The sequence below is a fragment of the Carcharhinus amblyrhynchos genome, chromosome 20 (assembly GCF_965287045.1).
Source record: "Carcharhinus amblyrhynchos chromosome 20, sCarAmb.v2.hapA, whole genome shotgun sequence".
NCBI classification, from domain to species: Eukaryota; Metazoa; Chordata; class Chondrichthyes; order Carcharhiniformes; family Carcharhinidae; genus Carcharhinus; species Carcharhinus amblyrhynchos.
The window spans coordinates 44742597-45030954 of record NC_137343.1 but is presented as its reverse complement, the minus strand read 5'-3'; the positions used below and the strand labels follow the sequence as shown (position 1 = coordinate 45030954).

The 288358-nt window shown below is 42.7% G+C and overlaps 2 protein-coding genes across 3 annotated transcripts; one reads left to right on the top strand and one right to left on the bottom strand.

The window, feature by feature from the left end:
- Nucleotides 1-22080: 22080 nt before the first annotated feature.
- cldn5a (claudin 5a) lies at nt 22081-26576 on the bottom strand. The gene has a single exon (XM_080208506.1). It carries the CDS (start codon nt 26306-26308, stop codon nt 25658-25660), a length of 651 nt encoding a protein of 216 aa, XP_080064632.1. The 5' UTR covers nt 26309-26576; the 3' UTR covers nt 22081-25657.
- A 35747-nt stretch (nt 26577-62323) lies between these two features.
- LOC145355970 (septin-2) lies at nt 62324-183950 on the top strand. Of its 2 annotated transcripts, none has more exons than XM_080208504.1 (13): nt 62324-62459; nt 70769-70820; nt 78198-78297; nt 81178-81264; nt 83021-83144; nt 110840-110974; nt 113282-113399; nt 130134-130235; nt 131553-131698; nt 146524-146607; nt 156479-156539; nt 174206-174317; nt 181335-183950. In XM_080208504.1, exons 2-12 carry the CDS (start codon nt 70800-70802, stop codon nt 174284-174286), a joined length of 1059 nt encoding a protein of 352 aa, XP_080064630.1. In that variant the 5' UTR covers nt 62324-62459; nt 70769-70799; the 3' UTR covers nt 174287-174317; nt 181335-183950. The 2 variants fall into 2 exon arrangements, with proteins under 2 accessions (XP_080064630.1, XP_080064631.1); XM_080208505.1 differs by having other exon boundaries at nt 62325-62459; nt 156482-156539.
- Nucleotides 183951-288358: the final 104408 nt, after the last annotated feature.

Below are 288358 nucleotides of genomic sequence, written 5' to 3'. Positions count from 1 at the left end.
ACAACAGCACAGAGTTGCTGAACAGAGACTGATAGCCAAGTTCCGCACACATGAGGACAGTCTCAACAGGGATCTTGGGTTCATGTCACACTATCTGTAACCCCCATGACTTACCTGGGTTTGCAAAACCTCACTTACTGTACTGTCTGGAGACAATACACATCTCTGTAACCTGTGATCAGTGCTCCTTCCACTCACATTGTCAGCCACTTCAGGTCTTGAACAGCAGGTTAGGTGTAAGGATTCACATTCTAATCAGTAATCTCTAAACTGTCTGTACTTTATATGCTCTGTCTGAGGCCAGAACTCTCCATTCACCTGACAGAGGGAAACCTCGAGCTTGAGAGTCTATTATCAAATAAATCAGTTGGACTAAAACCTGGTGTTGTCAGACTTTTTACTGTGTTTACACCAGTCCAACACTGGCATACCCACATACTAGCAGCAGCCCAGAGATCACCACCCTGGAGGCCCTACACTTCAGCCTGGCTCCCAACTCCCTGAACTGCAAACATATATCCCCCTACTCTTCCTGCCTACATCCTTCTCACCTACATGTATAATTACATCCACCTGGGTCCCTTGGCCCTTCAAGATTCCCTCTACCCTCTCCAACACATCCTGTACCCCTGCTCCAGGGAGGCAGACTACCATCCTGGAGTCCTGCTTTTGCCCACAGAACCACCTATCAATTCCTCTAACCCTCCCATCCCCCACCACTATCTCACATCCAGCCCCCTTCCTTCTCTGAGGCATTTTCCTCTTCCCCTCATGCCCTTGCCACCTCAGTTGGTGCCTTACCCCTGCTATCTTGAGACTACCCCTGGGGTAGCCTTTGGAACATTACTCCTCCTCTTTTCCCCATTCCTAACTGTAACCCACCCATTTCCCCCCTCCTTGGCTCTGGGATCCCCTCTTGAATCTGGTTCCTATTCATTAATGCCTCATTTTCCCCTCACTAAAAATAAATCCTCCAGTTGCCTAAACCAGGCCCTCAAACACTGCAACTCCAGACATTTGGTGCAGATGTGGACTCTCCAGAGATGCTGCATCTCCAGGAACTCCCACATATTGCACCTTACACAGCTGACACATCTCCCCATGGACCCTGCCATTTATTTGATTACCCTTAGACCTATGGTCACACTTTGAAAAATTTGACCAGTAACTCACCTTGCCTAAGCCCTGTAAGCCAAAGTCCTTGCAGTACTCACACAGCATCCACCCCACTCCACTGCCTACTGTGGCCTTGTTTTTATACTCCCTCACTCCCTTCCCAACAGCCCTTGCACCTAGGACCCACTACGGAAAGCACAAAAGGGAAAAAAAACCTACAACCTAGCAATGCAATTTAAAAAAAACACAGTACACTCGCAGTTTACACTCACCAGTACACTGTTCCAGAGAACAATGAGACTGATCCTCAGGCGAGTACTTGTTTTGATACTCCCTCACTCCCTTCCCAACAGCCCTTGTGCCTAGGACCCACTACGGAAAGCACAAAAGGAAAAAAGGGTTGTGTTGTCTTGTTGGAGATGGTCATTGCCTGGACTTCTGTGGTGCCAGTGCTACTTACACTTATCAGACCTTGCCTGAATGTCGTCCATGTCTTGCTGTAGATGGACATGGGCTGCTTCAATATCTGAGCAGTCTGAACATTTTGCTACTTGAACTACTTCTGACCTTATGTAGAGGGACAGTAGTACTGAGGAAGCAGGGGGGCTGCAGAAGGACTTGGACAAGTTAGGAGTGGGCAAAGAACTGGTAGATGGAATACAATGTGGAAAAGTGAGATTATGCACTTTGGAAGGAGGAATGGAGACATAGATTATTTTCTAAATAAGGAAATGCTTAGGAAATCAGAAACACAAAGGGAGTTGGGAGTCCTTGTTCAAGATTCTCTTAAGGTTAACATGCAGGTTCAGTTGGCAGTTAGGAAGGCAAATGCAATGTTAGCAATCATGTCAAGAGAATTAGAATACAAGAACAGGGATGTACTTCTGAGGCTGTATAAGGCTCTGGTCAGACCCCATTTAGAGTATTGTAAGCAGTTTTGGGCCCCGTATCAAAGGAAGATGTGCTGGCCTTGGAAAGGATCTAGAGGGAGTTCACAAGAATGATCCCTGGAATGAAGAGCTTGTCATATGAGGAATAGTTGAAGACTCTGGGTCTGTACTCATTGGAGTTTAGAAGGATGAGGAGTCTTATTGAAACTTACAGGATACTGCAAGGCCTGGATAGAGTGGACGTAGAGGGGATGTTTCCACTAGTAGGAAAAACTAGAACCAGAGGGCACAACCTCAGGCTGAAGGGACGGTCCTTTAAAATACAGATGAGGAGGAATTTCTTCAGCCAGAGTGGTGAATCTGTGGAACTCTTTGCTGCAGAAGGCTGTGGAGGCCAGGTCATTGAGTGTTTTTAAGACAGAGATAAGTAAGTTCTTGATTAATAAGAGGAACTAAGGTTATGGGGAAAAGGCAGAAGAATTGGGATGAGAAAAATATCAGCCATGATTGAAAGGTGGAGCAGACTTGATGGGCTGAGTGGCCTAATTCTGGTCCTGTGTCTTATGGTCTTACGAAGCAGCTGTAGATGGTCAGGCGAGGATGTTACGCTGAGGAACACTGCAGTGATGTCCGGGAGCTGAGATGATTGATCTCCAACAAGCACAATTATATTCCTTTGTGCCAGGTATGACGCCAAACAGTGTGGGGTATCCCTGATTCCCATTAGCTCCACTTTTTCTAGGACTCCTTGATGTGCACCATCGGTCAAATGCTGCCTTGATGTCAAGGGCAATCACTCTCACCTCACCTCTTGAGTTCAGTTCTTTTGGCTATGTTTGAACTAAGGCTATAATGAGGTTAGGAACTGAATGACTCTGCTGGAACCCAAACTGCATGTCAGTGAGCAGGTTATTGCTGAGTAAGCACCACTCAGTAAGACTGTTGATGACCCCTTCTATCACTTTGCTGATGATTGAGAGTAGACTGATGGGGTGATAATTTTCTGAGTTGGATTTGTGCTATTTTTGTGTATAGGACATACCTGGGCAATCATCCACATTGCTAAGTAGATGCCAGTGTTGTAGCTGTACTGGAACAGCTTGGCTAAGCGTGTAGCTGGTTCTGGAGCACACTTCTTTAGTACTATTGCTGGAATTTATCTGGGCCCATAAGCTTTGCAGAATCCGGTGCCTTCAGCTATTTCTTGATATCATTTGAAGTGAATCATATTGGCTGAAAACTGACATGTGATGCTGGGGCCTCAGACTGAGGCCAAAATGGATCACCCACTTGGCACTTACTGTCATAGAATACAGAAAGAGGCCCTTTGGCCCATCATGCTAATCCCAATTTCCAGCATTTTACCCATTGCTTTGAGCGTCATCATGTTCCAAGTTCATCAAAATGCTTCTTCAATGTTGTGAGGGTTCAAACTTCTACCAACCTTCCAGGCAGTGGGTTCCTGATTCCCATCACCCTCTAACTCTGCTGCCCCTGATCTTAAATCTATACCTCCTGGGTATTGACCCTTTAGCTGAAGATTGTTGCAAATGCTTTGACGTTAGCACTAATGTGGTGGGCTCCCCCATCATTGAGGATGGGGATATTTATGGAGCCATTTAGCAATAGGTGAATTTCAAGGGCATGTCTAGTTGGAGGTGATAATTGTCTAGCACTTGCATGGTGGTGGAAATGTTACTTGCTACTTATCAGCCCAAATCTGAACATTGCCAGATATTGCTGCGTTCTTCACTCCTCTTTGAAATAGGGTTGATTCTCTGATTTGATGTTAATAGTAGGATGAGGGATACACAGGCCATGACATTTTTGACATTGATGGGGTACTTTCTGCTGCTAATGATCCACAACATCTTATGGATGCCCAGTTTTTTTGAGCGACACTGTCAGTTCTGAATCTTTGTCATTTAGCATGGCGATAGTGGCAAACTGCACAATATAGTGTTCTCAGTGTGAAATTGGAACTTTGTCCCCACAAGGACTGTCTGGTGGTCAGCCCTTCCATGTAGATGGTGAGGATGAAATCAAGTCTGTTTCTCCCTTCAAATTGGTTCTCAATCTTTGCTGATAGATATTGAAGTCTTCCACTGAGACAAGATTATGTTCTCTATCTTTGCTACCCTAAATGCTTTTGCTAGGTATTATTTGTGTGTCAGTTGCGGCTCAGTTGATAGCACTTTTGCTCCTAAGTCAGCAGGCTGTGGATTCATATTCCACTCCAGGACTTCACCACTTAGGCTGACACTCCAGTGCAGTGCTCAGAGAGTGCTGCACTGTCAGTGGTGCCACCTTTCTAGTGAGATACCAAACTGAGACTACATTTGCTCTCTCAGATGACACTATTTCAGAGAGGAGCAGTAAGTTATCCCTAGTTACCAGGCCAATCAACATCACAAATACAGACTATCTGGATATTCGCACATTGCTCTTTCTGTGCGCAAGTGGCTGCTTTGTTTCCTCACTGCCCACACCCCCGGTCCTATATATATGCTTTTCACACCATCCTCATCTGTGTAACACAGCTTGACAAGGAGATCCTATTTCCTAATGTTTTGAGCCTTGCGGTTTTATAGATTGCAATTTACTATGCAGCTTGAAAAACAGATCAACCATCCATAAGTATCTCTTGAAAAATGACCTAACATTTAGGCATGAGGTTTACAATCAGAAAGTCCCTTGAGCAAATCCATTTCTAAAATTTCACAGATCATTATAGTAATGCAGGCAATAAGACAAATACTAGTAAAATGAATCAATCCATGGCAATCTTACAAATCCCTACCTTATGCTGAAGGGATGGTCGCTGATGAAGTAGCTGAATATATTTGGGTCCAGGACACTAAGTGATATTCTGGACAGGGATGATTAGCCTCCAGAAACTATTTCTATTCACTGTCTAATGACTTCTTCTTGAGCATGTAGCAGAGAGCCACATCTGGACATCTCCATTATGAACAGTGGCCTTTAGCTGAATTGGGGTAGGGGTGGAGGGTAAAGTAAGACCACAAGATATAGGAGAATAATTAGGCTATTTGGCCCATCGAGTCTGCTCTGCCATTCGATCATGGCTCATGTTTCTCATCCCCATTCTCCTGCCTTTTCCCCATAACCCCTGATCCCCTTATCAATCAAGATCCTATCTATCTCTATCTTAAATACACCCAATGGCCACCACAGCCTTCTGTGGCAATGAATTCCTCAATTCACCACCCTCTGGCTGAGGAAATTCCTCCTTATCTGGGTTCTAAAGAATCATTCCTTTACTCTGAGGCTGTGCTCTAGGATCCCAGTCACTCCTACTAATGGAAACATCTTTTCCGCGTCCGGTCTATTCAGTATTTTATAAGTTTCAATGAGATCCCCCCTCATCCTTCTAAACTCCATCTAGTACAGACACAGAGTTCTCAAACTCTCTTCATACGTCAAGCCTTTCATTTCAGGGATCATTCTTGTGAACCTTCTCTGGGCCTTCTCCAAGGCCCACACATCCTCCCGTAGATATGGGGCCCAAAATTGCTCACAATATTCCAAATATGGTCTGACCAGAGCCTTAGCAGTACATCCCTCTTTTTGTACTCTAGTCCTCTCAACATGAATGCCAACATCGCATTTCCCTTTCTAACTACTAACTCTGCCTAAAGGGAATCCTGAACTAGGACTCCTAAGTCCCTTTGTGCTTCCAATTTCTGAATCCTCTTTCCATTTAGAAAATAGTCGCCGTCTCTGTTCTTCCTACCAAAGTCCATAACCTCACACTTCCCCACGTTGTATTCCATCTGCCACTTCTTTGCCCCTGTCCAAGTCCTTCTGCAGCCTCCCTGCCTCCGTGCCTGTCGCTCCACTATCTTTGTATCATCTGCAAACTTAGCCACACTGCCCTCAGTTCCTTCATTGATATCATTGATGGATAAAGTGAGAAGTTGTGGTCCCAACACTGACCCCTGAGGACCCTTTTGGGTAGCGCGGTGGCACAGTGATTAGCACTGCTGCCTCACAGCACCAGGGACCCAGGTTCAATTTCCAGCTTGGATCTGTGCGGAATCTGAATGTTCTCCCCGTGTCTGCGTGGGTTTCCTCCAGGTGCTCTGGTTTCCTCACAGTCCACAGATGTGCAGATTTGTGTGTTTTTGGGAGTTATTTGGGAGGCACAACAGAAATTCATCCCAAGGAGAAGGAAACATCTAAGGGGAGGACGAGGCATCCACGGCTGACAAGGGAAGTGAAGGACAGCATAAAAAAAGGATACAAAGTGGTGAGGATTAGTGAGAAGCCAGAGGATTGGGAGGCCTTTAAAAGCGAGCAGAGGACAACTAAAAAAGCAATAACGAGGGAGAAGCAGACATATGAGTGTAAGCTAGCTAGTAATATAAAAGAAATAGGAGGAGTTTTTTTCAATATATAAGAGATAAGAGAGAGAGAGAGGCAAAAATAGCCATTGGACCACTGGAAAATGAGGCTGGAGAAGTAATAATAGGAAACAAAGCAATGGCAGAGGAACTGAATTGTTACTTTGCATCAGGCTTCATGCTGGAAGATACCAGTGGGATGCTGGGGCTCCAGGAGAGTCAGGGGGCACAGGTGAGTGTAGTGGCCGTCACTAAGGAGAAGGTTCTGGGGAAACTGAAAGTTCTGAAGGCGGATAAATCACCTGGACCGGATGGACTACACCTCAATGTTCTAAAAGAGATAGCTGAGGAAATTATGGAGGCATTGTTGGTGATCTTTCAGCAGTCACAGGAGGCAGGGAGGGTCCCAGAGGACTGGAAAGTAGCTAATGTAACACTGCTATTTAAGAAGGGAGCTAGGCAGCAGATGGGAAATTATCTGCTGGTTAGCCTGACTTCAGTCATTGGCAAGATTTTAGAGTCCATTATTAACGATGAAATTGCAGAGTACTTGAAAGTGCATATTAAAATAGGACTGAGCATGGCTTCATCAAGGGGAGGTCATGTCTGACAAATCTGTTAGGGTTCTTTGAGGAGGTAACAAGGAAGTTAGATAAAGGAAAATCAGTGGACATGATTTATTTAGATTTCCAGAAGGCCTTTAACAAGCTGTCGTGTAGCAGTCTGTTAAATAAGTTAAGAGCCTATGGTGTTAAGGGTAAGATCCTGGCATGGATAGAGGATTGGTTGACTTGCAGAAGGCAGAGAGTGAGGATAAAGGAGTCTTTTTCAGGATGGCAGCCAGTGACTAGAGGTCAGTGCTGGGACCACAATTTTTCGCAATATATCTTAACAATTTGGAAGGAGGAACTGAAGGCACTTTTGCTAAGTTAGCAGATGATACAAAGATATGTAGAGGGAAAGGTAGTATTGAGGAAGCAGGGGGCTGCAGAAGGACATAGACAGGCTAGGGGAGGGGGCAAAGAAGTGGCAGATGGAATATAATGTGGAAAAGTATGAGGTTATGCACTTTGGAAGGAGGAATGGAGAAATGAACTATTTTCTAAATGGGAAAATGCTTAGGAAATCAGAAATACAAAGGGACTTGGAAGTCCTTGTTCAAGATTCTTTTAAGCAGGTTCAGTCAGCAGTTAGGAAGGCAAATGCAATGTTAGCATTCATGTCGAGAGGGCTAGAATACAAAAGCAGGGATGTATCTCTGAGGCTGTTTAAGGCTCTGGTCAGACCCCATCTGGAGTACTGTGAGCAGTTTTGGGCCTCATACCTAAGGAAGGATATGCTAGTCTTGGAAAGGGTCCAGAGGAGGTTCACAAGAATGATCCCTGGATCGAAGAGCTTATTGTGTGAGGAACGTTGAGGACTGGGTCTGCACTCATTGGAGTTTAGAAGGGTGAGGGGGCATCTTATTGAAACTTATAGGATACTACAAGGTCTGGATAGAGTGGACATAGAGAGGATGTTTCCACTTGTAGGAAAAACTAGAGCCGGAGGGCACAACCTCAGACTAAAGGGACGATCCTTTAAAACAGAGATGAAGAGGAATTTCTTCAGCCAGAGACTGGTGAATCTGTAAAACTCTTTACCGCAGAAGGCTGTGAAGGCCAGGTCATTGAATGTCTTTAAGACAGAAATAGATAAGTTCTTGATTGATAAGGGGATCAGGGGTTATAGGAAAAAGGCAGGAGAATTGTGATGAGAAAAGAACAGACTCAATGGGCTGAGTGGCCTAATTCTGCTCCTATGTCTGATGGTCTTAAGGGTTAGGTGGATTGGCCATGCTAAATTGCCCCCTATATCAGGGAGATTAGCTAGGGTAAATGCTTGGGGTTGTGGAGATAGAGCCTGGGTGGGAACAACACTGGGTGGTTGGTGGAAACCAGATGGGCCGAATGGCTTTCTTCTGCACTGTAGAGATTCTAGGAGCTATACTAGTCACTGGATGCCATCCTGAAAAGAACATCTTTACTCACACTCTCTGCCTTCTGCCAGTCAACCAATCTTTTGTTCATGCTCATACCTTGTCTCTAACACCACGGGCTCTTATTTAGCAGCTTAGTAAAGGGAATATAGTATTTGAAGAACAGAAGTCATTAAATTTGCAAGAAAACTATCAATTGGACCAGCTTCTTAAGCAGTTGAATTCTTGACATATATGCTACTGAAATCAGAGATGCCATTGGGCCTGAACCTCTGAGTTACAGTTTAAATGTATTTTCTCAAAGTAAGATATTTCATTAGCAGATAACTTGTAACGTATTTAACTTCACTGTCACATTGATCAAGAAATAGTGAACTACTGAGCTGATAATTATGTCTGTTGCCAGTTCTTGAGCCTTCAGTAAGTGTATTTATCTGGCTTCAGGCTGGTATGAGGAAGATTATTGTTTTAAATATAAAAGCGAATTACTGCGGATGCTGGAATCTAAAACCAAAAGAGGAAATCTTGGAAAATCGCAGCAGGTCTGGCAGCATCTGTAAGGAGAGGAAAGTGCTGAGGTTTCGAGTCCAAGTGACCCTTTGTCAAAACTCTTCTTTCTCTTTTAGATTGTTATTTTCCTGCCTCTGTTCCATTGGCTCCATTTTGATAGTTTTGCCAGATTCTCTCCTTGTACTTATTGTCTGTTTCCTTTCAGGCCCCTGTTAAGCTTTTACTTTCCACTCTCTGAATCCTTGGAATTCCTCTCTTGTTTATTAAAACGTTTGCACCAGGTCAGCAGAAAAGAAAGAAATTCTCCAATGGGCTGAAATTCAACACACCGGGGGAGAATTGAATTACTCTGGCATGGCAAAGTAAGATTTCAGAAGAGTTCTTACTGGGTCCTAAAGACTGACTAGTATAAGAAGATCTTTAAAATGCTTGAAATGTGGAGTTTCTCCACATTTACACCCAGATACACCTGCACTCCTCATTTGTGAGATGTAAATGTCACTGAAAAGGCCCATATACATTGCCCACACTAAATGCCTGGAGAAGGTGGTACTGAATTCTTGGCAGTCCATGTTGTGTTTTTTTGTTCATGGGATGTGAGTAATTCTGACAAGGCCAGCATTTATTGCCCATCCCTGGTACTGGGGAGTCCAGAGGAACTCAGACCTGGGACTGAGATGATTGTACTCCAACAGTCATGAGCATTTCCCCCTCACTGATTCTCATTTATTTCAGTTTTGCTAGGGTTCTTTGATGACACACTGATTAAATGCTGCCCTAATTTTAAGGGCAGTCCCTCTTTGGAATTCAGCTCTCTGTTCATGTTTCGATTAGCACTGTATTGCAGACCAGAGCTGGAGGACAGATGCAAATTACATAGCTTAGATTTTGTGGAATTTAGGCTTGTGCATCTAACTGCAAGCCTTACAAAACTGATCTTTTCATCTGTCCATTCAAACCTTCCACCTGAATGAAACTTCAGCCACAAACTTGACCAAACCACAGCCTCTTGTGTATCAGTCCAATTGTGCTTGTTCAGAAGCTCCCAAAATTAGAAAGGTCTCGCTGGAAGGAATCATGCTGTGTTCTCTGAGCACTTTTTAACTGTCCTCAATGAGACCTGTTTCCAGCCCAGCAACACCTCCATTTTAAATCATATTGTGTTTGCCTTTGGAACAGCTGTAACCAAAAGGATGGCGATTTGGTCCTAACCAGGGATGAAATACTTAGCACTTTGGGGCAGCATGGTGGCATAGTGGTTAGCACTGCTGCCTCACAACTCCAGAGACCCGGGTTCAATTCCAGCCTTGGATGACTCTCTGTGTGGAGTTTGCTCATTCTCACCATGTCTGCGTGGGTTTCCTCTGGGTGCGCTTATTTCCTTCTACAGTCCAAAGATGTGCAGGTTAGGTGGATTGGACTTGCTAAATTGCTCCTTAGTATCCCAAAATATGCATGTTAGGGCGGCACAATGGCACACTGGTTAACACTGCTGCCTCACAGCGCCAGGGACCCAGGTTCAGTTCCAGCCTTGGCTCACTGTCTGCGTGGAGTTTGTATGTTCTCCCTGTGTCTGCATGGGTTTCAAAGAACAAAGAACAACCCAGTACGGGAAACAGGCCCTTCGGCCCAACAAGCCCGCACCGCCATCTTAACAAAGCATTTTCCTACACCTACCTTGACCCGTGTGTATGTGTATGGTACCCCTATTGTAACCAGATTCAGGGGAGAATAGTTTAGGGACAATTTGTTACACCAGCCAGCCTAAGAGCACCTCTGGGTGCTCCGGTTTTCTCCCACAGTCCAAAAGATGCGCAGGTTAGGTGGGATGGATATGCTAAATTCTCCCTCAGTGTATTCAAACAGGCGCCGGAGTGTGGCAATTCATGGATTTTCACAGTCACTTCATTGCAGTGTGAATGTAAGCCTACTTGTGACTAATAAATAAATTAACTTAACTTATGATAAGGGGATTAGCGAGGCAAATATGTGGGGTTACGGGGATAGGGCCTCGGTGAGATGCTTTGTTGGACTTGATGGGCCGACTGACTTCCTTATGCACCGTAGGTATTCTATGATTCTATGACCCATTTTGTTAGCCCCATGCCTCTTTCCCCATAAGAACATGTTTTTCTTTGGCGTTTATACCTAAACCCTTTATGAAAATTGTTATTGAATCTATTTTGACTCCATTTCAGGAAATGAATTCTAGCTTATACGAAGTTGCTGTTTTTAGAAACAAGATTCTCATTCCCCTCGCCCCCAGATTTCTTCTCTGAAATTGTTTCAAATCAATGACCTCTGGTTACTGACCGTCCTACCTGTGGAAGCAGTTTCTCTCTACCCATCCTGTCAAAATCCCTCAGAATTTCCAACACCTCGATTCAATATCCTCTTGACTTGATCTTCTCTAAAGAGAACCATTCCTGCTTCTTTCTCATCTCTCGCACTTCGGATGCTCATCTTAGATGTGTATCAAAATTTGTGTAAAAATAACTCAAATTTCAAGTAGAAATGATATGAGTACTCAAACCTGATTGGTTGCTTGGCACTCTGAACAACAGGGGGGGGGGGTGGTATTAGGAAGGTAGTAGCTATGTTATCACCCAAGTACTGGTTGGCTTACCTGAGATGCAATGAAAATAAGGGTTTTGAAAGTTATTTACATTCAGTTGGATCATTGAAGTTTGCTTCTCTTTCCTCGGTTGCTGCAATTATTCCATTTGCTGGCTTTTAGGATGTACCCGGTGAACCTGGTAACAACTCCTCCACTGTTCACATTACTCCCCGCTTTTGGGCCTGGTATGATACTCAGCTGTATCTGACTAAGGTGAAGAGCAAGTTCCTCTCTGCCATCTGCGACTGCTCCAGTTTGTCCAAGTCTATACTGTCTGTCTGACTGGATGCAACAGTTCACTATTCTTTTTCCTTCCCTATTTTCAACGGAGCACGGGAGACAAGAAGGGCAATTCTGAACTTTGGACGATGCTGCACAACTGGCGCTTGTGGATCAGCTATCTGTTATATATATACAGATACTGGGATAGGTGCTGGAATGCCTTACTGTCAAATACAGTGAAACATGTACTCCATTTCAACTTTCTCAGCAAACTAGCCTAAAAGACAGTTTGTCCTACAAATGCCTGATTTACATTGTATCAGAACAAGGGTTGTGTTGTGCAGTAGGAGGCTGAGGCAGCACAGAATCTCTCTTTTTTATTTCACCCCTGCTTTTACTGAGTTGTATTGGAAAGGTATTAACCTTAACCATATGGAACACAATCACTCTCTTCAGAGAATCCCTTTAGAAGAGTCATTGCACAGGAAGTTAGAAAATATTCCAAATGGGCACAGTTAGCCTTGGTCATCTCCAGCAGGGAAGGCCCAATTGCTGTAGGCACCGGAGGGGGAAGGATATTGGTGAGATTCACATTTCCACCAGCCAAGTGACTTTATTCTTGATAGCTGAAGTGATGTCCATTCCCACCAGATAGTCAGAGTTCCACACAATACAGCAGCACATAAGAGTTATGGATAGAGTGGACAGGAAGGAACTTGTTCCCTTGGTGGAGGCATCAATGACCAGGAGCCATAGATTTAAGGTTGGGGCAGGAGGTTTAGACGGGATGTGAGGGAGAATGTTTTCACTCAGAGGGTGGTGTGAATCTGGAGCTCACTGCCTCAAAGGATGGTGAAGGCAGAGACCCTCATAACATTTAAGAAGAATTTAGATGTGCACTTGTGATGCCAAGGCACACAAAGCTATGGACCAAATGCTGTAAAATGGGATTAGAATAGTTGAGTGCTTTGTCTTTTGCCTGCCGAATACAGTGGGCTGAATGGCCTTTTTGTGCTGTCTCTATAACTATGACATATGGTCTTACTGATTTCACCAGCACTCTGGGTGTCCTGGGGTAGATTTATTTGCAAAGAGTCAATGCATCAATTAAATCAACATTTTCAAAACCATGGTGAGCCCTGGAGAAGTAGGTAAGAGGAAACAGTGCTCATTGGCGGAAGGATGGGAACATACGGATTTAAGGTCATTGGCAAAAGAAACAACTGCCACGTGGGGAAAAACCTCTTCATTCAGTGAGTGATTCGGATCTGGAAATGCACTGTCTATGAGTCTGATAGAGGCTGTTTCAATGATAAGCTAAAGTCAGAAGAAAGCAGGTTGCAGTTGTGGGGAAAAGGCGGGGAGTGAGACTGTGAGCACAGTGAACCAAAGCTGCCTTTTGTTTTTTTTTCATGGTTAGATGTCGCTTGCAAAAGCAACATTATTTGCCCATCCTGAATTGCCCTTGAATTGAGCGGTTTGCCACTGCCAAGTCAGCTGTGTTTAGCTGTGCCTGTGGGATCACAGACCTTCCACACACCTGACAAAGGAACAGTGTTTCTGAAAGCTTGTAGGATTACTATCAAATAAACTGGTTGGACTTTAACCTGGTGTTGTGCGACTTCTTACTGGGGTCACAGGTAGTCATGATGTAGAGATGTCAGCATTGCACTGGGGTAACACAGTAAGAAGTCAGAGGTAGGCCAGACAAGGAATGGCAGATTTCCTTCCCTGAAGGGCATTCAGTGACAGCTGAACTCTGGACAAGCTCGATGTTTCTAATTTAACCAAATTCAAGTTGCTGTGATGAGATTTGAACCCCACAGGATTATTAGCATTACTGTTACACCACCATCTCCCTCCTGCTGATCTATCATCCTTCTAAAATTTAATGAAAGTAATAAGTACAACCTGAAAATTTCACCCAATGGTGTGATTGAATTCCTCAAGATACCTTGGTGTATGGAACGAAGAAGGTAGCTGGAAGAGAAAGTTGTGTGCCTTCTCCATAGTTCATACAATCTCCTGTACATTGCATCGCTTAGTTTAAATACATTAGCCTCAACATTGTTCTGCAACTGGTTTAAAGCTACTGTATTAATGAAATAATTTGCATAGTTCTAAAGAACAATTATTATTGGAATGTAGGAATTTGCTGGATTCCACAATTAGTAATGAAATAAATGAGTCTGTCTAAGGTGATTTTAGTTGAAGGATAAATATTGACCAGGATAGGAGGATGTTCTGCCGCTGGTTCTTTTCAGATATGATGTGGAGATGCTGGCGTTAGACTGGGGTAGGCACAGTAAGAAATCTCACAATATCAGGTTAAAGTCCGACAGGTTTACTTGGTAGCACAAGCTTTCGGAGTGTCACTCCTTCTTCAGGTGTAGCTCCGTGAAAGCTCATGATACCAAATAAACCTGTTGGACTTTAACCTGGTGTTGTGAGACTTCTTACTGTGCGCATCCCAGTCCAACGCCGACACCTCCACATCTTTTCAGATATGGCTGAGGACAAACAGGGACCCCGCACCTCTGATTGTGTAGGGCACCCTCAGTACTGCACACTGTACTGCACTCAGTCTCCACACTGAACCCAGGCCCTTCTGACTGGGAGGTGAAAGTGCAACTAGGGAGAAAGTTATTATATTTTGAAATAATTTCAATAACTCGCTAACTCTGCTTTCCTCTGCAAATGGGTTTGTGCGTGAATAAACTTGTTTGGTATTTTTTAAAAACTCACGTTATATTCATCAGCCGTAAAGTGCCGTGGGCGTGATGCAAGTTCCACAACTAACAGATCACCCTATTGTTTGTGAGGGGCACATTATTCCCACATTAGTTTGCACACAATTCTCACCAGTTTTAGGAAGTTATAGGATCACCTCTGGGAGCCAGCTTTTGTATTCGCTACAAGAAAATGTATCTGGGGAGTGATGGAATTGTACACCAGTCTCCTGGTTCCGTTATTGGTTTATTCGAGTGGTGCTGTGGCCTTAAATCGGTCTGAAAGCTTTGTTCTTGCAGTCCTGATGCTAATTTCACTCTTTGCTATTTGTGATCCAGGGGACTTGTGGACCCGGAGTGTCCGATTTAAAACACACACAGCAGGGAACATCGGCTCTCAGACTCGGAGAGCCCCTGGATTCCATTTTTAATTAGGAATTGTTAAAAAAATCTCCCTCCCCCACCGAGCCTTGGCGACGGTTGCTGTGAGGTTACAGACTACAGGAATGACACTTAATGGAAGGAGAACATGAAGTAATCAAGTTAATGACGAGCGCTGAAAAAGTCCGATGTCCCTTCCACAATTTTGTAATTTAATTTAACAATGTCACTTATACTGCTTTTCTTCAGTGAGTTTGTAACGCCGATCCCGTCTTTGTGCGCGGAACTAGTTGATCTCTTCCAATAAAGCCATCCCAACATCCTTAACAACCCTCGTATTTCCTCTCACAGAAGTCTCTGTTACAGGTGACTGACGCGATGGGATTAGACATGGTTATTTATCATCCACTGGGTAAACACAGGAAAACACTCGAAAACTTCCAAAGTATTGTTTGAATGGACGTGTGAAACAGATCATGTGTTAACGGGGACCATGTGGGAGGATGATAGGAGATGTTTGAGTGAATGCTGCTTTCTGTACTTTCTCTCCCTTTGTGCACCATTACTGTCTCCCTCTCTGTCTCCTGCACTTTCTCATTGCCTCAATGTCTTTGTTCCTTCCTGCTCTTTGTTACGCCTTTGTCTTTTTTTTGGGAATATGTTGTCCTTTACCTCTTTTTTTTCTTGCCCATTTTCTTCCTTTTCTCTGTGTCTCCAACTCCAGCTCGTTCCTCCCTCTTTTAAATAATTGGCAAACCGAGCTCGCAAACTAATCCGAGATCCCTTTGTTCTACTGAAGCCACTGGGCCTCCCCAAAGCCACAGGGTTTGTGATCTGCTTGTTGGCACTCTCTCGCCGTTTTAATTAACCTTCTTTTCATCCCCTCTTCCTTTTAGCCCTTCTTTAATTTGAATATACATATCTGAATACTTTACCAAGATGATTGGAAAATTAAATACCCCGATCCTGGCTCAAGAAACGGTTTCTCTTTTCTTAAGACCAGAATCCGTCCGGTAATATTGGAGAAATACATCTGTGACAAAATTATAAAGCGCGTCCGGTATCTAAGCAACGGGGCAAATCTCTCCAGTTGTCATGGCATTTCTCTCTTTCAATGACGTTTGGAATGAAGTGTTTCTTTATCTCGCTGGAGGCTGAAAAGCTTTTAGAAATTGCAAAGTTCTGCCGCAGCAAAGCTGGACTGAAGCTGATGGAGAGGTTCGCCAAGCTAACGCTCCTTTCTCTGGGTGACCATCTCCACCTCCCCCCCCCCGCCCCACCACTTCAGAAAATCATTCAGCAGTATCTGGAGTGAGAGAAACAGAGTCACCCTTTCAGGCCCCTGACCTTTCACCAGAAGTGGGGAAACAGTTATATGAGCAAAATACAAAGTTAGGGAAAGGCAAGAGAAGGATAAAAGGTGGAAAGCAGGAGAGATGGAGAAAAGTGGTAAAAGAACAAGTAGGAAAGAGAAAATGGACCTTGGATGAGGTGTGAATGCGATTAGCAGAATCTGGAATAGATGAAATCCGAAAAAAAATGAGAGCACAGGTTCCGATTGGAAATTGGATTGCTGGCCTAGTTGAGGGATCATAATTAAGAATGCCTCTTGTCTTCTTCGCCTGCTCATTGCCTCTACACAAAGAAAAGCTCCATTTTCTTACCAGACCGGAGTCAAAATACATCTGAACTGATATTTCCCCAGTATCACACTTCTTCTACAAATCATATGCACAGCACGTCTTGGTCCAGATGCGGACAGTGTTTTTGAGTCTGACTCCCTTATGTCTCTCACACCTCCACACAGATTGCCTTTCTGTTCCTGAAGATAACGACTCACCAGGTGAACCGTAAACATGACAGGTTCTTACTGTGTTTTAGCACAATGATTTCATTACTTGTAGGGGAAAATAAATTTCTGAGCAAACTAAATTTAAACCACAATTTAGCAAATTATAATCCTGATGGTTAAGGAAGGGAATTCTATTTCTTCTAATAGTCCTAGATTCTGGATTAATGAAAGCACCTCAAACAGTCAGGCATTTTATACACTTAAACCAATCGGCCAGAGCAATCTCAACCCGGTTGGTGATCAGAGGCTCCAGCCTATCATAGATACTTTCCGGTACTAAATTCCTCTTCCCACAATCAATGTTCTCCAAGTATAAATGTGTTACTTTTTTTTGTCTGCATCTATCTGCACACCTTGTTCAATATTTGGGTTTCCAATATAATCATTCACTTTATTGCTTCAACACAAGGTCAACATGCGGCGATGCCGGAAATCTGAATTAAGAACAGAAAATACTGGAAATACGCAACAGATCTGACAGCATCTGTGGTGAGGGGAGCACAGTAGATATTTCAGGTCAATGGGAGAATTTCATTATACAGTATCGAGATTAACACTTCATATATCTTGATGTCCCCAAGTTGGTCCAAGTAATCAGCGCACTTTGTTTTCTTAACTTTGCATTTTGTTCCAAAATAAATTATATTGTGGCCGAGTTCAAATTATCTTTCAAAACTTTTCAAATTCCAGAAAGCAGTAGAATTACAGGATTTGTCAATGTTTTAATTGTCACAAAAAACTTTATTCTTTGAATCACCGCATTCAGTAGGAATCACATGGGCTGACTTTTTAAAATGTTGATATTCTTGAACATCCTACGTGCTTGACACAGTACAGTTTATCTTCTCATTCCAATGTCAGAAATAAATGATGCTGAGACTTGTTTTTATATTGGGGACAAAAGTGCTGACAATTATTTTCGGAGCTAATTGTTATATGTCTCCCCACTTGTGCACTCTGACTTGGAAAATAATAAACGTTCCTGAATGGGTTAGGGAGAAGTCTCTAAAAGGCAAAATCTTAAATCCAGATCACCACGCTGTGGCGGTTCTTGTCTGCCTAAGTGTTCAGATCATTTGTTCAATTCTCGAAATTACTGGATCCTTGCTGCACTAAGAGGTCATTTCCTTATCCCGTGAAGCTACTTTATACCTAAGAACTGTTTTTTTTATTATCCTTATGGCTGGGGAGCGGTTATAGTTACAGCTCTGGTCATCCAGGCTCAAAATATTAGCTCTGTTCTCTCTTCGCAGACGCTGTCAGACCTCCTGAGGTTTTTCAGCATTTTCTGTTTTTGTTTCGGATTCCAGTTTATTATATAGTTATGGTGTGATGTTGAGTTTACCAATCTATTCAAAGGCTTCAGCTGAATCGGTGTGAATGGTTGTGATGCTATGGATGGATCTCTCAGGGCAGAAGTTAAGTGTTTGGATTATGGACTAATTTAAGAACATAAGAAATAGGAGCAGGAGTAGGCCATCTAGCCCTTCGAGCCTGCCCCGCCATTCAATAAGATCATGGCTGATCTGTCATGGCTCAGTTCCACTTTCCCGCCCTCTCCCCATAACCCTTAATCCCCTCTCTTATCAAAAACCCATCAACCCGCGTCTTAAAAATATTTAGCGAGGCAGCCTCCACCACTTCAACGGGCAGAGAATTCCAGAGATTCACCACCCTTTGAGTGAAGAAGTTCCTCCTCAACTCCGTTCTAAACCACCCCCCCTTTATCTTGAGGCTGTGCTCCCTAGTCCTACTGTCTTTTTTGAGCGGGAAGAGTCTCTCCACCTCTATCCTATCCATCCCATTCATCATCTTATACGTCTCAATGAGATCTCCCCTCATTCTTCTAAACTCTAACGAGTACAAGCCTAGTTTATTCAGCCTCTCCTCATAGCTCAACCCCCTCAACTCCAGTATCAGCCTAGTAAACCTCCTCTGCACTCCCTCCAAGGCCAAAATATCTTTGCGCAGGTGCGGCGCCCAAAACTGCACACAGTACTCCAGCTGCGGCCTCACCAATGCCCTATACAGCTGCAGCAAGGCCTCCCTACTTTTATATTCAATCCCCCTCGCTATGAAGGCCAGCATCCCATTCGCCTTCCTGACCACCTGCTGCACCTGCAAGCTGGGTTTTTGCGACTCATGCACAAGGACCCCGAGGTCCCTCTGCACCGTCGCCTGCTGCAGTTTTTCGCCACGTAAGTAATAATCCTTCCCACCATTATTCCTACCAAAGTGGACCACCTCACACTTGCCAACATTAAATTCCGTTTGCCAGTTCCTGGCCCATTCGCCCAGCCTATCTAGATCCTTCTGCAGACTCTCCACACCCTCCGCACAATTTGCCGTTCCCCCAATCTTGGTGTCATCAGCAAATTTCGACACCCTACACTCGGTTCCCTCCTCCAGATCATCTATATAAATGGTAAAAAGCTGAGGCCCCAGCACCGACCCCTGGGGCACTCCACTAGTCACCATCTGCCAATCCAAATAGCACCCGTTGACCTCCACTCTTTGCCTCCTATTTGACAACCAATCCTCTATCCATGCTAACACCCTACCCCCAACTCCATGTCCCTCAACCTTCTGCAATAACCTCTTGTGAGGTACTTTGTCAAACGAAATTTGGATGGCGACAATCACAATATGAGCTGTTCCTCATTGTGGAAGAAGCTATCTTCCTTGGATCAACCCAAGTGATTGAGGGTTGTTCAAATTTTCCGTGAAATGTTGAAATCTGGGACTTCACCACTCAGGTCAGTTACCAGGTTGCGATTGGTGATATTTGTAGTCGAACAGGAGGTACACCATCGGCACTGTGGTCAGTTTGTAGAATGTGGAGTGTATTCCAGTACAGTATTTAAGAATTTCAGATGCATGGGGTTTTTGAGGCTCTGTATCAATGGGAGTATTTTGTTGGCTGTCAGCCATGTTCTTTGACAGGAAAGTTCAGCGGGAGATTCAACGTGTACTTGTCCAGGAAGCCACTCAAAATATTTTTGCCAATCCTGTACCATTAATATCCAATGAGATCCTACAAACCACTCTTATTTAAAGAAATGACACATGGAAACTTGTCTCGAGCCCAAAAGGGAACGTTTCCAAGCCATGATTTCCTTGTGCACTCTCGACATTTCCACTTAAATTAAGACATTTAACATATCCTGATGTCGTTCACATCTAACATCGGACATTATGTTCTGAACTTTGCATGATGCAATTTTGTAATTGGACAGCATTAACAATAACCTGTGTGCAAAGAATTACACTCGCAACCAATTTAAGATTATCAGTATGGTTCATTTATACTTGCTAGAAGCTACATACATTCATTCATAGGCATCCATGCTCTGCAGATAAAAAGAACTTGAACATCCTTTTGAATTAAATAAAATCACGTGGGTAATAGTTCCTCAATGCATTACCTTTGATGACTCTGTGATCAGTTGGAGTCAATCTGCCAACCAATCAGCATACTTTTTTCATGCAGTATAATCTGATGTTCCTTTTGAAATGTGTTCATCCTGATGAGTGTAAAATTGAAAGCTTTGATAACATGCTACTTTTTTCAGTAATGCTCAAGTAAATACTTCCAATGACCAGAACGTTACTGTAACTACAATGGAATTTAGACTTTCACAATTTAATGAGATGATGAACCGCAATAATTCCAATATAATTCAACTCAAATTTTATTATCTAGACACAATCCAACTCTCAAAGTAACATGTGGTTTGTAATCAAAAACTCAGTAAGTTATACCATTCTTTCTGTTCTTAATTTCTTTCTTCAAGCACCTATATAGAGGAGAGTAAAATACTGAGGGTAACCAAATGAAAAGGTAGTCTTCACAAACTAAATCATTGTAAACAGAACATAGAACACTACAGCACAAACAGGCCCTTCGGCCCACAAGTTGCGCCGATCATATCCATACCTACCAGGCCTATCTATAACTCTCAATCCCATGAAATCCCATGTACTCATCCAGAAGTATTTTAAAAGACCTCAGCAAGTTCGCTGATACCACCACCGAGGCAGCCGATTCCACTCACTCACCACTCTTTGAGTGAAAAACTTACCCCTAACACCTCCTCTGTACTTGCTTCCCAGCACCTTAAACCTGTGTCCTCTCGTAGTGACCATTTCAGCCCTGGGAAAAAGCCTCCGAGAATCCACCCTATCTATTCCTCTCAACATTTTATCAACCTCTATCAGGTCACCTCTCAACCTTCGTCTCTCCAGGGAGAATAGACCTAGCTCCCTCAACCTATCTTCATAAGGCATGCTTCCCAATCCATGCAACATCCTTTTAAATCTCCTCTGCACCCTTTCAATAGCTTCCACATCCTTCCTGTAGTGAGGCGACCAGAACTGCGCACAGTTCTCCAAGTGGGGTCTGACAAGGGTCTTATAAAGTTGCAGCATTACCTCCCGACTCCTAAACTCAATCCCTCAATCCCACAAATAGGAAAATAATGTTTTGTTTTGAAGTAGCCTTTCATTGAGAGCAAACTCCTGCAACGTCTGATGACAAAAAAGCAGTTGAATCTTCAACATTTCCTTATTCCACTATATTTAGTATCTCAATGCCTATTTACAATTTCTGAACATTGCTAATTAACCACACTTGGGCAAAAAAACAAATTATAACTAAGACACACTAATTGCCCTTAACAGTCCTTGGAAATAGACCAATTTCATCAAGCTTCAACTTTCCCATGGGCCATAGATGCAGGGATATGGCTAAAAGATAACTTAACATTTAACCCAGTAGCAAACTGGGTGGGGGCAGGAGTGGGGAGGGTGTGGTGGGAGTGGTGGGTGTGGGGTGATCAGTTTAAAGTTTCAGCAAAAAGCACCTCTGACAACGCTGTACTCACCAAGTCATTATCACATTGAACGAGGTCATTCGTTCAAGTAGTGCTATTAAATAGATGATGATTGTGTGGGTGTAGATGGAGAAGTCAAATTCGTCAGAATACAGCATGGCTTTGAAGATTAGAATTAGACTGAGAATCAGCAATTTAATTTGGAGCAGAGAGCAGAATTTCCCCAGTGATTGAATAGCCTAATACGAAGCTAAGGGCAGAGATGATTTACAAGTTGAGTATGTATATAAAGTAATCAGAAATTATTGATCTCAGCCAAAATAGCTAACAAAACGCATTCTTCAGATAAACTATCTTGCGAACAGTGATCCACAAGCAGATCACAGGCTAACCAAATCTGAAGTCCTTTCATGATTTGTATTGCGTTTAGATGATATCAAAGAGATGCGGTATTTTCCTCTCTGGACTTTGCTATTGTTAAAATTGCGTGAAGTCCCGCGCAGCCCCCATCACGAAGCAGGTAACACTGAAGGGGAGATGATTGGCGCTCACCAGTTTCTACAACAAATTCAACAGGCAGGCTCAGGAATAGCAATGATTTTTTTAATGTAGATAATTGTGAGATGATACACAATAGCACAGAAGACATCGAACCTGCACATAGTCGATCAGCATCCATTAGCAAAAGTGCAAACGGTGAAGGCAGAGGGTTGCTAGAAGTCGCGTAAAGGATCCGGGCAGTGGAAAGCTGTTATCAGTGGATTTAGTTAAGCATCGAGATGCATCTCATTGGGCAGTTTACAGGTCTAAGCAGGTTTATTTTAAGGGTATAAAATTCGATAATAAAACCACAATCACAACCTCTTGTTCAATAATTGGAACCCTACCTTCAAAGTGACATAATTCATTGGACCCGGATCATAGTTTAGTTAATTAGGAAGGGAAGCCTGGAAGGCGAATGTATGTTTAAAGCACCCATTCCCACATAGATATCAAAAAGCACAAATACTTTACAATAAATCAAAGGTGCTACTCGCGAGAACAGGGTTGGCTCCCTCCAGTCTGGTGACTGCTCCACGGGACTGAGTTTTCCTCCAGCCAGGATTTCGTGACGGAGGCTGGGAGTCAAATGCAGAAACAGGCGCCGAATCTAACCGCTTTGGCCAGGGTCAGACGGCTAGAATAATATTCAGGAGTTTTGCTCAATGATTCTTCCTGGTCAGTGAGAAATTTCCCAGATTACTTCTTTCATGTTTGCCATTCTCCCCTCCAGACTGCACGAGGGGATTAAATTAACAGGGCAGAGAGTGTGACGGTCGATAGAGAGAAAATCACTTCATGAACTCAGTGGTCTGTTCGGGTCCATACCTTCTTGTCACACTTAGTGCTTCAAATATCCAACTAATTGGCCATCCTGCTAATATAGCAAGGATAATTTGGTTGGAGATTAAACAAAATAAGGATATGATAACAGATAAGAACAGAAAATATTTTAGATTGTTTTAAAGATTTAGATCCCAAACATTAACTGTTTCACTTCCACGGATGCTGCCAGACCTGCTGCGTTTATCCAGCATTTTCTGTTTTATTTTAGATTTCCAGCATCCGCAGTGTTTTGCTTTTATGTGGTAACAGAATCCTGTCGGAGGTAGTTGTTCACGTTCATTCTAGGTTGATGTTCTTGTATATTATGGGGACGGTGTATTGAGTCTCTCTGAGGCTGGGTTCGGGAGATTATAACTGCACTTACCAAGGGCTTTCTCGGCCAAATTGGGATCCCTTGTGTCATTATAGATCTCATATTGTTGATTTAAAGTTTATTAGTGTCACAAATAGGCTTACATTAACACTGCAATGAAGTTACTGTAAAAATCGCCCAGTTGACACACTCCGGAGCCTATTCAGGTACACTGAGGGAGAATTCAGCATGGCCAAAGCACGTACTTCGGACTGTGGAAACAGGAGCACCTGGAGGAAACCCAGAAAGAGACGGGCAGAATGTGCAGACTCCGCATAGACAGTGACCAAAGCCGGGAATCGAACCCTGGCACTGTGAGACAGCAGTGCTAGCAACCGTGCCGACAAGATAAGATTTTGTTGCTCTCTTTAGGGCAAAGGCAGCTGTGAGAGACTTAATAGAGATGTCTAAAATTATGAAGGATGTTAAGTCTCAGTAACTTTGGGTGGTGGCGTAAAATGTGCGAAAGAGAATTGTGTTTCTTTTTTCGTTTTATTGGCTTCAATGAAGAGGAAAATTGAGCGCTACATGTATTCGGCTGCGAATTGCCTTGTTTCCCGATTTGCAACCTGGCCTGTAGCTAGAATGAATCCCAGTGCCGAGTGGAAATTGGAATAGTTTCTTTGCCCCAGAGGTGGTAGAGCCCACAGTGTATGAGACAGAACATTTCCGAGGCAGCTGACTGAGTGCTTTGTGCTGCTTGAGGCCAGGGTTGTGTGGGGAAGGTCTTAGCCCGGGGCTGTTTGATCTGAAGCCTCTTGTGCTGTAAAGCCCAGCAAAGATGGGGCCCAGCAAAGAGTGGCAGGTCTCCTCGTTACAGCAGCATCTCCGGTAACCAGGGGCGACCGCTGGCCTTCTCAGCAGCAATCCCACTGCTTAGAAAAGCATGTGACCGCTTCATTTGTACATTGATTGTATTCAGTCAGTCACAGAGCTACTGGGGGTGGCGGGGGTAGGGGGGGCGGTGGAGGTGGTGGATCCAGTCAGCGAGTTTTTCTGGACACTTCTCACCCTCCAACTCACAGGGACAACTCAAAGCGTTTCCCCCACCACTTCAAACCGTTCTTACAGCGGCGCGATCATTGGAAACAGTCGGCTGGTTTTCATCCTTGTGTGAAACCTTTGGCAAATGATTGTATGAAAAAAAACAACATAACCGCCCCGATCGTTAATACCCATCCAACCATCGACACTGAGTTCCGTCAATGGTTATTACAGTCCCAATATGAACGATAATACTGCCTCGACCATATAAACTCTCACCATCAAGATCTGGTCTGTCTCTATCAGTGATTCTCACTAACTCTGCAATTGCTCGCACCCAGAATATATTCTGCAAATGCAACATTGCACTTAATGAAGACACGAATACTGTTCAATATTCGCGATATCTCCAATACTGCCTGCTTCCCCATTCTCCCCCCATTAATACCGTCAATGTTGACCTCACGGTGGGAGCTGCTCACTGCAGACGCTGTCCTTTCTAAAGGGACAGATAGGTGTCTGATTAGGAATGAATCGCCTTTCGCTCTAGGAGGGAAAGAAGCGAGCTGGGAACTCGCCCCGAGATAAGATAGTCCACTCCTGTGGGGACGCTAAGGAGAAGCAACAGGTTAAGAAGACCGTTGCTTTCCGGGACAGCGGGCTGTCTGAATAATAAAGTGTGGGGCTGAAATCACAAAGTTTAAAAAAAAACTTCGAACTGGGCAAATCTGAGAACAGCCCACCACAGGCAAAGCGGATGGGGAACTCACTCTCCGCCGAGATCCGACTCTTAATCGTAAACCTAACCCAACTAAACGCGTTAAACTTAGTGTCGTTAAACAGTGAGCGCGCAGGGTGGAAGGACTAAGTCTCGCAGCATTAATCTATAAAGTAAAATCAATGGAGAAAAATCACAAAGCACATTTGGAGTAAAGCTGTAAGTATGAGCTGGGTTACTGGGCGCACATAACAACAAGCTGATTATGGAGCCGCGCTCTCTGCTCTTTCCTTCACATCACGACTTTCTAATGAATTCAAACCAAACCTTCCGTCTAAACCCAGCATCTCTGAGTGGGACCGAGGGGGGGTCCCCCGGACCGTGCACCGAAACAAGAGACGCTGACGGAACCGTCCATTGCAAATCAAACTGAACACAGTCTCCCAGGGCTTGTTCAAAAGTCTCTTCGCAATCCTCCCGTCACTGTCCAACTCCGTAAAAATCACTGGGGCGCGCTTCCAATTCTCAAAAAGGTTAACCCAAAAGCTGGATAGATAGACAATGAACACTTCTGTTTTCCTTTACAATACAAATCCATTAAATAAAAAAAAAGACTGCTTCAAATAAGCAGGAGTAAGAAAACTGGTGGGGGCTCGGGTTGTGCCATTCGCTCGCTCCCCTGGCTGCAGTTCTGGTCTCCCCAGACAGCTGGCGGGGAGACTCTGTTCACACGTAATTCCTCTTGTCGTAATCCCCGTTGGCCGATGCTCTCCTTGGGGCCGTGTACTTGACGGCGAAGGATGACTGGTCTTGCTTGGGGGGGCAGGAGCAGCAGAGCAGCGAGCCTCCGATGAAGAGGAGCGCACTGGCCGTCCAGCCGACATACAGAGCCGCCCCCATCTCCCTCTTCTTGGAGACGGGCACGATCGGATCGTAGAAGTCGCGCACGATGGTGTTGGCCATCCAGCAGACCGGGATGAGGGCCATCAGGCCGGCGAGGATGAAGATGACCCCTCCGCTGATGACGATGCGGGCTTTGGTGGTCACCCCCTCGGTGCAGTTGGTGCACTGAGCCCCCAGGATGGTGACCAGCAGCCCAATCAGTCCCAGGATGGAGGCGATGACAGTCAGCGCCCGGGCTGCTTGCTGGTCCTGCCCAAGGGCCAGCAGCGAGTTGTAGACTTTGCACTGCATCTGCCCGGTGCTCTGCACCACGCAGTTCATCCACAGCCCTTCCCACACCGTCTGCGCCACCACGATGTTGCTCTCGATGAAAGCGGTCACTTTCCACATGGGCAGCCCGCAGGCCAGCATGACCCCCAGCCAGCCCAGGACACACAGTCCCAGGCCCACAATCTCCAAACCTGCCGACGGCATCCCCGCACAGTGGAGAAGGGAGAGCCTCTCAGTAGACGTGTCGGCCCGCAGCTCCCCTGCTCACTTTGGGAATGATGCTGTGCATGGCTCCGCTCTCCCAGCGCCTCGCCTTCAAACTGGGAAACCCAGGCGACAGGCAAGTGGACAAAAAAAACCTCCAGGCGGCCCAGCCGGCCAATCGGAGGCAACCCGGCTCCAAGCCCATTACTCACATCCCGTCCAATGGGAGGAGAACAGACACAAAAAAAAGGCCACTTTCTCCAGGAGACTGAGAGGGGAGAGGGCTGTCCAGTTACTGAGACAAGTGCAGCACCGCGCTGCTCCCACTCGCTCCAGTGCAGCAAGGAAAGGTCAGACCCCCCCCCCCCACCCCACCAATCTCCAAATCCCACCTCTATCACATATTCTCAGATTGAAAAGACTTCAAAGACAAACAGTCAAACAAAGCCACCCAAAGGGACAATGTTTCTGAACCAGTTGCAATCTCTGTTACTGGACATGGAGGGGGTGATCTGGTGCCATTGAGTGGTATTTCTCTCCTGTGGAGAATGGGGTGGGCACTGGATTAAATCCCATTCTCGGTTGTTTTGTATTTCTCAGAAATTGGCTAGTTTGGGTGCGAAAGAGTTACATAATGAGAGAGAGAGAGAGAGAGGCAGCTACATACAATGAGCAGAAAGTATGGGCAGAACTTATATAGCGGATTTCGGTTCGGAAAGACACCCCGCGACTCTTCACACAGGCTCCAAGCTGGCCACAAATGGGCTCGGCGCAGGAAGGTGATACCCAGCGGAGAGCTGGACGGTTTGATCAAAGAGTTGGAATAGTATAGAGCTTCTTAGAGGAGAGCAGGTGTGAAGGTTTGCTGCCTGACCTGCTGAGAGTTTTCACATTGAGTTCAGTTTGAAGTTTCATGCAGCAAGAGGGAATTTCTTTTGGCGGGGGAGGGGGGTTTAATTAATTACAATGGTGTCCAATGTTAGAGGGGGACATAAACAGAATGGGGGGAGGGGTTCAATGATGAGAATATTTCAGTTCACAGAAAGTACAGTTATACCAAGGAGTAAATGATGAGAAAGGTAGTTACAGAACCGGATTAAATGGTGAGAATGTACAAGCTACAGAGGGCTCAGTGGGGAGAAGTCACACTTACAGAGAGGGGTTGAATAGGCAGACTATTTTCCCATCGAGGTTGAGAGCTGAGACTGTCCAAATTTTCAAAGTTAATTACTGTCACGAGTAGGCTTACATTAACACTGCAATGAAGTTACTGTGAAAATCCCCCTTGTTGCCACACTCTGGCGCCTGTTCGGGTACACTAAGGGAGAATTCAGCATGGCCAATGCACCTAACCAGCACGTCTTTCTTACTGGTAAGAATATAGATCTAGCCAGAGATGGTGGGTCGTTGTTATAGAAGAACATTTAGACATTGTTACTACAAAATTTTTATTAGCATTGACCATAATTTGAGGTCCAAATATCTCCGTGCGCTGTCTTCAGCACCCATTCAAGAGGATTAGATAAATTGCTACCTGGGCTATTTTAATTACAAATATGTTTAGTTCTCAGGAAAAAGGTAAACGGCGGGACTTAACTTACACAAGAGGTGAGCAGCTGTTCTGATGTTTAAGTCATCGGCTACTAATGGTTAAAATTGGGAGTGGGGGGCCAAATTCCCAAAGACCGGTTCCCGGAAACCTGCACGACTTTTTTCTCGTCTCCCTTGGTTTCCCATTTGAAAGGGAAACTGGGGGGGGGAGGGGAGGAGAAGAGAGAGGAAAATAAGGAAGCGAACAATCGTCCGCTCCCGGAGAACCAGGCCCAGAGAACAGAAGCTGGAAACGCAGCTAAACTTCCGGAACTTGAGAGCGGCTGCTTGTGATTCAATTGTGAAGGAAATCCAAGCGCAGCGGGCTAACGAGGGGCGAAACATGCTGGAAATACATATTAGGAGCGAGAAGAAAATATCCTCGGCTCGCCTCCCAGCTTGAGTCTCTCTCATTGTGTTGCTACAGAGGCTGCACTAAGCTGGAATGAAGCCGGATACCATGGGAGTGGGAGACACATTGCCAAGAGAGAAAAAAAATCTCTTTTCCAGTTTTGTGTTTTGTTTATTATTAAATAAATTCGTCACTTCAGTGAAATGGGGAGTTATGACATCCTGCAAAGTTCCTGAGGGATTTGTGTTTTGCTGACGAGGTGGAGTGCAGATTATTGGTGATGGAAGTGGTGACAAATTTTAACATGAATGGAAACCTGCCGCTGCGGGCCTGAGCTCACACCAAACCCTCGAGTTCGCTGACTTTCACTGGCGAGTTTCGCCAACTGCTGCATTTTAAAAATCCCGCCCTGGGGTTCAAATTCCTCCATTGCCTAGCAACTCCACCCCCCCCCCCAAGTGATTTCTCTAACCCTTCCCTCCCAGCCTTACACCCTCTACCTTCCTCCAACTTTCTTCTTTTGAATCACACCTCCTCGAGGTCTGAGCCCAAACTTTGGAATTGCGTTCTTGTCACTCTCCACCTCTCCCTCTTCATCCATTGGCAAAGCCTTAGTCCATTTGCCCTTGTCCGTATCTTCCTTTGGCCTGGAGTCATTTTCACCTGATTGCATTCCGATGAAGTAGATGGAACTTTTGTACTATGTTAAAGGCGCTATATAAATGCACTTCACTATCGAAACTAGCGAATATCTCTTCAATTTTAATTAAATAAACGGAAAATCATCTACTTCTGTAACAGATGTTCAATCTGCAATGCCAACTGCAAGGCTTGGGCAACAAGGAAAGTTACCCCGAGTGTGGGAAATGGGCTGAACCTTCAAATTCTGTGAGATAGATTTGCCAATTGGGACTGCATGTGTTGCTGGAGCTTGTCCCAGGCTCCAGCCATTAGTCGAACACATCTATCCCTGCGCTGCACTGCCTTTCGACCCAATTGGAAAGCAACAAGACTCATTATCCAATTGTTGATGCTCGACTGTTGCCTTTCTTTTCTTCCTTTCTTCAATATTTTCGTATCTGCCAATATCCGGATGATTTTTCTCCGAGATTACACACAGCAGCAGTCTGGACATTTGATCTTAAATCCCTAGATACGCCAGGCCAATCCTAGAGGGTGGCAGCCCGTCTGCTGGGGGTATTTTCACGGCCATTTTTTTACATGGACTCGAAAGTCGGTATACTCTACCAGACTGAGTGGTGATTTGTCGGAATGGTCGGGTGGTTCATGAACTCCAATGGTCAGCTAACTAACGTTAAAATGCAGCACAATACTTTTGGAAGAATGCTAAACAGAGACACGAACCAATCAACAAATAGCGTTTCATCAAAAGTTAATACTCTAAGTACTGATATCCCTAGATTTTATGAACAATCAGATTAAAATTGTATCTGGATAAGATGAGGAATAATTTGGAAATATATTGATCTCCTTAGAAGCTCCAGTGCAGAAACAAGGTATTTGAGTCAAATGCCCCATTTTATCTTCCACTCGGACCTACCTCACTCATTTTTCCTCATGTGCTTAATTAGCTTTCTGTGACTCGGTTAAATGCATCCTGCCTTTTTCTTTCAACCGATCTCCGTGGTAATGAATTCTCACCTCGAAGCTTCCATATAATCAAACCCGACTGATGTCCTGGGAACAGACTGGTGGTGATAAACAGAAAAAAAATCTAATCTTAAAAGATGAGTTAGAAACTTGACTGGGATGCAAGGTGGCTGAGGAAGGATCAGCCAGTGATTCATGGTTGCTGGGAGAGACTGGATAAACCATAACCAGAAGGGGGTAAAATTCCAAGGAGGGGAGTTTGGGGTCATTCAGTAATCTGTACCACGGCTCTTTAACTGGTATATAACATTATATGCAACTGCTTTATTAATGTTGAGTTACTGAATTCAAAGTTGAAACCAAATTAGTAAGATTGGTGGATTTTTGGCAGGCTCTTTCTCTGATTATTTAATTTCACAACATATTCTAAGTCACTAGAGAGGTTGTGCTTGATAGACTAACGGGATTGATGGTAGACAAGTCCCCAGGGCCGGATGGAATGCATCCCAGGGTTCTGAAGGAAATGGCAGAGGTGATAGTGGATGCCTTAGTGATTATTTACCAAAATTTGCTGGATTCCGGGGAAGTGCCGGAAGATTGGAAAACGGCTAATGTTACGTCACTGTTTAAAAAAGGTAGCAGACAAAAGGCAGGGAATTATAGGCCGGTTAATTTAACGTCTGTAGTTGGAAAAATGCTTGAATCCACCATCAAAGAAGAAATAGCGAGGCATCTAGAAAGGAATGGTTTGATAGAGCAAACGCAGCATGGATTCGTTAAGGGGAAGTCGTGTTTGATGAACTTATTGGATTTCTATGATGATGTGACTAGTGCGGTAGACAGAGGGGAACTGGTGGATGTGGTGTTTCTAGATTTTCAAAAGGTGTTTGATAAGGTGCCTCACAAAAGGTTGCTACAGAAGGTTAGGGTGCATGGAGTTGGGGGTAAGGTGTTAGCGTGGATAGAGGATTGATTGTCTAATAGGAGGCAGGGAGTTGGTATCAATGGGTGCTATTCTGATTGGCAGTTGGTGACTAGTGGAGTGCCACAGGGATCAGTGCTGGGGCCTCAGCTATTTACCATTTACATAGATGATCTGGAGGAGTGTAGGCTGAGTGGAAAAGCAAATTGCGCAGAGGGTGTGGAAAGTCTGCAGAGGGATCTGGATAGGCTGAGCCAGTGGGCGAGGACCTGGCAGATGGAGTATAATGTTAGCAAGTGTGAGGTTATCCACTTTGGCAGAAATAATAGTAGGAGGGATTACTATTTAAAGGGCGAAAAGCTGCAGCATGCTACGGTGCAGAGGGACCTTGGGGTCCTTGTGCATGAGTCGTAGAAACCCAGTCTGCAGGTGCAGCAGGTGATCAAGAAGGCGAATGGGATGCTGGCCTTTGTAGCGAGGGGGATAGAATATAAAAGCAGGGAGGTCTTGCTACAACTGTACAGGGTACTGGTGAGGCTGCAGCTGGAGTACTGTGTGCAGTTTTGGTTGCTGCACTTGCGCAAGGACATTTTGGCCTTGCAGGGAGTGCAGAGGAGGTTCACTAGGCTGATACCGGAGATGGGGGGGTTGGACTATGAAGAGAGACTAAACAGACTGGGTCTGTACTCATTGGAGTTTAGAAGGATGAGGTGGGATCTCATAGAGACGTATAAGATAATGAAAGGGATGGATAAGGTAGAGGTAGAGAGATTCTTCCTGCTTAGAAAGGATAGCAGGACTAGAGGACACAGCCTCAAGATAAGCGGGGGCGGGGGCGGGGGGGGGGGGGAGGTGCAGTTTAGATTGGAGTTGAGGAGGAACTTCTTCACTCAAAGGGTGGTGAATCTCTGGAATTCTCTGCCCGTTGAAGTGGTGGAGGCTACCTCGCTAAATATATTTAAGTCACGGGTAGATAGGTTTTTGACAGACAAGGGAATTAAGGGTTATGAGGAGAAAGCGGGAAAGTGGAACTGATCCACTTCAGATCAGCCATGATCTTATTGAATGATGGGGCAGGCTCGAAGGGCTAGATGGCCTACTCCTGCTCCTATTTCTTATGTTCTTATTCTACTTTCTTTACGTGGCTCTGCATTCAATACGATCTGGAAATGCATACCATGGAGAATAGTAGTATTCCCTAAGATTAACAACTACTAATGCATCAAATTATTTTGCATCAGGAACAATACAGATTGGAAATAGCATCATGTCAGAATATGACATTGCAGTTAAATTACTGATTAAATTTATTGATGTATTTTAACCACACAAACAAAATTAATAAAGCAAAGTAACCAGAAAATGTCCAGTTTATATGCTATCTTAAGTGATTCAAAAAACACCATGCTGACTGTTTAAAGTCCTTTCCAGAATCTTTGACAATAATATTGCATGTATTTCTTTACTCCCTGGAGTGCTGTCTCACCTTTGCAACATGAAAACATGTATGTGAAAGAAGAGAACTACAAACTAGGAAACCCCTGAATTATTATATAATTTATCATGCTTCTGTAGCAAATACAATTCAGGATTAAAGAACTTTTCAGGACACATGACTCAAACAGGCCTTTTGTCTACCTTGGTGTTAACGCCCTAATTAATTTCTTCCCATCCTTTCTCATTTAATTCTACTATCATAACCACCTATTCACTTTCCCCTCATATGGTTGTCCAGTTTTTCTACAAATGCATTTGTACTATTCACTTTAATGACTCCCTCTGGTAATGAATCATAGAATCCTACAGTGCAGAAGGCAGCCATTTGGCTTAGAGTCTGCACCAACCACAATCACACTCAGGTCCTATTCTGATAACCCCATGCATTTACCTTAGCTAGTCCCCTAGCAATAAGGGGCAATTTAGCATGGCCAATCCACCTAACACCATCTTTGGATTGCGGGAGGAAATTGGAACACTCGGAGAAAACCTATGCAGATAAAGGGAGAATATGCAAACTCCACACTGACATTGACCCAAACCAGGAATTGAACCCACTGGCACTGTGAGGCAGCAGGGCTAACCACCGTGTCACTGTACTGCCCTGAGTTCCACATTCTTAAACCATTTGGATAAAGAAGCTTCTTCTGAATTCCCTATTTCATTTCCTAGCAACTAATTTATATTGATAGCCTTATATTGAAATGCTCTTTCCCACAAGTGGTAACAGTCTGTACCCATCAGGCTTCTTTTTCAAGAGTGAAGAGCCCCAGCCTGTCATTCCTTCCCTGATACGAATACCTATGTATTTCTGGTATCATCCTGGTTAAATCTTCTCTGCACCCTTTCCAGTGCCTCACTATCCTTTTTATAACTGGTGACCAGAACTGCTCAGAGTATTAAGTGTGGTCTGACCAAGGTTTTATACAGCATAACTTCTCTACTTTTCAATCTTGTGAAGCTGTTCAGTCTTGATTCGTGGGCAATAATAAAGAACAAATTTTACTATTCATATTGAAGATTAGAAATCATGGCATTCTAAATCTGGTAGAAATTATCTGTTTTTAATGTTGAAACGAGAAAGCAAGATTATGAAATTTTATCGGCAAACAAAATTTGCAAATAATGATCAAATTCTTAAAAGATATAAACATATAATGGCTTCTCACTGGGTAAGTGACTGATCATGGTTTCTTATATATCATATATATTTTGGTCAGAGAAATGGAAAGATAACTTACTATCTAAATGGAGTGAGGTTTAGGGGTACTTTGGTGCAGAGGGATCTGGTTGTCCTCATGCATGAGTCGCAGAAAACCGGTATACAGATATAGCAGGTATTAAGGAGAGCAAATGGAATTTTGGCATATAGCTACAGGAATACAGCAGAAAAGTAAGGAAGTGTGCTCCAACTATACAAGGCATTGGTGAGAACACACCTGGAGTACTGTGTATAGTTTTGGTCCCCTCATTTGAGGAGGATATTGAGGCATTAGTGGACATTCAGAGGAGGTTCACTAAATTGATTTCAGAGATGAGGGGTTTGTCTTATGAAGAGAGATTGAGCAGTTTAGGCCAATATGCTCTATGAAGAAATCTAAGATTTAATTGTGGTACATAAGATGATAAAAGGTAGTGACAAAGTGGACGTAGAGTGGATGCTCTTTCTTGTGGGGCAATCTAGAAGAGATCATTGTTTTACGATAAGGGGTAACAAATTTAAAACAGAGATGAGGAGAAACTATTTCTCTCAAAAGATAATCTATGGAATTCATTATCCTAGAATGTGGTGGATGCTGGGACATTCAGTAGATTTAAGCCAGAGGTAGACAGATTTTCAATTCATAATGGGTTGAAGGGTTATGGAGAACAGGCAGGAAAGCAGAGTTGAGGCTGAGATGAGATCAGCTGTGATTGTATTGAATGGTGAAGCAGACTGAAGCGGCTGCTCCTGCTCCTAGTTCTTATGCATATATTTCAGTCGAGGGAGAAAGGAACGTTACTTACATGTTACAAAAAAAAAGTTGGAAAATCTCAGCAGGTCTGACAGCATCTGTGGAGAGGGAATAGGAGCTAAGGTTTCAAGTCTGGATTACCCTTTTGCTTTTGTCATTTAAGTGTTGTTCTAACACAGTTCTGTCCACATAAAAAAAACAAACAGTTCTGAAAGCAGCCAACAGAGGCATGATACATTGTCTTATCTGAAATTTCGTAGGGAAAGGAATGTGCATATAATTTGATGGAAGCGGAATTCTGATTTCATTAAAGTGGATATGGACAAGACCGTGAAAATCTTAGAGTTCCTCACTGGTTGAGTAAAGATACCAGATTTGTGCAACATCAAAATATGCATTTTTGTTTCAAATGTAGTTGAGAACAGTCAGAGTGAGATACAGTTACCGTGAAACATTCATTCAGTCAGGAAAATTCTCCATTACAGTCAAAGTCACAGTAACCTTAGTAAGATATGATCTTGGAAAATAATGATCGAAGCATACATCAAGACACTTGGAAATGAAACTTGAAGAGTAAAACTATTGGACAACGTTGAGTCTCATTTCAACTGGTAGTCACAGAACCAAAAAAATCAATTCATGGTAGCAGCATTCACAGGATTTTAGACTCTCCGTTAGACCCAGAATCACAGATAAACCCATTGTTCAAACCTTTCCAAATCTGCTTCTTGACATGGAGGACTGATACAGGATGATTCAATTTATAGTTATCAGCTGTAGGATGCACGCAAAGGATGGAAGAACATGACAGAAAAGATTTGGAGGTTTTCTGCAATTAAGCCATGGTCCCAACAGTAGATTTGAAGAAAATCTCTTCCTCGAAATTTGGAGAAGTGGCTTAAAATAGAGCGGCACTGTGGCACAGTGGTTTGCAATGCTGCCTCATAGTGCCAGGAACCCGAGTTTGATTCCCTGCTTGGGTCACTGTCTATGCATGTTTTCCCCGTGTCTGTGTGGGTTTCCTCCAGGCACTCCAGTTTCCTCCTACAGTCCAAAGATGTGTGGGTTAGGTGGATTGGCCATGCTTAATTGCTCCTTAGTGTCAGGGGGACCAGCTAGGGTAAATGCATGGGGTTATGGGGATAGGGACTGGATAGGATTGTGGTGCAGACTCGATGTGCCAAATGGCCTCCTTCTAAAGTGTAGGATTCTATGGTTCTAAGATGCAGTAAAATAAAAAGCTCAAAAGACAAAGTTATCCAGACCAAACTATCACTGACTTCTTTGGAGGTAATGCAAGTATATCCTTCCTTTAATTTGGAGATCAAAACTGTGCACAACATTTCAATTGTGGTCTCGTTAAACATTGTATAATTGACTTCTTTCTTCCTGTACTCCAATCCCATTGTAATAGTGACAAGATGCCAATTGCCTTCCGAGTTGCTTGCTATACTAAGTTATTAAATATTAAGTTACTAAAACAATGAATCCTTCCAAGTTGTGAAGGGCAGAAAACATGCGAAATCGCGAATCGTCCTCGATGCAAAACAACCATTAATCGGCATAAGAAAAACAAAAACATTTTCAGTTATATTTAAACACAGGGCTAAACAGCTCAGGAAGATCCAGTGTTCAGCCCTTCTTCTTTGCAGTGTTGGCTGATCTCACCGACGAAGGCACTACAATTGTCTTGGTGAAATTCAACTTCAGAAGGGCGGGTTAGCAGGTCGGCTGGCCGTTTTACAGTCAGAAGTCTCACAACACCAGGTTAGACTTGTCACTGTGTTTACCCCAGTCCAACGCCGGCATCTCTACATCAGTTTTACAGCCGTCCGATGCGATTCAATAGACAGAAACATTGGACGGGGTGAATAACGGGCAGCAAGTCCACTGCAGATTCGCTTTAGCCGGGCTCAAAATTCAATTTCACACTCGTGTCTCCATGGATACGCCGGGAAATGAAAAAAAAACAAGCATGGGCTTCGGATTCGATGGAATTAATTAACTGAGATGGTGGCTCATTTTGTGACTCGCAGAATAAAATGCCATTTAAACTTCATATATCATTATTTTGCAAGCTGCCACCCATCGTTCGGTGTTCGTTGGACATTTTCCAGTGATCTGTGATGATAGTGGATTTTAAAACGTGTTTTGAGGAAAAGCTGCCTGAAAGGTTCTCTTCTCCTGGAAATCCCCGTGCTGAGTTGTGGATGCAGAGGGAGATGAGAAATGCGTTAAATGTGACTAGAGAATTACTTTGCTCAGATCCAGAATAACGGACAAGTCGTTGGCATTACCTGACCAGTCAGGAAGACACCTTGAACCTTAGAATTGACAAAACCTTGGAGTTTTGTAGATGGGGGAGAATAGCTTCTCAAAATTGGGGCACATGCAAACCAGTCAGCAGGAAGGCGATAAGGGGCAAGACCAGCTCTGCCTCGGGCTGTGGAACACGAGTGCAAGACTGCATTCGTTTGAATTAGCTAACCTAACAATGTATATACTTTTTTTCCTCTGTAATACTGAGCGAACAGCTGTTACCAAGTGTTCCTGGTCATACTGATTTTGCTTTGTCCTGGAATAAAACAGCTTTTACAACGAACCAAACCTCATGACGCTCAGTGTTATCTTTCAGAAAGAGCAAAGGCATGTGAATTAGTCCAGAACACGTGGAAGTTTCATTTTTTCAGGTTCCGACTTTACTGCAATCGTAGGTTTCGAACAATACCAGTTAATGAACAAAAAAAAAGCAGGTAACCAGACATCAATGTGTCCAGATAGATAGTTGCGGAATAGCCACATTTATAACACGGTTATGTATGGAACCAAATATGTAAAATATATACCAAACCAACGTAGGGAGAATGGGAGAAAATGAGGCAGAGAATCAATGATATGAAAAAACAGCAGTTCCCAAGCACAAGAACACAAGATCAGGAGTAGGACATGGCCTCTCCAGCCTGCTCAGCCACTAAATACAATCATAGATGATCTTGGGTTTCAGCTCATTTTCCTGCCCACCTCCTTACCTCCCTGAGAGACCAAAAAATCTCTATTCTAGCCTTAAATCTATTCAAAGATGAAACATTCACTCTTAAGATACAGAATTTCAAAGATTCACAACCATCTGAGTGAAGTCATTTTTCCTCATCTGTATCCTAAACGATTGACTCTTTATCCTGAGACGGTGCCCTACATGTATAACTTCTCACTTCCCTACATCATACTCCACCCACCATCTTACTGCCTACTCCTCTGTATGGGCTCTCAGTGTCCATTCTGTAAAGCCCCTTCAGAACTCTGCATATTTCAATGAGATGATCTCCCATTCTTCTAAATTCCTGAGAATATAGACCCAATTTACTTAGACTTTCACATTAGGACAATCCCTTACTCCAAAGACTATTTTAGTGAACTCTCATTGTAGTGCCTAAAATGCAAACATATCCTTCCTTTAATATGGAGACCAAAACTCCAGTTGTGGTCTTATTAAACACTGAATAATTGTAGCAGGACTTCTTTCTTCTTGTACTCCAATCCCATTGTAACAGAGAAAACATGCCATTTGCCTTCCGAATTGCTTTCTGTATGCTAACCTTCTGTGTTCCTTGTAACAGCACATTCAAGTCTCTTTGAACATCAATAGTTACAAGTTTCTCACTTCTAAAAAAAATTCTGTTTTTCAATTTTATGATCAAAATGTATAACTTCTCACTTCCCTACATCATACTCCACCCACCAGCTTACTGCCTACTCCTCTGTGTGGGCTCTCTGTGTCCTCCTCACAGCTTACCTGTCCACCTAGCTTTGTATAATCAGCAAACTTTGATATATTGCTCTCTGTCTTTTCCTCTGATTAATATAGATTGACCATTAACTGAGGCCTCAACACTGATCCTGCAACACCTCACTATTCCCTGCCCACCAATTTGAAAATACCCACTCTCCTCCTCCTGTCCATTAAGCAATCTGCTATCTGTGCATCCCACTCTGCTTGATTTTATCCGCATTGCTATCACGTTCAAATGTCTTGACATTTCTAAATCACCCTTCACCTCAATCCAATGCAACCCCCTTTGTTGGTTTAAATTCCTATCACTGGTTATACAATTGGCCCAGGACACTGGTGTAAATCCACTTTAAGTGCAGCCAATCCCAGTGGAATAACTCATTCGTCTTGAGTACGATGCCAGTGCCCCATGAGTCAAAACCCGTTTTTTCCCCATACCACTCTCAGCCCCATGTTTAATTCTCTAAACTAGTTGACACCATGCCAATTGGCACATAGCTATGTAATAATCCAGTATGATTACCTTTGATGTTGTGTTTTAATTTGGCCCCTAGCTCCTCAAATTCTTTAGCAAAACATCATTCTTAATTCTGCTTATGCCATTGATTCCCATGTGGACCACTACAATAGTCCCCACCACCCAAGTTCCTCTCCAGCTGTGAGGATATGCACTTAATCCGGGCATCAGACAGGCAAAACACCCTTTGGATCTCCTGGTCACGACTGCAGAAAACAGTATCTATCCCCCTGACTATGCTGTTCCTATCACCAGTACATTCCTCTTTGCTCTACACCCTTTACCACGGTCAGTATGTTCATCCAGCATACAGTTATTCTCCTCATCCACACAGGCAGCAAGCACCTCATACTACTGGACAAAGTCAGGAGGGCTGAGACTTCTTCAACACTACATGCTGGTTTCTCTTACCTGGCTGATTCACAGTCACAGCCTCCTGTCCCAGTCAAGAGACCATCTCTGAAGTTCTGCCTAGCCTAAAGGATGTGACCACCTCTTGAAATAGTGTCCAGGTAACTTTCCCTCACCTTGATGTGTCACAGTGTCTGCAGTTCAGTTCCAGTTCAATTACTCTGAGCCAAAACTCCTCAGTCAGAAGTTTGTGCCTTAGATTACACTAATCCACAAGTTTGCATATTCTGCAGTCCCCACACATTTCTTGCCCTGCCATCTTTATAATGTTTAATTAATTGACTATTTTGCTAATTAAATGTTAATGAATGTCTCTAGTTCTGTTGATGCTTATAATCTTATCAGTTTAATAAATGTTCTACTTATCCAATTGCAATTTCCTAGTTAAGACAAGGAGGAAAAATGGGAAATTCTCACCAGCAAATTACCTACCTGCAAATTCTTGGTCAAACATCTCGTTTTTTTTGAAACTATGAATTCTTTTCACACTCACAATGTGGCCATTACATGGTAAAACCCTAATTGCCTTTAAAGAGGTGATAACATAAAAATAGGAGCAAGACTAGACTATTTGGCCCTTCAAGCCTACTTTGCCATTCATTAATATTATGACTGATCATCCAACTCAACAACTTGTTCCTGTTTTTCTCTGATATCACTTGATCCCTTTCGCCCCAACAGCGGGGGGGGGAAGAGAGAGAGAGAGAGAGGAGAGAAAATTCCTGTTATCTCATGTTTTACCCCATATCCTTAGACTGCAACCCTGGTTCTGGACATCGCAACCATTGGGAACATCTTCCTGCATCTGGTCCTGTTACAACTTTATAGGAGATGAACCTTCACCTTGAACTGTTGCTGGTCATGTGTGAAAGTGCTTCTACAATGCTGTTAGATATAGTTCCAGGATTTTTGACCCATTGACAATTAAGGAAGATGATATGTTAAAATCAGTATGATCTGTGATTTGTATGTGGAAATATAGGATGGACCTGTCCTTGTCCCTATAGCTAATAGAGCTAGTAGGTTTTGGAGGTGCTGCCAAAGAAATCTTAATAAGTTGCTGAAATGCACGCTGTAGATAGCACCTACTACAACCATGGTGCACTGGTAGTCATACACAGTCTAGTGAATGTCATCATTTTCGAATATATGCCCAAATAGCTTTGGAAATATTTTAGGCACTGCCTCAATAGCCATTTCTGGTAAAGTATCCTACGATCTAATAAGTAACTCTTAAAAATAAGTGGGGTTATGAGGATAAGACCTACATGGAATTGTTGTCGGTGCAGACTCAATGGGCCGAATGGCCTCCTTTGCACTGTAGGGATTCTATGACTGAAAAAACATCTTGCATAATTTCAACATGACTTCCTTGCTTTAATAACAAATAGAATTCTATTTAGAGGCAGATGGTCTTTTCTATCTGTACTCCCAGCTTTGAAAAATCTATATATCTGCACCCCTAGATCTCTCTGTTCTTGCCATAACGTCCAATCATTGTTCATTTCCCTAGTACGTTTTACAGTGCCTCACATTCCACCACATTCCCTTTATCTACACACACTCAATAATTTCCTCAAAAGGTTCAATTAAATTAATCAAGCTTGATTTGATCTTTACAAAACGATGCTGACTCTCCCTGATTAGCCCATGCCTTTCTAATTGTTCACTAATTCAATCCTGTGCAATGAACTCTGGAAATTTACCCACAACAACGGTGACACTAGTTGCCTGAGAATTTTGTGGCCCATTTTGTCTTTTTTGAATAAGGAAAATGAATTGATTTCATATGCATAGAATATTTCATCGATCCTAGCTTGTATCAGTGGAAGATTGGCAAATTATATTAACGAACACTGTGAACCTCAAGAGTGTTTGCAAATTCGAGCCCTGCTCCACACTTCCCAGGGCCAGTCTGGCAGCAACCTGTCTTTCCACACATTCAGGCAGGGAATACTGCAAGCCTGAAGAACAAGAGCGCAGTGAACACAAATGACACAGCCCCACAAACAACTGAGAATATACACTTGTGTCACTGAACTATGATCACTGGGGATGTATTGGATTTGATGTCCAGTGTGCGTTGATTTAAATTATCAGCTGGAACATCAGTAAAAAGGTGCACTTATGTAGCGCTTCTCTAGGGTATCCCAAAACGCTTTACATTCAATAAAATATTTCTGAAGCAGAATTAATGTTCTATTATTGGAAGAGATCCCACGGAGAGCAATATGATAATGACTGGATAATGTTTTAGTGATGCTGGATTTGAGGAATATTGAGGAATATTGTCCTCACACACCCAGGGAGAACTTCTCTACTCTTCCTCAGAAAAATAACTTGATAATCCCATGGGGTTATAAGGTTTATTTACTTATTAAAGTATATTTATTAATCACAAATAAGGCTTACATTAACACTGCAATGAACTTACTGCGAAATTCCTAGTCGCTACCTGTTCGGGATAATGTACCTAGCCAGCATGTCTTTCAGACTGTTGGAGGAAACTGGAGCATTCGGAGAAAACCTGTGCAGATACGGGGAGAACATGTAAACTCCACATGGACATGACCCAAGCCGGGAATCGAACCTGACTACCTGGTGCTATGAGGCGGCTGTGTAACCACTGTGCCACCCCAATAAAATATGATGGGGTTATGGGGATACGGCTGTGGTAAGATGCTCTGTCATGGAGTGAGTGCAGATTCGATGGGGCGAATGGCCTCTTCTACACTGTCGGGATTTCATTTTATCCTATGTGTGCTCCACATGCCCTAAGTATCCTGAGACAAAATAGGGAAAACACCCAAGCTTCATGCTCCTAACTATGATGGTGATACTAAGTAAGGAGACACAATATATTCTTTTCCAATGCAGTTAAATCACACTCATCAAGGCAGGGCAGGTACGAGGATGAGGATATCTGCTGCCTGGAAACACGGATCCCCGTATGAGCCAATGTCTGCAGGAGGGGAGAAATCTGGCTAAAGAAAACGTTCAACACAATACTCGTGATTGCAATATGCTTTAAAGAGGTGAACTTATAAATTCCAGTGCCAGGCTACATATCTGTATTGGGGACTGTTGTCCAACTCAGCAAAAGAAAATAAATCAAATACACACTCAAGAAAATTTAAAAATTAGTACAATATAAAAAACGCAGCTAGTTTGTCAAAGTTTGACAAGGGGATATATCACGTGATGTTTTGGGTACAGATCCTTCACCTGAACTAACAAATGGCGATGCCTCAATCTATCAGTCATATAGTATTTCTCTTTTCAAATGTTCACGTATATGCAGCGCATTTCTATTCCCACTGCTTGCGGGTTTTCTGTTTTATCAAACAACTGAGAAAGGTTAATGTAAACAATGCATCATTATCTCCAGAAACGTCATTCATTTACAACTGTCACAGGAAAACAAACAACGTGTTTCCAGGGTCATTCTGGAACAGTTCATCTGTTCTGGAGACAGCCTTGCAAATCAATAATAACCCCCTAGCTGACAAAACTCAGTTCTGAGGAACTCCTCTCTAAACCACTGCCTAACAACTTGGAAGGAGCTGGCTCCCCTCATTACAATATTGCTGGCATTTCAACAGTGTTCCTTGCCTCATCAGAGGGCTGTAGGAAGGGGGAAGGGGAAGACGGTAGATGTGAAAGGAGGCAGTTCTCTAAAGTCAACTCCACAAAGGACCTTGTTATTATTTCACCGTGTTCCCTCTAATCAGTACTATAATGACCACAGTGGAATGCAGCACCGTCACTATCTATCTGTATTCTATGTAGTCATTCTTTTTGTTTGACATGAAGTCTGTTGCATCTTACAAAGCATTGGTTAGACCACAATTATTGCACTGAGAGCAGTTTTGAGACACTGTTACACATACAAGTAAGTTGGAGCGGCATGGTGGCACAGTGGTTAGCATTGTTGCCTCACAGGGCCAGGGACCTGGGTTTGATTCTTGGCTTTGGTCACTGTGCAGAGTTTACATGTTCTCCCTGTGTCCGTGTGGATTTCCTCCTGGTGCTCCAGTTTCCTCCCACAGCCCAAAAGACATGCTGGTTAGTTGTATTGGCCATGCTAAATTCTTCCTCAGTACACCCGAACAGGCACCGGAGCGTGGCGACTAGGGGATTTTCACAGTAATTTCATTGTAGTGTTAATATAAGCCTATTTGTGACACTAATAAATAAACTTTAAACTTAAAAGTTCATGGAACATGTACAGCTCAGGGACATCAGGATGATTTAAGAGATGAGAAATTAACAGTAATTTTTACAGAACTAGACTTTCATTGAAATAACACCTCGCACAAGCTCAGGACACCTCAAAGTATTTAACGATTGGAAACGAGCTAATTTGTGCACATCACAAATCCATGATGAATGACACTTTTTAGTGATGCTGATCTGAGAAATAACAACTGACAAGGGTGCCGAGAGAACGCGCCCAAATCTTCTTTGAACATAGGATCTTTGCCATCAACCTGATGGGAGTAGACTGACCTCACTTTAATGTGTCATCCAATGGAAGTGCAATACACTCTTACTTATACATAATACAATACTGCATGACATTCTGGAACAATTTCCACTGCAGCAGAGAAGGATAAAAGGAAATTTCTTGGAGATCAGGAAATGTGTGCTAACGTGAAAGGTACTGCCTCTAGTTGGGAATTCAATGATATGGGGGATTGGGAATCATTCATTTATAACGGACAGTAAGAGTTGCTGCAACACAAATGCTGTGAGCCTACTTGTGTTCTGTAAATATGTGTTATTCTCTGGCATTAGTGAAAGATTGATAGAGGGACAAGATCAAAGGCTTTCCTGATAGTGAATAATCCAGACATATAAATCTGATCACTTCAGGTTTGAACTGTGCTGAGTGAGCTAGTGCAACAGTTGGTTGGAGCATTGCTGGTAAGTGGAATATCAGCTGGTGTTCCTGCTTTTAATTGTATCCATTGTCTTCTATTGGAAGAGGCCTATGCATGGAGATGAGGTGATGTCCCAATCAGGTTTGACTGGGAGGCCCCAAAATAGCTGTCAAAGCATCTTGTAATTGTTTCACTGTGCTGTGTGTAATCTGAATTCCCGGAATACAGCCTGCCATTACCAAATTCACAAAGGAAGATGAGATTCACCAGCAAGTGCAGGATTGTACCTGGTAGGTGTGGATTCATAGCCTGACTTAAAGAGGATGGAAATGATTACAAATTTATTTTCCCTCATGCAATGTCAATATTCATAGCTTGCACCTGTGGTCTCTGTTATCATCTAGCTATGAAGATAGTGCACACAACAACATCAAAACTGCAGATGATTCAGATCTTTAAATTGGGTTTAGTGACCTTAGAATGTCTCAGAATCCTTCATAGCCAATTACGTACTTTCAAAGTACTGTCGTAATGCAATTTTGCCCTTATTTTGTCACAATGCAAAATGCCAAGTATTCAAATGCCCAGTTGATAAGATTTAATCAGAACCCAGGTCCACTGCACAACATTTCATTCAGGCAGAATTGATTCTTTGAAATAAATGATTCCAGTTTGTGATTCAATAACTGCCTCTCAGCAATCTATGGAATACTTAAGAGAATGTTATAGCAGACTGTCCCTCTACAGCTCATTATACAACTCCCATCTGTAGCCTGGAGTGTCTAGAGCGGAATTGGGCTGCACAGGATCAGGAAGTGGGGATTCACACCGAGGGAAAACAGCACCGGGGAAGCTGTACAGATTGAGAAGGGGTCAGAACTGGGGCAGGAATGTAAACTGAAAAGGGAGTTCTTTGTGAGTATGCACCAGGGAGGAAAGTAAAATCAGAAAATGGTTGCAGAATTGAGGAAGGGAACTGCAGTTAAAGAGTGTAAAATAATTGAGGGATAATGAAACTGAGAGGAAAGCAGAATTGTGCCGAACACTGACAGAAATTGACAATCTGAGTGGAGGTATGCAGACTGAGTGAAAACAAAGCCCAGGAGTGATCATTTAGGTTTTGAAGGGAGTATTAGGGAAAGGAAGCCAAAAAAAATATAAATGGTCCAAGAAACAAAAATTCAGAGAAGCAGTGACTTGTCATGTGGGAAGGTTATAATTAAGGAAATAAAAAGTTTAGTTATTTGTCACAAGTAGGCTTACATTAATACTGCAATTAAGTTACTGTGAAAAATTCCCTAGTCATCACGCTCCGGCACCTGTTCGGGTACACTGAGGGAGAAGCCAATGCACCCAAACAGTACGTCTTTCGGACTGTGGGAGGAAACCGGGGCACTGGGAGAACGTGCAAACTCTGCACAGACAGGGACCCAAGCTGGGAATTGAATATGGGTCCCTGGAGCTGTGAGGCCGCAGTGCTCACCACTGTGCCAAGGGAGAGTGCGAGGGAAAGACAGAAGCCATTGGTTAAATAAGGACAAGTTCTGTCTTGTATGAAAACTTCCAAGGTGCATCTGCATTGATTCTTTCGCTGCGTAAGCTCAGTGTATGAGGGGTGTGAAGGGCCGATATAGATTTGGTTTGGCTATAAGTTTGGGGTTTAGAGATCCTTCCGTACTGATCTTTTACCAAAATGTTCCTGCGTAGATTTGCATAATGTTCTGTATTCTTTTTCCATTTTTGGCTTTAAATTAGCTGAACTTTAAAAGTGTTTTGTCCTACTGTTAGAAGTGTAGCCAATACACAAAACTTGCACTGAATTTCAATGAGAGTCCTAGCTGGCTTCCTTGTTGATGTTGTTGCCAGCATCCAGAAATGAATTGTGTGAGAAGGCAGCTTGATATGCAGCCGAGTCTCGTTTTTATTCCTGTAAGTGCATTTGCAGCCTGGGAGAACTGGATACATTCAAATCAGCAGAATTTTCTTCCTGATTCTTGGAATTGATTGGGGAGATAGTTGCAGTAAATGGGACAAAGTCTCGGCCCATTGGAAATGCATTCTGTTTTTGTTCCGATGCACTTGGTGGTTAACTGGATGAAGGGTTGGCAGTGTCAGAAATTTTAACCTTCAAGCAATAGGTACTTCATTTTAATATTCATTTCAGAATTGAAGATCCCATTGTTCAAGCATGGTGGAAGTCTGACACTAAAAACACCAATGAGGAATGGCTTAGCAGGGTTACTAGATGGCAGTTTCTTTGAAATATTTTGTCATTTAATCTCTCCTGCCCACTACCCTTTTGCAAACCTCCCCCACCTTTCACTTGCACCACATTTCTATCTTCCTTCAGTTCTGAAGAAAGATCATTGACTTGAAGTGCTAACTCTGCTTCTCTGTCCATAGATGTTAAATATGTCTTTAAAGCATCTTCTCTTTTTATTACTAGATGATGGGAAGCTATTAAATGTTGAAAGAAAGCATATCGCAATATGAAAGGTACACAAATTATTGCCATTTTCTAATATTTTTGTTTTTCACTCCAAATCTTTGTGCTAATTTATATAAATTATTTGTCTTCTTGCCAGCACTGCGTGTTTTTCCCACGGGAATTCACTTGCTGAAGTGCTGAAAGTCAAAAAGGATCTGTGCTACGTCTGGCAGTTCTGCCATATGAGATGTTCTATGCTGATCCACCAGCTGCAGCATCTGCAGAGGTCAATCACTTCCCTTTGGCAGATTTGGTGCACAGAGGTGTCTCTCCCCAAAAGATGTTCCAGCAGGCCCTCAAAAGCAGCGCTAAAATATATGGACGTTTGAATAATCATATTGTCGGATGCTTCCTCAGAAGCAGTTCAAACACAATATGTAATGCTTTCAATGGTGCTGCATTAAAGTTTTGCCAGGAAAATCGGCAGAGATGTCCCACAGGCTAGCCACGTAACAGCCTGACATAGTTAACTGACCAACCCATGTTTTTCTGATGAAATCCCGAGGCTCCTCCAACACTACCACTGGGTAAGTGCCATCCTAAACTAACCCACTAGTCAGTGTAGCAATAGTGACAGTAAGACGTGGCCCTGGAAGTCCTCATTGAATCCAGGTCCTATGTAGTCTTATTTCACAAAACCAAACATGGGAAAACTCCTGACTAGCCCTCCCTGCAACCCCTCTCCCAAACTGGTCAATCAGTATTCCTCCAGGTTGAACACCACGTGGAAAAGGTTTTGAAAGTGGGAAGAGAACAGAATCTACTCTCAGTGGGGGAGACCTCAACGTCCATCAGCAAGACTGGCTTGGTAGCCCCATTAGTGACCAGGTTGGCTGAGTCCTTAAAGATATAGCTGAACACAGCCTAACGCATGGTGAGAGAACAAATACGAAGGGGAAAATATTTGGCCTCACCCTCACCAATAAGTCAGATGGAACTGTCCTTGACAGTAGTGGCAGGATTGACTACTGCACTGTGGAGACAAAAGTGCCATCTTCACACAAAGGATACTCTCCATTGTATTGTGTTGGTCTATCACTGTGCTAAATGAGATAGATTTGGAACAGACCTAATAGCTCAAAACTGGGCCTTCATGAAGCACATAATTCATCCAGTCTGTAACCTTATGGCCAGCATCACTCTATCAATACTGTCAAGCAAGAGGGTCAACTCTGGTTCAACGAGGAGTGTAGAAAAGCTTGCCAGAAACACTACCAGTTACACATAAAAATGAGTGTGAAGCTAGAACACAGGACTACATGCTTGCTAAACAACATCAGGAGCATGCTACAGACAGAGTTAAGAGATCACACACTGAATTGATCAAATCAAAATTCTGCAGTTCTGCCACATCCAGTTATGAGTGGCAATGGACAATCAGATAACTAATGACAAAAGGAATCTCCATGAGCGCCCATCCTCAATAAAGATGGAGCAAAAGACAAGAGCAAAACATTGGTGCAAAAGACTGAAATGTTGTCAACCATATTTCATCGAGTCATAGAGGTATACAGCATGGAAAAAGGCCCTTTGGCCCATCACATCTATTCCTGTCAAAGGCAAATGACCTAACTATTTTAATCCCATTTTCCAGCACTTGGCCACAGCCTTGTATCCCTTTGCATTAAAAGTGCACATCTAAATACTTCTTAAATATTATGAGGGTCTCTGCCTCCTGCATCCTTTCAAGCAGTGAGCTCCAGACTCTCGTGTGCAACCACAACCCCCCACAGGACCCCACACCACTCTTTGGGTGAATAAGCTTTTCCTCACATCCCCTCAAAGTCTCCTGCACCTTATGTTAAATCTATGCCTCCTAGTCACTGATTCCTCCAGCAAAGGGAAAAGTTTCTTCCTGTCTACTCTACCTATGCCCCTCATCATTTTATAATCTCAATCATGACTCCCACCCCAAGTCTCCTCTGCCCCAAGGAAAATAAACCCAGTCTATCCAATCTCTCTCTATAACTAAAATTCTCTAGCCCTGGCAATATCTTGGTAAATCTCCTCTACACCCTTTCCAATGCTATCACATCCCTCCTATAATATGGATTCCAGAACTACACACAATATTTAGTTATGGTCTTATCAATGTTTTATATGGTTCCAGCATAGCCTCCCTGCTCTTAAACGCTATGCCTGGGCTACTAAAGGCAAGTATACCATGTCGTCTTAACCACTTTATCTACCTGCCCTGCTACCTTAAGGGACCAGTATATACGTACACCAAGGTCCCTCTGATCCTTGGTGCTTCCCAGGGTTCTGCTGTTCATCATGTATTCTTTGCCTTGTTTGTCCTGCACAAATGCATCACATCACACTTATCCGGATTGAATTTAATTTGCCACTGCTCAGCCCATTTGACCAGTGTGTCTATTTCCAACTGTAATCTAAGGCTATCCTCACTATTTACCAACCCAACAGTTTTCATATCATCTGCGAACTTGATCAACTCTCCTACATTCAAGTATAAATCATTTATATAAACTACAAGCAGCAAGGGCCCCAACACTGATCCCTGGGAACCCCAATGGACACAGTCTTCCAGTCCAAGAAACACACCTCAACCATCACCCTATGCTTTCTGTTCTCAGCCAATTCTGTACGCAATTTGCTAAATTTCCTTGGATCCCATAGGCTCTTACCTTCGCTATCCGACTCACGTGTGGGACCTTGTCAAAAGTCCTGTTGAAGTGCAAGTAGACTATGTCAAATGCATTGCCCTCACCTAGAACTGGTCACGTCTTCAAAATATTCAAACAGGTTAATCAGGCATGATCACCCCTTAACAAAACCTTCAGCCAGAATAGCCAAGAGGATGATGCATCTCAGCTTCCTCCTGAGGTCCCAATCATTACACATGCCAGTCTTCAACCAACTTGACTCACTCCATGGCCCATAACTTCCTGGTTCCTCAGTATCACAGTTTTGGGGGGGGGGGGGGGGGGGGGGTGTGTGTGTGTGTGTGTGTGTGTGTGTGGGTGTGTGTGTGTGCGCGCACTCTAATGACACACTGGGGAATCCCTTGTAAGGAAATTCCCAATTGTTGAGAAGGGCTAGCTTCCCTGGGACAATTCCGTTGGGTTGGGGACATTTCTACAAAGCAGTTTAAATCACTTTGATGGTTCTGCCAGTTTTACCTAAGAGTTAGAAAAAAAGAAAGTACTTTAACTCTGAGTAACTATTTATAAAATGCACACTGAGTCTTGCGTACTTAGAATCCCTCCGGTGCAGGAGGAGGTCACTCGGCCCATCGAGACTGCACCAGCTCTCCGAAAGAGCATCTCACCCAACTCCCCACCTAATCCCCGTAACTTTACGTGTTTACCCTGCTAATCCCCCTAACCTACGCAACTTGAGACACTAAGGGGGGAATTTAGCATGGCCAGTGCACCTAACCTGCACATCATTGGACTGTGGGAGGAAACTGGAGCACCTGTAGAAAATGCAGATATAGGTAGAATGTGCAAACTCCATATAGGCAGTGGCCAAAGACAGGAATCGAACCCTGGTCCCTGGCGCTGTGAGGCAACAGTGCTAACGACTGTGCCATCATTTGGGACCTTTATACACCTTATTTTAACTTTTTTCTTAATAAAATTCAAATTGCTAAATGCCAAATTGAAATTGAATTCGTGTCATATGGATTATTGGTCCAAGACATTGAATTATTTTTCCACTAAAGTAACCATTACACCACTAATTGAAACATCCTAAAGATGTGACAGTTTGGGATAAGTTAAGAGCTTACCTAGGTCTTTCTATACTAATTTACCGGTTAAGCCATCAAGGATGGCTTGTTTTGTTCCACATACATTTTTTTGAATGATTCAGATTAATTTTGAACAAACATGCGTGAAGATGAGTAGGAGGCAACAGTTAATCCTGGCAATGAAGCAAGATTAGGGTGTAGTAAAAAAATGCATTCTTTGAATTATATCTCTGAATCGACTAATCACAGACAAAACTTATGTAAACCAGGGACATTTTATTTTCTTGCCAGTTTCTTCCAAGAAGTCTGTGAAGGGTGAAGAGTGAAGGTCAGTGCAAAAAGGGAGGTTCCCCTGATGGTTCAGCAAATTTATACATCAAGTAGCTGAGCAGAAAGTCCAGGGTGGTCCTAACTTTAGTTCCCTGCTTGTGCTGAACTAGCTGACCTCAGCAGAGACACTAGAATTGGCCTCAGTATCCCTGGACTAGAGGTGGTAAATCAGACAGAGTTAAAAGTCTGGACGTTCTGCGAGGAGTTTCCACATTTTCTGCCATAACTTTGAAAGAAATTCTAAAGAATGTCTGTGACTCTGTTTTGCCAGCAATTGGCAATGTACGACAAACCTTGTTGGAAAAGTGTGTAGAGAAGTTGCTGAGGACAATCTGAACTTGTTTATAATGACCCAAATAACACAGTCTGTTAATCACTTAATAATACTCACTTAAGGAGTAAGGAAAGTGTCCAGCATCTCTAAACAATACCCCAAGAAGGAATCAACATCACGCAAATTAGGTAAGAGAGCCAAAATATAGGAAGAAGTAAAACTCAAAAGAAGATTCAGCTGTCTTTCAAAATCACCCATCTCTTCATAATGTCTAACCATGACTCCTCTGTCCTTGCAAACTACCACTTCATCCCCAAAGCCCTCAAAGAGGATGCATCCATTCAAAACCACACCCATTTTCCCCATAATTCAGTTTGAATCCTTCAAACTGTTTTTATGCTTGCCACAGTATCAAAATGGCTCTCACCAAAATCACAGATGGAATCCCCTGTGACTGTGGTGCACTATCTCTCCTGATGCTTCTTGACCTGTCTGCAGTCTTTGATGTATTTGGCATTCCAACCTTTTCCATTACCACTTCTCCCATGTCCAGTTGAATGAGACTGTTCTTGCTTCACTCAATCCTTACTTATCCTATTGTAGCCTGAAAATCTTCCAAAATTGCTTCTATTCCCAACCAGCACTGTCACCAAGGTTCTATCCTCGACCCTGCCCATATTTTTCATCTACATGTTGCCCCTGAAGACAGTTCAGGCTCCACATGAAGACTGACAGTACTCAATTCTAAATCACCACCATCTCGATCAAGCCTTCCAATACCTTGTTATCAGACAGCTTGTCTGCCATTGAGTAGTGCATGATAAGAGAGGGAGGGCTGCACGATGGCACAGTGGTTAGCACTGCTGCCTCACAGCATCAGGGACCCAAAACTGCTCATAATACTCTAAATGGTGTCTGACCAGAGACTTATACAGCCTCAGAAGTACATCCCTGCTCTTGTGTTCTAGTCTTCTCAACATGATTGCTAACATTACATTTGCCTTCGTAACTGCCTACTGAACCTGCACGTTAACCTTAAGAAAATCTTGAACAAGGACTTCCAAGTCCCTTTGTGTTTCTGATTTCCTAAGCATTTTCCCATTTAAAAAATTGTCTATGTCTCCATTCCTTCTCCCAAAGTGCATAACCTCACACTTTTCCATATTGTATTCCATCTGCCATTTCTTTGCCCATTCTCCTAATCTGTCAAAGTCTTTCTGCAGCCCCCTACTTCCTCAATACTACCTGTCCCTCAACACACGTTTGTATCATCTGCAAACTTAGTAACGTGTCTTTAGTTCCTTCCGCCAAATTGTTAATGTATATTGTGAAAAGTTGTGGTCCCAGCACTGACCTCTGAGGCAGACCACTAGTCACCGGCTGCTATCCTGAGAAAGTATTTGGTGTTTGCACATACTCCCTATGTCTGCCAGAGTTTCCTCCCACAATCCAAAGATGTGTGGGTTAGATGGATTGACCATGCTAAATTGCCCCTTAGTGTCCCAGGTTAGGGGGATTAGGCAGGGAAATATGTGGGGTTACAGAGTTAGGATATGGGTGGGATGCTCTGTGGAAGTCGGTGCAGACTCAATTGGCCGAATGGCCTGCTTCTGCACTGTACAGGAGTCTACGATTCCACCCCGCGCCCCAGCCCATCTGCTGCCAAAATCCTCATCAATAGTTTTGTTACCTCCAGTCTTGATTCTTTCAAAGTTTTTCTGGCTGAACTCCCATCTTCCATCATGTATAAATTCAAGGTTCTTTAAAACTCTGCTGACCATGTCCTAACCAACAGCAAGTGCCATCATTCTTGGGCATGCAATCTTATACTGATTTCCAGTTCATCATCAGAACCTAATTTTATACTTCTTATCTCCCATGATCTCAACTCTTCCCATTCCTGCAATCTCCTCCCGCCTTACTACTCTGACAACCAGCATCCTTCCAACTCATGCATCATCCACTTATTTTGTCCCACCACAAAAAGCCACACTTTCAGTCGTATAAGCTCTAAGTTCTGGAACTCCCTTCACAAATCTCTTTTCTTGATCTCTCTCTTCATATAAGATGATACTTAAAACCTTCTTTGTTGAACAAGCTGTTGGTGAGAAGTTCATATATCTCCCCTTTAGGCTCAAAGCCAATTTTCCTCTCCTGTGAATCATTTGATACTTCTGTTGGATGAAACCAAGTCTGGGTATTTGATTACAGGGTTAATAGAAAACTGAAGAGCTAAGTGTGGTGTCTTTATGAAAATACAATGAGATGTAAACTGCCCCAGATTCTGTGGATCATTCCACTTACATTGTTGAAAAAATTGTTTATCTTGCTTCCCAGCAATGATGAAATTCCATTATGCTGTCCCATAATTTATTCTGAAAGTTCATGGTCTCCCTAAAAGGCAGCAGTAGCAGCTTTGCTGTGGATGGCAGCTGAAGGGGAAGGGTGAGTGGGTAATGGTAAGAGGTGGGCCATTTGACGGATGCTGCTAGAAATGGTACAATTTGAAATAATAGCAGTAGAGGTGGGATTGTGAGGGAAATACATATTCACAGTGAAAGTTGGAAAAAAGTTACATGTGACAGTGTTTCTTTTTCTTAATCTCTTTTTCAGTTTGTTATTTTTCTGGTGCTTCTTATCTTTGTTTTGTTTCCTGACCAAGACACAAAGTTATAACTTACTTTCATTTCACTGCTTTTCGTTGATTCTTGTTTTTTCTTCTGTTCAAATCACTTTCTGGAAATCTTTCACTTTAAATGTATTTCCCTCCCACAATTCCTTTTCTACCTTTTCTTCCCCATACTCTCTTCTCTGGCGATTCTGTATCAGCTACCACAAACCAAAAATGTAACGCTGTAATGAAACGTCTTTAAAATGAAGCAACCTCGTCTATCTGCACCCCCATTTCACTTGATTTGTGCTGGCAGACAGTTTGTGAATTGCTGCACGCCTGACATGAACCTGTCCAAGTGCCAATCCTCATATGCAGGGTTAGGCAGCAAATACTGGTGGGTTCTTTGTTTTACTGATGGGTTCTTTGTTTTACTGATGGGAAGTGAAGGGAAATGATGGAGTATAATAACTAAGGCTGATCCTTTCCCAACAATTGTCCACACTTTCCTTACAAGGAGCAATAGACAAGGGAAATGTGTACTAACTTTCATTTTCCACCAAAGCTTTGGATAGAATCGTAGAATCCCACCAGTGCAGAAGGAGGCCATTTAGCTCACCAAGCCTGTACCGACAACAATCTCACCCAAGCCCCATCCCCGTCACCCCAAGAACTTACTCGGCTAATCCCTGAGGGGCAATTTACCATGGCCAATTAACCTGAACCACACATTTTTGGAGTAATGGAGGAAACCGGAGCATGCAGTGGAAAGCCACGCAGACACAGCAAGAACGTGCAAACTCCACACAGTTAGCCACCCGAGGCCGGAATTAAACCTGGCACTGTGGGGCAGCAGTGCTAACCACTGTGCCACCGTCATGACCATATTTACTACCCAAAGCACCTCCAGATCATCAGTCAATAATGGTCCTACCTGCCTGCTCATCTGACTGAGATCAATAAAATATTCAAACCAAGGACTGATCCTGCTTAGGTTCTATCTTATAATTTATCAGACACAATGTGAACCTCTCACTGTACATTTTTAAATGTATGTTTATGATGACAACAAGATTCTAATGAGAATACGAGTTTCATGGCCTAATGGGAAAATGACAATCTGGTTTCAAAACAGGAATTCAGAAGAAAACCCAACAGAAGAGATGATATTAAAATACCATAGTCAATCACTATCTGCCAAATGACTTTGCCTTACAAGTCTCTGCCCCCTAATCTATTAGCCATTGGAATGCATTTATTGATTGATATTAAAAATCTTAGACCCGCATAATTCCTGTTGTCATATTTTTGTTACAATTTTGTTTCAATATTTTCCCCCATGATAAATTCTTACGCCGAAGTGTATAATCAAAAGGACTGCAACATTACATTCTGCACCCTCTCTTTTCCTTCTCTATATACGATATGCTTTATCTGTATAACGCGCAAGAGACAATACTTTTCACTGGATACTAGTACATGTGACAATAATAAATCAAATCAAATCAGCAGTGTAAACTTTGAAAAGATCTTGATTCGCGGGCCCACATTTGGTTGGCCCAATTCTTCACAAGGGTCACGTACAACGCACAACTGTCAAAATGCTGGTGTATTCTAAAGTCATGAGCCTCCCAAAGCCAAGGTAAGACCCAAAATTACCATCAAACTACTGGCCGACATTGCTGTAATCAGTCTGCTTCAACATAGCAGAGTGTCTAATCATAAGCAGTTCAAGCCAGAAGCGAAGAACGTTCTGAGTGCGTAACAGGCAGGCTTACAACATGGAAGAAATAGGTGATAAGTTCCTTGCATTAAATATTTTCATTGAAAATAGCTTTTAAAGGAATTTTAAAACAGCGGTAATTTTCCATGACTTCACTGCAGCATATGGTACAGATCGGCACATTCATCAAAATATCAAGAGTTGCCCTACCCACCCATTATTGACACTATTGAACCGACACATCAAGACAGATGGTTCAGGATATATATGGGTGACAAGGCTAGAGCCTGGAAGAAATAAGACTATCCCAGGGGTCTGTCTTGCCCAATCCTGTTCAATTTGTGAACCAACAACCAACCCCAGCCTGGTTCCAGAAGTTGCAAATGAAAGATAGATGCATATTATGCAATGATACCATGCTTTTAAGAAATATACCTATATCATGTTTCTTGTAAGGGATAGGTTTAAAATTCAGTTCTGTTTTACACAGTGCCAAACTGTCTGGGCCCCAGGTAGCTCACAGGCTGAGAATACAGGCTAATGATTGAAATTAGCTAGGGATTTATTTGTTTTAATCTGAGTTAATGCACTTTTGTTTACTTGGCTTCTCCCCTGGTGTTTCAGAGTAGGGTTCTGATTAGTTTGATTGACAGATGATCATGTGCTTAAGGGGAGGATCTAAGCTTACAGGGAAAAGCAGAAAGTTACTTCCAGGTTCTGAAAGAAACAGGAGGTGTCTGTCTCTTTCCTTCTCTCAGGAGACTGCTGTTTGGGATCTGTTGGGAGAAATAGGTCTCTCTCTCCCTCCCGAGGCTCTAGAATTGGCAGCCCAAGTGCAAGCATATAAGCCTGTGTGTTGCTAACTGATTTTCAAGAGGAATTTAAATCTATAAGAGGAATATTGCTTGAACGTTTATGCTGGAATTCTACTGCCCCGTCTGCCATGGATCAGAGCAGGTGAGGGGCAGACAATGGAAATATCCAGTGACCTCGGATGGGATTTTCCAGTTTCGGGTCAAGCAAGGCTGCTCATAGACAGCGATAGCTTAGCAGTTAAGAATTGTATTTTGTCATGTTTAAGCATTTCAATTGGTAAGAGTTAAACTAATTCATCTGTTATAGTTAAACTGTTTTGTTATATACAGTTTTGTTTTACTAAAAGCTTCCTAGTGTGTCAATAGAGTCACACCTGGAGTGAAACATTAATGTCAAAATAGAAAAACTGTTGGAGTCTAGGCAGGTTCCATAACAAACCTTGGGGTTTCTGATCTGGTACCTCAACAATTACAAAACCAGCCAACTACCAAAACCAAGCACCTATAAAACTGTCTTTAGCACATTCCACCTCCACAAGCACTAAGAGAAAACTGAACATCACTCTGGTTGACCAGAGACTGAAACATGATCCCCACCCATTTATCCAGGTGTCAGCCTTGACAGAACCCCATGTACAGACAGCACCTCATCAATACTGTAGAAAAAATTAAAACACCACAATAACCTCCTCAGTGAATTCGTCAGAATCTCATGGAAATCACAGGTCAAGATCTTAAGGACTCTTGCAATCATGTACTCAACTGCAGAATACTGTAGTCCATTATGGTACAATCTGCATACTCCAAACCTATTGATGAGCAACTCAACTCAACAATGTGCATCATCATTGGTACTCTTCAATCAACTCAACTTCTCTGGCTCCAAGTACTGAACAATATTCCTACCCATAACTCCTCACATCAGAAGGATCTCCTCAACCCACCAGCAGAATGCAATTCCGTCATGCCGTTTTATATGGTTAAACCCACCACCAAGAGGAATAACAGCCGAGGACCTACGGCAGGAGGAATGATAGGGGGAAAATATCTAACATAAGCTACTCTGTCATTGCAGAAATGACTTTTTGTCCACTCTGCATTTTCACAGCAATAATGGGTCTTCTTAACCCATTCCCAGATGGGCCAAAGCCTATTTGTGCAGCCATCCAGGCTACAGCTCCGGTGCAGTTCAAACAATGACTCACATTATCAAGAAGTGTCTACCTGAAGGCAGGCTCGAAGAACTCATTTAGCCACTGGCAAAGCTTTTGCTTGGCTCTGTGACTATGCACGTGCTAAGTAGTGTAAATTGGCCACTCTGTAATCTGAAGTGTTGCTGTAGTGATATTCAGTATTACATCCCCTTGCTATTCAGCCTGTATTACCTGATCATATGCCTATGATCAGGTCAAATCTTTAGATTTTGCAAATTCCTGATTTGGTTCTGCTATTTAACTATAAATAAAGATTTTTAAAAATTAAAGTACTATATTAAAAAAAAGTCTGTCTCAGTTTTAATGTATCACATTAAAATTGGGACAGAGTCACTTCCTCATTCACTAACCCCACTTCACCTGAAGATTAGCCTGGTCTTTGACTCTCTGTATGCCACATCGTAAGAAATCTGCTGGCATACGCATGGCATTTATAGTTATAATTGAACAATGCAACTCAATTAACACAATGTTCTGTATGCCTTTAGCACAGTGGTTCTCAAAGTGTGGTCCGCTAGCTGATCCAAAATGCAAGAAACTGACACGTCAAGGCCATTGAGGAGAACAGGCCAGAACCTCCATCCCCACCACTCTCAGATGTCACCTAACCAGCCCAGCTCCCATGTGTCCAAAACAAGTCGTTACAAGTGCAAGCAACAACATAGTTTTACAAAGAAGATTTCTGTTAACGTTACACCAAGCAACTTTGAGATTGGATTTTCAACACTCGAGGGGCTGGTAACGAAGAAGACGAGCCAGCTGGATGTGGAGCCCAACACGAGCCTTAAGCTCTTCAACTTGGAACTAGACATCAGCTCACTGATATCTCATGAAATGCAATATCCATCACCCACTCACAATGCATGCACTATCACTTGTTACTGCAAAAAATAATTCTGTTGAATATTTTTGCAGTGGCAAGTGAAAGTGCATGGGATAGGACCAGGAAAATGGTTCATGGGGTTTATTGCACTGCTAGGTGGTTCATGGATGCAAATGTTTGAGAATCATTTATCTAACACAATAAAAACTTGCATCAATATGGCACCTTTTACATAAAATGTCCTCAGAGGTTTCACAGGAATATTATAGATGAAAGTTTGACACAAAGCCATGTAAGGGCATACTTGAATGTAAGGATCAAAAAGGTAACTGTTAAAAGACACCTTAAAGGAGCAAAGAGAGGCAGAGATAAAGGTTTAGACAGGAAATTCTAGAAATTTTAGAGCTTGGCTGCTGAAGGCATGGCTATTAATAGTTGATTAATTAAAATTGAAGATGCTCAACAGGCCAAATTAGAGGGGTGCAGAAATCTCAAAAGGTTAGGGGGCTGAAGGAATTGCAGAGATTGGGGAAAGTGAGGGATTGGATACAGGATGAGAGTCAAGGCATTAGTTCCCGATTAAGCAATGTGGAGCAAAAGCACAAGGCTCATGAGAACATGTGCAGCAAAGATTTGGGTGACCTCAAGTTTACAGAATGCAGGTGGTGAGGAGTGCATGAGCATTGTCAAATTTTGAGGTAACAAAGTTGTATAAGAGAGTTTCAACAGCAGATGTGTTGAGGCAGAGGTGAGTTTGTGCGATGCTATGAAATGGAATAGGCGGGCTTGGTGATGGCGTGGATATGTGCTCAGAAGCTCATCTTGAAGTAAAATCTAGTTGATCCTCAAACACTTGTCGGGGAGAGAAATGGAGTCAGTGACGACAGAAAGGAACTTATGGCAAGAACTAAAGACAATGGTTTCTGTCTTCCTAATATATAATTGCAGAAAATTTCTGCTTGTTCAACAGAATCAGAGAAATGAAAGGGCACAGAATGTGGCATTCAGCCCAACTTGAGCTTCTGACCCAAAGACACCCTGATGCCCTTTCGAAACCCATCTTCTTGCACATGGCGCATAGCCCTTGTAACTTATAGCACATAAGGTGTAGATCCAGGTACTTTTTAAATGAGTTTAGTGTCTCTGTCTCCAGCACCAATTCAGGCAGTAAATGTCAGACACACACCACCCTCTGTGTAAAAAGGATTTTTCTTATAACCCCCCCAATCCTTCTGCCACTTATGACCCTTCTTTCTGAACTCTCTGCCTGGGGAAACAGGTTCCTCCTGTCTACTCTCTCCCTATCCGTTTAGGGAGAGAGTAGAATAAAATTGAATTTGTATAGTTCAGTCACATCACCCCTCAGCCTTCTCTGTTTCAAGGGAAACAACTCTAACCTCTCCTCATAGCTGTAATTCTCCAGCCCTAGTACATTTCTCTAGTAGATCTTCTCTGCACTCCTTCCAGAGCAATTATGTCTTTCCTATCATGTGATGAGTAGAACTGCACACAGTACTCCAGTTGTGACCTCACCAGGGTCTTGTATAGTTTCATCATCATATCCTTACTTTTGCATTCTATACCTCCGTCAATGAAGGACGGCATTCTACATGCCTAACTTCTAACCTTATCTACCTGTCCTGCTACGTTTACTGACCTACGCACTTGCATGTCATGAAATCTCTCTTCATCTATCCCTCGTAGTATATTCCCATTTATCTTGTATTCTATTTTACTGTTTGATCTTCCTAAATGCATTACCCCACTTATCATAGTTGAAGTCCAACTGCCACTTTTCTGCCTACTCCACCAACCTACCTATATAATGCTGGAGCTTACATTATTATTACACTATTCACTGCACAGCCAATTCTTACGTCGTTTGTAAATTTCCCAATCATGCCCCCTACCCCCCCACCACATCCATGTCCAAATTGTTAATATATAAAATAAACAACAGGGGTCCGAACTCTGAGTCTTGTGGAACACCGCTTGAAACAATTTTCCATTTGCAAGGGCAGCCACTGACCGTAACCCTTTGTTTCCTGTTACTAAGCCAACTTTTGATTCAATTCGCCACATTACCATGGGTTTTTGCTATTTTGACCAGTTTGCCACATGGGACTTGTCAAATACCTTACTAAAATCCACTGCGCTACTTAACTGATCCTCCTTGTCACTTTCTCAAAGCATTAAGTCAAATTTATAATCCACGACCTTCTCTTAACAAAGCCATGCTGACTATCCCTGACTAATCCATGTCTTTCTAAGTGACAGTTTATCTGATCTCTCAGGATTGATTCTAGCAATTTGCCCACCACTGGCGTGAGACTAACCAGCACATGATTGTTTGGCAATTCCTTCATACCTTTTTTAACAATAGAACCACAGTTGTATTCCTCCAGTCCTCTGAAACCTCACCTGTCTCGTGAAGATTGGAAAACAATCCTTAGAGCATCTGCTATTTCCTCCCTGACGTTCTTCAACATCCTTGGGAACAATTCATCCAGCTCTCCTCCAATACTGCTGCTCTCATTATGATTACTTTGTCCAATATTTCACACTGCTCTACTTGGATTACTATATTCGCATTATCCCTTTCCTTTCTGAATACAGAGACAAAAAAGTACTGGAACAGTCTGATAACTTAGAGACCCAGAAGACTCTGGAAAGGTGATGATGAGGTAGAGGTGGAAGTGACCAATGTTCTGTGTTTTCGGATGGTGTCATCAAAGTGTAACATGGGAAGGGTGGTCAAGGAGGACACCAAAGATAATACTGCAAAGTAGGGAAGAAAATCCATGCAGGTGATTCTCTATCATTAGATATAGACTCCCACCAGCTGGATGATGGTGGACTAATGTATCAACAGCTGCAAACAGATTGAGAGTTACCTTTGTTATACTCACATAGGATTTGAAACAGACAAGATCCTGAAGGTTCTTGACAGTCATCTGGTAAGGATACTTCCTCTTGTGGGAGAACTTAGAATCAGCAGTCACTGTTTAAAAATAAGCGGTCACTGATTTAAGACAGATGGAAGAGTTTTTTTTCCTCTGGAGGGTCAGACGTTTTTGCAATTCTCTTCCTCAAAAAATGGTGGAAGCGGAGTTTTTCAACATTTTTAAGACAGAAGTAGATAAATTCTCAAAGCAAATGAGTGAAAGGTTCGTGGGTGCAGGTAGAAATATGGAGTTGAGGTTACAATCAGAGCAGCCACAGTCTAATTAATGGCACAGGCTTGAGGGGCTGAGTGGCCTATTCCTGCTCCTAATTCGTATGATTTATGATTTTGATATGAGCTATTTGGGTACTGTGGTAGGGCAGAAATCTGATTGGAGAGAACTAAATGGAGTTCTGAGAAAGGTGTGCGTGGAAATGACAAAATATTCAAAGTTTGGCAAAGGTAGGGAGGCTGAAGATGGGGAAGTGGATTGCAAGATCAGAGAAATCAAGGACTTTTTTTGAGGTGATGATCAGCAGATTTGTAGGAAGGGGAAAGTACCTGAGGAGCAGGAACCATTAACAATATCAGGAAGGAAAAAAAAAATCAGAGTGACGAAGGAAAAATGGGTGGTCAGTAATACAGAGGGAGAATCCAGAAGCAAGAGGTGGGTTTTATGGACAATTTGTGTTCAGAAAATGCATTAGGTGAAACAGGAGAAAAACTAGGAAAAGATGCTCTTTTAGGACCAGGACAGTGGGAAATCTTAAATGGAGTTTGGCCTGGTGGGTTAGTGAAAAGAAGGGAAGTAGCAATGGTATCCAGTGGATGATCGCAAACTTAGTAACAAAGAAATACACAAGCTCCTTTCATTTATTGTTGGAAGCAAGGGTGGAGGAGATGGTGAATTTGGAAGAGGGGTTGATGTAGAGAAAACAAATCATTGTATTCCAGGATAATAGGCTAGTGAGCAGCCTTGGCAGAGAACAGCAGGATCCCATGGTGTTCAATGTGGTGGTGAATAGTGAAGCCAATTGTCTGGTAAAGTTAATTAGACACAGTTCAGGAGATTTCTGCATATTACCACCTAACTCCAACACCCACTCAGGCGAACAACCTGCTTATACAAACACACACATATACAACAAAAAGTATTTAAAACATATTTTGGAATAGTCCTGGGAATTTATCCTGGGTTACCTGCAGTATGTCTATCTTATTTAACTTGAATTCAAGGACAATGGAGCAGTATAGTTGGTGAAGCCTACTATAGAAAGAGCTGGTTATCTAACTCCAATGATGGTCCTTTGACCAGGACAGGGTTCTTGTTACCTGCAGTTGGAGACTTTCTAGGATTTAAGGAAACAGGTAGCGAAATAATTCGCCTCAGATACAAAAAACAAAACTGTAACCAATCCAAAATACAACCTATAAACCTTATATACACAACTGGGAATATAAAACAAACACACCCTTCAACTCATGCAGCAGAGCCTATCGGGATATTGGAGGAGTCCTGGCGCGGGGCCTACCGGGATAACGGAGGAGTTGGCGGCGCGGTGCCTGACGGGATACTGGCAGAGTCCCTGGGAAGATCCGGTGAGCGGTACCGAATGATACTTGTGCGGCCTGAGGGAAAGGGTTAGTGAGAAAGATAGGAGACGGAGGTGCTGGCCCAGCTAGTTGTTGGTAAGTATTGTTTAGCATCGGCGGCTGCGAACGGGGTTACGGTGCAGCTGTGACATGGGCAGCCGAAGACTAAATGGGAAGCTCCAAGGTAATAAAAAGAACCCACCCGCCTGAGAGAGGAATGTGGGAGGGATTGGAGCACTGAGGGATGGGTGGGGAGAGAGGGGAAGTGAGTGAGGAAAGAAAGAAGGAATGTGGGAAAGAAAGAAGACAAATGAGGAATGGGGAAGAGAAATGGTAGGGGAGGAGTGAAACATTAGTTCCTATTAACTCCATCATCTCCATATTACTACTTTCCCTGGCTCCACACCCTCTACCTCAAAGCAGTCAGAAAGCATCCTTTCTTTCAACTTATATCCTTTGTGGTCACTTCAGTATCCCTTTGTGGCATAACGTGAGGATGGTAACAATTGGGTCACCACAGTTGTCACTCTGCTGTCTGACTACCAGTTGGACCTCAAGTCCTGGTGTTTAATGTGTAACTCAAAGACAGCAAGACCGAAATAATCCTATTTGGTTCACAGCAATATGCACCTTTGGTGCTGATTCCAAAGGCCACCTTAGCCACATGTTCAGACTTGAAGCCAATCCTATGCACTTAAAATGTCCTGCCTGAACATGAAGTGAGCTTCATAGTTCTTAGCTAGTCCAACAGAGAGAAGCAAGTTACATTTATGCACTTGCACTTACTTTTATCCTCTAGGTGCACCAAGCATTGCATAACCAGTACAGGGCTTTGAATTGCAGTCCCTGTTTTTTTTGGAAAGAAAGACTGTTTTTCCATCAACCATCTATTGTCCCCATCTGCTCCAGCCATGAATGATCCTCTGGCACTTAAAGGAACAACTGACAACCTTCTGTAGTAATCTTTCTGGCTCCACCCTACATGAGCTGGAAGCAATTTGGAATTCTGCAGTATATGCCCTAATATTCATATACATTCCTCTATGTACTGCCAGCATATTGATTTCAGAATCTTCGTACTTGTCTTTAAATACCTCAGTAGATTTGCTCTAACCTCCGTGTTCTCAGATTGTTTGGAATGGGGAAATGCACAATGGTAAAACTTTCAAATAATCAATTCCAGCATCTGGGACTTTCTCCTCAAATGTCTTAACCATATTAGTTTCTTATTATTCTCTATTATTCTTTGAAAACTTGCTGAAAACTCAAACTCTTTGATATGCTTTTAGCCACTTCTAGGACCTTGTTGTATTTCCTCCTTTGTGTTCACTTCCATCCTGTAGGGTGCCTTTGGCACATTTGTCAAGTGAAAGTTACTGTATGATTGCAACTTTTTCAAATGTTCTGAGACCAGGAGAAAAGAATGTATATATTATGGAGATCAGAGAGAAACCTCTCTCTGTAGGTTTCGTCAGGTACTCCGGTTTCTTCCCACAGTCAAAGATGTGCATATTAGGTGGATTGGCTATGCTAAATTGCCCCTTAGTGTCAGGAGGACTAGCTAAGGTAAATGCATGAGGTTATGGGGATAGGGCCTGGATTGGATTGTGGTTGGTGCAGACTTGATGGGCCAAACGGCCTCCTTTTGCACTGTAAGAATCTATTATTCTAGCAAGATAAATTTGGCTATAAATGGATACAGTACAGAAAAATGGTCAAATTGTAACTCATTTCAGTGATGGTGTGCTGGGTAAGGATTGAATATCTTATCAATATTTGTCAGAGGATGGGGAATGTTAAAATTTAAAAAGCTCACAATGAGTAATGCACTTGATTTCAATTTTGATTTACGTCACATTTTATTTATTGAGTTTCTGCTTGCCGTAAAGCAAGCTTTGAATAAACTTCTAAAAGTACACTAAGAAGATTTGGTGAGCAGGCTGTGCTCAGACTTGTCTGATGGACCACATGTCTGAGTTGATCTGGTGATAGGTCATGGGTTTGGGCCTGTGATTTTTCTGCAGTGAACTCTTCCTATCATTTGGTCATGCAACATGGAAACTCTGGATCGGGAAAAAGAACCAAAAAGTGAGGCTGCCTCATGAAAAGTGTAAAACCTGTGTACAGTAATCATATTTGCATCTTTATTGTGAGTAGGGCTGGCTTTGCTTAATGCATAAATACATAAATAGGATATTTTGAAAGCATAAAAGCTGCACAGAGCTGCATAAAGTAGTTAATTTATTTTGATCTCTTTTTGATTGGAGCACAATTTTTTTTTGGATTTCAATAGTATTTTGCTCCCAATAGTCCTTTATGGAAGTTTGTGAATGTTGCTAGGGTGCAATTCTGTGATCAGCTGTTCAGTGCCTTGCTCCAGTGGCCATTCTTCATGGATGAACCCTGATGAGGGAGTATTAGAACGCCCTTCCACCATGCTGCATGTCGTAATTTAATGTCCGTCTGTGCACTTCCAAGATGGGATCACTTGATAGTGATTGGTCATAGGCTGTTTGGCCTATCTTTCCCTGCTCAGCCTGGTGGCACTGGAGCCAATACTTGCATCCAACTGCTTGCCTGGCTGAGATCAGCTAACTTATAGAGACGTGCCAACAAACCAATGGCTGCATGGTTTGTATCGAAGAGTATTATACTCTTTGGTGAATCCACAGGTCTACAGCAGATATTTAAATGATTTAATAGGTCATCTTCAATAATATTTCATTCAGTTTTGTTATTCCTATATCTTCTATGTTCACTGAAACCTGTTGGCAAAGGTTGGGTAGGTTAGAGCAGGCTGAAATTGTGGATTTGACAATGAGCTGAATGTGGCTGGAATTTGCTGGAGCAGGAAATTCTGTAGCCCTACATTCACATACCTTATACACTTACAGATGAGGTAAGTGGTTCTGCACTATGTGAGCTTTCATGTTAGGATTTTTTTTTTGGGAAAGTAACAATAAACCCAGCTGTGAAACATTTTTTATCTAGCCTAGAGATGTCATGTATAGAACTGATTCTGTCACTTACATTTCACTAATTGTGATAAATTAGTATCCCTCTTGAAAAGTTTTAAAACCTAGTCTAGTGAACAAGGGCTAGCAAGTTGGTGATGTTCTGAATCACCAATTATTTCTACTAAATTACAACTCGCTGTCTGAATTGCTAGTGAAATACATCTGATGACAACCAATGATCAAGAACACCACCAACTTTGTTCATGCATTCTATGTACTGTTTTTTTTTTCAAATGTGAAATGCTATGCGGTAAATTGCATCCCAAATGACTTTGTGACAGAGTCATAGAGGTTTACAAACCTTAGGCCCAACTTGCCCATGCCATCCTTTCTTACCACTAAGCTAGGCCCAGTTGCACACGTTTGGCCCTTATCCCTCTATACCGATCTTACTCATGTAACTGTCAAAATGCTTTTTAAAAGACAAAATTGTACCCACCTCCAGTATTACCTTTGGCAGCTTGTTCCAGATACTCAAAACCTGAGTGAAAAAATTGCCCCTCCGGACCCTTTTGTATCTCTCCCAAGTCACCTTAAATCTATGCCTTGTAGTTTTAGACTTCCCTACCTTTGGAAAGAGGTGTTGACTATCTAACTGATCTATCACCCTCATCATTTTATAGATCTCTATATGATCACGACTAAGCTCCAGGAAAAAAAGGTCCCAGTCTATCCACCCTCTCATAACGCAAACCATCAAGTCCCAGTAGCATCCTAGTAAATCTTTTCTGCAGTCTTCCTAGTTTAGAAAGGATTTACTGGGATGCTACAGGGACTTTTGGGTTTCCACAACCTATGCCACCTGAATGATTTCAGGAGATATTAAGCTAGATATATAGAGGCAGGAGGGAAGGAGAATGAAATGCGACGTTACAACTTTATGAAATGTCTATTCTATTTTAACTATTTAAATAGGGACTACATTTTTATTGAAAATGCAACTCCTCTGTTCCCATCTCCATAAGTTCATTCTCCTTTGCAAATATTGTCTACCTTTGGTGAATCCACAGGTCTACCTTTTTATTTTGATGTGTCAAAAATTGCTCTCCCTTCGCCAGCTCAGTTTTGAAGAGAGGCAGCATATAAATATATTGTATTTATTATTTAACCAATAAGAAAGTGGAAGGGGCAGACTATAGATAACATGGGCATGAATCTTAATTTTCAAAAATCATCTTTCAAAACCAAGATGTGTACTGAGTATGGCAAACCTTCAACTGCTATTTGGGGAAAAGAGTAAGTCTGAAATTGTGGGCCAACTTACCTTGCTCATGCATTGAGTACTTCTGGAGTCTGTACTGTCGGTCAGGATCTTTGAATATTGTGTGTAGAATGACATGGACTAATTAGGGATGATTTGTAGTAAACTGGCAACAAATTAACAGGGATTTGTAATGAACTGGCCATGTCCAACTAAATTAGTAATTTTTTCAAGCATTGACTTTGTACTGGGATAATTTCTGTTGGTACCTTTGTTTGGAGAATAGTGCATTGATTCACAGATCTTGGCAGATACTTCAATGCAAAACTGAGAAACATACTGTATTTGGATAAGGTTTTAAGCTGAGGCCCTATTCAAAGATCTGGCCAAGATTTATCCCTCAACCAACATCACTAAAACAGATTATCTACATTTCTGTTTGTAGGGCTTGCTGTGCACAAGTTGGAGACGACTTCATAAGTACTTAATTGACTGTGAAACCCTTAGAATGTCCTGAGGTTGTGAAAGGTGCTATATAAATGCAAATTCTTTCTTTTACAATGTGCAGTTCTGGGCAGGCAATTAAGATGTTCTAGGATATCCTTCTAATAATGGTACATTGACTAGAATTATACCAAGATGTAGTTATGAAGGGCACTTGAATAAAGAACATTAAATTATAAACAGTGGTTTTTAAATTTCTGAAAGATTTTGAAAATAATACAAGCTTGTTGCCACTGGTGGAGAATTGGTAACTGGACAAAACGCAGGATTATCAATAGAACAAAGGAGATGTGCGTCAGAAGAAATGCTTTCACAGTTGTTTATTAGACCATGGAATGCTTTACCACAAGCAGTGTAGAGCTGTGATTTATAGCACCATTTAAAAGGGAATTAGTTAAATATTTGAAATGGTAGAATACTGCAAAAAGACATAGAAGACGGAAATGACACTACATTAGTTAACTCCAGTTAAAGAGCAAGATGTGGTGCAGATCTAACATATTGCAAAAGCTTGATTCTGTCCTGTAATCCTCAAAAAGGTTGAATACTTTTTTGGACCAACAGAGGCAGTGACCTTAAAAGTCAGTAAATTGCATCAAGCCATTTATTGATGTGACAAAGCAGCAACGTGGTACACAGAGACTGTGCTGTGCTCAATGGCACAGCTGGTTCTGAAAACTTTTAATGCTTGATGATTATTCCTTCTTTGGCACCAGTACAGCTCACCGTGGCCCCATGCCTGTGGCCTGTCCAATGTATAAGTGCAAGGGTCTGCATTTGATGTTTAAAAGTGCGAGGACGTGGGAATGTTATAAAATTTACTGACTGCTTCTTTGACGCAAATCTTCTTAAACCATAGAACTGTGTCTCTTAGCTACTTGAATCCTAGTGGGCTGACTTCCAGGATCTCCAGTGTGTTGTGCTACAATGTCACCCTGAGAAACAGCACCATTTCTTGCTATTCATTTTAATTCTGGAATGCAACTATTAGTCCTGGGAAAATAGTTGTGTTTTTCAGCACTGCTCTGGCATAAACATTCAAACAGATTTGAATGTGTATGCTGCCCTCAGTGTAGCAACAAAATGCCCTGAATATATTCAGTCTGTTGACTAGTCAGTTGTTGAAAGATTGTATGTTAGTCTGGCTGTTTCTCTTAAAATATTTTATACTTGGAAGTTTAATTAAGAGACATGATATTCAGAAAAGGCTACTGGACAGAAATTTGTCTTGGCCATTGATAAAGCACATGATGTTGAACCGACCTCCCATTATACGCCTCTAGCAACATTCAGTCAATGGAACAAAATATTGAGTGGGAAGTACAACTGGCAGTCAGTTCCATAGCTCCTGCTTTCTACCCCTTGATCAGCCTGTATGGTAGAACTCAATGACTTTTGCACCTACAGTAAATAGTAGTAGTGACTAGTTGGTTTTCTTCTTTCTACTGCGAAGTTGCTGAGGCCAACTGAGTGTCCTGTCTGCCAATAGTAAAATCAGTAATGATTGGAAATTGGACTTAGATGTTGCTTGAAGTCTGTTAACTACTGCAGAGCCTTTCTCAGGCAGCTGGGAAGCCTTACTTGGTCTGTGTAACGAAGGACCAAAGGTACAGGAAAACCTTATAATCAACAAAGGACAGAAAATTAGAGAGGTAAATGGAGAGATCTGTTTCATATCTAAACATAGCATCTACACGCACTTCCTTTGGACTTTCCCATGATGATTTTCAGGTTCCACCATTATAAATGAACCTATTTAAAGCTTTTCAAACTAATTACATTGTATTCCCCTTCTAGCTTTATCCCTCCATGGAGACACTGCATCCCAAATACTGCCAAGTTGGTGGCACTATCATGTGACAGATTTGCAGAAGCAGCTTCTAGTACAAATATGGATTTGTAATAGAAACCTAAACATACAGACAGAATGTGCAACTTGAAAATGGGGATTGAATTATATCTGACTTTTCCCAATCAGTCTTTTTGCTGCCTTTGCAACCTGTTTCAACTGAAAACTAAACATAGTCAACTTTGTGCATGAGAAGTCATGACTATCTACCTCAATTTTTTTCGCTAGGTTTCTCATCCACATTTATCAGAAAAGCTCAGTATACTTGCCACGTTCAAATGATACCATGGCAATGCTTCCACCAATCAGAATCCACTTGCCAACTAATCAACACTCTTGTGCATAAATTGTTGTTCCCCCAGAGCAATTGGTCATTTCATGTCCTCATGAGTGCAAGACGAAAGCTTTGATAGCATGTCTCGCTATCAAACAACACTTTTTGCATTAAAAGCAGTCTGTAACTCTAACTTGCTAAAGTGCAGCTGTGCTGTGAATGGCCACTTGTGGGAATGGTGCAACCCACATGAACCCTGTAATTCCAACAGAGTGGTTTGGAGAATGGGCTCAGTAATTTGTACCAGAGATGGGCATTAAATTATGAGTGTGGTTCACTTGTTCTCAAAAACATTTACACAGATTAGGTATTGTTATACAGAAGGTGCCTTTTTTCCCCAAGTAGGCACTTTCTAATCACATCCATGCTTCAAATGCTTTTCTTAGCCCCTAAACTGTTGCCAGCATTTTCATTCAGATAAGTCACGTTAGTCTGGTGAGAGACACAGATACTGTAGAGTTTTATCTTCTGCACTGATTGCAAGTGAGCCAGTGGGACTTTGAATCAACTTAGCAGTTGTGTCAGGAATGGAAAGATCTTTAAGTGCTTTTATTTCTAGAATACTATGGAACTTGGGAATTTTAGGATAGCTGTGGACCTGAGTCAGCTTGGAAAGGACTTTGTACAGGCCTGTGGTTGTGAAAATTGTAGAACTTCCTGTGTTTTTACAGCTCAAGTATGCAGCAGGTGCCTTGTGCTGTCGTCAATTTGTCAGCAGTATTTACCACATGTGAAATAATATCTATTGTATCTTTCTGATGTGCAACAAGATGTAATACATCCTTCAATTCAAGTTGATTATATTTCTTGAGTTCGTTATCCTCCTGTGTAATTCAGTTGTTTTGGGGGGGGGGCTTCTCTCAAAAAAAAGAAATACCATCTCGTAGACTTGAGGCGCCGGACCAACTGATTAAGTCAACTACCAAAGGAAGGACTGAAACATTCGTAATATGATTCGGCGATGATTACTTTATACAGTTGAGTCAGAAAACTACATCTGACCTTGTTGCCGAATCAGCAATGAGAAATGTTCTATTCCAGCTCAGCAATGCTGCAAATTCTGAGCTTTTGTGTTGTGTTGATGTCTTGCCTGATGTTCCTGGAATGCTTTGAGCCTCTCATCATTGTCGAGATGGGTGCATTCCTTTTCTCCAGTACAGCATATGTTGACTGATTTTGTTACAGCTCTAATTGCAACCCTGATCAGGAGTGCATCTGCCTGGTTAAAAAATTGCATTTGGTAAACCGGGTGGCTACCAGTTCCACTTCTTTGTAATAGTCTATAGCTGCCAGTGATTTAACTGGGCCATAATTTGTGCTGAACCCGAAATAACATGATGCTTAAACATGTGATGAAGTTAGAAATAGCTTTGTGTCTCCAATTTGCTTGTGTGCTCTGGCCTGGAGGTGTGCCAAGATTCCTAATCCAGTGTGTTAATGCTGAGATCTCTGATCCATCTCGCTAATACCTTGTTTTTGTGTATTACATTTTTCCTGCAGGTTGTTGTGATCTGTGAAATTACAAGCCAGTATGTCGAATGAAAAGGCAAAGGTGAGTAATTGTGTAGCTACATGGTTGCACTTCCTGGCATGATTCTGGAATAGAATACTTTTCTATTACACAATTAATTATCTTTCCTTGTAAACATAGCTAAAAGATGCTGCTGTCTGAAATGCTGAAGGATAATCTGTGTACTGTGTGTTAATATGGAATGGTTTGGGGGAAGTAGTATATGTATGTTTGGGAAGATGACAATCAGGTTGATTCTCAATTTCTAATGTATGGATGCCAAATACCTATGGGAAGGATGAGGCAGGCGGCACTTATGAATAACTCAGTTTAATATTACATATAAACAGTGGAAAAGATGTGTATTGTTATCTTTAACAATCTTTCTTATGCTTAATTATTGCAAAGTTAGGATGGAGGATAGAAACTTGTATTCCAGTAAAGGGTTGATGGGAGGAGATTACAGATCAGTGCTGCTGTTTCCATGACAGTTTATCGCATGATGAATATTGAACTCAGAATTGTAGCTTCACATGGTTATCTTCCATTTGATTCATCTTAATAAATTTAAGGAGCTGGAATCTACCATTGATTCTCTGATGTTACTGCAAATCCCCTGTTTAGGGAAGATTTGTATAAAATGTGCATATATTTGTATAAAATGTTTGAGATTATCTGGAACTGACCTGTGCTGAGATGATATGCAGTTCTTCCAAATCGCGTGAACAGAATAAAATAAGATGTCAATGTTATTGATTAGTACAATTGAGACCTCTACAAACGTGCAAGTACCCAAACCAGGAGCAAAAGTAAGCCATTCAGCCCCTCTTGCCTGCTCTGCCATTTGATCTGATTGTGGCCTTAACTCCATTTTCCTGTCTACCTGTTATATCTTATATCTTTGTTGGTCAAGAATCTATGTAACTCAACCTTAAAAATATTCAAAGATCCTGCCTCCAGTCCTGTCTAGTGAAGAGAATTCCACAGAATAATGACTGAGTGAGAAAAATTCCCCTAGAAACCTCTTATTTCTAAATTATGTCCCTTTGTTGTAGCCTCTACCACAAGGGGGAACATCCTTTCAGTATGTACCCTGTCAATTCCTCTCAGGACTTTAACTTCGCAAAGATCACCTCTTATTCTTTTAAGCTCTAATAAATGAAGGTTCGAGCTGTCAAAACTTTAATCCCAGGAATCAGTCAAGAGACCCTCGTCTGAACTGTTTCTAATGCTATTGTATCCTTTCTCAAGTAAGGAGACCAAAACTGCGCAGTGTGATCCAGGTGTGGTCTCACCAGCACCATATACAATTGCAGCAAAACTTCCTTCCTTTTATATCCCTTTCCTCTTGCAATAAACAACAACATTAGCCTTCCTAATCGCTTGCTGCACCTGCACAATAACATTTTGTGATTCATGTACCAGGACATTCGGATCTATCTGTACCACAGACTCTTGCAGTTTCTCTGCTTTTAAATAACATGCTGTTTTTCTCTTCTTCCTGTCGAACTGTTCACTAGTTCTGTGTCTGCTGCTATTTCTCGCACTTGAATCCAACCCCTCCTGTATTTTAAAATAAAAACAGAAAATGCTCATCAGGTCAGGCAGCACCCGAGGAATGAGAAACACAATGTTTCAGGTCTGCAAACTTTCTTCAGAGTTGGGAAAAGTTAGAAATGTAATCGGTTTTGAGCAAGGGGTGGATGAAACAAGGACAAATGAAAGGCCTGTGATAAGATAAAAGACAGGAGTGATTAAATGACAGAAGAGTAGGGAATGATGATAGGGGAAGAACAGAAGTAAACAAGGTGTACTAAAGCTGAACATATGTAAAAATAGTAAGAGAAAAATAAAATAAATTAGAGATTATGGTCTGAAATTGTTGAATTTCGTGTCGTGTCTGAAAGACTAAAGCGCCTGTTTGAAAGTTGAGGTGCTGTTCCTCAAGCTTACATCAAAATTCCCTGTGCAGTAGGCTGAGGACAGAAGTATCTGCATAAGAGCAAGGTGGAGAATTAAAACGACAAACCCCCAGAAACGCAGAGTCCTGCTTGTGGACAGAGGTGTTCCGCAAGGTGGTCGCCCAGTTGCCCTCTGGTGTTTACACTGCCTTCTCTGCTGTATGCAGTGACGAGTTCTTTTTACTGCAAATTTTAAATTGTAACACCTTTTCTCATCTCTGTCCCATGAAAAAAAGTTTATTCTGGGGAATGTAAATAGATTTTTCGTAGAATTCTACAGTGCAGAAAGAGGCCATTTGGCCCATTGAGTCTGCACCGACCACAATCCCACCCAGGCCCTATCCCCATTATCCCATGCATTCACCCTAGCTACTTCCCCGACGCTAAGGTACAATGTAGCATGGCCAATCCACCTAACCTGCTCATCTTTGGACTGAACAATGGTGAACTCTATTTAATGGCTTAAAGTTAAAGTTTATTTATTAGTCATAAGTAAGGCTTACATTAACACTGCAATGAAGTTACTGTGAAATTCCCCAAGTCACCACACTTCGGCGCTTGTTTGGGTCAATGTACCTAACCAGCACGTCTTTCAGACTGTGGGAGGAAAATGGAGCACCCAGAGGAAACCCATGGAGATACAGGGAGAATGTGCAAAGTCCACACAGCCAGGGATCGAACCTGGGTCCCTAGCACTGTAGCTTAAGGCACAACATGTGAATGTGACTATGGGCTACAATAAATTCTTATTTTGAGTTGTAGTTTCGATCCAGAAATCGCGACTTCAAGTGAAACAACTTTACACGAATCACATTTTCCTGTTAAACCTACTTAGAAGCTGTAGTTAGATTGTGTACACCTTCCTCATCAGAAAAAAACTGAGTTGAAATACTTTACATTCTTTAAATATAATAACCTTGAACATAAAAGAAATATGGTAACTTCTTACTTATAATTGCACCAGCTCACTGCTAATGCTGCTCGCCACACCTGCCACTCTCTTGAACCTCTTGGAAGCTGCAGCCTTTCCCCTTGTCCTCTCTCCTACTCCCTATCCGCTTGTTTCCGATCGTCTTACTTGCGACCTTCTGGATCCCTAACGCATCCTCTTTCTGTTGGTTTGTGGCTTCTCCCACCCTTGCCCGACTCTGATTCTCTATTTCTCTTTCTTGTGTCCTTCTTTAACACAGGTTCTGAAGTTAAGTGGGGCAGGGGAAGACAATTTCCACTTGCAGGGGGTAAATTCTCTTTGTGGGTTTATGATCAACTTCACTTCTTTTTGATTAGAAAGCTCCCTTTCCACCCCTAGCCAGGTAAAGCCACTGGGAACAGCTCCCGTGACATTGCTCAGCAGGGTCAGAGTAAGTGAGCCTGCTGGTTCCACTGCAGTGGACAGATGTCATTCTGAACATAATCAATCCATTATTGAGTAAATTGTCTCGTTATTAGGATCAGGGATCTGTTATCATGCATCAGAAACCGCCATGTTCTGAATCTTGGAGAAGGCCACTGTATATTTCCATTCAGTCTTTAAAACAGTGATTTACCACAACCCTCTGTTTTCTGTCCCTGTGCTAACATTGTATCCATGCTGCCACTAATTATTGCATTGGCTTCAATTCTGCTAACAGTTTTCTTGTGTTGTACTTTGACAGATGCCTTTTGAAAGTCCATATGCAGAACTTCCGTTACGCGACCCACATTTGCCCCTCCATGTTGCTTCATCAAAAAAACTCAAGTTAGTCAGGCACAATTTGCTCTTAAGTCCATGCTGGCAGTTCTTTATTATTTCATGCTTATCCAAGTCGCTATTAAGTTTGTTCCAGATTACTGTTTCTAAAAGCTGTCCCCACCACCAATGTTGAACTGACTAATTGCCAGATTTATCCTTTTTTCCCCCCTTTAAACAAGGCTGTAATATTTTCACCTGTCCAGTCCTCTGGCAGCATTACTGAGTCCAAGGTTCCTATACAACACTACTTCCCTCGGCAAGCCCTTGTTCTCTGAATCTGAATGTGATGGTGTATATGAAGTACTTTGGGATGGAGTGATTAGGTAATCCTTTTTATAATGTGTATACTGGAAGCGATATACTTTTACCACCCCTAAAATAAGGATGAAAAGGTATAAATTATCTTATTAAGAATAAAGGTTACTAAGAGCAAGATTAAAATAAACATATTTTTGTTGCATTATAATATTTCAAAGTATCCCAGTGTTAACAAATAAACTTTATTTTACAATCACTTTGGATCTTGCATTTTTGAAGAAATCATTTTAACTATGAAATGAATCTTGTGAAGTTCTTCACCAGGCAGCATCTGATAGTGATGTTCCAAGAAAGTAACTAAAAATACTAGTGTCATTTATGTTGGTAACTCATCTAGCTTGGTACAATAGAAAGAAGTCTCACAACACCATGTTAAAGTCCAACAGGTTTATTTGGTATCACAAGCTTTCGGAGTGCTGTTCCTTCATCAGGTGAGTCCAGATTGTGAACAATCTCTGACTGTCTTCTATTGTAGCAATCAACTAAACCTAACTGATTGCAACACTGACTAAGCATTGGAATAGTCACCCAGGAAGCACTAAAGCACTTCATACACCTTCAAAATAATCACATTGAGAGTCTTCCTCAAAGTTTGTGATGGGACACATGAAAGTTTATATGATCAGTAGTATGTCAATTAGTATTTATTATTTCCATCACCTGACTGACTTCTTCATCTAACACTTGTTGAACAAATCCACATAGACAAATGTCCAAACACTGCTTTTGAATTGCCCGTTTGTGAAATTCCTCAGTCTTGACCTTGCCTATCACGCTGTAGAGGTAATGGTCCATAACTTCCTCATTCCCCAGCATTGCATTTAGGGGGCACCCCAGTGATGTGCTGGGGAACGCACCTAGGAAGTTCCCATTCAAGAGTTTGCCCAGCAATAATCCAGAAGCACTAATTCCCACAGGACAATTGCACTGGACTGGAAACCATCCGACAGAAGCGATTTAAGTTACTAACTTTGGATGATTCTGGCAGTTTTACCCCGATAGTCGCTCTGAAAGAGCCAGTAGGAAACAAAATGCGTTCTAACTCCAGAATAACTATTTAAACACCCAGACTCAGCCTTGCTCAGGCCCCCAGCACCTGCCCCATCCTTTTTTTAAAATAATCAATTAAACAATGAGGTGATTGATAGTTATGCTCAGCATGAAACCAGAGTGGCCAAGTCAGCTGGATATCCACAAATGTGGAGAAGAACTTTTCACGTGTAGTTCATCCTTTTGCTTGCAATATTGTTGTCAAAGAAGAGGAGAATAAAGTGTCATATCAACGATGGCAGTGTTTACATGGTTCTTTGTAACTTGTGAATTTAAAAACAACCATGTTTACATTGTTACTCAGTGGCTTGTGTGGAGGAATTCAGGTCATGGCCTGAACTGATAACTATCTGCTTGGGGTGAAGGGAGGGAGACTCATGCACTTTTAATACTCGATGGACCACATATTTTTATATATGTGCCACTTCTGTGTTTTCTTTCACGCCCTAGTTTTGATTTATTGCCCTGTTTGTAATCTAGCAAGTGATTATGTGGAGACTTGAATTTCAACCATAGTCCAGGCCCCGTATCTTTTTGGCACTGACATAATTCATGCCCTGGCTAAATTGTTGGATTTTCTGCCTCCGCATCTAGTTTTTGCTAGCAGTGAAATTTATAATCCTCATGGATGAGTTTGATTTGGAGAACTCTGTAAATCTATGCAGCAGGGTTGACGATTTAGATTATAATGCATCAATCTGTTATTTTTATAAACTTAGTAAAGTTTGTTTGATGGATGTCTGTTTTCTTTATGCTGGACATTGGCCATAGCTGTTGCTTAAGGCATCTCCTGTTCTATGAGGTGATCGTTATGGTGCTGACTGCTTGTTTTGCATTCTCACTAAGGAATGGGAGTGGTACAGCACTGACTAAAAATGGAATGATCTTGTTTTGGCCAAACAAAATTGCCTGAAGTATTCTGGCATTTTTCTCCCATGTTTTCCTTCAATGTCTCTAAGTATCGCTAACTCTAGAACGTTTGAACAAATGTAAAATCAAGATGTACAACGTCGTTGAACCTAACCCAAACCTTGTCAACCACAGGCTATATAGTACCTGCACGAAACTAAACATAATGTTCTTGCGTTGTCACATGATCCCATGTGGGCTTGGAACTTGTGCAAGGTCACAAAAAATATTGTGTTGGAATGGGATTTGGAAAATGTGACTCTGTTAAAAGCAAATTCTGAAAGGATGTATTTAAGACCCAGTGTGCTTTTGCAAAGCTTTGTTGAGGCTCACATGAGGAAGGTTTTAGTGTTTGCCGAATCATCATTTTCTGCCGTCTGATTTATTTCCTAAAATTCTCAATGATGAGAATCATGGCACGTACACATACAGAGAGGAAACCTTTTTTGTAGATAAATAAACCAGGAATCACTTTGTTAAAGGACTTGCAACGTTGCTTGTTCTACAGCTAAGCAGTTGGCAATTTACATTCGCTTTACCCCTGAAAATTAGATTCTCAAAGGAGTACAAACAATAGGCTCCAATTTTGACAGCAGAAATACAACACACTTCGAGATGAAAGAAAATGATCAAAGATGGTCACAGAATTGGACGTTAATTTGTATATATTACAATTGTTATTGTTGGTGGGGAGACTTCCTTTATTAATCGACAAAGGTTTGTGTGTGGATAATTAGAAAATAAACCATGTGAGTTAACTGGTTGGTCTGGATCTGTTACAAACTAAGTATAGAAGGAACCTGTAAGGATTCTATATAACGCTCACTGTTTCAAGACCAGGCCCAAACTGATATGTAACACCAGGTTCATGTTCTGGACCTAAACGTGCTAAGACTTAGTCTGATAGCAATGTTTAGTGTCTGCTATTGGAAATATTTTGACCAATTGTAGCTCAATCCAATATCAGCCTAAGCTGGAAGAATCAAGGACTGCAAAATAATTTTGCCTCCATATTAGACATTAGCTGATGAAATCAATATGCCTTATCTATTGGATGAAAAATATAATCAAGAGGAATGCCAGCAATGATGGACTGTTGCATTGTTCCATGTAGTCTGTTCAACGTGATGGAAGAAATATCTCCATTGGCTACTATGTAGTCAGGCTGGAATGGTGGGGTGTTGCAGTAGAAAGATGTTATGGATTGTAAATCAGTTGGGAATCTAGCGTTCTAAGTTGGGAAGCAGGAAGTGAATATGTTGGGTTGTTTCAGTATGCAGGGGAAATTTGTGGGTGTAAAGATGAAGAGAAAGGATTGGACTCTTAAGGGAGGGAAAGAACTGGAACTGGGGAAAGGAAACTTTTCTTGTGCTGCTACATATCTTCTGTAATTCTATTCCACCTTGTCTAAGTAATTGAACTGATTGAAACCCTTTTCTGTTTCTACAGTTTCCAGATGTTGCAGGGTATGTGGGATTTGCAAACCTTCCCAACCAGGTCCATCGGAAATCAGTGAAGAAAGGATTTGAATTCACACTGATGGTAGTTGGTAGGTTATGCCACTTGTTTAGGCTTTGAGTGAATGTACAGTGTTGTAAAGTCAGTTATCCAATTTAATTGCTGCAGCATATTGTTTGTGATACGAGTGTTAACACGGCACAGATTTGATATAATTTTGAAAGTGCAAAGCTAACACAATGGCCCAGAACTTTCATTCCCTGGAGGGCCGTACCCGGGAGATGCATGGCAGGATCCCCAGGAAATTTCCACGTAAGATTTACATAACAATTACCTGAGAAGTTTCAACTTCTGATGGGCAATTACCCTGCACTGAGAAACATCTAATATTTTGTTTACTCTGATTTAAATCAAAGACTTCCAGCTCTTTTAGCAGAAATGTTGGCAGGATTAAAACCACTTCCAATACCTAGGTAACTGCAGTACCAACACTCACACTGGATCCCATCCCCTTACCTTACACGTGCTATTTCCCTGGCCCCTCAAAGTGGCAGGAACCTTTAAATGTATCTACTTTATGACAATTTGTGCCATTAAAAAAAAAAATTACTTCGGTTCCCCCAATGTTGCTGCAGTGAAGAGTCCCAGGAACCCCTACACTGCACAGTCTCTTAGCAGGCCTGAGTTGGAAGGTCAGGTGAAAAATTTGCCACTCCCAACTAAGTAATTAAAAAGGAATGGAGTGTCAGTCCCACACTGCCACTCTACAGAAGTTGTGGCTCTACTTATCAGGTGTGAGGGAATGAGAGTGCCTATTGATTCTCAAACTGTTATTGGTGTTGTCATCCATTCTTGCAGCTGGAAACCAGATAGTGGCATTGCAGTGTCTTGAATGGGTGAAACCTGCAGTGCAGAAAGTGACCTTGCAATGAAGGGTTTAAAGATTAAAGCAATTTTAGTTGTGTGTAGCTAGAGTAAGATGTATAGAAACTGTTTTATGTGTGGATAAATTCTTTAAAAAAAGCGTTTTTATGCACTAAATTCTTTTTTACATTGCCAAGTTGACTGAATATAGAATTGTTGTAGATGTCATGTCGACATACTCGTCTGGAATGTGCAACAGCTAGTCTGTTGGCACTCTGTTATTACTGTGTTAGATCTGTTGCAACATCTGGCATCTGCATGTGCACAACTAAACGCTGAAATCAGATGTTACTGTCAGTGATATCCTGCTCTTTCACAACACCCACTGTTGTAATCATAGGAATCATTAATCATCGCCTTGTTGTGAACTTCGGCTACTTTCACACTTTTTTCTTTGTAAATCAATTATTCTTTACACCTTCATCTACTGTATTCACTGCTCCCTGTGCGGTCTCCTCTACCTTGCAGAGACTGAATGTAGACTGGGTGACTGCTTTACAGGACACCATTGCGTAGTCAGCAAGCATGAGCCAATCCCTCTGCTGTTTGTTATTTTAACTTAGCACCTTGCTCTCATGCCCACGTGTTATTCCTTGGCCTGTTGCAATGCTCCAGTGAAGCCCAACGCAATCTGTTCCTTTCTATTCATCTCAATTTTTTTCTTCTTGTTTTTGTAGAGTCAGAGGTTTACAGCATGGAAACAGGTCCTTCAGCACAATTTGTCCATGTTGCCCTTTTTTTTAAACCATTAAGCAAGTCCCAATTGTCCACATTTGGCCTATATGCCTCTATAGCTGTCACGATGCTTTTTAAAAGCCAAAATTGTACCCACTTCTGTTACTACTTCTGGCAGCTTGCTCCAGGCATCGCTCTTTGTGTGAAGAAATTTCCCCTCTGGAACTCTTGTATCTCTCCCCTCTCACCTCAAATCTATGTCTAGTTTTAGACTCCCCTACCTTTTGGGAAAAGAAGTCGACTAGCTTCTTTATCTATACCCCTCGTTATTTTATAAATCTCTTTAAGATCACCTGTAAGCCTTCTGCACTGCAGGGAAAAAAGTCCTGGTCTATTTCAGCCTCTTTTATAACTCAAACCATCAAGTCTCAGCAGCATCCTCATAAACCTTTCCTGCATTCTTTCAAGTTTAATAATATCCTTTCTATAATAGGGTGACCAAACTATACACAGTATTCCAAGTGTGGCCTTAGCAGTGCCTTTTACACCTTCAACAAGACATCCCAACTCCTGTATTCAATGTTCTAACCAATGAAACCAGAAATGCCAAATGCCTTCTTCACCACCCTGTCCACCTGTGACGCCACTTTCAAGGAGCTATCAATCTGTGACCCGAGATTTCCTTAGTCTATAACTCTCCCTAGCACCCTACCATTAACAGAGTAAGTCATGCACTGGTTCAAAATAGTAAAATGCATCACCTCGCTTTTATCTAAATTAAGTTCCATTTTGCCATTCATCAGCCCATTGGCCCAATTGATCAAGATCTCATTGCAATTGGAGATAATCTTCACTGTCCACTATGCCACCAATCTTGCTATCATCTGCACACTTACTAGCCATGCCTCCTAAATTCTCATCCAGATCATTAAAATAAATGAAACTGGACCCAGCATTGATCCCTGAGACACCTCACTGGTCACAGGCTTCCAATTTGAAGAACCGCCCTCTGTCTCCTGTCATAAAGTAAGAAATCTCACAACACCAGGTTTAAGTCCAACCAATTTATTTGATAGTAATCCCACAAGTTTTCGGAAAAAGGTGTTCCTTCGTCAGGTGTGTGGAAGGTTCTGATCAGAGAAATGCATATAAAGTCACACACGGTTTACAGAATACTGAATACATTCTGTCATAAAGCCAATTTTGGATCCAATTGGCTACCTCACCCTGGATTCTGAGAGATTTAACCTTAGGCAGCAATCTGACACGTATCTTTGTCAAAGTTTTCTTTATTCTTTTAGCTTGTGTATAATTTCTCTGTCCTGTATGTAATTGTTTTTGTGTGTTAATTTAGCCATGTCCTTTCTTTTAGGTGAGTCAGGTCTTGGGAAGTCAACATTGATCAACAGCCTGTTCCTGACTGATCTCTACCCTGAGCGCTATGTACCTGGGGCTGCAGGTGAGTCAATTATTGGAGAGTTTCATCAAACTATAACTCAGTAACATAGGTGAGGCATCACAAGAACAATATACAACAGAAATGGTTGGATTTAATCGCTGCTTTCTGAAGTTAGTTCGTCCAAGCTGGTGCAGCAGTTCAGATGCAGCAGATGGGCCTCTGAAATAGGGAGGGAGAAAATAGCTGGGGGTCTCTGCTCCTGATAGATATCGAGTGATCCATCCTGGAATGTGTTTGTTTATGGATGTATGATGAGGGTCACGTGACAGACCATAGCTGAAAATTTAGGCTTAAACAGGCTGAGTTACTTTTTGAATGACATTTCAGAGCTGGAGATGCTATTGAACCTGCACCCCAGAAAAAAAAGATAATTTCAGTGAGGGGAAAGGTGGAAGAATTTTGCTGTGGGGAAAGGTTTATAAAAACAGCTGTGGTGCATTTGGAGCTGCTGTTGTGGTTTCCCTAAAGTGTTTCAGCCTTGTTTGGATTTACAGGTCAAGGCTGATGAGCTGTCTATCATGCTGAAATCCTGCTGCTGAGTGCAACATGATAGCTATAGTACTGGTTATCAAAACTCCTCCATATGTTTGGAGTTAATATGATCATTTCAAAATCTCATTGTTTTTCTCAGATAATTTGATAATTTCCTGCAGCAGAGGCGTTGTGAGGTGGTGCCAAGTTAACTAAACATTTATGTTGGACCCTTTTGTAGTTTTTTTGAAAAAAAACCATCCTCCCTCCTCAAAGAACAAATCGTGAATAGATAATAAACAACCAATATGGATGGGAATAACATGATTCTCCAGAGAAATGCAATCTCCATGTGCTTGGATTGATATGAAGATTCTGACTCATGATTATGGCCCTGATGTGACCTGATTCTTTTCAGCATACCCTGACTGCAGACACTGTGGTCATGTGAACTTTCAAGTTGTAAAGTTGCACATCTGAGGAATATTGCACTGAAAGAATTTGTTTGCATTCACGAGTCCAGTAGTAATTTGTCTGTCACATGAGTCAAAATGGCACCTCTCGTTTTTCTCCATGTTTGAGTTAACCACAAGATTGATACTTTCAAGGGGAGAGACCATTACTTATCTTCACCCATTTCTTTCAGTCCACAAAGAACTATCTGACAGTCTGTCCCCAGTGGAATGATTTGAGGAGCTGGACACAATGCAGTCTGCACAACCATGCTTAAATTGGTGGGAGTTGGGGGGGGGAGGGGGGGGGGCAGAGAGACTTGTAATAGAATGTAAACAACCCCGGATCATGTGATACCAGCTTGTCTCAAGTAATTCTGGCTGTTAGCAAAAATGCAACAGAACCAAAAAGGTTACTGTCAATGGCTAAAAACCTTTGCCTCCAGAACTGAGTGTGTAAGAAAAGGCCAGAAGTATTTAAGAACTCATATAGCATCAATAATACAGCTTAGCTGCGAATAGTCACGGTGTTTGGATGATAAATGTAAAAACAAATTCAATTGAGTAAGAATTACAGGCGATTCAAATAAATGTAGATGATAGACACAGTATGTGTAAATGTAACTGTATATAACTTTTGAACCTCAAGCTATAAGGTATTTGTACATATTAAAATTATGGATCAAATTTCAAACAAAGGCTTTCATGATGTGGCTCTTAGAAACTACTGACTGCTTTGGAGGTTGTCAATGTATCGTTAGTTATTTTGAGTAAAGTTGGAAGGGGTTGTGTCTAAGCTGCTGAGTTTAGTATGTTAACTGTTATCTTCACAGAAAAGATCGAAAGGACAGTCCAAATTGAGGCCTCGACAGTGGAAATTGAGGAGAGAGGAGTCAAACTTCGTCTGACAGTTGTAGATACACCAGGATACGGTGATGCCATTAACAGTCAGGATTGGTAGGTTCCCAATGAGATAATGTAGAATTAATGAGCAATTTTCTTACTCTGCCTCAATTGTGAACACAGTTGTTAGGCAACTGAAGGTTCATAAATGTTCATTTTAACTTAACTGCCAGTATCAACTCCCGCACTATGTACTCGAATTGCATTATTGAGTTCTTATTGCATTATTGAGTTCTTATATATTATCAACATTGCAATAAACTTGACTACATTGTGAATAGATTATCTGAGGAGTAGTTGTATCTTAACCTGCTTTTTTGTTGTTTAACACCAAAATTAGATGAGATGCTGCAAAAGTTTGGATATTTAGAATCCTTGATTCATAGAAGTTTACAGTACAGAAGGCAGCCATTTAGCCCATTGTGTCTATGCTAGCTGATAAAGAGCAGTCCAGTCAAGTCTCATATTTGAGCTCTTGGTTTGTAGCCTTGTAAGTTACAAAATTTAAAGTGCATATCCAAATATGTTTTAAATGCAATGAGGGTCTCTGCCTCTATCTGTGCACACACTCACACTTGTCCCTTCCCTCCCACTTTTAGACAGTAAGTTCTAGACATCACCACCCTCTGGATAAATGCAGTCCTCTTCGAATCTCCTCTAATTTTATAAATTACTTTAAATCTATGATTACTTGGTATATACTTTTCTGCTAAAGTAAATAGGTCCTTCATACCCATTCATTTTGCTCCTTCACAACTTTATGCACCTCGTAAAATCTTTCTTCAGCCTCCTCTGCTTGAAAGAAAATAACAGTAAGCCCCAGTCCAACGCCAGCATCTCCACGTCATGAAAGAAAATAACCCAATCTAGTCATCTTACCTCTGTGAAAATTCTCCATTCCTGGCAACATCCTTGTAAATCTCTGAGCCTTCTCTAGTGCAATCACATCCCTCTATGGGTGAGCACAATTGTATGCAGTACACGAGGTCTGGCCTAACTAGTGTTCTCTACATACCCAGTACAACCTCTGCTCTTAGATTCTATGCCTTGGCTGTTAAAGAAATATATCCCATGTGGAATTTAATGGTTTGATTGCCTCGAAACTGTAAAATCTTGCCTGAAGTCAACGGACCTTTCCATGATCTGCCCCTCGCCCGCTCTTACTTGTGGGCTGGTAAAATTCCGGCCATCATGTTTCCACCTTAACTACCTGCCGGATTTGTGGCCCTGCACTCCAAGGTTCCTTTGTTCCTCTGCATAGCTCACTATCCTGTCAATTGTTTTATATTATCTTGCCATGTTTTATTTTCCCCAAGTGCATTGCTTTACATTTCTTCAGATTGATTTCCATATGCCACTTTTCTGCCCACCTGAGCAGTCCATTGATATCTTCCTGCAGTCTACCAATCACACATCCAAATTTTGTATAATCTGCAAACCTTCTTAATCTTACTCCCTATGTAATCTAAGGGACTTAGTATTGAGCTCTGCAGATCCCCACTGTGACAGCCTTGTAGTGACAGGCATACCTGGTAAGCATAGCCTTTTGTTTCCTGCCACTGAGCTTATTTTGGATTCAATTATTTACATGCCACTGGATCCCATTTTTACTTTTCTGGTCAGTTTGTTATTTGGCATCTTATCCAAAGCATGGCTAAAATCTGTGTAAGTTCCATTAAATGTGCTATGCTCATTGACCTTCCATGTTGCTCCTTCAAAAAATTAAGTTGAGTTGGTCAGGCTTGACGTCCCTTAACAAATGCATGCTGATTAGCGTTCTAAACGCCAATAATTACTGCTTCTCAGAATTATTTTCCATTAATTTGCTCGCCACTAAGATTAGGTTGGCTGGCTTGTAGATTTTTGTCTATCCACCCTTCTTAAATAACCATGCAAAACAGTCCTCTGGCACCACACTTGTAACCAGAGGATTGCAAAATGATGAATCAAGCCATTTCTTCCCTTTCATTAATGTCAGATATATCTCATCTGTGCCTATTGATTCATCTAGCTACAAAGATACCAACTGTTAATATTTCTTCTCTTCCTATGTTTACCTGACTCAATATTTCACATTTTGCTTCTTCAACTATAGTGCTTGCATCTTTCATTAATTCAGAAGCAAAATATTCATTTCAAACCATGCTCATGTTTGCTTCCACACAGACCCTCTTTTTGACCTCCAATTGGCAGAGTTCTTTCCTTAGTTTTAATCATGCTCTTAGTATATTTATAAAATATTGTTCAATAGTTCTTGGCTTTACTTGCTAATTTTTTTTTCCAAGCCTTCTGTGCTTTCCTGATTTTCAGCTCTGCAGTTTCTACATTTTGCGTTCTGCACGATTGAACTCTCTTTATCTAATATGAGCTTATGTTTTTTGCCTTGTCCTACCATGTATACTCCTTGAAACCTAGAGGCCTCTAAATTTGAAGCCCAGTCCTTTTTCTATGCGAGCTCTGGACCCTCTTTTATTTTTGAATGCCTCCCACTGCTCTGATATTGATTTACTTAAGCTAGCTGTTTCCAGTCCATACTTGTATATCACATATGGCCTAATGCCACTGTCCTTTCCCCAGTGGAAAAAAAGCTCTTTATTGTTTTTCATAATTAATTAAATCCAACTGAATTATAACCACTGCCACCAAAATACTTTCTCACTGATTCTCAGCTTCATAATGCAAAGTCTAGATCTGCCACATTCCTTGGTGAACTCTATCTCAGTTAAAATTAGGATTGCTGAAATCCCATCACATTACTGTCATATTATTTTTGCATATCTCAGAAATTTGGGTGTTGATGGGGCAGTTGTTTCTTAGAAAATGATCCAAGGAGCGTGTGTTCTAATTGCTTTTGATTGGTGCATTTGAACCTCAAGTGTCATGTCTGTCATTGTTCATTGTTTCTGAACTACTTAACTTTAGTGTATTGACTGGTAACTACATGGTTGCTAAGGAAATCATAAGACCATAACAAAGTTAAGGGTAAAAAGGCCATTTCAAAGTTTCCTTGTGCTAACTTTGTTTTCTTTTGCAATTCATGTGTGCTGCCCATTCTTTCTTCTGAGAAGCAAACCACATGTTACTACTGTTGTTTTACTTGCTATTTTTCTGCCCTGTTGCATCATTAGTCTGAAAATTATTTTGCAAAACCTTTACTGCATCATCTTCCTTGAAGAAATTCTGAAATTAATAGAATAGAAAAGTAACTTTGTTTCCTGCTGCATGTGAAAACCTGGTTGCAAATTTAAGAGGTACGGAAAGAGACACAATTAGAGGATTTGAATCAAACCTCAGTTTTGTGGGAAGAGGTTCATTTGAATGGAAAATTTTATGGACAGACATTAAGGAATAATATGACTTGGGCATAATATAATTAAGCATAAATATTATACAACCAAAACTATTTTAAAACTTGTGCTATGTATTTGTTGAGTACTGTCTGATTTTTATTGCGCTAGTCCATATTTTATCCAGTTCTATCTCATACTGTGCATTCTCATTAGTTTATTGAATTAGTCTTTCCTGTGAGACTTTGTCTTTTGCATTCTGGGGCCACCAATAAACCATATTCTTGGAAGTTTATACTGCGCTCCCCATCTAAGCTCATGCTTGTTATTAAAATCATGGATTCTATTCGGCTTAACAAGTCTAAAGTGACTCTCCGACAGAGTATCTTACCCTGGCTCACCCCTGCCCTATCCCTGCCACCCACATATATTTACCCTGCTAATTCCCCCTAACCTATACATCCTTTGGACACCAAGGGGCAATTTAGCATGGCCAATCCACCTAACCTGTTCATCCTTGGACTGTGGGAGGAAACTGGAACATCTAGAAGAAACCCACATATTCACGGGGTGAACATGCAAACCCCACACAGTTATTCAAAGCCAGAATTGAACCTGGGTCCATGGTGCTGAGAGGCAACAGTGCTAACCACACAGCTACTGTGCCAACCCTACTTAAATACTTATTAAGCTATTAATTACAATGCTACTCCCTTTACTTTTTCATTGGCGTAGAAGTTCTGGGAAATACATTTCTATTGTAATGATACTTCTGTTAATGCAGCATAAAAGTTCCAGGAAATGATTTGTGTATGTGAGTTTTGCCTCATTTAGACATACCATGTGTTTCAGGACTTTTACTCCGTTTGCCATTTCTCTCACTGTAACTATGAACAGTAAGTCATCATAGCACCATTCACTATATTAGTTAAGAGTAATTGCAGATTTCTTGGATTGATGGCTGTTTTCTTGACCCAACCACCTAGCCTGATGTTTGCAGGCATTATCTCTGAAACCCCAACTATCAACATATTGGAGTTACCATCAATGAGAAACTGAACTGGAACAGCCATATAAATGCTGTGACCACAGGAACAGGTCAAAGACTGAATTATGAGTATAAAGTCTCCCACCAGGCTAAAATCCAACAACTTTATTTTGGTTGGCAAAAATAATAGTAGGAGGGATTACTATTTAAAGGGCGAAAAGCTGCAGCATGCTACGGTGCAGAGGGACCTGGGGGTCCTTGTGCATGAGTCGCAAAAACCCAGTCTGCAGGTGCAGCAGGTGATCAAGAAGGGGAATGGAATGCTGGCCTTTATAGTGAGGGGGATAGAATATAAAAGCAGGGAGATCTTGCTGCAACTGTACAGGGCACTGGTGAGGCCGCAGCTGGAGTACTGTGTGCAGTTTTGGTTGCCGCACTTGCGCGAGGATATTTTGGAGGGAGTGCAGAGGAGGTTCACTAGGCTGATACTGGAGATGAGGGGGTTGGACAATGAAGAGAGACTAAATAGACTGGGTCTGTACTCGTTGGAGTTTAGAAGGATGAGGGGGTATCTTATAGAGACACGTATAAGATAATGAAAGGGATGGATAGGGTAGAAGTAGAGAGATTCTTCCCGCTTAGAAAAGATAGCAGGACTAGAGGGCACAGCCTCAAGATAAGGGGTGGGGGGGGGAGCAGTTTAGATCGGAGTTGAGGAACTTCTTCACTAAAAGGGTGGTGAATCTCTGGAATTCTCTGCCCGTTGAAGTGGTGGAGGCTACCTTGCTAAGTATATTTAAGACATGGGTAGATAGGTTTTTGACAGACAAGGGAAATTAAGGGTTATTGGAAGAAAGCGGGAAAGTGGAACTGATCTACTTCAGATCAGCCATGATCTTATTGAATGGCAGGGCAGGCTCGAAGGGCTAGATGGCCTACTCCTGCTCCTATTTCTTATGTTCTTATTTGGAATCTCGAGCTTTTGGAGTGCTACTCCTTCATCAGGTGTGTCTTGGAGATCCTCTCCACCTTGAGCCGGCAGTTTGTGGTGTCGATGGTGATTATCGCCTGCTGAAGGAGCAGCATTCCAAAACCTTGTGATTTCAAATAAACCTGTTGGACTTTAACCTGATTGTAAGATTTCTTACTGTGTCCACCCCAGTTCAACGTTGGCATATCAAAATCATGAAAGTTATGAGACAAGTGACTCATCCTCTAACTCCCCAAAACCTGTCTATCATCTGCAAGGCACTAGTCAATAGTATGATGGAATGCTCCCCACTTGTCAGGATGAGTGCAGCTCCAACAACACTCAAGAAGCTCAGTGTCATCCAGGACAAAGCAGCCCGCTTGTTCAGCTCTCCATCCACCAATTTAAACATGGACTTCCTCTGCTACTAGCACACAATTGCAGCAGTATGGATGCAGTAACTCATTAAGATTCCTTCACAGCATCTTCCAGCCCATGATCTCTACAATCTAGAAGGATAAGGGCAGTTTTCAAGTTCCATTCCAAGACGCATGCTGTTCTGGTTTGGAATGATGTATCAGTTTCTTCATTGATGCAGGGTCAAAATCCTCAAACTTAGCACTCTGAGTGTACCTGGACCTATTCAAGAGAGTGGTGTATCACTTTTTTTTCAGGGAGAATTGGAGATGGGCAACAAATGCTGGCCTTGTGAGCAATACCCACATCCCATGAAAATATTTTGAAAATTGTAAAGATGGGAAATGGCTTGATTGAATCATAAGTGCTATCATGAATTGGTTGGACCAAATAGCCTGTTTCTGAGTTATCCTGTGTAATCTTTTGCAATCTTACCACAACTACAAAGCAAACAGAATTCTGGAATATATAGTTGGAGCAGTAGAAGAGGTGTTGCTGGAACTTTGCCATGTATTATCTGACCCACACGTAGAATAGTGTTCTGTCCCATACTGCAAAAATTGTAAATTCTAAGTCAGCTTTTAGAGATTACATGGGTTCAATAGCAGAACATCTGCAGAAACACTTAATTAGTTGGCAACAGAGTAATGCATGTGGGGTCTATGCACGTGCAGAATAAGAAATGCTGATTATGAATTATAGCCTTGTTTACATTCTTGGGTGGTTTAGGACTAGAGTGCAATGTTTGTTTGATGCAGTGACTGGGATTCAGCGAAATATGTTGGGTGTATAAAAAGTTCAATTAAACTGAATGGCAGCCTATAGTAGAATTGTGGATTTTGTCCTTCAAAATGTGTGTTGCCTCTGGAGAGTATTGTTACATGAAATTGTCGCTAGATTCAAATTGTCACTGTCTGTGTGGAGTTTGCACATTCTCCTCGTGTCTGTGTGGGTTTCCTCTGGGTGCTCCAGTTTCCTTTCACAGTCCAAAAATTTGCGGGTTAGGTTGATTGGCCATGCTAAAATAGCCCCTTAATATCCTGAGATGCGCAAGTTAGAGGGATTAGTAGGTAAATGTGTGGAAATATGGGGATAGGACCTGGGTGGGATTGTGGTCGATGCAGACTCGATGGGCCAAATGGCCTCTTTCTGCACTGGAGGGTTTCTATGATTTCTATGAAATTGGTGATTACAAAACCACTATTTATTTAGATACAATGACAGCAATTTCAGGTTAGGAGTTAAAAGTTTATATATATATTGGCTGAAGAACACAATTCTTTTTCCCTGTCGTGTGTTGGTGCTTAACCTGCTGGCAAAACTGAGAGTAACATTGACACTTCAGTCAATGCTTGATTCAGTTTGGCACTGCTCTATCAGAAGCCTAGATTCAAATTTTGTTTCAGGTTATACTGAAGCACTTTATGGCATTCCGACCGTGGGTTTTTTGATACAATTCTGGGTGTGGTATTGGTGTGTGATGTTTGGGTCCCTGCTATGGATGATGCTGGTTGAGATACTAGTTTTTTTGTTTGTGGAAATCCTTTGAATGAGAGCAAACTTAAATACATTCCTGTTGGGATTACGCCACAATAAATTTCATCTCACAAGTGATTAAATTCATATCCGCCCACTGCTTCTGAAGGCGTAAATTAAATCCAGATGAACCTTCTGTTGGAACTGGGACTTCACACAGCGTGTCACCCTTGAGACAACTGGTGTTACAGGACAATTTACCCATAATATTTTGGAATGGTTTCATTTATTAGAGGGATAGGGGAGTAGTTACCAGGACCCCACTCAGATCCACATACTGAGGGCAGTGATAGGTTTGATTTCAAGGCTAATTTGCCAGTCACTGGGCACAGAACTGCAGGAAGGGTCAGAGGGCAAGTCTTTGGCTTCCTGTCTAGCTGGGACGTGAGAACAGTCTGCAAAATCCTGGCAAGGAAGGAATCACGGAGAGATGATTTTCAGAGTTTGAAGCCAGCCAATTTTGCAAATACTGACGACTTGAGAAATAAGTATTGGATTGAATTTCACTGTAAGCTGTTTTCTGTTCATTCATTCCATGTAAAATAAAGCAGCTTTTTGATTCACAATTAGCTTCAACTCACTAGAGCACTTAGTTAGGGCAAGTGAAGTTAAAAGCATGCATGCGTGTGTGATATTCATTGCACACTGTAACAAGCTTCATTGTTATCATCCCATGTCATGCTAAAGGGTACATTGAGATATTGGTCAGCGCATTGTAAAGAACATTAGGATTGTTTACAGGAGATAACACAGGCTATGAGAATATCTCGTGCTGATCCAAAGTTTGTAATATATACCCACAGATGAGTTCTTGTTCAGCACCAGATAAAGAATGATGCCAGTTCCAAATAATGTTGTGAACCCTTCTCCCTCTGTCCCTGTTTGGCATTTCATATGCATGATCTCTGCCACATTTAATCTTTTCACTACAGCTCTCTGTTGCCAATTGGTATGTTTTCTGTAGGAGGATTAATTTCCTGACGTCCAACATTTTCTTCCCCAGATTAACATTAAAAATAGAGAAGAAAAATCCAGGGGGTTAATATGTTCTGCTTTGTATTCCTCTCGGCATTATAAAAAATGTTTTTTTAGGTAAGGTTTAAAATTTGCTGTCCCAGCGGAGCACAGCATGTCAGCTCTCAGTCCAAGGCAGCTGTAGTGACATTTCTTCCCCCGTTTTCAGGGGAGTTTGATTTTTGACCATTGAGAGAGTCAATCTAAAGCTGCCTGTGCTGGAATTCTCCTGGCAGTGAATGTACAGCAGAACACAGCTAATAACGTGTTTTGGGATTGGGTGTGTCTGAATTGGCTGTCAGAACATGATAAAATGTGAACTCACTCTACACAGAAATGATCAAAGCTGTTTCAGGATGCAGGTGGCTCCTTCCCCATTGGTGTTTTTAGTGGCAGTGCTCCAGTGGAACTCAAAGTGGTGGCTCAGCAAATTTTGTTTTTATTTTAAAACACATTGTCTTCTCTTGCTCCATCCTTTTCTGTGCCTTGTTGAGATTTGGCTCCACGGATGCTGGAGACCCTCCAGCACCTTGCTCAAGTGACCACATATGAACTTCTGGAATAAAATATGGACAGACTGACTGAATGTGGAGGGCATGGCAGTTGAATCTGCACAGATTGTTATGTGACATGTAGACATGTGCATGATGTTTAGTAACCTATCTCAAGGATGGGTTATTAAACAGCAGGAATCTTTGTCTTTTTTTTTGTTTTCTTTCCTAGTCTAGGGGTATTGAACCCAATTGTACCCTGCTGAGATCATCTAAACTTACACCATCACATTTCGGAATGTCCTGATCATTTTCCCATAGATTTTGAACATATGATAATTCTTTTTACCTACTGGTGTGGGAAATGCAGTGTGTTCATTATGTTGCATATTAATTAGGTGAATTTACTCATAACCATCGTTTTTTATGATCGTCTGATGTGAAGACTTGCATCTTGGCGTATGTTTCTATTCCTGAGTTTACAAGGTTAAGAGGTGATCTGTTTGAGATGTTTAGGTGTGTATGGAGATGTAGTAAAGTCAAAGGTGAATTATTGTGGTTTCAGCAATGAATGATTGATTAGTAATACAAAATATATATACAAGATAAGGGTCTGTCAGAACTAATATACAAGTCAACCCTCTTCTCCTCCTGGGCTCCAACTGAGGATCCTCCCTGTCCCAGGATGCACACCCTTGCTCCCAATTGGTTTGGCTTCTCACACCGTCTCTCTATTAAGTCAGGCCCAATTGTGTGGCCCTCAAATGATCACCCCTTTAAAGATGCCATACTATGGTGGGGCAGGCTCTAGGGGCTAGATGGCCTACTCCTGCTCCTATTTCTTATGTTTCTTACGTTCTTATCTCGCACATTTCCACTCCTACACACACACCCCCAACTCTTGAGTCCACCTATGAATTAACAGAAAGGAACATCATTATACATAGACATACATCATACAATAACACATCAAGGATACCCAAGAGGAAAAGTTCATTCACAAATCGAATCAGTCAAGACATCTCTGGACTCTGGAAGAATGTCTGAACACATTACTGGGTCCTACAGTGAGTATGGAATCCAGGCAGACAGATGCAGAAGACAAATTCATCAATCCGGGGTCAACACCCTCCTCTGCAGCTTCTACCTCCTTGGCTTCAGGGACCACAAGTTGCCTCACTGCACATTAACCACAGGAACCCCTGTATCAGTAACTGGCATGCTCAAGTCCACACAGGACACACTTGTTGGTCCCATGGATCAGGCCCATTTTTCTTCCTCAAATGATCCACATTATATCTTTTTACGCAGAGACCTTGTACTTCTACAATGTATGAGGCTGGTCTTGCTCTTTCAGCATTTTGCCTGCCACACATGTCAGTCCTCCGCCAGCACTGCTGGCCATAACTAAATCATCCTGAAAGCCTCTGCCCCTTTTTCTTGTGGTTTTCTTTCCTGGAAGTTTGCTTAGCCTCCACCCTCCCTGCCAAATCTGGAAATACGAAATCAAAACTAGTTCTTGGTGTCATTCCATTAATAATTAATGTGGTAGCATTCGGCACGGTATTGTATGACAATACAATGCTCCCACTCCATATGGTGGTGCATCACAAGTAACTACCAATGGTTTGGTTGGATCAGAATGTACAAGCAGCTTTGAAAACTGAGGCTTGCTTTACTTTTGCAAATGCCTCTCTCTGTGCCTCTGCCATTTCCATTGCTCTTTCTTAAAAATTGATGAGGTGGGGCTAGAATTGTAGATATGTTTCTTACAGCTTTGCTGTAAGAATTCACCATTCCTAGGAATGGTTTTAACTCCAAACAGTGTTTGGCTGTGATACTTCCTTTATGGCTTTTATCCTCTAAAGGATGCAGGTGTTTTGTGTCTAACCTGAAACCCAGGTATATTACTTCATTCAGCTGAAGAATGCATTTCTCCCATTTTAAATGGTCTTTTTAAAATCTTTTTGGATCTTGTCTAACTTTGCTCTGTGCTCCCCAGGGATGCTTCAGTGATTAGAACATCATCCAGGTATATCACTAATTTAGGAATGTTCTCCAATAAACTTTTCATCAAACACTGGAAAACAGCACAGCTGATGAGACTCTGAAGGGTCAGTATGAGTACTGGTATAGCCCTTTGAGTGTTGATAGTGACTAACCACTGAGAATCTTCATCCAACTCCAGCTGCTGGTAGGAGTGTATTGAAAATCCCCGGTTAATTTTGCATAGAGGTCCTTGGTTCTTAGAATGGAGTATCTCTCCATCTGAGCTCCTTGGACTACAGTCAATTTATAACCCCTGATCTGGCTTAAAAACGGGGACTGTGACCACAGCCCATTCAGTAAACTTTACAGTTTTTATGACACCTAGGTCTTCCAATCTTCTGAGTTCTGCTTTTTACTTTTATGATGGAGTGCATAAGGCACTAGGTGGGCTTAAAACAATTTGGCATTGCCTCGAGGTTAATCAACTTTTGAAAGTTATTTATTAGTCACAAGTAGCCTTACATTAATACTGCAATGAAGTTACTGTGAAAATGCTCTAGTCGCCACACTCTTGCGCCAGTTCAGTACACTGAGGGAGAATTTAGCATAGCCAATTCACCTAATCTGAACATCTTTGGACTGTCAGAGGAAACCGGAGCACCTGAAGGAAACCCATGCAGATACGGGAGAATGCAAACTCCACACAGACAGTGACGCAAGCTGGGAATCGAACCCGGGTCCCTGGCGCTGAGAGGCAGCAATGTGTGTCACTGTGCCACTTTAGCCTCTATTTGTACCAGTTCCATCCAGAAAACCTCAGTATCTGCACAGTAGCTTTTGAAAGCCTCCATCCCGAATACTTCATCTCCAGATGATCTAATTTTGTCTGTTCCAACCAGTCTCGACCAATAAGACATGGTCTGTGACTATCAATCAATAGAACATATAATTGGATTGTTTCTGTAGGGCATTGTTACTGTAACTGACTTTACTGTCTTCATCGCCTCTCCTGTATGTGTAGACAAAATGGCTTCTGAATTATTCAACATCAAGGGTTGCAGACTGTTTTTTTTTAAGAGGTATTGCAATGTTTGGGCTTGTTCCCTTATTACTGTGGCTGCGGCTGCTGTGTCAATAAAGAGATCTGCTGTTGACCATCAAGGCTATTTCTATGGGTGGCACGTTATTGAATTGGACCTAGTTTAAAGTGTATGATTCAGATCCCGTGTTTAGCTTCTCACCCAGTTTAATACCCAGATTAAACATTGTTTATTCTTGTTTGTGTGTACTGTCCTGCCTACTTGATTCTGCATTGTGCTTGTAAATGACTCTCTTGCAACAGAAACATATGTAAGTTTTTTGGGGGTGCTGTCCCCCACACTAAAAGCAAGTGTCCACCTCCAGTGGTGCAGTACTCTTCTCAAGCTCTGCTGCGCCCTTACTCAGGCTGTCCCTTGCAGCAGCCGTTTCCCTCCACAAATGGGTTGCCTCGCTGGGCATGCCTTGTAGTTCACTTATGCCCTGCTCAGCACATTCAGTCACCTGGTCCATCTCACCAGCTTTTTTCAAAGGGATTTTAGTCTCAGCCAGTAGCTTTTTAGTATTGTGAGGTTGTTGATATGCCAACCAGTCTCCTAACATTTCCCCTAAAGCTGGTTCTCCATTCATAACAAATTCAGTGTTTTTCTAATCTTTTTAATCTGGGCATAAACCCAGGAATTGTCTCCCCTGGCTCCCTGATAGCAGAATGAAATCTATACCTCAACGTGATGATTGAAGGTCAGGGATTAAAATGATCTTTGATTATTTCCACTATCTGGCCAAAAAACTTTGGGCCCAATTTTACCATCGCGTTGCGCTTGTTTACAGGTGCAAAATCTTAGTAGAGCAGGGCAGCACAATCCTCACCCGCCTCCATGCCAGTTGCCCTTTACTGAGACCTAATAAAGTTCATGATGGGGACCAGGTTCAAAATGGGCACAATGGCCATTTAAACGCAATTGCATGCATTTAAATTGACTTAGTGGACTGCATGCCCAACTTTATGGCACTTCCCCCTTTACCATCATGTTCGCCCATCCAGAATTGGCGCGAAACAGAATGCTCTATAAAAGTCTGATTCAGACGCTCCAGTTAGTTAGGAGGTGTGTGCCTATTGTCTGATGGCTGTCTCCTTGAGATTGGGTGGTCCACTGCCATTGCCGTGCTGCCCGAGATCGCTGGGAGGTGAAGGGGGGCCTGCTGTCACTCTGCCTGAGATCAGTGGGGGGAAGAAGGGAGGCCTGCTGCTATTCTGTCTGTGATCAGTGGTGGGGGGAGGGGGTCCGATGCCACTCTGCCTGAGATCAGTGGGGTGGGAGAAGGTGGGGTCCACTACCACTCTGCCTGAGATCAGGGAGTGGGGGAGGGGAATCTGCTGCCATTCTGCTTGAGATTGGTGAGGGGGGGGGGACCCACAATTGGAATGGAGGGTGAGGGGGGAATAAGGGAGTCAATAATGTTGGGGGGGAGGGGGAAGAGTTGGGGCAATGTTTGTGGGGGCCAGGGGGAGGGATTATTGGGCCTGAAGGGATGTGACAGAGGAGTAGCATTCTATCTCTTTTTTCTGCACATGCACAGTTGGAGGCTCCAATTGGAGCTGCAGTGTTTTGGGCATGTTAAGCCCAGCCACAGGCTTTTGCAGCGCAATTCGGAATTGTTGATATTTTTGCAGGTACAGCGCATATGCGGGCGCCTGAGAACTGGTCTAAAAGTCGGATCTGAACCACTCCCGGTTTCAAGTCCACCCAGCACTTAGAATCAAAATGGTAAAATAGGGCCCTGTCTGTCTAGAATGTCAGCCGATGTTAGATTTATCACGAGACTGTAAGATTATGGGCCACAGGCTGACAGTAGTATCACCTTTTCTTTTCCCTCCACTTTGATTTCATTAACTACAAAGAAGTAAAGCAGTCTTTCGATATATTGCCCCCAGTTCTCAACTTCTCGGCCAAGTGACTCAATCTTCCTGATTGAAAGCATTTTTAAGGCGTTTGTGCCTGTCTCCTCTTTGGATTCGATGATCAGTCTTCTCCCCCTTTGACTATGCACTGTGATCTGTGGAATTTTTAAATTTGGAGCAAGTAGGAAAACTATCTGTAAACAAACATTTCAGATTTGACTCCATGGCTGGATTGTTAACACGGGTTTTCGTCTAAATTCTGCCTAGAGATTGAGGGTTATCCCCCTAAAGCAGCTATCAGTTGCACTTAGGGATGTTGACAGCTTGGTCCCATGTGGAAGTTGGTCTGACCCTGTTAATTATAGATAGAATGTTGAAATACTGAACATGATTTATTGGTTTGGAAGTAATTCAGTCAGCAATTTTAATCTGAGAATTGATATGAGCAAGATGTTGAGCGTAGTTGTTGCCAAGCTATTAGGAAACTAATCTGCCCCATGTATAAGGGGATGAAACAGAGTTATTTAGAATAGAGGTTTGATTTTCAGTGTCCTGCTGATGAATAATCGCTTTTTGTGACTTTATTGCCATGAAAAAAATTTAATGCCCGTTTGCAAAAGTCAGTAGATTCGCTAATTAAAGATGATGTTGAACAGTACGTTGTAAAGGGAAGTTCTGTGGGGAAAAAAAACTGGTGTGGCTTGATTCACTTTCCTCTCCCAACTCTCTGACAATTCTGGCTTCATGTCTCACCCCAGTACTTCAGAATATAACTTTGCTATTCAGTGCAGTACAAAGGGACACCTGTAGCATTAGACATACTTCTGAGATGGGATGCCTTGCCAGCCTTTTTGAGCGTGTATAAAGAATGTCATGGCACTATTTGAAACAGTAACAGGAATACTACTTCTGTTCTGTCTTCTTCCAACTATACCCAAATCTTACATAGTTCTATCCTGAATATTTAAAAAGGATTTTGTGTTGTCTTCAAGCCAAAGGTAACTATGTTGGCCACCTGGCTGTTTGGCAGGGTTCTGATGGGTACGTAGGTGACTGCTAAGGTTGTTCTGCAGCTGGATGGTTCTGCTGAAAATAAGATAGGATACCAAAGATGATTGAGTTTTGGATGAGTTGCTGGCTCAGGGTTTTCTCTCCTTGCATTTTCTGTCTGCCTCTAAAGTGCGGTCACTTTCACAGGAGGCCACACTTTTTTAAAATTTTGTTGTCACGCTTTTGTTGTTTGGTTGTACTGTGCAGTGATCTGGGTGGCCTCCCAATACTCAAAATAGATACAAAACGTTTCTGTGAAGCTTCCAGAGTTTCCTTGTCGTGCTTTCTTTGACTGCCATGAGAGCACACCCCATATTCAAGCTCTCCATATGGAGATTCACTTTGGTAAGCAAGTTTCAGGCATTCTGGCTACATGCCTGTCTTAATATGATGTGCATGCTTGATGTGCCAGTTTGGGTAAACACCTAAGTGATATTTTGCCCTGCCCTTCAGAAGCTTCCAATGGCAACTCAAGAGAAAATGGTTGCATAGAGCAGAGTGGGCAGCTGTATTGCTTTGTGGACTTTGTTTGGTAGATAGACTTTCTACAGGTTGCCAGACACATGTTCAAAGTCTGTAGATAACTATGCTTTGACAGTCTCACATGCAAGAATTGCCACTGTAGACAGCTCTCAGGTGTGTTGCTACTATTGACAGGTTCTGGTCATGGACTGAAACATTAGGCTTAAGGTATGGCTTTCCTGAAGAAGACAAATACATTAGTTCTGTTTTTTTTCACTCTGATAGTAAGATTGAAGTTGTTGTGAGCATTGGACAAGTCCATGTTACATTACGTGACTGTCCAGTTCTGAACTGGCAGCTAGAGCAGTCACATACCCTTGGAGATCTTGGTCTTTGTAGTTGGCTCAGATCGAGCAGCTTCTCGTAAATGCAATTTCTGATTTTGACGCCAGGATCACCAATGAGGAAAGCGTCAGAAAGCATGACAGAGAAAAACATGCTGAATAGGGTTGGCGTTAGCAAACAGTTCTTTAGTGTCTGAAAATAATGGATCTGAAGACCCATCATCATCCAGTGTGCACATAAGTATGCTGTTAACAATCTGTTCAAAATTATGGTGAAGTTCTCCATTACTCTTCCAAAGAGCCTCATGGCTGGCTGCATCAAGGCCTTGCTCAGGTGAACAAACATGGTATTAGAGGTCCATATTCTGTTCTTGGCAGTGCCCTGGAGCTCCTAACTACTAACACCACATTAGTGATTCCTCAGCCTTACCTGAAACTGCAGCAGCAAATTACACTAAGCAGTTTAGAAAGATTCTTGCAAAGATTTTGCCGGTGATGAAGAGGCATGAGATTCCTCTGATTGTAGCAAGGATGGCAAGTTGCTTTTCGCTTGTGGATAAACATCTTTGTATTTTTAAACATTGATTCCTTGCTCGCACATAGACTGAAAGTGCAGTAAACTTCATGACCATGCATTGGCTTTATTGACTGCTTCTGGAGCTTTGCCACTAAATAAGAGTTTGATTGCATTTGTTATTTCTAATAGAGTGGGAGGTCATTTAGAGAGCAGCTGATCCCAAGCTGTGACAGGTTGTTGATTGCTTCCTCACAGATAAAGGCCAATTGAGACGTGGTGAGAGTGCCCTGCCTAGCTTTTTCTGTGAGCAGTGTTGACCCATTAGCACTGAGGATTGCTGATGAACCTTTTAGACTGGGGCCAGGAGACAGATTCCAGTCTTTGTGGTCTACATATAACTGAAGTTCATTTGCTTTTTGATTAATCTCTGTTAATTTTGTTTCCTGCAGAGGTATCAGTAGATATTGTGTTTGGATGGCAGTGACTTTATCATTGACATTTCAAACCTTGTGGATGTGTTGTTCCCCCTCTGGGAGTTTTTAAATGACCTAATATTTTCATTGAACCAATATTGATGCTTACGAGAGGCAAGACGAAGAGCCAGGAGAGCAGTGGATTACACAATATCCCTGACGGTAGTACTCCAGCCATCCTCAATGCAGTGTGTGTCCACTTTCACTGCACACAGAGAAGAGTTTCTTTCAGAGAGATTCTTTTAAACCTGCCTGTTTGAGGCTTCAGCTTGAGGCTCAAACAAAAAGGGTGTAGAGAAAAGATTTGCAATGATGAAACCAGAAGTGAGAGGATGTAATAATCAGGAAAGACTAAACAGGCAGGGATCTCTTTCTCCAGGAGAGAGGCTGAGGACTGACTCACGTGTTCTAAAAAATATGCAGATGTCTGTTGGGTTAGATAGAGATGTTTCCACTTGTGGAAAGCACAAAACTATGAATCATAGTCACTAAATTCAGGAAAAACTTGATTACCCAACAAATGGTCAGAATGTGGAATTTGCTACCACATTAGGGGCAGTTGAGGGAAAAATCACATGAATTAAATATGTGAAATAGAAAGGAATAGAAGGGTATGCTGATGGGTTTAGATTGAGTAGTGTTGGAAGGGTTCACGTGGTGCATAACCACTGCCGTAGATCAGTCATAGAACCCTACAGTGCAGAAAGAGGCCACCTGGCCCATTGAATCTGCACCGACCACAATCTCACCCAGGCCCTACCCCATATCCCTACACAGTTACCCGCTAATCCCTCTAACCTACACACCTCGGGATTCTAAGGGGCAATTTTAGCATGGCCAGTCAACCTAACCCGCACATCTTTGGACTGTGGGAGGGAACTGGAGGAAACCCACGCAGACATGAGGGGAATGAGCAAACTGCACACAGACAGTGACCCAAGCCAGGAATCCAACCCAGGTCCCTGGAGCTCTGAAGCGTCAGTGCTAACCACTATGTTACCGTGTGTCCCTTTCAGTCAGCTGAAAGGCCTGTTTCAGTGCTGTGAATTCTGTGCAACTCTGGTCATGCCGCATCTTTTCTTCTCCATACAAATTAGCTGCTGCATTTGCCCGTATAGCAAAAGTGGAAAGTTACTAATTGGCAGTTAGATCATCCTGATGGTGTGCAAGGCACCACCTAAATTCTAGTTGTTTTTATTTTAACTATTGCTATGATATGAAAGTTAGTACCTATACGTGGAAAGTTTTACTGGTGGAAGTACTTGCCTTATCTGGAAACAATGAATGGGATTTTCTGTGAATGCAACTGTACTAAAATCGCAAAAATGTAATAGACTTTCTAAACATTGTTAGAAACATTGTTTTTCACCACGTTATCAACAATGAAGCAAATTTGCCTCCATAGGGACCCACCCACATTTGTAATTCTGCCGCACTGTTCTGGTGAAGTTTCCTTTCCTTAACTGAATGCAGGCACATTTCAGGTCAACGACAAGCTTTTTAACTGATCTGGAACTCCATAAATTGTTTGCAGAGTTCCCTGTTGCTTGTCAAGTTAGTCTAGCTGATATAGTGCACTCTTTCTCTGAATGATAATGCCATCTCTGGCACAGTGCATCTTATTGTTGGGGTGGTGGGAAGCAGTCTTTGCAATGTAAATTGTTGGAGGAAAATCTTAAAATGAGAGTCACTCAGCAATATTTGGGAAAACAATTTGCTAGAGTTCCCAACTAACCTTGTTTAAGTTGTTTTGATGTATTACAAAAGAAAAGTGCTTGTTGCAATTTTTCCTGGAAACGTTGCTTATTGTCACGTGAGTCAGTTTTTTGCAGTGCTCTTAAGAGACAATTATGGTGGTGAATGAACTGATGCCGATTCACATGCGTTATCCTGAGTACTTGCGTCTGGGATTCCGTCCTAAATCATGTTGGAAGTCTCATTCTCAGCCTACCTACTGCCTTGTATTGTCAGCATGACAAATAGTGGTCAGCCTCCCACTTTGAACATGTCAAGTGTACAAGGCTGGCCCATGACAGTTCAACACTTCTTCCTACGAGTATTTCTGTAGGCTAATATAACTATTGCAGTGCTATATTCTGATACCTAGGCTGCGTATACCTCTTTGCTTTGGCCCAATTGAATTTTGCCTATGTGTTTCCTCCCATGGGAGCAGTTAGCTCAGTAGTCTGAGTAAAGCGTTACAATGACTTCTCTTCCTTTCAATTGTGCTGCCCTATAGAAATTTTCACCAAGGGGTGTGTATCACTTCATTTCATATATAAAGCACAAACTTGAGACATGATGAAGTCATTATAGCCTTTATCATTAATGTGACTGTGGGACTTTGTCACTTGTGTTTGCACTGTGAATGAGTTGGTAGTCACGGGACTGGAATGTTCTTCTTGTTCCCAGATTGCTGAGTGGTGTTTTCCTTTAGTTAATTTTCACAAAGGGAATGGGAATTGAAAAAGTATTTGTCGTGAGAATATTGAGGAACTGTTCTTGTACTTTGAGATGCAGGGTAACACTGCTGTAGATTTCTGACTCATTGATATCCTGTAACCATGAATTATGATAGTGTAGGAAGAGGCTATTTGGCCCATTGTGTCTGTACTGATTCTTTGAAGGAACTGTTTAATTAATCTTAACTTTCCTGCTGTTTCCCCATAACCCCACAAATCTTTTCCATTCAAATCTTGGCTCTTGGAGTTGAACACTTTAGGAACTTTCAAGCGGTTATTGGATAGGCACATGGAGCATACCAGAATGATAAGAAGTGGGATAGCTTGAGCTTGAGTTTGGGCATAGCTCGGCACAACATCAAGGGCCAAAGGGCCTGTACTGTGCTGTCCTGTTCTATAATCTTCGTCCAAAACTCTGAAATAGAAGTTTTGGTTTCATGACTCTGGTGATAGCTCAATAGATATATGCAAGAACCATGCCATGTTACTCAACTATGTGATAAAAGTAATTTCTCTGCCAACTTGACATGTTGTCCAACGTGTCTGAGTGTAGCACAGTTTGAAGAATTTTTTGAAAAAATGTTTGTTGAAAATAAATGCTATTGGAAGGTGCAAGATAAAAACAAAATCAACATTTGAAGTAAAATACTGGGCAAATTGCCAAATGTCTTTTAACAAAATAAGTGTTGATTTTATGCATCAGTAAAAATCAAATCTCACTTAAAACCATACTTAATTCTAAATGATGACTTTTTAAATTTTTTAATCTATGAAGTCATCTTCAAAATGAACTTTTAACTTAAATGCATGGAATGAAAACACTTGGCTGCTGTTCCTCATGATTAAATGATATAACAGCAGATTGAGAATTTATCATCTCCCCTTTATTTGAATGATTGCAATCTGTTTCTCAAATTCAAGGCATTATCTATAACCGTAGTTATAGCATTTAAAACAGGTTTATTTACTACTATGCCTTTCAATATATTATTCCTTTGAAACTGTTAGTGACAGCATATCCCAAACCAAAAACACAGCTTATTTTTCTTGAATTAACTTTTTTAGGATTTTTCACGATGGTGGTAAGCTTGGGAGCCACAAATGAGATGTTTAAGAGCCACAGATTGCAGTTCCCTGATTTAGAAGTACAAAGGCAACATACGTTTGGGAACACCACATCTGCAAATTTCCATCCAAGTCTCTAGCTATCCTGGAAAATGTAATTTCACTCTTTCATTGTGGCTGGATCAAAATCTTGGAACTTCCCAGTAGCATTGTTGGAGTACCTGGATGTCTTGATGCAATTATACAGGGCCTTGGTGAGGCCACACCTGGATTATTGTGTGCAGTTTTGGTCTCCTTATCTAAGAGAGTATTTTCTTGCTGTAGAGGGAGTGCAGAGGTTTACAAGACTGATTCCTGGGATGGCAGGATTGCAATATGAGGAGAGATTTAGTCGGTTAGGATTGTATTAACCAGCATTCAGAAGATTGAGGGGGGAATCTCGTAGTAACCTATAAAATTCTAACAGGACTAGGCAGGGTAGATGCAAGAAGGATATTCACAATGATTGGGCTGTCCAGAACCAGGAATCATAGTCTGAGGATACAGAAAGATGAAGAGAGATCTCTACATCCACGGAGGGGTTAAGCTATGAAATTCACAATTACAGAAAGTAGTTGAGGCCAAAAGTTTTCAAGAAATATAGCACTTGAGGTGAAGGAAATCAAAGGTTATGGGAGAGGGGAGGTATAGAAACCATAATGTGGAGATGCTGGCGTTGGACTGGGGTAAACACATAGTAAGAAGTCTGACAACACCAAGTTTAAGCCCAACCAATTTATTTGATTGTAAACTCACAAGCTTTCGAGGTTCCCCTCTTCGTCAGGTGAATGAAGAGTTCTGGCCTCAGACAGATCATATAAAGCACAGACAGTTTACAGATTACTGATTAGAATGTGAATCTTTACACCTAACCTGCTATTCAAGTCTTTAAGGTGGCTAACAATGTGAGTGGAAGGAGCACTGAGCACAGGTTGAAGAGATGTGTATGGTCTCCAGACAGTACTGTACTGTACAGAACTCTTCATTCACCTGACGAAGAGGGGAACCTCAAGCTTGTGAGTTTACTATCAAATAAATTGGTTGGACCTAAACCTGATACTGTCAGACTTCTTACTATAGAAACCTTAGGCAGGATCAGGCTATTGAGTTGGATGATCAACCATGATCATAATGAATGGCAGAGCAGGCTCGAGGGGCTAAATTGCCTCTGCCTGCTCCTTACTTCTACATTTCTATACTTGCAGCAGATAAATTGCAGGTTCAGGAGTGTGATTTACCACCACCTTCTCAAGGGCAATTATGAGGGGGGGATAATTGCTCACCTGTGATGCCCGCTTACCATGAATGAATTTTAAAAAACAGTTCTGCGTTCTGGTATTTCGCTCAAGTGACCGTTATTCATCTGCAAACCAGCCAAGTGTTGGCAAGCTGTTGATTCATGAACAGTGTCTTGGGTGTGCATGAAGTTCTAAGACTTGAATTAGAAAAATGCAACTGCTACCGCAAGTAAGGTCAACTGGTTCAGCATTAGCTAAGGAAAGTTTCCAGTCTTCAGTCAATTGGTAACTAGTGAGGATCAGAAACCTTTTGTTGAGTAGCAAGATTGTGTTTCATTGTTAGCACAAGGTCAATCTGAAATCTATTGTGGGCTGATATTAGCATAACACTGGCTAATGCCAAATGGAGGAAGGAGATCACAGGTCTGACTGCACGGATACATTGTGAAGGAAAACAGATTTTCATTGCCATGCTGAGAAGGTTATTGTGTATTGGACAATTGACAGCTGGCAGTTAAATAGTAGTAGGTCATTGTTCAAATGTCATGACTTTAAAAACAGGCAGTTTTTAATTTCTTTTGAAATTGTAATGTTGTATTATTGCTTTAATTGCCTCACTTTTCCAGTGCTCTTCTGAAGATAAGTGGCAAAAACAAAAGGCATTAATTTGAAACTCTTAAATTTTGACCCTGATTGACCTTGGTATCAGACAAGCTTTCAGTCACCAATGAATCTGACCATGTGATAATTCACCAACAGTAAACGACCATTAACTGCAGGTGCTCTTGTAAATTCAGTTGTGTGTGAGTTTGACTGATCTGTATCTGCACCTCTATCAGCCAGGCGGGATGGAACTTGGCAGACTCTCGTTGTACAGTGAATTTTAGAACAAGCAAAATCTATTTATTCAGCTTATGGAGTCTGTTGGAACAATTCACTTTAATAAACAGTCCACAAGGTCTAGTTCAGTAGAGTGGCCTACAAAATCTCTGGGAATAAATCATAGAATCCTACAGTGCAGAAGGAGGCAATTCGGCCCATTAAGCCTGCATCAACAACAATCCCACCCGGGCCCTGTCCCCATAACCCCACATAAGAGATTGGGGACCAGGCGGGAAAATCATTTTGAAACCCAAAAATCAATGATCAAGGTAGCCAGTGAAGTTTAAACACTGTGTCGCCTGATGCAATTTTTCAAAGTCATCTTGGTCTTTTGGTTAAGATGAGGGGGAGAATTTTCTCATTCCGCCTCTCATGGGCAGGCCAGAGAAAGGTCCATTGACCTCGGGCGGGATTTTCTGGTTTCGGGATAAGCATGGCCGGAAAATCCTGTCTGAAATGTCAGATGGAGCCCAAGATGGGGTGCGATGCCTCGTCTTGTCAGCTTGGATCTTGTTTGCCTCTCTTAAGGGGACCATGAATTTGTTTTTTTTGGATGGAATATAAAATTAGACCAGTGGAAAACTGAGCCTTTATCATATTGAAAGATGGAGCAGGCTGTCACTGTTTCTCAATTCTTTTGTTAGGTGGCATGTCAGAAATTGCAGCAGCATCTCTCAATAAAAGCAAACACTGCTTTGAGCGGAGGGTGGATGTGTATAAAATCAAAGAGTCATTTATAAGCTGTGAAGTCTCCTGACATGATTGGTGGGGAATTTAACAAATTATTTTCATGTTGGCAAAGAATTCAAGTGCAGTTGTGGTCTATAGTTTATACACAGTTGGATGCAACTGATTTTCTAGAATGTGGTGTGTTTTGTAATCAGGCAATGTGGTTGTATCCCTTTCTTTAGCTCTGAAGAAGTGACATGGACTCAAAACGTTAATTCTGTTTTCTCTCTTTACAGATGCTGCCAGGCCTGAGTTTTTCCAGCATTTCTGTTTTTGTTTCAGGTTCCAACATCTATTGAACCATAGGATCCCTAGAGTGGAGAAAGAATCTGTACAGCCCATCGAGTCTGCACCGACTGTCCGAAAAAGCATCACACACAGGCCCTCCCCTCCGCCTTATCCCTGTAACCTCATGCATTTACCATGGCTAATCCACCTAACCTATACACTTTTTGGACACTTAGGAGCAATTTAACATGGCCATTCCACTTAACCTGCACATCTTTGGACTGTGGGAGGGAACCGGAACACCCAGAGGAAACCCATGCAGACACTGGGAGAATGTGCAAACTCCATGCAGTCACCCAAGGGTGGAATCAAACCCGGGTCCCTGGCACTGAGGCAACAGTGTGACCCAATGTGCCACCATGCCTCCCTGCAGTATTTTGCATCTATTTATGTTTGTATAATGGGATCACCAAATCATAATGTTCAAAAAAAGAAAAAACACAGCCAACCGCTCGATAGTAAAGGTCTTGAAATTTATTGCCAAGATATTGTGATTTATTTTGAGCAGTAGCAGCATATCAGTCTTCTGCTATAATAGTGTTAACTAATTTCAGTGGTGGCCCACTCACCGCAGCCGAAACAGCAGATGTGTAGTAGTTCCACCAATCTTTTGCACATGTGGCTACATTGACACTTCACTGCAGCCCTGGGGGATTACAGCTCTGATTTAGTTTTTGACAGAATGTCAAACTGGTTTTTTTTTTGGCAGAATGTCAAATAGAATATCGTTGTGAAATTCAATGTATGTACCAAAAAAGAGTAAGGATTTCTCCTGGTATCCTGTTCTTCATTCATCCCTTAACTAACAGTAGAAGCAAAAGATAAGCTAGTTAGTTATCTTGTTTTCTGTTTGAGATCCTTGCTCTGAATATATTGGCTGCTGTTTTACCTCCTGTTGGGTGGCACGGTAGCACAGTGGGTTAGCACTGTTGCTTCACAGCTCCAGGGACCTGGGTTTGATTCCCGGCTCAGGTCACTGCCTGTGTGGAGTTTGCACATTCTCCTCGTGTCTGCGTGGGTTTTCTCTGGGTGCTCCTGTTTAGAACATAAGAACATAAGAAATAGGAGCAGGAGTAGGCCATCTGGCCCTTCAAGCCTACCCCGCCATTCAATAAGATCATGGCTGATCTGTCGTGGCTCAGTTCCACATTCCCACCCTCTCCCCATAACCCTTAATCCCCTCTCATCAAAAACCCATCAACCCGCGTCTTAAAAATATTTAGTGAGGTAGCCTCCACCACTTCAACGGGCAGAGAATTCCAGAGATTCACCACCCTTTGAGTGAAGAAGTTCTTCCTCAACTCCGTTCTAAACCGCCCCCCCCTCCTTATCTTAAGTCTGTGCCCCCTAGTCCTACTGTCCTTTCTGAGCGGGAAGAGTCTCTCCACCTCTATCCTGTCCATCCCATTCATCATCTTATACGTCTCAATGAGATCTCCCCTCATTCTTCTAAACTCTAACGAGTACAAGCCTAGTTTATTCAACCTCTCTTCATAGCTCAACCCCCTCAACTCTGGCGTCAGCCTAGTAAACCTCCTCCGCACTCCCTCCAAGGCCAAAATATCCTTGTGTAAATACGGTGCCCAAAACTGCACACAGTACTCCAGCTGCGGCCTCACCAATGCCCTATATAGCCGCAGCAAGACCTCCCTACTTTTATATTCAATCCCCCTCGCTGTGAAGGCCAGCATCCCATTTGCCTTCCTGACCAACTGCTGCACCTGCAAGCTGGGTTTTTGAGACTCATGCACAGGGACCCCGAGGTCCCTCTCCACTGTCACCTGCTGTAGTTTTTCTCCACGTAAATAATAATCCTTCCTACCATGATTCCTACCAAAGTGGACCACCTCGCACTTGCCAACATTAAATTCCATTTGCCATTTCCTGGCCCATTCGCCCAGCCTATCTAGATCCTTCTGCAGACTCTCCACACCCTCCACGCAATTTGCCGTTCCACCAATCTTGGTGTCATCAGCAAATTTTGACACCCTACACTCGGTTCCCTCCTCCAGATCATCTATATAAATGGTAAATAGCTGAGGCCCCAGCACCGACCCCTGGGGCACTCCACTAGTCACCAACCGCCAATCTGAATAGTACCCATTGACCCCCACTCTCTGCCTCCTATTTGACAACCAGTCCTCTATCCATGCTAACACCCTACCCCCAACTCCATGTCCCTCGACCTTCTGCAATAACCTCTTGTGAGGTATCTTGTCAAACGCCTTCTGAAAATCAAGAAAGACCACATCCACCGGCTCTCCTCTATCCACCGCCCTAGACACATCCTCATAGAACTCCAGTAAATTTGTCAGACACGACTTCCCCTTAACGAAACCGTGCTGCGTCTGCTCTATCAAGCAATTCCCCTCAAGATGCCTCGCTATTTCCTCCTTGATGACGGATTCTAACATTTTACCTACAACAGACGTTAAACTAAACGGCCTATAATCCCCCGCCTTTTGCCTGGCACCCTGCTTAAACAACGGCGTAACATTAGCCACTTTCCAATCTTCCGGCACTTCCCCGGAATCCAGCGACGTCTGGAAAATAACCACCAAGGCATCCACTATCACCTCCGCCATTTCTTTCAGAACCCTCGGATGCATTCCATCCGGTCCTGGCGACTTGTCCACAATCAGCCCCTCCAGTCTGTCGAGCACCGCCTCTCTAGTAACAGTAATGTCATTGAGACCCTCCAGTCCTACCACCTTTCCATCTCTAACACCCGGCAAATTATTCACGTCCTCCTCCGTGAAGAGTGAAACAAAAAAGTTATTCAAGACCTCAGCCATTTCCCCATCCCCTACCACTAAGTCCCCCTTCTCATCCTCTAAGGGTCCAACGTTCACCCTAGCCAGCCTCTTCCTTTTTATATACTTATAAAAACTCTTGCTATCCTTTTTTATATTAAGCGCTAGCCCAGCTTCATAGTTTCTCCTACCCTTCTTTATCAATTTCTTTGTCAATCTTTGTTGACATTTAAACCTCTCCCAATCCTCTTCTCGCCCACTACTCTTAGCTACTCTAAACGCCTCCGCTTTTAATTTAATACTTTCCTTCACCTCCTTTGTTATCCACGGCTTATTACCTCTCCTCCTACGGTCCTTTTTGACCATCGGAATAAATTTCTGCTGAGCACCAAGGTAGATCTCCTTAAAAATCCTCCACTGCTCCTCAGCAGACCTACCTTCCAACGCGCTCCCCCAGTCCACATTCGCCAATTCCTCTCTCATCCTACCGTACTCCCCTCTGTTGAAACAAAGGACACGTGTCCGGGAACCCACTTTGTCCTCCTCCATCTGCATCAGAAACTCCACCATACAATGATCACTCTCCCCAAGAGGATCCTTCACTGCAAGGTCTCTGATTCTACCCGCCTCATTACATAACACCAGATCCAAGATAGCTCGCTCCCTCATTGGCTCCAACACACACTGTTCAAGGAAACTATCCCGGCAGCATTCCAAGAACTCCTCCTCGAGCCCACCGCGTCCAACATGGGCCGACCAATCAATATGAGATTGAAATCCCCCATAATTACGGCCATCCCATTCCTGCACGCCGCACTTATTTGCGCGTTAACAGCCCGCCCCACCTCCAGATCATTATTCGGGGGCCTATAGACTACACCCACCAGCGTCTTCCTCCCTTTGCTGTTCCTAATCTCTACCCACAACGATTCCACTTTCTGCTCTTTGGCTCCAATATCATCCCTTGCTACCACCCTGATGCTATCCTTAATCAGCAGAGCTACGCACCACCCCCCCCTCCCTCCTGCCTATCCTTCCTAAACACTTGATACCCCTGGACATTCAGCTCCCAGTCCCTGTCACCTTGCAGCCACGTCTCTGTAATGGCCACCAGATCATATCCATTTGTGCTGATCTGCGCCACCAGCTCATCCACTTTATTCCGAATGCTTCGTGCGTTCAGATAAAGCCCCTTCACCTGGACCCTATTTGCCGGAACAGTCCAAAGATGTGCGGGTTAGATTGATTGGCCATGCTTAAATTGCCCCTTAGTGCTCTGAGATGTGTAGGTTAGAGGGATTCGTGGGTAAAATATGTAGGAATATGGGGGTAGAGCCTGGGTGTGATTGTGGTCACTGCAGACTTGATGGGCCGAATGGCCTCTTTCTGTACTGTAGGGTTTCTATGATTTCTTTCTATGATACTTACAGAAAAAAGTAATTAATTAGCTCTGAAGTTCTTTTGGGGCATCCTGTAGATTTGCAAGCGGTTGGTTCATTCTTACCGTCTGCCAATCTTGGTAAATGCAATGTGGCATTCTTGATTACTAAAGTTAATATTGTGGTAAGATCTGAAGGAGTATGAAAACACTCGATTTACACTGCAGAAATATCCAGAAGAGAATTTTTAAGATCCGTTTGCTATGTAGTAAAATTGACGATGATGTGTCTGGAGCAGACATCTAGACTACCTATATGTAACAGTACTTAATTGGAAGGTAGTGGGTCAGCATTAAGTTGTCCAAAGACCAGATCTTCCAGTACAATGATGATTGGTGCCATTGTTTCTCACATCACACCCTTTTTCTCTTTCAGCTTCAGACCCATCATTCAATACATTGATCATCAGTTTGAACGATACCTTCATGATGAGAGTGGCCTGAACAGACGACATATTGTAGACAACCGAGTCCACTGCTGTTTCTACTTCATCTCCCCCTTTGGCCATGGGTAAGAAAAGTCGTTCTACAGGTATAGGATCAAAATGTGCTGCCAACATGTATACCATTGCCGTTGCTATAACAGACGTGTTTAAGGAAGGGTACCCAATGATGCTGTACGTTGTTGTGCCAACCTTGAGTGAGCAAGGCCATCTAATCTTTGTACCATGTCAGAATGAGATATGAGCAAGAGTAACCGCTCAGAAGTATTACACCACCACCCTCCGAACCACAAATAAAGTAGCAGAAGAGATCTATTGGAATCATGGAATGTGACACCACTGAAACACATTATTCAGACAATCAGATCAGAGAGTTGTTTTTCATGTATCACCAGTCCAGCCCCACCCTCCTGCTGGCTCCCTAGACTCTTTTTAACTTAGTATTATGAAGCAACTGTCTCATTCCTTTCATATTCTTCAAAACTTCAATCCAATCACCTCAAAGCCTTTCTTTCCAAATAAAACAAGTCCAGTTTCTTTTTTTATTGTTATCACTCAAAATTTCTGTTTCTGTATTTTTCATTTCTGTTTCAAAATAATAAATATGTCATGTCTTATCAGATGATTTCTGTTTATTCCTTTCTTATTTCTGGTATTCTTGGCTGAGATTTCAGGTCTGTGTAATAAGCAGTTCAGATGCAGTGGAAATAAGCAATCAATTTAAATTTGACAAAGAAGCATACAAAATTCTATAGGATAGTGCACGTGTGGGACAAACTTTCAGAGAAAGTAGCTGATTTGGATAGATTAACATTTTCAAAAATGAGCTGTATTCCTATGCACCCATTTATTATCATTTATTAGTGTCACAATTAACACTGCTTACATTAACACTGCAGTGAAGCCATTGTGAAAATCCCAGTTGTCAAATGGAAATTGGAACAACTGGCCAACTGAGCTGCTAATTGGCATCTGGTTTACTCCATCCTTAAAGTTACAAAGCCAATGCTTTGTATGGATCAAACAAACTCAAATCAATTCCTTGCTTACTTCAAAAACCAAATTCAGAATCTAATTGAATCCAATGCAAAGCCTTCTCCAGAGAGACAAACAAAACTGGGACATGGTTAACACTGCTGCCTCACGGCACTAGGTACCTGGATTCAATTCCGGCCTCTGACCATTGTCTGTGTGGGGGTTTGCACGTTTCCCCAGTGTCTATGTGGGTGTCCTCTAGGTGCTCTGGCTTCTTCCCATACTCCAAAGATGCGCAGTTTAGGTTGAGCGGCCATGCTAAACTGCCCCTTAGTGTCAAGGGGACTAACAGGGTAAATACATGGGGTTACGGGGATAGTTGTCATGCAGGCTCAATGGGCTGAATGGCCTCCTTCTGCATTGTAGGGATTCTATAATTTTAACATCCAAGCTGACAAAATGAGGTATTGCACCCTATCTTGGGCTTGATTTGATGCTCCTTGAAGCTAAAGCTTTGTTGCCCCATGCTTGTAGCAGCAATTCCTGCAGGGGTCTAGTCCACGTTATTGCATTTTTCCTCTCTTGGAGCTCTCTCTTCATGCCACGCTGCTCAGGTGATTTCAGATAGCTATTATCCTGGGAGGAGAGGTGAATGCTTTATCCTGTGCTTGGTAGTTCATGTATAAATTGGGTTGGAACTATTTATGTTAATTCTTTTCCCTAAAGTTTATTGTTTTGAAGTTGTTTCTTTTAATTTCCACTTACACAAATGTGAAATCCTATTTAATAAACAAAGCCTACTTCCTCTGCAAATGTTACTGAAGATATTTGTCTTCCAGTAACCTTGCATTTATTATAGAAGTTTAACTTGAATTTTTGTTACCTTACTTGTCCTCTCTCAATATGATTGTTAATTTTGGGCCGTTGTTCAAGAGTTGCCAATGGTCCATGCTTCGTGTAACCATTCTTATGGAAGCCTGGTCCTTGAATGTAGCAGGGACACTTTCTGGAGGGTGTTGTAAACTGAATTGTCAAGTGGTGAACGCATCTCTTGTGTAGCATTCTTTATTCCCTGTATTTTAAAAGCACAAGTGTTATTTTTAATGTATTCACAGCTGCAGGTACTGGGGACTGTAGTATTCTATACCACTTTTGTCAGTTGAAATATGTGAGTGAACCTAGATGCTGGAGTCTCGTTCTACAGCAAGCTACAACTAAGTTTACAAGACCAAAAGCAATGCTAAACCAATAATCAAAAAAAAACTTAGTCAATGAGGACTTAACCATACCAGAGACAAACTTCAATTTTTGGAAATATTGAGTTCTGTTTTTTTGTTTCCTATGTTGCAGTGGAAATGGGAAAGTGTATGTCGTGCTTGACTGTTTGTTTTGTTATACAGCTTGAAGCCTCTAGATGTAGAGTTTATGAAGGCCATTCACAGCAAAGTAAATATTGTGCCAGTGATTGCCAAAGCAGATACATTGACGCTGAGGGAACGGGAGCGACTGAAACGCAGGGTAAGTGGTTCTCACTTGTTATCTTTGCAAAGACCTGGGAGAATATGGTTGCATAAAGCTGAGTGAAGTCTTAACTTTTTTTACATTTCACTCGTCTGCTATAAATGTTGTCAGTTGTTTTCTCTGGAAATTGGACATGAGCATCCATAGAATTTTTCTAAGCCTTTCCTGTAATGTTTGGATATGTGCAGTGATGTCACAGCCAGAGTCTTCTCTTCTCTGATTGTTGGTATTATCTTAGTATCATGGGTGTTGGATTCCATTCTTGGTGGCCATTCTGGCAATAAGGTTCCTGCATGGTACAGCAGTAGCTGTTTTCAGGCTATCCTATGATTCTGTAGTGAACTGAAATGTTTAAATCCGTCCAGGCCTGGCAGTAATTCCCTGGAATTGAGAGAGTCTGCGGCTGGCTTTTTTTGCTGTTACTCTCTTTCCAGTACTGAGTTGGATGGTATGGTGGCACAATGGGTAGCACTGCTGCCTCTCAGTGCCAGGGACCCAGGTTTGATTCCAACCTGGGGGACTTCCTGTGTGGAATTTGGACTTCCTCCCTGTGTCTGCATGACTTTTCTCCGGCTTCCTCCCACAGTCCCAAGATCTGTTGGTTAGGTGGATTATCCATAATAAATGCATGGGATTGTGGGTATAGAGTAGAGGGAAAGGCTTGGTAGGGTGATCTTTAGGAGAGTTGGCGCAGGCTCAATGGGTCGAATAGCCTCTTTCTGCACAGTAGGGATGCTGTTTCCTACATTGCAACAGAATTGCATGGATATATTTTTTTCTAATTTGCTTGCTTTCTGTTTGGGCTTTGAGTATGGAAAGGGTTAAAATTAAGAATGAGTTTAGCAATGGTGTCTATTTGTGACAGAGTCTTTGTTTCAGTATCCTTTGCAGTTGGGTAGCTGGGCCGCCCAGTACATAAATTGTAGCTGACATTTGAAATAGTTACAAGGAAATATAAATGTTTTTATCAGTAAACTAAGTTGTTGCAGGGACTGCAGACCCAGCAATTTCAATGTGCTACATCTTGTTCTCAATGCAGAAATTAAGATTTCTGTGCAATTCTGCTTATCAAAAGGTTGAGGTTGTTTTTGTAACAAGTCACAAACCAGTGATAAAGACACCTTTCCACCATTACTTCTGAAAAAATAAATATTTTGAGTAGGCATGCAGCGTCTTTTCACAAATGTTCATTTGAAAGGCTGATTGTGATTCTCTGCAGACTACTTTTTGAATCCTGGGAAAAGTGCTATTTCTTAGCCTATTATTCTTCTGTTCTTGGCTTGAATCAAGCTATGCATCCTGTAAAGTAGCACTGCAATATTTGTATTAAAACCCATTCAATGAGTCATGCTACAAGTGAACAGCACAAAAAAACCAGATCAGCTTTTGTTTGAAAATGGTGAACAATCAACATAAAATCACATCCTTTCACTACAGACAGAGGCTGTTCAGTCCATCATATCAGTGCCATTTCTGAAGGTGCTAACTTCATAGCCCTTTCCTATACCTTTTTTCAAATGTACACCTACTTCCCTTTTATTTTCTAAATGTAGTCTCTCTCGAGCACACGGTGTTAAACAAGAAACGTGTTGTCTTCATTAAAAGACTACCTCTGCGTTCTGCCAGAGTTAAAGTGTATTTATTTATTAATCACAAGTAGGCTTACATTAACACTGCAATGAAATGACTGTGAAAATCTCCTAGTCGCCACACTGCGGCAACTGTTCGGGTACACTGAGGGAGAATTTAACATATCCAATGTGGCAAGGTGATAGTGGTTAGCACTGCTGCCTCACAGCGCCAGAGTCCCAGGTTCAATTCTGGCCTTGGTTCACTGTCTGTGTGTTTGCACGTTCTCCCCATGTCTGCATGGGATTCCTCCAGGTGCTCTGGTTTCCTCTCAAAGATGTGCAGGTTAGGTTGTTGGCCATGCTAAATTGATCTTGGTGTCAGGGATTAGTAGGATAAATGTGTATGATTGCCAGAATAGGGCCTGGGTGGGATTGTGGTTGATACAGACTCGATGGGCAGAATGGCCTCATTCCATACTGTAGGTATTCTATGCATATGCACCTAACCAACACATCTTTCTGACTGTGGAAGGAAACCGGAGCACCCAGAGGAAACTCATACAGATATGGGGAGAATGTGCAGACTCTGCACAGACAGTGATCCAAGCCAGGAATTGAATCCTGGTCCCTGGTGCTGTGAGGTAGCAGTGCCGCAGTGCCACCGTGCTGTACAAAATATAAAAATTGTACAAGAGTTCTACAAAAAGAAATGTTTCCTCTTATTCTTGGAGCAGTTGATGTGTTAATTTGGCACTCCTGCCTTGATTCAGAAGATTGTGGGTTCAGGATTTACAACATGACTTTAGTATGTAAACTAGTTTGATAGTTCCGTGTATTATTGAGGCAGCGCTGTATTCTTGAAGGTGCCTTTCAAATGATAGGGAACAAAAATCTCCATTTGTTCGGTTCAGGTGGAAGCAAAAGAAGAGCAGGAAATTCACCCTTTCCTTGCCAACATTTATCACTGAAACATTTATCCTATTAAGAAATTAGGCTAATTGTTCATCGCTATTGTTTGTTTGAGAGTTTTTTTTAGTAAATTGGTCATTGTGTTGTATGCAAATGCAGTAACTACACTTCAAAGGCAGGTCTTTGGTTGTGGAGCACCTTGCGGATATGAATAACTCTATACAAATGCAAGTTCTTCCTTTAATGCTATGTTGGTAAAGTTTCTTTAAAAATGGAGCTGAATGCAGTTTTAGCTAAGAACAGAATTGAAGACCACGGACAAGCCTGCTCTCCCTTCTCACAAACACTTTCTTTTTCTGAGTATTATGTGTTCTCTCAAGTAATATTTTTGGCAGAAAAGCTGGGAAATGCAACTGAGTTCATGAGACTGGCAAATTTTGAAAACGCTGAAGTTCATGAAGCAAGGTCATAAGCATGGTAATGTTAATTGCAAAATGGTTAGCTTGACAAAAATATGGCAAAAATATTGGAGCGCAATGTAAATGAAGCGATTGGATTACAATTAATGAGTAATGCCAATGGGACAGAGTTTCCGCTTTGAGTGCAGTCAGAAAATTGTGCACATCAGTGTCCTCAAAACTGAGCTGGTTAGGTTATGGTTGAACTTTCCACTAAATATCTTTGCATAATCACAAACAGAAATCTTGCATGAATGAGCACAACCTAATAGTTTTGGTTCTTTCTATTATTAAGTATTCTTTGTATTGAAGAGTGGTAAACTGGTAGAGTTTTGGCTATCAACACAAACAAACATTATTTTACTTCAGGTGTCCCAACCTCCACTTGTGGGTAACCTGTTTAAAAGTACTGCAAATTACTTAAATGATCCAATATACACGCTTTATCAGTTTCCTAATATAGTAAATATTTTTGGTATGAAAGCATTTAAAACATGCCTGTTAGTGAGATTAGCTGGAAGGCTCTTTTGTACCTTGCAAAGGAGCAATGGGACGAATGGCTTCCTTCTGTGCCTTAAATTTCGATCATTTCTAGTGTGCCTAAGAAAATGAGTGCAATTGGAGGAGCCTTCCACAGGCAACAGAACTTGCAATTTTAACATGGGATTGTGACCAGTTTAGTGGGTGAAGGCTGCTTCAGGTAAAGTAAAATTTGAGTCAGTGGAAAAGATTGCAATAACGTGTAAAGTGCGGTATATGCTCATGTAAAAACCTGGTTTTTGAGACCAAACTTTTGGGGCGGTGACTTATGAATGAATAATATTTTTGTGGTTGAAATCGTTTCACAGCAGGCTGACAGAGCATGTATGAATCGCTCAGTACCACATGGAACTGCCATTCCTGTTCACTGTCTCCCTGCCTGGCTCTTGCCACCGCTTCCCTGCTAACTTTGGCCATCACCTCCCTCTTGTTGCCCCTCTCACGTACCCTTGTTCAGCGAGTGTTATACAGAGAAAGTGGCAAGCGGAAGACTTGAGCAAGGAAGCAGCGCACAGGAGAAATGTCAAGCAGTTGCTTGGTTGAAAGAGTTAAGGTTTCTTGACAAAAGTCAAAAGTTGATTTTTACATGAAATCTTCTAGAGCATATAAGATACTTATGGCTGTAACTCATGTTTTATGCTCTCCAATGTTTTGTCCTTGTTTGACTGCACTGGAACCTGGGTGCAAAGCTAGTGAAAATATTTTCTCAACTAATGAATGTATAAAAGATTGGGTACATTCATATTGTTTTTGAAATTCATTGTAGCTATTATAATTCATCTCAACCAAAAACAAGAGGCCTGAAGATGCAAGGGTAAAGAAGGATGCTGTTTGAGACCTTGAAAACTGTTTACAGGATGCAGATCAAACTGCTATGTTGGCCATGAAGGGGGAATCATTGATAGAATTCCCTGTGGACTTTGTGAAACACGAGCTTCCTTATTGAGTGAGCGGAGATGAACAGCAGGATCTTAACATGCTGCTCAATCCGGGCCACTGTTGTAGGTCCCAGGGTACAGATTTGCAAGCTGCAGGTGCGGCTTCTTGTTTAACAATAAAGGGTTTCTGGTGACGGGAAACTGGTGTTGACTGAATTACTACACAATGTTTAAGAATGGCTGCCTCTGTTTTGCAAGCCACTTTCTGTTCTTCTGTGGCTGAAACCGACTCATCAATATTTTGTTCAGATGACATGATAAATACTAGTCCCATGTTATAGATGCAGAATAAAGAAAGAAAGCAAATCAGTCTCCCTTAATTCAATAGGTAGCCTAAGTACAGATCTGAGAGAATGGGAAAGACGCAAAGACCAGCTAAGGATGAAAAATTGTAGAAAAGAGAGTGGTCAAAAGCAATATGGGGCTTCCCTGCAACTGATGACATGTGAATTGCCAATGCAAAGCTCTAATTTTTAAACTATGCCCTTAGTTTTAACCGGCAGAAACAGTTTCTCTACCTACCATATTTGTTCCCTTTAGCATCTTGAACATTTCAAACAGGCATCGCCAACTCTTCTCCACCCACCTCTTAACCTTCTAATTTCTGGTGAATATATCCTTAATTTGTGTGATTTCTCAATGCATCATCCTGATGAATCTGCAGTGCATTCCCATGGTCTGGTGCTCACTGTTTGTAGTTCTCTAGTGAGTGTCTAACCAGGGAGTCAATACCTGTAGAATAACTTATATCAAATTCTATTGCAATGCTCTGGTTATAAAGATCACTATTTGATGAGCCATTTTGATTATGTTGAAACTTTATAAAACCCTGGTTTAATCTCACCCTGGAGTATTGTGTCTGATTTTGGGCATTATGCTTTAGGCAGGATGGGGAAGCATCAGAGAGACTGCAGAAAAGACTTACGAGAGTGAGTCCAGGGATGAGGTACTTCAGTTATGTGCTTAGATTGGTGAAGCTGGGGCCAGTCTCCCTGGAGAAGTGAGAGTAGAGTGGAGATTTCAGAGAGGTGCTCAAAATCATGGGATGTCTGGGTAGAGTGATAAAGAAACTGTCCCCATTGGAGGAAGGTCAAGAATCAGATAACTTCAACTTAAAGTGAATGACAAAGAACCAAAGATGAGAGGAAAATTGTTATTACTTAGCAAGTGTTTAGGATTTGGAATACATTTTGTCTGGTGAAGGGAGATTCAATCATGGCTTCCTAAAGGCAATTCGATAATTAAAGTGAAACAAATTGCTGGGCTACAGTGAAAATGCTGCAAAGTAGAACCAGATGAGTTGCCCTTGTAGGGAGCTAGTGTGGACATGAAGAACTGAATGTCACCATCCTGCGCAGTATCTATTCTATCCATTGGAATGTTATTTGTAAGCTGTAACTTAATCATGTCACTGGCTATGTGGAATGGATATCTGGGCTAATGGTGTAAACTTCGTGATCATTGGAGGGGCAATGCCTGATTTCTCAAATGGCCTTTCCTAGCATTGCTCCAAACTCTTCAAAAACAGTCGTGGTCGGATTTTCCAACTCTTTTGCCAATGGGATCTTGTGGTCCTATCAAAGGCAAGCCCTTCCACAGGCAGGACGAGCGAGCCATGCAGAACACCGTAAACACTGGTGTGACCTAAAGATCCTGCCGGCAGGTATTGGTGAGGTACCTCCACCACTGGAAAATATGCAGTGGAAGGGGCTGGAAAATCCCATCCATAGTAACTGAAATAAAAACTGAAAACATTGTAAATAGTCAGCAGGTCCAACAGCATCTGTGGAAAGAGAAACTGAGCTAATGTTTCAGGTCGATGACCTTTTGTTGATACATTCTGTCCCAGTGACCTGTTAGGCACTCCATTCCAGATGTGAATGTTGAATATAATTAGCAAGTTCTTCTGGTTTCCATCTATTGAAGGAAAAAATTGAATTTTGAGAAAATGTAAGCCCACCCAAGACTTGAGAGCAGCTTTCAAATCTGGAAAGGCTCTTATCACTGCCCTGCCATTCCTGACGAGGTGCAAGACACCCTCCTAGTAATGGGCAAACCCCCTCCAGTCAATCTCCTCTTCCTCTGACATCAGTATTGCTGTTTTCAGCCTTTTCTGGTAGCTCCCTTTAAACTGCTATTGCACTCCCCCAGTTCCAGCCTCTTGCAAGTTACTGATTTTCATTTCTCCACCTCTAGCAGTTATGGCGTCAGCTGTCTCGGCTTAAACTTTAGAATTCCCTCCGAACACTACTCTGCTTCTTTTTCCTTCTTTAAGATGCTGTATGATTCTTCCTGTTTGACAAAGCTTTTTCTTACCTGCCCTGATGTATTTATCCTGTGTTATTTGGTGTCAAATTTTGTTTGATAATGTTCTTATGAAGCATCTTTGGATGTTTTACTACCTTTATGTCATTATATAAATGCAAATGTTTGCTTCTCCTTATGTCTTTTGTGTCAAACTTGAGGATCTTCAGGCTCCATTAAACTCCTATTCTAAATCAAAACTGTGGCGGTCCTTACCATCATGTGGGTATGCCAGCGTTGGACTGGCGTAAACACAGTAAAAAGTCTGACAACACCAGGTTTTAGTCCAACCTATTTATTTGATAATATTCTCACAAGCTTGTGAGAATATTATCAAATAAATAGGTTGGACTAAAACCTGGTGTTGTCAGACTTTTTACGGTCCTTACCATCTTCAGCCTACCAACAATCTTTACCCTTAAAATCACAATTTGTCATCGCACAATCTAATTTGCCTGATTTAACAAGTCATTTTTCTTCTTTTTAAGACTTGGTACCATTCCCACACTATTCACATACTATTCACATATACCTTATTTTCTCAAAGAAGATCCATCGTTCTTGTGCTTCTGGACCCTTCTGATGTATTTGTGTGGATGTGTGAAAGCAGTGTAACTGAATTTCATATCACTATCAGAAAGTGTCAGTTATGTTGTGGAGTGGCAGAACATTTTAGAATAAACATACACAATGAACATTTACAAAACAATTGTCAACATGTTTTATAGCCATTCTACAATGAAAGCTTTGTGAACTGAAAACTAATATTTGCACGTATTGTTTTTCATGAGAAAGTTAATTGTAAGAAGTCTGACTTTTGGGAGGAGCGGGACTGAATTAAATAGACTTTCGGGAAGAGAATGACAGGCTTTCTTGTGTTGTAAATCTACGTTTCCACAGGAAAGCTGAAGGCAGATATGACTGTAATAAATATTTCAACAGCCCTAGCTGGGGTTTTCCCTGCATTGTTTCACTTGGTGTTATCAGAAGGATCACTGCTACAATGACAATTTAATGCTTTTCCTTGGGCAAAGTTGTTAGATGGCTGCTGAAATGGGATATAATTGATCTGAATGTCACAGTTGCCTAACATCTAGCAAGCATTATTTTTCATGAGAAGAAGTTGTATTAATGAACCGCTCCTGTACTTCACAGCATCTGGTGGCTGTGCAGTTGGAGAAAAGGAGATCTAGGCTGCAATAAATTCCAACCTTGATCTGCATCCCCTGCAGTTGTAATCTAGAGACACTAACTATTTGGATTCCAGCTATTCATTTTGAAACTGCACTTGGAATGTTGCGGAAGGATGAAGTTCATCTTCTGATAGTAAGCGGGAGTATTCAGTCGGTTACAACGGTGTCTTTGTGACTAGCATAATTCCTGAAGCTTGTCGCTGGAATGTTATGGTATGTACAATGTCTCCTGGGGCTAAGCTATACAATTTTGTAATCTTACTGAGGGGATTGCCATACACGTGGAGCACTAAGATGTGATTGTAGCCTTGAAGTTGTTACAGAATTTTCTTTGAACTTTTCATATGGTAGGATTTATTCCATTTTGCTTCTGTTTTCTTGATTGTGTGGTAACAAGTGCACTGGCCACAACATTGATTACTGTTGTTATTTTCCACCACTTGTCTAGATCTAACAGATTTTCTCTCAAGCATTTTGCACATGCTGGTAAGATCTTTAAAATATTAGTATGCTCTTAGTATAAAACGTGTCAAGACAGTGGTCAAATGCACTGTTTTTCTACCTCACAACCTACTGTTCTGGGTAATGTTTTTGTATTCAGTCACTAGGGGTTCATAGCTGCTTTTATTTTTTATTCATTTGTGGGACATGGTCATCACTGGCTGGCCAGCATTTATTGCCCATCCTTAGTTGCCCTTGAGAAGGTGGTGGTGAGCTGCCTTCTTGAATCGCTGCAGTCCATTTTCTGTGGGTTGACCCACAATGCCGCCGTTATGGAGGGAATTCCAGGGTTTTGATCCAGTGGCCGTGAAGGAACAGTGATGTATTTCCAAGTCAGGATGGTGAGTGGCTTGGATGGGAACTTGCAGGTAGTAGTGTTCCCATTGTCTGCTATCCTAGTCCTTCTAAGTGGAAGTGGTCGTAGGTTTGGAAAGTGCTGTCTAAGGATCTTTGCTACAGTGCACCTCAGCTGCTACTGAGCATCGGTTGTGGAGGGATTCAATGTTTGTAGATGTGGCGCCAATCAAGCGGGCTGCTTGAACCAGGGTTGATCCCCTGGCTTGATGGTAATGGTTGAGTGGGGGATATGCCAGGCCATAAGGTTGCAGATTGTGCTGGAGTATAATTCTGCTGCTGTTGATGGCCCACAGTGCCTCATGGATGCCCAGTCTTGAGTTGCTAGATTGGTTTGAAGTCTGTCACATTTAGCACGGTGATAGTGCTACACAATACGATGGAGGTTATTCTCAATGTGATGGCAGGACTTCATCTCCGTAAGGACTGTGCTGTGGTCACTCTTACCAATATCATCATGGACAGATGCATCTGCAGCCAGCGGATTGGTAAGGACGAGCTCAAGTGTGTTATTTCCTCTTCCCTACCTGCTGCAGACCCAGTCTTGCAGTTATATCCTTTAGGACCTGACCAGCTCGATCAGTAGTGCTGCTGCTGAGCCACTCTTGGTAGTGGTCATTGAAGTTCCCCATCCAAAGTGCGTTTTGCACCCTTGCCACCCTCATTACTTCCTCCAAGTGTTGTACAACATGGAGGAATACTGATTCATCAGCTGGGGGAGGATAGTATATGGTAGCTAGTAAGAAATTTCCTTCCCTTTAACTTGAAGCCATGAGACTTCATGGGGTCTGGAGTCAATGTTAGGGACTCCCAGGGCAACTCCATCCCAACTGTATACACTGTGCCGCCTCCTCTGCTGGGTCTGTCCTGCTGGTGGGACAGGACATATCCAAGGATGGTATTCGTGGTGACCGGGGTGTTATCTGTAAGGTATGATTCCGTGAGAATGACTACGTCAGGCTGTTGCTAGACTAGTCTGTGAGACAGCTCTCCCAATTTTGGCACTAGCCCTCTGATATTAGGAGAACTTTGCAGTGTTGACAGGGCTGTTTGTTTTGCTCTTATCTTTTCTGGTGCGTAAGTCGATGCCAGTTGGTCCATTTGGTTTTGTTTCTTTGTGATTTTGTAGCGATTGTTACAACTGAGTGGCTTGCTAGGCCATTTCAAAGGGCAGTTAAGAGTCAGCCACATTGCTGTGGCTCGAGTCACAGGCTAGACCAGGTAAGGATGGCAGATTCCCTTCCCTTAAAGGACATTGATGATCAAGGTGTTTTTTTTTGACAATTGATAATGGTTTCACGGTCATCAGTAGACTCTTAATCCTAGATATTTTTTATTGAATTCAAATTCCACCATCTGCCGTGGCGGGATTCGAATCTGGGTTCCCAGAGTGTTATCTGGGTTTCTGGATTAATATTGGAGCGATTAATGCCACCAGGCCATCCTCTCCCCACCAGTGATGAAGTCTGAAGGTTGGTGTCTGGTTAGTTAATGTTTTGGACCCTGTCACGGTGTCTCAAAAAATCCTTCCTGTCCAAAATGAGTTGGTTACCTGCAAACCGATGTTCACTCTACATTTTATCTTAAAAAAAATGTATTATTGCTGAAATCTATAATAATGTGTGTATATAGTTGCTCTTTACATAGAGAGGAACAATACAAAGGGGTGGATCCTACACCCTCTCCAGAAACCACGTTGGCGTGGAGTGTGTTCGCCTCGCAGCCATAAAATGCTGTGGGGCAGACTAACAAGACCAGTGAGTCACTTGGGTGGATGTCCTGCCCTATGGAGCTGACAGCCAATCCGATTTAAGTGGTACCTCCATCAGTCCCAACAACGTCAAAAAGGCACCCAGGATGGCAGAAGAGAAAGGTCAGGACTTGTGAATCCCCAGAGCAGTTAAGTCCAGGGTCTTGTGCCAGGAATGTTTGGGTAGGTTAGGTAGATGATGTGAGGAATGGGTTTAAAGAATGGAGAGGGTTGGAAGAGTGGGGCAAGGTGATCAAGCTAAGGGGAGGGCTGCTCTAATGAACTCTGAATTTTACATATCAATATAATGGGCAGGCTGCCAATTTGGCATCTGCCACTCCCCCCCAGTATGAGGGTGAGCTCAGGGTTGGATGGGAAGATGGTGCGATGGCCACTATGTTTAATATACCAACGCCACATTTAATGACACTGTTATCTCACCAACCTCTAGCTTGACAAATCAAGGAAGAGATCAACTGAGGCTTACTTCATTGTAACCCTGTCCATTGATGTCCGATAAAGCAGAACTCTCTGAATGTAATGCAGGGTTATGCAATATTTCTGGATTAATAATGTAGTAAACAGCCAATATGGATCCAGGTTGGTCGATTCTGTCCAAATTCAACTTTCAGGGAATTGTATCTTACGTTGACTGTGGAATCCATTATGGCATGCTGAACTCTAACTTCCAAAAATGTGAATACAGTCCTGCATGGAAACTTGTTGATTCAGGTTAAAATTTGGGATGGATAAAATGTTTTCTGGATGATATCTTGTTGGTAGTTATGTCATTGTAGGGGACATGTTTTGAGTGAAATATCCAGGGATCAGTGCTAGAGACATAGTAGGTGACCAGTTACAGGCAAGACTCATTTATAGTAAAAATGCTTGTAGAAACAGAGAGCTGTCTTGTTTCTCGCTTGGATTGGGAAACCTAATGGAAATTGGTCAAATATGCAAATGAAGATGAACAGTCAAACCTAAGGAACTTGATTGGGAGTTGAGTTGGTCAAAGTACACAAGTGCAAAGGAAGAAAAAAAATAGGTAACAGTTGGTAATATTCAATGAATGTTGGAATAATGATTGATAATAAGGATTGGGGAGATGGCAAATGGCATGTCCAACCACTACTGAACAACATTCAACAAAACAAATTTGAACCACAACCAAGTAATGCTCAGATCACACCATATTTTCAATGTTACGTTATTTTCCTCCTTGAGCATGTTGAAATGTATTATGAATCTTGAAAATCTTCAGAAATTGAAGCTTGTTGATTTTAAGAACATGCCAATTTTTAATTTTTCTCACCATTTATTTGAAGGTTTTTAACTCGCTGTATTGTGTTTCAGGTCATCCAAGTGGGAATTGGCTATTGTGTACTAACCACCAGTCCAATTAACTTTCCCACCCTACTGTAGCTGATGTGGAACTGTCAGAAAATGTAATAATTAGCCATTGTGCGAGAAGAGATTATTTACATTTGTTTGTTATAAATCCAAAACATAATTTTGTGTCCAGTTCTGGTAACCAAGATGTTTGAGCTCCAGATGTTATTCAAATAAGTGTGTTGACTCCAACTCCTAGCATTATTGGGTTGAATTATAAAGAGGCTGGAGAAACGTGGGCATTTGTAACTTTAATGGGAAGCAATTGGGAAGTAATCTTTTATAGAACTAAAAAAGTAAATTATATTGAAATGATAAACGGAACAATTACTTAAAAATTGAAATTTGAGACTAAGATAAAGGATCAAAACTATAAACGTTTGTTAGGATTGATGTCCATGCGAAGAGCAATGGCTTTTCAGATAGAGTAGTCAAGGTAAAGTGATGCGGCTACTATTTGGTCTTTCTGGATGGGTAGTTGAAGTAGAGTCCAATGGCTTTTCTTGCCAATATATGTATTGTGACCTGGCTTGAATGACAGCTACTTTCACAAACAGCAAAAGCTGTTGCATCCCTTATGATTTTCCATTACATTTTATGAGGAGCTACTTTATGGCCAGTTGAATATTCATTACACAAGACTGATTTTAACTTTAAACTGTAACATTCCCCAGTTACTACATTCAAACAATAAGAACTTTTTAAAGTGAAAACTGTCGTGCACCAACATTCCAAAAATGTTGCATTCGTGGACCTGAATGTACCTCTACGTAAAAGCGACTGTGTGCTCTATTGAGTTGTCTTGTAATTTATGTTACCAATGTTCCAGTATATTTACTGGTACTCAGTCGTCCTTTGTTCTCGTGTATTTGTGCTTTTAAAGCTCTTCTTGGAAGAAGCTGTGAGCCGACATGTTCGTGCACGAATGCACGTATTTGGGATGGGAGGGAAATAAAATTGATACCCATGCCAATTTATCACTGCCCTCTTTCTGATTCCCTGGGAGGAGAGTTTTAAATTTAATGTTTACTAAAATATGAAACAAAAATTTGCTTCTCAGTACAAGGGTGAAAATAGAAGACAAATGAACTACTGGGTCAAAGATTAGGCATTCAAAGTAATTAGTCAGACTGGAAGTTTATATCACCCCGTGACTAAATGTATTGCTGGTTTGCTTAATGAGCCCCGGGTTTGACTCTTGCTAATCTGGAATAAAGAATTTGCAAGCATGTGGACAAAAGGATGTTTAGTTTGATAATGAACCTGACCTATTTAAAATGAGGGACTACGTATTGATGCATTTCACTGTTAGCAAAATGGCTCAGTATTGTCCCGTGCAAGATGAGCAGGAGCAGGTTATCATTTGCTACTTTAATAATTTAGCTGCAGAAACTTATTGTCAAGACCAGTTGCTACAAATCTTGTAACAAGGTCATCATGTGTGTTGGCAACATTGCATAGTTTCTGCACAGAACTTTGTAGCAGGCTGTGCTAAATCTGCAAGGTGGGGGGGGAGGGGGGCGGCATTGATTGTTTTGCACTGAGAACAGATATTGAGTATAAGGGATGGACATTACTGTGGTCTTTCTGACCTGGGTGTGCTGGTGGTCTCTGTGCTTTGTCTGCCATAGGTGTGTTAATTGTAGAATTACAGGATTAACTGAAGCTGCTGTGTAGTTGGTGTGAGTTGATGCTGTGCAGGGTTGTCAGCTGGAATGAGACAGGAGCCAGTGTCCCAGTGAGTGCCCCACAGTTTGTTTACATTATATGATGTGGGAGGTCAGCAAGATCCATAATCAACCCAAGAAAAGATTAAAAAAAACACCAGAGAGCTTTCCAGCAGAATCTAATCCAAACACATCACACTGGAGAAGAGGACATATCTTTATAGATAACCTATGCCCTGATACATCCACTGATAAATTCCTGCTGCTTGTCATTTTTTATTTAAATTAATTTGATTTAGGGTTGGAATTTTAATGTCAGTTGTCGACTAGAAAAATAAATTTCAGATTGTCTCCTGCCTGAGTGATGATGATGGTATCCATCAAAACATCTGCATCTTAAAAAGGTTGAAAAATCAACACTTAAAAATACTTTGGAATTGGCTTTGAGGTGAATTAGTCAAATGGAACCTAGCTGAAATGGGCACTACTAGTGATTAATTTCCTTCAAACCAGTCTGTACAAGCAGTCTCTTGTGCTGCGTTTGAAAAACCTGATTTGATCCCATCCATTTTCCGTTACTTCCAACGTAACTTCAGCAAGAATGCAACATATCAAGATTATTGTATTCAGCTATTCTATAAGCTGAATTTTATAGGACAGGGAAAGACAGATGGGCCCATAAATAAAGCTGCTGTGCCATCAGTTGCATGCCTGCCAACAGCCTGCCCGCTCAGCCATGATTTTACAGGTAGTAGGAGCCTTTCTGTGGCCAACTGAGACCCTTAAATGGGCAATTCTTTCCCAATTAAGGGTCTCATCATAAAAAATTAGTGAACATGATAGCTGCCCATGGCATGTCCACATCATTACATTCCATGTGTTTTATGTGACTCCCCAAACCCCAATGTAAAGGGCAGCCTCCACTTGACCACTGCTTTCACAGGTAGAGGTGGAGGCCTGCCCTCAATGTGTACCCCAGTAAGTTTAATTCTCTGGACTACTAGTCAGTGAATAGGAGTACCTCTTAGGCTCTTGTGGGAATTGGAGGACTCCCACCTCCTCCACAGGCCCCTCCAAAGCCTCCTCCAATACCCCTGATCCTGGTATGGCAGAGAGCTGCTGCTCTCCAATTGACCAGCAGCTCTGTGAGCAGGGCCACCTCCTGGAGACAGAGGGGCCTAAAATGTTTAATGGGTGAGCTGGCCAAACGGAGCCTGCCAGCCTGCAATGTAATAGTATGGATGTGCCAAATGCAGGATGAGTTCAGCTGTTATATTCGCTAATTTAACATTACATTCTATTCATGACGAGAATATTGCTATTTTTGCTGATATCCAGCTTTCAATTAAATATGAGTGAGGGAAGAGAGTGTTAGTGAGATGAACTGGATTCCTGATCCTTTTTTCCTGGATCAATTATCTGTGCTGTTTTCCATCTGGAACTGGCATTTTGAAATTGTTGTCTTGCAGCGTTCGGTTACTAGGGTGATAAATCCTGCACCTTTGAATGGGAGAGTTATATTTGGCTGTAAGGAGAGTGAAGTGGCAGTGGCCTGTTCCTTGTTAGTGTAAGGGTCATTTCCTAATAGGAAGGAATTATTATTGACTCTTAGAATATAAATACCAATATAAACTAGTTGGGCCAAATGACCTGTTTTTATGCTGTATGTTCTACTTTACTGCTCCTTGATTATTAATAACTGGAAGTTCAGCCTACATAACCATAATTGTGTTGCATCAATGAGGGACATTTGGGTTAGATGAATGTTGGTGCTGACCACCTCCACAATAATTATGAAACATGCACAATAATTCTGAAGCAATCAATAACGCATTTTATCTGGAGATGGTTTAAATCCTGTGTTTGGATTGCAAATTGTTTTGCTGCACGACTACAGTCTTTAGATTGTCCACCTGTTAATTTTACTGAGATTTGGCCTGAAATATACACACTTTTTTAAATGGCCTTAACACACTGGAATATTTTGTCTGTACGTTTTTCTGTCTCTGCAGACATTTTGCTACTCTTTTTGTTTATGGGTGTGACCACATGGGCCAGCAGTGTGTTCATCTCTCTTCAAGCATTCCATTTTCTGTCAATATTTCTACTATATAATGTATCACTCCCCTTTGTTCAGATTGTTCAATCATTCTCACTTCATGGGTGTGGTTTATTCTCATGTAGTACTTTGGTTCAGTGGCACAGTGGCAGTGTTTAGCACTGTTTTCTCACAATGCCAGGGACCTGGCTTCAAGTCTGGCCATGGTTGACTGTGTGGAGTTTATACATTTTTCCCCGTGTCTGGGTGATCTGGTTTCCTCCCACAGTCCAAAGATGTGCAAGTAGGCCATGCTAAATTGTCCCTCAGTGTCCCAACACGTGTAGGCTAGGAGGATTAGCATGGTAAATATGTGGCGCGATGGAGGTAGGAACTGGGTGGGATGCTCTGTCAGAGTTGGTGCAGACTCAGTGGGCTGAATAGTCTCCTGCATTGTAGGGATTCTATGGTGGCACTGAAAGCCTCATTGGTAAAGAGGACGGTAAAAAGAAAACAAAGATTTAAAATAATTGGCAAAGAACCAAACAGGAGGTGAGAAGTTTTACTTGTACAATGAGTTTTGATGATCTGGGATGCACTGCCTGAGGTGGTTAACTTCCGAAAGGAAATTGGATAAATAATTGAAGTACAAAAATCTGCAGAACTTTGCAGAAACAGCAAGGGTGTGGGACTAATTGGAGAATGTTTCAGATTGCCGGCAGGGTGAGCTGAATGATCTTAAAATCATAGAATCCCTACAGTGCAGAAAGAGGCCATTTGGCAAACAATCCTATATTGGCAACAATCCCACCCAGGCCTTATCTCTGTAACCCCACGTATTTACCCTACTTGTCCCCCTGACGACACTAATGGACACTGATGACATAGCATGGCCATGCAGATTTGGCAGCTGTGCTAATCACTGTCCACTATAACTCCCTTCTATGCTGTATGCTTCTAAGTTTGCTATCACCTCAATACTTAGCATTTCTCATGTGCAACAACATCTGTTTAAAATGCAATTCTCTCCAGTTTAATAATCTCCATAAAAAGTTTGAAATTTTCCATCCTGCTTATTTATCACATTTCTGGGATCCCTAATTGTAATTTGTTCCTTAGATCCTTGATGAGATCACTGAGCATGGTATTAGAATCTACCAGCTGCCTGATGCAGACTCTGATGAGGATGAGGAGTTCAAGGAGCAGACCATGATTCTGAAGGTAAGACGTTAATGAATAGGTAGTGACTGACTAACATCTTGCACAAGTGATTGGATTCTAGTGGAGCTGGCTGTGGAAAGCGAGTTTGCTGAGTGGAGTTGGTGCAACTTCCACTTGGGTGTAGAGAATGTGGGCTTTGGGAAAAGTGGAGAGACTCATTTTCAAATGGGTTCGTGATGAGGCAAGCAGACCTGATAGCTGTGTAGATGATTCCAAGGGGAAACAGACCCACCTCACCTATGGAGGGTAATTCACACAAGTTTAAACCAGCTTCTCATGACAGTTGAAATTCAATTGTGACAATCCTTGTAGTCAGAGAAACTTTGGCATTCCTAGCTTCCTTTGTCTTTATTTGTAAATGTGAAAACTGGAAGGATCTCTTTGAAACAAAAACAGAAAATGCTGGAAAATCTCAGCACGTCTGACAGCATCTGTGGGGAGAGGATAGAGGCAACGTTTCGAGTCTAGATGACCCTTAGTCAGACTTCTGAGAAAAGGTTGTCTAAACTCAATGTTGGCTCTATTCTCTCACCACATGCTGTGAGACCTGCTGAGATTTTTCAACATTTTCTGTATTTGTTTGATTCCAGCAGCCGCAATATTTCGCAAGAGTCTGTTTGGTAATGGTTTATAGAATTCACGCTGAACATTACAAACTAAGAGAAGAAGAGAAATTTAAAGGTCCAAGTACCACAATCAGGAAAAGCCCAGGTCAAATACAAACATTTTAAAAGTCTAATAGAATGTTGGCCTTTATGTCAAGGAGCCTGGAATGCAAAGTCATAGATGTTATGCCGATGTTGTATAAAGCTCTGCTTAGACCCAATCTAGACCATTGCTTTCAGTTGTGGGTGCTGCATTTTAGGATGTATGGACTTGGAGGGAGTGTAGTGCTGGTTCAACAGAATGTTGTCAGGATTAAAAGGTTTGAATTATGAGGACAGGTTTCATAAACTAGAATTGTATTCCCTTGAGTGTAGAAGATTAAAGGATTTGATAGGGTCAGTAGATTTCCTCTAGTGAGGAAGCCAGAAGACGAAGGGATAACCTTAAAACTAGAGCTAGGCTTTTGAGGAATTATGACAGGAAGCACTTATGTTAGAAATCTGGAATCCCTTTCCTGAAAAAAGCTGATGAGACTGGGAACACTGAAAATTTCAAAACTAAGATTGATAGTTTTTGATTAAGCTTTGCAAAACCCAGCTGTTGATTAAGATGAACATTAGCCACCATGTGATTAGCATAATATGTAGAAGGAGCTAAATGGCCTATTCTTGTTCTTGCACCCATCAAATTCAAATTTTCTTTTCCTTCCAGGCCAGCGTTCCCTTTGCTGTGATTGGCTCCAACCAGCTGATTGAGGTGAAAGGTAAAAAGATCAGAGGTCGCCTTTACCCATGGGGTGTGGTTGAAGTGGAGAACCCAGAACATAACGACTTTCTCAAACTGCGCACAATGTTGGTGTAAGTATTTGTCACTAATGCAGTGATGTTCTTTATACCATCTATTGGTGGAGACACACTGTGCAGGTCCAGCATCAATAATAAAACTTTCTGAAATTAAATATTTCAACCACAGACACATGATTGAACATGGGATCTTGCTGGAGCAAACTGCTTAGCACTTGGTGCATTGTTAGTGTTTTGACGTGCTGTTATACAGAATCATGGGATCTGGGTTACTGCTTTTGGTTGTCTCTGTGATGATTTTAGGACCACACCCTTTTGAATGAGCCATTAGAGTGTCTATTCTTTTGTTATCTGAATTGCATCACATTTAAATCTTTTGCAAAATATGCTGCCAGTGGTGTCTTCTGGTTCATCTCAAGGAATCTGATGTAATGTTTCAGGGACCTTGGCAATAAATTAGCTCCACTGTCTGTACAATGCAGTACAATTGTAATTTAGTTCTCTACAGAATCGAATTTGGCCTATTCACTGTTTGCTTCAAACTAAATAAGCTATATCATCATCTTCTCTTGCTCAAAGGCAGGTCCGACTCACAGTGCTGTAATCTCCATCACAGCGAGGGCAAGGAGGCAAGTCCTGTATCTGCCCAGTCAGAACAGGGATCAAACGTGATGCTGTTGGCATCAGATCCACACCTAAAGGTCCAGTCAGTTGAGCCAACTAGCCCACTAGGGATCCTGAGTTGCTGTGCAGCATATACTTTTACATACATGTTGTAGACTGGACCTGTGATAGTGATGATCAAGGCCAAGAATCTCCTCTTTTACCACCTGCCTTGACATGTGTGGAAGGCTTCACAAACTGACACTCCAGTTTGTTTGACTGTATTATGAATGCTCATTCCTTGAGCTTCTGCCTCAGAAGCAGGGGTGCTACCCATGGCAAACCAAAAGTGCTTCAAGTAAGCTATACTTAGACAAATATGTATTGCTGAAAAGAGACGTGCTGTCAAAGCTTTTCATCTTGCACTCATCAGGACAGAATCACAAGAATATCAAATTTCAAAGGGAGTAACAATTTATATTACACGATAAAGAGGTGCTTGATTGTTTGGCAAGTGGACTCTAATTGGCAGAGGTTTTGCCAAAGAGAATGCACCAGGTAGCAGTTATCCCACAAGCATTTGTTTAAATGCAAATCGGGCAAGTTGGCTTAAAATATCTTGTGTTCTGAAATGTGAATATATTGACGTTGGAGAAGCCGAACTCTGATTTGTAATTGAGTACATGTAAGTAAAACTAGCTTATACATCAGACGTTAATTTGATGTTTGAGTGGAGTAATCTGTGCTACCATGTTGACCATCCACTTTTGATGAGGTCTGATTTCAATTAATGCTATTTACATTTCCTGTTGCTTGGAAGCTCTTGAGCTTGAATGTATCACTGGTACTAAGGAATTTGAGGTAGTTTCACTCCTCCACTGTGTTTGCACTGCCAAAACGCTCTGTTTGTAAAGACTGTGGCCACAGTTACAAAAGATGTTTGTGTAATTGGTTATAGTCATTTTAACAGGGATGGAAATCTGACTTGAGATGATCGAGTTGTAGGAAAGATGCAGATTAATTTAGGAAGCAACAGTAGGTTGGGGGATGTGTTTTCTTTGTCTGTATATTCCACTATGCCTTTCCTCTTTGGAGGTTGGTGACTGGAATTTTCTAGATCGATATGTTTCTGGACGGCGAGCAAGGAGACACTGCTGGATTTGGTTCTGGGGAATGAGCTGGGTCAGATGGATCACATCAGTCAAGGAATCTCAATGAGAAATTTGCCATGGTACTTGGGCAGTGGGGACAAAGGCAGCTAGACACATTTCAATTAACCTTTTGTTCCATAAGTTATGCATGGGATCTCCTCAGAGCAAGGCAAGAAAGGCTAATGGGAGAACTAAGGAATAAGATTAACATAAACTTTCTAGCATTGACAGGCACAATCTACTCTTAATTCAAAGCATCTGAACTTGTGTTGCTGATTGTTATAGCTCAAAATTCCAACATTCTTATATTATTTGTTTCTTAATTCAAATTAGAACACCGACATGCACTGATCTAACACCTTTACCTTAATAAAAACCCTCAGATCCTTCATTGGAGTATTAGATGGGATTAGGTGGGAGTTCAGGTGTCTCTCGCATGTCGGTACAAACTTGATGGGCTGAAAGGCCTCTTCTGCACTGTATGATTCTATGTCAGTAGGGGAACATTGAGGGGACAGTGATCATTCTGTCATAAAGTTTAGATTAGATATGGAGGAGGAAAAATACAAGGGAGGGAAAAATATCAGACGCCAAATACTGCAGAAACTGAAAATTTGACAATGTTGACAATACTCAGCTGGTCAGGCAGAATCTAAGGGGAAAAAAATCAGTGTTTCAGGTTCATGATCTTTTTTTCAGTACTCCATGTTTTCTCCACACAAGTCCTCTCTTCTTCACATCATCTAGCCATGTTGTCCTTTAGTTACTTTGTGATCTATTACCATCTATATTTCCAAGCACACGCAGTCCAGCCCATTTCATTGAGTTCTAAATACTTGTTCTTAGCAACCTGATCACTTCTTTTTTCGTCTGCTCATTTGGATTCTCTAATTAGTCATTCTTCTCACCCAGGTCATTTTTAGTCTATATCATTACTTAAACCCTGAAGGTCAATTTTTCACAATGCCGTTCAGAAAACATAATTGCATTCTTCTGTTTATCACCCCCTTGATTTTATGGTTACATAAAAATTTCATGTTGTTGCACTCTTTCACAATTGCTGCTTTCCATTTAACAACTTCCGTTATTTTGTTTTTGTAATGTCAATAACGAAATAATCAATTTTCATCACCCTACTTTACTCTGTATCGTTCAGTTAATAGTTCAGAGTTTGGAAAGTTTTCTTAGCTTTTTGCTTTCCTCGCTTAACCAGTCTCTGTACCAAACCTTTTCAAATCTCTCTCTCTCTCTCTCTCTCTCTCTCTCTCGTATGTATATTAAATTCATATTCATATCTATACATTTATATACATGTATTGATTTTGAGATCAACTATTAAGTTATCTATAATATGTTTCTTAATTAAATCAGAGTATGTATTAAAGAGATTTGATGGTACAGTCATTCCTTTTCTTGCTGGTGATTTTTCTTATTTTGTAAACTCATTATCGACTAGTGTTCCTATTAAAGATTTCTAATATGGTCATGTTTTTCACAGTAATTCCAACGCTCTGCAAGAATCTGCTAAGCTTTGGAATTCCGATTAACACCTTTCTTCCATGTAATTTCCACTGCTTACTCAGACCATATCTCCAAGTTTCTGTCATGTTGTTAAAACCAACTATTCTTCATTTAATTTGTAATGCATTTCCTGTTTTCAGTGCAGGATGATCTTGATCAGGTGTTGCCCCTGTAGCTACTAAAAATTAGAGAATGTGAAAACTACACAATAGTTATAAATTGTAGGCATTTATTATCGGAATATGGACTAGGATAGTCATAGCATAAAGGGCAGAGGGGGAGAAAGTTTATGAACTGAGTTCAGAATTTCCTAAGTCATTATGTTTCTGGACTAACGAGGCACTGCTGGATTTGGTTCTGAGAAATGAGGTGGGTCAAATGGATCAAGTATCAGTGGTGGGACATTTACAGGACCATGATTATAGTATCATAAAGTTTAGGTTAGCTGTGGAGAAGGGAATCCAGTATGAAATACAGCAGAAACTGGAAGTTTGAAAATGTTGGAAACACTCAGCAGGTCAGGCAGCATCTAATGAGAAAAGAAAGTTAATGTTTCAGGTTTGGTCTTTTATGAGAACAGAGCCAGTCACAGACTTTTCAAAAGTTATTGAATCTACTTTTTCAGGCAGTGTGTTCCAGATCATCATAACTCATTGCATAAAAATGATCTGTCTTCAGGTCACCTCCAGTTCTTTTGCTATTCACTTTAAATTTGTCTCTGGTTAATAACTTTCGATCGCTGGAAATAGTTTCACTATATCTACTCTGTTGAAAACGTCATTGTTTTGAATACTGACATCAAATCTCCCTTCTTCTTCTCAAACAAAATGAATAATTACTTAGATGTACAAAAATCTGGAAGACTATGGAAAGAGAGCAGGGGATCTGAAATTAATTGCTTTGCTCTTTCAAAGCATTTTCCAGCACAAAGGTTTCAATGGCCTCCTTCTATGCTGCATCATTCTCATTCTGTATGCATTGCTTTTGCTCTTCTTTATAATTTGGGGTCGTTGGTAATATTCTTACCATTTGGTTCTGTCCCCCCTTAGTACAAGCTCAGAGCTGCCTCACGTATTTGCATTTAGGCATTTTCTTCATCCTTTATTCCTTGTTTATCAAATCCTTGCTTCACTTCTTGAATCCTATGGCACCTTGAATTATAATGATCTGGAGCATTCTGCCAGAAAAGGTATTGGAAGCAGATTCAATAACTTGCTCTTATGAAGAAAGTTCTTCAGTTTTCTCATGCAAAGGCTGAGGGCAGAATGTTTGAGTGGCTTGATGAAGGCAGATTTGACGGAGAGGTATACAGTGCCAGAGGAACTTTTTGCAATGTTAGCCAGCATAAGGGACAAGAAAAGAAATGGGGTTTTTGTCAGTAAAATGGGAATAGGGATGAGGGAATTGAGGGCGAATCTCATGAATGCGATTAACTGAGCAAACTTAGATGATTGCAGAGAAACTAGCAAACGTTTTTTATGATTAGTTCCTGGGATTAGCAGGGTAAATATGAGGGGTTACAGGGATTGGGCCTGGGTAGGATTGTTGTCGGTGCAGACTCGATGGCCTCCTCCTGTACTGTAGGGATTCTAATTGCACTTAGTGATGGTGAGTCATTTCCTTGAGTTTTTGCAGTCCATTTGGTGTAGGTACTCTCCTAATGCTGTAAGGAAGGTAATTTCCCAGGTACAGTGAAAGAATAACAATACTGTGTAGTTCCAAGACTGGTGGGGTTCATTGGTTTTGAAAGTGCTGTTGAAGGAAATTTGGGGAGGGGGTTGGGTAGTTTGACTTAATGGGAGGGGGGAAGTGGGTGGGGATAAGGGAACTGACGAGCTAATCCGATTCTTAATGACAAGGAAGTTCATGAGGTCCTCATACTTATTGGAATGAGGAGTTCACAGAGATGATTGGTATTGAAGGAAAGAAACCAGGGACTGTCTTTACTTCCAAGCAGGAGAGCCACACCAGTTCCTCTAGTCTTACTACATAATTTAAGTCTTTAATTTCTGGAAGGTTTCCAGTAAATTATCTCTGCATCCTTTCCAGGGCCATCAGATGGAAGCATAGAAAATAGAAATAGGAATAGACTATTTGGCCCATTTAACTTGCTCTGTAAGTCAATGTGATCATGGCTAATCCTGTACCTCTATATTCCACTCTCTCCCCATATGCCTTAATGGCTTTAGTGTCTAGAAATCTATCTATTTCTTATCTACATTTAGTGGCTTGGCTTCCATAACCTTGTCTGGTAAATGATTGCACAGGTTTGCTACCTTGAGTGAAGCCATTTCTCCTCATCTCAGTCCTAAATGGTCAACAAACATGGGCCCCCTTTCCATTTCCCATTTCCATCGTCTCAGAGTTGGTGGCTGTTCCTTCAGCCATCTTAACCCAAAGCTTTGGGACACCTCTACTTCTCCACCATCCCTCCTTTATGTCTCTCAAAATTTCTCGCTGTGACCCAACTGTTGGTTCCCTCTGCTCAAGTCTCCATTTTGACTCGGTGTCAATTTTTGTTTGATTACACTTCATGAAGATGCTGTATTAATGCAAGTTGTTCTCTTTTTCTTTATTTTTACTTTCTCTCAGTTTTGATCCTCCATTTTGACAAATAGGACGAAGTATGTAATGGCTGAGGTAATATTTTTAAGTCCCCAGTAAACATTGGTTATGCTTTAGGTAAAATATTCATCTATTTGTAAACAGGTTATTTAGACAGGACATTAAGAATATGGAAGAGATTAACTAAAATATCAAATATGAGATCATCATAATAATAAAGTAAGGACCAAATAAATTTTCATGTCTGAGGATTTGCTGGTGCATGGAATACATTGCCAGAAACACTGGTGAAAGCAGAATCATCAATAGTTTTTAAAAGAGAATGGAAATAGGCACTATTCAATGATTCTAAGTTGCAAATCAGCAACAATTAAAAGGATGCAGAGAAATCATTGACACAAAAGGATTTCACAAAAATGGCAAAAGACACGGGCCCGAAAACATACATAACACACCAGTCCTAAAATTCAAATGAATGAGAGAAGCAGCTTTCAAGTTGAATTATTTAAATATTAGCTTGACTTTAAGAAGAAATCCAGGCTGTATGTCAGTTATGTGTCCACTTTAACATAGACAAATCTAATGCTGGGAGCATGACTTGAGGTGAAGATATGAAATTTGGCACAGTGAATATTTTGGGTAACTTGCATCAGGGTTGCATTCACATATTCACAGCTTACTCTTACACACACAAAGTTTTGGCCTGGCTGTAAATGAGGCACTTGGTGCTGATTTTTAGGAGCTTCTCATTGAATGGGGGCCTTGGCAATCCAAATTCCACTCTGATCCTCGTGAAAAGAATGAAAAATGAGGTGTTGCATGTTAATACAGCCCTCACCGCTTGACGCTATCTGTGCTTATCATGTGGAGCTGCTAATATTGGCCAAATACTGTTGACCATTTTTCATTATTGCAGGAGTCAATTATCAAAGAAGCACTTCAGCTATTTTGGGTAGAGGAATAAACTCTTAACCTGTATTTACCTGTTCAAAAGACTCTTCAGCCAAAGGCAGCTCTTCAAACAGTTTCAATCAAAAGTGAAGAGACCTTTTTCTCAAAAATATATTTTCATAAAATATATTAATGTACATTACATAAACTGCAGTGAATGTTAGTTTCTTTCAATACAGTATGTGGCACCTTGTGATGTCTCAATATTTACAATATTGCTTTCATGACAAACATACAGCCTCATTTTTGCTGGTGAGATTCTGGAGTCAAATGCTAAAAATTAAAGAAGTTAAGTAAAGAATATGTGAGTTTACTTTTGTAAATAGGTGCAAATTGCATTAACACCAACACATTTGCTGTGAGTAGTGGGGACTAAGAGTATTTCTACTCAAAAAATGCAGCAGTGCATTTCACGGTTTCCCCACATGTTACAGTTCAGTTAATATGAACCTCACTCTTGGATTATGGGAGGAACTGATGTTCATTCTAACCTTGTGCACAAAAGCCATCCTCTATGATGTAGAAGAGAATCTAAGTATCAGATTATTGTAACAGTGATGCAAAGTAAAATCTATAATGTTGCAACTTCATTGGAAATTTTATTCCTTGAGATGTATCCACGTTGCTTTCTGCTGACTTTTTTTTACACAAGCTCTGTTTAGCTATTCCAGTGAGCACCAGTATCATCAGACCAGCAAATTCCCTATTTTGATTTTGAGTTTATGCTAAATTACTTGATATCAATCAGGGCATCAACTAACTTCATAATTGGCCTGTGCAGTCTTGGTGCAAGTATAAGAAATTTAATCAGGTTTCCCAGTCTTGGTTGTTATCCAATACAGCTAGAAATACACATGTGTGGCCATCAGGTGAGACTAGTATTGGACTTTGCTATGATGCCTCCCGTGTTAAAATAGCCTGGAACTGACTTGCTGTCTCTTGAGTAAAATCTTAAGAATGTAACCAACAAAGTGGAATAGAAGCCAGCAAGAAAATAGTCTCTTTGGAAGAGGGAAAAAGAAAATGGGCAAAGAAAAGAAGGTGTGATTTCTTTAACTTCTGCACCAATTGTTGATAAATATTTTGGTGGAAAATATTTGCATTTTACATGATCAAGGATGGAATTCTCCCAAACAAATGTGTCAGTTTCGCATGGAAACTGGAGCAATTCATGTTTCTTTTCAGTGGGAGTTCGCTTAAGAATCTCCCACATGCTGTGCACTGCAGAGACCACGAGTGTGAATATCATTAAATTTCATGGGGTGGGGTCGATTGCCCACTGGAGAGGCTGAAATCAGCATGCTGAATGGGCTACTGCACACGCGCCAATCTGTCAGTGCTGAGCTCAGCACATGAGCAATGGCCCCACAGTGACAGCCTCCTGATTGCTGGCCAGCCACCTGCAGTGCCGATTTGTTCCTCCTCTCTTCCTGATGCCACCTCCCCACCAACCAAAATCCCCGACTGCCCCCCTTCACTCCAGGCCGCTGATGCACGTTTGCACGTTATTGGGGAGTTACTCGAAACCCCGCTCCAATAGTGGGGGGAGGTGGCAGATGCTAGTGGGCCCAGAGACTTCAATCCCAGGCCCGCTAATCATATTGAAATCATATTCAAATGACCATTTAAATGTCTGTGCCTCCCCGCAGTTTTTTGACGTGGGTCTGACGCAGGAAGAAATCCGGCACTGGGAGACATCTACTGGGGCATGAACCCCACGAATTGGCCAATGCGACAATCTCTCAGCCCACAGGGGGATGGGAGATTTGCTCCGTAGGTGCCTGCTTTTCTGTCGTGGGATTTGGAGAAAGACCTGATTTGTGAAAAAATCCAAAGTTGTGGCAAAATTTGAAGATTGGTCAAACTTGATGCCTCACATATTTTCAGAATTGAGCCAGTACCCTTTCTTGATAAAAGGTATAACTATGTGCTGCATCAACCCTGCCTGCATCTGAGCAGGTACCAGCTTTAGCTCAGGAAGGAACTGCACAGGCATTAGATCCAAAGACACAACCACTTTTCTTCCAAGTATACTACAAAATTTGATTGGACAACTTGACAGGTACCTCAATAGGAAGATTGGCACAAGAACAATAAGTGGCTTTGAATCTGTGTTACTGCCTTGGAGCAAATTCAGTGATCATTTGTAGGGCTCAACAGCCAATAAAAACTTCAGTTAGAGCAAAGCTTGGCTACTTTGAGCCGTATGAATTGTTACTTGTCAGCAAGACTTTTGTGAAATTGCTGGCTAGGATCATTCTTCATTTCTAGCAGCCGTGAGTGAATTATTGGAATCGTTGGCCCCCTGGTGGCTGAGAGGATTGCAGGGATCAGCTCCTACAAGACTAGGACACAGGAAAGGGCCTGAGTTAGGCATTTGCGTTAAAGGTAATATCCAACATTTTCTCATATAGCCCCTGCCTTTAATTATTCAGAGTTGTATTCAGACTCATTGCAAAAGGTAATTGCAGGTTAACGAGGTTGGAAAGTTATTGAAACTGTTTTGAAGACCCAAATTTGTTTGAAACCAACAGGGCAAGTGGATACATACAGGCTACAAACTTGCTGAATGAATTTCCCAAACTCAGTATTTGATGTGCTTAATACTTTATAAGCATCACATTTGTAATCTACTGCTTTGGCAATGGCAAATGGTCAGCAACATTTACCCAGTACAACTGTTACCTGTGCTGTGTGGACAGTGTAAGTGATGGTAGATTTACCACCTTCAGTTTTCCAGTAGGTGATGTTGTTACGAAGATGTTATTAATAGTGTTGCCTTTTTATCTCATGCAGTACATTGGCAATAGGCATCCAACTCTGTAATGGTACATATGGATAGGATTCTTGGGGATAGACAGTAAATGTTTACAACTAATTTAAACTGATTTAAGATTATGTCTGAAACTATTCTGAGTGTTGCCAAACAGTTCAGTATTCTGAATTTTGTGTTATTTTGGAGCAACAGAACTGATGGTATATGTAGGAAAAAGTTCAAGGAACTTAAATGTGATCAGAGTTATAATGGAGTTTTGATGGGGAAGTAAAAGTTAAAATGTGATTTAAACACTGTCAGGCTGGCAAATCATGTGATACTGGCACATTTTTACTATGGGAAGATCTACCCTCGGTGTTGATGTAAGCTGTGCAGTGCATCACGTAATCAAGCACTTGTAAATAACTTACCGACCACAGCATGATAGGAAGTTTTTTTGGCTCATCCTGCGTGTTCTCTTCGCTGCTGTGCTATCTCCTCTTTTCAATGTGTATTGATTTTTCTACATAAGAAAATAGGAGCAGGAGTTGGCCACATGGCCCCTTGAGCCTGCTCCATAATCCATTTACATTTTGGCCAATTTCAATCTCAACTCTACTTTCTCACCCGAGCCCGTTAATTACTTCCAAGTTCAAAAATCTATCAATCTCCTTGAATGTGTTTCAAACTGCCTTGAAGCAAATTCTGTGATCATTTATAGGGTTCGAACAACCGATAAAAACTTCAGTTAGAGCAAAGCTTGTCTACCTTGAACCATTTGAATTTTACTTGTCAGCAAGACTTTTATGAAATTGCTGGCTAGGATCATTCTCCATTTCTAGCAGCCATGAGTGAATTATTGACAGCCTTCTCGGGTAAAGAATTTCAAAAATTCACAACTCTTGAGTGGAGAAATTTCACCTTATCTCAGTACTATAGGTAGTGGGAGCTGTGCCTCCTAATTCTAGACTTTCTAGCCATATGAGATAGCCTCTCATCATCTATCCTGTCAAGCCCTTGGGAAATTGTGTGTTTCAATAAGATCGTGGCTCATCCTTATAAACTCCAGAGAGTATAGGTTCACTGTATTCAATCTCTCCTCACTGGCAACCCTCATCTAGTGAAGCCCCTCCCTGTTTTATCCTTCCTTATGAACACATTACTCCAGGTGTAGTCTCACCAAAACTCTTGACAATTGCAGCAATGTTTCCTTACTCTTTTACTCCAGCCAACTTGCAACAAAATCAACATGCCATTTGTCTTCCTCATTGCTGTCCCCTGCATGTGAACTTTGTTTTGTATTCATGGACATCTAGATGCCTGTGGACACCATCATTTAAAATATATATTTTAACTGATAATAAAATATTTTCCTATTGTTTCTACAAAAGTGAATAATCTTGCATTTTCCTAAGTGATAAGGTACTGGACATCTCATAGGTTGTGAGCCCTCAGCATTTCAGCAATAGAACTGAAGACTTGAGCTCCAGAATTGGCCACAACCCAGCCAAGCTGTGCCAGTACAGCTATAAAACTGGCATTTACCCAGCTATGTCCTGTCTGCAAAAAGCAGAACAAATCCAAACCAACCAAGTGCTGCCACATCAGTCTGAGATCATCTTTAAAATAATGGAAGGTATCATCAACAGTCCAACAAGCAGCATTTACTCAACAATAATCTGCTGACATGTGCTCAGTTTTTGTTCCATCAGGGCCACTCAGCTCCTGACCTTTGTAGACATAAGAACTGAACTCCAGAGGTGAGGTGAGAGCAACTACCCAGGCAACATTTGAGCAAGTGTGGCATTAAGGATCCCTAGCAAAACTAGAGTCAGTGAGGATTGGGGGAGAAATCTCCTTGTTGTAGTCATACCTAGCACAAAGGAAAATGGTTGTGGTTGTTGGAGGCCAATCATCTCAACCCCAGAACCTCGCTGTAGGAATTCTTCGGGGTAGTTTCCTCGACCCAAACATCTTCAGCTGTTTGACCTCAATGACTTTTCTTTCACCATAAGGTCAGAAATGGGGATGTTTGTTGATGACTATGCTATATTCAGCACTGTTCACAACTCCTCAGATACTGAAGTAATTTGTGCCCATATGCAGCAAGTGCTGGACGATATTCAGGCTTAGGCTCATAAATGACCAGTAATAATCCTGCAGTGCCAGACAGTAAACATTTTCAATAAAAGAGAATCCAACTATCTCCCCATGACATGAATCCTCCACAATTGACATCCTGGGAGTTTCCATTGACCAGAAACTAAACTGGACCAGCCACATAAATACTATGACTACAAGAGCAGGTCAGAAGCTAGGAATCCTACAGAGACTAATTCACCTTCTTACTCCCTGAAGCCTGTCTTCCATCTACAAGGCACAAGGCAGAAGTATGATGGAACACTCTACACTTGACTGGGTGAGTGCAGCTCCAGCAAAACTCAAAAGAAACTGGGCACTATCCAGGACAAAGCAGCCTGCTTGATAGGCACTCCATCCACCACCTTCACAATGCGCAGTGACAGCAGTGTGTATCATCTGCAAGATGTGCTGCAGCAACTTGCCAAGATTCCTTTTGATGGCACCTTACAAACCCTCTCTCTAGTGATCTCTACTATTTAGAAGGACAAGGGCAGCAGATGGTGGGCATGCCACCACCCTCCAAACCACATGCCATCCTGACTTGGAAATATATTGACTTTGTTGCTGGGTCAAAATCTTGGAACTCCTGACCTAACAACACTGTGGTTGTTCCTACACCACTTGAATTGAGGAGCTCAAGAAAGAGGCTCACTACCACCTTCTCCATAGCAGTTGGAAATGGGCAATAAATGCTGGCCTAGCCAGTGACACTTGCATCTCATGAATTTTTTAAAATTGCTCCCATCCTGCCCTCTTTCTTAGCCTATCTATAATCCCTCCACAGACTCTTTGTCTCACTACTTATTTTCCCATCTTGCTTTTCATTGTCAGCAAACTTGGATATTTTGCAATTGATCTCTTTCTCTACATTTAATATATATTGTAAATAGCTTAGATGCCTGCAGTGATGCTTATGACATCCCCTTAGTAACATCCTGCCAGTCTGAAAATGACCCAATTATTCTTGCACTTTGTTTTCTGACTACTAACCACTCCTCAATCCAAGCTAATATATTACCCCAATCCCACGAGCCCTTATCTTGTGTTGTAAACTTTCATGTGGTGCCTTATTGACTGGCTTTTGAAAATTCAAAAATACTATGCCCACTGGATTAAGGGTTATGGGGAGAGGGCGGGAATGTGGAACTGAGCCACGACAGATCAGCCATGATCTTATTGAATGGCGGGGCAGGCTCGAGGGGCTGGATGGCCTACTCCTGCTCCTATTTCTTATGTTCTTATGGTACACTGCTAATTAACCTAAAAAAAACTTTATTGATTTGTCAAACATTATTTCTTTTTCATAATACTATGATGACTTTGCCTAATCATGTTATGATTGTCTAAGTGCCTTGTTACCACATCCTAAATCATGGATTAATCTTTCTGAAAGCTACATTAGCCACAATAGTCTGTCCTGTGTCAAAACATTGATATTTCTTGGTGCAGAAATTGTTAAAAATTTGTTCTCACATTGTTCTTTCATAATTTTAAATCAGTGATTGCTTCTCACTAACTTCTACCCTCTTAATCCATCTTGGCTGCATTTGAATAGTTCAGTATTTAGAGTCTTTACTTGTAACTACATTTTTGTCTCTCTTGTATATTTGTGGTGAATCTACTGCACTGTTTCTTTGATTTTAATTTGTTTTAATATAACGTGGCTTCCACTGTACCTGTGTCTGAGCCATTGTTTTGAACATTACCATTTCAGCTGAATGGGAAGGTATGTGAATGGAAATCTGGATCAAATCAGACCAATATCCACATTCTAAACTGGACTGATGCTGCATTTTTAAAACACCAGGAATCTTAGGTGCTGCAGTCGGGAAATCCATGATTCAATGTCATATTGCCAATACCAGTAGGAAAGTACCAGCTTTGATACTAGTTTGGATGGAATTGCCTGGCCTCCTACAGTGTGACAAGTCAATTGGCTTTACTGCATCAAATCTGGGAAAGAATCAGCCAGGGTTCTTATTTTTGATCATTATTCTCTGACTGTCGGCTGTCAATGAGACATGCAGCTTCTATGTCAATGAGGATTATAGGATTGACACCGATGTGCATACTGTTCAGGAGCAGGTGCGCCTCCTGCACTTAATTGCTCAGGAAAAGTCATCTGACTGGTGGGGTTGGCTCCCTAACATTGTTGGTGATTTGAAGGCTTTCTCAAGACTCTTCTCAAATACCTTGTTGTGGGCCTGGCCATGCTCATTGTCCTGTATGTAGTTATCCAATTCCGTGATCCTATCCGCAGCTCAGTTCTCCGTCTCCTACGATTCAGCAGAGGAAGAGTTTAGAAAACTAACGTGTGTCGAGCTTGCAGAGGGCCCAAAAGATTGTTCATAAGGGACACAAACAAGGGAAGTGTGGAAATTAGGTTACAACAATTGTGAAAATTAAAGTTCCATAATTGTCAAAAAAAACTGTCAAGTAATGGAAAATGATTACTAGACAAACACGGCCTTCTGTAATGCCAACACTGACGTATGCAGGATATAGCGAGTATATCTAAAACCTTGTTCCATTCACACTACATTCTAGGTAAGGACACCAGGATGAAAACAAAGAACAAGTTACCACGGTGATTACCAAATAGCAACCTATGCAGATATGTGCTAATGAAGGATGGTTTTCTATTGGATAAGAGAAAGCAAAATGCTATGCTATGATTGGTGGATATGCATGTTAAATGAAAGATGTGAAAATTCTCTTCCTGATTGCTGTAATTGACTATAACTGCTGAGCTGTTTCTCTAATCTCAGAACTGCTCCAGCCATTCTGTGTTGGCCATAGAGAGTTCTCCTTGTGCGCAAGTAATTAAAGACCTCGTATTGGATGCATGGTGTCCAGCGCTGTTTGCGTTAAGAATTGACTGAGTGTGCCTTTTAGATTGCTGTTATCCAAGAGAACTCTAACACTGGAAAGTGCTGACATGTAAGCATTGGGGGTGGACAGAGTTGGACGCTTAAAGGTTAACTGGCCGCTAGGTCTAGCAGTTTTGCATAATAGATGACAATGTGAGTTGAAATAATAAAGCAACTCCACTGCCCAAGAAACTGCAGCAACCCTATCAGCAAACTTCTCCACTGGCATTCCAGGATTGTTGAAAATAGGAAAGCAGTAGAGAAAAGGAGAAAAATGACTTATTAGAATTGTATATTTAAACCCTTGCTGTGTTCTTTCAGGACGCACATGCAGGACCTACAGGAAGTCACCCAGGATTTGCACTACGAAAATTTCCGCTCGGAGCGGCTGAAGCGTGTTGGCAGGTTAGTTATGATATTTTGAATGCTCCTTCGCTCCATCAAACTTGTATGTTTTTGTAAGAAAATTTCTATCACAAATTTTTTTTTCAATCATGTAATCTCAATCCAGTATTTATTTTCATGCGTGAACAATTAAATTCAAAGATTGCAGAATCCTGTTGGTTCAGTGGGTGTGTAAATATCATAGCTTCTCTCCTGTGTCTACGTTGAATTAACTGTTCTGAACTGGAATTGTGGATTGTACTGCAGTTGGCATCTACACCTTCTAATATAAGGATTACCAAAAGAACAGTCAACCCGTGATCCCTGTGTGATATCACTGTCCCCTATTGGGCACAGTAAACAATGACAGTCCACAGTCTATTCAGATGAAACAAAGCTTTTTGGATGAGGTACTAGGGGCTGCTGCTGCCTACAACCAATCAACCGAAGGAAAATGCAAGCTAGAAAATGAGAATCACCTTCAACATTAAACTGTTCTTTTCTGTTATGAGCATTCAGAACTACGGAAGGGCAAAAAATTTAGGTGCTCATGTATACAAATTACTAAAAGTTAATGCAGAGGTGCAAAAACTAATCAAGAAAGGCAAATGAAATGTTGGCCTTTATCTCAAGGGACCAGTGCTTAAGTTGCATACTGTCTTTGAATTCCTTTCGGATTGGAAGACTAAAGGGACATGTAGTTTTTATTCATTCAAGATTTCACTGGCTAGACCAGCATTTATTGTCCATCCCTAATTGCCCTTGAGAAGGTGTTTAAAAGGACAAATGATTTGATAAGATAGTTAGGGGGAAAAAGCATTCCCTGGTGATGGAAATCCAGAGCAAAAGGCTATAATAAAACTGGAGTCGGGCCATTCGAGGTAGGGTGCACATTTTCTCTCAGTAGTAGCAATGAGAAGCTCGTGGATGATGGACCTATTAGAATTTTCAAAATTGAGATCAATAGTTTTTTGTTGGAAAAGAGTGTCAAAAAAGTATGGAGTTGTGAAACAGGTAACCATGGCCAGGTTGAATGATGAAACATCTTGAGAGTTGACTGGCCAACTTCTTCCTATGTTTCCAGAGTGTGCCAATTAATGGTGATATGCAAAGTTGGAGGCAAAATGTATTTAATGTAGAAATATTTGAACTTTCATCACTGCTTAGTAAGTAGCTAAGATGTGGATATGCCGGCGTTGGACTGGGGTAAACACAGTAAAAAGTCTGACAACACCAGGTTTAAGTCCAACCGATTTATTTGATAGTAAGCTCACTAGTGAGTTTTTACTGTAGTAAGTAGCTAAGCCACACAGATAAGGAAACACCCAGATTTTGTTCCCTGGACTCTGCATGATGCCTTATCTAGTTGCATTAGCCTTGTGACCATTTATCCAAAGACAGAATTCAATTTGTATGTGAAGTTCATGTGATACCTGCCACTATGCCAGCTCCCAGATTAATAGTGTCCACTTGGTAAGATTCACTGAAATAAATACCAGGTGGATAAGCATATCATGGCAAGAAGGGAGGAACATGGGTACCATTCAGGGTACACGGAGGATGAAATAAGTAGAATTTTATCTGGTAGTAATGTCACCCTTTTATGAGGCACTGTGTTTTTCTTGGTTGGCTTGGTTTTGATAGAAACAAGGTTTAAGAAAACATGGCTTTAGTTTTCCATCGGACTTTTGCACATTTGCCAGTAGTGACACATGTAAATGAAATGGGTTACTTTTATACTGGACCGTGTTAAACTGCTTCAGTGTTGCTGGAGCTGCATTCACTTGGAATGTGGAGGGTATTCTATTATAGTTCTGATTTGTGTATTGTAGGACAGGCTTGGGGGAGCCAGGAGGCGAGTTACTCACCTGCTGTTATTAGTGCTGCATTATTGTGATTAGACTAGTTAAGTTCCATTGTTATATATGTGGGACCTGGGAGAGAGAAAGAACAGAAATAGGCCATTTACCTTATCAAGTTAGTGCTATGTTATTTCCATGAGTCACTGTGCTTAATCCTGTTTTCCTGCTTGTTTCCCCAAGTCCTTCAAAAATTCTTCCTTTTCAAGGCAACTTTTTTTAAAAGGGTTTGTGGACTTGCCTTTCGGCAACTTTAACAGGGGATTTCACATTTTGTGCACTCTGAAAAGGATTTTTTGGAACCCTCTTCTGATTTTTATGACCATTTTAAATTGATGTCCTCCAGTCATCATTTTGACCATCCATTCTTTACACATTCATTACATTTCAAACTGAGTAATGTGTCTGCATACCTAAAATCCCAGTTCCTTTCCTTCCTTTAAAATCTTAACATTTCAAATGTAATTCGCTTCCGAAATATATTATTTCACACTTTTTAGCAAATGAACTGCCTCAGTCGCCTGTCTACCCAGCCTGCTAGCGTACCTATGAATTCTTGTAGTTTTCACAGCCTTAGTTGGAATATTTTATCTTCATTAAAGTACATTCTGTTTATCAATTATTTTTCTTCCATCCGGCCAGGTAAAGCCAAGGTTCCTTTCTTAACTTGCATTAATTTACTTTCCTTTTTCAGTGAAGTACTTCCTTGCTTTTTCTGTTTTTACTTTTTTGTACTTTAACTGAACCTAAATGTATTGTGGTCACTGTATCTCATTTCACCTTAACTCACATGCATGCATGCTTCATTCCATTATACATGAAGTCCAGGCCAACCAATGCTACCGTGTACCAACTAGACAGCAGTCATCGAATCTCTACAGTGCTGAAAGAGGCCATTCGGCCCATCAAGTCTGCACTGACACTTTCATGGAGTATCTCATCCAAGCCCTCCCAACCGCTACATTCCTCTATTACCACACATTTACCATGGCTAGTCCAACTAATTTGCGCATCTTTGAGCTGTGGGAGGAAACCGGAGGAAACCTGTGCAGACACAGAGAATGTGCAAACTCCACACAGGCAGTCATCCAAGGCCAGAATTGAACACTGGTCCTTGGCGCTGTGAAGCAGCAGGCTAACAACTGTGCCTCCCGTTGTCTTGGAACAATAATCTAGCAGGAGCTTTTCACTATTTCCATGGTCTCAGTTACTTGGCATACCAAGTCGGGAATTGTCAGCATATTGTTCCATGGATTTTAGTTCAAATTACTTGCGTAAAAAGCAAACTGAAATGGCCCAGACACTTAACCCTATAGAGCATCACTCTCACTTCTCACTTGGAACTTTCTTTTTTAAACTCCTGCCCTTTGCTCACTGCTTTCGTTCAATATAGTTTGATTATTATATTCCCTATCATAATGCACTTTTCTTCCATTTACATATTTCTCTTCATTCTATTTGCCAATTTTTCTTTTGGCCAGGCACAGTTTATTTCCTAACTTGTTCTGATTGATTTCTCTCTTTTTTCACTCGAGTACCTTTTTCCCTTTCCCTTTTCCTTTTTTACCTTTCCTTTCTTTGTGGGATCTTAAATGTTCACGTCAAGTCACGTGCTTTTATTGACCATCCAATTAATGCTACCATGTACCCACCAGACAGCAGTCTTGCAACAGTATTCTAGCAGGAGCTTTTCACTATTTCCATGACCTCAGTCACTTGGAATGTCCTCTTGAGTAGAACCTGATTGTATTGTTGTTAAAGCCTCAGATCAGACTCAAATATGACTAATAGACTTAGCTGCTTAATAATCTTGAATGCGGTGCCCACAGTAATTATCTAGTGTAGATTATTGTGGAAAACTCACAACAGAGCTGCTATACTGTTCCAAACGTCTGGGCAAAACTCAGAACCAGGTGACACCCCCATTACAGTTCAGTTTATTTGGAACATTCAGCAACATCTGCATTGTAATGCAGTTAATATTGTGCATCAAAACAGAAGGGAAGACTGACCAACAGGGTCCCATGGAAAGCTAAAAATGAGGGTGAGAACATAATATCCACCCAATAAAGGAATGTATTGATGCATGTCTTGGCTTTGGTGAAATGTATTTTCTGAGATCCTGTTTAGTAACTGCAGCTGTCATCCTCTGCCCGAAGCTTCACTATTCCACTCAGTGAACAGGAATAAAGAGCTGAAAGATAGCTTTATATCCATCCCTTAGTCTAGATTCAAACATTCTTCATAATTCAGTGCTTTTGGGTTGGTTCAAATGATCTAATCCAAGTTTTAGAATTATGCCTTAAAAAAAAGTTTTGGATTGCTTTGTGAGATGCTTAAAGTCACCTGAGTTTGATGAGCATTGTGATGGTGCTGATGAGTGCACATTATCTCTGGCTACCCCTCAGTAAATTATCGACTCTACTGACTAGTGGGAAAGCTGATAATGTTTTAATGTTTCTACTCCGAATACATGAAGTTAAAATTCCATTATGTTTTTGATGTGTCACAAAAGGATTCATTTTAATTTTATAAGTTGTTTGGTTAAATGTAACTATTCTGGCAGATACCCTCTCTGTACCACATCTGAGTTTGGATATTTGCAGAGGGTACAGCAGAGCTCCAATTAAAGTCTCCCAACTACTGAACCGCTTTTTTTTACTCTTGCTCTTTATTACGCCAGTGTATCTGTTGTGCAAAACTGAATGATCTAGTGACATGTACTGAAAAGCAGAGGGCAGTATTTATCCATTCTGGCATTCAGATGGTCATATGATTAAATCCATGTTTTATCACTTATGAACGTAACTCAACTGACAGATCCTGTTAACCCAGAAGTGCTTTCAGACACTAATTCTGTTAGAGTAGAACATATGTAGACTACAGTAGAACTAGAAAATTTACAAAACCGTGGGATATTGGTTAATTCATGGTATTTTTAAGCATGAGAAGTGAACATGCTTTGGTGATAATGCCACCTTCCTTTATTCTGTTCATGCCTGACACCTGACCATCAGGGTAAGGTCTTGTAACTAGCCAGTTTGTGTTTGTACCTTGGGCAGTGGAAGGAAGGCTGGCAGCTGAACACATGTTCGGGCTAGGGAGGAGCTCGTATCTGAGTTTATGTTTGATTTTGTCTGTCCTCTGTGCGCATTGCACAAAGAAAAAGATACAAGGCTCAACAGTTAGTAATTACGTCCATCATTGTTGGAATAAGCTTGAACTATATACATGCATGGCTAGAGTTGCTTTGTAAGATAAAGGATTCAGGTTCATGAGGTGGTCAGGTAGTTTTTGAACTGCACCAGTGGGGCAGCCTACACATGAACATGGCTATAACCAGAACCCTCAACTGCAATTGTGGAAGAGGGTTTCACTATATGTGGTGGGGAGAGGCGAAAAGCAAGTGGGCGAGTTGAGTAGCTTGGGAGAGACTTAAGTTCAGACACACAGGGTAAAGAATTGTCAAGTAATGAAAAACAAAAGAGAATAGAAAGGCAAAATTGTGAAAATATATTTTAGTTCGGATTTTTATATTTATGCACAAAAACAAGAGCTGCATTTGGGACTCTGATCAAAGTGATATAACAGCAGTGTCTGTACTATGACTGTGGTGTGCCAAGATTAGCAATTAGATATTCTTGAGTAAAATGCTTTTGGGATATGTAGGTAAAGAAAATGTGCGTGGGGGTCATTTTAATTAAAGACTATAATGTAGGATGAGAATGTGAGGATTTAGGAAGTCACCTAAAGAGATTCCCTTAGCATTGAACTGAACAAGATGAAAGGATTAGATACATTATTGCGAATTAATTTTAACTCATCAAGTAGTGGAAAAGAAACTGAGGATGAAATTTGCAGACAAACCTAGAGAGGTATATGAGCAAGAAAGCTACAATTATGGGATGCTTCCATTATATCCCAAACAGTAGAGTTAGAGAAAATGTGATGAAGAGAGCTTTGTTTCTAATGCATTTGCTGCTGTTTTGTCCCATAATATGTTGCAACTTGAAGAAGAATGCACTGCTTGAATTAAAGCAGAAAATGCTCCAAATATTCAACAGGTCCGGCAGCATCTGTGGAGAGAGAAACCAGATCAATTTTTCAGGTCTATCGAATGATCTTTGAACTGAAACAACTCTTAACTTTCTCTGTCCACAGATGCTGCCTGACCTATTGAATACTTCCAATATTTTCTGTTTATTTCAGATTTCTAGTATCCATTGTATTTAACTTTTGTATTGCTTAACTTAGTTCAAGTGATTTAAGCAGGACCAGTTGAGTGACTTGGAAGGATAGGAATATGTGAGAAGCAATGACCGCTATATAATTATGTTCAATTTAAAAATAGAAAAGACAACAGCCAGGCACAGGGTAATTTTACAGGAAAGTTTCACTTTTAGCAAGATAAAAAACCAACTTTGTCCAGAGAAAATTGTCAAATATTTCTATAACCCAACAGGGACATATTTGAACAGGAAATAAGGTACAAATAGGGTATTTTAAAGTAAAGGTGGGGGGGGGGAGTATGAGGTTAAATTTGAAATTTAAAATAGAAGCACTAATATAATTATAGCAGATAATTAAGTTAAAGCCAACTAGTCCAAATATGGAGAATGTGTCAGAAGATCCCAAGAAGTGAGCCTAACAAGACTAAAAGAAGTGGTGAAAGAATATTAGCGAAAATAACACAATTAGTAACAATATACATAAAATGATGCAAATTAGAACAGTTTTCATAAAAGGTCACAGACTTGAAACTCTACTTCTCTCTCCGCAGATGCTGCCAGACCTGTTGAGTATTTTCAGCTTTCATTTCAGATGTCGACATCAGTATTTTGCTTTTGTGTAAACCGTAACAAATAGGTTTAATGAGGGTTTAGTTGAGGTAGCAATGCAGCTGCTTAGAAATGAAAAGGGCATGGTAAGCTAGGGAATAGCAATAATACTAAGCATGTGCCTGAATTGTGTGATGGACTAGTATTGCCACTGAAAAGCTGAGAATTTGGGATAGCATAAAATCATATAAATATGCAGCATTCCATCCATCTGGTCCACATCTAACCCAATCCCGTTTTCCAACTTCCGCTCCATAGCGTTGTAAGTTACAGCATTTCCATGTACTTTTTGGGGCTTCTGGTTTTCAAGCCTTTCACCCTTTCAAGCAGTGAGTTCTTCATCCACGCCGTTCTTCATCCACAGCATGTTCTGGGTGAAAATTTCCTGTCTTGGATTTATGCTCCTGGTTATGGATCCTTCAACCAAGGGGAATAGTGCCACCCCAACAGTCCTCAATAATTTTTAGGCAATTCAGTTAGGTCTCCATCAGCCTCCACATTGTATTGCTTAACTTAGTTCAAAGGATTTAAGCAGGACCAGTTGAGTGACTTGAAGGATAGGAATATATGAGAAACAGTGACCACCATATAATTATGTTCAATTTAAAAATAGAAAAGACAACAGTCAGGCACAGGGTAATTTTAACAAAGTCTTCACTTTTATAGCAAGATAAAAACAACTTTGCCCAGGGAAAATAGTCAAATATTTCTATAATCCAGCATGAACAACATAGTTGAACAGGAAATAGGGCACCAATTGGTTTTATTAAAGTAAAGTAATGGGGGGGGGGGGGGCGGTGGTATGAGGTCAAATTTGAAACTTAAAATAGTAGCACTAACAGAGCAGATCGTTAAAAGTTAAAGCCAGCCAGTCCCAAAATAGTGTATCAGAAAATCCCAAGAAGTAAGCTTAACAAAACTAAAAGGGGTGATGAGAGAATCTTAGAAAAAAAGGTCAGAACTAGCAATGTACATAAAGAAAATGATGGAAATGTTTAAAAGAAAACGCTAGCCTATTCAGTCTTTCCCTCGTAACTAAAATTCTGCAGTCCAACCACCATCCTTGTGTGTTTTCTCTACATTCTCTGTAATGTAGTCACACCTTTCATGCAGTGAACAGTATTCCACTTGAGGCCTAACTAGTGCTTTTACAATTCCAGCACAAGTGCTCAGCTTTAATTTTCTGTGTTGGCTAATAAAAGACAAATATCTCTCGATCCCATCTTATCTGTCTATCCAACCTCCTTCAGAAATCTGTGGACGTGCACTTCAAAGTCCCTCTGCCTCTGTACAGTTCTCGGTATCCGACCATTTATGATGTATTTGGGGAAGGCAAAGAAATACATTTATCTTGCATTTCTATGGATTTAACTCAGTATGCCACTGTTCTTCCTACTTGAAGAGTACATTGGGATATTCCTGCAATCTTCTGCAAACAAACTTCTGTACCCAACATTCAATTCCAAATCATTAATATATAATACGCAATGCTATAACTGTTACTATACAGATAAATAATACTAAAGAAGTTAGTGAGACTTAAGTTGTTCATACTTATTGTTTAATTGAGACAAATTATTAGTACCTTTTGTAGCATTCTTAGATGCAAGCTGAAATAAGCCACACAAGAAATAACTAGGGCTCCAAAGGTAATTTTCCAAAACTCTATGGTGAGACAAAGAAGGGTGAAAAGTTATTCTTTGTAAAGAGCGAAACTGGGATAAGTCACAAAATCATAAGCAAGTTAATTTTATTTCAGTTTTGGTAAGCTACCAACGTCTATAATTAGGTGAATATTAAATCCTTGGAGAGCAATGAGCTAAGCAGGACCAGATGGGATGGATTTTAAAATCACAGGTCATTGCTGACCAACTGTAGAGAATTCTTCAAAGAATTAACAAACAAAAAAATACAGCGGATATGGATTTTGACAAAAATACATTTATGCCATACCACATAAAAGACTTGCAACAAAGATAATGATGAATGGAATTAAGAGGAATATGTCCATGTAAGTAGAGGAACATTTGCGGGATATAAATGGTAGAGGTAAAGGACATTGAAAGGGCATGGTTACAGAGGGGCCTTTGTGGTGTTTTTATGTAAATTGAATGATTTGGACTTGGGAATTAAGAGAATAATGACATTTACAAATGGCACTGATGGGCAAATAGTGACTAGGACTGTAAAAGACAGCAGTAAGTTGGCAAGATAGGCAGATTTATGGGCGAGGCAATTTAATATAGACTACATGTAAAGTAATTCATTGTGCAATATATGAAGTCGTACATTGTGGAAGTAAAGAAAAGGGATAAAAGGATATGAAGATAAGAATAGATGAAACAGAATGGGGGGAGACTTGTGTGGAACAGAGCACATGGCAGGAAACAGTTGAGTTCAATGTCTTGGCTCAGTTGTAAATTCTGTTGTTCTATATGTTTTTAAATGTTGTTCACTTGTACTGAGATAGAGGCCACACTTGGTATATTAATTTACTTGTTCGCTCCACAAATGCCGATTGACCTGCTGAGTATTTCCAGCAGTTTTTGTTTTTCTAACATATTAATCTTGCTTGACTAAATGTAACAGTGTTAATTGTGTATCACATTCTTCGGATTAGCCAGCCCAGGGACCAACCGTTCTTGCAGCTGTTTTAATTATTTTATAGCTGCATCACTGAATGAAAAAAAATAACAATCACACTTTTATAGGGATCCAATGATTGGGTTAACGTATGTATGTTATGTCTATGTATTAAATATTCCGAGAATAATGGATTACTGAAGTACCTACAAATCTGTAACCTTAATTCAGATTTTCAAGCTATTAACTCCAGAAGGGATGCCATGATAAAAACCCTCAAACTACTATTGGAATGACTCCTAGGTCAAGCGTATTCTTTAATGCGATATTTTAATTCAATAGGGTGGCTAACGTCAGTTTGAAATCAGGTCTTTATGTCACTGTTTCTACCGGTTTGGCACTGTCTGTTGTACTATAGCTTACTCGGGAATGCATACGTGCAGATTTATATGCAAATAATTTTCAGTTCACTATTAAGCAGTTGTGTATAATTAACATACTTAATCCCCCAAGGAAGAATCTGCTATTGAGGGAGGCCACTGTCCAGGCTGGGCTAGGATGGGTAGGTGACCTTGAGTTACCCTGGTTTCTGATTCATTCTCTTTGTGCCAGTAGGGATGTGGAAGATGAAACGGTTGACAAGGACAAGATTCTGCTGCAGAAGGAGGCTGAGGTGAGTGTACCAGTTTCTAAGAGATGAAGCACTGAGAGACCAAGGAAAGGAACAACATCCTTTATCATGAACATCTTCAGTAATTAACAAGTAGACTCCCACACAGCACCTGGGGGGGGGGGAAAAGTTGTGTTTTCTACTTCTGAATAAGCTTTAGTAGAGCAGCAAAACAGGAAACAATTCTGAATTTAGTGTGTTTCATTGCCTATAGCTACTCAACAATTCTTGTTGCTGTCACATTGTTTAGTAAAGTATGTATTCTGGTTAAAAAAAAACACAATGTTAATCAAATACTGGTAAGTGATTGTAGTGTGATGGACATCTGGTGGAGGAGATGGGGCAGGACGAGAAAGAGAGGAGATGTAGAAAGGGAGGGGAATGAGAGGTGGGGGAGGGGATGGGAATGAGAGGGGAAGGGGAATAGAGAGTGGGAGGGAGTTGTTGACGGAGCCTTGGTGAGTTGCTACAGTGCATCTTTAGACGGTACATGCTGCACTTTGCTTTAATACATGAGGTGAATAAGCTGCCAGTCAAGGAGACTGCTTTGTCCTGGATGGTTGTACACTACTTCAGCTTTGTTGGAATGGCACTCATCCAGACAATTGGAGAACCTGTTACTTGCTAGTTATCAGTCCAAGCCTGAATGTTGCCCAAGTCTGGGAGAGAGAGGAGAGTCAAAAGGGGAGGGGGTGGGGAACAGTTGGAGCACTGGAGTTGAGTCTGAACATCTTGAAAGATACAGCAAGTTTGAGGTCAATGCCTGCTTCTATTTCTTCCATTCTTACAACAGTTTAATATTTTCCATAAACTTTGTCAACTGCATCATATACTGAACACTGCTATTTTATGCTTTTTGGTACATTTGTGTTTTAGAAAGGATGGATATTTGCTGGCCTTGTCTCCATCACCAGTGTACCTTAACAATAAGAGTAGGTGATACACCTAATAAGAATAAAATGCCGCAATGCTGGTTAAAAGCAGCATCGTTCTCTGCAGCCTCTTGTTTGCTTTTCCTGAAACTTTGCCAGTATTCCAGTACCTTATTTGCAAAGTCAGGATTGGAGAGGGTTTTAGATGGCAGGTAAGTTATCCTATATAAATCAAAGAACTTTGCATATAAATCCTGCCCCAGAACTGCTTAGTGACAGACAGCAAAAGTGAGAGCTTTCAGAGTAATACACTACGATAAGACCTGATCGCTGCTTCTGGAGATATTTGTCTTTAATATGTCCACTGGCTGCAAAGCACAAGATGATTACCCTTTGAAATGCAACACAATTTCCCATAATATTCTCAGAAAACAAGATTGTGACCTGAGATAAATCCTGGCCTGTCAAAGTGCACCTCACTGGTGACTGAAGTTTAATGCTTTTAGTCACTTTTGCTGCTCAGCGTGCTGAGATCTGTTATACTGGGGAGAGAGTGCTCTGTAATATGAGAGAGAGAGAGGGGCCAAGTGAATGAGCTGTATTTTTTTAAATGGAAGATTTGCATTTATACAACACTTCAGACAACTTCAGGACATCCCAAAGTGCTTTTCAGCCAATGAATTGCATTTGAACTGTTGTTTGATGTAGGAAATGTGGCAGCAAATTTTCACACAACAAGCTCCCACAAACTCAAATGTAAGAATTGTCAGGTAAGCTGTAATTTTTGTTGATGTTGATTGACAGATCAGGGATGGCCAAGTCACTGGGCTATCTCCTCTTCAAAATAATACCATCGGATCTTTTATGCCCACTTGAGAGGGCAGGTGAGGCTATGGATTTAACATTTTATCTGAAAGATGTTCTGTGGGATGGCACAGTGATTAGCACAGCTGCCTTGCTGTGTCAGGGACCTGGGTTTCATTTCTGGCTTGAGCCACTGTCTGTGGGGAGTTTGCACATTCTCATCATGTCTGCGTGTTTTTCCTCTGGGTACTCGGGTTTCCTGCCACAGTCCAAAAGGTGTGCTGGTTAGATGGATTGGCCAAGATTAGAAAATAAATTCTCCCTCGGTGTACCTGAATAGGTGCCAGAGTGTGGCTACTGTGGGATTTTCACAGTAACTTCATTGCAGTGTTAATGTAAGCCTATTTCTGAAACTAATAAATTAATTTAGAAAGACAGCACCTCCCATAGTGCAACACAAGAGTGTCAGCCTAGACTTATGTATCCACGTCCTGGGATTTGAACCAGGAATCCTGTGACTAAGTTGCGAGAATATTGCTAATTGAGCCATGGCTGCTGCACAATACTGGAGAGAGAGCAGTGTTTGTAATACTGAAGCGAGAATGCAAGCTGTAGAGGTGGAGAGAGAGAGAGCAGGCACATTGCACAAGGCTGTGACAAATATCATTTAATCAGGTTCACTGGTTTTCCTAATCAAGGAAAAAGAATGTCCACTAGTTGATCCACTCAGTTGATTACTACCATCCAGTTAGACAGCTACACTTGGAATAAATCCATTGTTTCGTGCACGCATCCATTCTAATCTAATTACACTTTGCCCTGAGATGTGCTTATTGCTCGCATGGCTTGGCATGTTGCCACGTGATAGCCAGACTTCAGCTGCAAAGCAATTGCGTGTGTGTGGCTGTGAGGAGCACACAGATTAATCTAATCGCATACATGCAAGCTGCTGACTTCCTTAGGGAGCAGGAGCCTGACATTGTTGAAGGGGTGTGGTTTAAATGCATATCTTGATGTGGAGCTGACTGGCTCCTAACCATCCTAAGCCTCTGGTCTTTAGTGTCCCAGTGAAATAATTTGGATTGTAATGTTCGTTCAGTTGGAGAATAACAATGAGTTCTTTTGTGGTTCAGTGAATTTTTTTAACCAGAAATGTTGAGAAATGTGTGTGAAGTGTGAATGGGCTTGCTACTGTCCTTTTCAGCTCCAAGAACTGAGTCCAATTTAATTCAGACTGATGGAATGAATGTTCTCCCTTTGTGCTGACTATTAAGACCCTATGTGGAGAGAATTTGATGACGTCTCAAAGCATTTTCTGATGGGCCTTTTCATAACAAAAAAACACCCTTAATTGTGAACAAATTTGCAGAAAAGTATCATCAGCCCAGGGAGACGAGCAGGATCGTTTGTATGTTAAATTGAAGTGGTGCAATGGGAATGTGTCATGGTTGGAGTTCAGATGTTGTCATGCATAGGGGTCTTTGAAAGAATTGTACTAGGTAGTGCACAAAGCAAGAGTATAAATGAATTAAAGTATGTTCTTCTGAAATTGTTGACCAGCATGATGCTTTCCCAATGTCTGAGTCAAGATTTTGCACTGCTTCACTTGTCCGGAATTTCTGAATGCTGAATAGAAACGTGGAATGTGATAAATTTACTGACGCGCACCCCCCCCCCCTTGAACCATTGCCCCCAACACATGAATGCACATGTGCAGATGTTTGATTATGATCTGATCAGAACTTTTCCCTTTCCTCTTTTTTCATATAATAATATTTTGTGTGTCATTTTTATGACTACATTATCAAAATGGGTTTACTGGGCGATTAATTATTTTAAAACTTTTATTCTTGCAATAACATTTTTAGTGGAAGGCCAAATATTCTTTCATTTGGAGGGAGTGGATCCTTACAAGGCCGTAAACGACACGTCTTATTTTTATTCTTTGAAAATGGAACTTAATTTATGCTTAATAGACATATCTGACAGCCTCTCCTGTAAGAGAGAAAACAACTGCATTTATGTAATGTGTTGTCTTTAATTGCTTCATACGATAAGGGTCTCTGTGCTGCATCTTTCAGCTATTGTAAAATATGCCTTTATCAGCAGAACACTTTCTGGTTGGGCTTTGAAGGAAATCAGCTGACAGTCTGTGGCTTCTGGAAATTTCTTAAAGAAACAAACACTTGCTTCCTTTCATGAACATTTCCTGGGTTTCTTGAGTAAATGACCTGTCATGCTGAACCAGTAGGAAAATGACAGCCGTACAGCACAGTTTAGATGACTTCTTACCAAATTGCAGCTTCAGATTTTCTAGGGTAGGTTTTCAACTTATGAGGCATTTCTATAAGCGCAGTTTATCCAAAACATCAGCTTCACCTTCAGGTGGCAAGTTGAAGACCAACTCCTTCGGAGTCTTCTCTGAGCAGCAGTTGTTCTATAACACAAACAAGTGACATAAATAACACTGGCACAATTTATACTGCCCTTGCTCATCACTCAGTGGCATCTGGCACTGTGCTACACAATGTGATATTGCTTCTGTATATGTTAAGCAAGTTTTGATGTCTCTGGAAAACAACTTTTTGTTTGAGATGCTGTGGCTGATATACAATATATGAAGACTTAGAGTTTGTGCTCTACAGGCACATTTGCTGAAGGGGAGTTTCCAATCTCTAGTTTGTTCTTACTCAAGGTGAGAAAGGTTGATGCTTATTAAAAAAAAGTTTGCAATTTGGAGATCAGCATCTGGCGCCAAAATAGAAACGGGAATCAGATCACCAAGGTCACTAGTACCAAAGTGAGAATGGAAAAGACGATAAGAGGTTGATAATTTTTGAGTACCTTTTGTATTTTCTCTGTTGGCAGGATGCTGTCTGAAAATTTCACTCTGTACAAAATCTGTCACGCTTCTCTAGAATTGATCAATGATGAGGGTTTCAGCAGCAAGTGAGCTGAGGTGGGGACAGAGTTGAACATTATTAGGGGGATGAAGAGGCAGTCATGGTTATGGAACATATGTGGTTGGAAGCTTATTTCTGGTTAAAGACAACACATTTGCAAATGGGTATGTGCAGCATCAGGCAGTTGCCAGGGCTAGGATGGAATAAGTGGCTTGTACCAATGTTGAAGATTTTTGTTCATCCAGTGCTAGATTCCAGATGAGTCATGAAAAAACATCAGAGACCTTTGAAGGGTTCAAGAGAGATGGTGGCAAGGTAAAGCTGGTAAAGAAGGGCAAACTGCTGCATGGGAGATCAGTTGTATTCCATTTGCTGGATTTGCCAGCACCTGGGGCAGCACAGTGGTTAGCACTGCTTCCGTTCAGCACCAGGGACCCGAGTTCGATCCCCGGCTTGGGGTACTGTCTGTATGGAGTCTGCATGTCTCCCCCCACCCCCCTGGTTGTCTACGTGGGTTTCCTCCGGATCTCCGGTTTCCTCCCACAGTCCAAAAGATGTGCTGTTTAGGTGCACTGATCATACTAAAACCTGACAGGCGCCAGACTGTCAGGATTAGGGGATTTTCACAGTAACTTGACTGCACTGGAGGGGTGGTCACCAGTCATCTCTCAGATTCAGCTTCTATTAACTCTCTTTCTGATGGCCTCCATTGTACCCAAACTTTAAATTGTTCAACATCATTAACATATCCCCTGTTCTGCACTAATTTCTGTTCACTTATCACCTCTGTGTAGAATTTTTGTGCTTTTCAAAAAAGGGTAGCTTTTCTAACCCCCTTTGTTTCATCCGTGCCAGAAGAGCAGGTTTTTCTATTCGTTGCTAGGCCACAACCTTTAAAATATGACTAATTATTGATGAGGTCAACCCTTCATGCTAGGAAGCACTGTTCTGTAGTGTTCCATACCTTTTTAAAGATAGTTAGCTAACAGCTTATTTGAATTGTGTCATATAAGCATTCAAGTCAAGTCCTTGCCATGGCCTAGTGGTCGGTGTTTGTAAAACATGCCCTGGGACCAGTTTTTCGAGTAAGATTGAACAAAGCACAATCCCTACATGTTAGTTGATTTCCAGAAAAGTGCCAAATTAGTGAGATGAAGTGAAAATGTGATCTCCAGCTTGAAGCATACCTCCTCATAGAGTCATAGGGGTGTATAGCATGGAAACACGCATTTTGGCCCAACTTGTCCATGCCACCTTTTTTTTTTAAACCTCTAAGCTAGTCTCAATTGCCTGCATTTGGCTCATACCCCTCTATACCCATCCTATCCATGTAACTGTCTAAACGCTTTTTAAAAGACAAAATTGTACCCGCTTCTACTACTACCTCTGGCAGCTTGTTCCATACACTCACCACACTCTGTGAAAAAATTGCCCCTGTGGACATTTTTGTATCTCTATATCCCTCTCACCTTAAACCTATGCTTCTAGTTTTAGATTCCCCTGCCTTTGGGAAAAGATATTGACTTACTAGTGGATCTATGCCCCTCATTTTTTTATAGACCTCTAAGATCACCCCTCAGTCTTTTATGCTCCAGAGGAAAAAGTCCCAGTCTATCCAGCCTCTCCTTATAATCCAAACCGTCAAGTCCCGGTAGCATCCTAGTAAATCTCTTCTGCACTCTTCCTAGTTTAATAATATCCTTTCTATAATAGGGTGACCAGAACTGTACACAGTATTCCAAGTGTGGCCTTACCAATGTCTTGTACAACTTCAACAAGATGTCCCAGCTCCTGTATTCAATGTTCTGACCAATGAAACCAAGCATGCTGAATGCCCTTTTCACCACTCTGTCCACCTGTGACTCCACTTTCAAGGAGCTATGAACCTGTACCCCGAGATCTTTGTTCTGGAACTCTCCCCAATGCCCTACCCTTAAGTGAGTAAGTCCACTACTTTTTGTCTTCTTGACAAGTTACTCTCCAACCATCTTTGTCAAGAATTGGTAAGTAAGCATGAAACAAAGAGTAGGAATAAATGAATGTCTTTTAATGAGGCAGGTAGTGACTAGTAGGATCCCACAGGGTGCACGGGCACCAGGTATTCACAATATACAGCAATGATTTGGATGAGGGAAACAGAATTAATATTTCCGAGTATGATGATGACATGAAATTTGGATGTTTGAGTGGTGAAGAGGATGTAAAGAGGTTTCAAGGTGATTTAGACAAGTTGAATGAATGGGCGAATGCCTGGCAGGTGCAATATAATGTAGATAAATGAAGTTATCCACATTGGTGGGAAAAATCCAATGTCGGAATATTATTTAAATGGTGATAGATTGGGAAATGTTGATGTACAAAGGGACCAGAGTGTTTTTGTGCACCAATTATTGAAAGCAAGCGTGCAGGTGCAGCAAGCAGTTAAGAAGGCAACTGATATATCGGCCTTCATTGCAAGAAGATTGCAGAAGCAAGAATGTACAGCTGCAGCTGTACAAGGCTTTGGTGAAACCATACCTGGAGTATTTGGTGCAGTTGTGGTCTCCTTATTAGAAAGAATATACTCACCATAGAGGATGTATAGTGAAGGTTCACCACTGATTCCTGGGATAGAAGGGAGTGCCATATGAGGAGCAACTGGGTCAACTGGGCCTGCGTGGGGGATTTTGATATATTTACAATTCCGATAGGGCTAGACAGACTTGATGCAGGGATAAAGTTTCTGCTAATTTTTGGGTGGGGGGACACCTGGACAAGGGATCACGGTCTCACGATATGGGATAGACCATCTAGGACTAAGCTGAGGAGAGAAACCTCCTCACTCCAAAAATGGTGAATCTTTTGAATTCTCTACCACAGAAGATTGTGTAGACCAAGTCACTACATATAAGAACATAAGAACATAAGAAATAGGAGCAGGGGTAGGCCATCTAGCCCTTCGAGCCTGCCCCGCCATTCAATAAGATCATGGCTGATCTGTTGTGGCTCAGTTCCACTTTCCCGCCCTCTCCCCATAACCCTTAATCCCCTCTCTTATCAAAAACCCATCAACCCGTGTCTTAAAAACATTTAGCGAGGCGGCCTCCACCACTTCAACGGGCAGAGAATTCCAGAGATTCACCACCCTTTGAGTGAAGAAGTTACTCCTCAACTCCGTTCTAAACCGCCCCCCCTTTATCTTGAGGCTGTGCCCCCTAGTCCTACTGTCTTTTTTGAGTGGGAAGAGTCTCTCCACCTCTATCCTATCCATCCCATTCATCATCTTATACGTCTCAATGAGATCTCCCCTCATTCTTCTAAACTCTAACGAGTACAAGCCTAGTTTATTCAGCTTCTCCTCATAGCTCAACCCCCTCAACTCCGGTATCAGCCTAGTAAACCTCCTCTGCACTCCAAGGCCAAAATATCTTTGCGCAAGTGCGGCGCCCAAAACTGCACACAGTACTCCAGCTGCGGCCTCACCAATGCCCTATACAGCTGCAGCAAGACCTCCCTACTTTTATATTCAATCCCCCTTGCTATGAAGGCCAGCATCCCATTCGCCTTCCTGACCACCTGCTGCACCTGCAAGCTGGGTTTTTGCGACTCATGCACAAGGACCCCGAGGTCCCTCTGCACCGTCGCCTGCTGCAGTTTTTCGCCACGTAAGTAATAGTCCTTCCTACCATTATTCCTACCAAAGTGGACCACCTCACACTTGGCAACATTAAATTCCATTTGCCATTTCCTGGCCTATTCGCCCAGCCTATCTAGATCCTTCTGCAGACTCTCCACACCCTCCTCACAATTTGCCGTTCCCCCAATCTTGGTGTCATCAGCAAATTTCGACACCATACACTCGGTTCCCTCCTCCAGATCATCTGTATAAATGGTAAAAAGCTGAGGCCCCAGCACCGACCCCTGGGGCACTCCACTAGTCACCATATTTAAGAAGAAAATGAATGTACGTGCTCTAAAGATATCAACCAGTATCAGGAGAGCATTGGAATATGGCATTGAGGTAAAGGATCAGCCATGATCACATTGAATGGAAATTCGAAGGGCTGATTGGCTGCCTCCTCCTATTTTCTATGTTTCTATAAACAAAGTTACCCTAGGACAGAATGTACAATCATTCAAATCATTGTTATAGATTATACATAGTTGAGGCCCCAGCACTGATCCCTGTAGCACTCCACTAGTTACAGCTTGCCAACCCAAAAGTGACTCATTTAAACCTATTCAATTTCCTGTTGGCTAGCCAATCCTCTATCCATGCTAACATGGTACCTCCTACATCATGAGATTTTATGCAGCAACTTTTGATGTGACACCTTACCGAATTCTTTTTGGCATTCCAAGTATACCAGATGTACAGTTCTTCCTTAGCCATCATGTAACCTCCTCAAAGAGCTCTAATAAATTAGTCAAATGCAATTTCCCTATTGCAAAACTGTGTTGATTCTGCCTGATTATACAATGTTTCTCTAAGTATTCTTCTTTTACCTCAATAATGGATTCTAGAATTTCCCTCTGAGGTGTTAGGTTAATCAGCCTATTGTTTCCTGATTTTTGTCTCCCTCCTTTCTTGAATGGATGTGTCACATTTGAGATCTTCCAATCTTCTGGAACCTTTCCTCCAGAATCCAGGGAGTTTTGCAAGATCACAACCAATGTATCTACTGTCTGCAGCTGATCACCTGAAATTTTTCATTTATATTTCAATGCTTATTCACTTGAGGTAGTGAGTTGGGGGTCTCTCAATTGCTCAGTGTTTCTTTTTGAAGATTACTGTTCCTCAGTCACGATATTGACCTCTGCACAAAAACATCTCTGCATGAAGAATGACTCCTCATGATGCTTGCAAGGAAAAAAAAATCCTGAAAGGGAAACCTGACTCAGATTTTCTCAGAGGTGGCCCAAGGAATTGAAAAAGTCTCAAGTGCATTTGCTGAAGGAGGAAATTATTGAACACCATTAAATGCACTGAGCTATAATTAGATATTTTAAAATTCAACGAGTGTTATTCCTTAGCTATTTATAAATTTGAAGAAATTAACTTTGGTGTGCCACCATACATACCCACAACTTTCGAAATATTTTTTCATGGATGTGAGCATTGCTGGCAAGGCCAGCATTTGTTATTTGTCCTTAATTGCCCTTGAGAAGATAGTAAACCATCTTCTTAAACCCTTGCGGTCCACCTGGTGCAGTTATATATGCACAGTGCTGTTAGGAAGAAAGTTGTAGAATTTTGATTCTGCAGCAGTGAAGAAAAGCGATGTGATTTCAGGTGAGGGTGTGCAGTTTGGGGGAGCACTGCAGGTGTTCTGTTCCTAAGTGTCTGCTGCCTTTGTCCTTCTATATGGTAGGTTGCAGATTTTTGAAGATGCTTTCAAAGAAGCATAAGTTACTGCAGTATGTAGATTGTACACACTGCTGTCATTGTGCATTGATGGTAGTGGAAATTAATTTTTTAGGGTGGTGGATGGGGTGCCAATCAAGAGTACTGTTTTGTCCTGAATGTTGTTGGGGTTCTTGAGTGTAGTTGGAGCTGCACCCATCCAAGTCAAGCGAAGAATAGTCCATCATACTCTGACTTGTGCCTTCTAGTTGGACAGATTTTGGGAGTCAGGAATTAAGTTGCACGCTTGAGAATTTCCAGCCTCTGCAGTGGCTACAGGAGTTGGTCAGTTACTGCAATTTCACTGGGTTGGCTAGGCTCCAGCAGCTTATATGAATAATTGCACTCTGTCTCTCAAGGTCTAAGAATAGCGCAGGTTCAACACCATTTTTATCCAAGTTTCTTATAAAAACACGTTTTTGGCCTGCAAACTTTTATATGGTATTCATCAAATCATTTTAGTGAGGCATTTGTTCTACAGACGAATATTGTCTATCATACAGGTAACTTGGAAACTTTCAAAAGTTTGGGGCTGACTTCCTCTGGTTATGTTCCATTTTTAGCAGTGTACACTGCAGGCTCTGTGCATTTGTACTCCAGGTTACTACCTCAGGAACTTGGAAATGGCAGCACCCCTTATTGGGGACCAGCATTTATTTTGATTTGTGCAGCTCTAGGTTTTTTATAAATGTTCCCATTGACAGAGCTGCTCTGCAGGGCCATACATGCTGAACCACTTTCTTCCGAAAACAGTGCAGATTTGAGGGTGATGTGAAGTAAGGGATTCCCTTGGAATGTATTAGCCAACTGTGAAATAATTTGGGACTATGTCCTACCTTTTTAAAAGCACTATGAATAGTATACAAGTAGAAATTGTTACGTGTGTGCATGTAGACAAAGATTTTCATTTGTATAGTGCTTCCCAAGCCCTCATAATTTTCCAAAAAGCTTTACAACCAATGGACTACTTCTAAAATGTAAACATTACTGTGGAAATGCTGCAGCCAATTTGCACACAGCTAATTCCCACAATGACACAATCTGTTCGTTTAGGTGTTGGTTGAAAGATAAATATTGGCCAGGTCAACTTCACCCAGCTTGTCAAGTAATGCTGTGGGATTTTTATATTCATCTGAGAAGATAGACGAGGCTTTTTTTCCAGCAGTAAAACACTTTGTCAATATTGTACTAAGTGTCTGCCTCGATTTTGTGCTCCAACTTTTGGATTTCAAAGTCCATAACCTATGCCATCAATTGATCCAAGACTGGCACTTGAAGGATGAAAGAAAAGATGAATACTGAAGACCTGATTTAAGAAGAAAAATGCAATGCAGAAACAGCAAAGGGTTTTGGATATTATTTTGATACTTTTGGATACTGGGCAACTATTTTTTGCTTTTACAGCAGCCTGTCAACTAGGTGTTTGCAGTGGGAGGGAGGGTAAAAGGGAGACATTCAAGGTGTAATGATTGAGAGGTCAGCACTGTGGTATATGAAGGATTGAAAGGCTTTTTCATTAGAAGTGAAACCAGTCAATAGGATTCTTCCTCAAACCCCTTTGTTTACTCCCACCTTGGTACCTTCATTCACCATCCCACATCGGCCCTCAAAAATCAATTTGTCATTAGTTTAACTTCAGTTAGGACAAGTTGCAGTTAAGTGAAAGTTTTTTTCAGCTTTGTAAACCTGCTCTGTTATTTATATCTGTTCACAATAATTACAATTTTTTTAAGGTTTCATGTGAGACTTTAATTTGTACACTGTTTTCAATGAACTTCTATAATGCATTGCAGCATGAAAATTGATGTGGCACCTGAATGCACTAAAACACTGATATACGAGTGCAAAACATGAACCGAAGGGTTTAATTATCAACAAGATCAAAACAGCCAGTTGTCTTGCATCACTCGTGCACACATGTTCTCCTTATGCAACTAGCCTTACTCTTAGAGAGGGGGTACTGTTGGCTTTGGTATTGTTTTCTTGCAAATACATTAAATTTCACCTGTTCTAATCATTATCAGTTGATGAAAACCTTTTGATGCATGCATTTAAAGTGAAGCCAGGAAGCTAGTAGTGTACTGGGGAATTGCAAATTCTCAGGAGCTGTTGGGATCGTGTTGGGCTGCACATAAGTTCTTTAAGAATATTGTTCATGAGGCACCATTTGTGTTGAACATTATTTAGAAAATGGATTGGTGATTGCAGGAGGCTGACATTCCGCTATCTGTCACTTTTGAATGCCAAGCTAGCTTGTCCTTAACGCATGGTGAATATAAAATTTAAAACAGTGGCCTGGTTATCACTGAGTAAGTTATGCTCAATGCAGAGCCTACCCAGTTACTGGGGATATTCCAACAGACATGGCACAGTGGTTACCACTGCTGCCTCTGCTCCATGGAATGGATTCAATTCCAGCCTTGGGCAACTGTCTGTGTGGAATTTCTCTCTGTGTCTGCATGGGTTTCTTCTCTAAATGTGCATGTTAGGTGGAATGGCCATGGTAAATTGGTCCTTAGTTTCAGGATTAGCAGGGTAAATACGTGTTGTTAAAGGAATAGGGTCTGGATAGGATTGTTGTCAGTGCCAACTCAATGGGCCAAGTGATCTCCTCCTGCGCTGTAGGAATTCTATAATTCTGAATGTTGGCTGAAAGAGGATAGAAAAAGCTGATTAAATCCAGTAATGATACTATCTTGCTGCATTTGAAGAGACAATTCGCAGCATTTTATCCTTTCGTACTTGAAATCATTGTGATCAATAATTCTTGCTTTTACTCTTTGGAGTTACTCTTTTAAAATTCTTGTTCTGCTTTTAAAAAAATCTTTAGTCTTTAACACATCAGCAATTTTTCTGTGTAAGTATTAAATTGTCAGACTATGTAAGTTCATAAGACATAGGAGCAGAGTTAGGCCATTTGACTCATTTGAATCTGCTCTGCTGATATGCACCACATCCCCATTTTCCTGCCTTCCCCCCCCATAACCCTACAACCCATTATCAATGAAAAACCTATCTAACCTGTCCTTAAAGTTACTCACTGTCCCAGCACTTTGGGCTAGCAAATTCCACAGATTCACAACCCTTTGTGAGAAGCAGTTTTTCCTCAACTCAGTTTTAAATTTGCTACCCCTTATCCTGAGACTATGACCTCTCATCCTAGAATGTCCCACCAGAGGAGGCATCTGCTTCACATTTTCTTTATCCATACCTTTATCATCCTGGTACACCTCAATTTGACCTCCCCTCGTTCTTCTAAATTTCAGAGACTATAGGCCTAAACTGTTAAATCTCTTTACATGACCACCCTAGTTGCTTTTTTGAGCTTAACGTGTGCAGTCTTAGCTTGATTCTGAACTGAACTTTCAACTTTGCGCCCCCTTACATTGCTAAACAACGGCCCATTCTGCTGTCTGGCCATTGATGGTTATACCTCTTCAAGTTGAAACCTCCTTGTATCTTCACCTCAAAGATTTGACTTCTCGAATGCTGTTTACCCAGGTCCCCTCACAAACCCCAAACTCTTGACTCTTTGTCCTTGCCCAGTCTTTCCAGTACCTATGTTTCCACAGCGGTCTTATTTTTAAAACATTGCAATATTTCCCACAGTCTGTTTGGAGAATGGTCTGCAGCCTTGTATCCTAACTCAAATTCAGTGTTTCTCAGACTTGCAATTACTTGCATACATTCAACTTTGAAGCAGGAGTAGGCCACTCGGTCCCTCAAACCTACTCCACCATTCAATAAGATCATGGCTCATCCGATTGTAATCTCGGCTGCACAGTAACCTGTCTAGCTCTGTCTTCAAAATATTCAAAGACCTGGCTTCCAGTTCCTTTTGAGGAAAACAGTTCTAAAGACTCAAGACCTGTTAAAATTTCTCCTCATCTCGGTCTTAAATGAGTGACCCATTATTTTTGAAATGTGACTCCTGGTTCTGGATTCTCCCACAGGAGGAAACATCCTCTCCACTTCGACTCTGTCAAGACCTCCAAGGATCTTAAACCCACTAATTGTGCAATGGTGAATCAGTCCTATTTATAGTGTTGAAGATGCTGCATCAAAAGTATGATTCTTGATGATGGAGGAAGGTTTATATCGGCCAGCATTCTAGAAAATAAATAGCTGGCCAATTTGGCTGAGGTTGCAACTGAATGGAAAATGTTAAACCTGTCCTAAATACGTTAATGGGTGTCCTGTAGCTTTACAGTCTTTAAACTTTCTGTCAAAGGCATATTGTGCCTTTGCTTCAGCAGAATTCTGCAACTCCAGTAGCAAAGAGGTCAGATCCTTGACACAATAAAGTGCCTTTAGTGCTCAATTATAGCATAAAGGAGGCAACAATAATGGCAGCCTTGCATTGCTTCAAAAGCTTTGGACAGTATGGATGTAAGTATAAGTGTGTGGAATTAATTTTGTCCTGTTAGGTAGGAGTTGATTTCTGGGTAATTGTCTTGAATTCAGCAGGGTTTTTATATTATACTTTTTCCTAGCACTTGGAACTCACACCATGCACTGCCAGAATCTATCTAACATCTGTACTGCATAGATACACTTAAGTCATTTAATGTAGGCTTTCTGACTGTTTTGCACAGAAAATGACATTGTCTTTTTGTGTTAATGACCTTTGGTGCTGTGGGCTGTTCGTACGCTGGTGAATTGCGCAGTGTGGGTGGCGACAGATGAGCAATAGCATAGGAACAATTTTGCACTTGCGCAGTGCTTTCAAAATTGTGATTGGAACTTTTCTTCTTCAGAGGATGGAGGAGGTTCATACAGTTCTGAAGAAAAATGTCACTATCTTGCCCTAAACCAACTGGCATGTGTACTATGCATGCAAGCAGAAAAGGAACTGGATTTCTTGCCTCTTTCTGTTCTTTATACTAACAACAACAATGTCTCTTCATCTACATTTCAGTATTACAGCATTATCTGACCTGTAATGTAACAGCACCGTTCAAATTGGTACAAGCCAGGTTCCCGCTGACTACAGACGTTGTCTGAATGTCTGGGAATGGTCCCGTTAGCTCCTGTGGTATTTTTTTTGAAAGGTTTCTTCCACATGTGCTCTGCAGGTGTATGTTTCTATTTCACTTTCCACCCACAGGCTTTCTTTACTGCACCAGCCTCACTGGCGTTCATTAATGAAGACAAAAACAACTTCAGAATGAAAACTCCAACCCATAGTGTGTGTGCAGCAGTGCCCTTGATCTGTCACACTTTTCCACTGAGCTCTGAATTGCACCAAATAGCTGCATTCTGTAACCTGGTCCAGTAACCTCAATACTAATGTAGACTTTGTAGTGTTAGCTACATCTGAACTGTTGCAAAATAAGGATAATCTGTTATTTTACATTATGTTTTGGAATTGAGGGCGAGGGGAGAGAATATTTCGACGTCAGTTTAATCAGTAAGACTAAGTTTCAGAGTAATGCAGTCAGTACAATTATATTAATTTATTACTGTTCAAATTATAATTGATCTGTTATAGATAGGGACTATGAATTCCGCAGGGGGCTCTTCCTGAGGTCTAAACCATTTCTGTTTATGGACTATGGCACACTGAGGCTACATATTAATGATTCTAAATTGAGAACTTGTCCTCAAATAATGATTTGAGGGACAAGTTCTCAATTTATCAACGAGAGCAGCTGTTTCAAAATCAACCAGTCCATAAAATTCAAAATGGGAAAAACCTGTGGCATAAGAAATGCAATAGGTCAAGGCTGAGGCATTAAAAATTTAAATGGAGAATAGAAAATCACTGAGCCTTTGTTGTCTGGATGGCCAGGCACAAGCTGCAGATGGATATTAATTTGATGATCCAGATTTTTACCTGATATTTGAATTGCAGGGTGCCAATAGCCCTTCGCATTTCAGCATTTCTCATTCAAGCTGTTCAAAGGGATTCCTTGCAACAGTAAAGCATTGAACCTCACGGAACAAATCTTGGTGAGGACTTGTTTCCCTATTCAAGCATTGCCTCTTTTTTAAATTTGATTTTTTTTACACTAGTGTTGTACTCCCTATGTAGTGGTATCTAGCTAGTGTGTGAACACTCATTGTCCCTCTAATGGTTATACTGTAATCATCATAATCATTCTGACTTGCTTTTTATTTAAGCATTCTATATTTATCTAATCTGCCATTCCATCTACAAGAAATGTATCTAATCTGGCTGTGTCTCTAACATCAGGCCTGATGCACCCATCCATTCCGTTTTCTTTGTTCTGACCTGTGCAACATGTAATTATTGAAAGAGCTTTCCCTGAGAATTCTGCAGGGTTTTTTTTGGTCCTCACTTGGCTGTACAGGCTTGCCTGCTGAGGGCAGAATTAAATATTCTCAGTCAGTGGTCTGGAATTTAATTTCATTGTGAGTGTTCAGCAGCCCTGCAGTAAAGGGCTGAGTGTGGGGGTGGGGGAGGGCAGGAATGAGCAGCTCAAGTGATTGGTGGTGCTTGCCACTGGATGGCACAGTACTGTCAGACTATGAATGCTGAAGAAAGTTGGAGACTGACCAGTACTCGGCACATCCTCAATGGTAACCAGTTACGTGCATACAGTAGTCACCTACTCCAGCAGGGATGAACTGTGAGCATCATTTCCATCTGAATATGAATGCATAATAGTGTCAAGACTGCATTCAACCTCAAGGTTCAGTCTGATCCATGTTATATCTCCTTGTGAGCGCAGTTAATTTCACCAAATTACACCGGCATTTCCACATGGTTCCGGTTATGCTCGATCCATATGATCACTCCAGGCAGGCAGATATTGTGGCCTACATAGCATTTTTAAAATATTGCAATTTATATCCCAACATAAGCAGTTGCTTTTCGATAAGACCTCACCAACAAAATAAACATCAATGATTGCAATCAAAAGCTAAACATGATGTTTTAATGAATGTCTCAAACTATTTGAGAATTACTTGAAGTGATTCTGAAAATAAATGTTTCAACAGCATACAAGCCTCCTCTGTTAAATGGCCTAAATACAGAGATCTCAGGTCTGCTGTACCATCACTCTGTGATCTACAAACCTTTGCTCTAGAGGGAAGCTATAGTCTATAGAAGCTGCTTATCCAAATCCATTAGGACTGCTAATCTACTCCACATAACTATTTTCAGCCCTTTAAAAGCATCAGCTGTGTATTGTACAGGATGCACAGTACTTGGTTGCAATGTAAAAGGATCTTTCTCAGACCCTCCACTTCCCCCTACCACTCCCGTTATAACATGGTCTTTTAAAGCTTATTGTTTTGCTTGTTTACACAGAGTATGTGCAGTAGTGTATAAAATATATTCAGTAGAAGTCAGGAGATACTTTTCTCACTGGGCACCATTTATTGAGGGTTGGTTTTTTTAATCAGAGGTGCTGTTTATAACCGAGACTCAAATGAACCACATTCATAGCTCATATTAATCAAAAAAACTGCCTGGTTAATGGTGTACAATATGGGCGGGATTTTCTGGTTGTGCTTGCCCCAAAACTGGAAAATCCCACTCAACGATCTTTGCATGGACAGGAAATTTTGGCAGAGTGTTTGTACGTGGAATGCAGCACATTGCCTGATATTTTGCTGCTGGATTTTTTTGAAAAGAATAGGGTGTTTTGTTTTGATGTGTAATTGCGACATTGCTGTCCTTGAAGATGCGCAGTAATAATATTGTATTTTAAATACATAATTATTTTCTCCTCTCAGTTGCGCCGAATGCAGGAAATGATTGCTCAGATGCAGGCACAGATGCGAATGAAGCCTGCAGATAATGGAGACGGACACTGAGTGGTGAACCAGCTCTGCTTCTATTTTACAGGTAAGAGTTATTCAACTCCTCTTTGGAATTGAGAGGTAATTGGAAGTATGTCATTGGAACAGTGGTGGGCAACATTGGCCCATCAGGTTCTGAGTGCAGCCCACAAAACATTTTGTTGACCATTCCCCCTGCACATTCTGCTGATTTCCATCCACATTGTTTTCCCCAACCGGTATGACTGTAAGTGAAATGTACATAAACAAGAGCAAATGAAGTGAGGTGCTTGCTGATTGCACAGAACATTGGCTGTGAGAGATGTGTGCTCCCTTTGTGTCCAAAGCATAAATATTTATTTTGTTTTTACCGTTTGAAGTTGATAACAACAGTTCTATTAATACATGAATGATTAAGCACATTCTGTAACTCATTATGAAATATTTGGCGTGTCTTAAATATGTACAAACTTATTCATAGGATCATGGTTAGTCAACAAGCTGGACTTCAATCTTGCAACCCACTGAGATGTGGGAGGACAACTCATGCCCGCTTACTAATCTAGGTTGCCTATCACTGAATTAGAGGCTAACTGTCAGGGTTTAACAATTTAAAATGTACTTGAGTAACCTCTTACTCACCTGAACCCAGCTTCTGGGTGACCACCCACCTAAACAATCTCCCACATGAAGCCAGCTCCTAGGCGAGTCTGAACCATAATTCATCTGAAGCCATCTTTCGGGGATTTCATATGTGCAGAAACATTTTATTTGTGATCACTCTAGCGATGTTATGGGTCAGGTTAGAAAGTGAAGTTTCATGAAGCCTACCTAAATCATAAATCTTGCAGCTTGAATTTGGCTAGGATGAGTATGATGTGTTTCGCTTCAGGTATAATTCAATGAACCTCTAGAGAGCTTTTATTTAAGAATATAGTTAACGTATAGAAAGAAAATTAGCAATGCCGTTTATCAGTTACAAACAAAAAAACACAAGACAACCACAATAATGTATTAACCCTTAATTGAATATTAAAGCTGTTCCAATAAACCAAAACCTTTCATAGGCAAAACCCTTTTCACAGGCTTAGCGCAAGATAGGTTAACATCTCAGTTGACTGGAATTGAGTCTTTTTGAAGCCTGCACTTTCCTTCTAGAAGGCAAAATGTTGCCTTGAGATAACCAGTGGAACTTCCATTTCAGCTTCTTTCTTGCTTGATGCCCCTGCTAAAACTAAAAACTAAACTGCAGCCTCAGAACTTTCAAAACTGAAACCTTAAACTCACTGGAAAGAAAAGAAACTATCCGTGCTTTTCTCCTAATGATGCAGAATCGTAAAACTAATCCCAGAGTAAACATAAACAACCTCATTTACCACTTAAGTCGCAATAACAGGACTCATTGTAGTCAGCCCGGCAACAGTGACATCACTGAAACTGTGAGCTGCAGAAATCATGTTTTTTTAAAAACTTTCTTAAAGGTACACTGACATTTCACTGAAGTCTGATTCTTTAAGCAGCCACAAAATGTCTTGATAGGAGTATAATTTCCTGGGATTCCCCTGGGCTCCCACCATAACCTCAGTAGGAAAGGATTGGAATCCTCCAAAGAGAGGCCGAAATGGCCATCTTTAGCCACTGAGGCCAGTTCTCTGAACATTGGGGAGGACAGAGGGACTTGGAGGAAAGCACATGGAATTTCTGAGCCATGGTGAGTCAGTTCTTCTGCTAAGGATTCTGTTTATTTCCATTCTGTGAAAAGCTGTGTAACACTAGAGGGTTAATGTGGGAGTGTTTTCAACCAGATCAAAAAACACAGCTAGCTGTTTAGTGTGGAACATTTTGTCCTATTGTTGGCTGAATGGATTTGATTGCAAAGCGCAATCAAAGAAGCAACAGCTGGAAGGCTGCTCTGAAAAATGATTTATTTTTTCATAAATGTTTAGGATTGTGCAGTTCTACCGCAGAGTTTCTAATTTGGGATAGGAATGTATGTGAAAATATGAGACTTGAGAGAAAATGGGGAAACTCTGTCAGTTGCATTTTAAACAATGCCCCAAAGAATCCTCCCACTGCTTCTGTTTAATTGCTTCCACCTCGGCATGTTTTTCAAGCTATCCAATCAGGCTGTTTTGTGGTTCTGTGGAATTCAAACTGTGGGGCTGGCCAGAGGTCAAATGGACCCGCAGATATGTCTGATTTTTTTGGTGCGGGATTTGATGTTTACTTTGCAAAATGCACCAAATTACAAATTCTTGATGGTTGTATCTCTGGACGGCTTCCTCTTAGTGTGGGTGGTTTGGGTTATTTAATCTACAGATAATGACTGTGTGCAAGTTTGACAGGCAGGACTGGCTGTCAGTGGAATTGTTAACAATGTTGTTTTGCTTCAGATAAAACCTGCAGCAATACATCCAATATTCTAGGCTGCAGAATTGAAATTCAAGTAATCTTAGTCTTTCTTAGAAATCATTAAATCATATGGCGCAAAAGGAGACCATTTAGTTCATCACATCTTTACTAGCTCTTTGAAAGAGCTGTGCAATTGGTTCCACTCCGTTGTACTATAGCCCTGCCAATTATTCCTTTTACAGATATGTATCCAATTCTCTATTGAAAGTTGTTATTGAATTTGTTTCTAACAAGCTCCGAAAGCCTGCACTACATTCCAGATTGTAACAACTCACTGTGTAAAGTTTGTTTTAACCTTATTTCCGGTTCTTTTGACAATTACCTTACTGATCCTTTTACCAGTGGAAACACTTTCTTCCCTCACCTACTCTAGTAATACCCCTCAGAATTTTGAATGCCTCTATTAAAATCTTCCCTTAACATTCTCTACCCTGGTGAGAGCAATCCTCGTCTCCCCACATAACCAGAGTTCTTTATCCCATATATAATTCTAATAAACGTCCCTGCACCCTCTTCCTAGACCTTGACAGAGTATAGTTTGCGACTTTATTATTTGGCTGATGAGCTAGTGAAGCAGACTGCATGACTGTTATAGACTCGTTTCATTTTCGCTGGGCTGTACGACAAGCAGCCAATCCACTTCGCAGATTTGCTGGCCACGTGGTAAAGGCAATAGTTACCCTGAGAAGTTAATCTTGTGCATCATTCCGTAATTTACTTTTACGAGCAAGTTGGAATGAGTTGAAACGACAAAGTTAGAAATATAGAGCCTAGCGACTTAAAGATACTTCGGCCCACAGAGAAGCATGTCAGGAATTGGCCATTCAGCCAATAAAGTCAACTCTGCCACTTAGTATGATCATGGCTGATCATCTACTTCAATGGATTTTCCCCACACTATCTCCACATCTTTATCTGTCATTGCTATTTAGAAATCTGTTAATGTTTTTTAATCATAATCAAGGACAGAGCTCCAATAGTTCTTTGGGATGGAGAACTTTAAAGATTCACAACCCTCTGAATAAAATAAGTTTCACCTAACCTTCGTCCTAAGTGGCTTCCCACTTATTTTAAAATAATAGTGTCCCTTAGTTCTAGACACTTCATCCAGGGGAAGGATTTTGCATGCATCTACCCTGTTTATCCCTTTATGTATTTTGGCAGCTTCAGTGAGATCCCCTCTCATTCTTTGAAAGTCTAGAGAATGTAGGCCCAGTTTTTCTTCGTAGGACAGTCCTCAATCCCACGACCAAGTTTGATGAACATACTCTTTCTATGGTAGTAACATCCTTCCTAAGGTTAGAGGACCAAAACTGCACAAATATACACCAGGTGTGGTCTAACTAAGTTCCTAAACAATTGAAATTATACTGAAATCCTCTTGTGATGAAGCTAACATACTATTAGCCTCCTTAATTGCTTGCTGCACCTGTCTTCTAGCTTTCAGTGACTTATTGACAAGGACACCCAGGTCCCTTTGTAATCTTTGTTTTCTAATCTCTTACCACTTAAGAAATGCTTTTCGTTTCTGTTCCTACCCCCCATTAAAGTGGATAATACCATCTTTTTCCTCATTATATTCTAATTAGTAATTCTTTATGAATTGAGTCTTTTTTTGTTTAAACTTGTATTTAAGGAATTTTTATTGAATTCTGAATATTTTTCTGCATTGCATTTCATAAAATCGATCAGGCTTTTCAGCCTTATTGTATTTTTGCTCCAACTCACCTCTTAACCCTCAACCCTTAATTCTTTTTAAATATTAAAATGAATATTGAATTCCATTTTAAAAGCTGATATTGTATCTGCTCATAAAGCCTTTTCAAGCAGTACATGCCAAATCGTTATTACTTGTTATGTTACAAAAATTCTCCCCTTTTTTGGAAAATTTTGGAATTCATCCAAAAATTTGAACCACATCCTCAAGCATTTTAACCAACAATCCTGAAGCGAGAATCATACATCTAAACCAATCCGTTCATGGATGGGGTCTAGCAGCCTTCCCAGAAGGCAATGTGAAACTAAAAGATCAATGACTCAGTGCTGCTCTGTGCTGGATTTGCAGATCTCAGTCAGGGGTGGGAGATGATTCATGCACTTGACTGTTGTCTATGTGTTGGATCTCTGGAAGCAGGTTCAATTCCTGCTTTTTCATGGATATCCTGAAAACAAGTGGAAGTAGTCAAGAATGGAGCTTCATTAAAATAGTGAATATTGATTTCTGCTCTAAGACTCTGGCTTCATTTTGGATCTGAAATATAGACCCGGGAAACTTGATCTCTTGTTGTCTTAAGTCAGTCATTGTCAGTCAGCAGTGGTGGGGGTACTACAATTTCACAAAGAGGGGAAAGATTGCCATGGGACCATGTTTATGATCGCTGAGTAGCACGTGAATAAAAGGAGCTCCTGCTCAGTTATGATATTTCCTCATGGATGACGAGCACTAATGATGCTCCCTGTATCGATACTCAAAAGACTGGTCAGAGCTCGCAAATGGAACTTGTAGAACTATAGCCCAGTATGACTTACCACCTTCAGGAGAGGAAAGTAGGAATGGAATTACTTTTTAATATAAAACATAGAAAGGTTGCCTAAAATGAGAATTGGAACTGGATTCATCAAAGCACAAGATGGATGCGCATATTCCATGGGGTCATCCCCAATCGGCTGGTGGCTCTGACATCCATCGTTATGAAGCACTTTGAAAGGCTAGTCATGGCACAAATCAATTCCAGCCTCCAGGACTACCTGATCCACTACCGCCGCAACAGGTCCACAGCAGACGCCAACTCTCTGGCCCTCCACTCAACTGTGGAACACCTAGATAACAAGGACACCTATGTCAGACTCCTATTTTATTGACTACAGCTCAGCCTTCAACACCATGATTCCCACTAAACTGATCGCCAAACTCAGTGGCCTGGGCCCTGGTGCTTCTCTCTGCAACTGGATCCTGAACTTCCTAACTCTCACACCACAATCAGTAAAGATAGGCAATGACAACAACTCCACGATCATCCTCAACACTGCTGCCCCACAAGGCTGTATTCTCCTTATACTTCACTCCTGTACATCTATGACTGTGTGGACAAATTCTCCTCCAATTCGATTTTCAAGTTGGGTCAGATCACAAACAATGACAAGACAGAGTACAGGAATGAGAGAGAAATCTGATGAACTGGTGCAACAACAATAATCTCTCCCTCAATGTCAACAAAACGATGGAGATTGTCATTGACTTCAGGAAGCATAGAGTAGAACATGCCCGTGTACATCAATGGGGAAGAAGCAGAAAGGGTCGAGAGCTTCAAGTTTTTAATGTGTCCAGATCACCAAAAACCTGTCCTGGTCCCCCCCATGCCGACACTATAGTTAAGATAGCCCATCAATGCTTCTACTTTCTCAGAAGACTAAGGAAATTTGGCATGTCAGCTATGACTCTCACCGACTTTTGCAGATGCATTCTTTCTGGTTGTATCACAGCTTGGTATGGCTCCTGCTCTGCTGAAGAGCGCAAGGAACTACAAAAGTTTGTGAATGTAGCCCAATCCATCATGCAAACCACCTCCCATCCATTGACTCTGTTTACACTTCCCACTGCCTTGGCAAAGGAATCAGCATAATTAAGGACCCCATACATCCCAGACATTCTCTCCACCTTCTTCTGTCAGGAAAAAGATATAAAAGTCTGAGGCCACATACCAACCAACTCGAGAATAGCTTCTTCCCTGCTGCTGTCAGATTTTTGAATGGACTTACCTTGCATTAAGTTGATCTTTCTCAGCACTGTATCTATGACTATAACACTAGATTCTGCACTGTCTCGTTTCCTGCTCTATTAACGGTATGCTTTGTCTGTATCACACGCAAGAAACAATACTTTTCACTATGTAAATACATGTGACAATAATAAATCAAATTAAAATTGGACCCCTTATGGAAAATAGTGACTGGTTGTCAATTCAAGATTCTGCACCATCTGATTCTCAAAATGATTGAAATGATACAGCACAAAAAGAAGCCACTTGGCCCATCACACCTATGCTGAATCCTTGAATCAGCCATCTAATTAGTTCCACTTCCCTGCCCTTTCCCTGGTGACCTTTTTTTATTGTCTTCAGGTATGTATCTAATTCCTTTCTGAATGCTGTGGTTCTTCAGCCTGTCATCTTAAATCTCTGTCCTCGGGTGCTTACTATTGATCATTTTTGCTATTGGAAATTATATTTTTGTGACCACTGCAATCCAATTTCCTCCTAACCTTCTCTGCTTTAAGAGAAGAACTGCAGCTTCTCCAGTGTCTCCTGAAAAGTGAAACTCCCATCCTTGGTATATTTCAGCAAATCCCTTCTGCACCTTTTCTAAGCTACTGAAGCAACGTGCCCAGAATTGAATACAAACTTGTGGGAACTTTTGTAAATCTCAGCACCATAACTGTGCTGAAAACGTTTGAGAATCTTGTCCCTCTGGGTGTTGTCATTAATTGTAACATTTCGGCAATACTAAATCTATTGACATCATAATGAACCTTCCAGCAGTTGTAATAGTTCAGAAAATGAAAACTTACTTCTAAATGAATGTATTCATTTTAGTGCAGTGGTAGAAAATTGTGTGTGTCGTATGCAAATGTAGTTATGATAAGTTAATAATGTCATTGTATTTTTCTCTGCAGGGATAGAGTGCAGTGCAAATCTCTTGTTTGCAAACACTCTTGATGTCTCTTGGATTCAATGCTGACTGAGTTTCTGGCAAAGCAGAAGAGGAGACAGTCTTCGCAAATCTTGCATGGAATTTCTTTATCACTCTATTGTAATCACAATATATTTTCTACCTTACCTATTTGTACCAATGTTATTTGATTACAGTGGGAACCTTTTTACGGTTTTTAGATAGTTTGTAAACCTTCATGTATTGTTGCTGCAGGTGTCAAGCCTTCACAGCCATCTAATCCCTTTCCCCACAAGTGGCAGATTCTGGTGGAATTGGCGGAGCCACACTCAACATCACCAAAATGCTCATCAATGAGTTGAAAATACAGCCAATAATGCTGCCCATTGGAATCCCTGAAGTGAAATAATCCATTAGCATTGGGTTAAATGAAGCAAAAACTTCACCAGTTCACCAACCTTCACTTTAATTTGCCAACAAAGCAAAAATCTACTTCTGACAAAGACCCAAAATGCCAACTGAATTAAACACCATGATCAGTATCCTATCCAACTAATTGGCACAGTTGCTTTTGTGTCACATTAGTATCCTTGCTGACAAGTTCACTGATAAGTGAACACAGTTAATGGTGGTAATTCCCTTCCCTGTCATTTTTTAAAGCTTGATGAATGGCCAAAGTAAACTAATAGTTACCCACTTACTTGCCAATCTGCAGCAGATGCAGCTGAAACGCTTACTCATGATTTGTGGCAGACTTGGACTATTGTCAAATTATTATACATCAAGTTGTACGCCTCAAACTTTTAGTGCCAGCAAATGTGCTTTTGCAAACTTCTGCAATGTGAAACTATTGTGAAATTGAGATTCCAACATGCCACAGATTCCCTTAAATTCACAGTGCACGCTAACATTTTGAAGTTTAGATGTGCCGTAGGGAGATTAACATTACGTATGTTTATTGTGTATCTTCGGTCATTTCCATATTTTTGAAATCTTAAGGCCTGTCATGGCCCTAAGTTTATGAAAGGTTCAGTTTTTTTTAGTTCAATTGATGGCAATCTTACACAGACACCAGGAGGTTGTGGATTCAAGTTGCAGTTCTCCAAGACTTGAACCTGTAATCTAAGGCTAGTGCATCAGCATGCCATGGGAAGATTACATTGTTGAAGATGCCATTGAACTTTGGTGGCTCAGGTGAACAATCATGGCCCTTTACCAGAACAAGGTGTTAAGCCAGTATCCTGGCCAACAGTCTTCCCTCAATGAACACTAGCAATAACAAATGACTTGTTTATTTACCTCACTCCTGCTTGTTGCACCTTGTAGTGTGTAAAGTGGCTACCGTGTTTGTTTACTTCAGATACTTACACCGCTTCAAAGTAATTAATTGTCTGGGAAGCACATTGAGAGATTTGAGTGTTCTAGGTATCACATAAATGTAAATCTTCTCTGTCTAAACATATTCTAAGCCAGGCTACTGATTTGCTTTGTTATAATTGGTACAGTTTCTTTACCATACTTGAGAATCACATGGCAAACTTTTTCCATACAAAAAACATAATCCAGTTACTTTCACTATTGATTTGGTGTTTGAATCCATAATAGTATAATTAGTAAAGTCTGCTTTAAATGAAGCATTGAGTACTCAGTGTGTGAAGCTTCATTGATTGTACAAAGATCTGTGATATAAAGGATAATATATAAATGGGACTGCACAAAATGTTCTGGATTTTCAAACTATGCGATATTCATGTTTTACACCTGTATTTCCACCATCACTTTAGTTTTTGTAGAACTGTTAAAACAAGCTTATTGGCACTGTAAAACTCCTCACTGATGCAGTTGTCAATTCAGCTAATGAGACTGTGTTCAGTTTCTATGATAAAGCTGCAGATAGTGTAACAATAATATCACAGGAAACTAATTTACTTGTACCTCATGCACTGTGCAACTTTCTTTAATGCAATTATTATTTGGTTACAGCATAATAGCTATAATGTGTAGATCTTTAAGATGGTTGACTTTAAATTCAAGGTTTTTTCAGCAGTCTAGTGGGTGCCTGGAGACAGAAACTTCCCAAGCCCAATCATATGCATCTTGGTTTTGAAATTGAGGATGCCCCAGAAACACTAAATGACTGGTTTGTCCTTTGAGGACCTATTGATTAAGGGGCAATGCTGCTTCAGGAGTTGTCCATTTGCAGAGAACTGACCACCTGAATATAGTCAATTTGTTTTTATGGCACCAACATTCCTGGCAATGTACGTAGCTATGGGTTTGCATTAATGTGGCTGCTGGATTCATTGTGTATGAGTTGAATTTACTACAGAATGAGTTGCATTCCATTTGTGCTAGGAGGGAAAGCCCTCGATCCTTAGATCAGTGTTTGTCATACTGTTTTCATATCCAGGCACAGTTATGTTCACCACTTGCCTTATGATTGACAATTACTTCACTTTGGTAAGGGGAATGGGATTGGTTTAGTCTGGCTTGATGCCAATAATCTGCCTTTAGAAGCTTTTGTTAGTAATTTCAAACATACTCATAAAAATGCTTTTATCTTTATACACTACATTTGTTTTTGTATCCAGTAGTCAATAATAAACTGTACAGGACTGAACCAACTGACTCTTTCATCATTTTATCATATTCAACCTGTACTTCCCTCAAAGCCGCCATCAGCCGCAAGAACAGGACTGCTGTTTGCTGGCTACTGTATGACCACATAATAGATGCCAGGTGAGTGGAAAGGATGAAACTGCTTGCAGATGTTTTTGCTCCTTTGCTTTTATAATGCAGGGCACTTGTGATGGTCAGAAGTAGAAGAAGCTTCTTAATAATGTCTGTGACATTAAGATTATCTGCTGTGAAAAGCATTACAAATTCTCGCAGCTGACAAGTGAACAGTAATGAAGGATGCCTCACCAATCGGGCTTGGTTGCCAGAAGTAGTCATTAAGATGTGTTGATACTGAGCGAGTGTGATGTATGGGCTGCAATGTAACATGAGTCTGTGTAATGATTTGAAATACGGTTCCTTGTTTGCAGACTCTTCCCATATAGTTAGTCAATGATTTATTAAAGGAAGTTGTGTTGATATTTCCTCAATGGTCTTTGGGAGGTTAGCCAAAGCGAAGCTGAGGAAATAGCTTCCACTTAGTCCTCGGAGCAGTTAGTTGGCTGGATAGTGGTTATGTAAACAATCATCCAGTAACAACAGAATTTTAAACCGTCAAAGGACAGAAGTTTCTTGCTTCTCTGAACATTAAGGAAGAGGGAAGGCTTACCTTGTCCAAGTGCATGGTTTTAATTACTTTTTCTAGACATGTTTAAGCAGCTAAGTTTTGACAACTCTATTTTGTTATATCTCATTTAACAAAGGAAGTCTGATCTTAGATATTTCACTTAAATGAGTTAAAATTGCAGTGCTGAGAGATAGTCACAAAGCAAATGTTTCTTATGTATCCAGTAGAAGGAAAGAAAGATGGATGATTTGTTCAGAGCATCTGATGCATAATGATGAGATCATTTAAGAAGTGAGATTGAGCAAGGCCTGGGAGCAAGTTGCCTGTCAGGGAGGAAAAGAGACAGAAGAGAGAGAACTGATATTTTGACTGAAATCTGGCAGGTTATCAAGAAAACAAATGAGGAAATAATGTAAACTCTTTACGTGTGTGTGTACTTTGCAAGTTTGTCAGATAAATTTGCATTAGACAAACAAGTATAAACAGCAATGGTAATCTTTTGAACCACACAGACAAACTATCCACCATAAACAGTAAGTTCTGGAGCCAAGTCTACAGCCTCTTATCTAGGTATGAACTCACCTCATACTAACTTAATTATCAATTAGGCTCTTTAGTCTTAAAGGGAACACAAACTTCAAGAGGAAAAAATATGTTGTTTTCATTTTTCCTTCCATTGTAAATTGGTGCTACCTTTGAGTTTGGTACAGATGCACCTATCCAGGCAAGTAAAGAGTATCCCATCACTAAAAGCAAAATGCTATGGATGCTAGAATCTGAAACCGATTCTAGCATCCACAGCATTGGCTCTACTCTCTCTCCGCAGATGCTGTCAGACCTACTGAGATTTTCCAGCATTTTCTGTTTTTGTTTCCGTATCCATCACATTCTTGACTTGTATCTTGCAGTTGATGAAGAGGCTTTGGGGAGTTAGGAATGGTTACTTGTTACCCAAGCACTGGTCTGTTTTGGTAACCATGGTTTTTCTATCGCAGGTCTGGTTGAGCTTCTGGTCACTGGCAACCCCAGGACGTGGGACTCGTGACGGTAATTTACCATAAGGAGGCGGTTTAGACTGCTCCACATGAGATTCAGCAATATTATAAAACCTTTACCAAATATGCATTTCTTGCCATTCACAGATGGGATGTTATGCACTGTTTGATGCAAACTCTTGTTTACAGGAAGCATTACAATATAGAGTATAGTGATTAAATCACTGGACTAGCAAATCAGAGGCCTGGACTAATGGCCCAAAGACATGGATTCTACCATAGAAAATGAAGAATTTAAATTGCGTTGATGGGATAAGTGGGCAGCACTGTGTCACAGTGGCTAGTCTGTTGCCTTATAGGCCAGGGACCTGGGGTCAGTTCCCGGCTTGGGTCACTGTCTGTGCGGGGTCCGCATGTTCTCCCCGAGTCTTCATGCGTTTCCTCCGGGTACTCCGGTTTCCTCCCCCACTCCAAAATACATGCTGATTAGGTGCATTGGCCATGCTAATTTCTCCTCCCTCAGTATACTCAAACAGATGCTGGAGTGTGGCGACTAGGGGATTTTCACAGTAACTTCATTGCAGTGTTAATGTAAGCCTACTTATGACTAATAAAATAAACTTTAAAATCTGAAATAAAGAGCTAATGTCGATAACGGCAACCATAAAATTACCAAGTTGTCACAAAAGGTCATCTGATTCACCCATGTCCTTTAGACAATACATCTCCCTTGCATGATCTGGCCTAGAAATATCTTGACAGCCACAGCAATGTGATTGACACTTAGCTGCCCTCTGAAATGGTCTAGCAGGACAATCAGTTGTCAATGATTTAGCTAACTGCCATCTTCTGAAGTGCAATTTGGGGTGTTGACTTTAACAAAATAAGAAACGGCAACATAGAGAAACAGCCGGCAGTTAGGATCAGGGCTGCGCTGTCTGGGTATGGTGGAAACAGATTCTAAATTTATAGGGATATGGAGAAAGGATGGGAGAGTATGGCTGGCTGAGCTGCTCTTGTAGGGAGCTGGCATGGACGTGACTGGCCAAAATAATATCCTCCTGAGGACATTCTGTAACACTTCTATGATTTGCCAGTAATGCCCACATCCTGTGAATGAAATTTGGAAAAAAACAAGTCAGTGAATTAGAAGCACAACATCTACAAGCACTGGTTAAAGGCAGAAATTGTGTCAACATTTAAGAATTTGTTAGATTGGTGGTTTTGGGGAAGTGGGATATGGAAAACAGGACAGACTTGTGTGATTAGCCATACTGCATGTTAGAGATAAGCACCACCATGGACTAGGATCTGCATTGCAGATTTTGACCTTTCTACAAACCAAGCCAAAATTCTCGAAAGAGCAATTAATAACTGTATTAAGCAATTTGCATATCAATTAAACTGCATAATCTTAAATGGAGCACATGCATCCTCATTCAACTGTAGAATTGTGTTTTACGTGGGATAATTCTAATAACTCAATTCTCTGACTTCCCATTGCTAATCTATGCAAAATAAACATTCAATCACATTGCAAAATTGGCAATGCTTTTTAAAGACAGTGTCGTGATTAATGGCTATAATTGACAGACATGCATTGTTCGTACCCATACTCTTTTGTGCTAATGGTACCAATCCTGAGGAACGTCAGTAAGAGCATGTTGCTTAGATGTGCATGTGAAAAACATGTCATTGTGTACCTTGGATTTGGTGAACATTTTCTATGATCAGATTTCACCTGTACAAACTCTTGAAGCTGACAGCTTTGACAGATTTAGCTGATTGAAGCATTCTTTCTTCTTTTCTGAAATAAAGTTTAGCATTAAGGAATGCCCAGGGTTTCACGTGAACTTCTTGAAAATATTACAAACTTAAAACACCAGAAAAAAATCTCCTTTCATAGATTTCTGTTCCAGCAGATCAAAGGAAGAAAAATGATCATTATCAACATGTCCAAATTGCTGATTTTTATGGAATAATTCTATGTTTAATTGCTTTTTAATGTTGGTTTTGTGCAATTATTAAATAATTTTCTGCAAAAGGCATATTCAAAATGGTGGGAAGAAGGAATTTCTTTCTTGTGGGTTTTCCTTTAAAGAAAAATTTTTGATTACTTTTGTCACATCTGACATTCCATTAGTTTATTTGCTAGTAAAGCACTTTGGCAAGTGTCCTGATTTTTTTTTACAGAAATCCAGTCTATGACATTGCATACTTCTGTTACCAGGGGAATTGCCATTGCTTCTCTGTGAAGTGCTCTTTGGGAAGGATGGCATAGTTGAAATCAGCTTGTGCTCTTAATCCTTCAAGAGAAATCCATGTCATAACCTAGTAAGTATTCTGTTTTTCAGCCAAAGTTCTGTGGGAAGTTTTATTTTTATCAATGACATCTACCGAGCACTAACTGGTCACATTAGTATCATCTACCCACAATCTACTTGCTGCGTGTCAAAGCAATAACTTTTCTAGTGATGACAAAATGGTATTGGGTGTAGTTTAGACTTGCTTAGTTGTGGATTTTGTTTGCAAAGAAATGAATAAAGGCAACTGAAATTTTGAAATTCAAGTGAGGACAGAACTTTTTTTCTTGTCCTATAATTTTCTCCCCTCCTAGTGCGTTTACTTTGTTACCACACCCCAAGCATCTATTCTTCCCATGAGACCTGACAGCTGGCTGACTTAATAATGTGTTCAAATGAATCATTTGAAATAATCAAGTTAGAAGTCTCACAACACCAGGTTAAAGTCCAACAAGTTTATTTGGAATCACGAACTTTCGGAGCACTGCTCTTTCAGGTGAGTGGGGAGGAAGGGTCACAAACACAGCATAGATAAGCAGACACAATTGCAAGATAATTACAGATTGGAGTGTGAAAAATGTTTGGAATGCGAGTCTTTGCAGGTACAAACAGTGCAAGTGCAGAGGGGGATAATCACAGGTTGAAGAGGCGTGAATTGTCTGGAGCCAAGACAGTTAGTGGGATTTTTCAAACCCAGACAGGGTGCATTCGAGAAGGCAGAAATTATCTTACAATTGTGTCTTTGCCTATATATGCAGTGTTTGTGAACCTGTCTCTAAACTCACCTGATGGAGCTATGATATGGAGTTGCTGGTGTTGGACTAGGGTAGGCATAGTAAGTAGTCTCTCCAACAGGTTTATTTGGTAGCCCAAGCTTTTGGAGCGTTGCTCCTTCATCAGGTGAATCAACTTACTGATGGAGCAGCAGTGCTCCAAAACCTCGTGATTGTTGGATTTTAACCTGGTGTTGAGACTTCTTATTGTGTGTGTCCACCCCAGTCCAATGATGGCATCTCCACATCATGGAAATAATCAAGATTGTCCAATTTGTCACTCCACGGTCCTCCTTGGGCACTGAGGCTAAATTGTTTTGCACCCATTATTTCCCCTAGTTGAACAAAGCACAGGATGGATTGAACCTGGGCTCCTCTTGCTTCGTGTGGGTCAATTTTATCTTGGGCAGTTAACCAATACGTGGAAGAAGATCTGTTGATGACACAAACTGAATGATTTTGCCTCTTCAAATTCCAGTTACCTTTGCTCCAGGCTGCAAAACCAATGGGAATCTAGCAGCACCCTCGGGTTTAAAGTTTATTTATTATTGTCACAAATAGACTTATATTCCAGTGAAGTTATTGTGAAAATACTCTAGTCTGTTCGGGTACACTGAGGGAGAACTTAGCACGGCCAATGCATCTAACCAGCACGTCTTTCGGATTGTGGCAGGAAACTGGAGGAAGCCCATACAGAAATGGACAAAGGTGCACACTCCACACACAGTTACCCAAGCTGGGAATCGAATCCAGGTCTCTGGTGCTGAGAGACAGAAGTGCTAAACACTGTGTTGTCTGTGGTTTGTTTATTTCGGGTATTGGTGCCATTTCTATGGGCTTTCAACTGTCTCTTCCACAGTTGCAGACCAGTAAGAAACCTGCAAAATTTCAGGGGTTCCAGTGCCTACTTTCTAAACCGCTTCACTACAGCTTCATGTTTCCAATCACCAGAAATCTGGCAGCTCTTTGTTGCTGTGTGTGGTACAGTAATGTGAGAGAATACAAAGCAGCTCTTTCCACCAGCCTTCAAGCAACTGACTAGCAATCAACAAAAATAGCTTGCACAGTGAGGGTATGTCTTGGAGGGCTGGTTCACTATATAATTGGGCTTGGTATCAGAAGGCAGTTATGTGTGAAACGTCTCCAAGGTGAACTGGCTCCTTGCTGGTATAGGTGGCGAGGCAAATTATAAAATTAGTGGGATTTGGGTCAAGGATGAGGGGGGCATTCTATTTAAATGGCCAAAAAGCTGTAAGAAAAGCGAAGATGCTGCTCTATTTTTAAATTACTGACCTCTTCCATCATCTCTGTTACTTGGCTGTGTAAACTGCTGTCACTCGGTCGGGACCAGCTGTCAGCAGCTCCGATGACTTTGACATGCATATCTGTTAACTAGTAATATTCTGCCTGATTGCACCATGAGATGGATTAATTTTCAGTATATTTCCATGTAAGATTTATGAACTGGTTCTACATAATGGACTTAAATTGCAATAAAATTGCTGAAGGCTGAGGAGTGGCTTTGTATCTTAGAAATTATCATCTGCTGACTTGAACAACTGTGATGCTTGCAAGATAATTTAGTATATTGATTTATAAATTGAACTTCAGGTGAGCTGTCTCTCTCAAACCTACTAACAATAGCAGAGACCAGCAATGTTACCAATTCCTGATGCAATGAGTTATTTTCCATTGTTTTCAGCATGCTGTACACTGTTGTGTCTCTGGTGCATCAGCTGCATTGTAACATGTAGAGAGAATTGGGAGTTGCCATTTTCATCAGTTTATTCCGAAGTATCAAGCAGCAATCGAATGCTCAAAATTGAACCCTCAATTAAGGGGGTCAAAACACCGAAATTCCAACGTAAAATCAAAATGCCGGAAATCTGGAAGAAAAACAGAAAATGTTGGAAAGACTCAGCAGGCCTAATGGCAGCTGTGGAATAATCAATAGATTCAACATTTCAAATTGCCCTTTCATCTGAGCCATTTGGAAATTAGAAGCTAGGCCTGTTAGCTCTAAAATACAAGTGGATATTTTTTCACACAAATGTGTGTGGAAATCTGGAGCACTCTTCCCCAAAAGACTGTAGATGTTGGGACCACTGATGGTTAATCGGTCTCCATGAATGTGGTCTCTGTGAAATCTAAGACAATGAGCTTCAATGGGATGTTATTCTATTGTTGTATATAGTCTATCCATAATGAACTAATTGGAAAGATGTAGTGGAATAAATTTCCATGGAAATTACAGAGGGGATCAAAAATTATAGAATACCTATAATTGTCCAAATACAGACTGGAATAGTAGTAATGTGAAGGGCAGAAGGGAACAAGAATTTCTAGAATCTGTTCTGAAAAATTTTCTTAGCTGTATGCTTCCATTCCACGAGAGAAACATTCTAGACTTGTTTCTTAAAAATGAGATGGCCCAAGTAGATCAAGTCTCAGTCAGAGAACATTGAGGACAGTGACCATTGTATCATAAGGTTTAGGCTAACTATGGAAAAAGACAAAGGACTGGGGGGAAGCCAACATCAATGGAGAAAGAATGGATCTGGGCTGAATAAGTTGGAATCTAAGGTTAGCAGGACAAACGGTAGCTGATCGATGAGCTGTCCTCAAGGAAGAGAGAATTTGGGCACAGCCAAGGTATATTCACAATAAAAAGGGAAGGCAAACAAATCCATAGCTTCCTAGATGAAAAAGGAGATAGAAATTAAGATAAAGTCAGTGATGCCTACATCCCGCGATACCCACATCTCATGAACAAATATTTTAAAAAGTTGAATACCAAGATGAATATGGAAGATTCAGAGGGGAGTTTCAGAAGCAAAGGAGTATAGAAAGAAACATTACTAATATTAAAGGGAACCGCAAAGTCTGCTATAGTCATCTTTCCTTAAATAGTAAAGGGATAGTAAAAAGTGTAGGGCCTAAAAGGGATAAAAAAGGTCTACATGTAGAGGCAGAGGGCACATCTGAATACTTAGCATTTGTCTCTACCAAGGAAGAAGGTGCTGCTCAGATCATGGTCAAAGCAGAGGTAATTCAGTTACTAGAAAGGTTCAATTTTGAACTGGAGGTGGTGTTGGATAGGTTATCCTTACTTAAACTTGATAAGGCACTGGGACTGAAGGGCACTGAGGAAAATGAGAGTGGAAATTGCAGAGGCACTGGCCATAATTTTTCAGTCTTCAGACTGAGGTGATCCCGGAGGACTGGAGACTTGCAACTGTTGCATCTTTGTGCTTTAAAAAAAAGGGGTGTGATAAGCCCAGCCACCACAGGCCAATAGTTTAACTTAAGTGGTGGGAAAATTTCTGGAAACAATTTGAGACAAAATAAATAGTCAAATGGACAAATGTGGATTAATTAAGAAATCCATGGGGAAGGAAAAATCATAGTTAGCTAACTTGCTGGAATTTTTTGAGGTACAGAGAGGTTTGAGGAGAGAAATTCTGTTGATGTAGTGTACAAGGACTTCTGCAATGGCCTTGTGTGAGAAGTTAAAGCTTGACAGTAACAACAAGGATATGGAATTGGCTGAGCAACAGGAATCAGAGAGGATCAATGGATTTTTTTTGTATTGGACAAAGTTTTGTAGTGGATTCCCCAGGGGTCAGTGAAAGGACTGTTGCTTTTCCTCTTGTATATTAATGATCTGGACTTTGATGTATGGCGTGCAGTTCAAAGTTTGGAAGCATTGTGAAGTGTGAGCCAGACAGTATAGAATGTCAAATGGCCATAGACAAGTTGGTGGAAATTTCTTCAAGTTGTGGAGAAATGTGAAGTGGTCATTTTGCTAGAAAGAACATGGACAAACAGTATAATGTAAAGGGCACAATTCTAAAGGGAGTGCAGGAGCAGGGGGACCCAAGTGTATATGTGCATTGAAGGTGGCAGGACAGGTGGAGAGAGTGGTTAATAAAGCAGGTAATATCCTGGGCTTTATCAATGGGAATTGAGTACAAGAGCAAGAGACTATGTCAAAATGATGGAATCACCAGTTTGGCCTCAGCTCGAGTACTGCAATCAGCTCCGTACTTTAGAAAAAATATGAAGACATTAGAGAGGGTCTAGAAAAGATTCACAAGAATGGTTCCTGGGATGAGGAATTTCAGTTATGAAGATAGATGGGAGAAGTTGGGACTGTTTTCTTTGGAGAAATGAAGGCTGAGGGGCGATTTGATGCAGAGGCATTGAAAATAATGGAGAATAAGGGCAGGGTAGATACAGGGAAAAGGATTTAGAACCAGAAGGAAGGTATGTAAAAGAAACAAAAGTGACACAAGGAAAAGCTTTTTCACGCAGTGAGTGGTTTGGATCTGGAATGCACTGACTGAGGGTATGGTGGAGGCAGGCTCAATTGAATCCTTTAAAAGGGAAATTCGATGATTAGCTGAAAAGCAAAATGCTGGAAAATCTCAGCAGGACTGACAGCATCTGTGAAGAGAGAATAGAGCCAACATTTTGAGTCTGGATGACCCTGTATCAGAGTTAAGAGCAATGAAAATCAGGTAAGATTTATACTATGGTGGGGGCGGGGGGTGTGGTGGGCTGTAAAAGGACAAAGGGAATGTAAATGAGGATGGAGAAGGCTGAGAGAGGTGCTAAAAGTATCCGTTAAATGGTCAGAATGAGTGAATGGCAGAACAGAGGTGCAGATTGTTAAGGCAGCTGGTTTGCATGGGGAGGCTGGAGGACAAGAAGAATGGGAATTGAAAAATGGAAGTGATAAAAAAATCATAAAAATGGATGAATGGATAAAAAGAAGAAACAGAATGAAATGAGATAAATGGAAATGGGTAGTGGGGAACAAGAGCATGAACCTTGCATCCCTCCTTTCAGGCCAAATGCCTTAAGCATCTGATTCTCTATTCACACATTCTGATCACTTAATAGACCCTTTTAGCACCTTTTTCAGCCGCCTTCATCCTCATTTACATTCCCTTGGTCCTATTACAGCACCCCCCCCCCACCCTCGTAATATAAATCTTTTCTGATTTTCTTTGCTCTTAGCTCTGACAAAGGGTCATCCAAATGTGAAAGACAGGCCGGAATTATATAGCTTCACTCGGGCGAGACGAGAAATTCCCGCCTAAGGTCAATGGAAATTTCCATTGTTAGACCCTCACCTGCGGCGATTCCATGGCGGGTGAGGGGGTAGAGCTCTATTCTCTTTCTGCAGATGCTGTCAGACCTGAGATTTTCCAGCATTTTCTGTTTTTGTTTCAGATTCCAGCACCCACAGTATTTTGCTTTTATCTTCATGGAGCAACCGTGTGTATGGTACCCAGGTGAGCTCCTTCAGGGAGCTGGTGCAGATACGGTGGGCCAAATATTTCCTGTGCTGGGGCAATTCTGTGATTTTCTGAATATTTTTGCCACTCCTTCGTTAACCGTAGATTCTTCCTGTGCCAATTCTGTGCTGCACTTTTGGTATCTGGTCATTTAAATATGATGCCATCTGGAAATCTGTGACTCAACCTTTAACATTGTTGTTTCCCTTCCTCTTCAGAAACTTTCATAAAACCCCTCTTCAACTATGCTTTTGGTCCTTTACCCTAACTCTTTCTATTTCACCCCACCCCCAACACACACACACACACACACACACACACACATAAAACATTGCACAGTGCCCACTTTTATCTGCTATTTATCAGAAAATGCTTTGAGATTTTTTTTCCACATATGATGAAAACTATAAAATTTCTTGTTGTTACATGCAGGGAATTCAATGCAGCTGCTGAAATAACTTGGATATCATGAGCCGATATCTATAAGCCAAGACAGATAACCGTGGGGAGCAAAGGTACAGGTGAGTTTCAAACAGCTGCATGTGGGGAGTTGAGAGTGAAATTCACAGTCATCAGGAATGGATCAGAAGTCCTGTTGAGCTGTCTGACCTCCATGCCCACATTCCTGATGTGCATTCTCAGTGTGGGAAGATCTCAGTGCAGTGATAACTGCTGAGTATAATCTGCCTCATCTTGTCTGGTGGTTGCTGAAGTAACTTTCTGATTAAATGAGATGAAATTTTAACTCTGTTTCTCGCTCCTTGGATGCTGACAGATCTGTGGAGTGTTTCAAGCATGTTTTATTTTTATTTCAGATTCCCACATCTGCAGTGTTTGATTTTATCTCGCAGTGAAGAGTTTCTGTAATAATCGAGAGGGAAGAGAATCAGACTGATTTAAAGTAAGAGATAAGAGTCCATCAGACCCCACAGCCTTGCAAAATATTTTTAGTTTGTTTTATTTATTGGCATCACTGGCTGGTCAGTATATATTGCCCAACAATGGTTGCCCTTGTTCAGATAGCAATTGAGAGTCAACCACATTGCTGTGGCTCTGGAGTTACGTGTAGACCAGACTAGGTAAGGACAGCAGATTTCCTTCCTAATAGGGCATCAGTGAACCAGATGGGTTTTTCTGACAATGGTTTCATGGTCATCAGTAGATTCTTAATTCCAGATGTTTTTTATTGAATTCAAATTCCACCATCTACCGTGGTTGGACTTGAACCCTGGTCCCCAGAACATTAGCAAAGTTTCTGGATTAAAGAGTCCAGCAGTAATACCACTAGGCATCATCTCCCCTGGTACGTTCAACCGCACTTGAATCCCTCTTGGTTTGTGGCAATTTCATTACGTTGTGTAATCTTTAATGGGGGAAAAAATCTGTAGCTACATACCTAGAGTAAGGGCTATAGATTATTCACATGGGAATGTATAGATTAAGAACATGTCAATCAAGGAGTTAATTTAATGAAGCGCTAGAAAAACATACAAATATTTGAAATATTGTCCATTATGTAACAGTATTTCAGATTCAGCTTACTTACTCGCCTTCTGAGTTATTTGTTCATGCCTCAGTAAAACAGATGGCACAGGCTAACACTGTAGTGTTTTGCTCATCACAAAGCTTCCCAATTTCAGTAAATATTATTATAGCACAATATTTTTGCCCTGTTTTCAGTTCGCACCTTAGAATAATAATGCTTACAAAGTAAGAGTTTAGTTTCTGATAGGTTCATCAACTCACCAATCTGCTTGTGTCTAGAAGATAAAAAATAGGGTGCAGGATTGAGCCCTATGAACTTCTAAATAAACTTCATTTTCCCAATATCCTTTGATGCTTTTGGTCCCCAGAAATCTAACGTTCTCAGTCATGAATCTATTCATGAATTGAATATTAATAGCCTTGAGATAAATAATTCCAATGATTCCATACCCTCAGTGACAAAGTTTCTCATCTTAGTCTTAAGTGGTGTTGGAAATGAAAAATTTTTATAAGATTATGTTTGGGACTCAACTTTCAAGTAGGAAAAATTTAAGTGGGATGGGGGTCAGGGGTGGGGGGGGTTGCCTAACCAGATGCCTGGCTGATGTGGGGGTTAAGGATTAAAAGGAAGCCCATGTCATTTTACTGGGAAGATGATGCATGATGTCCATGTTTAGAGATGATGGGAGCTGCTTCTGTATTTAGTGGTTAAAATGTTAGTCTCACGTCCCAGGATGGAGTTGAGAATATCAGGCTGTAAACGTTTATACTTTTAAATTGCCCATTTACTTCCAAGATAGAATAGAGTTGGGGTCTAAAGAATAGCTAATCAGCATTTCTATCTGAATACAAGGCCCATGTGATTCACATTGCCATGAAGATGGGCTTTCAGAAGGGGAGAATACTTCAAAATCATTGAAGAATTGGGCAGCAGTCTTTCCTAAAATATCAGTGAATCTCAGACTAGTTAGTCGGACAGGATCCTGGAGTGAGAGAGAGCAGCTAGAGGCTGAAAGCATCTGTGGTTCACTGCACAGTAATGCAGGTGGGAATTGATGCTCCTATTAATAAGGCCAAATTTGTGAGGATTGAAATGAGGCTGGAAGATTCACCTAGCTTGTGCCAGAGGGAGAATCTCCAGGAAAAACTGTCATCCTGAACAACAGTTCTGAGGTTAAAATTTAGCAGTTTGGAAAAGGAAATGAAGTAAATCCTGAGAAGTTAAGGATTACTTTGAAGTGTATCCAGGGAAATCAAATGGCTACTTAAACAACCCATGTAAAGTATACCTGTAGAGTGGTGTTCTTCATTGTGCTGAAAGTAAAAAGGGAAAGTCCTGTTTTGTGGTTTAAAGTAAATTGTTTAAAAAATATCATTGACTCTGCCCGGTTATCACACCCCTAAGACTTAACATCAAAAAGATTGGTGAATAGATTGTTAATGCTTCTGGCTGAAAGAAAGAGAAATAAAATTTTAATAGAATTTCCAGAATAGATCACATTCTTCCAGTACCAACATGTTCTACTGAATGAAAATAATTCCACTGGCTTTACTAGGATAGTATGCAAGGGATAGTTATAACGTACAAGGAATTGTGGTAGCATATAGGGTCAGATAATAACTGGGGTACAGAAGATTATTTGAAATTGTGTACTAAACAAGGAAGCCAACCTTGAGTCAGACTGAGATACAAGAATAGAATAATAGGTGCACTCGGTATAAGTTTAAAGGAACAGAACCTTTGGTGGGGCATGGCATTATGTCTCTATAGAGTCACATCTTGATACATCAGGTTGAGTTGACAGCTACATGATACATTGGAATAGATAGAAAAACAAAACTTGCTGAACTATTCTGGTCAGACAGTGTCTGTGGACAGAAACAGAGAAAATAGTAACTCTTGTCCAATCTAGTCCGATTTTCCTTCTCTTTAGCTCTGACAAAGGGTCATCCCGACTCAAAGCATTGGCTCTATTCTCGCTCTACAGATGCTGTCAGACCTTTTGAGAGTTTCCAACATTTTCTGTTTTTCTTTCAAATTGCAGCACCCGCAGCATTTTGCATTTATAATTGTTAACTCTGTTTCTCTTCACAGATTCTGACTGAGCTGCTGAGTATTTGAGCAATTTTTGTTTTCACTTCAGATTTCCAGCTTTTACTTTTGTATTAGTGGAATAGAACTTGGCCTTGCATAATAATGTAAAATAAGCGCTCGCGAGTGAGCAGCCCAGATATTTTATATCTGATTTAATTTCTGGTTAAAAGACTCGGGGGAGAGATAAAATAACTTGCCAACAGCTATCACCCTTTTCAACATAGGCTCAGATCTTGACCATGGCTGATTGAGTGGACAAAAAAAATGAATAAATATCAATATGCTCAGTAAATATCTCAGTGAAATCTGTAGTCCCCAGAACCCAACAGAACCATTTAGCAAAGAACAGAGTAATACGCAGGAGGTGAAATAATAGGTGGAAAACAATATATGTAAGAAAGGCAACAAGACAGTGTGTTGTATTGTTTAATTATTTATTTGTTTTTATTTATTAGTGTCACAAGTAGGCTTACATTAACATTACAATGAAGTTACTATGAAAATCATCTAGTTGCCGCAATCTGGCACTTGTTCGGATACACTGAGGGAGGATTTAGCATGGCCAATGCACCCTAACCAGCACGTATTCCTGATTGAGGGGAAACTGGAGTACCCCAAAGGAAACCCATGCAGATACAGGGAGAATGTGCAGACTCTGCACAGACTGTGACCCAAGCTGGGAATTGAACCTTAGAGCTGTGAGGCAGCAGTGCTAACCACTGTGCCAGCATGGCATGCATATATGCTTCTAATGTACAGGAAAGGGAATAAAGCACAGGCTTTACAAACATGTTTAAGTTCCTCCTGGGGCACGGAGGCAGAAGCCGTTCCCAGCATCTCCCATTAAAATATCAAGAGCTGACTATTTTTTTAGTTCTGGCCCAGTCATTTTTTTCTGCATTAATAACGTTTCTTAAAATAAGGCATGAAGACACAGCTCAGCCTCAGAGGCAGGGGTTAGCCAGTGAAGCCCAGTACAGCTCATTAAGTTCTTTTTCATCATTATTATTAACAAACACTAATTTTCTCTGAAACTCTCCAGGCCTCTGTTGAAGGGAAGTGCCAAGAAAATGGGCTCATACCTATTACTAAAATTTGCTTTTGACTACTTCAGATTGTTTCCAATATTTTTACATTTTTTAAATAAAAAGAACTTATTTTCTCCATGGTTTATTTCAGTGATCTGTTGGATATCTTTGAAGTATAATGTCTTGGTGGCTGAGTGACAGAGCACATTGCCCTTTTACTATAGGGTCTGAAGGCTTCCTCTTTCACTCTGCAAGACTTGTTGAGAAATGATTTGGAAACTCGCAATCCATTCCACAGTAGCCAGGGCTTGTAGTCAAAAAATGACTCCAAATTTGGCACTGAGTGGTAACATTACTTAGCAAGGCTACAATGATGCCTGGTCTGAATAATGGAAAAAAACGTCACAGAGGTGCAGTTAAGATTGAAGAAAATGTGCTGATTAAAAGAGTGAACTTTAACCTCACATTTTGAGTGTGTAAATGTGGGAAAGGCCTGATGTTGGCCTCAGAAATCTGAGAGATTCTGAACAACATTAGTATCTATCCTCTTAGGCATACATCCTGATCTATAAATGTGCACATAGATTCTCAATTCCACTGATCTTTCAGAAGAAATTGAAACAAAATTCTATCTAAATATAACTTCCCACTCATTGTTTAAAGAAACAAACAGTTTCCTTATAGTTTTGCACTTTTAGCACATGCAGGAGGAGGAGCTGTTCCCTATTCATAATACATCCCAACTCGAAATTACTGTTTCCCCTGCATGAAGCCAGGAGGAAGATTGTTGCCAGAGAGTGGAGAATCCATCAAGGCACACAGCATTGAGCTAACAGGTGGGGCAGGCAGCCAGGAAGTGCAACACGGGGTCAGGGGAGCGGAAATCATGAATTTAAATTAATTTCAGCACCTCGTGAGTTACACTGCTGATCCAAACAGCCCTTAATGGTCCCCTGAAGCTGGTGCATTACCAGTTAATGTGAATACAGCTTGAGATGTTGACCTGGAAGTGCGTAAGATCGTAAATGAGTTGGGAACAGAACTGAGCTGATGATAAAAACACATTGCGTTGTCTTCTTAAGCCCCTCCCCCATGTTCACAAGTGCGAGGAACTCATAGACATCTTTGTCGTAAAGATTGTGAATCTCTGTTCTGCCTTCCACTAGCTTAAAGACCCACATTTCCTTCAATGCTACCTCCTGAACTTGAGTCTTTGTCTAACTCTTCTTCTCATGGCCCTCTCTGACCCACTCCCAGTTCCCTAGATCATATTCCCACTGATCACCTGACTTCCCTTCCTGGCCCCTATGTTACCTGCTATTGACTAACCTCATATAACCAGAAAGCTCCTTGTGTGGCTCTGTCATAATTTGTTTTATCACACTCCTGTGAAGCATGTTTCATTATGTTAAAGGCACAATATAAGTATTGGCTTGCTAGGCCATTTCGGGGGGTGTTCAGAGTCAACCACATTCCTGTGGATCTGAACTTGTATACAGGGTTTCTATGACAATCAACAATAGTTTCATTCCAGACTGTTTTTAGGGAATTCAGTCTGTGATGGGATTTAAACCTGGGCTCCCAGAGCATTACCCTGGGTCCCTGAATGACTAGTCCAGTGACAATCCCACTATACTCCCATCTCCCTTGGTGACACTGTTGCCTGCTGTACAATCTGTTTTAACCCTTATACGGTGGACAAATAACTGAGTAGACATCTTGTTAGTACAGCCAATAGTTATTTAAACCCACACAATCAATAATCACCCACCTGACCAACAATAAGTTATCTTACAGGAAAATACTAAAGTTCAAGTCCAATACAAGACCTTAATTTAACTTTGCGTGACTGGCAAGTACCCAAGCAGATATTGGCTTTTATCTGTGCTCTGGTCTTGGTAGTCATTGCGTAGTCTGGTCCTTTGGTCAGACCCTGACAATCACATTTTGATTTGATGTGTCTTAAGTTTCCTTTGTACTTTTGTTTTTGTTCAGGCTGTTCCCCTTCCTTTTGGTGAGCTGCCCCTTTTACTTTGTCCTAATTTAATTTGAGTTTGTCTACTTGGTTTGACCTAAAAGAAACTGGCACTCTGGCTCTGGTCTTCTTTCTTCCTTCTCGGGTGTGGTGGCAATGTTCACCATTGTTGTAGCTCATTCGTGGGGTCAGAGAGAGATTCCTGTTTATACCCTGTTTGGTTTCATGCCCCTTTTTGGCCATTACCAATCAATTGATCAGGACTTGATCACCCTGATCGATAAGAATCACGTGCTACCACACCAATCTCTGGGTGTGTCCCCAGTGGCCATGTCTGTAGGTGCTGGAGGCACATAGGTCACATACCTCCCTCCAAGTAAGGGTTCATGGTGTCCTTATGTCTGGTACACAACCCAGTGTGACCAGAAAGTCTCTCTCATCCTGGAGCTGACCCATATCCTGTTTATTCACTCATCAGGGTTGCAGCCTGTTTATGTCTGTCTTTAAACTTCAGCCTGTTCGTTTAGTTCTTGCCCAATTGAACATAGAACATAGAACATTACAGCGCAGAACAGGCCCTTCGGCCCACAATGTTGCGCCGACCAGTTACAAAACAATGACCCACTAACCTAAACCAATCCCTTTTCGTCCATAAACCTATCCACGGAATTGTCCCAGAATCGCCATTTTAGATGGCCCGTTTGGCTATAATACAGCCCGTGCCACATTCTATCCAGTGTGACACAGCCAGTGCTTTGCACCATTCAGTGCAACACCAACTCAGCTTGCCTTATTTTGAATGGCACGCTGCCCTTTGGATGAGAATATCAAAGGCAGATAACAACATGGACAGTTGCCATTGGAAAGTGACAACACAAAGAATCATGAACAGTTACACTGAATCAATTAATTAGGTTTTAGTCTTCCTGACACAGGTTACCACTGGTGGCTGCTATGTTCCAAGTGCTGAAGGTCGGACTCTTTTTTTTATTTCTCCCACCCGCCCCCCCCAGCCAATATTTTTATTATTCTTTCAGTGTGGGGTAGGTTCACCCACACTGCTTTTAGGAAGGATTTTGATCCAGTGACATTGAAGGAACAGCAATATAGTTCCAACGAGGTGGTAGAAACCTTTCTAAGAGACTGATGTAATTATATATGTGCATTAGGACCTCAATATCGTTCAGGCTGGCGCTGATAAGTAACATTTGTGCCAGGCAACAACCATCTCCAAATAGAGAGTCTAACCATCTCTCTTTGTGATTCAATGACATTACCATAAATCCCTCACCATTAGCATTTTACCATTGACCAGACTTGACATGGACTAGCCATGGACTCACTAGACTAGACACTATGGCTACAAGAGCAGATTGTAGGCTGGGAATTCTATGGCCAGTAACACACCTCCTGACTCCACAATGTCTGCCCACCACCTACAAGGCACAAGGGTGATGGAATATTCTTTGCTTGACTGGATAAATGCAACAGTTAAGAACTCAAGATGCTTGACAACACTCAAGATGCTTGAGCAGGAAAAGATAGCCCATTTAATTGGCGTCCCATCTACAATCTTGAGCATTCACTCCCTTCACAGGCAATTCACAGTGGCAGCAGGATATACCATCTAAAAGCTGCACTCACCTTTAGCAGCTCCTTCCAAACCTGCAATGGTGGCCTAGGATATGAGGGTGGCAGATTTAAGGGAACTGCAAAGTTCACCTCCAAACTATTCTGACTTTAGAACTATACTGCTGTTCCTTCAATCTCAGTGGATCAAAATCCTTCCTAAAAACAGTACCTATCCTACATGGACTGCAGCAGTTTAAAGGGCAATTATGGATGGTCAATAAAATGCTACGTATGTCAGTGATGTCTGCATGCCCTGAAAGAATAATAAAAATATTGGGGGGAGTCCCACCTTCAGCACTTGGAAGATAGCAGCCACCAGTGGTAACCTGCATCAGGAAGACTAAAACTTCTCTGTAACGTGAAATGACTGATCGTCACGGAGGTAACATTTCTTTACAAATACAAAGCACCACAGGCATGCATTCGATTCCTGTTTTGTGACAAGCTAAACTTAAAAGCCGCTTAAAAACATTATGGAATGTGAGATTATTGTTTGGTTTGGCACGTTGCCTCAGTACTAATATAGCAGAGTTTCAGAACCCAGTCCAGGAAATGTGTTTGCTTCAAATACAGACATATTCACAAGAAGAGGGGGGAAAAAAATGCTTGTTCTCACTCAGACAGACTTTGGAATTCATTCTAATCCTCCCCCAGATATAAGAGAAACGAAGCCAGCCTCCCTAGACTTGTGTGCAAATGTTCCAGCAGTGTGGTATCGCCTTTCAAACGAGACATTCAACCATCACCTTGTATGTACTTCCAGGTGGATCTAAAAGATTGCATGCGTGACTCAAAGGAGTTTTCCATGGTGCAGTGGTCTATTATTACCCCTCAACCAAAGCACAATGCTGCCGTTACCACATTACTGTTTCCAGGATCTCGCTGTTTAAATATTATTCCTTTTACAACAGTTACATTTCAAAAGTCTTTAACTTGCTGCAAAGCACTTTGTGATATCCTGAGATTATTGAATGCACTGTATAAATACAAGCCTTTTTTTTCCTTTTTAAATCAAGAGCAGGGTTCAAGTCACAAAACCAGGGCAATGGATACGCCTCAAACTTCCGTCCACGGCTGGGATTCTCCGGTGTCCCTGCACTGAAGGGAGTTTTGGCTGAGGGCCAAGTTCTCCATTCTCGCTGGCAGCGGGGGCGGGAATGGGCGAGATTGATGAATCCTGCCCAAACTCTATGTGAAGGATATACTAAAATAACCGAGTCTTAGGCTGACACTCCAGTGCAGTGTTGAGGGAGTGCTGCTTTGTCAGAGATCCCATATCTTAGATCAGATGTTAAAGTAACTAAAATGTAAAAGATCCTGTGACACTAGTTCAACTAAGATTGGAGAACTGCCCCCCTCCACCACTCACTAGCCCCAGTGTCCTGGCCAATACTTACTCCTCAAATCAATATTTCTTAAACATATTATCTGGTCATTATTACATTTCTGTTTCTGGGACGTTTGCTCTGTGGAAATTAGCTACTGAGTTTCCTACAGTTAAACAGTTGTCTCTTGGAAAGTGCTTTATTGACTGTCAAGTCATTTGGGAAATCCTGAGGCCATGAAACCCACTATGTTTCCTGGAACTGCTACAGTTCACCCATGACCACAACAGGTCCACAGCAGAACCATTTCCCTGGCCCTACACTCAATCCTGGAACACCTAGATAACAAAGACACCTTTGTCAAACTCGTATTCATAGATTGCAGCTCAGCCTTTAATACCATTATTTCTATGAGACTCACCCAAAACTCCTTGGCCTGCTCTTACCTTTCCAACTGGACCCTAGACTTCCTAACCCATAGATCGCAGTCAGTAAGGATAGTCAACAACACCACCTCCACAATCATCCTCAACACCAGTGCTCCACAAGGCTGTATCCTCAGTGTCTTACTATACTCCTTATACGCCATGACCAAATTCTCCTCCAAGTTAATTTTCAAGTTTGCCGATCACATCACCTTTGTGGGTTGGATCTCAAACAATGATGAAACACAGTCAGGAACAATATAGAAAATCTGGTGAACTGGTGCAATGACAATAATCTCTCCCTCAATGTAAACAAAATGAAGGAGATAGTCATCAACTTTGGGAAGTATAGTGGAGAGCATGCCCCTGTCTACATCAATAGGGACAAAGTAGAAATGGTCAAGAGCTTCAAGTTTTTAGGCATCCAGATCACCAACAATCTGCCCTGGTCCCTCCATGTGGACGCTATAATTAAGAAAGCCCACCAATGCCTCTACTTCATCAGGAGACTCGGATGAAAGATAAGTATGGCAAGTTTTGGGAACCTTGGGTAATGAGATATTGTGAGCCTAGTCAGAGAGAAAAAGGAAGCATTTGTCAAAGCTCGGAGGCTGGGAACACATGAAGCAAGTGTGGAATACATGGAAAGTAGACAAACTTAAGCAAGGAGTAAGAAGGGCTAAAAGGGGGTCATGAAAAAGCATTGGCCAGCAGGATTAAGGAAAATCCCAAGTCATTTTGTACATATATAAAGAGCAAGAGGGTAGCCAGGGAGAGAGTTGGCCTTCTCAAGGACAAGGGAGGGAATCTATGCCTGAGCCAGAGGAAATGGGCATGGTAAGTGAGTACTTTGCATCAGTATTCAACAAAGAGTAAGACTTGATGGATGATGAGTCTGGGAAAGGATATGTAGATAGTTTCAGTCATGTTGAGATCAAAAAGGAGGCGGTATTGGGGTTCTTGAGAAACATTAAGGTAGACAAGTCCCCAGAGCCTGATGGGATATACTCCAGAATACTAAGAGAGGCAAAGGAGGAAATCGCTGGGGCCTTGAGAGAAATCTTCTGACTATGGGAAGGTCCCAGAGGAATGGAGAATGGCCAATGTTGTTCCTTTGTTTAAGAAGGGTAGCAGAATAATCCAGGTAATTATAGGCTGGTGAGCCTTATGTTAGTAGTAGGTAAATTATTGGAGAGGATTCTTCAAGACAGGATTTATTCCCACTTGGAAATGAGTGGATGTATAAGTGAGAGGCAAAATGGTTTTGTGAAGGGGAGGTCGTGTCTCATGAACTTGATTGAATTTTTCAAGGAAATGACGAAGATGATTGATGAGGGTATGGCAGTAGATGTTGTCTACATGGACTTCGGTAAGGCCTTTGACAAGGATCCTCATGGCAGACTGGTGCAGAAGGTGAAGTCGCACCAGATCAGAGGTGAGCTGGAAAGGTGGATACAAAACTGGCTTGGTCAAAGAAGACAGAGGGTAGCAGTGGAAGGGTGTGTTTCTGAATGGAGGGCTGTGACAAGTGATGTTCCTCAGGGATCAGTGCTGGGACCTTTGCTGTTTGTAATATACATTAATCATTCAGAGAAAAATGTAACTGGATTGATAAGTACATTTGCAGACAATACAAAGATTGGTGGATGAGGACCATCAGAGGATACAGCAGGATATAGATCAGTTGGAGACTTGGGTGGAGAGATGGCAGATGGAGTTTAATCTGGACAAATGTCAGATAATGCAATTTGGAAGGTCTAATACAGATAAGAAATATACAGTAAATGGCAGAATCCTTATGAATATTGATAGGCAAATGGATCTGGGTGTACAGGTACACAGGCCACTGGAATTGGCAATGCAGGTGGAGAAGGTAGTCACAAAGGCATAATGGCATTTTGCCTTCATCGGCCAGGGTATTGAGTTTAAAAATTGGCAAATCATGTTGCAGCTTTATAGAACCTTAGTTAGGCCGCACTTGGAATATGGTGTTCAATTCTGGTTGCCACACTACCAGAAGGATGTGGAGGCTTTGGAGAGGGTACAGAAAAGCTTTACCAGGATGTTGCCTGGTATGGAGGGCAAAAGCCGTGAGAAGAGGTTGGAGAAACTTGGTTTCTTCTCACTGGGAAGACGGAGGTTGAGGGGAGATGTGATAGAAGTCTACAAAATTATGAGAGGTATGGACAGAGCGGATAATCGGAAGCTTTTTCCCAGGGTGGAAGTGTCAATTACTAGGGGGCATAGGTTTAAGGTGCGAGGGGCAAGGTTTAAAGAAGATGTATGAGGTAGATTTTTTACACAGAAATTAGTGGGTGCCTGGAACTCATTACCAGGGGAGGTAGTGAGGTGGCGTCTTGACAAGTACATGAACAGAATGGGAATCGGGGGATATGGTCCCTGGAAGGGTAGGGGGTTTTAGTTAAGTCGGGCATCATGGTCAGTGCAGGCTTGGAGGGCCGAAGGGTCTGTTCCTGTGAAATAATTTTCTTTGCTCTTTGAGACTAAGGAAATTTGGCATGTCTGTTACAAATCTCACCAACTTCTATAGATGCACCATAGAAAGCATTCTTTCTGGTTATATCACAGCTTGGTATGGCTCCTGCTCTATCCAAGATCACAATAAACTTGAAAGGGTCGTGAACGAAGCCCAGTCCACTACTCAAACCAACCTCCCATCCATTAACACCGTCTACACTTCCTGTTGCCTCAGAAAAGCAGCCAGCATCATCAAGGACCCCACGCATTTCGGATATACTCTCTTCCATCTAAGGCCATTACCAACTGACTCAAAAACAGTTTCTTCCCTGTTGCCATCGGACTTTTGAATGGACCTGTCTTGCATTAAGTTGATCTTTCTCTACACCCTAGCTATGACTGTGACATTACATTCTGCACTCTCTCCTTTCCTTCTCTATGTACGATGTGCTTTGTCTGTATAGCATGCAAGAAACAATACACTTCACTGTACACTAATACATGCGACAAAAATAATAAATCAAATAAATACAAATATCTCTTTTAAATCTCTCTTTACAGCAGGATGACAAGTAAGAAACATGTTAAATTAGAAGGTAAGAAAAAGATATTGTCAGGGAAGATGGACTGCTTTGCGTCTCTTAGGAAATCAATGTTAACGCACAGAATATAAAGTATAAATGGGGTGAATTACAGGCCCAGTTTGCAGGGCCTGATATAGAGACTATTACTGAGGCGTGACTGAAAGCTAGTCATAATTGGGAGTTAAATATTCCAGGTTCTTTTGAAGTGATAGGACAATTAGAAGAGGAGGAGTTATTGATTTAATATATTATTTCAATATTAGTCAGGGAGGCCAGAGGTAAGGGAAGAAATCAGCAGAAATCCAAGTTAGAATTCAGAATAGCATCAATCTCGTGGCAGGATGCATTAATTCAGAGGCTAGAGGATTTTGTACCAGAAGCAGATTTGTTCCAATGGCAGACTTTCTTTTTTATATGGATTGGGAGGAACAGAGCAGCTTAAGTGGGAAAGGTACAAAATCACTTAAGTGCATTCGCAGTACACTTTCAGAGTCATCTATTTTAGTAAGGAAGCCAATTGTGTTGCCAGATGGCTAGCATATGGATCAAATGAATGTCAACACCACAGGACTCCATTCCCATTCAATTCCCATTCCAGCTCAGATAGACTCAGGTCTGCTTCCTCAATCTACCTGTACTCAAATATCAGGGCACTTAGCTATGGTTTGGTGAATAATTGCTAAGGACATGCTTTCCGACTGAGGGCTCAAGAAAAAGAAGGATGTTCTAGAGCTAAAAAGAGGAAATATAATTAATATACAAAGTATAATTCTTATTCACTGTCCTTTTCTATTGTTTAAATTTAAGCAACATGTCTCATAGACATAAATCCCTTTTTCAGAACTAGTTAGCACCAAAAACTGACATGTTGTGCTAGATTTCCAGCCTTTTAACACCTCTGGAAAGAGATCCAGACAGACACCTGTCTTCTAATTATCATATAGCAACCTCCAGAGCAAGATTCACTCCCGAACAGCAGACTTTCAGAGAAAGAGACTTATTTGCTAAAAGATTCCAGTCTCTCAATATAGAGACAGAGAAAGCAATCTCTCTCTAAAGCTCCCAAAGAACAGTGGGCTTGAGTTCTCTGTGTCAGCCTAGCTCCACCCAGTCACCTGATATTACTGTCAATTCCTATTCTGCAAAGCCCCAGGGGAAATCACTACTTTAGGTTAAAACAAACATTCTAGCAAGCAGGAGCAATTATGCTGATGCAGTAACAGAGGATGGCAATTACAGACCAAGCAGCACCAGTTAAGACAGACTGTTAAAAACAATCTTGCACAAGACATGTGACTAAAATAAATTTCTTAAAGGCACAGTATCATCACATTTTCCAAAGTATGTCTGATTTGGGAATTATCCCTTCAGATTATAAAATTGCATAAGTAACTTAATTTCTTAAGAAAGAGTAGAGAGAAAACCCAGGGACCTATAGCCCTGTTAGACTAACATCTGTTGGGGAAGTTATTGTATTCTGTGACTAAGGACAGAGAGACAGAATGCTTAGAGTGATGTGGTCCGATAACAGAGAACCAACATGGATTTGTAATGGGTAAATCATGTCTTTGAATGGATGTAGTTTATATGGACTTTTGGACAGAACTCAAGAAGGGTTCATTAAGGGGCAGCTAGATGAAAGTAAAGCTATAACAGATGGATATCTGCAAACAGATACCTGTGAGGACTGAAAAAGGAGAAATTAGAGTTAATTGGTGAGAAGCTAGGAATTGTGGAGATTTATAGGTCCACATTCATAGGTCATGAAAGTCTTGTGCAAAAAAAATCAAAAAGATGAATGAAATGTTAGGTTTTATAGCTGGAAGGTTAGACATTAAGAGGGAGGAGGTTTTGTTACAAACAATCAGCTGGACAAAACGATGTACAATTTGAAAGTATATTCTGGGCTTGGAAGGGGTGCAAAACAGTTTCATCAGAGTGTTTCCAGGGCCCCAAGGCTTAGGCTGTCTGGGTAAGTTACATCAGTTGGACATGTATTCACTGAAATAAGAAAGATGAAGTTATGATTTGCTTGAGGCTTTTGAAAGGAATCAACAAGGCAAATAGAGGAAAACCTTTTCCATTGGTGAGGAAATCTGGGATTAAACAGACTTCATCTTAAAATCCGATCCTGACCATTCTGCAGAGAAGTTGAGAAACACTTCTTCATGCAAAGGTCAGCTTGGTCAGTGGTACTGATTAACGCACACTTGGCCATGGAAATCCATCACCCAGAGTATGTTCTGTTCTCGTGCAGCCATTACTGCTTCTGAGTTGTTTAATATGGTGGGGTACTGATCTATCAGTTGAGAGGGCAGTGGGTGATAATCAGCAGGAGATTTTTTTTGCCTATATTTGACCTGACTCCATGCAGCTTCATGGAGTCCAGAACCTCCCCCCCTATTATCTTGTCATCTCTGGTTGGTCTGCCCCGTTGCTGGGATCGGGTATAGTCAGGGATGGTGCCAGAGGAGTCTGGAGTATTGTTTGTAAGCTTTGAATTGGTCAATGTCAGGCTGTGTCTGTGTCAGGCTGTTGCTGTGGGCAGCTTTTCTGATTTGGGTTCAAGTCTCCAGGGTTAACTGAGCAGAGGTGTGCTTTTGTGGTGTCCTATGTTAGGTGGTGTGATGGGTGTTTTATATTTCTCTGGCATTTGATATAACTGAGCAGCTAACTGGGTCATTTAAAAGTCAACCATTTGGTCCTGGAGTCACATGTTGGCCAGATCAGGCAAGGCTGGTAGATATCCCTTCCTAACGGACATTAGATGGGTTTTTGTGGCAGTTTCGTGGTCACTGTAACAGACTAGCTTTACTTAATTAAGCTGAAATCTATCAACCGCTATGGTGGGATTTGACCTCTTGTTGAATTAATCCGGGTCTCTGGATTACTAGTCTCTGGGTGGCAAGGTGACACAGTGGTTACTGCTGCCTCACAGGGATCCCAATTTGATTACCAGTTTGGGCTGTGTGGAGTCTGCACATTCTGCCTGTGTCTGCCTGGGTTTCCTCCAGGTGCTCCGGTTTCCTCCCGCAAGACCTGCTGATTAGGTGCAATGGCCATGCTAAATTTTCCCTCGGTGTACCCAAACAGGCGCCGGAGAGTGAGGTTAAGGGATTTTCACAGTAGCTTCATTGCAGTGTTAATGTAAGCCTACTTGTGACACTAATAAGTAAACTTTAAACTTTACTAGTCAATAACATAACAATTATATTATCATTCCATCTAAGTGATGGGGAATAAAAAGCTATTTTTCTTTTCATATATTCTTGAGTCATTGTCCTCACTGGCTGCTCTGGGTACAACTGAGTGACTTGCTGGCACACTTCAGAGGCTGGCTAAGTGTTAACCATGTGGTGTGGGACTGGAGTCACATATAGACCAGACTGAGTGAGAACGGCAAGTCAGCAGGTTTCTTTCCCTAAGTGAACTAGTACGGTTTTTATTATAATCCAGTTCCTTTGATTGATACCAGCTTTGTTGAAACTGGATGCAAATTCTCAAACTCATATTATCTAGCTGATTTATTTAGACCCCTGAATTGCTAGTCTAGCAACATAAACTATTCAAGCTGTGCTTTGTTGTACACACTCTAGCATGGGAATAACAGGAGCGTTAGAGCTTTGTAATAAGCAGGCATTCTTCCCTGTGGGACTGAACAAGGTGAGTTCACTTAAGGTAGCGATCCTTCATACAAATTAAGAAAGAACATATTTGCATTGATACAATGTCTTTCATAAGCTCAATGAAGTCAGCTAAGTTCTCTTACTTTGACTTGTAGCCACTGTTTGTAACATTGGAAAATATATTTATATATTGCTCACCGCAAGTGTCCATCAAGCGGTATGTGATCATCTGCTTTTAATGGTTTTGGCTTCTGGGCAGGACAGGTGAAGTGAGATGATGGTTAAAGGGAACGAGACACATCAGTTTTTCTCAGTGGTTCATTTTCTTGGAGTTGGGAGTAAGAATCAGGACAAAGTTGTATCATTCGTATCACAAGCTTAATTTTCTCCTGACTTTACCTCTCATTTCTTTTCTTCATCTTCTGAAGGCGTGAGTTTTGTTTGGATATCTACCCGTCTGGTTCCCATTTTTCCTGTGCGAACCTGGTCAGAGTCCACACGTTCCATCACAGTAGGTCCTGATTCTCCTCATTTCTAACTGAGCCCGTGGACAGTAATCAGGAGCTAATGAGGGACCTTTAACTCCTCAACTACTACCCAAGGAGTGATTAGATAACTTAGCTCTGACCTGGAGTGAAAGACCTATATTCCTTAATGAGTTTTGCAAGGTGTTGAGTGTAGTTCAGTACGTCTTTTTAAGGCATTCATAGTCTTATAGTTTTTTTATTCATTCATGGGATGTGGGCATTGCTGCCTGAGCCAACATTACTACCCTTCACTCAGGGTATTGAAGAGTCATTGCTGTGGATCTGGAGTCACGTGTAGGCCAGATCGGGTAAGGACGACAGATTTCCTTCCCTGCAGGATATTAGTGAACAAGAAGGGGTTTTACGACAACTGACGCAGGCTTTATGGACATCATTAGACTTTTAATTCCAGATTTTTATTGAATTCAAATTTCACTATCTGCCATGGAGAGATTCAAACCCAAGTCCCTAGAGCATTACCCTGGTTTTCTGGATTACTAGTCCAGCAACAATACCACAACACCACTGCCTCCTCTCTTCAATAGTAAGTATGTATTAACTACTAGAAACAGTATACATAAGTACAGTAAAGATCTAAAGTAGGAGCTATCTCCATGCTTACTTATATACATGGCTCTGCTTAATACACTGACCCCTAGTTGCGGGTTATATGTTCTTATAGTTATAGTTCTCTTATATTACTGCAAGGGTGACACAGTGGTTAGCACTGCTGTCTCACAGTGCCAGGGACCCCAGTTTGATTCCCGGCTTGTGTCCTGTCTGTGTGGAGTCTGCATGTTCTCCCCTTGTCTGCTTTGGTTACCTCCAGATGCTCTGGTTTCCTCAGAGGGTAGTAAGGGTGTGGAATGCCCTGCCTGCAGCAGTTGTGGACTCGCCAACTTTAAGGGCGTTCAAATGGTCAGTGGATAGGCATATGGATAACATTGGAATAGTTTAGGTTAGAGGGTCATTAGATTGGTTCCACTGGTTGGCACAACATCGAGGGCTGAAGGGCCTGTACTGCGCTGTAATGTTCTATGTTCACAAGGTGTAATGTTTAGGTGCATTGGCTATGCTAAATTTTCCCTCGGTGTACCCGAACAGGTGCCAAAGTGTGATGAGTAGGGAACATAAGAACATAAGAAATAGGAGCAGAAGTAGGCCATCTAGCCCTTCGAGCCTACCCCGCCATTCAATAAGATCATGGCTGATCTGTCGCTGCTCAGTTCCACTTTCCCGCTTTCTCCCCATAACCCTTAATCCCCTCTCTTATCAAAAACCCATCAATCTGCGTCTTAAAAATATTTAGCGAGATGTTCACAGCAACTTCATTGCAGTGTTAATTGCAGTGACACTAATAAATAAACTTTAAAATGAGGGCACTGCCTATTGAGAGCACCGATCATTTCCTTAAAATTCAGATGAAGAAGCTTCCAGGATACTGTTAGATTTGGTAGGTGTGGAAGTTCCTAGCAATCTGGGTCAGAGAAAAAGACAGCAAGAATTCAAGCGCACAGATAGTTCTTTCTATGAGCCTACGTTGCTAGTCCTTTGGTCCAAAACAGGATATCGCAGAGTCTATATGATATTTCGGCAATAAATCAACTCTTTCAAGCACTGTCCTAACCTGCAGCAGTTCTTCTCTGGATAATGCGTATCCAGGTAAGTTGAGGATCAGGGAAAAGGCCGCTAGTTACCCATCACAAGTAGAAACCCAGGACAGCCAAGCTGGTCACAGCAACTTCAGATCCTTGATTGGTCCTGAAGTGACTGCCCTGGGTGAACCAGATGAAAGCAATGTACGGGATTTCCTAATCATCACTCAGAGAATACATTTAAAAATAAAAGTGGTCAGAGACAGCTTCTACTTATCTGTGTTTCTTTCAATCAATTGGAACACTGTTTGAACTGAGATTAAAACAGAGAGGCCATTCTTTGCACTGTCTGGAATCCTCAGCCTCCGTGTTGCTTACCATTTCATAATTAATCAGGTTGTTTCAGCAGCTCCAGTTATTGTAAGTAGTTAATAAGGCTAGAATCTAGTAGATGCGCATTTCCTATCTGATACACCATAAAACAACTTGTAGTTGTAACATTTTATTACAAAGTTAACAATGCCAATTGACCACAACAGAGAGGAAAGATAACGATAAGAGGGAAGCCTGAATCTGGAAAGAAAGAGAACATCTTTTCGAACATATTTATTCCTTGGTAATTTTCAAGGAAAATCACTTTTAGTTAAAAGGGATAAGAACATAAGAAATAGGAGCAGGAATAGGCCATCTAGCCCCTCGAGCCTGCTCCGCCATTCAATAAGATCATGGCTGATCTGATAGTGGTTTCAGTTCCACTTACCCGCCTGCTCCCTGTATATGGAACAATATTTGGTAAATCAGCAATGGTTAAATTGAGTCACAGAATTCAGGCTTGAGGGACTGAAAGACCTATTCCTGTTCTTAGTGAGCTAACTTAAGTAAACTTTGTTTTACAGCCCTCCCAGTGATAGTCTTGCTCCCAAGCTCCACAAAACCAGTTTCTACAAATTCAGGACAGCATGGTGGCACAGTGGTTAGCACAGCTGCCTTACAGCTCCAGGGACTTGGGTTCAATTCCTGGCTTGGGTCACAGTCTGTGCAGAGTTTCCATGTTCTCCTCTTGTCTGCATGGCTTTCCTCTGGATGCTCCAGTTTCCTCCCATGTGTGCGTTAGGTGCATTGGCCAGGCTGAATTGTCCTTTAATAATCCGGTACGTGTAGGCTAACGGAATTAGCGGGGTTAATATGTGGATTACGGGGATAGGCCTGAGTGGGATTGTGGTCGGTGCAGACTCAATGGGCTGAATGGCCTCCTTCTGCACTGTAGGGTTTCTATGATTCTATCACTATAACAATGGAAAGGATGGGGAAGTTAGATACAAAAAAAACTCCAAGATGTAGCAATGCCAGTATGTTTGGATACAATTTGTAATCCCCGTCATCATCAATCACCTTATTATAGACTTACCATCTATCATAAAAGGCACTGTGCAGTCTGGAAATCCTCTGAGGCTTAACTCACAAATTTCAGGAAAATGCAAAATTGTGAATGACTAGAAACTCCTATCATTTATAATCTGTGTGCTGGCAAGGAAAGAGAAGACAGAAATAAGAAGCATAAATGGAAGGAATACGCTTCTCCCAAACATCCTATTGTCTTTCCTGAAGGAGATTAAATCCAGGGCACTCTTGATTTTGATGGTTCAATTCCATATTTGTCATGAGATTATCAATTAAATCATTGAGGGAATTGTAACATAGATTTCAAATGATTTTTTAAAATAGTTTTGACAATAAAAAGCATCCTTTTCAATTACTAGTAAGACTAGGAGATGCATCTAAGCTTGTGGAAAAGTGGACATTGATGCACAGTTAATATTTAAGAGGTTGGTGCTTTACAATTCATAACAGCACCACAGAGGAATGTACTTTGTAAAATTAAGACACATGTTTTGTAAAATTAATGCTATTAATTAATATTATTACTTTTTTGGGGAAGTTAGGAACATGTTCCTGTAAAGCATGGTTCTGTTAGCTTGATATCTGTAGTGGGAAAATATTGAGTCTATTGTAAGGAAAGCAATTTAAGTTAATGAGGAGCAACAATGATTTCAAAGCGACATGAGTCCAGGTTAATTTAAAGTTTACTGGAAAAGTTTTCTTAACATCAAAAGGTTCTGAAGGATGTAACTTGAAAGAACTGAAATGAAAGGTAATATTTCACAAAACTAACCATTTATGGTTAAGAGCACCAAGAGATTGTGGCATAAATGAACCACGGAGTTCTCACTGTTGGTGATACTGCAAAAACTTCAACTCAGCATGCAAATCTGTGTGTTAAATTTTTTGGTTCTGGGTAGGGAGATCTGGGGAGAAACAATGAGACAAGCTTTCCCTCAATATTCTGTGCTGATTTTCAATGCCAAGTTTTCTTTAAGATTTGCTGAATAAAATCAAAAATTTGTTTGGAGTTTGCAGCCTTCGTAGATCAGGGACAAGATCATAACTAATTTCTTTCCTGATTAAATTATTGACTCAGCCATTTCAGTGCTGACCATAACACTGTTTATCCATCCATCATCCAATTGTGTCTACATTGATTTAGTTGTGCTTGATCATTAGTTGAAAAGTTAGCCATTATGTAATCCGTTTTATTTGATTTGATTTGTTATTGTCACATGTATTAGTACGCAGTGAAAAATATTGTTTCTTGCACACTATACAGAAAAACACACCGTACATGGAGAAGGAAAGAAGAACTTGCAGAATATAGTGTTACAGTTAAAACTAGGGTGTGGAGAAAGATCAACTTAATGCGAGGTCTGATGGCAGCAGGGCAGAAATAGGGAAAGTGGTGTAATCAGCAAAGATGTAACATTTTATTATAGACACCTTACGTTGTCAAAATGAAAAAATGAGTGTGGTCAACCAGATATCTTTTGAGGAGCCTTGCTTATGCATAGCAGTTAAGAAATGAAAATCCATTCATTACTACCTGAAGCAGAATTCTTCCAAAGAAGTTCTGTGTCGAATTTGCATGAAAACAAGTAATTCATGCTTTTTTTTCGGTGGGAGTTCAGAGAAGAATCTCCCAAACTCTGTGCTGCAGAGGCCACCAGCATGAATATCATTAAATTTCAGGGAGCGAAGCCTATTCCCACCAGAGAGGCTGGCAGCATAGTGCTGAGTGGGTGACTGCACATGCGCCAATCGCTCAGTGCCACACTGATGGTCTTTCAATTGCTGGCCAGCCCCGCAATGCCAGCTCCCAGCCCACCCCCTCACAAGCTGATCACTGGGTCCCTGACTATATCTGGATTCAGCCCTGAACTTCCCCACCCTGGTCCACTGCAATCTCCAGCACCCCCTATCCCCCACCACCAATTGCCTCCCCAAAGGTAATACCCCCCATAGTGTCGACCTCACCCCCAACAGGCTGCCCGCACCCTTGGCTGCCCCCCCCCCCCCCCCCCCCCCCAATGCACCCTGATCACTGGCCTCCCTATTTTCCCTATGCAGAGCTGCAATGGGACCACCCAACCCCCTCCCCAATCACCACTAGGACTTGCTCATCCAGCCTCAACCCCTAGGTCATGCCCTAGGCCCCACCCCCTTGGCACTGCCCTATGACTAGGCAATGCCAAAGTGTCCCCTGGGCATCTTGCCCATTGGGCAGCGCCCGCAGTCCAGACGATACAGGTAAAGCACACCATACATACAAAGAAAGGAGTTCTATTTAATATAAGATAGGTCTGTTCAAATGTCTGATGGCAGCAGGAAAGATACTGTTCTAGAGTTACTTGGTGCTTGACCTCAGACTCCCAAATGAAGAAGGTGGAAGAGAGTATGTCCAGGATGCGTGTGGTCTTTGATTATGCTGGCTGCTTTTCTGAGGCACCAGGAAGTGTAGACAGAGTCAGTGGATGGGAGGCTGCTTTGCGAGATGGATAGAGTTTCATTCACCACCCTTTATAATTTCTTTCAGTATTGAATAGAGCAGGAGACATGCCAAGCTGTGCAACAACCAGAAGAGATGCTTTCTATGGTGCACCTGTTAAAGTTGTTGAGAGTTGTAGTGGACATGCCAAATTTCCTTAGTCTCCTGAAAAAGTAGAGGCATTGGTGGGTTTTCTTAACTATAGCATCGGCATGAAGGGACCAGGACAGGTTGTTGGTGATTTGGACACCTAGGAACTTTACGGTCTCAACCATTTCCACTTTATCCCTATTGACGTAGATGCATGTCCTTCACTACACTTCCTGAAGTTGATGATTATCTCCTTCGTTGTACTGACATTGAGATTTGCCTGTTGCAGCAACAGGTCCACAGCAGATGCCATTTCCCTGGCCCTGCACTCAACCCTGGAACATCTGGATAACAAGGACACCTATGTCAGACTCCTATTTATTGATTACAGCTTAGCCTTCAAAACCATTATCGCAACACAACTCATCTCCTAATTCCATGGCCTAGGACCTGGCTTCTTCCTCTGTGACTGTATCCTAGACTTCCTAACCCTCAGACCGCAATCAGTAGGGATCGGCAACAACATCTCCTCCACAATCATCCTCAGCACTGGTGCCCCACAAGGCTGTTTTCTCAACCTCTTACTATATTCCTAATGCAATGACCGTGTGGCCAAATTCTGCTCCATATTCTGCTGAACCATAGTGGGTTGGATTCCAAACAATGATGAGACAGAATACAGGATAGTGATAGACAATCTGTTGAAATGGTACGATGCCAATAATCTCTCCCTCAATGTCAGTAAAATGAAGGGGATAGTCATCACCTGCAGGATGTCGACATTAATAGGTGCCATGGTAGCACAGTGGTTAGCACTGCTGCTTCACAGCTCCAGGGTCCTGGGTTCGATTCTCGGCTTGGGTCACTGTCTGTGTGGAGTTTGCACATTCTCCTCATGTCTGCATGGGTTTCCTCCGGGTACTCCGGTTTCCTCCCGCAGTCCAAAGATGTGCGGGTTAGGTTGATTGGCCATGCTAAGAAATTACCCCTTAGTGTCCAGGGATGTGTAGGTTAGAGGGATTAGTGGGTATAATGTGTAGGGATATGGGGATAGGGCCTGGGTGGGATTGTGTTCAGTGCAGACTCGATGGGCCGAAGGGCCTCTTTCTGCACTGTAGGGTTCTATGATTCTATGATTAATGGTGATAAAGTGGAAATGGTTGAGAGGTTCATGTTTCTAGTTGACCAGATCACCAACAACCTGTCCTAGTCCCTCCATACTGATGTTTTAGTTAAGAAAGCTCACCAATGCCTCTAATGCTATGAGTCTCACCAATTTTTACAGATGCACCACAGAAAGCATCCTTACCAGATGTATCACAGTTTGGCATGACTCCTGTTCTGACCAAGTCTGCAAAACGATAACCCAGTCCATCATGCAAACCAGCCTTTCGTCCATTCACACTGTCTACACTTCACGTTGCCCTAGAAAAACAGCCAGCATAATCAAAGATCCCATGGACTCCTAACATACTCTCTTTCACCCTCTTCCGTCACGACCAACCAATACAGGAACAGCTTCCTCCCTGCTGATGTCTCTCTACACCCTAGCTATGTCTAACACTGCATTCTGCACCCTCTCCTTTCCTTCTCCCCTATGTACTCTATGAATGGTATGTTTGGTTGTATAGCGTGTAAGAAAACAATATTTTTCACTATACCCCAATAGATGTGACATTAATAAATCAAATCAAATCCAAAAATGTTGACTCAGAACAAACCATAGGGTTGGAAAGTGGGCAGACATTGCCAGTATTCTAGATCTGATTGGCACACAAACAGGAACAGGCAATGTGGAATTTCTCTGTTGTTGACCATTTTCCCCTATAATCAACAGTTGTTTTTGTCTATTTTGGGTGTCTGATTGCTTGAATCAGTTGGACACTTCCTTATTTTTGTTTTAAGAATGAAAACTATTTCAATATATTTCAGTCTGAAAAATAAACACGAACGTTTCATTTCCTTCCCCTCCCAGTGTATCACTGGTGACCCTGTCCACTGGTGAGTGACATTGGAAAATTGGGTGAGATATAGAGACAGTGGGATGCCAATCCCCAACTAAGTGTCAATTGCCCCATTCCAGTTGGGCATCACTTCAGCCAACCCATGTTTACTAGTCACTCTAAGTTACCATGCATGCTTACTCTGAACATCTCCCTAAAATTCAAAGCTGTGTTTAACCTCCATTTAGTTTTATTTGTGTGTGTTTTTCCTCCAGATTCCCCATTGGCTCGTTGTGTCTGTACCCAGTCTCCGATTGGCTTTCCCTGGCATTTCCCCCCCCCCCACCCTTGCAACTGATTGGTTGTTGTGGCTGGTTCCCTCACTGCGCCGCTGATTGGCCCGGCCGCATCTATAGGGCGGCTGCCATTGGCTGATGGGGGCAGCGCCGTGCGCCCGATTGGCTGGCTGCCTCCAGCCCTTGCCGGCCATTGGCTGGCTGTCAGTTCGCCGCGACCTGATTGGCGGCGTGTGCCTCGCTGCTGCCGGTGATTGGCTGGCCGCTCTGCGCTGGGTACCAGTTTGCCTGTGTCAGTAATCCTGGCTCTGTCGGTCAATCAGGCTCCGTGCGCCCCGCTGTCGGAGGGATTTAAACCTGCCGCAATGGTCAGCAATGTCAGATTTAAGAGCCGAATGCTGAAATCGGGTGAGTCCCATTTATTGCAGCGGGAAGGAACCCCATTCGCGGTTACCATCGGTCTCTGGTGTTGCTCAATCCAACCTTTCCATTCACTTGCCTTCTCTCCTTTCTCTGCACGGTCCGCCGGCTGCCGATGGGCGTCGCTGGGATACTGAACCTGCTGTATTTCCCCGGCTCCCCCCCCACCTCCGCTCGCTGATTCATTCGGTTGTTCTTCTGGGATCCAGAGGAGAAGGAGGTGAGTGCTCCCCTTGTCTCTCTTAAATAGCATTGGCGGGGGCAGTCTCCCCGCATTCACCCCTCTTGCCGCTTGTATAAACGCTCTGAAATGCAAATCTGGGACCGTGTCCTATCTGATGGGTAAATCCGATCGGGATATATATATATATATATAAAACATAATTTGCACATTTGTATTGACCGGATCCCTATTTGTCCTCACTACTCACTCGTTATTCCCACATTCGCTCCCCCCACCTCTTGCCATTTTTCCTCCCATTTAAGTATCAATTTTGTGCAGAGATTTGCAAAGCAAATGAGGCAGGGCTGCTTGGAAAAGCAGATTGCAGTCAGGAGGGGATCGAGCTGGGATGAGACCGACGTGCAGGAAATCCAATGGCAACGATCCCCAGTAGTAATCCCATCCCAGTTATTCGCTCGGGATCATGTCTGGCTGTCAGATCCCACACTTCTGTGGCCGCAGTTTAAAGAGGCTTGTTCTGAGTGATGTTGTACTCCCCAGTTGTGGGGGGGATGGATAATAATGTGCGGATGTATCATACTGTAAAAACAATAAATACTGACTGACGTGCAAGGGAGTCGCTTGGTTTGGAATCTCATTCATCCTGAGCACAAAATACTACATATTCTTCTGTTAACTAGACCAAGCCCAGTCCCGTTCACCTTAACCATCTGTTCACAGGGTGGCTAATTTTTCATGGTTGCATCAGATTTGATTTTGCCCTTTAATTATTTATGCAACCCCCCCCCCCCCAAGTCTGAGAACCCAGTGCACCCAAAGGTGTTTATTATGCACAGGGTTCCAAGGGGGCTGAGGGATGCCCAAGGCGCCAGTATCTTTCCTATTGAATCACATCTTATGTCAGGATGTGGTGCAAAGCTCAAGTGGTGAGGGCATCTCTGACCAGGAAGGGTTCCAGCTCCTTGTATTTGGAGCTGGGGACAGTAGCTTGAAAGACTGATGTCAAAATAGTCTCATACATCTGAGTGCATCACGTTGGATGGGAGTGTTTGCTATCTATTGTTAGAACGAAAATAAGACAATACACCAAGCGTTCAGAATATGCTCATAGATCATAGAACCCTACAGTGCAGAAAGAGGCCCTTCAGCCCATCGAGTCTGCACCGAACACAATCCCACCCAGGCCCTACCCCCATATCCCTACATATTATACCCACTAATCCCTCTAACCTACACATCCCTGGACACTAAGGGGCAATTTCTTAGCATGGCCAATCAACCTAACCCGCTCACCTTTGGACTGCTGTCAAACGTGCTGTTACATCGATATCCTAGATGTGAACTGGACTGTTTGTTGTTTTCGCTGGATCATGTTTCTGGGTGATCTCGGTGTTCCTGGGTTTGGAGTGAACCCAGCCACTCAAAAGCTAGGGGAGGAGATTTTGAGTCAGTCTTTACTGAATATTTAACAGCGCGTAAAACCCCACGCTGCAGGAGAAGGCCAAGTGACATTCACTAGCCAATACTTCTTGCCTTCCCTCCAAACCCTGTCTCAAGTGCTGACCCCGAGTCACAATGTTATGGATTCAAACCCCTTCCAGGTTTCAGTGTATAATCCCAGCAGCCACTGCAGTGCAGTACTGTTGGACATGCCAACCTTTGGATGATACATTGGCCCAGATCTGGATTATTGGAGACCATCCACACCTCCCAAATTGCACTCCAGGGTCCCCTGTAATCCTAATACGCTGAATCCATGAGAATTGTTTGGGAAGTTTGAACTTCCAACGGGCAATTCTCCCACTCTCTGGGAACCTCCAGAAATGGCCGTGACACTGAGTTGGAGACATTGGAAAGTTTTTGTTTACCAATCTGGTTCCCGAGGGAAAGTCTAAGCTCAAAGTAACTGTACAACTGATACTCGCACCTCCCCGACCCTTTAAATATCACTCCCCAACATCCCCAAACCCCAATCGTCCCCCAACACCCTGAACTACTCCACCTAACACCCCAAATTTATGACTACACCCAAGCCCCCAACTCCCCTAACCTTCCACCCTGAAACCCCCCCCCGATCACCTGACTCCCCAAGCTTTACCTGAGCCAACTTCCTCTTGAACCCTGACCATCCACCTTCCCCCGAGAGCCCCCGACCCAACCTCACTACCCAGCTTCCACCCTAATCCCTTTACCCATTTATGTCACCCACCCTAACCCCTCCCCTATCAACACATTCACTCACATACTGAGGAGAGGTGTAAATGTCCCAGCATTTCAATGTTTTAGTGAGCACTTAGCAGAATATGGTAGCCAGTGCTGTAAAAAGGGGCTTCAGCTTGTTTTGACCCAGTGAGCCAGTGTTATGATGAAGCAATTGGATTGAAGTTATACCTTGCATTTCTGAAGAAGCTGGGATCAGAAATCCTGACCGAAAATGGTGCAGCAAAGTTGTTGCAGGGTGATAATCTGGTGCTATTGCTGTATTCAGAGTTTTCAGAGCATTAAATTTAGGTTTCATCTTGGTCTGTCCTTCAGCTGGGCCTAGAAGATCCCGTGGCACTATTTAAAGGTGAACAGGGAAACTTCTCCCAGTCCCTGACTATCATTTAGCCCTCAATCAACAGCAGTGAGGCACGGTATCTGGTTATTAATCTCATAGTTACTTACGGGGATTTCATCGTGAGCTATCTCGCCGCTGTATTTCTCTAAAGATAACAGGGAATGCACTGTGAAAACAGTTAATTGGCCGTGAAAATATTCAGGATGTAAAAATGTGCTATACAAATGCAAATGATATCTAGGGAAAAACAGTGCACCAGTTTGCATATTGATGCAACCACTGTACATTTATACGTGTGGAATCTCCATACATGTATATTTATTAATCTAGTAAATATATATTACTGATCCAGCAAATGTCCATTTTTGTTTTGTATTCATAAATCCCTGGCTGGGACAGTTCTGCATGGAAAAAAGAGTGCAGGGCTGTAACACTTAGTCTCTCCTTCCTCTCTAGCAGGTCACGATGGGTGAATGGATCTCACGCTTGCATTAGAGATCTTATTCAAATGATGCAGCATCTAAATTATAGAACCCCGTCTGCCCTTGTCTATCTGCCCGTGGACATCCAGGCACGGTGGTTGGCACTGCTGCCTCACAGCACCAGGGACCCAGGTTCAATTCTAGCCTTGGGTGACATCTGTGCAGAGTTTGTACGTTCTCCCTGTGTCTGCATGGGTTTCCTCTTGGTGCTCTGGTTTCCTCCCACAGTCCAAAGATGTGCAGGTTGGGTGGCTTAGCCATGGTAAATGCATGGGGTTATGGGAATAGGTTTGGGGTGGACCTGGGTAAGATGCTCTTTTGATGAGTTGGTGCGGATCTGATGGGCGGAATGATATCTTCCTGCACTGTAGGGATTCCATGGTTTATCACAGTTGGATTCTGTGGCTAGTCAGGGGCTCTGCTATACTTGAAAATAAGATTGAAATGCCAAGAGGATAATCCATTCAACCCATTCTAGGCCTTTTCAGGGCCATTGGTTTCTTCCTCTATTTTTTCTACATACGTCTCATGAGCCATTCTGATAATTGCTTTAATTTCACTGCCTCTCAATGGCACAGTGGAGTTTCCGAATGGATTTGCCCAATGTTAGGAAGAAGAAGAGGACCATCAAAGGATTGGCAGTCAGGTCAAGCTACATGAGATATGTCCACACTCTTGCATTGGCAGACAGAGGTGAACATACCCATGCTTTAGCAGATAATTAATACATAAGGAGGCTCTAACACCATTGGCACAGAATGTCAGAGTCATTGTTACACTGGATGGTTTGACCAGAAAGCCCCAAATGGCCTGCAGCCTAGGGAGGGTTGAAATTGTGTAACCTCAACTAGGGAATATCTGTAACATGCTGACGGCTATCATTTCCCTTAGTGCAGTAATACCTGCAATTGGTTGATATTGTTTAACAAAGCGATTGTGCAGTATTACCACAGTTTGAAAGCATGTGGTATATTGGGGAAGGCCCCTGTTACTGCTAGCTGGTATTATGCACTCTGACTTGGCCAATATCCATGTGAAGATGCATATTTACTTAAAGTTCTTTAAGGTAATGCTAAAAATTTATTATTAGGTTGATTGGCTATGGTAAATTGCCCCTTAGTTTCCCAAGATATATAAGTGGAGAGGGATTAGTGGGGTGTATATGTGGGGCTATGGGGTAAGCCTGGGTATGAATCAGTGCAAAGTCAATGGGCTGAATGGCCTCCTTCTACACTGAAGGGATTCTATAATTTTATTCTATTATTTGCACCAAATATCTGTCGAGCAATGTCCACCTCCAATACAGAGAACCTATCTATCTCCCCTTGCTGGTCATTGGCATTTCCCTGCTATTAACAACCTGGGGTCAACATTAAACAGAAATCCAAATGGAACATCCACACAAAGTCCTTAGCTACAAGAAGAGATCAAAGAGAATGGCTAAAGTCTTGACTCATCAAAATCGTTCCATCAGCCAGAAGATATATGTCAGAGTTTCCATTGCCTGGACGCAGCTTCAAAACATTGAAGAGATTTGAAATTTTGCAGAACAAAGCAGTCCACTTGATTTCTTCTCCATCCATCCATCATCTTAAGCAGCAATTGCCTCCGCTGCTGAACTATCTACTGGATGCTCTGCACAGCTGCTTCTGCAGCATTTTCTACAACCTCCACCATCTAGAAGGACAAGGGCAGCAAGGGAACACCATGACCTTTAAGTTCCCTCCTATCCTGACACAGACATATATGTTAGGAAACTCGCAAGCTTTTGGGGTTTGCCCGAAAAAGCTTGCGAGTTTACTATCAAATAAATCGGTTGGACTTGAACCTGGTGTTGTCAGACTTCTTACTGTGTTTACCCCAGTCCAACGCCGGCATCTCCACATCATGACAAACATATATGGCCATTCCTTCGTTGCCACTGGGTCAAAATCCTGGATGTTCCTGGGTTGTAGGAGTACTTCCATATCCTGGACTGCAGTGATTCAAGAAGATGACACCATCACCTTCTCAAGGCCAATTAGAGATGGACACTCTTTGCTAACCATGCCTGCAATCTGAAGAATGATTACAAACAAAATTGGATTTGTTGAACCTATCACGTTCTATGACTGTGGTTGATGAAACTATTCAAAACAGTATAGACAAATTGGATAGATGTAGAGTAGATTATAGATCTGGCAGGTTATAATAAATGGGATAATGTAAACAACTGAGACAAAGAACATAAAATTGGTCCAAAGATGTGTTAGGTGGATTGGCCGTGCGAAATGTCCCTTAGTGTCAGGGGGATTTGCTAGGGTAAATGTATGGGGGATAAGGTCTGGGTGGGGTGGTGGAGATTCAGTAGGCCTCCTTCTGCATTGTTGGGATGCTATATGCACGAGTGCTTGTATCTTTAGGATGCTGGTGCATTGTGCGGTAGTTCAATTTGCATTGTGCAGGAGGTCTTGTGGCACAGTGATAGCACCCTTCCCTCCAGACCAGAAGCTCTGCCTTCAAGTTCACTTCATCTCCACTTCAAGTTCAACGCCAGGACTTGCTGGTCATGGAAGGAGTGTCCATGATGTGGTTTAACAGGCTGATCATCAGTTTGTGAATACATTCCCCACTATTCCTCGAAGGGAAAAGGCGCGGGTGTGAAGATGTGCTTTTAAAAAAAAAGTTTCTGTTCAATGATGTCCCCAGGATGTTAATGGTGCGGCAACCCATCAATGATAAATGCCAGTGACTATCAAGAGGAGGTAGTTAGGCACTCTTGTGGTGGGACGTAGACATTGCCTAATGGGTGTGTGGTGTAAATAATACTTGCCGCTTATTTGTACAAAGATGGAACTTGTCCAGGTCTTGCTGCATACAGGCAAACACTGCTTTCTGACCTGCCGAATTCTGAATGGAGTTGAACATTGAACAGTAGACATCCCCATTTCTGACCTGAAGAGACATTCTAGGTAAAGTAAGAGTAGTAGCTGAGAACTTATGGGAGGAAGGCATCATCACTTCCCTCTGTGTACAGAGGCAAATAAGAATTATGCCAGCCTTACATTAACTGACAATAAAAAAACAAACATGTTCAAACAGTAAAACTTAGGCAAGACTCAACAAAGCCAGACTGTGCCCACCATTTAAAAGGACTCTCCTAATGCCCACTTCCATAGGCATAGGACAGTTGGCTTGGCAGCGCAAGGGGAACCATTAAAGGCACAGAAGCCCCGAAATTATGCTTTTCCACCATTTCCTTGGGGAACGTAATTAATCTCCTGTTGAACAACACGGCAGGAAACCAGTAGAAATCTCAGAGGGAGCATTAAAAATTTCAGGACTGGAATTCACCAAAACTGACTCGAAACAAACAAAAATAAGAGACATGAAAGTGATAAAGCGAGGATAAATAAAACCTACGGTTTGATGCAGTGTCAAACTGGACCTAACTTATGGCTAATGAGCTACAGAGCTCATTATGAGCTGCTTATTAGTGTCCAAAACTTATTCAAGTATAAATTGAGGCTAAAACATAAACAATTGGAACAATGAATGTAAAAACCCGTATTTTGTGTTAGGTCAGAATTAATTGATTGGCCTATAGAAATAGGCTAAATACCGCGTCTGAAAAATGGAGACCATTTAAGGCTCCAGGAGATTTGCTGTACACCATCATATTGAGGGAACGCAGACAAAGCTACCAGACAGTGTCCACAGCTCTCACTGTTCATTCCATGCTTAGGGATTTAATAATCAGTCAAGTGTAACGTTAACACTCATCCGAATCCAACAAATAGGTCCCGTTTTGGAGTAAACGGCTGGTGCCAACTTCAAAGAGAAGTTAATACCAAAGATTCAGCGGGAAACACCACAGTTAGCTTATTTTCATGTAATAAAATGGAAATAAGACATTTGGAGTACATTAAACAAATGGCAGGGAGATTGGTTAGCTCAGTTGGCTAGTCTGTGGATCGGATTAATACCAATACTAGTGTTGTAAAGGTTATTAGTATCACAAATAGGCTTACATTAACACTGCAATGAAGTTACTGTGAAAATCCCCTTGTCGCCACACTCTGGCAGGTACAGCGAGGGAGAATTTACCTAACCAGCACATCTTTCAGACTTTGGGAGGAAACTGGAGCACCCGGAGGAAACCCATGCAGACATGGGGAGAATGTGCAGATTCCGCACATATTGTTGTCCAAGCCCGGGATCGAACCCAGGTCCCTGGAGCTGTGAGGCAGCAGTGCTAACCACTGTGCCAGCATGCCACCCACGATGGTTTGACTAAGGCCGACATGGGGTTCAGCTGTGTGTCCTGCCCATTGTAAAAATTTGTGGCACCTTGCTGCGATCTGACAAATTATTGCCAAGGACCTGCCTTTGTGCAGAGAGTGCAAGAAACAGATGGCACTTCAGTGGACACTTTTTACAGTTACTCATAATACCCATTTTTAACTAATTGATGTGGGCATCATTTACAGGACTGACATTTACTGCCCAACCATGGCAGCACGGTGGCACAGTGGTTAGCACTGCTGGTTCACAGTGCCTAGGGACCCGAGAGCGATTCCAGCCTTGGGTGACTGTGTGAAGTTTGCACATTCTCCCCGTGTCTGCATGGGTTTCCTCCAGGTGCTCCAGTTTCCTCCCACAGTCCAAAGATTTGCAGGTTAAGTGGATTGGCCATGCTAAGTTGCCTCTTAGTGCCCAAAGATGTGCGGGTTAGGTGGATTGGCCATGCTAAATTGCCTCTTAGTGCCCAAAGATGTGCGGGTTAGGTGGATTGGCCATGCTAAATTGCCTCTTAGTGCCCAAAGATGTGCAGGTTAGGTGGATTGGCCATGCTAAATTGCCTCTTAGTGCCCAAAGATGTGCAGGTTAGGTAGATTGGCCATGCTAAGTTGCCTCTTAGTGCTCAAAGATGTGCAGGTTAGGTGGATTGGCCATGCTAAGTTGCCTCTTAGTGCCCAAAGATGTGCAGGTTAGGTGGATTGGCCATGCTAAATTGTCTCTTAGTGTGCAAAGATGTGTAGGCTTGAGTGCATTAGCCATGGTAAATGCATAGGTTTGCATGGATAGTGGGTTTGTGGGCTTGGGTACGATGCTCTTTTCAGAGAGTCAGTGCAGATTCAATGGGCCAAATGGCCTCCTTCTGCATTGTAGGGATTATAAGAGCTTCCTAATATCCCAATTTCCCTTGAAAAAGTGGTGGTGAGCCAGTGAATCATAGCAGGCCATGTACTGATGATACTTCTGCAGCATTGCTAGTGAGGGTGGTTCAGGGTTGTGACCCAGCAACTATGAAGCAATCAAATCAAATGAGCAGAAGTATCTAATATAACAGAAACTAGTAAATGGTATAAATCAAATCAAATAGTGCTCCCCTGTCACAGAAAGTGCCGTTGCGCTGACAGACACCAATCTTGGGAATTGAAGTATAGCCCAGACATGCAAAATAGATAAAGCACAGGAATGTAATGAGTGTATCCTATTCCAGACAGGCCAATGTTACATTAAACTAATGTTAGATTGAGCCAACGTGATTTTTGAGGGAGAGTAACTCTCCTAGACAGGCTGCAAGGCAAAGTAAAACAATGCACGTCGCTTAAGCAAACTGCATCCAATCAAAGCAATGAATCCAGGCTAAAATAAATATCTCATTTAGTGCCTTCTGGTCACAAGGATTATCCAGTGAGCTGGCAGACAAAACATTCCAGTGCTGAACTCCAGCTTAATGTAGGGACATGCTGCCAGCGCACAATAGATGGATTTGTAGGGAGAGATAGAAAACCAACTCACTTTGGCCTCACTATTCCCTGCAGTTATCTTTTGATGTGAAACTTCACGTTTCTCAGATGTGTTAATTATAGTTAGTCACTTGAGATTTGCGAGCTTCCTTCCCATCAGCGTTGTGGGTGTATTTGCGCCAAACCTTTGGACTGTGGGAGGAAACCGGAGCACCCGGAGGAGACCCACGAGACTTGGGACGAATGTGCAAATTTCACACAGTCACGCAAGGTCAGAATCGCTCTCAGGTCCCTGAGCGCTGTGAACCAACAGGGCTAACCACTGCCATAGCTGGGCAGTAAATGTCAGTCCTGTAAATGATGCCCATTCAATTAATTACACCGACATCAGCAGTTCTTGAAGATGGTTCACCACCATCTAGTCAAGACCAATTTGGGATGGGTAACAAATGCTGGCCTCACCAGTGACACCCATATCCTGTGAAAGCATCAAAAAAAAGCCGAGGAATGTCCACCTTTTGTAATAAAGTAGATCTGACAATTGAAAGAAAAGATCTCAGCCGTTCAAACAGAGATTCTGTGTTTCAGGCACTCTGGCAGGGTTAGTGCGGACTACATGAACAGAGATTGATACTGCAGGATGTGCCTCTATTAGTCAATACCTTAGAATAGTATGTGTCTTTAACACTAGTGACCAGTTATCTGAGGACAAGCAATAATAATGTTAACTGGTAAGTCCAGTTTAACATTGATTGATGTATGGGGATAATTTGTGCCGGATTTGCCCTGTTGTCACAAGCCACGCAAGTATGCTCATGTAAATGTATAGGCATGGATTGAAAGCATGGAGCTGCTGAGCCTGTATCTGTGCCAACCAAACTTAGCACAACATTCCTTGGGCTTATTCTTGCATAGTTATATGATAGTAATGTGTAGCCACCCATTTCCTGCAGCTTTCCCATTTGGAGTTTGTGTTTTTTTTCCTCTCTGCTGGATTCTAATCAGATAGGAGATATCCTGTTAAAATCAGGGATGATTGAATTCTTTTTGGATGAAAGGAGTTGGGACTGAATTCAGTCTGCTGGTTAAATGAGAACTTCCCAGTAAAGGGAAACAGAAAGTGAGTCATTTTGCAAAGTGTGGTTTTCAACAGTGAGAAGACCTAAACCACAGAAGGGAAAAAACAACTCTCAGCATTCTCCTGTTGCATTGAGCTTCTGTTTGGTCCAAGAGTAGATATTGATATGTGTTTCTCTATAGTTCATAGAATCATAGAATTCCTTCAGTACAGAGGGAATTCAGTTGTCAGTGCCTGCACTGACAACAACCCACCCAAACCCTATCCCCGTAACACCACATATTTACCCTGCTAATCCTCCTGACACTCAGGGTCAATTTAGCATGGCCAGTCCACCTCTTTAGACTGTGGGAGGAAACTGGAGCACCCAGAGGAAAGCCACGCAGACAGGGGGAGAATGTGCAGACTCCGCACAGTGACCCAAGCTGGGAATTGAACCGGGGTCCCTGGCGCTGTGAGGCAGCAGTGCTAACCACTGGGCCACCCAGAGTAATTTGGCACAATATGGCACAATGGCACAGTGGTTAGCATTGCTGCCTCACAGCGCCAGAGACCTCAGTTCGATTCCCAGCTTGGGTCACTGTCTGTGCAGAATTTGCATGTTTTCCCCACGTCTGCGTGGGTTTCCTCCGGGGGCTCCGGTTTCCTCCCACAGCCTGAAAGACCTGTTGATTAGATGCATTGGCCATGCTAAATTCTCCCGCAGTGTACCCGAACAGGCACCGGAATGTAGCAACTCGGGGATTTTCACAGTAACTTGATTACAGTTTTAATGTAAGCCTACTTGTGACACTAATAAATAAACTTTAATTCAACAAGAGGTCAAACCCCACCACAGCACTTCACAGATTTTAGTTTAATTAAATATCTCTTGAAGTGAACACTAATGCCAGTTATAGAGACACGAAACTACCACGGAACTTATCGGTTCATTAATATCCTTCAGGAAAGTATATCCACCATCCTTATCTGGTCTGGCCTACATGTGACTCATAAGAACATAAGAAATAGGAGCAGGAGTAGGCCATCTAGCCCTTCGAGCCTGCCCCGCCATTCAATAAGATCATGGCTGATCTGAAGTGGATCAGTTCCACTTTCCCACTTTCTCCCCATAACCCTTAATTCCCCTGTCTATCAGAAACCTATCTACCCGTGACTTAAATATATTCAGCGAGGTAGCCTCCACCACTTCAATGGAACTTCAACCGGACTCCAGGCCCGGTTGACTTTTAAATAACCCAATCAGCCGCTCGGTTATATCAAATGCTACAGAAACAGAAAACGCCTGTCAGATGATCTCACAATGATCTAAACATAGGACACCACAAAAGCACACCCCTGCTCAGTCAACCCTCGAGACTTGAACCAGAACCAGAAAAGCTGCCCACAGACTAGTTGAGCAACAGCCTGACACACAGTTATATTACCGACACACAGTTATATTACCGACCCACACAGACCCTATCCCTGTAACACCACATAGTTACCCTACTAATTCCCCTAAGGGCAATTTAGCAGGGCCAATTCACCTAACCTGCACATCTTTCGACTGTGGGAGGAAACTGGAGCACCCAGAGGAAACCCACACAGACACGGGAATTCATGTAAACTCTGCACAGAGAGTCACCCAAGGCTGGAATCAAATCCAAGTCCCTGGTGCTATGTTTTAAAGTTTATTTATTAGTCACAAGTAGCAAGTTGCAATTAACACTGCAAAGAAATTACTGTGAAAACCCTCTAGACGCCTATTCGGATACACCGAGGGGGAATTTAGCACCTAACCAGCACATCCTTCGGAATGTGGGAGGGAGCTGGAGCGCCTGGAGGAAACTCACACGCAAGAGGGAGGCCTTGCAGATTCTGCACAGGCAGTTACCCAAGATGGGAATTGAACCCGGGTCCCTGGTGCTGTGAGGCAGCTGTACTAACCACTGTGCCACCGTGCTGTGTAGCGGCGCTAACCACTGTGCCACCGTGCTGTGTAGCGGCGCTAACCACTGTGCCACCGTGCTGTGTAACAGCGCTAACCACTGTGCCACCGTGCTGTGTAACAGTGCTAACCACTGTGCCACCGTGCTGTGTAACAGTGCTAACCACTGTGCCACCGTGCTGTGTAACGGCGCTAACCACTGTGCCACCGTGCTGTGTAACGGCGCTAACCACTGTGCCACCGTGCTGTGTAACGGCGCTAACCACTGTGCCACCGTGCTGTGTAACGCCGCTAACCACTGTGCCACCGTGCTGTGTAACGGCGCTAACCACTGTGCCACCGTGCTGTGTAACAGCGCTAACCACTGTGCCACCGTGCTGTGTAGCAGCGCTAACCACTGTGCCACCGTGCTGTGTAACGGCGCTAACCACTGTGCCACCGTGCTGTGTAACAGCGCTAACCACTGTGCCACCGTGCTGTGTAACAGCGCTAACCACTGTGCCACCGTGCTGTGTAGCGGCGCTAACCACTGTGCCACCGTGCTGTGTAGCGGCGCTAACCACTGTGCCACCGTGCTGTGTAGCAGTGCTAACCACTGTGCCACCGTGCTGTGTAGCAGTGCTAACCACTGTGCCACCGTGCTGTGTAGCAGTGCTAACCACTGTGCCACCGTGCTGTGTAGCAGTGCTAACCACTGTGCCACCGTGCTGTGTAACAGTGCTAACCACTGTGCCACCGTGCTGTGTAACAGCGCTAACCACTGTACCACCGTGCTGTGTAACAGTGCTAACCACTGTGCCACCGTGCTGTGTAGCAGTGCTAACCACTGTGCCACCGTGCTGTGTAACAGTGCTAACCACTGTGCCACCGTGCTGTGTAACAGTGCTAACCACTGTGCCACCGTGCTGTGTAACAGTGCTAACCACTGTGCCACCGTGCTGTGTAACAGTGCTAACCACTGTGCCACCGTGCTGTGTAACAGTGCTAACCACTGTGCCACCGTGCTGTGTAACAGCGCTAACCACTGTGCCACCGTGCTGTGTAACAGTGCTAACCACTGTGCCACCGTGCTGTGTAACAGTGCTAACCACTGTGCCACCGTGCTATGTAACAGCGCTAACCACTGTGCCACCGTGCTGTGTAACAGCGCTAACCACTGTGCCACCGTGCTGTGTAACAGCGCTAACCACTGTGCCACCGTGCTGTGTAGCAGCGCTAACCACTGTGCCACCGTGCTGTGTAACAGCGCTAACCACTGTGCCACCGTGCTGTGTAGCAGCGCTAACCGCTGTGCCACCGTGCTGTGTAACAGTGCTAACCGCTGTGCCACCGTGCTGTGTAACAGCGCTAACCGCTGTGCCACCGTGCTGTGTAGCGGCGCTAACCACTGTGCCACCGTGCTGTGTAGCAGTGCCATGTCACGGCGCTGGCCATGGTGCCACCAAAAGTGATATGTCAGGAGTGGGATTTGAACCCATGCTCCTAGAAAGGGACCAGAGTACGCCAGGCTTATACAAAGCAAGGAATCACGTCCCTTGAATCTGGCGCATTAGATCACTTGGCCATGCTGACAACTAATTCAGAGACAAATATTACTGAGGAAGGAGGGCTTGCAATCTTAAACTTCATTTCCAACCAACTGGACACACCATTCATTACTTTTTTACCACCTTACCCCTGAAGGGACAGTGGAAAGGATCTCACATAGGAAATGAATCCAATGTCTCCTACCTCAAAGCAGTTGTGTTCAATTCATGCGGTCACAGTATTAAACCTCTGAACAGCCCTCCATCTCGCTCAGCAGGATTGGGACCACAGTTATGCAGTTAGGCCAAAATCACAACCTGGAGAAACAGGAAATTCAAGATATTCTAGATTCCACTGGAACCTTCATTCATAGTAAATTGTCGTAGTTTGTGTTGTTTCTTTGCCCCTAATGTTATAACCTTCCCTTTCCTGAATGCTGGAATAGACTTCCAAGGGAAGTGATCACCCCCTCAGTACAGCTCATGAGGAATGCGATTTGTGGCAGTGAACCAGGAGGCAATTCAACCGTGTTCGCCTTCACAGCCGAGTCCAGTCCTATCCTCAGGCGCCGTTCACACAAGTTGACTTTTGGCAGGGCATTTGGGAGTCAGCGTGGGTGTCTTGGAGTTTGTTGGCTCCTGAACCAAGGAATCCTGTGCAAAACCCTCCCTGCTGCTCAGGTATGAACGGAGACAAAAGCTGGGAACATCCTGATCTGCCGACGCACACAGTTAACTTTTTGAATTTGTGTAGTGACATAGTTCAGAATGTGAAAGCAAATGATGGAAATCTGAAATTAAAGCAGATTAGGCATTATCTAGAAATCATAGAAACCCTACAGTACAGAGAGGCCATTTGGCCCATCGAGTCTGCATTGAACACAACCCCACCCAGGCCCTGACCCCATATCCCTACATATTTTACCCACTAATCCCTCTAACGTACACATCTCAGGAGCAATTTTAGCATGGCCAATCAACCTAACCCGCACATCTTTGGACTGTGGGAACAAACTGGAGCACCTGGAGGAAACCCACGCAGACACGAGGAGAATGTGCAAACTCCACACAGACAGTGACCCGAGCTGGGAATCGAACCCAGGTCCCTGGAGCTGTGAAGCGGCAGTGCTAACTGCTGTGCCACCCACTGTGGAGAGGGAAACAGTGATAATGGGTGAGATCTTCTGGTCTTGCCGACGTTGACTGCTGACGGTGACTGTCCTGCTGTGGATTCTCCGTGGCAGGGGGGACACTGTTGACAATGGCAGGAGCAGAAGATCCCGCTGGTGGCTAATAGCGGCCATCCTCCACAAAACCTCACTCAATGTATTGGGTTAGTGATATTTCGTCTGAACATCACAAATCTGAACTGTTAAATTTGCCTCTCTCCACAAATGCTGCCAGACCTGCTGAGTATTTCCAGTATTTACACAGTAGAACATATCACATGAAACTCAGATAAGTAACCACTACCCTAATGCACTGTACAGCCTCTTGAGGTTTTTTTTTGCTGATTCTCTCATGGGATGTTGCCGACCCTGAACTGCCTTTGGTGAGGTGGTAGTTGTACTATAACGGGGAGAATCAAAGACTTGAGGGAGGCGATGGCCTCGTGGTATTATCGCTAGACTATTAATCCAGAAATTCAGCTAATGTTCTTGGAACCCAGGTTCACATCCTGCCTTGGCAGATGGTAGAATTTGAATTCAATAAAAAATATCTGGAATTAAAATTCTACTGATGGCCATGAAACCATTGTCGATTATGGTAAAAACCGATCTTGCTCACTAATGTCCTTTGGGGCAGGAAATCTGCTGCCCTTAGCTGGTCTGGGCCTACATGTGACTCCAGAGCAATGGGGTTGACTCTCAACTGCCCTCTGAACAAGGGGAACTAGGGCAATAAATGCTGGCCCAGCCAGCGACGCCCATGTCCAAGAATGAATAAAGAAAATGCAGAATTAGGGGTTAATTCCCACTGTGTGATATACTAATTAGACACTGATGTAATACCTCATGTCCTTCCACTCTTTTGTAGATCTCATGGAAAGATCATACTCCTGTAAGATATTTCTTAAGAAAGTTGATTTTCTTCTGTACCTCAGCAGTTAGCACAACAAGACACAGAATATTATATGGTGGCAGTGAGTGAAGGAAAGAATATAGAAAAGACACTGCCATTACCAGAAAGCTTCAAGCAGGTTACAGATCTCAATCAAACCGAGCATGGTTGAACTGTCTCTGAAGATTTATCAGATTTCATACTGCATCGGGCTTTGTGGGGAAGCTGAGTTGCCAGCAGGTCAGTACACTAATATACACGGTAGGTGGCTGTGCAGATAATATTTTAGTCTGACAAAGAGATTGATGAAGAAAAATCTACATACAACGAAATAATAAAAGCACTTAAAGCCTACTTCAGTCTGTTAAAGAATATCGTTGTCCAGCAGGCTGAAATTTACAAGTATACCCAAAGATAAAGGGAAAGTATCAACAATCTGTAAATACTTGCAGAGGACTGTGAATATGGCACTAAAAGATGAATTGATCAAGGACAGTATTGCTGCCAGAGTCTTGGATGAAGAATTGTCTAACCACTCACAGTTGAGACATTAACAAAGGCAATTCCATCGAGCAGACAAGCTGAGATCGGGAAATAAAATCGATCGATGATTCAGGATGATGACAGAATCAAATCCCAAACATGGTTGACTCAGTGATGTTAAATTTAAAAGCAGTGAGATGGCTGTACAACAGCAGGAGAGGCAGGAAGTGTGTCCATCAATCGTTCTAGCTAATTGTACTGGGTGTGACAGGAAAAACCACAGGCACAAGAATTGTCCCACCAAACAGGCCAAACGCCAAAAGAAGGGTCACTTTCAGCTTGTGTGTCACAGCAAGAAGCTTATACAGAATGAGGAAAAAGAGAAGCCTTCTATAGGTGGCAAGACCGATGGAATGGAAACATCAATGATATTGAAATGCCTTTCATTGAAGAGATCCCAGAACCAAGTGGATTCTGTTGGAATGCTGATATCCCAGCAGAGGGAAACAAGGGATGCTTTATCTTAGATACAGATGCAGCAGTTTGCTAATGCTGAACCCTGTGTTGGTCTATTCAGCAAACATGCAAAAAAAATCTGCCTGGGTCAGGAGGTTTAGAATTCAAGGTCAACTGAATGCACCCCTTCAATACTGGGGGAGAGAAATCGCTGAAACTGTAAATGTGATCCTGACTCAGAGTTGTTTGCCCGTAAGCAGGTAAGCCTGTATTGATTTACACCTGATTCGCAGAGCTGAGGAACTGCAAAGACGAGAAGGTCAGTCTAAAATCCTTGGAGCTGAATTGCCACAGCTGCTCACAGTAGTGATGAAGCTGAAGCTGGCAATATCGCATCCTGAAACAAGGCCAGTGTGTCCCAGAAAAAACTCCCTATCCACAGGTAAAGGTGAAAATGGACTCTGTTGAAGGAGGGGGTTATTTTGCCTGTGATAGAATCAAGAAGATGATGCCTGAGGGTCCCAGTGCCAAAACCCAATGGATCATTCAGAATTTGTGCAGATCAGCTGGACAAAGCAGTTCAGCATGAAATTCATCCTATTTGACCTCGCAAAACTGGGAAAGAGTTCAATTTTCATGAGGCTCAATGCAAATAGTTGTTTTTGGCAACTGTCTCTTGATGCAAATTATAAGTTGCTCATAACCTCACTATGTCAGAGAGGTTTTGCTTTAACATCAAATCAGTGCCAGAAATCATCCAGAGGACAATGTTGAGTATCCTAGACGGACTGGATGGAATTGTATGTCACATGGATGATGTTCATTCAGGCAGAACATGATACTAGATTGGGAGCTGTGCCACAACAGGAAACAGGACTCAACAACAAATGTGGATTCTCACAGCTGACTGTCAAGTTCCTCGGGTGTATTTTGGATGTATCTATGTCAGAGTTGATCCACAGTGGTCAAGAGGAGTCGAGGTGTTTCCACCTCCATAGAACATGACTGTTAGAGATTCATGGGTATGGTAAACCGAGTCAGAAAGTTCTTGTCTAACCCAGGAATGATCAATGAACTATTACGTCAGCTGCTGAAACAGGGGCAATGCATGGTGTCGGGAGAAATCGCAACAGAGATCTTTTAAGATAATGAAAGATTATATTGACATTTCCTGATATTTTAGCTCGCACTAACTTGGAGCTACCCACTGTCATTACTGCAGAAATATCTTCTACAGGATTGGGAGCTGTACTCTTTCAGGTAGCAGGCATGATGGAGAATGAAGACCAGTCTATCATATACTCCATTCACTGTAGAGACTTAACAGTGACATGCAATGGTAGAGAAAGAAGCTTTACCTGCTACATGAGTTTGCAAAAGGTTTGTACGTTATGTTCTTGGCCACCACTTCAAGATAGAGACAGGCCATCTTGTGACTCAAACAAAACATTGCAGCAGCATCTGACGCTATCGCCTAAATAATTGTAATCTGAATGTTATTGTAATTTGATTAAACATTGGCGGCACGGTGGCACAGTGGTTAGCACTGCTGCTTCACAGCTCCAGGGACCTGGGTTCGATTCCCGGCTTGGGTCACTGTCTGTGTGGAGTTTGCACATTCTCCTCGTGTCTGCGTGGGTTTCCTCCGGGTGCTCCGGTTTCCTCCCACAGTCCAAAGATGTGCGGGTTAGGTTGATTGGCCATGCTAAGAAATTGCCCCTTAGTGCCCTGGGATGCGTAGGTTCGAGGGATTAGTGGGTAAAATATGTAGGGATTCGGGTGTAGGGCCTGGGTGGGATTGGGTTCAGTGCAGATTCGAAGGGCCTCTTTCTGCACTGTAGGATTTCTATGATTCTAAATTCTAAGAAGTTAGCACAGATGCCTCCAAGAGTACAACAATTCAGACTGAAAATGATGAGCTTTAATGCAAAGGCAGTGTGTGTTCTGGGGAAACTGCAAAGTACAGCAGATGCTCTGTCCTCTCTCCCAGTGGCAAGGTCTGAACAAGATGATGTGGCACTTGTCTAAGAGGTAGAAACCTTTGCATCAACAGCAACCACACGCTACCAGCAACTGAATGAAATTCAAGGTGCACAGAAATCTCATGAAGAATGTGCTCATGTTAGCGTCAAATGATGGCCAATAGATTTGCCACACAATCCCATTCCCAGACAATACTATGAGCAGAGGGAACACCTCAGAGTAGTTGATGATGTAAACATCTATTGGTCATTCCAAGAGTTCAGAGCGTTGGCATTTAGCAATGATTGCACCAAGGACATTTGAGAATCATAAAATGTTGAATCAAATCAGTAAGCAATTTGGAGCCAGGTCTCTCAAAGTCACTGGAAGAGGTGATGTCAGAGTGTGTCCCTTGTGCTATTCATCATCAGGAAACTAAGGAACCATTGGTGTTATCTCCCTTTCAACAAGCACATGGGAAAATATTAGGATGGCCCTCTTTGAATACAGTCATTGTAGACTATTACTCCTTATGGATAGTGGTCAAGCAACTGTAGGGTCACACTTCTGAAACAGTGCTTACGGTATTGAAGGAGATTTTTGCAACGTGTGGAATCCTAGCCTTTGTAATCTCAGCCAACGGACTGAGGTTGCCAATGAATACTTTAAAGAGTTATAACATAATGTGGATTTGTCTGTACTACCAGCTTACCAAGCTAGCCTGAAGCCGATGATGAAGCTGAAAGTGGAGTGTGAAAGTATTGCTGAAGGAGAATGATGACATTCAACTCGACTTCTGAGCATTTGTTCAATTCCACTCCAAAATGTTTTAGCAATATGTGAACACCCAAAGGAAAGCAACTGAGAACTCAACTCCCTATTCTCCCACGCACACTCTGCTATGTGCACTAGTGGATGACGTGGACAAGGTGAGGGAGAAGAAGATGAAGACAGATGTGGAACGGTGACAAACATCATAGAACACCTAACGTGCTAAACCTCCGTCCGGGGAGAGCCAGTGTGGATACAAGGCAAAACTCGCTATGGATAAGTGGTTGAACAGACACCATGGATGGAATTCTCCGGCCGTCCACGCTGGCGGGATTCTCCGATGGCTCCGGACAGCTGTGCCGCGGGTTTTTCACTGGTGTGGGATGACATCACTGGGAATTCCCATTGACAGCAGTGGGACTGGAGAATCCCGCTACTCGCAAACAATGTGGCTGGGAGGCCGGGAAACCTGGCCACACATCTGCGGTCCTACCTCATCCAAACAAGGTAACGGCGCGATGAGTATGGAAATAACCTCTAACACAGTCAAAGCAGTCATTTACCCAACCAAACAGACCAGAGATACTGTGTTCATTAAGAGATCCAGACACAACCAGTTTGTTGAACCTGAGTCCAGTGGTAGGTTTACCCTGAAACACACCATGCTGTGGCACAGGGAGGCCCAAAAATACAGCACAAATGGATTGCAAATTGTCAAGTTGTCAAATTCTCCTGCCCAGCAGAATCTGAGAAATCACATGCAGGACTCAAATCTCCTTCTTCTAAGAATTGAAGATCCATTCGGGTAGACTAGAGAAACTGCCCTAGATGTTGTCTCTCTAAAAAAAATTGAAGTCAGAGACTTGGAGGGATATGTAGTAAAAGGGGTTAATTCGAAATATGTGATTTGCTAATAAGACAGTCTACCTCACCACAGGCAGTGATGTAGTGCTTCATGATCTTTCTCACTCTTTTAGACCTCATAGCAAGCTGGAGCTGCTGTAAGATTTTACATAATCAAGTTAATGTTTTCCTTACCTCAGCAGACTCTATCAGTATTCTGTGTTAGCACAACATGACCAGAGTATAATAGTGGTGAGTCACCTTCTTTCATTACTCTCACTGTTTGGAAGGAAGTTCCAGGATTTTGATCCAATGATAGTGAAGGAATGACATTATTTCCATGTTGTGATTGTTTGTGGATCAAAGGGGGACTTGCATTAAATGGAGTTTCCGTTCATCTGCTGTCCTTGCCAATCTAGATGATAAAGTTCTGGGTTTGGGTTGAAGGAGCCTTAGTGAGTTGTTGCAGTGTGTCTTGTACACAATTCACACTGCTGCCAGTCTGCATTGGTGGTGGAGGAAGTGATTGTTTAAGTTGGTGGACAGGAAGCCAATTAGGTTCTCTCTTGGATGGTGTTGACTTCCTTGAGTGTTAGAGCTGCACACAAGTGACAGCACAGTGGTCAGCATTGCTGCCTCACAGGGACATGGGTTCAATTCCCAGCTTGGATCACTGACTGGAGTTTGCACATTCTCCCCATATCTGCATGGGTTTCCTCTGGGTGCTCCGATTTCCTCCTGCATTCTGAAAGATGTGCTGGTTCGGGTGCATTGACCTGTACAGGTGCTGGACTGTGGGGAATAGGGGAGTTTCACAGTAACTTCATTGCAGTGTTAGTGTCAGCCTTACTTGTGACTAATAAATAAACTTTAACTTTATCCCATTACGCTTGTGATTTGTGTCTTATAAATAGTGGATAGGCTTGGGGAGCCAGGAGGCGAGCTACTCTCCTTAGACCTCCCAGCCTCTGACCTGCTCTTGCAGCCACAGTATTTATACGGCTGATCCAGTTTCTATTTAATGCTAATTCCCAAGATGCTGATAGTGGGGACACAGCGATGGTAATGCAATTGAATGTCAAGGGGAGAGAGTTGGATTCTCTCTTGGTGATTGTTAATGCCTGGCACACGTGCAGTGCAAATGTACTTGCTGCTTATCCACCTAAACCTTAATGTTGTCCAAGTCTTGCTGCATATGCGCAAGGATTTCTTCAATATCTGAGGAACTGTGAATGATGCTCAACATTGTGCAATCGTCAGTGACCAATCTGCTTCTGAACTTATGGTAGGGAGGTCATTGGTGAAGCAGCTGAAGTTGGAACACAGCCCCTGAGGAATTTCTGCAGTAAGAACATAAATAGGAGCAGGAGTAGGCTATCTAGCCCCTCGAGCCTGCCCCACCATTCAATAAAATCATGGCTGATCTGAAGTGGATCAGTTCCACTTTCCCGCCTGCTCCCCATAACCCTTAAAAGTGATGTCCTGAGACCGAAATGTTTGGCTTCCAGTAATGACAAGCATCTTCCTTTGCACTAAGTATCATTCTAACTAGTGGACAGTGTCCCCTTTGATTCCCATTGATTTTGCCAGGGCTTCTTGATGCCATATTTGATGACTTGATGTCATGGGTAGCCACTGTCACTTCACCTCTATGTTCTATTGTTTGTGTTCAGACCAAAGCTATGATGAGGTCAGGAGTTGAGTGACCCTGGCAGAACCCAAACTGAACATTGTTGAGCAGCTTATTGTTGTGTGAGGGCCACGTGACGTGATTAGCAATAGTATTTTCCTGATGATCGAGAGTAGGCTGATGGGTTGGTAATTGGCCGATTGCATTTGCCCTGCTGTTTGTGGGCAATACATACATGGGCAATTTTCCTCATTGTGGAGTTGATAAAGGAAAATTAGGTGTAGGCCATACAGCCCTTCAAGTCTTTCCCCATTCAATTAGATAAAAGCGGATCTGCACATTAATTCTATTGGTTAGTACTGTTGCCTCGCAGTGCCAGGGGCCTGGGTTCGATTCCCTGCTTGGGTAACTACCTGTGCAGAATCTACATATTCTCCTGTATCTGCATGGATTCCCTCCAGGCTCCTTCCACAGTCTGAAAGACTTTGATTTATTCTTGTCACATGTATTGGTATACAGTAATAAGTATTGTTTCTTGCATGCTATACAGACAAAGCATACTGTATATAGAGAAGGAAAGGAGAGAGTGCAAAATGTAGTGTTACAGTCATAGCTAGGATGTAGAGAAAGATCAACTTGATGCGAGACGTACTGGTTAGTTTCATGCTAAATTCTCCATCGGTGTACCCAAACAGGTGCCGGACTGTGGCGACTAGCGGATGTTCACAGTAACTTCATTGCATTGTTAATGTAAGCTTTCTTGTGACACGAATAAATACCTTAAATTCTTTATCCTTTGAAACCCTTACTGTCAGTCTCAGTCCTGAAAGCTCCAAACGACCCAGCGTCCACAGCCTTTCGGAGAAGGAGTTCCAGATTTTACTACCTGTTGTATGAAAATATCAAACATGTCATTTTAACATGATTCCGAACCCCCCCCTCCCGGGTAATTGGATAATGGCGATGAGCGCCTGAATAATTTATCTGCATGGGATTGAGTTTTTTTGTTCCTTTTCTGCTGGAATTCCTGGCGAGGGTAATGAGGGGTTCAATTTGCAATGAACTAATCTTGCAGATTACAAAGACAATGCCAAAGTGAGGTGCAAAGGGTAAAGGTTAACATAAATGAGGGTTACAGGCAAACTATTAGAGAATGGTGAGAGATTTCCATTAAAACTTCTCATTTCCATGATCAAACTGAAAAGAGTTACTGAAAATGGCATCACAGATCTGGAGGAGATTCCTTGGTGTGAATATGTTACATTGTTATTGGATGTATGCCTCCTTCTCTACAATTAGGTATATAATCAGTGATGCTGGGTCTTAGAATAGTTAAGTTGATTAATCAGGGTTAGCTTTCGTGATCATGATTACAAGGTTGGAAACCCTCCGAGTTTGTGTTCTTCAATTCAGCAGTATTGCTTAACTTGGGGTGGCACAGTGGTTAGCACTGCAGCTCACGATGCCTGGGTTCAATTCTGGCCTTGGATGACTGTTTGTATGGAGTTTGCACATTCTTCTCATATCTACGTGAGTTTTCTCCCACAATCCAAAGATGTGCGAGTTGGGTTGATTGGCCATAATAATTTCCCCTTAATGTCAGGGGGATTAGTGGAGTAAATTCGTAGGGTCATTGGGATGGGATTGTTGTCAGTGTAGGCCTGATGGACTGAATGGCCTCCTTCTGCATTGTAGGGATTCTATGACCAGCTTCATCAGAAAGTTATGGAGATTTGGCACTTGATTCATTGGATGGGATCTGCTGATTAGGTCATAGCTCTTGGATCCCCAGACCAGAGGCAGTGAAGTTAGCCATAGTACCCAAGCTATGTCTCACTGGCGGGGGGGCGGGGGTCACCAAATTTACTAACAGTCTGGGAATTGGAGCTGGGAGATTAGGAGCAATACCTTTACAGGTTGGGTCATTTGCAGAAATCCAGTTTGCTAATTATTAGCTTTAAATAAACCTTGCAAGTAATAAGCACATCGGCATTTTTTCCCAGCTAAGGTGTGTAAAACTGGGCCTCACTGTAATCTCACTGAGTATAATGGGGATTCCCTGCACATCACACAATCTAATATCCATAGTAGCCTCGGGACTGGGAGGCAGATATAAGCTATGTGGATGAGGAAAGGTGTGGGTGATATTCTGCAGCAAAGGCAAAATATCGTGGGAAACAGAAAATGCTGTAAATGTTCCGTAGGTCAGGCAGCATCTGCAGAGAGAGGAAAAAGGTGACTTTTCATCAGAAGTAGAGTAAATTAGAGACTAAGATAAAAAATAAAATACAGCTGGAATCTGAAACAAAGACAAAATGCTGGAAAATTTCAGCAGATCTGGCAGCATCTGTGGCAGTCATGATGTGGAGATGCCGGCGTTGGACTGGGGTAAACACAGTAAGAAATCTCACAACACCAGGTTAAAGTCCAACCGATTTATTTGATAGTAATCCCACAAGCTTTGGGAAACACTGTTCCTTCGTCAGGTGTGTGTCACTATCAAATAAACTGGTTGAACTTTAACCTGGTGTTGTGAGACTTCTTATAGCATCTGTGGGGACAGAATAGAGCCAACGTTTCGAGTCTAGATGATCCTCTGTCAATTAGAGACTGACCGTTTTCACGTGTTGTGGAGAACAAGGAATGAGATTGGGGAGCGGTGGGCGAAGGGAAAGATCTGTGATGGGGGGTGGATACAGTAAGAAGTCTCACAACACCAGGTTAAAGTCCAACCAGTTTATTTGATAGTAAACCCACAAGCTTTTGGAAACGCTGTTCCTTTGTCAGGTGTGGGGAAGGTTCTGATCCGAGAAGGGCGTATAAAGACACACACAGTTTACAGAATACTGATTAGAATGTGAGTCTTTACAGCTAATCAAGTCTTAAAGGTGCAGACAATGTGAGTGGAGATAGCATTAGATTTTGGTTAAAGAGATATGTATTATCTGAATAGAACAATAGCAATGTCTGAATAGGAGAACCTTCCATACACCTGAGGAAGGAACAGTGTTTCCCAAAGCTTGTGGGATTACTATCAAATAAATCGGTTGGACTTTAACCTGGTGTTGTGAGACTTCTTATTGTGTTTACCCCAGTCCAACGCCGGCATCTCCACATCATGGGGGTGGATGGCAGGGGTGATGAAATGACAAGTACGATGCGTGGTAAAAATGTGGTGATTGGGGTCTCAAACTGTCCTGACACATCCCTGCTTTGTTTGCTCTGCGGATTGCAGAACCTCCTGGTCAAACAACAACTCGGAGCTTTCTCTTTGTGTGTTCTCCCCCCCGCTAGCATCTTTGAAATGTGGCTGTTTGACGCCACTGGATTCGGAGAGGATTGTTTGAGTGAGTGGAGTGTTCCCCAGCCGGGAGAGCGGCAGCTGCAGCAGTAACAATACAGACAACACGGATCAAACGCCCTGCTGCAGGCAGTGCAAACACCCAGTGTGCGACTGGCTGTCAGCCCCCCACGCAGTCTGTGGTGGACCAGCCTGCGGGCTCTGAGAGGATTTCCCCCATCTCACTGTGATTCCCCCCAGTCTGTGGAGAACACACCAACGAATGTCAGTCCCTGCAGCTACACCGGTGTAACTAACTAATGAAGCTACACTGGGGAAGTGGGGAACCACATTCCCTTTAGCTGTCATGTGTTGCACTGCTAAAGGACACATTGCACCGTGAGCAGCTCCAGCAGCCTGTGTCACATGGGACTAGGCGTTGGCGCATTGAAATAACAGGACTGTCTGTGGGTTAGAAACACTGTTATGTACTATTCCTCTCTGTTCCTCCATTCATGTCTTTTTTTTTCCACGCAGAAAGGGTAGGGAAACCAAGAAAAAAATCATTCCGCTTCAATTTTTAAAAATATTCTCGTGCTCTTGTTCAAATCCCCCTCTCCCCTTTAATATTATCTTCCTCCAGCCCTCTTGTCCTCCAAGAACTCTGTCTTCTAAGACAGGCCCCCTCTGCAGATCCCAAGCCTCCCCCTCTCTGCTCCCGCTATTGCCATCAGCTGCTCTGATCCTAAGACCTGGAATTCCTTCCCTATTTTTCCCCTACTTCCTTTTACAGTATGGTTACAAACACAGGAGGCCCTTCATACAATTATAACATTCGGCCCATTGAGTCTGTACCAGCAACAATCCCACCCAAACCCTACCCCCCTCACCTCACGTATTTACACTGTTAATACTCCTGACACTAAAGGGCAATTTAGCTTGGCAAATCACCCTACCCTGCACATCTTTGGAGTGTGGGAGGAAACCAGAGCACCCAGAGAGAACCCACAGTGTCACAGTGGTTAGTATTACTGCCTCACAGCACCAAGGACCTGGGTTTAATTTCTAGCTTGGAACACTGTGTGGAGTCTATACATTCTCCTCATGTCTGCATGGGCTTCCTCTGGGTGCTCTGGTTCCCTCACACAGTCCAAAAGACGTGCTGGTTAGATGCATTAGCCGTGCTAAATTCTCCCTCAGTGTACCCAAACAATGCTGGAGTGTGGCGACTAGGGGATTTTCACAGTAACTTCATTGCAGTGTTAATGTAAGCCTACTTGTGACATTGATAAATAAACTTGGAAAAAAATGCAGACACAGGGAGAATGTGCAAACTCCACATAGTCATCCAAGGTTGAAATCAAACCCAGGTCACTGACGCTGTGAGACTGCAGTGCTAACCACTGTGCAAAAATGCCCTGGGACATTGTACAACATTAAAGGTGCTATATAAATGCATTTTCATGTATTGCACACCCTGTTTATTAGGTATGTGTGTTCATTGTACACTCTCATAGAATCATAGAACCCTACAGTGCAGAAAGAGGCCCTTCGGCCCATCGAGTCTTCACCAAACACAATCCCACCCAGGCCCTACCCCCATATCCCTACATATTATACCCACTAATCCCTCTAACCTACACATCCCAGGACACTAAGGGGCAATTTTAGCATAGCCAATCAACCTAACCTGCACACCTTTGGACTGTGGGAGGAAACCAGAGCAAACCCACACAGACACAAGGAGAATGTGCAAACTCCACACAGACAGTGACCCGAGCTGGGAATCGAACCCGGGTCCCTGGAGCTGTGAAGCAGCAGTGTTAACCACTGTGCTACCGTGTTGCCCACTCTCTAGTGTTCTGATTAATCTCATGGCATTAAAGTGGTGCGGAAATATAAGTGGATATGGGACAAAAAGTAGACCAAAGAACAATTACTTTTCAAACCAGAGGGCAGCGTGGAAAAGTGTGTGTGTGTGTGTGTGTGTGTGTGGTGAGGGGGCGGGGGGCGCGTTGGTTTGGAGTTGGGACCACTGCTCTTTTTGACATAATGATATTGATTTGGATCCACAGGGTATAACTTCAAAGTTTACAGATGACAAAAACTGAGAATCGTAGTAAACAGAATGGAGTGTAGTAATAGACTGCAGGAGGATATAGCAGACTAGGACATATGGTAAAAGCAATTAAATTCACTGAAGTGTGAGGTGATTCACTTTGGTGGGAGAATGAGGAAAAACGATGTGAACGAACTGATACAATTTTAAGCTGGGGGGTTGGGGACGGAAGGGGAACAAAGAGACCTGGGATGTATTTGCACAACTCTTTGAAGGTGACAGGACAAATTGGGAAGGCTGTTAAAAAGGCACGTAGGTTTCTTAGCTTTCTGAATAGGCTGGGATTTTCCAGCCACCTTCCGCAGTGTGGTTTCTGGCAGCGGAAGTGGCTTGACGTTGGTCACCAGTGGGATCGTTTGGTATCGCCGAGTCTATGGTGTTTTGTGTGGCTTATCCGCAGTGCTGCCGGGCAACAAACTGCCTTCAGTGGGACTGGAAAATCCCACCGACAGAGCATAAAATTAAAGAAGTTTTATGCTAAATCTTTATAAACCTCTTGTTAGTAACTCATTGCCAATTCTGGAAGTTACACTTTACAAAGAATGTCAAGGAATGAGTGATTTAAGATGTAGATGTTTACGTTGGATTTGTTGAAGGTGGTGTCTTATACTGCGTGCTTGGGCACTGTGAAGAATCAAACTGCTGGCATTTGTGAAGATGCTGTTAAAATGTACAATTCACATGTGATCAGTGTACCGTGAAGGATATATACTTTAGACAGTTGCTGCATGTTTTGTGGGGAGCACATGCCTAACAGATGTTCTGTGTAAAGTGGATGATACACACTCATGTGAGATATTCCCTGCACAGTAGGGGATGTATACTTTTAGCACATACTTTATTTAAAGTGGAGGGTGTACAATACAGTGGGGATCCTGCTGTGCCCTGCTAAAATGCGTAGTTGACTGTGAAGAACTTTGGGACGTCTTGAAGCTGTGAAAGTCATTCGATTAAGCACAACTCGTTCCCTTTTATTCTGTAAGCATGACCAGCGATTGGCAGTGAAATCAATAACCTTTCACAAACTAAATTACAATCATTAAATCAGTCAGTGTGAATGTCACTGAGCGTCGGAGCAGACAACTGTCAGATGGGCTCAGGTGTGAACTGACATTGCACAGCAAGTTAATTATGCACATTTCAAAAATTGTCCACGTTTGAAGTAATTTTAAGGGAATACTTTTAATCTTATGACTTTGGGTGTTGACTTTTTGTGATAGTGCAACTAGCTGATGGGAAATCAGTAGTTTCTGTGCTTCTTTGGGTTTTCATTGAAGGTAATGGGTTTACCATTCTCTAATTTACAAATGGCACAAAGTCAAAATATACCCTATTCAACCTATTTCAGCTCTGATGGAATTTTTTTTTGGAGTATGCTTCTTAAAAAGTATTTTGAATTCTAAGTTGTATTTCAGCCTGTAACACACTCCCTATGGCATCCTCGTGAAACATGGGACTAACTTCCTCATGTATTCCAATAATGCCCAACTCTGGTACTTTGTCTGTTCCTTCAAGTCAGAGCTACACTCTTTAGCTGCTCACCTGACATTAAACTCCAGTGGAGTTAAAAATATCATCCTGTTGGCATGGTGGCACAGTGGTTAGCGCTGCTGCCTCACAGCGCCAAGGGCCCGGGTTCGATTCCCAACTTGGATCACTATCTGTGTGGACTCTGCACGTTCTCCCTGTGCCTGCACGACTTTCCTCTGGGTGTTCTGGTTTACCCCCACAGTCCGAAAGATGTGCTGGTTAGGTGCATTGGCCATGCTAAATTCTCCCTCAGTGTACCCAAACAGGTGCCAGAGAAGGGCAACTGGGGGATTTTCACAGTAACTTCATTGCAGTGTGAATGTAAGCCTATTTGTGATTAATAAATATTTATTGATAAAACACCTTCCAGTTCTCACCCACTTGGCTTCAATTGCATCAAACACCCCAACTCCTGCCTCAGGCTAAGTTAGCAGAGGAATAATTTTGAGACTTAGAACTACCATCAAGGAATGTCAAACTGGGGCACCGTTTTGGTTGGGGGGAATCATGTGATTGGTACTCTGAAAGATAAAGTTGACCAAAGCCTGAGCTTCCTTTCTTGCAGGCGGGTGGAGGAGGATGGGGGTCAGGGGGATTGGTTGCTGGGGCCGAGAGGGTCGCAGGCAATAACAAGGAGACCAGAGGCAAAGGCTGAGGGTGGGTCCCTACCTTTCTGAATCTGGGTCCCTCGATTGGACACGGAGTGCCTGACAGTAGGCACAATCAGGCAAAGTGCAAAGGGTTTCGATCTTTGGAGATCTTGCAAGTCTCATTAAAGCTCTGAGCTGTCACTGAGTTCTGGTGGGCACAGAAAAGCACTTGTGTTAAGTGGTTTATAATGAACCTAACTGACATCCCCATTCTGGTGGTTGGGATTTCCCCGTTGTTTCCCTCTTGTTCCCAGCATAATGAGGGACAGTTTTCTGGTGCTGGGAATCCGATGAAGGTCCCAATGCTGATTTTTCCCAGTCCCCTGTCATCCTCGGTTCCAGCCTATGCTAATTTAGGCAGTTCAGTGGTAATACTATGTAATCTAACCTGACACTTGTGTACAGCACTGAGGGAGTGCCACACTGTTAGAGACGCTGTTAAGATAGAACCCTACAGTGCGGAAAGAGGCTATTCGGCCCATCGAGCCTGCACCGACCACAATCCCACCCAGGCCCTACCCCTATATCCCAACATATTTTACCCACTACTCCACACACCTCAGGATGCTCAGGGGCAATTTTTAGCATAGCCAATCAACCTAACCCGCACATCTTTGGACTGTGGGAGGAAACCAGAGCAAACCCATGCAGACACGAGGAGAATGTGCAAATTCCACACAGACAGTGACCCGAGCCGGGAATCGAACCCAGGACCCTGGAGCTGTGAAGCAGCAGTGCTAACCATTGTGCTACTAATTAAACCTAGGTTTGAACCTAGGATATTAAACCTAGGCTCTATTGCCCTCTCATGTGGACGTAAGCTATTCCATTGGCTCTTTTTTAAAAAGAGCAGAGCTGCCTTCCGTGGTGACTTAGCCAATATTGTCAAGCAGTGCAAAAAATATTATCTGATCAGAGCACATTGCTGTTTGGTGCTTCCTTGTGCAAACTGATTGCCACATTTCCCATATTACAACAGTGAGTGCACCACACAAGTACTTTGTTGTCGTCCGTTTGGGATAGACCAGAAGTCATATATTAAAAAAAAACTATGCTCACTCCTGGGTCATCCATCTTTTTATGATTGAAATCATGGATTTATATTGATTAGAGCTTCAGGGAAAATCCGTAACCTGCATGAACCAGGGCCTGAATAAATCCTCCACTTTGGCAGTGACATATTGGTTCAAAAATGTAATCTATGGGAAGATTGAATAATGGACACCAACAGAGGCTTTTCTTCGCTAACCTCCCTCAGGTGATAAATGAGATCCAATCTCCTTCAAGAAAGAAAAGCAGAACTGTGGAAAAGATTCTTAGTACAGCCGTATAATACTTCCATTTCAGTCTGAGCTGGATTATTGTTCTTTTGTGTTCTTTAATAAGAACATAAGAACATAAGAAATAGGAGCAGGAGTAGGCCAACTAGCCCTTCGAGCCTGCCCCGCCATTCAATAAGATCATGGCTGATCTGTCGTGGCTCAGTTCCACCTTCCCACCCTCTCCCCATAACCCTTAATCCCCTCTCTTATCAAAAACCCATCAACCCGCGTCTTAAAAATATTTAGCGAGGCAGCCTCCACCACTTCAACGGGCAGAGAATTCCAGAGATTCACCACCCTTTGAGTGAAGAAGTTCTTCCTCAACTCCGTTCTAAACCGCCCCCCACTTTATCTTGACGCTGTGCCCTCTGGTCCTACTGTCCTTTCTGAGCGGGAAGAGTCTCTCCACCTCTATCCTATCCATCCCATTCATCATCTTATACATCTCAATGAGATCTCCCCTCATTCTTCTAAACTCTAACGAGTACAAGCCTAGTTTATTCAGCCTTTCCTCACAGCTCAACCCCCTCAACTCCGGCATCAGCCTAGTAAACCTCCTCTGCACTCCCTCCAAGGCCAAAATATACTTGCGTATGTACGGCGCCCAAAACTGCACACAGTACTCCAGCTGCGGCCTCACCAGTGCCCTATACAGCTGCAGCAAGACCTCCCTACTTTTATATTCAATCCCCCTCGCTATGAAGGCCAGCATCCCATTCGCCTTCCTGACCACCTGCTGCACCTGCAAGCTGGGTTTTTGCGACTCATGCACAAGGACCCCGAGGTCCCTCTGCACCGTCGCCTGCTGCAGTTTTTCTCCACGTAAGTAATAATCCTTCCTACCATTATTCCTACCAAAGTGGACCACCTTTGTGGCAGGATTGACATTCTATTAGGAAAGAAGCTAAGTTTTCAAAATGTCTGGCTAGGCCTCAACTGGGATGTTGTGTTCAATCCTGGACACTACACATTAGGAAGGATGTTAAGGATAATGAAGGAGATTTGCTGGAACGCCAGGGATGAGGGAATTCAGTGATGTGCAGAGACTGGAGAAACTGGGGGATTATTCTTGTAATAACCTCGCCAAGGCCTGTCCTCCAATACAGCGTTCCGCGTGAGATTCTCCAGCCTCGAAGCCGTGTGTTTCCAGACGGCAGGAGGGGGTGTGTTGTTTCCTGGTGGCGAGATTCCCTGGTCCCGCCACTGTCGTTGGGAATTCCCATTGATGGGGGGGTTGGCAGGACTGGAAAATCCTCCTGAGGTGAACGGCTGGAGAATTTCAGTCTGTTTTTAGTAAAACAAAGAAAAGGTCACATCCTTGATATATAACACATCTACACTCCGGACCTATGTAACCCCAGTCCAGACCATGAATGCGAGTTTTAAACCCCCACCACTCACTGCCCGAGCTCCCATTCGCTCAATCGCGAACCCAAATTCCGCAGGGAGATCTGTTAATGGTGTTCCTTGTCTCTCGTGGCCAATTCGCCTGACAGCAGAAAAGGTGAAAGCAAGATAGAATAGAAATCAAACTGTGCCAAACTGTTTTTGTTGGCAGGAAGGTTGGGAATCTGAGGTCACGGATTTAAAATAATTGGCAAAAGATTTGACGGGGAATTATTTTTTATTTAACAGTTGTAACGCTCTGCAATGCACTTTCTGAATGGATGTTAGAAGTATTCAGTAGTAATTCAAACGGGGGTTTGGATAATAATTGAAAAGCAAAGAAATTGCATGGGGAAATTGTAGGAGAACGGGACTCATTTGGGACATAGATAAGCTGCAGAGCTGGGCCGAGAGGTGGCAGATGGAGTTTAGTATGGAAAAGTGTGAGGTGATTCACTATGGTAAGAATAACAGGAGTACAGAATATAGGAAGGACTCTTAGTAGTGTTGATGAGCAGAGAGATCTCGGAGTACATGTGCGTAGCTCCCTGAAAGTTGGCACCCAGGTTGATAAGGTTGTTAAGAAGGCGTACGGTGTGTTAGTTTTTATTGGTAGAGGGATTGAGTTTCGGAGCCGTGAGGTCATGTTATAACTGTACAAAACTCTGGTGCGGCCGCACTTGGAGTATTGTGTACAGTTCTGGTCGCCGCATTATAAGAAAGATGTGGAGGCATTGGAAAGGGTGCAGAGGAGGTTTACCAGGATGTTGCCTGGTATGGTGGGAAGGTCTTATGAGGAAAGGCTGAGGGACTTGAGGTTATCTTCATTGGAGAGAAGACTGTTACGAGGTGACCTGATTGAGGCATACAAGATGATCAAAGGATTGGATAGGGTGGACAGTGAGAGCCTTTTTCCTCGGATGGTGATGGCTAACACAAGGGGACATAGCTTTAAATTAAGGGGTGGTAATTATAGGACGGATGTCAGAGGTAGGTTCTTTACTCAGAGGGTAGTAAGGGTGTGGAATGCCCTGCCTGCAGCAGTTGTGGACTCACCAACTTTAAGGTGTTCAAATGGTCAGTGGATAGGCATATGGATAATATTGGAATAGTTTAGGTTAGAGGGCCATTAGATTGGTTCCACTGGTCGGCGCAACATCGAGGGTCGAAGGGCCTGTACTGCGCTGTAATGTTCTATGAATCATTCTTTCCAAAGAGCCAGTACAACACAAGGAGCAAAATGACCTCCTGTGCTGTAAGATTCTCTGACCTGAATTTGCGGGGAGGCTGGGGAACACATCTCCACCGATTCCAGCAGCTCCATCGCCATATTACACTCTAAGGAGCTTCGATTAACATAAGATAGGATTACTGCCCCTCACTTAAGAGAAAGTCCCACCTTAGAGAGCTGCTGGAGCATTAGCTCCTCAGCAATAGTGTTGCAGTGGCTGGAAAAGGCACAGCCTGGAGCTGCGTGACACAAACTTCTGGGAATTGGAGGACAAGGTAAATAACAAGGGTCCCAGGACAGGGAGGTTGGGGAAGGGGGTGGGGGGTCTCCAGTGGGACTATTGGGGTCTCAGGGATAGGCTGGCTGGGGGGGAAGGGGGTAAGGGGGGAGGGGGTGTTGGTGTGGAGAGTGAGTCAATGGCCTTTGTAAGGGGAGGGTGCCCCCCCAGTCAGAAATCGGCCTCTGCTCCCCTCTCTTTCCCGCCTGAGATCCATCGATCTTTATTTCCACATTTACCCCCTAAGCTGCCACCCGAACTCCAATCTAAAAACAGATTAGGTTGGAAGCGGCTCTTTAAGTGACTACTTAAGGGCCTCAACTGGGTCAAGGGCAGGCTTCCCATCCAAGGCCCAGTGTGAAAGGGTGAGAGGGAACACAGAGGGAATCCCATCCATGCAGTTTCATGTTCCTCCCCCACTAAGGTGGGTGGGGTTTGGGGGAACATTAACTGTTGGCATCTGATTGTAATTATATCCGATTCCCAGTGATTGTAATACCACATTGATAATAGTCATTTGTATCGTGGAAGACATTGCAGAGCTTTAATCCCACTATCATGTAATTCTGTTGGGTTCTCGAGGCTATTCCTCTTTAGATGCATCTGTAACCTGTGGATTCATAGCTTGCTGTGATATGGAGGTTGGAGGAACGAAACAAACTGAACAATTTAACAATGAATTGAGCTACGTACTGGGCCTACTGTTGGAAGCTCTCTTGATGCTCACTGTTGACTGAATGTTGTTGGAAACTTCTCTTGTGCAATCTGATGACCAACTTGTAACCGCCCTTGTTGGGAAAGTGACCTGTTTCAGGTTAAGGTGGCATTTCTGATGATGGAAAATTTGGAAGCGAGGTAGAACAAAGAACAACACAGCACGGGAAACAGGCCCAGCGAGCCCGCGCCGCCATTTTAACATTGAGTCCCCTCTCCACCCATGGCCCTTGTCTATGCTTATGGCATTCCGCATTGAGGGAAGACTAATTTAGGGACAATTTGATAATCTGGTATAAAAATCAAATTGTGGTCTGTGTGGAGTCTGCACACTCTCTCTGTGGTCGTGTGGATTTTCTCTGGATGCTCTGGTTTCCTTCCACAGTCCAAAGGTGTGTAGATTCAGCAGGTTGGCCAGGCTAAATCCTTAGTATCCCAAGATGTATAGGTTACGTGGATTAGACAGGGTAAATATGTGGGAAAAGGACAAAGGTTGGAATCTTCTTTTGGAGAGCCAATATGGACCTGATGGGCTCTTTCTGCACTGTAGGAATTCTATGTAAATGATTTGTGGGCCCATCTGCCTGACTCAATGGAAAACCTGATTAGTACCCATTTATCTCTGGATAACCTGCAAGCCAGTGCGCCAATGAGGGCTGCTTTGGTGGCACAAGGCTGAGGATGATGCTCTGGGTGGTCAGGATTCAAATTCAGCCACTGGTGAAACTTAAGTTCAGTTAATAATCTGGAATCAAGATGCGAGTCTCAGTAACGGTGACCAGGGAACCATTGTCGATTGTCATTCACCAATGTTCTCTGCGGAAAGAAATCTGCTGTCCTTACCTGGTCTGGCCTACGTGTGATTGACTCTTAACTGCCCACTGAAGTGGCTCAATGGCAATTAGAGAGGGGCAGTGAATGCTGACCTTGCCTCTCCTGAATTAATAAGAGGAAAACAATGCCTATGTGGATTCTTTGTGTTGTAGTGGCTTAAACGTGCTGTCTAAATAGTTTAGCTACTAGATAGGAAATTGGACCTGCTTCCAATCTTTGTGCTTTGTTGAGTAATACTTTTCTTTATTTTTATCTTCTATTTACTGCACCTCTGGAGTCAGGCTCCTACCTGATCCCCAACTGTGCTAAACTGCTACAAGGTCCGCTTTAACTTTCCTTTAGACCTCAGGTTTCTGTGAGAGGCAGATTTAAGGTGGTTAACATGAGAATTTCTGTAACTTTCACCAGCGCAAAAGAATGAGGTGTCCCTGGTCAGATTCGCAATGGAATTAGGGTGATGTTGGGTCTGCCGAGTGTTGATGAAACTTCATCTGGATGGCTGTCTGACTGAAGGCTTATATACTCGCAGGTAAAGACAGGCAATTTCTCGGCTGCCGAGCGGACTGAGTCACTCGCAAGCGAACCGAGGAGGAGTTTGGCCTGCAGCGATACAGCAAGGGTGAGGTTTAGCACACGCAAAAGGCAAAAGTGCGGTCGAAAGCTTCTGCATGCTTCACAGAGGAGGGAATTTTTAAACATTGAACTTAATGCACGATTGGTGTGCGGGGAATGGAGGAATTAACTGCTACGATTGTAACTGATGGTTAAACCTGTTTGACTTGATAGATGATGCAGAGGGACGGGGGGGCAGGGTGTACATATTATATATAGATCTTTCCTATTTGTTTTTCGGAATCTGATTATGCTCCTGTGAACTGCCTTGGAGTTTTTCTTTTACACAATATGAAATGTGCTAGGTAAATACAAATGAATAATGTGTGAGATGTTTCCTGTCCAAGGGGGAATTGCATCCAAGGGTTACAATTCTATTTTGGCATCGCTGGTGCATTTTCCTTGGAACACCTCATTCTGAGGGGACTTTCTCAGGGTTCACCTACTTCTCCCTTCCCAAAACCCCCTCCCCACCATCTCCTTATACAGTTGTAGCACTTGGGTCTGTTGGAACGGATGGGTCTGCACTCGTTGGAGTTTAGAAGGATGAGGGGGGATCTTATAGAGACGTATAAGATAATGAAGGGGATGGATAGGGTAGAGGTAGAGAGGTTCTTCCCGCTTAGAAAGGATAGCAGGACTAGGGGGCACAGCCTCAAGATAAAGGGGGGGGGGGCAGATCAGAGTTGAGGAGGAAATTCTTCACTCAAAGGGTGGTGAATCTCTGGAATTCTCTGCCTGTTGAAGTGGTGGAGGCTGCCTCGCTGAATATATTTAAGTCACAGGTAGATAGGTTTCTGATGGACAAGGGAATTAAGGGTTATGGGGAGAAAGCGGGAAAGTGGAACTGATCCACTTCAGATCAGCCATGATCTTATTGAATGGCGGGGCAGGCTCGAAGGGCTAGATGGCCTACTCCTGCTCCTATTTCTTATGTTCACATTCACAATACAATTTGGGTCTTGTAGCCTAGGAGTGCAATCGCTTTGATGAGGGATCGGGCGGAGGTGTGTGTATGTGTGTTCGGCGGCGGGGGGGATAAGTTTGCAGTTGCAGCTTTTTGGAGGATTGGCTGCATCTCGTGTTGCTGGCAATGATTGATTGCAAATACTCTTTCTTGGGTCCGTCTGCCTCACTGGAAAGCTGATTAGTACCCATTTGTCTCCAGATAACCTGGAAGCCAGCGCGCTAATGTGTGGGCTGCTTTGGTGGTACAAGGTTGGAGCGTATACGAATGCTCAATGCTGGTAGCCTTCAACATTTGGGAATTTTAGTGTGGGATTTCTCCATCGAGCGATATGGTAGAGATGAAAATACCAGTGGAGCTTGTGTAACAGAGCATTACCAGCCTCCCAGATTTTCAGTACATGTCTGTTTGAAAACCCAGGGCAGATCTGGCCGTGAATCTGCATTACTGATGTCTGGGGCGGGAAGGGAGGGTAAAATTTCTATCTCTCCATGACAACCGTACCTTCGATTCAGGAGCTTGGCTGAGTGTATTAGGTCTTGTGGCTCTCAAGCTATTGTGTCTTGTTCTAGAAAAACAAGCTAAAATACGAACACATCCTTCATCTGCATTGCAGGATGCAGGATATCTTCCAAGTCAGTGTGTACACACAAATAAATTAAGCAGATTTTTAACCTGGTACGAGTAGATTCCAATTAAGACAATGCTTGAGCACTGAGTGGTTTCTGTGTCGAGTGACAGTCTATTATTTTGAACGAGGTTTTAATTGTAAATGTGTTTCGGGTGCAGGTCTGCACGTTGAACAAAATAGTTGTGCGTGTAAAAAAATTAGCCTCAGTTGAGGACAAAAAAATCCAGCTGCTGAACAGCAAGGTGCAATAGTATTGAACAGTGGGCTGGCACAGTGGTTAGCACTGCTGCCTCACAATGCCAGGGACCCAGGTTTGATTCCAGTCTTGGATCACTGTCTATATGGTGCTTGCACATTCTCCTAGTGTCTGTGTGGGTTTCCTCTGGGTGTTCTGGTTTCTTCCCAAAGATGTAAAGGCTAGGTGGATTGGCATAATAAATTGTCCCTTAGTGTCCCAGGATGGATCAGCCATAGTAAATGCACGGGGTACAGGGGATAGGTGGGGGAAGGGGCCTGGATAAAACAATCTAAGTTGGTACAGACTCAATGGGCCAAATGGCCTCCTCCTCCACTGTAGGGATTCTATGTTTCTATGAATGAACAGTAAATTGTTGTGAGGTGACTGATCTGTGCCTTTCTGTGATTCAGTACGTTAGATTATTACTCATACTGTCAAGAGTTAATAGATGTGTATTGGTTGATTGATCCTCTGACCAGAAGAATGTGTTGGCAAGATCTGTGTGAGGCGCTTAATTTGATACATAAATGGTTTTGGTACAGTTAACCGGGTGCTTGTTTTGATGTGTGGTTGGGTGCTGGTCAGTGGGTGCTGGGCCGTGGGTGCCGGTTTGATGGGTGTGGGCAATAGGTGCTGGTTTGATGGGTGTGGGCAATAGGTGCTGGTTTGATGGGTGTGGGCAATAGGTGCTGGTTTGATGGGTGTGGGCAATAGGTGCTGGTTTGATGGGTGTGGGCAATAGGTGCTGGTTTGATGGGTGCTGGGCAATAGGTGCTGGTTTGATGGGTGTGGGCAGTGGGTGCTGGTTTGATGGGTGTGGGCAATAGGTGCTGGTTTGATGGGTGCTGGGCAATAGGTGCTGGTTTGATGGGTGTGGGCAATAGGTGCTGGTTTGATGGGTGCTGGGCAATAGGTGCTGGTTTGATGGGTGTGGGCAGTGGGTGTTGGTTTGATGGGTGTTGGGCAGTGGGTGCTGGTTTGATGGGTGTGGGCAGTGGGTGTTGGTGTGATGGGTGTGGGCAGTGGGTGCTGGTTTGATGGGTGTGGGCAGTGGGTGCTGGTTTGATGGGTGTTGGGCAGTGGGTGCTGGTTTGATGGGTGTGGGCAGTGGGTGTTGGTGTGATGGGTGTGGGCAGTGGGTGCTGGTTTGATGGGTGTTGGGCAGTGGGTGCTGGTTTGATGGGTGTGGGCAGTGGGTGCTGGTTTGATGGGTGTGGGCAGTGGGTGCTGGTTTGATGGGTGTGGGCAGTGGGTGCTGGTTTGATGGGTGTGGGCAGTGGGTGCTGGTTTGATGGGTGTGGGCAGTGGGTGTTGGTGTGATGGGTGTGGGCAGTGGGTGCTGGTTTGATGGGTGTGGGCAGTGGGTGCTGGTTTGATGGGTGTGGGCAGTGGGTGCTGGTTTGATGGGTGTGGGCAGTGGGTGCTGGTTTGATGGGTGTTGGGCAGTGGGTGCTGGTTTGATGGGTGTGGGCAGTGGGTGCTGGTTTGATGGGTGTTGGGCAGTGGGTGCTGGTTTGATGGGTGTGGGCAGTGGGTGCTGGTTTGATGGGTGTGGGCAGTGGGTGCTGGTTTGATGGGTGTGGTCAGTGGGTGCTGGGCAGTGGGTGCTGGTTTGATGGGTGCTGGGCAGTGGGTGCTGGGCCGTGGGTGTTGGTTTGATGGGTGTGGTCAGTGGGTGCTGGTTTGATGGGTGTGGTCAGTGGGTGTTGGTTTGATGGGTGCTGGGCAGTGGGTGCTGGTTTGATGGGTACTGGGCAGTGGGTGCTGGGCCGTGGGTGCTGGTTTGATGGGTGCTGGGCAGTGAGTGCTGGCTTGATGGGTGTGGGCAGTGGGTGTTGATTTGATGGGTGCTGGGCAGTGGGTGCTGGTTTGATGGGTGTGGGCAGTAGGTGCTGGTGTGATGGGTGTGGGCAGTGGGTGTTGGTTTGATGGGTGCTGGGCAGTGGGTTTGGTTTGATGGGTGCTGGGCAGTGGGTGCTGGTGTGATGGGTGTGGGCAGTGGGTGCTGGTGTGATGGGTGTGGGCAGTGGGTGTTGGTTTGATGGGTGTGGGCAGTGGGTGTTGGTTTGATGGGTGCTGGGCAGTGGGTGCTGGTGTGATGGGTGTGGGCAGTGGGTGCTGGTTTGATGGGTGTGGGCAGTGGGTGTTGGTTTGATGGGTGTGGGCAGTGGGTGTTGGTTTGATGGGTGCTGGGCAGTGGGTGCTGGTGTGATGGGTGTGGGCAGTGGGTGTTGGTTTGATGGGTGTGGGCAGTGGGTGTTGGTTTGATGGGTGCTGGGCAGTGGGTGCTGGTTTGATGGGTGTGGGCAGTGGGTGCTGGTTTGATGGGTGTGGGCAGTGGGTGTTGGTGTGATGGGTGTGGGCAGTGGGTGCTGGTTTGATGGGTGTGGGCAGTGGGTGTTGGTTTGATGGGTGCTGGGCAGTGGGTGCTGGTTTGATGGGTGTGGGCAGTGGGTGCTGGTGTGATGGGTGCTGGGCAGTGGGTGCTGGTTTGATGGGTGTGGGCAGTGGGTGTTGGTGTGATGGGTGTGGGCAGTGGGTGTTGGTTTGATGGGTGTGGGCAGTGGGTGCTGGTTTGATGGGTGTGGGCAGTGGGTGTTGGTTTGGGTGCTGGGCAGTGGGTGCTGGTTTGATGGGTGTGGGCAGTGGGTGCTGGTTTGATGGGTGTGGGCAGTGGGTGTTGGTGTGATGGGTGTGGGCAGTGGGTGTTGGTTTGATGGGTGTGGGCAGTGGGTGTTGGTTTGATGGGTGTGGGCAGTGGGTGCTGGTTTGATGGGTGTGGGCAGTGGGTGCTGGTTTGATGGGTGTGGGCAGTGGGTGTTGGTTTGATGGGTGTGGGCAGTGGGTGTTGGTTTGATGGGTGTGGGCAGTGGGTGTTGGTTTGATGGGTGCTGGGCAGTGGGTGCTGGTGTGATGGGTGTGGGCAGTGGGTGCTGGTTTGATGGGTGCTGGGCAGTGGGTTACAGATTAAATAATTGATTTCCGACAGGATTAAACTGGATTTTGAAATCTCCCAGTTGAGTGGAGTGTCAGAGCACGAGGATAGCGTGGGTCCAGCAGAAATATGAAGATGAGGCAGGGAGGGGAGAATCTGTCTGGATGAATTCTGGCGATGGAATAGGGGGTGACTTCAGTAACAGAAAGATGAGCTGATGTGGTGTTACAGGGAGCTCTTGTCTTTCAGCATGAACGAACTGAAGTAGAAACTGAACCATCCACCATCATAGTAAACATTAGTGGGAGGTAAAGACTAGGGTTCTGTGCAGCACTCTGAGAGAATGAGACATCTTTATTTGGCAGAGTAACCCTGTTCATGGGTAAAGTGCACTGAGGGTAATGGCAAGAGAATGAAACTGACTTATTTGAAGTGGAATCTCAGCCAAACTTCTTCCAGCACAGGGCTGAGCTCTCACACTGCCAGTCCATTCACCCAGCCAGTGAGAAGAATAACCTCTTTCTGTTGTTCTAAGGGGCTCACTATGGCCAAACCATAGGATATGTCACTGAAGCAGTGGAGTTTTAATGATATTCTGCACAGCTCCTTCTCTTACTCATGTGGTCACCTGAATCTTTTTCATGGGACCAGCTTCTAGTTCTCTCCCCTTCTGACTGATTAGTTAAATGCAGTCATTCTTCCTTTCATAAGAACATAAGAAATAGGAGCAGGAGTAGGCTATCTAGCCCTTCGAGCCTGCCCCGCCATTCAATAAGATCATGGCTGATCTGAAGTGGATCAGTTCCACTTTCCCGCTTTCTCCCCATAACCCTTAATTCCCCTGTCTATCAGAAACCTATCTACCCGTGACTTAAATATATTTAGCGAGGTAGCCTCCGCCACTTCAACGGGCAGAGAATTCCTGAGACTCACCACCCTTTGAGTGAAGAAGTTCCTCCTCAACTCTGATCTAAACTGCCCCCCCCTTATCTTAAGGCTGTGCCCTCTAGTCCTGCTATCCTTTCTAAGTGGGAAGAATCTCTCAACCTCTACCCTATCCATCCCCTTCATTATCTTATCCCTGTCACTGTGACTGGGAGATGAGCTACACAGGCTGGTCCCCTCCCCAGCGATTTCCTTGACTCTTGTGCAGGTGTGTAGTAACACACAGACTGTCAGCAGATTGCCCCAAAAGGGGGACCATTACACCCGTGCCTTACCCAGACCCCCTCCTAACATTCACCTCCCTGCCAGCTTTCTGTCGGGTATCAGTGGACGGAGATGAGGGACAGGCTGATATGTTTCTTCCTAGGAGTTTAACAGGGGAATGGAACCTGGGAAACTGCTGGTGAGCAGAATGATTACAGGTAAAAAAGGGAAGGAGTAGCACGTCATACTGGATTTAAGGAATAGGGAAGTGTTTTTGCCATTTTCAATGGAAAATTGGACAGGATTGATGATTGATTTATTATTGTCACATGTATTAGTATACAGTGAAAAGTAGTATTTTTTGCACACTATACAGACAAAGCATACCGTACATAGAGAAGGAAAGGAGAGAGTGCAGAATGTGATGTTCCTTTCACAGCTAGGGTGTAGAGAAATTCAGCCCATCAAGTTTGCACTGATACAAAATTGCCCAGTCCCTACCCCCAGAATTCCATAAATTTACCTTAGCTAATCCACTCTACACTAAGGCAATATTAATATGAGGCAGGTCTATTCAAAAGGATGATGGCAGCAGGGGAACAGCTGTTCTTGAGTTGGTTGGTAGGTGAGCTCAGACTTTTTCCCGATGGAAGAAGGTGGAAGAGAGAATGCCTGGGGTGCGTGGGGTCCTTGATTATGCTGGCTGCTTTTTCCAGGCAGCAGGAAGTGTAGAGAGTGTCAATGGCTGGGAGGCTGGTTTGCACGATGAACTGGGTTTCATTCATGACCCTTTGTAGCTTCTTGCAGTCCTGGACGGAACTGGAGCTGTGATACAACCAAAAAGAATGCTTTCTGTGGTGCATCTGTGAAAGTTGGTGAGAGTTGTAGCGGAAATGCCAAATTTCCTGAGAAAGTAGAGGCACTTAGTGGGCTTTCTTAACTTATAGCATCCGCCTGGAGGGACCAGGACAGGTTGTTGGTGATCGAGACACCTAGAAATGTAGACATTGACATGCTCTCCAAAACACTTCCTGAAGTTGATGACTATCTCCTTCATTTTGTTGACATTGAGGGAGAGATTATTGTTATTGCACCGGTTCACCAAATCCCTTCCAGATGTTGGTTCAGTTCCATATTGCATAAGACAAAAGGAACTTGTGTTTATATGGTGCAAGTTCACATGTTAAGATATCCAAAGCATTGTGTCTTTTGATTTTTGAATTTCTCACTTTTAGTTAGACAGAGCCAGCCCATGGGAATGACTTGTAACACGCTTCTCAACAAAGAAATAAATGTTTAAAACACCATCAGTATTGGGTGTTTAAAGATATTTTAAACATGGACACTAGACAATCTCAGGGGCCACACAGTAACATTTGGAGGATGAGGCTTATTATCGTCTCCACCACCTACCCCACACTATCCTCCCTCTCTGTTGGTTTGACAGTGCAACGCAGATATTAAGATTTTCAATGAATTTTCATCAATAATGATCCAGAAATCAGATAGATCTGTCCTCCTGGGCCAATCCACTATAAGAATCAGAAGGAGCAGGAGGAGGCCATTCATTACGATTGTGGCTGATCTCCTCTCAGGCTTAACTCCACCTTCCTGCCCATTCACTGTAGCCCTTCACACCCGATACTAAATAAAAATCTGTCCACCTCTTACTCAATGTCCTGGCATCCACCACGCTCTGGGTTAGTGAAATGCATAGACTCATGACCCTTTGAGAGAAGCAATTTCTTTTCATGTCTGTTGGGAACCCTGACGTTGAGACTTGGTACCTCGATACGTGAATACTGTTGGTAGACAGAGTTCTGCCTGTTTCCAGTGCAACAAATGAAGTATTTAAAAAGAGCAGTTGGTCCTATCGATCGATGTTTTGCTGCGGGGAAGTGTTCAGCTTTGAGAATAACCCAAGGTAATTTGATTGAGGCTCTGTGTAAGGAAATTGCAGGGACTGATATTCTGATATACCATCATTCCACAATGTGGCTGTCCTGAATGTGGCCCTCAGGTAAGAGGCTGCTGAGTGATATAGGCCTCAACTAAAAGCTTGTAAAAAAATACTGACTAACTACTCCTCTTTGTGAGCTAGAGTATTTGTCCAGTTCTGGGACCCACACATTAGATCTGTCGAGGCCTTGGAGGGAATGCAAAGGAGATTTACTCAAATGGCACTTGGAATGAGGCAAGGCTAGAGAAGGTAGCCACTGTTTTCCTTAGAATCATAGAATCCTACAGTGCAGAAGAAGCCATTCGGCCCATCAAGTCTGCACTGATACAAAACTGCCCAGTCCCTGCCCCCATCATCCCATACATATTTACTCTAGCTAGTCCCCCTGACACCTAAGGGGCAATTTACCCCGGCCAATCCACCCAATCCCCACATCTTTGGACTGTGGGAGGAAACCGGAGCACCCGGAGGAAACCCACGCAGACACGGGTAGAATGTGCAAACCCCACACAGACAGTGACCCGAGCCGGGATTCGAACACGGGTCCCCGGCGCTGTGAGGTAGCAGTGCTAACCACTGTGCCACCCAAGAACGGAACTGAGGAGGCAGAGGGGCAATTTAACAGAAGTGTTCAAAATTACAAGGGCTTTTTATAGAAACGGGAGGGTTTTCATTGGCAGAAGAGTCAGAAATCGAGAGACACCGATTTGATGCAATTGGGGAAAAAACTCTGGGGAGATGTGAAGCAATATTCTTCCATGCAGTGTGTTGTAATCTGGAATTTATTATCTGCGCAGGTGAAGGCAACAGATTTACTCGTAACTTTCAAAAGGCAACTGGTTTGCTCCTTAAAGAGGAGAAAGTTGCAGAGATTCTGGGAAAGAGGCTAATTTTGTGCCTCTTACAAAGGATGGATCGTAAAGCCTATTCCGTGCTATACGATATTCTGATGTTATGCCAGCATCAAGCACATGACTACTGATTGACTTGGCAGCCTCAAGAATGGGCCAATGTCTGCCCCGGACATGTTGGCTGCGATTCGTGCATTTCTTTAAATATTATTGCAGCCTGTGGTTAACACAGTCACCCGAGCAGCGGAAAGAGAACCCTGCTGAAAGCATTGCTCGCTGCCAACCTCAGATGGGCAGTCTGCTGGCAGTGGGGGGGGGGGCCAGGTTGTCAGGTGCCTTCGGTTGAAGTTTCGTGCCAGTGTCAAACCTTCAGCAGACTCCAGTTGCGTGTTTTACCAAAGAGACACAAAGGAACTTTTAAGTCTTAACTTTCGAGAGGAGCTGAGCAGGGGGCCATGTTTACAGGAAGGGAAGTGTTTATTTGTCAGCGGACAATCGAGGAAAAAGAAATCGGCGTTGACCACAGAGTGTGAAAAACACATCGACAGCCACGGGATTGAGGTTCCATTCTCACACCGAGTGCTTTCTACAAATGCTTGGTGTTAACACTTGCAGAATTAACCATGCTCAGCCAGCAGATTAAACCTGTCGCAACTGACTCTCCTTTCAAACACGGAGACTCCAAGCAGGTGGGGGACTACCTAGCCCTGTTCAGCTTCTGACATTGCTGCGTTGGGGGTCAGTGGGGGGGCTGAATGGGACACAGTCTGAGGAGCTGTGATAATGTGATGGTTGATACGTTATGGAATGGGGCTGAGACGTGATGGCATCAAATACCACTCCACACACTGTTTAACAGCCGCAACACTTCCTTTCATCGTACCATGATGTTGGGACTGTTACATTGTGGGGGTTCGGTTGTGTTGCAAGTGGGGGCTGGAGTCTGAAGGGTTTTTTTCCCTCACTACCCTCTTATCTCTGCCTGGTGAGATGTTGGGTCTGATAAACATCCTTTTTCTAACTAGCTCCAGTGAGGAACATGTCCCATCCTTGTGCCATGACATTACCTAATACTCAGTTTTTCTCAGAATCCACATGCTTACTCTTGTTTCGAGGTGGTTTTTCCCCAAAACTCTCAGCTGTGAGGCTTTCCTCCTGTTATGTCTAGGTTTGCTGTAGACTAATTGATGGAAGTTAATTGTCTTGAATAATCAACAAACGTCATCACTGTAGTGATGTGTGATTTCAATCTTCACATCCTTGACTTTTTCAAAACAATTGTGCTTTGCAAAAGACGGAGTGAAGCCATAGGCCGTCAAACAGGCTAGAACCTGCCAACTATGTGGTCAGGCTCAATTAGGTACTTGAGGTGCAGTCAACCGTGAAGTGAGATGAAAATAAGCACAGGTGACTGAAGGATGATAGAAGTCCACCGAGCTGTCAAGGGAAGCCTTTTTCAAGGCACTGCAGGTTGAATTTGTTGGAGATCAAAGGGTTCCGGCGGAATGGAGAGGGTTTCAAAGAATTCAGCTTGCTAGGAAGTCTCAGAAACTGTGTGCCCACACTGGGACTGTGTGCCCCAGCACACAGGAACCCCACTCCCCACCTCCCCCAGGTGAAATTGACATTTCCTCTTTGTCAGAGGACTTCAAAGGGGTCTGCTCTCACCCGCGGCTTCTGATTAGGGGAAAGAAATTCACTGCTGCAGAATAGAATGCTGCAATGATTTAAAGTGCTGGAAGGTGACTGGTTGGGGGTGGGCATGGAGATTAAAGTGGCTTGGCCGCTTTAGAATTTTCACTGCTGACTGGCAGGAATGCAGATGTTGACCACAGGGCAGCCTGCAATCACCATGCCAGGGGTGATCTTCAGGCTGCCAGGGATAGGAAGGGACAGTCCAGCCACGACGCCCCCAAGCTGGCTGAGAGCGGTGAGGTGAAGCCGTTCGTCCTAGCCCAAGCCCACCCAACCTCTGGGATGCTCGAGGGCCCCTTCCTCTGAAGCAGAGGGGCAAATGACCACAGGACTTACCAGCTCGGTTACAGGCCAGAGAGTCTACCTGAGTGCCAGGAGAGAGTGCACTGTTGGCACTACCAATGAAAGTGGGCTGAGAGGGGGATCTAAGGGGGCACAGGTGCTGAGGGTCAGATCACCCTCATGCGTGTGTGTGTGTGTGTGTGTGTGTGTTGGGGGGGGGGGGGGCGCGGGGGGGGTGGTGACCCTTAATTTGATGAATGGCAAACCCACTAATGACATTCAAATTAGCAGGTATGTATAATGAACGGGTTGCCACCTGCTCTGGGGCGGAACCCACAGGGCGGATGAATCCCTTTGAACCCTCAGGAATCCTGTTGTTTTTCAGCCGCTGCCTCAGGAATGAGATAGAGAATCTGGTGTGGCAACATTAATCCCTCCCTCAATGTCAACAAAATGAAAGAGATGGTTATCGACTTGAAGAAGCGTAAAGGAGAACATGCCCCTGTCCACATTAACGGGGATGAAGTAGAAAGGGTCGAGAGCTTCAAGTTTTTAGGTGTCCAGATCACCAACAATCCATCCTGGCCCCTCCATGCCAACACTATAGCCCACCCACGCCCCTACATTCTCAAAAGACAAAGGAAATTTGACATGTCCGCTACGACTCTCACCAACTTTGACAGATGCACCATCGAAAGCATTCTTTCTGGTTGTATCACAGTTTGGTATGGGCTCCTACTCTGCCCAAGACTAAGAGGAACTACAAAAGGTTGTGAATGTAGCCAATCTATCATGTAAACCTTCCATCCATTGACTCTGTCTACACTTCCTGCTGCCTCGGAAAAGCAGTCAGCATAATTAAGGACCCCACGCACCCTGGACATTCTCTCTTCCACCTCCTTCCTTCTGGAAAAAGATACAAAAGTCTGAGGTCATGTACCAACAGACTGAAGAGCAGCTTCTTCCCTGCTGCTGTCAGACTTTTGAATGGACTTGCCTCACATTAAGTTGATCTTTCTCTACACCCTAGTTATGACTGTAACGCTACATTCTGTACTCCCTCATTTCCTTGTCTATGAATGGTATATTTTGTCTGTATAGCGTGCAAGAAACAATACCAAGTACATTTTGATTTCGTTTGATTCCAACTGAAATCAAAATTCACTGGGGCATCGGTGTTCCTGCTGGCTTTTGGAGAATTGGCCCCCAGTCCACAGAAATGTGGTTGACTCTTAACTTCCCTCTGAAATGACGCAGAAATCGACTCAATTGTAGATAATTACGGATGAGCAGAATTGGAAGGACAGAGTTTTCAGTGGATTGTAGAGCTGGACAGGGTTGTAAAGAGGGGCAGAGTCATAAAAGGATTTGAAAAGAAGAAATAGAATCAATTGAGGCATTGCCAGACAGGGAGTTAGTGTAGGCCAACAAGTACAGGGGTGTCAGATTGGCCACAAGACAAGTAACTCCACCCAATCGTAAGCAGGAACTCCCCGTCGTTACATTACGATTAACCCTTGCATTGCTAAAGAAACAAAACAGTTACACTCAGCAGGGTGAAGCTTACTCACTGTGTACCACTCATCCTTACATTAACATAACAAACCACTGATGCTTTAATTCCGAACTACATTACTTTCTCGCTCACATCTCATGAACAAAGTAAAGAAAACCTTTGTGTTCTGACTGTTACTCCAATCCCCACCTCCTCCAACAGCCTCCCTTATTGAAGTCAGCTAACTTAATGGAAATTCCATGGAGAGGGAGGTTTCGCTACAAATCTCCAGTTTAATTTGCTCCATTCTGTGTTAGTTAGACTAGGAGAACCCTCCCCATGGTGTTTTCTGGGCACACCATTGGGATTTGATGCCTGCCATTTGACACCCTTTATGTTTAGCCTTGTGTAATGATGCACATTCATAGACTTTCTCGGGAACACTGAAAGGTATTTATTAATTAGGAAGAACTGTACAGAGGCCAGTAGTCGAGTCCCTACATGTTTTCAGACTGTCTTCTGCTCTAAGAGAGAGCCCCATGCCTGGGGTGATTATCCATGCTCACTCAGTCCCTTAAGCCAGGTAAACCTCTTCTGTTGCGTTTCCCTAAAAGAGATCATCACTACACCCCCTAATGCTGGGAACCAGAGGGTAGTGAGTGGACTCTGTAACAGGAATCTGAGCCCCTATTAATCTAAAAAAAATCCAGACTTTCCATACACAAATGGAAACCACAGCATAAACAAATATCCAAAACCCTGTGCACAGAAACACTTCAGTCTCTCTGGCACAGTGGTTAGCACTGCTGTCTCACAGCACCAGGGACCTTGGTTCAATTCCAGCCTCGGGTCACTGTCTGTGTACAGTTGTACTGTCTCCCTGTGTCTGCATGGGTTTCCATCGGGTGATCTGGTTTCCTCCTACAGTCTAAATATGTGCGGGTTAGGTTGATTGACTGTGGCAAATTGACCCTAGTGTCAGGGGGATTAGTAGGCTAAATGTGTGGGCTTACGGGGATAGGGCCTAGATGGGATTGTGATTGGTACAGGCCGAATGGCTTCCGTCTGTACTGTAGGGATTTTATGAAGAGCGTAAAATCACAAAACGTGAAAAGGTAACCCTTGCATGTAGAGAGTGTGTTTCTCAACCTCAGAATTACGACATCCCTTTGAAACACCGTTATGGTAATGGAATGAGATACAGCAGCCATTCTGCAAAGTCCCACAAACAGCAAAGGGATAAATGATCTGTTGTTTACTGTGAGATAAATCGTTGGTCAGGACAAAGCAAATGTATTCTTTAGATTGTATATAGCAATAGCATCATTTAAAATGGTCAAGCAAGGAATTTACAATGGACATTTACTATAAGAATAGAATCCTTACGTTGCAAAAGGAGGCCATTTGGCCCATCGAGTCTGTGCCAACCACAATCCCACCCAGCCCCTATCCCTGTAACCTCACATATTTACTCTATTAGTTCCCCTGACACTAAGGGGCAATTTAGCCTGACCCACTAACACATCATTGGAGATTGGGAGGAAAGCAGACCACCCGGAGGATACCCACGCAGATACGGAGAGAATGTGCAAACTCCACACTGACAGTGACCCAAGCTGGGAATGAACCTGGGTCCCCTGGTGCTGTGAGGCAGCAGTGCTCACCACTGTGCCACCGTGCTGCCCTTGTTTGCCATGTGCCTTCAAAATAAAGGCAGGATGGGTGAGCAGAATGGGCATGGGACAAAAACGGTCGGGATGACTGTACATTGGAGCAGGATAGAGGTTTGGCAGGGATGGGACGTGGCCTGCCTTCAAAAGGTTGCCTTCTTTTAATTGCAAAAGTTGATTAAAAGTCCCAAATATTGGTGTATAAGGCATTGGTGAAACACTGAAGCACATTTCTGGTCACTTACTTACAGGAAACGTTTAATTGCCCTTGAAAGAGTACAGAAGGAAGTAAGGAGATAATCCCGGAAAATCAGAAAATTAACCTGTAAAGAAAGGTCAAAGAAATTGAGCTTGTTTTCTTTGGAAGACATGCAACTTAGTATTTTTTTTTAACAAAAGGGATTTGGAAAATTAATCCAGGAAGTCTGTTTGCCATTCATTTACCAAGTGTCGCAAGTTTAAAAGCTAAAATGTTTGGAGCCAGATGGGAAGTCGGGCAAGGTTAAGAGTTGTGGATTATATTTCAAGGAATCATTGATGTCGGAAGCGTGGGAAGATTTGAGGGCAATTGGGTGGGACCTGGAAGAAGATTCAATTGATGTGTTTGTTGGTAGTTGGGGTTGAGATCTACCAACCTTGCCCTGGTTACCAATCCCCACTCCAAGGACACATATGGGAAATGGTCAACTTGCTTTCGCTCTGTTTTGATCATTTAACTCAACACAAATGTAGCATTAAATGTGGACATTTCTGGCTTCAGACACTCCAGGGCAATTGGCTTTCCATACATGCGCCAGGAGAGCCAAGTTCTTTTCCTGTGGTAGAGCCGCAGGTTGACTTGGTGATTTTTTTTCCACGTCTGGTAAAACAGTAATAAACCATTTGTTCTGTTCTCTGCTGCTGCTACAGATTAGTGATCAGCTATCGTGCGAGTAAGGAGGATTTCTTGTGTGTTTGTTCTATAATTCAGCTGTTTAGTTTACTATTCAGGGGACAGCTGGGATGTATGAATTAGAAAGGAGCTTGGAGCATGACTCAGTGTGTGTTCAGTTTGCAGGTCTTATCTGGGATGGTGTAGCTGAGCACAAATTGGCCTTCAAACAGAACAGAATCATAGAATCCCACAGGGCAGATCGGAGGCCATTCAGCCCATCAAGTCTGCACCGACCACAATCCCACCCAGGCCCTATCCTCGTAACCCCATACATTTACACTAGCTAGTCCCCCTAACACTAAGGGGCAATTTAGCATGGCCAATCCGCCTAACCTGCACATCTTTGGACAGTGGGAGGAAGCCGGAACACCCAGAGGAAACCCACGCAGACACGGGGAGAATGTGCAGACCCCACACAGACAGTGGTGAATCTCTGGAATTCTCTGCCCGTTGAAGTGGTGGAGGCTACCTCGCTAAATATTTTTAAGACGCGGGTTGATGTGTTTTTGATAAGAGAGGGGATTAAGGGTGATGGGGAGAGGGCGGGAAAGTGGAACTGAGCCACGACAGATCAGCCATGATCTTATTGAATGGCAGGGCAGGCTCGAGGGGCTAGATGGCCTACTCCTGCTCCTATTTCTTATGTTCTTATGTTACCGGAGTTGAGGGGGTTGAGCTATGAGGAAAGGCTGAATAAACTAGGCTTGTACTCGTTAGAGTTTAGAAGAATGAGGGGAGATCTCATTGAGACGTATAAGATGATGAATGGGATGGATAGGATAGAGGTGGAGAGACTCTTCCCGCTCAAAAAAGACAGTAGGACTAGAGGTCACAGCCTCAAGATAAAGGGGGGGGCGGTTTAGAACGGAGTTGAGGAGGAACTTCTTCACTCAAAGGGTGGTGAACCTCTGGAATTCTCTGCCCGTTGAAGTGGTGGAGGCTGCCTCGCTAAATATTTTTAAGACGCGGGTTGATGGGTTTTTGATAAACGAGGGGATTAAGGGTTATGGGGAGAGGGCGGGAATGTGGAACTGAGCAGCGACAGATCAGCCATGATCTTATTAAATGGCGGGGCAGGCTCGAAGGGCTAGATGGCCTACTCCTGCTCCTATTTCTTATGTTCTTATGTTCTTAAGCCGGGAATCGAGCCCGGGCCCCTGGCGCTGCGAGGCAGCAGTGCTAACCACTGTGTGGCCAGCTATACCTGGCTTAGGGAAGTGAAAAACCTCCTCCATGGCTCATGTTGCGTGTATGGATATGGGTGTGTGTACATTTTGTAAGATTGGACTCAGCTAGGAAGGTCCCCAGGGGAAATTAGACTGTTAGACTTACACATCGCGATTAGGAAGAATGACAACTTGGACTGAAGGGCGTCACTGTTTCTGAACCAGATTTCTGCAGCAGATTGGACTGGGATAAGAGAGAGAGAGAGGGAGGCCAGAAACCAGAAATAATATCTTCCTTTCCCTCGAATGTCTTGCTGCTACAGTGTCAATTATGGATATTCGTAATCAAAATTGAATCACTCGTGAACCTGATCTTATCCATTGATCCCAATTTCTATGGTTACTGGTGCGAGAGAAATGCATTTTGAGTCACTATCTCTAACACGTTTGTTTAATAGCTGTTGAATAAAATTCTGCTGATGTCATGCAGTGTTGTTTCCCTGCTTGAATTGTCTAATGGCTTCACATCTGGAAAGCACTCAACCCTTCCAGTAATCAGTTTCCATAGATACACACTTCTTCCGCCTGGCAGAGAGTGTGGAGTATTTTAATGGTATTTCCACTCAAAGACAATAACTATTTATTGAGTTTGTGGCTTCTCTGAGAACCTGGTGCTCAGGTGAAGGATGTTGGTCCACCTCTGGGCAACACCTGAAGCTTGATATCTATCTTGTCAGCCTGGAATCAGTGGGAACAATCTTGCTTCTCAGTCAAGAGAGTTTACGTTTCTGTCCAATGATTTGAGTTGAAAAATCTTGACTGATACTCCAGTGCAGTGCCAAGGGAGCACAGCACACTCGAAGATGTCCATTAGATTTTTAAAATTATTTATTTGTTCGTGGGATCTCACTTGCTAGGCTAACATATATTGTTCGTCCCTAGTTGCCCTTGAGAAGGTGGTGATGAGCTGCCTTCTTGAACCACTGCAGTCCACGTGATGTAGGTACTCCCACAGGAACTAGAGGGACTAGAGGACCAGAGGGCACAGCCTCAAGATAAAGGGGGGGCGGTTTAGAACAGAGTTGAGGAGGAACTTCTTCACTCAAAGGGTGGTGAATCTCTGGAATTCTCTGCCCGTTGAAGTGGTGGAGGCTGCCTCGCTAAATATTTTTAAGACGCGGGTTGATGGGTTTTTGATAAGCGAGGGGATTAAGGGTTATGGGGAGAGGGCGGGAATGTGGAACTGAGCCACGACAGATCAGCCATGATCTTATTGAATGGTGGGGCAGGCTCGAGGGGCTGGATGGCCTACTCCTGCTCCTACTTCTTATGTTCTTATGGAGGGGGTTCAAGGATTCTGACCCAGTGACAGTAAGGGTGGTTCTTGGCATGGAGTTTGCAGATCGTGGTGTTCCTTTGTATCTTCTGCCCATGTCTTTCGGAGTGGTAGATGTCACGGGTTTAGACATCTTGTCAAAGGAGCCTCGGTACGTTGTGGCAGGGAATTTTGTAGATGGTGAGTGAGTGGTGGAGGGAGTGAATGTTTAAAGTGATGGATGGGGTGCTGTCAGGATGGGATATTGTACCAAAGCTTCATCTATCCTTTAAAGTGAGCCAGAAAATGATTCCATGGCATTATTCAAAGTAGGAGGATTCTCCCAGGTGTTCTGTTCAATATTTATTAATCTCTTAATCAACATTTAAAAACAGATGATTTGGTCATTCTGGGGTTGCTGTTTGTTGATGTATGCTGCCTCTCCACATTACAATAGCGGCAACATTTCGAAATTACTTCATTGGCTTTGTGACCTCCTGAGATTGTGACAGGAGTTGCACAAATGCAAGTCTTCCTTGCCTTTTTTTCCTTTATTCTGCTCCAAGGTTGGCAGATGCAGTGATTAAGATAGTGCAATGTAGCCAGTTGTTAGCGGTTAATAGAAGTGACTTACTTACCCCAATAGGTTGAATGTGAATACGGGTCCTAGATAAAATAGGCCAATGTCTCACCACCCAGTTCCCATGAATCACTCATTAAAAAAAAAATTCACCTTTCTTCCCTGAATCTATATTCAGGCAAGAGAGTGAAAAACCACCCCACTTCTAGGCCTTTATCACCTTTAGGAACATGGGGGTGAATTTAATCAGTTGATTGTTGTTCCCTGTGGGGTAACGGGTTAAGAATTAGCGTATGTAATTTATTGTCTAAATATGTGGATAAGTGATATATTCCGAAGGGTGAGGCTTACTCACTGTGTAACTATATAGAGTTATGTTTCCTTACCAGTGCAAGAGTTCTTCATTATGTCACCGTAGGGAGGTCCTGTTTATGATTGGGTAAGAGTTACTCATGTTGTAACCACATCATCCATCACCCCTGTACTCACTGATGTACATTAACACCCTGTCTGACAAATAAATGATTCTCTTCCTTGTTTTCCAATTCCTTTATGATCTTGTCCTGCCCCAGCTCACTAACTCCCTCCTGCCCAACATCTCCACGTAAACTTCGCTCCTTCAATTCTTGCATCTACCTGGTTATCGTGTCTATAGCTGTTCAGATACCAAGCTCTTCACTCCCCACCTCTCTACAACTCTTTACTAAGACATCACTTAAAATTAGCCTGCCTGATGAAGCTTTCGCTTCCGAAGGTGACAATTACATTTCTCGGTGTAGTCTGTAGGTTACCAACTAGTGGGAAAGATGTAGAGAGACAAATTTGCAAGGGAATTATTGAGCTGTGCAAAAGTTACAGAGTTGCAATAAGGGACTTTAATTATCTGAATATGGACTGGGATGGCAGGTGTATAATAGATAAAGAGGGGCAAGATTCTGAGAGTGTGCTCAAGAGAATTTTCATGTTTTTTGGATTGAAGGAGGGTGTATTAGTGGAGTTCCCCAGGATCAGCGTTGGGACCCCTACTCTTGCTGTTATACAAAAATGACCTAGACTTTGATGTACAGGGCACAATTTCAAAAACTGCAGATGATACAGAACTTGAAAGAACTCAGAAGAAGGGCAGCACATATTGCTGCCTCACAGCTCCAAGAACCTGGGTTCAATTCCCAGCTTGGGTCACTGTCTGTGTGGAGTTTGCACATTCTTCTCGTGTCTGCATGAGTTTTCTCTGGGTGCTCCGGTTTCCTCCCACAGTCCAAAGATGCAGGGGTTAGGTTGATTAGCCATACTAAATAAACCCTTAGTTTCCTGGGATGCTTAGGTTAGAGGGAGTGGGAGGGTAAATATATGGGGATAGGGCCTGGGTGGGATTGTTGTCGGTGCAGACTCGATGGGTCGAATGGCCTCCTTTTTGCACTTTAGGGATTCTATGACTTCAATGATGATTTCTATGAACTGTGATAGTGTAGAACTTCAAAACGACATTGTCAGAATGGTGGAATGTGCAGACAAATTTCAATAAAAATTACTGCAGAGGCGAGTGATGTTATATAAAAGGAATGCAGACAGACAATATCAAAGGAAGGGTGCAATTATAAAAGGGCTGTAAAAGGAGAGGAATCTGGGTGTTACATATGCATAAATCATTAAACGTGGAAGGAGAGGTTGGAAATGTGGTTGATAAAAAAGACAGCGTACTTGGCTTTATTAATAGTGGCACAGATTGCAAGAGCAAGGAAGCTATGTTAAACTTGTATAAAACATTGGTCTGACCTCAACTGGGTTATTGGGAGTCAAACCCTGGGATGAGTTTGAAGGTATTAGAGAATGTAGAAAAGACTCACAAGAATGGTTCCAGGCTTGAGAAACTTCAGTTCCATATATAGATTAGAGAACTTGGCTCTGTTTTCCTTGGAGGAGAAAAGGTAGAGAGGAGATTTGATTGAGATATTCAGAAGATGAATGGTCAGGCCATTCAGGTCAAGTGGAAGGGGAAGGATGGGTCACAGGTTTTAAGATAATCGGTAAAAGTAGCAATGGCAAAATGAACATGCAGCGAGTGATAAGGATCTTGAGTGAGAGTGTGGTGGAGGCAGGTTCAATCCAAACGTTCAGGAGGAAATTGGATTGTTGTCTGAAGAATATGACGAGCCATAGGAAGAAGGTGGAGAAATGGCCAGAAGGTAAATTGCTCCTTTAGGGAACTAGCAGGGACAGGGTGGGTCGAATGGCCTCTTGTACCGTGATTCTCTTGTCACATTTTTGTTTGATCATACCCCTGCAAAGTGTTCTAATATCTTAACGGAGCTGTACAGATGCAAATTGCTGTTCTATGTAGCCCAGCTGTGGTCATCTGACTGGAGTTTAAACCTGGCACCTTGCTGATGTCTGTATCACAATTGGTAATTAATTTATCGATCAGAAGGAGCTCCTTGATCCGGCAGTGGTTGGAGACTGGCTGTGTATGTAGCTGACGTTGTGTGAGTTTGGAGTATCCACTGGAACCTTCTCAGTAGCTATCAGCAGCTGTGAGTTAGCTGCGTATACAGCTGGCGGGCGTGATGCTGTGGATGAACTTGTTGTCTGGGCGAAGGTCTGGGAGCCTTGTACAGCTTCCTCTGCTCTTGGAAGTTTTGTGTAATATAGGAGACAGATTTCTGATTTTTTTTTAATGATGGCTGGACTGTCTACAGATTTTACTGGAGCAGCTGTCTGGCACGTGTGATGTTAATGACTTTGGAACTGGCGATATGGAATGTGATTTGAATCTGTTTATTTTCTATTTCCTAGTCCTCCCTCTTCCTTCTGCCCGAGCATGCACGTTTTTCAACAGTGCTTAGCTCTGCTGCCTCACAGCACCGGGGAACTGGGTGACTGCCTGTGTGGAGTTTCATCCCATGGTTTCCTCAGGGTGCTCCGTTTTCCTCCCACAACCCAAAAATGTGCAGGTTAGGTGGATTGGCCGTGCTAAATTGTCCCAAGATATATAGGCTCGGGGAATAAGTGGAGTAAATATGTGGGGTTACAGGGGTAGGGCCTGGGTAGGATATTCTGTTGGACACTTAGTCAGATTCAATGGGCTGAATGGCCTCCTGCACAGTAGAGATTCTATGAATCCTTTGCCCCCTGTGAATGGTGTGTTTTCCCTGTATCCTAACACATGTGAGAATAATAAATCAAATCCCAATGTCAGTCTGGCGTGTGAACTTCAGATTGCCAGTGCTGCGTGGGATCAGATCAAAGCACAATACTGCAATGCAAGGATTGATAGCAAGTCCTAACAGGAGATATTAAGACAAGTGACCGAAGCTTGGTCAAAAGGATAGGTTTTAAGAAGCATTTCAAAAGAAGGTCGCGAGGCAGAGATGTTCATTGACAGAATTCTCAGGGTCTGGGCAGCAGAAATTAGGAATGAAGGTGTATATAAAGGAGGATGATATTCCCCTGATTTGCTATTAGACCAGTCTGGCTGGGGCTTGCTTTCAGTTATCCTGGCCTCCTCCTGACTGGCTGCTCACTTTGCACCCTCCATAAAGTCATTTCCAGGCTTGCATCAATTTCTGTTCACTCAGCAGCCCAGTGCTCGCCGACCGAGCTGGAACAGAAAGGACTCGATTTAAAAAAATTTCACACTTGTTTTCAAACCTCCATGACCTTACACCCACCCCAACTCCTACGTCCTACAGCCATATTACCCTCCTGTATATATATCTCCATTCCCGATTTTTGCTGCCCAGATCTTGGGCCCTGGAATTCTGTCATTAATCATCTCCACTTCTCTCTCTTCCTTTGAAATGCTCCTTAAAAAACCTATCCTTTTGACAAAGCTTAGGTCATTTGTCTTGATATCGCCTATCAGGACTTGGTGCAAGGATAATACACCTGGGAAGCACCTTGCAATGTTTTTCTATGTTAAAGGCATTAGAAAAGCTGTTCTCTCTGTAAGCTTCCTGAGCGTTGCTGGACTCTCTGGTGTTGTACACGGTAATGTAGTGATTATTGTACTAGATTGGAGAGCTAGAGGTCGTCGGTTCAAACCACAGGCTGGCAGCTTGTGGAATTGAATTCAATAAATCAGAAAATTTACGTGGTCAGAAAATGACTGTGACGCCTAGTTGTCACAATAATTACGAGCTGCAGCTACTCCTGAGCGAGGCTGTAAATATTGCCAGCTAGTTACTACACTTGTTGTTCCCACCAATACATGTAGTGTCTTTCCGACCCAGAACCGGGTCAGATTCAGCACTGCGTGGATCTGGGATCTTTCTGTTCTGGCTTATCAGTATCACGCAAGGGAAGTTTATTTACCCACCGAGCCATTTGGATATCCTTCATCTGGTGGTGAGTCAGCAAGACTTCATTATTATTGTTATTGCCACGTCAAGACTTACTTCCTCAATACCCCCCTCCCCTGGCATTCTCCACAAATTCCAACCTATCCCAGGCTCAGCTACTGAACTCATCCAGGTTCTTCCACTCGAAACATTAACCGTGTTTCTCTCTCCGCGGATGCAGTCAGACCTGCTGGGTTTATCCACCAATTGCCATTTTTATTTCAGACTTCTAGCATTGCAGTATCTTTCCGCAGTGACATTTACTGATGCTGATCCCATTGGCCAAGTTCACACCCTAGGACCGACACCTGATTTGCTTTACTATTGTTACGTGCCTTGGGATGCGGTGAAAAGTATTGTTTCTTGCGCATTATACAGACAAGACATACCATTCATAGAGTACATAGGGGAGAAGGAAAGCAGAGGGTGCAGTCGCATCTAGAACGTAGAGAAAGATCAGCCAAATATATGGCAAGTCCATTCAACTGTCTGATGGCAGCAGGGAGAAAGCTGTTGGTACGTGATCTCAGACTTTTCTATCTTTCTCCCAACGGAAGAAGGTGGAACAGAGAATGTTCCCAGTGGAACAAAGTGCAGGAACCTGGATGAGTTCAGTAGCCGAGCCTGGGATGGGTTGGAATTTATGGAGGAGGCCAGGGAAGGGGGGTAATGAGTAAGGGAGTCTTGAAGTGGAAATAACAATAATAATGAATTCTTGTTGCATCACCACCAGGTGAACGATCTCTATGGGGTGCGTGAACTCCTTGATTTTCCGAGGCAGCGGGAAGTATAGACGGAGCCAATGGGTGGGAGGCTGGTTTACGTGATGGACTGGGCTTCGTTCGTGACCCTTTGTAGTTTCTTGTGGCCTTGGTCGGAGCAGGAACCATACCATCAGTCTGAACCAGACTGTTTCTTGACCTTTCTGTCATATTTGACTCAAATGATACCCAGCACCATGACCACCAATTTCCATCTCTTTAGCATTGCTTAACTGTGCTCATGAGCTGCTGAAATCCTGTGTCTTTGTTACCTCGAGACTTGCCTATTCCAATGCACTCCTGCCCAGCTGCTCAAGCCCACATCCATAAACTAGAGTACCTCTATTTTCCATGTCCTTATTCACACCAACTCCTGTTGAACTATTGTCACTGAGTTGCTGAGCTATATTGGCTCCCAGTTGAGTAATAATTTGGAGCATATCCGTAGAATCTCTACATGTGCCTGGATAGAGAGTGGGCACTCTCCAGTACAGTCTAGCTCGGGGTCTATTGTAATGTCTTACGCACAATGATAGATTCGAGAAAGAAAGACTTGCATTTCTCTGACATATCTCACAACCTCAGAACATCCTGAAGCACATTGTAGCCAATGAATTGTGTTCCCGGTGCCGTCATTCTAGGAGACGTGTCTGCCAACTTGTGCACCACAGCTCCCACAAACTGCGACGAGATAACTAAATACAAGCAAATAACTGCAGATGCTGGCATCTGAAACCAAAACTGAAAATGCTGGAAAATCTCAGTCATCCAGATTTGAAACAACAGTCCTGTTCTTTCTCCAAAGATGCTGTCAGACCTGCTGAGATTTTCCAACATTTTCTGTTTCTGTTGTACTAACTAAATAATCCGCTTTAGTGATTTGATTTGAGTAGTTGACTGATTTTTACTTAGCGATATTGTCCAGGGCATTGGTGATCATTTCCCTGCGTTTTTTTTAAAAGATATTTCTCTCTGAATTGTTTCGTGGAGAATGGGCATTGTTAGCAAGGCCAGTATTTGCTGCCCATCCCTAACTGACTGCCCTTGTAACAGTTAGCCATATTCTGTGGGTCTGGAGTCACATGTAGGCCAGACCAGGTAAGGATGGCAGATTTCCTTGTTTGCAAAATGAGAGGGAATCTTTTACATCCAGCTAAAAGAGCAGCTGGGACCTTCATTTAATGTCTGATCTGAAAGATAACGGCCAGAATTCTCTGGTCTTCCAGCCATACAGAACATAGAACACTACAGCACAAACAGGCCCTTCGGCCCACAAGTTGCGCCGATCATATCCCTACCTCCCAGGCCTACCTATAACTCTCAATCCCATTAAATCCCATATACTCATCCAGAAGTCTCTTAAAAGACCCCAGCGAGTTCGCCTCCACCACCACCGACGGCAGCCGATTCCACTCACTCACCACCCTCTGAGTGAAAAACTTACCCCTGACATCTCCTCTGTACCTGTTCCCCAGCACCTTAAACCTGTGTCCTCTCGTAGCGACCATTTCAGCCCTGGGAAATAGCCTCTGAGAATCCACCCTATCTACACCTCTCAACATCTTATAAACCTCAATCAGGTCGCCTCTCATCCTTCGTCTCTCTAGGGAGAAAAGACCGAGCTCCCTCAACCTATCCTCATAAGGCATGCCTCCCAATCCAGGCAACATCCTTGTAAATCTCCTCTGCACCCTCTCAATAGCTTCCACATCCTTCTTGTAGTGAGGCGACCAGAACTGTGCACAGTTCTCCAAGTGGGGTCTGACTGGGGTCTTATAAAGTTGCAGCATTACCTCCCGACTCCTAAACTCAATCCCTCGAAGGCTAGTACCATATGTTTCCCGATGGTGGGAGGTGGAATGCTGTTTTGCTAGCAGCGGGATTCTCCACTGTCAGTGGGAATTTCCATTGACGTGTCCCCCATGGGAAACATACAGATGTGGATGTGCTGCTGGTGAGATCGGAGGATCCCGAAGACGCAAACAGCTGGAGAATTCCAGCCTGTCTCTCTGCAGTGAACACCCAGTATTACACAGGTTTGTCAACCTGTATATTTCTGCTCAGGTCTCTGTATTGGAAAGTGACTCTACGGCACAGTGACTCAAGGGGAGAGAGCCTCAGCAATGGGAGTAGAAAATTGATACACCAAAAGATGGGATCGTTGGCAGCAAGTGGCAGCAGGCCAAGATAAGCAGGCGGAAGAAGAAGAAGCCTTTGCCTGCTGCCAAACACCCGGGGAGCTCGTAAGGAGCATCTTCAGCTAAATTTTTTGAACTAACACCGATTATTTGTATACTAGCTTTCCCATCCATTGCCCAAGTGCCAGTGCAACCATTGGGGAAGCATTTTGCCCCTCTTCCTCCCACACTCTAACACCTTTTCACTACTGGCCCGTGCTTCCGGGCTAGCCCACCTCCAATTCATAGAAAAACATACCTCACCTGATGCACACGGCCTTTAAACCTCCCCTCCGACGTGCCCCTTGGTGGCGGGGGATTGTGAGATGCCCAGCTGGTATTCTTCAGCAAAGGGGCAGGGGGCTGAGGAAGCCAACGCCTCGTGATATTGGGAAGGGGTTGGAACACGTAGCATCTCGCGAGACAGCAACATCATTGGAACGTCCACCTGTCAGTCTCTTGCTTTGTTTCTGACCAGCGTGAACGCACACTAAACAGAATCAGTTAAAGTATCGCAGCCCAAAAGGTGGCCCTCTCCAGTCTGGAGTCCTTGCTAGCGGGCATTGTGGGCTGGGCCAGCCTTATTGCCCGTCCTCAGTTGCCCTTGAGTAGGTTGCCTATTTGAACTGCCGCAGTCTCTAAGCTGCAGGTACACCCAGAGTGCTCTTCAGGAGGGAACTCCAGGATATGGATTGAGTGACCGGGAAGCGATGCCTCTATCTGACATCCTATCTGCCTTATTGACCACCTTCTGAACCCATTCTTCATAGCAAATCGTACAAAACGAATCAAACAAACAAAGAACAACCCAGCACGGGAAACAGGCCCTTTGGCCCAACGAGCCCGCGCCGCCATTTTAAAGCCTTTTCCTACACCTACCCTGCCCTGTGTGTATGTGAATGGTACCCCTAATGTAGCCAGATTCAGGGGAGAATAGTGTAGGGTCAATTTGTTACACCAATCAGCCTAAGAGCACATCTTTGGGGTGTGGGAGGAAACCGGAGCACCCAGAGGAAACCCACGCAACCACAGGGAGAATGTGCAAACTCCCACAGACACAGGCCCAAATCCATGTACCTGCACAGCTAGCAGTGATAGTCACTGAGCTGTTGCGGCGCCCGTCTACCGGTCCAGGATTAAGCACACACACCGACACGAAGTACTAGGCCACTCCCGAAACCTCCGAGAGCAGCCCATGCACGACCCACTGTGTGCATGCCCCTCAAACAAACCGAGGGACAAAGTAATGTGGGTGGGGGGGGTGCCTGAGACAAAAAAAAACAAAGTATAATTTAAAACATCAGACAAAAGTGTGATTAGAAGGGTCAGTAATACACCTTAGACCCTGCGGGGCCCAGCAGACACAGAAGGTTTGCCCTGCCACCATGAATAATTGATGCTCGGAGTTTGGTTTGTATTGATCCTGTTAACAATGTTTATTTTGCCTGCAGTCATTAAAATGTTGATAAATTAGTTATTCATGAATTTGCTATAAAAGGTTGGAAATGGATTGGAAGCAGGTGTGTCCCAGATAGTTTGACCTGAGGACGTTTATTTAGATGATTATTTTCTGGCCAGTTTATATTCTGCATGAGATTGTTGCCTGGCTGTGCATCTGGCAGACTCAAGTGCATCTCACACAGCACTGCGTATTCGGAGTGCGCCTGTCCTTGCATTGACGATACAAGCTACTGAATTCTGCTGAAGGAGATCCGTAGGTTCTTTCCAGGGCCATTCCCAGAGGCGAGTCTCAATGATGATGGCGAAGGCACCACCTTGTGGTCTCAGCCCTCGACTGAAGGCGCTGTCTCTGTTAACATTGCAATCGAGCAATCCCAGCTGAAGTGGATTTACAAGCCTGTGCGCCACCGGTGAAGTCATTTTATTTTTCTGTTTTTGTTGCAATTTTCAACCGAGGTGGGGTTGGCAGCTGCAGTGACTAAGGATCTCATTATCCAAGGCAATAAAAAAGAATTTACGATAAGCCAGTCACTCTGATTCTTCCCCAATTCTGTAAGAATTTAAGATTTCATTTTATTTACTGATTGAGAGCCTTAAAATATCGATCTTGCTGAAAAAAAACTCTGATTACAACAATCCTTTTCTAAGCAAAGCCTGTGGTTGTCTGCTCTCGGACATTCCCAAAATGTTATGTTAATACATAAGTGCCAGATGTGGTTCAGTGATAGTGTGTATACCTCTGTATCATGGATTGTATACTAAAGGCTTGCAGTATTGAATGAGTGCTGTGGTGCGCTAGTGGAGGTGTGTAATACTTTCAATCAGGCCCTTGAGGTTGGCCTATTCCAGTATGAAGTCCCTGATCTTCCATGCCCGCTGGGCACCGCGGGGACTGGGGTGTATTAGTGACCCCTTTAATCACATTTTAATTTGATGTTTTAGATTACCTTTTGGTTTTTTTGTTTGTTTTAGCCAGTTCCTCTCCTTTTAGGGAGCTGCCTTTTTGAGTTGCCCCTAAGTTACGTTGATTTTGTTTATTTGATTGGACGCAAAAATTAAGGATCTGATTGATGGGCCAATCAGGGAATCTTTGGCTTGTACTTGGACGAGATACTGGGCAAGACGACAGCTCAGTGACTATCACTGTTTGCTGTGCAGATACATAGATTTGGGTCGGTGTCTGTGGGAGTTTGCGCATTCTCCCCGTGCTTGCGTGGGTTTTCTCCGGGTGCTCCGGTTTCCTCCCACACCCCAAAGATGTGCTGTTAGGCTGATTGGCAGGAATAAATTGTCCCTAAATCAGTTTCCCTCAATCTGGATGGCCATAAAACATTAGATAGGGGTCGTGGGTAGAGAGGGGGACTGGTGGTGTTGAGATGGCGGCGTGGGCTCGTTGGGCCGAAGGGCCTGTTTCCCGGGCTGATTTTGTTCTTTGTACTTGACTGGGAGTGGCAGTTCCTCTGACACCCCTGGAGATGGATTGCTAACTCTGTGTACTGCTGTTAGAGTTTGTAACTAAAAGGTTTTAGTGAAGGGACTTTTGCCTGAAGACTTATTACAAGGTGCCAGCTTTTGAAGGATTAAACTGAATCATAAACTAAACATACAAGATCCCATGGCACTATTTGCAAGGAGAGGTCTTTCCCCCTTTTGGCCAAAGTTACCTTTCAACTAACATCAGGAAAAACAGATTATATATTATCTCCCTGCTGTCTGTGGGACTTTGGTGTGTGTGATATTTCTTACACTGCAATGGTATTTCATTCGTTATGAAGCCCTTTGAGATTTTGAAAGATGCTACAAATATATCCTTCCTTCTACAATATTGTAAATCTGCTTCATAAAGGATAGAATGTGATTTATTTGGTGACCGTAACAGTGGCCTTGGTGAGGACTGATCTGTGGAGATGGTTTCTCCAACAGATAGGGTGGATTCTTGGAGGCTATTTCCCAGGGCTGAAATGGTCACTACGACAGGACACAGGTTTAAGGTGCTGGGGAACAGGTACAGAGGAGATGTCAGGGGTAAGTTTTTCACTCAGAGGGTGGTGAGTGAGTGGAATCGGCTGCCGTCGGTGGTGGAGGCAAACTCACTGGGGTCTTTTAAGAGACTTCTGGATGAGTATGTGGGATTTAATGGGGTTGAGGGTTACAGATCTGGTAGGTATGGATATGGTCGGAGCAACTTGTGGGCTGAAGGGCCTGTTTGTGCTGTAGTGTTCTATGTTCTGTGAAACCAGAGCATCTGGAAGAGACCCACACAAACATGGGGAGAATGTGCAGATTCCACACAGACAGTGACCCAAGCCAGGAATCGCATCCGGGTCCCTGGCACTGTGAGGCAGCAGTGCTAACCACTGTGCCACCCAGTGCCCCTGGTGGCTGAGAAAATGACAAATTGTAACTCCAGATCTTAATTTTTTTGAGTGGTTCCTTTTGTTCCATTTTTCTCTCTCAATTTTGTGCAATTTCCTTCTGCATTGTCACTCAGTTTCCTTCCCTAGCCTTAGATCTCGTTGTTTGAGGGAGATTTACCAAGATCCTGGACTCACCAATGCACTTGCAGTGGTGTAGATGTTTCTGGGTGAAGGTTAGGGACGAATGTGGCATTGATGCGACAGCCCTGATGCAGGTCAGTAATGCAGGCAAATCTGACAGGAGGTGTGTACTCATAGCAAATAGATGTGTGCTGAGAAAGTTAGCAGAGGCTCTTGCTATCCTGTGGCTTCCTCTTGTGGAAATCCGCAGACATTGCAGCCTGATGCAATCCTTTTCCTGGGATGGGGGCCAGGGATGCTGTTTTTAAGCTGGGGATATGTTGTAATCGACACAAAGGGGCTGAAATTCAAGTCAGTGAGCTTGCGGTCATTGACACAGTGCACTCTGTTTTCCGTTAACTTCAAACAGAAAACCAGTATCATTCTGGTTCAAAGGGCACAAACCTTGTGGAATGCTGGATTATCCAGGAATACTGGGGAAGAGAGTACGGGGGGGGGCAGGGGTTATTCAGGAACACTGGGGGGGGGTAGGGGTTATTCAGGAACACTGGGGGAGGGGTGCAGGGGTTATTCAGGAACACTGGGGGGGGGTTAGGGGTTATTCAGGGACACTGGGGGGGGGGCAGGGGTTATTCAGGGACACGGGGGGGGCAGGGGTTATTCAGGGACACGGGGGGGGGCAGGGGTTATTCAGGAACACTGGGGGGGGGTTAGGGGTTATTCAGGGACACTGGGGGGGGGGCAGGGGTTATTCAGGGACACTGGGGGGGGGGCAGGGGTTATTCAGGAACACTGGGGGGGGGTTAGGGGTTATTCAGGGACACTGGGGGGGGGGCAGGGGTTATTCAGGGACACTGGGGGGGGGGCAGGGGTTATTCAGGGACACTGGGGGGGGGGCAGGGGTTATTCAGGGACACTGGGGGGGGGCAGGAGTTATTCAGGGACACTGGGGGGGGGCAGGGGTTATTCAGGGACACTGGGGGGGGGCAGGGGTTATTCAGGGACACTGGGGAAGGGGGGGCATGGGGAAGGGGCCACTCTTACACAATTTAATCGAGGCCATGGGGACCTTACAGGCCAGCGAGATGAAACCCGTGCCTCTTTTGGGAGGGGCCCCCTATTTTAAGTGGTCAGTGACATACCTCCCCCCAGGAAGGATTTAGAACTCGGGGGTGCTAATCCTCCCCAGCAACCCCCCCCCCTCTCTACTCCCCACCCCGAGATCGTGTAGGCAATCAGAAGCTGGCAGTTCCTCATTGCCATCGGTGCCAGTATTAGCTCCTGGTAATGCGCCCACCAGACCGTCCGGCTCACCAATGGACTCACTACTGAATGAGGGCAGGAAGAGAGTTATTTGGGGAGGGCATCGCTGGCCATGGAGGTTGGAAGAAAGACAAGTGGGTGGTTCCTTGTGCTCAGCTGCTCCTCCCCTACCCCCCCCTCCCTTCTCAGTTCCTTCAACCAGTCAGTGAGTGCGTGACAATGAGGGATTCCACTCCCGCAACACCACCGTCACAGGAGGAGAAAGAGGCACATGTCGTGCATAGGCAGCTGGGTTCAAGTGGATCCCTTGAAGAGTACGGGGGTGTGGGAGTAGAGTTAAGAGAGAAATCAGGAGGGCAAAAAGGGGACACGAGATTGGATTCTCCTTTGCCTTATCTGCCAAAACAATCTCGTGTCCCCTTTTTGCCCTCCTGATTTCTCTCTTAACTCTACTCCCACACCCCCTGTACTCTTCAAGGGACCCACTTGAACCCAGCTGCCTATGCACGACATGTGCCTCTTTCTCCTCCTGTGACGGTCAGATTTGTGAGACATGAATTTCCCCTCGCAAAGCCATGCTGACTGTCCCTAATCAGTCCTTGTGTCTCTAAATACCTGCAGATCCTGTCTCTCAAAATACCTTCCAACAACTTACCCACACAGATGTGAGGCTCACTGGCCTGTAGTTCCCAGGCTTTTCCCTGCAGCCCTTTTTAAACAAAGGCACAACATTTGCCACCCCCCAATCTTCAGGCACCTCACCTGTGACTGTCGATGATTCAAATATCTCGGCGGGGGGACCCGCAATTTCCTCCCCAGCTTCTCACAATGTCCTGGGATACACTTCATCAGGTCCTGGGGATTTACCTACCTTGATGTGCTTCTAGCACCACCTCCTCTGTAATATGTACACTCCTCAAGACATCAATATTTAATTCCCCAAGTTCCCGAACATCCATGCTTTTCTCAACAGTAAATACTGATGAGAAATATTCATTTAGGATCTCAGCCATCTTTTGTGGATCACCTTGTTGATCTTTGAGAGGCCCTACTCTCTCCCTTGTTACTCTTTTGCCCTTTATGTATTTGTAGAAGCTCTTTGGATTCTCCTTTGCCTTATCTGCCAAAACAAAGAGCTTCTACAAATACATAAAGGGCAAAAGAGTAACAAGGGAGAGAGTAGGGCCTCTCAAAGATCAACAAGGTGATCCACAAAAGATGGCTGAGATCCTAAATGAATATTTCTCATCAGTATTTACTGTTGAGAAAAGCATGGATGTTCGGGAACTTGGGGAATTAAATATTGATGTCTTGAGTGTACATATTACAGAGAAGGAGGTGCTAGAAGCACATCAAGGTAGGTAAATCCCCGGGACCTGATGAAGTGTATCCCAGGACATTGTGAGAAGCTGGGGAGGAAATTGCGGGTCCCCCCGCCGAGATATTTGAATCATCGACAGTCACAGGTGAGGTGCCTGAAGATTGGAGGGTGGCAAATGTTGTGCCTTTGTTTAAAAAGGGCTGCAGGGAAAAGCCTGGGAACTACAGGCCAGTGAGCCTCACATCTGTGTGGGTAAGTTGTTGGAAGGTATTTTGAGAGACAGGATCTGCAGGTATTTAGAGACACAAGGACTGATTAGGGACAGTCAGCATGGCTTTGCGAGGGGAAATTCATGTCTCACAAATCTGACTGAGATTTTTGAAGGGGTAACCAAGAAGGTAGATGAGGGCAGTGCAGTTGATGTTGTCTACATGGACTTTAGCAAGGCCTTTGACAAGGTACCGCATAGTAGGTTGTTGCATAAAGTTAAATTTCATGGGATCCAGGGTGAGGTAACGAAATGGATACAAAATTGGCTTCTTGACAGAAGCCAGAGGGTGGTTGTAGAAAGTTGTTTTTCAACTGGAGGCTTGTGACCAGCGGTGTGCCTCAGGGATCAGTGCTGGGTCCACTGTTATTTGTCATTTATATTAATGATTTGGATGAGAATATAAGGGGCATGGTTAGTAAGTTTGCAGATGATACCAAGATTGGTGGCATAGTGCACAGTGAGGAAGGTTATCTTTAATTGCAGTGAGATCTTGATCGGTTGGGCCAGATGGAGTTTAATTTAGACAAATGTGAGGTAATGCATTTTGGTAGATTGAACCAGGGCAGGACTTACTCAGTTAATAGTAGGGAGAATTACAGAACAAAGAGATCTTGGGGTGCATGTTCATAGCTCCTTGAAAGTGGAGTCACAGGTGGACAGAGTGGTGAAGAAGGCATTTGGCACGTTTGGTTTCATCTGTCAGAACATTGAATACAGGAGTTGGGACGTCTTGTTGAAGTTGTACAAGACATTGGTAAGGCCACGCTTGGAATACTGTGTGCAATTCTGGTCACCTTATTAGAGAAAAGATACTATTGAACCAGAAAGACTGCAGAAAAGATTTACTAGGATGCTACTGGGACTTGATGGGTTGAGTTATAAGGAGAGGCTGGATAGACTGGGACTTTTTTCTCTGGAGCGTAGGAGGCTGAGAGGTGACCTTATAGAGGTCTATAAAATAATGAGGAGCATAGACAAGGTAGATAGGCAATATCTTTTCCCAAAGGAGGAGGAGTCTAAAACTAGAGGGCATGGGTATAAAGTGAGAGGGGAGAGATACAAAAGTGCCCAGAGGGGCAATTCTTTCACACAGGATGGTGAGTGTCTGGAACAAGCTGCCAGAGGTAGTAGTAGAGGCAGGTACAATTTTATCTTTTAAAAAGCATTTAGATAGTTACCTGGGTATGATGGTAATAGAGGGATATGGGCCAAATGTGGGCAATTGGGATTAGTTTAGGGGTTTAAAAAGGGCAGTATGGACAAGTTGGGCTGAAGGGCCTGTTTCCGTGCTGTAAACCTGTATGACTCTAACTGGAGCCTTTGTTCTGCCTATTGCTGACAGCAGGCTGGGGCTCTGCAGTATTTACCCTATTAAGGGCCTCATCTGGTATCGAGG

Bases quoted from the DNA above. Each gene is read 5' to 3' on its own strand.
- LOC145355970 (XM_080208504.1), top strand. From the start codon at position 70,800: ATGTCGAATGAAAAGGCAAAG. The intron at 70,821-78,197 runs GTGAGTAATTGT...CTGTTTCTACAG, and splicing joins TGTCGAATGAAAAGGCAAAG to TTTCCAGATGTTGCAGGGTA. The intron at 81,265-83,020 runs GTGAGTCAATTA...TTATCTTCACAG, and splicing joins CTATGTACCTGGGGCTGCAG to AAAAGATCGAAAGGACAGTC.
- cldn5a (XM_080208506.1), bottom strand. From the start codon at position 26,308: ATGCCGTCGGCAGGTTTGGAGATTGTGGGCCTGGGACTGTGTGTCCTG.